The 284530-nt window shown below is 39.2% G+C and overlaps 28 protein-coding genes across 36 annotated transcripts; 16 read left to right on the forward strand and 12 right to left on the reverse strand.

Annotated features, from left to right (window-relative positions):
- The first annotated feature begins 8158 nt into the window (after positions 1-8158).
- Positions 8159-35416, forward strand: LOC115621975 (transcription factor kayak). Of its 3 annotated transcripts, none has more exons than XM_030515826.1 (3): positions 8159-9189; positions 32768-33131; positions 33190-35416. In XM_030515826.1, exons 1-3 carry the CDS (start codon positions 8974-8976, stop codon positions 34377-34379), a joined length of 1770 nt encoding a protein of 589 aa, XP_030371686.1. In that variant the 5' UTR covers positions 8159-8973; the 3' UTR covers positions 34380-35416. The 3 variants fall into 3 exon arrangements, with proteins under 3 accessions (XP_030371686.1, XP_030371687.1, XP_030371685.1); XM_030515827.1 differs by lacking the exon at positions 8159-9189 and adding an exon at positions 19920-20385; XM_030515825.1 differs by lacking the exon at positions 8159-9189 and adding an exon at positions 30562-32464.
- Positions 14411-15632, reverse strand: LOC115621977 (protein phosphatase PTC7 homolog fig). Its single transcript, XM_030515828.1, has 2 exons — positions 15552-15632; positions 14411-15478 (listed from the first exon to the last, which is right to left on the reverse strand). The coding sequence occupies exons 1-2, from the start codon at positions 15612-15614 to the stop codon at positions 14525-14527; spliced, it is 1017 nt and encodes a 338-aa protein (XP_030371688.1). The 5' UTR covers positions 15615-15632; the 3' UTR covers positions 14411-14524.
- An 884-nt stretch (positions 35417-36300) lies between the features above and the next one.
- LOC115621575 (D-beta-hydroxybutyrate dehydrogenase, mitochondrial) lies at positions 36301-37490 on the forward strand. The gene is made up of 3 exons (XM_030515265.1): positions 36301-36416; positions 36481-36889; positions 37003-37490. Exons 1-3 carry the CDS (start codon positions 36301-36303, stop codon positions 37483-37485), a joined length of 1008 nt encoding a protein of 335 aa, XP_030371125.1. The 3' UTR covers positions 37486-37490.
- A 254-nt stretch (positions 37491-37744) lies between these two features.
- On the reverse strand, positions 37745-41645 carry LOC115620622. The gene is made up of 8 exons (XM_030513949.1): positions 41527-41645; positions 41288-41424; positions 40634-41227; positions 40235-40573; positions 39967-40173; positions 39370-39914; positions 39224-39299; positions 37745-39161 (listed from the first exon to the last, which is right to left on the reverse strand). Exons 1-8 carry the CDS (start codon positions 41627-41629, stop codon positions 38166-38168), a joined length of 2997 nt encoding a protein of 998 aa, XP_030369809.1. The 5' UTR covers positions 41630-41645; the 3' UTR covers positions 37745-38165.
- A 562-nt stretch (positions 41646-42207) lies between these two features.
- LOC115620802 lies at positions 42208-42896 on the forward strand. Its single transcript, XM_030514226.1, has 2 exons — positions 42208-42530; positions 42599-42896. The coding sequence occupies exons 1-2, from the start codon at positions 42285-42287 to the stop codon at positions 42806-42808; spliced, it is 456 nt and encodes a 151-aa protein (XP_030370086.1). The 5' UTR covers positions 42208-42284; the 3' UTR covers positions 42809-42896.
- A 198-nt stretch (positions 42897-43094) lies between these two features.
- Positions 43095-44036, forward strand: LOC115620300 (mitochondrial dicarboxylate transporter-like; the record flags this gene model as incomplete). The annotated part of the gene is made up of 3 exons (XM_030513482.1): positions 43095-43519; positions 43575-43707; positions 43770-44036. Coding segments are annotated over exons 1-3 (825 nt in total), but the record flags the coding sequence as incomplete, so codon positions are not given.
- LOC115620801 lies at positions 43337-45701 on the reverse strand. Of its 2 annotated transcripts, XM_030514224.1 has the most exons (6): positions 45474-45701; positions 45178-45414; positions 44978-45121; positions 44765-44926; positions 44254-44709; positions 43337-44188 (listed from the first exon to the last, which is right to left on the reverse strand). In XM_030514224.1, the coding sequence occupies exons 1-6, from the start codon at positions 45681-45683 to the stop codon at positions 44069-44071; spliced, it is 1329 nt and encodes a 442-aa protein (XP_030370084.1). In that variant the 5' UTR covers positions 45684-45701; the 3' UTR covers positions 43337-44068. The 2 variants fall into 2 exon arrangements, with proteins under 2 accessions (XP_030370084.1, XP_030370085.1); XM_030514225.1 differs by lacking the exon at positions 44978-45121.
- Positions 45702-45828: 127 nt separating this feature from the next.
- LOC115620750 (renin receptor) lies at positions 45829-47411 on the forward strand. The gene is made up of 3 exons (XM_030514145.1): positions 45829-45940; positions 46131-46483; positions 46544-47411. Exons 1-3 carry the CDS (start codon positions 45871-45873, stop codon positions 47108-47110), a joined length of 990 nt encoding a protein of 329 aa, XP_030370005.1. The 5' UTR covers positions 45829-45870; the 3' UTR covers positions 47111-47411.
- A 168-nt stretch (positions 47412-47579) lies between these two features.
- On the reverse strand, positions 47580-48712 carry LOC115620301. Its single transcript, XM_030513484.1, has 2 exons — positions 48045-48712; positions 47580-47977 (listed from the first exon to the last, which is right to left on the reverse strand). Exons 1-2 carry the CDS (start codon positions 48710-48712, stop codon positions 47707-47709), a joined length of 939 nt encoding a protein of 312 aa, XP_030369344.1. The 3' UTR covers positions 47580-47706.
- A 2459-nt stretch (positions 48713-51171) lies between these two features.
- LOC115621115 (tryptophan--tRNA ligase, cytoplasmic) lies at positions 51172-53034 on the reverse strand. Its single transcript, XM_030514659.1, has 5 exons — positions 52693-53034; positions 52384-52612; positions 52147-52329; positions 51508-52087; positions 51172-51443 (listed from the first exon to the last, which is right to left on the reverse strand). Exons 1-5 carry the CDS (start codon positions 52880-52882, stop codon positions 51339-51341), a joined length of 1287 nt encoding a protein of 428 aa, XP_030370519.1. The 5' UTR covers positions 52883-53034; the 3' UTR covers positions 51172-51338.
- A 3153-nt stretch (positions 53035-56187) lies between these two features.
- On the forward strand, positions 56188-59644 carry LOC115620721 (vacuolar protein sorting-associated protein 16 homolog). Its single transcript, XM_030514100.1, has 10 exons — positions 56188-56329; positions 56391-56580; positions 56648-56794; positions 56855-56978; positions 57043-57737; positions 57793-57920; positions 57981-58129; positions 58192-58475; positions 58545-59149; positions 59216-59644. The coding sequence occupies exons 1-10, from the start codon at positions 56274-56276 to the stop codon at positions 59361-59363; spliced, it is 2526 nt and encodes an 841-aa protein (XP_030369960.1). The 5' UTR covers positions 56188-56273; the 3' UTR covers positions 59364-59644.
- Positions 59645-60810: 1166 nt separating this feature from the next.
- LOC115621134 (beclin-1-like protein A) lies at positions 60811-71546 on the reverse strand. Of its 3 annotated transcripts, XM_030514688.1 has the most exons (7): positions 71415-71546; positions 70886-71343; positions 65302-65529; positions 64849-64957; positions 64645-64782; positions 64072-64583; positions 60811-62048 (listed from the first exon to the last, which is right to left on the reverse strand). In XM_030514688.1, the coding sequence occupies exons 2-7, from the start codon at positions 70983-70985 to the stop codon at positions 61606-61608; spliced, it is 1530 nt and encodes a 509-aa protein (XP_030370548.1). In that variant the 5' UTR covers positions 70986-71343; positions 71415-71546; the 3' UTR covers positions 60811-61605. The 3 variants fall into 3 exon arrangements, with proteins under 3 accessions (XP_030370548.1, XP_030370546.1, XP_030370547.1); XM_030514686.1 differs by lacking the exon at positions 60811-62048 and having other exon boundaries at positions 62486-64583; XM_030514687.1 differs by lacking the exon at positions 60811-62048 and having other exon boundaries at positions 62486-64583; positions 70886-71321; positions 71415-71432.
- A 1226-nt stretch (positions 71547-72772) lies between these two features.
- On the forward strand, positions 72773-75618 carry LOC115621191 (ATP synthase lipid-binding protein, mitochondrial). Its single transcript, XM_030514767.1, has 4 exons — positions 72773-72795; positions 73414-73527; positions 74389-74593; positions 75201-75618. Exons 2-4 carry the CDS (start codon positions 73480-73482, stop codon positions 75362-75364), a joined length of 417 nt encoding a protein of 138 aa, XP_030370627.1. The 5' UTR covers positions 72773-72795; positions 73414-73479; the 3' UTR covers positions 75365-75618.
- A 1254-nt stretch (positions 75619-76872) lies between these two features.
- On the forward strand, positions 76873-77837 carry LOC115620761 (G patch domain-containing protein 4). Its single transcript, XM_030514161.1, has one exon. It carries the CDS (start codon positions 76907-76909, stop codon positions 77750-77752), a length of 846 nt encoding a protein of 281 aa, XP_030370021.1. The 5' UTR covers positions 76873-76906; the 3' UTR covers positions 77753-77837.
- Positions 77750-78974, reverse strand: LOC115620760 (probable rRNA-processing protein EBP2 homolog). The gene is made up of 3 exons (XM_030514160.1): positions 78839-78974; positions 78697-78780; positions 77750-78635 (listed from the first exon to the last, which is right to left on the reverse strand). Exons 1-3 carry the CDS (start codon positions 78902-78904, stop codon positions 77862-77864), a joined length of 924 nt encoding a protein of 307 aa, XP_030370020.1. The 5' UTR covers positions 78905-78974; the 3' UTR covers positions 77750-77861.
- Positions 78975-79131: 157 nt separating this feature from the next.
- LOC115620302 (protein zwilch) lies at positions 79132-81651 on the forward strand. The gene is made up of 5 exons (XM_030513485.1): positions 79132-80167; positions 80227-80300; positions 80358-80883; positions 80937-81191; positions 81505-81651. Exons 1-5 carry the CDS (start codon positions 79132-79134, stop codon positions 81570-81572), a joined length of 1959 nt encoding a protein of 652 aa, XP_030369345.1. The 3' UTR covers positions 81573-81651.
- Positions 81652-82189: 538 nt separating this feature from the next.
- Positions 82190-88615, forward strand: LOC115620912 (chaoptin). Of its 2 annotated transcripts, none has more exons than XM_030514407.1 (15): positions 82190-82431; positions 82919-83155; positions 83219-83932; positions 84012-84187; positions 84450-84584; positions 84674-84893; positions 84952-85561; positions 85627-85757; positions 85816-86072; positions 86130-86271; positions 86333-86691; positions 86754-87177; positions 87298-87539; positions 87610-87796; positions 87862-88615. In XM_030514407.1, the coding sequence occupies exons 1-15, from the start codon at positions 82429-82431 to the stop codon at positions 87961-87963; spliced, it is 3939 nt and encodes a 1312-aa protein (XP_030370267.1). In that variant the 5' UTR covers positions 82190-82428; the 3' UTR covers positions 87964-88615. The 2 variants fall into 2 exon arrangements, with proteins under 2 accessions (XP_030370267.1, XP_030370266.1); XM_030514406.1 differs by having other exon boundaries at positions 84665-84893; positions 87862-88614.
- A 26-nt stretch (positions 88616-88641) lies between these two features.
- On the reverse strand, positions 88642-97950 carry LOC115620303 (probable 2-oxoglutarate dehydrogenase E1 component DHKTD1 homolog, mitochondrial). Its single transcript, XM_030513486.1, has 12 exons — positions 97812-97950; positions 93896-94025; positions 93517-93706; positions 93223-93442; positions 92418-92579; positions 92262-92335; positions 91435-92190; positions 90931-91348; positions 90542-90865; positions 89779-89967; positions 89635-89720; positions 88642-89008 (listed from the first exon to the last, which is right to left on the reverse strand). The coding sequence occupies exons 1-12, from the start codon at positions 97948-97950 to the stop codon at positions 88904-88906; spliced, it is 2793 nt and encodes a 930-aa protein (XP_030369346.1). The 3' UTR covers positions 88642-88903.
- Positions 97951-100454: 2504 nt separating this feature from the next.
- Positions 100455-127265, forward strand: LOC115621084 (protein mesh). Of its 3 annotated transcripts, XM_030514616.1 has the most exons (16): positions 100455-100509; positions 100724-101291; positions 106728-106963; positions 107036-107223; positions 116532-116709; positions 117015-117152; positions 119127-119295; positions 119362-119956; positions 121745-121867; positions 122102-122260; positions 122322-123066; positions 123200-123618; positions 123703-123890; positions 123971-124216; positions 124286-124336; positions 124415-125573. In XM_030514616.1, exons 2-16 carry the CDS (start codon positions 100844-100846, stop codon positions 124954-124956), a joined length of 4425 nt encoding a protein of 1474 aa, XP_030370476.1. In that variant the 5' UTR covers positions 100455-100509; positions 100724-100843; the 3' UTR covers positions 124957-125573. The 3 variants fall into 3 exon arrangements, with proteins under 3 accessions (XP_030370476.1, XP_030370474.1, XP_030370477.1); XM_030514614.1 differs by having other exon boundaries at positions 123971-124336; XM_030514617.1 differs by lacking the exons at positions 123971-124216; positions 124286-124336; positions 124415-125573 and adding an exon at positions 126824-127265.
- Positions 127266-127796: 531 nt separating this feature from the next.
- LOC115620516 (guanylate cyclase soluble subunit beta-1) lies at positions 127797-200761 on the reverse strand. The gene is made up of 18 exons (XM_030513782.1): positions 200500-200761; positions 196987-197204; positions 193559-193632; positions 172048-172148; positions 171752-171870; positions 169650-169799; positions 169256-169562; positions 168868-169134; positions 168090-168201; positions 167732-167894; positions 167070-167152; positions 166240-166410; positions 165953-166024; positions 165638-165803; positions 165187-165324; positions 158743-158900; positions 140261-140975; positions 127797-129114 (listed from the first exon to the last, which is right to left on the reverse strand). The coding sequence occupies exons 2-17, from the start codon at positions 196987-196989 to the stop codon at positions 140609-140611; spliced, it is 2451 nt and encodes an 816-aa protein (XP_030369642.1). The 5' UTR covers positions 196990-197204; positions 200500-200761; the 3' UTR covers positions 127797-129114; positions 140261-140608.
- LOC115620517 lies at positions 144650-158826 on the forward strand. The gene is made up of 8 exons (XM_030513783.1): positions 144650-144877; positions 146740-146839; positions 147876-147985; positions 148837-148940; positions 151480-151575; positions 154291-154447; positions 155609-155727; positions 158262-158826. Exons 1-8 carry the CDS (start codon positions 144659-144661, stop codon positions 158701-158703), a joined length of 1347 nt encoding a protein of 448 aa, XP_030369643.1. The 5' UTR covers positions 144650-144658; the 3' UTR covers positions 158704-158826.
- A 9830-nt stretch (positions 200762-210591) lies between the features above and the next one.
- LOC115620305 (adhesion G-protein coupled receptor G7-like) lies at positions 210592-215426 on the forward strand. The gene is made up of 2 exons (XM_030513489.1): positions 210592-211996; positions 214249-215426. Exons 1-2 carry the CDS (start codon positions 210592-210594, stop codon positions 215424-215426), a joined length of 2583 nt encoding a protein of 860 aa, XP_030369349.1.
- A 2684-nt stretch (positions 215427-218110) lies between these two features.
- On the reverse strand, positions 218111-218883 carry LOC115620312. Its single transcript, XM_030513498.1, has 2 exons — positions 218872-218883; positions 218111-218572 (listed from the first exon to the last, which is right to left on the reverse strand). The coding sequence occupies exons 1-2, from the start codon at positions 218881-218883 to the stop codon at positions 218111-218113; spliced, it is 474 nt and encodes a 157-aa protein (XP_030369358.1).
- Positions 218884-220299: 1416 nt separating this feature from the next.
- LOC115620314 lies at positions 220300-227471 on the reverse strand. The gene is made up of 4 exons (XM_030513506.1): positions 227354-227471; positions 223032-223451; positions 222698-222785; positions 220300-220559 (listed from the first exon to the last, which is right to left on the reverse strand). The coding sequence occupies exons 1-4, from the start codon at positions 227469-227471 to the stop codon at positions 220370-220372; spliced, it is 816 nt and encodes a 271-aa protein (XP_030369366.1). The 3' UTR covers positions 220300-220369.
- A 5210-nt stretch (positions 227472-232681) lies between these two features.
- On the reverse strand, positions 232682-235453 carry LOC115621335 (adhesion G-protein coupled receptor G7-like). Its single transcript, XM_030514956.1, has 2 exons — positions 234282-235453; positions 232682-233845 (listed from the first exon to the last, which is right to left on the reverse strand). Exons 1-2 carry the CDS (start codon positions 235324-235326, stop codon positions 232683-232685), a joined length of 2208 nt encoding a protein of 735 aa, XP_030370816.1. The 5' UTR covers positions 235327-235453; the 3' UTR covers position 232682.
- Positions 235454-236836: 1383 nt separating this feature from the next.
- On the forward strand, positions 236837-237529 carry LOC115621710. Its single transcript, XM_030515419.1, has 3 exons — positions 236837-236868; positions 236933-237145; positions 237212-237529. Exons 1-3 carry the CDS (start codon positions 236859-236861, stop codon positions 237361-237363), a joined length of 375 nt encoding a protein of 124 aa, XP_030371279.1. The 5' UTR covers positions 236837-236858; the 3' UTR covers positions 237364-237529.
- Positions 237530-261942: 24413 nt separating this feature from the next.
- Positions 261943-271174, forward strand: LOC115621469. The gene is made up of 5 exons (XM_030515129.1): positions 261943-262201; positions 269060-269560; positions 269639-269726; positions 270410-270622; positions 270723-271174. The coding sequence occupies exons 1-4, from the start codon at positions 262063-262065 to the stop codon at positions 270603-270605; spliced, it is 924 nt and encodes a 307-aa protein (XP_030370989.1). The 5' UTR covers positions 261943-262062; the 3' UTR covers positions 270606-270622; positions 270723-271174.
- An 8684-nt stretch (positions 271175-279858) lies between these two features.
- On the forward strand, positions 279859-280345 carry LOC115621726. The gene is made up of 3 exons (XM_030515439.1): positions 279859-279924; positions 279989-280126; positions 280188-280345. The coding sequence occupies exons 1-3, from the start codon at positions 279871-279873 to the stop codon at positions 280299-280301; spliced, it is 306 nt and encodes a 101-aa protein (XP_030371299.1). The 5' UTR covers positions 279859-279870; the 3' UTR covers positions 280302-280345.
- The last annotated feature ends 4185 nt before the right edge of the window (positions 280346-284530 follow it).

The raw sequence follows: 284530 nt of genomic DNA on the forward strand, positions 1-284530 counted from the left end.
GGCACTTTGAAAATGGCGTGCGCTAATGGGGCGTATACGTGATCTGACATTGCGCATACGCCACGCTGCACTTGGCCAGTTGATATCAATCTTTGATCTTTTTATCAGCTGCAAATATTTATCAAAGTCCATGGGCCCCGAAATCCGTGAGAAAGACGCACCCCAAAAATTCAACGAATTCGCTCATTTATTTTAGCTGCCCGTCAATCCCCACATCAAGAGAGAAACATGAGGGGGAAATGCCTGTGGCTTATTTAAATTAAATTAAGCCAGCAGACAGCTATAAATACATAAGTGTATGTATGTGGATATGTACGTGCGTATACAGGCACGGTTTAATGCACCATCGTGCCTTTTCAATGCCACCCAGCGGTTTAATTCATTTACAGGCAAATCAAATCAGATCACGTCAAATGATCAAAACTTTTCACTCCACGTATTTTAAAACACATGGTACTATGGAATGAATAATGCTCGTAAAAGTTACACCTAACACTTATCTGTTTTACCCAAAACCAACCCTATAATTTATTCAGCAGTCCAATATTATAGATTCAAGTAGGAGATTAATTCTTTGCTGAAATGTGTGAATACGCACATGTTTCCAAGGGAAAGTCCTTGAGTCAATTCCCAGACCTCAATGCCAACCTCTGGGCTGGACTTAAACGACAAGTCGCAAAGACTACGATATTCTAGTAAAAACTTTTGGAAATTTTACATCGTCTATAACCGCAAGATTGGTTAAAGTATGCCTGAATAATGGCTTGGTTGTTAAGTGAATTAATTGAATATTTAGTTGTTTTTTTTAAGTTTGTGAAGCGTTTTATTTTTACTTTTGAAGACAGAGTATAAATATTTTGATAAAAAAGTAAATAACAACATTTTTAACAACAAATCTATATATATATAAATATCTTATGCCACAATGTTTGTTCTCGATAGACTCCGAAACTACTGAACCGATTTCAATCAAGTGAAAACTCCCTTAAAAAACACCTCTTTTATCCGGACACTCTCTTCGGTGGACACTTTTTCTAAAAACATTCGATCGCTGTAAAAAGTATTTAAGTGTCCCCCTAAGCGGACAAAACTTGGCCGGACACTCACGGTCAGCTGTATAAATTGGTCTAACTTAAAAGATAGGACAGTTATTATCTCAACTATTTAGGCGATGTTGGTTGATTCTTCACCATTTTTCATCAATATGTTGTTGAAGTAAAACTGTTAGTTAGTTCTTAAAGTATTGAACGATAGTGTGTGTGTTTGCCGGTAATAAGAAGTATTCAATTACGGTTGTAAAAAAGCTGATAAAATACTGATTTACTACCTATGTATTCGTTTGAAACTACTGAAGGCTGAGTGTAAATCGGCTACGTTCATGCGATTATAAAGAAAATGCGTTGAATGTTGTTTATAGTGCGTAGAGTCGCATACAAGTTACGAAGAACTGGCACCACAAGAAGAAAATTATATTTGGAAATGTAAAGTGTAACGAGGCATACCGAATCACCTAGTATTTATATATATATTTGTAATTCGAATTTTATAGCTTAGCATATCTCTAAGCAATATGTTTTAATAAAAACGCTGTTTTAGAAAACAGAATAGAATCCAAGCCAATATCTTAAAATGCTTAACGTTTCGCCAAAAACGTCTGACAAATTATTAGTTAGGAAAATCAATAGGAACTAAGATATTTTACGTTATTTTTGTCAGCCAATCAAAACTGCCAGAATATATATATAGAAATCTGTAGTCCTGTATTTTAAAGAAAACCCACATTCTAGTTACTTCTATGGTTATACTACTATATATTTATGGCGCATGCATATTTTCCGATTCAATTTCTTTTATATTGTTTCGGCATTTTATTTGCTCCACCGTGTGAGCTGCATTGCCAATATGGGGGCTCCAATAACGTCATCAATTAAAAATACGTGTGCGACACATACTTACAGCGCTATTGTTTCTCGGTATGTGACGCATTTAGTTCGTCGCGACCAAGAGTCTACTTTGGTTATTGGTTATCGCCTACAATTTTGCCGCGTACTACGAGTACTTCGATTCACAGCTGCGTCGCAACCTTATGAGGCCCCAACGAACCTGCCCAGATAAGATACATACATACATATGTATGTACATGTGTATAGTTCAGAGTCACGAAACATTTGACTGAGCCCAGATCTGGCCAGGAAGTGAAGAGCTGTAAAATTGCGATATATTCGTTTTACGAAACCTAACGGAAATGCCAAGACATGCCTTTATTTATCAAAATAACAGTAACAGTAACAGCTACGGCCTCGCACACACACACACGCACACACAGACTGTTAATTAACATCAGTTGCTCTACGCCAATGTTAAGTGCTGCTCAGTTCTGCGGTTGTTGCTGTGCCTGTCTCGATGGTCCTTGAACTTTGGGGCTCATTAGGGAATTGTGGTGTTACTTTTCGACTGTTGCTGTATATATGTATGTATGTATGCATGGCAGTTTTTATTTCATTTTTTTTTTATTAATTATTACACAAACAATTAAGCGCTCCAAATTAACAACTTTAATTTGCCAGCATTTAACTTTTGCAGTTGCTTTTGCTTTCGCATCTGGCTGTGTTTGTTGTTGCAGTTGTAGTTGCCTCTGTTGTTTTTCCTTTTATTATTATGCTTGTTTTTAATGAGCCGCAGTGTGCTGTTTGTTTTTTTGTTATCCATTGTTTTATACACTGCAAACAGTTCTACAACAAAGTCATTAATTTTGTTAATCATTTATTGCGTCGCAAAGTGCTGCAACACTCCAACAGCCCATTCCAGTCCAGTCCAGCCATTAGCGAAACATCAGCTGTTTAGTCAAGGTCTTGGCAAGGCTTTAACAGAAGTGTTGTAGTTGGAACAGCTGCTTTTGCTTTTGCCCAGCTTTGTCCGAAAATAAATTTCAGCATGGCAGTGAAAGTTTTTGCCGCTTAGGTTCCATTATTTGTCCATGAAACATATTTCAGATTTGGCACAACAGCTACAGCAACAACTATGTAAATGCAGGCAAGATGTTAGGCTTGAACATTTTCTAACTTAAATTCGTGACTGGCTCTCTTTAATTGCATCGGAAATAGCTGCAGCTACTAATATTTTTATATACGAGCGTTTAGTCACTGATTCATTATACATATTTACATATATGTATATCTCTGAGCTGAAGAATACTCTTAAAATACTGGTTACTGCCACTGACCGGAACTTCGGCCAGAACTGTGCTTCTTAACTAAATGTGTCAAAATTATGTGCGCTTGATTAACTTGTAGTTCTAGGAAATTCGATAGAAATTCTGCAAAAATATCGAAGCCAAAGCCTTTTCTGCAAGCCAGCGATGACGCAAAACACTCATCCATATCAGACTTAGATCACAGTCGGCTATAGTTAAACAATAGTGACGTAAATGCTCTCGGGACAGTGTGTCAGAGTGTCGACAATCGTGTCGACTTGCTGTTGACATTTTTATGTGGGTTTTTTTTACGATTTGTTTACCCAGCTCTATTATCGTTCAAATAGCAATGCTTGCATAGTGCAAATATCGTTTAATTGCCTCTTGGCAGCCGTTTGATTATTCAAATTAGGCGCTTTAACAACCGCAGCAAATCGAGTTGACGCCTGAGCTTCAGAGCAGTCGCTACCTATATGCACTCCTTGATTAAAACTGCCGATGTCAATTATTTGGTTAAGATTTCGAAGCTAGAACAAGCTTTAAAATTCAGCTAAAGTTCCCCCAAATAACCACAAAAATCCCAAAGTATAAGCAGAAACGAGTGTAGTCTAAATATTAACAAGTATGCAACAATTAATATTCTGCTACAGACATTTTTAAAATATCCCCTGCTTGGCTAAATTGTATTATTTAAATCAGTTTTAGATTGCAACATTTTTTAGAAAAGAAGAACAGAAGCTTTCGAAATACTCGTAAATGCACTTATCCAGACAAATCAATATGTCACGTCAAGTATATTTACAAGGTGATCCATATAGTAGAGCTACGATTTCCATTAGAACTCTTTTTGTGGGGCCCGTTAAGGACCAATTCAATTCATTAACAAGACATTGAACAAATAAAGCCAGAAAACGCGCCTAAAGTTTTGGAAAACTGGGTTAACAGGATGCGCTACTGCGAGGCAGCCAAAAAATTAAATCGTGTTCCAGAAATTTATCATTTTCAAAATTTTAAAATGTAACCACGATGGTTCATAACCATCAAAATGAAACCACTTATACCATATGCCATAATACCAACATACTTTATGTGCTCGAAGATGTTTGCTGCTGCCTGTTACATATCTATTACTAATAATAATTTACCCGTTTCCTCCTTCGGGCACAGATTATCCGAATTTCAATGTATACGGATTTAATACAAATTTAAATTTAACTTAATTTATTGGAAGTCTATTTTTTATAACTTTAAGATCGGGAAACATGTACTTCAAGACACAACTTCAACTGATTGTTTGAAAAATTCAAAAAGGCGCCATTTCCGACTTTGAAAAAAAAATGTTGGCAGTTATAGCCACTCATCAGACTTTGGAAAGCAAAAAACCATTGATCTTACATTATTCCCCTCATCCTTATAAAAAAAATTTGAAATCAACGAAATCTCAGTTATATACTTGTACAGCACTATTTTCTGACTAAGTAGATTTTGGGCTTAAACAAATAAATAAATGCCTATTTGTATTAAAATGTTAAGCTCTAATTCAAAGCTCCAGCTTGTTTTTTTAAATACTTAGTATAGGAATATAGGTATGAAGTAAATGTTTGGCTTCAACCAACAGAGTTCCATACATCGAGTAATTTTTTTTAGCCTTAAGCAATCAAGTTTTAAAAACAAAAAACTTCCTTGAATTAAAAAACGTAATCTTTTATGTAACAAGACATTTTTATAGAATATTTACTATACAGATAGATAGATAGTTATATGAATTTTTAAATACCTAGAAAAAATTATGCCATATGAAGTCGAAATGAAACTGAGTTGGATTTGTTGCAGTTTTTTCATTGAACGTGCATCGTGCATTATTTAATCAAAATTTCCATTTTTTTACCCTCCCTCCTTCATAATTTCTTAGTATAATCCAACTATAACAAATTTTAAAGACCTACCAACTTAGGAAAAGCGAATATTAAAATTAATTTAAAATTGTTATTATAGCTTGTACCCAAATGGTGAAAGGCTATACTAGTTTTGTGCGAATGTATATATATTATTGATCTGGATGACAAGACAAGTCGATATAGCTATGTCCGTCTGTCCGTCCGTCCGTCTGTCCGTCCGTCTGTCTGTAGGAGCGCAACGATCTCAGCAAGTACAATAGCTAGGATAACCAAACTTGGCATTGAGGTTCCCCTAAGCTCTAGGCAGATCGAGTTTGTGTTTTTTCTGATACATTCCCCCCCACTCCCCCGCAATTCGTGTTTTTCCCAACTCCGGTAATTCTTGAACTCAAATTTGGCATATACATCCAGTTCGTGGTTATTTGTCCGTATGCCAAGTGTCATCATGAAAGGTCAATTATGAAGAAAGTTATAGCCATAAATAAATCGCTGCCTGCAGCTCTGCCGGCAGCGCTGCCAGCAGCTGTTGTTGTTGTTGCTGCTTTCGTTCAAAAAAAATTTTTTTTTTATTTTTCTATTTTTTGGAGAGTACAGGAGAGTACAGGAAGGGTTGGAATACTTAATTATCATACCATCCTAAAAAATCGCTATTTTTGGCCCTTTTCAAAAACAAGCTTACCGGTATAATAATAAATACACCAAACACCTAATCCAATTTTTGAACGGAATTTGAGGGAAAAAACTAGTATCCCCCTGGCTAAGCCCATTTTTATTCTGACACATCAATAACAGTTGGGACATTATGTTTTAGGTTCAAGCAGGCAATCAGCATATTCGAATTTTCCGCAGCAATGAACTTCCACAATTATGGGATGCTCTTGCCACAAAATGTGCAAATTTGTGGGTTCGATTTGCCAATTTGCCTTTCTACAATTGCCCAAGATTTTCAGGCAGCAATCAAGTAGAACTGAAAGTACAAACAAAACAGACACATGGACCCCTGCAGTTCAACGTAAAACATACAACAAACAACAACAATTTAGCAATGACAGTTACGACTTAATGAAAAGGCTGCGACCCCTTGGCCTAGTGGCATGCCAAAATTGCAAAAATCGATCGATTCGAAAGCGCAGCAGCAGAAATCAGCATCAACCCTCTCAATGGTCCCGGCCAGACCCTGAGGGGCACTTACTGGTGGCCTTGACGATACGCTGCATTGTGTTTGTCTGGGTCTGTCTGGCTGGCTGGCTGGCGAGCAGGTTATCTAATTGTGTGCGTTAAGGGTCGCCACAGACAATTGGAAGTGCGACACTGCCGCCGACGCTGAAAGGCACTCAGCAGGCTTATCTGCAGCCAGCGAAGTGGAAGTGCAAGTGGAAATGGAAATGGGAAAGGATGAGGTTGGACGATGAGGTTTGGGTTGAGAACTGCAGCTAAATTGCTGTTGGCTATAAAGATTGCTAGCTGGCTACCTGCCTAATGGCTGTGCTTTATGTGCCCTTACCTGCCAGCGGCCTAATAGGCGCATTTAGCACGCGTCTAAGTATCTGCCAGATACTTTGTGTGCACTCATTAAGCAGCGAACGAGCGCATTCACATGCAACAATATTGCGGCGGCAACAAATGGTTGCCTCTTGCAGCCACGGCTAGCCTGAACCTGCCTGTGGACCCAAGTGTGGCTGCATTTGTATCTGTATCTGCAGCAGCCGGCAACAACAACTTGTATGAAACGGAAGGCCTTATTCGTTATGCGAACATGTGTACATACACATATCTACACACATACATACATACATATCCACATATCTATGCATGGACAGGTAGTTCTGTAAGTGTGTCCGTGTAAAAACCCCGATGAGTCACCACCATCGGACCGATGCGTGGCATACATAACATAACATGCTCTGTGGGGCCTCAGCAAGTTAGCCGAAGAGTGGGAAGCCAGCAGCAGAAACAAACGTCAACAAACGACCGGCTGCGCGCCAAATTGAAATGTTGAGTGAAATCAGTGAGCATTGAGCTTAAAGAACATTACTCAACTCTCAGTGAGTCGATTTGGAAAGAGAGAGAGAGAGAGAGAGCGGAATTGAGTGAGCAACGCTGAGTGAGCTAAAAACTTTTTAAAACTCATGCGATAATAGAATGTGAGCAAAAGCATTTGCATTTGTGTGCGTGTGCGAATGTGTATGTGCGACTCTGCTTGTGTTTGTGAGAGTGCGCTCTCTTTCTCCCACTACGTTTTGCCTTATCATTCTGACAGTTATTGTGTGTTTTGCTATGCCCCGTCGTTCGCCAGGGCTATAGGATTGTCCGGAGCACACAAATCTCGATAAGCAGCCAGTGAACCAATTTTGGAGCAGTACATTGAAAATATATAATTAATATTATAAATTATATAAAGTACGATAACTGAACATTTGTAGTACTACATATATATTTTGAATATTACGACGTCATTAATTCCCTTTCAATTATTTCATTTCATTTCTTTTCAATTATTTCTTTTTTTTATATTATTTATGAACTTCCCTTTCACTCTTCATCATACGTAGATTCAGTTTGAATTAAGTACGCCAGTAATTTTCATTCGTAGAGAAATGATTTGCAATAGAATATTCCATAATAATTGAGCTGACATAATGCTGAGCATTTCATTTGCCACCAATATTAATATTGTTGTGAAGCCCTGGTTGGAACTTTGTACGGTGAACGAGTAAAATTTCCAGCCATCGCGCGTATTTGTATACTGTTGTATGGGTGTATCTGTGAGTGCTGGTGTCTGTGTATGCTTGTGGCCAAGACGTCACGCGAATGTATGTCTGGCTCATAGCTAGTAGCTCAGTTATTTTTCGCTTTTTGTAAAGGCAACGCGACTGCAACGGAAAGCCACGCGGCTTCGACTCTCTGTGTATAGTTTTTTAACAACCTTTTCTTCCCCTTCGCCTTCGAAACACCCGCGCGTTCTCTTCAAAAAAGAAAAACCCCAAAAAACAACAACGCAGCAGACAGAGACAAACGTTTTCATTATTGTCGGTTTTGCAATTCGTTCGTTTATATTGTTGTTGTTGCTATCATTGTTACGTTTTTTTCACATTATTTAATAAATGCTAACAAAGGCAAGCGCATGGAACATTCCCCAAGTAGTTTGTAGATACTAATTGCCTAAAACAACAACAACAACAAGAGCCAACACCACACGTTAGCACAAAGTAAGATTCTTTGTTGTTGATATCGCCGCCTTATCTATTGTGAATGTACGAGTATGTATGTATGTACCAACAACAAGTGAGTGAGCGCTTGTAAAAATGGTGTGCGTGTTTATTTAAAAAATTACGAAATATTCAAAACGGTTTTGAAACTTTTACCGCTACGACAGCAAAGGCGCGACTACGTACGAAGTTCAAAGCAAACCAACAACAACAGAAGCAGCAGTAACAACAACAATAACGTTAGCGACCATATAACGACAGTGAAGGCTTTTTAATCTAGAGAATTCTGCGCTGCTTGCTTTAACAATTTTTAACAACAACAATACCAACACCAACCATTTTTACGTTTATTTTTTACTGACAATGCGCTGACGGCAAAAGCCATAACCATACACATACATACATATATACGTATGTATGTACTCGTATTTATTTGTGCACACACATATACGCCAAAGGCAGCAACAATTTTGACAGCTGGAAAATTCAACTGCATGTGAGCAAAACAGTAAAAGAGAAAGAGAGAGCGTGAGAGAGGAAAGAGAGCCCGCGCATACGCCCGCACGCACGCATGCAATTTATATTGCGTTCATGAATTTGAGACTTTGTGCCAAAATTAGTGCAACCGCTACGCTACAACAACAACAACACCAACAACAATTAGCAAACTACAATGAAAGTTAAAATTGAACGCACAACAAAAAGGAGTGCAGCTGCATCTGCAACAACAAATACAAATACAACAACAATAACAATTACGCCGAATAAATGCAACGCTGAACAAATTGCAACGGATAATGAGGAGGAAAGCAATGGCGATTTGGATTTCTTGCCTAATCTTTCCACAACGATATCGACAACGACAACAACAACTGCGCGCAATCTTATCGTAAGTGAATTACGTTTTATTGTCTCCCCCTCCCGCCCCCACTAAAAGACCAACACACTACGACGGCGTTCCTAAAGTTGTGTTGTTGTTATCTTCTCGTCCTTCAAGCTGCATGCATTGAACGCAATAAATCCCTTTTATTTGCCAACTGGCAGCCAATACCGCCCTCTCCTTCATCACATTTTGCGCTTTCCATTATTTGCTTACCATTCCTCATTAAATTAACACACCAAGCAGTCGCACAGCTGCCACCAATAACAACAACATCAAGTCACTCCAGTCAGTCGTTCGCAAAATATATTTATATGGATGTACATACACACATATGCACGAAAATATATACATACATACATATATGTACATAAATATAGCAACAAAGTCAAAAAACTTGTTTAAAAAATTGCTTTGTTGTTGTTATGGATATTGGCGTGGATTCGTGTTTTCTTTTTTTTAACGATTCTTCACCGAATTGTATTGTGCGTATTTTGTTGTAGTTGTTGTACAGCGGGTTTTGATGTTGTTATTGTTATTGTGATACGTTACGTTTTTCTTTTTTATTTTGTCGACATCTTTGGAATTTCAATTTACACTTTTGTTGTTGCGTTTTTATTCGCTCTGCCATTTGGCTGGTCTCTCACTCACACAAACACATATACAGTCACAGATACTCTCACACAGCTCCAATTGGCATTTTTTTCTCACATGAGATAATTTTGTTAATTACGCTCAAGTGCCGAGCACACTCCCAGTCGAACTCACTCAATGCCGCTCGCTCTCTCATCGAAAGTGTCAAGGTTGATGACAGCTCATTTGATGCTGTTTGTTATTTCAGCATGCGCTTTTTTGTGCATTTTTCAATATTTCTAAAGTTGTGTTTTAAAACACGTGCGATTGCTATTGCAACACATGAAGAAACTAACATAGTAGTAGTTATTAAGGTCAAGGCTGCCATATTGGATTGAATGCAAGTAAAACGCCAACAGGATAAGCGATACACTTAGTTGAAACAAATCTGAGGCTTATCTAAGCATTAGTCTTGAGCTTATTTACATGTCACTTAAGCGGACCAATAAGTGTCAAGTAAGACTAGCTTAGCAAACCCACAACTAAAGTTAAATTTTTAAACTCCTAGAAGAACTGTGGCCTAAAACTATTCATTTATGGATAAATTAAAAAAAAAAGATTGAAATGAATTTTGTAAAATGTTTCATTAATTTTTATCGTTGAGCTTCTACTATACAATCAAAACATATTGCTTTTATTATATTATATTAAAATAGGATTCTGCAATATGCGGGTATGTAGTGTTGAGACTGTAAAGTCGTCTTAGATCAATTTAATAGAGGCTATATTTTGATTTTAGAATACAATTTTAAGAGTTTAGGAAGGCATTTTTTTTATATCTGTATTGTTACTGGAACTGTTAACAGAATTTATGTTTAAAGAATTACTTTACATAAAATGTTGACATTTTGGTGTCAGTGCGACTGGAAAAGTGAAACCTTAAACAAGAAGTAGACAAATAGGATTATGTGTTTCAGATCTGCTAGTAAGTACACCTAATTCTGTTTTTACACGGTAGATTGGTTCCAAAAACAACCGTGTAAAAAAAGACATTGATCATATGCAAAAATGGTGATTGGTTCCTTATCTCTAAAGAAATATACATATATGAAATTTTTTAATTTCCAAACCGTGTTTTATTAAAATCGTGAAAAAAAAGAACGTGTAAAAACAGAATTAGGTGTACTTTCGGTTTATCGAGCGTACACTGCTAACATTGGCAGGTATTAAAACATTATGTTGCAGTCGATTTCACAATAATGTTAAATACAATGCCAAGGTCAAAGCAGTGCTGCCTTTACTAGCTCTCTTGCTGCGCCTCTCTCTCTCTCTCCCTCTCTTGATCTCTGCTAACCCACTTAGAATGTCAAATGGCTCACGCGCTGCCGTTTGCGTTTGCCGTCGTCGTCGCCCTCGTCTATGTTATAGCTCTATGGCCCGTACATGGCGCACTGCACTTGAAACACAAACAAATTGCCTTTTTTGTGCACTACATAAAACATGCAATGAGGCGAAACATTCAAACATACATACATACTTACATATATTATAGACATACTCGTGTATATGTTCATAGATGTATTACAAATATTTGAGCACTAAAAGCCGCACATTAAATTCCACGAGCTACCATTTCAACAACTCCCGTGGGTGCAAGGGGCAGACAGTTAAGTGCATTTTTATGATGCAAGCTTAGGCGAGGCTTTTGAAATTTCATAAATTTTAAACAGCCTGAGCTTTAAAAATTAATCCATTCGCAAAGTGCTTTAAAAGATGGGCAAAAAAAAAACAATCTGAAATTAAATGAAAAGAGTGAATTTTATGTGCGCATAACTAAAAATAAATGAAATTGGCAATGCAGCGATAAAGATGGCTGCGATAGCAGCACAATCGTATATCAAACGACATTAAATAAATACAATTAAATAACAATCGTCGCCGCAATTGCCTTTTTATTAGAGCATTAACTTTTCTGCCGAAATTTACGACCTGCTGCCTTGTTAGGCCAACAGCTTAAGCCTTCTTTCCATTTTACTTATTTCCAGAAAGTGTCGATTTCAACGCATGTAGGCACTATAAGACCTAGTTTTTGCTTGTGTTTCCGTTTCTGTTGTTTAAAAATTTCAATTTTTTAATAGCGCGCTGCTACGCTTTGACTTTGACACTGCTTTGTAGTTGTTGTTGTTTAACGTTTAACCATAGTTGCTAATCAACTCAATTCGTGACGTCAATGTCTAACAGCTCGCTAATGAGCCACGTTTATGTTTGTGCTGTGAATACGTTAATAAGCCAGTTTTTTCCTCATATGATTTACCAAATTTGGTTAAAAAAAAATGCAAAAAGCCAGCTTAGATAGATGTGAAATGAAGTGACGTCACAAGTTAAACTTAACAGGAGAGTTATGACGACAAAAGAAGTGCCTAATTGGCGCGTACCTTATAAATTCAGTACGTACATACATACATACATACATATGTATGTATGTACATACTTGTAGATAGGTGTATAAGAAGAAAAACTTGCGACGGCTGCCAAAACACAAATGCCAATTCTCATCGTGGCCAACAAATTATGTCATTTTATATTTTCATGCAAACACTAGAAGCGGGCGCTAGAAAGCAAGAAAATAAATAGCAACCCCCCACAAAGTACACTGCGGCCGAAAATTAAAGAGACATATTAAATGAATATAACAATTAAGTTTATCTAATTGATTATTAATTAAAAATTAGAGATTTGTTTCAAGTAAAGATCCTAACAGTAAATTTGTAACAGCAGTAATAGAGCTAACAGTCGATTAATTGAGCGCAATTAACATTAACATTATTGAGCGGCTCTTAGCAGCGTATGAGAGAATTTCTTTTGAGTTTTTATTCTATTGTTCCTTTGTCAGCGTTAGAGGCACTTCTGCACACAAACTGAAGAAATCGAACAAGTCTAAGCATGTCGCTAATGAGCATTCACTTCATTTGAACAAATCGGCTTGAGCTGCAAAATCGGAAATTTGTAGTGTTTTCGGAATTGCCAGAATATATCAGCAGCAGTGGTTTGCAGGCTAGGAAGGAGACCCACCTAAATAACCAAAATGAATTGCAGGACCATTAATTTTTCCAAATACTGTACAAGCTAAACGAAAATGTCAAAAGTTGCGTGTTTTCACTTTCGATTTATTAGCTTGTGTTCTAGGAATTGCTGTCGACGGGGTCGTCTGCACATTTTGCTGTTGTTGTTATTGTCGTTGGGTGGGTAGTAATTGTAGCTATGTATATATACTCGTATGTATGTACGTTCTTCCCATTGTGTCAGGTCGCTGGAGTTGGGTGCGGGTGTTCATGTGTACGGGTATTTGGAGGGGTTTGTTGAACTTTGCAGAGTTCTTTATAGTGGCGCTAATTGGCGCTTGCAACTGGCAATTGACAATCGGGGCCATTGACAAGCTCCACTAAATTATGGCGAAAGGAGTTCGCACTAAGTGAGATGTAGTATGTTTATACCTTTGTATTATATACATAGGTATTTATTAAATGTGATATTAAAGCAACGAGCATTCTCCATTCTGTGCCCCTTTGTCTTGCTTTGGGCATTTTTGTGACGCGTCGTGGCAAACCGTATTCCAAGAACTTTTCTGCCACAGTCGCTGCTGCATTCCGCATTCTGCAGCCTCCAACAACTACACCCTGTGGCATTCGCCACGCTTAATGCGCTGCTCGGACGATTTTTATGGCAATGGCGTTGAAAGTTAAGCGCGAGAAGTGTGAAATGCCAGAATAAATAAAATGAAAGCCAGCGCAGAAGAAAAACAAAAATGAAAAATGAAATATAAAAATAAAATAAAAATGGGTTGAGTTGAGCGCAGCAAATGCAACGTCCGATTGTCAGTCAGTCAGTCAGTCAGCCAGACGAGTGGAGCGGTGCGGAACTGGAGCGGGGGTGAGCACCACAAGCACCACAAGCACCACTGTCGCCGCAGGCACCACTCCCAAATGCAGCGAGGCATGGCAATGGCGTCAGAGTGCGGCGCGTTGCGTCGCGATTGCTCCTTGTGCGAAATTTTTATCTTTTGCTCGAGGGGATTTTTGTATTGCCAGTGCTGCTGTTGTTGTTTTTGTTGTTGTTGCCTCTGCTGTTGTGGGGATTTCCGTCTCGTTTTTCTGCCTTCACACTTTTCTCTCATATTTTATTGCACATTTCATTTCACTAACTGAGTGCGTTGCCTTTTTGCTCATTTATGCTCACGCTCGCTCACTCAGCTACTCGCCCAGTCGCTCACTCGGCCACTTTGTCACTCACTCAAACGGGTTTGTTTCGCTCACTCGTTTCGCAACTGAAGCATGGCAGTGGGCGTAAAAGTCGCACGAGCCCTAGGCATGCGTGGCCCCTCTGCCCACCTCGTTCACTTGGCTTAAATAAGCGGACAAATTCTTGGTAAAATGCGTGACTCATCACTCGTACTCGTAGCTGTTGTCGTAGTCGCACCATCCAGTCGGTGCCATACGTATAGCCATCCATTCATTCATTCATTTGTTAAGGTATTTGCTGAATGAATTTTTAACGGCTGCCAGCTCGTCGCCATCGCTCTATTTGTTTTATTTTCTAGGCGGTTTATCGCTGTTTCAAATATTTGCCCCACACCTGACGGGCCGGCCTGTTACCGCTCTATGGTCATGTCTGTTTTATTTGTGATAAAAAATTACACATGCTTGGAAGTTTATCAGCCCCCACCCCGCCCTCAACTTCAACATCAAGCACAGCCTCGGACTCGGACTTGACGTTAGCCTTTCCTGACAGCTACGCTGGCCAATATAACGGTTATATCGTCGGGCTTGCCTCCGCCCATATACATCATATTGTTCGCTCTCGCCTTCTGGGCGAATGGAGATTGAAAATAGGCGCTCTGGGACAAGTCCCTGGCCATGGACACTAACATGTTGGCACCCAGCTGCAGTCGTCCCGAATCCGTCACGCCCTGATAGTCGGCCATCATTCGGACCAGCATGCTTTCGGGTACATTGTCGAAGAGGCCGTCGGTGGCCAGGAGCACGAGGTCGCCCTGCTGCAGGGGCAGGCGTGTGCAGGCGGCCATTTGGGGCAAATCGCAGTGCACAGTGGCCCGTTGTCCGTCCGGCGCCAATGTCAACTGATAGGGGGTGTTGAAGGTGTGTAGCTGCTCCACCGATCGATGCAGAATCTTGCCGTACCGCATCACCAGGAAGCCACTGTCGCCCAGATTCGCCGTGTAGAGGGCACAGTCGCGTCTGTGGAGGGAGAGAAGGCAGGCAGTGCTACTGCCTGGAACGGGACGCGCCTGCTGGCAGAGCTGCACGTAGCTCTGGATGAGCAAATCCCGGGGCTTGCGAGCATCGAACTGCGGAAGGGCCGCATTACTGGCACACCAGTACATCAACTCTTTGGCAAAAAGCCCTGCATCGACACCCATTTGCTTCCACGAACCGACGCCATCGGCCACGCCCAGCACATCTGCAGCGGGCGTACTGCTAACGAACCAACTGTCCTCTCCAAACCGATGCAGCGGCTGCAATTGGCCGCGATACTCGGGCTTGGCCAAACCCTGCACGGCATTCACCAGATACGGCTCATGCTGTTGCTGTTGCTCCTGCTGCTGGGGAATGGAGGAATTTTGCGTCGATGACGGCAGGAACTGGGTTGGCTGCATCAGCCGTCCGAGGAGACGGCGCAGCAGCTCCGGCCAGCGTCGCGCTTGCCACTGCATGAGGATGAATTGGAAATCTCATCAGCTAATCGTTCTACTTGTATATTGCGTTTCATTTCCTACTCACACCGTGATTTCTGTGGGGCTGTGTGCTTTGAAACAGAATGTTTTTACATTTCAAATATTTCATTTGAGTTTTTCCACAACGAACTTTACAAACGAATTTTGCGAGCGAAATAATAGAGCTTTATAAAAATCAGAGGCAGACTAGGAAATCAGAACTGATCCTAGCACGTTCTATACCTACAATTTCATTTCAATTAATATTCAACATCAGACATGCAATAGGAATACTTTGTCTTGAAAATAAACACGAAAGGAATGCTAGGGTCGGGCGGGGTCAACTCTTAAGTACCCTGTACCCAATCCCACAAAAAACATAAGCAATTTCAAAAATATATACATATATACACATGTATATATGTACATATTAATACATTTATTAAATTTAATAAAAAATATTCAATACATACAGTTTCAAGGGCATACATTTACATCAGAATCGTGTACGTGTTCAGTACAGAATTAGTCAACAACAATAGCTGCTGGCAGAGATTACATTTATGGCTATAACTTTCTTCAGAATTGACCAATTGTGATGAAACTTAACATACGCACGCATATTCCCTAACTGAAGATATCTATTTAAATTTGAATGCAAAATTCCAAGAATTAAAGGAGTTATGGAAAATCGTTATTATTGGTGGGGAGTGGGGGTCTATCAGAAAAGAAAAACAAACTTGATCTGCTTAGGGCTTAGGGGAACCTCAATACCAACTTTGGTAATTCTAGCTCTTGTACTTTTGGCGGTCACTTGCGCTCATACAGACGGACGAACGGACTCGTCTTGCCTTACTGATCTATAATATACTTTTAGGGGTCTGCCACGGCTTCTGTATTTTACTTACATTCGCAATAAACTAGTATACCCATTGGGTACAGGGTATAACAAGTAAAGTACATCCGAAATACAAGTTGTCTTGAAAACAAATGGAAATGAATGGCAACTGTTTTATAGATTTACGTAAAGAACTTAATATTTCAAGCCAGGTTCAAAAAAGTTACACAAAACAGCTTTTGAATCTTTGTGGACTTTCCACATACCTATATATACATACATTTATACAAATACATCACTTACCTTTGTTTTGTACAATCTGTTCATTCATGATTTCTGTGAAATCTTATCTGCTCTACAAAGTGCAAATTTCGACATATATGTAGTATGCTTATAAATCATCACCGGAAGTTTTTGTTTCGATCGCTCGCTTATCGCACATTTTATCATCACCTGCCAACTGCACCCCCCGCCCGTTGCGCCCCGCACCCCGCCCCTAAGCAAGACAAAGCCAATAAAGCAGCCTATTTTAAAGGCTGATGTGGCCGAGGCGAGACTGGCGAGACTTAGATAGCACGGCCAGCACATCTTATCTACCTTATGTTCGGCCCGATCGTTCAGCAGAAAATCCTCATTATTCATTGTTGACAATTACAAAGAATATTTTATGCGACCACTTCCGCTACATTTGCGTCGATTTCGATGTAGATTACGCTAAGCATATGTGATATGCCAATATTCCAAATGATGGTACTTGCTAAAAATAAGCATTCACAAATAAAAACACTTGATAAACCCTCAGAACAACAGTTCCGAATGTACAAACAATATAGCCTTTATCGTTAGTGCTATCGCTTTCAGTGACGAAAGTACAGTTAGTCCCGCGTATAAGATAGGCCCGAGGTGTTTCCGACTGTTTTGACAATTTGTCAACTTGCCTTCCAGCCACAAACAAATATGTACATAATATATGTATGTGTATATACTTGTACAGTATATCCCATTCTTATCGCCCATGTCGTCCGTCAGCTTAGTTCCGCTGAAAGTTCGCCAAACTTTCAACAATCATCGCCTGTTATGTACACGTTCTATATGTACATATGTGGTATGAGATTTCTCTCTTGGTGTGGATCGAGTTAAAATAACAATATGATGGCTGTATACCGCAACAAATTAAAAATAAACTGAACCCTTGCTACTGTGCTCTGCGGGACCTTTAAATAAGTCGCCTTTCTTGTAAAAATAATCACACACGGGCTTCTGCCCGCATTGGACACCTATTTATGTAGAAATTTAATCTCGGAACCGCCGCTTAAGGTGCTGGTACAGGGCTATTTAAATTATCGTGGCTGCTTTAAAACAAATGACGCAACTTTCTAAAATAATACAGAAATACTCACATTTTGTTGTTTCTGCATAATTTCATTGACTTTACTTCTCACTAGTTTCAGGAAACCATGCACTATGAAATATATTCATAGCTATCCTGATAATGGGCTTGTGCTGATAAAACTACATACAGTACTTATCTGGAGTAAGGGACTTTCCCTCAAATTCTGTGAAGACATTAAACATTAGTGAATAAAATAATTAAATAAATTAGTATGCACTAAACATATTTATTCCCTTGCAAAACATACATAAATAACGACTCGATTTACCTAAGCCCGCTTGTAAAAAAAAGTATGATTGCTTTTTATACCCTTCTACTCGAAAGGTAAAAGAAGTATTGTAATCTATGCAAAGTATGAAAAAAGAATCTCCAAACAAATATTCTTAATTAGCCTGAAGAGCTAGCAGGAATCCCACAATGTGAGTTCCTTCCTTGATTTTAGGCACTCGGTTCAAATCACCCTGCAAATATCATAACAGAAGCGTGCTTAAAAAGATCAAAGTTATCATAAAATTTAATTATTGTCCGACCTAATGACAAACTTAAACACAGATTAAAGATTTCAAATAAAAAAAATTCTAAAAAGATTCGTCTGTCTGAATGAATGCCTGTATTTCGGAAACTGTTAAGCCCACATTGATCAAACTTAATAGATAAATTCTCCTAGTCTTCAGGCAACACGAGATTATTTATTTACACGATTTTTACACGGTTGTTTCTGGAACCAATCTACCGTGTAAAAACAGAATTATGTTTATTTTATTTTAATTGAATCATCCTTCCTTTGCTTCGCTATAGAATTTGGTCAATTCTGTTATTTTCTGTTCTGACAAATAAATGATGCTTTTTATCTGTGTATTTAACCAAATTTATTTACGCACTCTTCATTTTTTTCTGTCTCTTTACAGGTAAGTATCCCATGTGCAATTGCTAATCAATTAGCCAGAAAAGGCGGCCCTCACGCTCAAGCATGTAAGTGCCACATCAACCGAACAAGGTCAATGCGGCCTTTGTTCGATGCGCATAAAATTATTATCTATGAAAATAAATATCTATCTATCTATGTACGAGTATAGTGTGTGTCCATGGATGTATGCACGTTCCATCAATATTTATTGAGTGCGCAAAATGTTTGACATTTCGTTGATAAAGCACATAAATAGGCAACTAAACACCTGCATGTGCACACACATACTGACACACATTTGTACATAAGTAATGTACATAAACTTATGTATGTATGTATGTATAATGCATGTAATATATACACCTGTGATCAGCTACAGGTGTAGCTATCATGGGAATTTGAAAAGATAATTATCGAAATAGTAGCGCTGCAATGGCGACCTATTTGGCACTTTGGCATGATAAGCCAACTGGTGGCCTTATAACCATTTCGGTAGACCCAGAAACAGAACAAGCACAAAGAGCGGTCTTTATTTTGGTTACCTTTTAGCTACATTTGTAGGACTTTAAATTTAGTCGCTTATGTCATAACTAAATTGTCTCTTTGATAAGATAAAAGGCCCAAGAATTTGGTAAACAAAACGTAGCTAAGGAAAACTAACGAGCACGGGCACGATCACGATATTTTTCTTGCAATCGAGCACGTGAGCGCGCGATTTCTAACAACAAAAATCTATTTGTGCATATGTACATACCTAGTTATATACATAGATACATATGTACATATGTATGGATATATGAGTGTGTGAACTGTGTTCGATATGAATGCGAGTGTAAATGCGGGTTAAGCCCAAAAATATATAACAAATTTGTAATTGCGCTGCGCCAGCCAGCAGCCACAATTCAGCTCAAAATCGTGCTCTGCTCGTATCCATACATACATACATACATACACATATACATACTTGTATGTATATGGGTGATAAATTGGTCATACGCTCTGTGGGTCGCTCACTCGCTCCCGCTGTGACGGGGCTCAGGAAATTCCAAAGCAGAAGTCGAGCGAGCACTATCAAGCATTCGCATTCGCATCCACATTCGACTCAATCGAGAGCCACTCAAGAGACCGTTCGGGCTATAAAAGCAAATTGCGCCACGATGACGCATTTAGTCTACAGAAGTTGCTCGTGCAAAGCGTTCCGACGCGCAGCTTGCAGTCAAAGGCTATTTTAACAATTAAATCATCGCATAATTACGTGAAAATTTAAAAAGCAGTGCTCTGCAACCCCACAAGTGATTTTCAAAATGTGCAATTAACTGAGAAACAGCATCAAAGTGCGCCCCAAAACAAAAACATCACAATAAATATTTAGACAAAATTTCTGAGAACAAATTTTTTAAATTATTTTGTTCGCACGCTGCCGTACAATTACAAATACACAGACAACGACACACTTGAGAGTGCATTAAATTAAATAAGAAAAAGCAGCAGCAGACTTGCAAAAGATACAAAAACAATTTAAACAAATACACAAGCGAATTTCGCCAGAATTGACAGCTGAGTCATCGCTCGACGGTCGACGCTCGACGCTCGTTTGCCTCAAAGCCGCGCAACAGGCTTTTTAGTGCCATATTTTAATTTTTTTTTTGTTTTTGCCGGAAATATTTGCTCACATTTGACTTACAAAGATGACGCTAGATAACTACACCCTCTTTTACGAGGACTTCCATGTGCTCGAACTGCTCTCGCCATTGCCCAAAACGGTAAGCCCGAAAAATATATTCCCACATATGTATATAAGTAAATAAAAAATGAAATAAACGCAATAAACACTTGTCTACTTATAAAAGAGATCAACAATTTTATGACCATTTATAAACCTGAATATGTAATTAAGGGTAATACTATTTGAGAACAGATTCGAGAACTTCATGTAATTAGTTGGATTAACAGTTTGTGGTTGAAAAATATGTAACGCCCTAGGTACGAGTATTCAAAATTAAACGTTTTTGTTTTAAGCAATCATCCCTATAAGGAAATCTCTTAAAGATTGTGTTTACCTAAGTAAAAAAAAAATAAAATAAAATAAACGCACTATACATTTGTCTACATACTTATAAAAGAGATCAACAATTTTATAAAAATTTACAAATCTCTCTGAATAATTAAGGCTTATATTTGAGAACAGATTCGAGAACTTCATTTAACATTAACAGTTTGTGGTTGAAAAACATGTAACACCCTAGGTACGAGTATTCAAAATTAAACTTGTTTTTTATTGCAATCATACTTATAAGGAAATCGATTCCCCTCATAGATTGTGTTAGCAAATAATTGAGTAAGGACGTTTTTTTTAATAGTAAAGTAGTGATAATTTATTAACAACTTTGGATTTAGTTACACATGTATGTGCATATGTATTCCAAAACACATCGAAGTGTTGTCAGTGCTGCGACCGTACACCCACAGACGGTTCCTTATCAGACCGATTTCACAGACCAGCCACAAAGCGCATAGCGTCGTCGTTCTTATCAGAACGCCCATTTCGCCATGAAATTTCTAGAATTTTTTTCTACTTACATACATATGTTTTTTTTCTACTTGTTATATTTGTTATTTATCGCATATATGTGCATATATATTTATTACTTATCGCCTGTTTCAAATTCCTGGAAAACTCGTTCGCCTCTATATACCGATCGCTTTGCCTTAGCTCTGCTTTCGATATTATATTTTCTCCATGCATTGGCCTTTATTTGTTTTCCCGTGTTGGTGTATGTACTATTCATTATGCTTATCGCACATAGAGGGTTTTAAGTACTATATATATATCTATTTTTTTTTTTGGTTTGTTTTTTGTTTTATCAATACTCTTGGCATTAAAGATTTTTGCATTTGCGATAAAAGCTTGGAATTTTTGAAATTAATTTTAAATCGGCAATTATGAGGGTGCAGTTACACACGTAAGCCCCCATTTCAGGTAGTGCCACAGGAAGCCACCCCTATTTGCTCGCTAGTAGCAAATCACGTTGCAATATCATGAGCATTGCGTTTCGCAGTCCAGTAAAGCGGGTTCTGATATGATTTTGCCACACGTGCGATTTTCGTGACAATTTATCAAGTTTTCCCGTTGGGTTTTTTTTATGCACTTTTGACTTTTTACGTTCACTCCCTTTTGTTTTTAGATGAAGGGGTTAAATGGCTTATATTTGACATTTTGCGTGGGTCAAATGCAAAGTCGTCGTAGCCAGAAGCAAGAAGAAATACGACAGCCAGACGACAAACAACTCCGTTGAAAAACATTTGCGTGACACTTGATACTCCCATGGCTTTCTTATTTTACATATATGATATTAAATACGATATACTTATGTGCATACATATGTATGTGTGTGTGTGTATTGTCGACTTATTGCCACAATTAGGGTAGTTCAAAGTAACAAGCAGCCATGTCAAACACTTGCGACACGCGCGACTTAAATGTTGAAATTGTTTCATTAACTTAATTCCAAAATGTAAAGCAGACAAAAAAGTACAGCATGTATCGCATATATACATACATATCTACGTATAGTATAGTATGTATTTGCATGTAAGTGCAAAAAAGGGGTTAGACCAACAATTTGAATTTAATCAAAAAAAAAAAATCAAAAACGCGCGCCCCCACAATTTAAAATCGAGTGCCACGGCCGGCAACTTTCTTTTGGGCACCACAAAAGCACATATTATATAAAATAAATTTTTGAAAAATATATATAAAACAACAGCAGCTGTACGCACACTTAATTAACTGAATATGGCGGATGATGAATATGTACGAGTATGTTAGTTTGCAGGGGCGTTTCTTTTGTTTTCAAAAGCGACTTTCGCATTGGACTGAAGTTTTGAATTGTTTTCGAGCTTTTCAAAGCACTTGACGTGGGCATTCAATTGACAACATGACCGTGGGCATTATTGAGGAGGTGGGCGCATGAAAGTACACTTGATGTGCCAGGCAACAACAAACACACTCCATTGTCGTATTTCATCTAGCTACCATATATGGTATAGTAGACAACTTTCTTGAAGCAGTAGAAGAATCTGGAGAGGAATAAAAAATTACCCCACTATTCTCCAATATTTTATTGAATCAAAATTTGGCTCAAGTTTTTAAAAAATACTTGTGATAACTTTAAAATAATATTTGAACTTATAACTTTGTTTAAAATCAATTACAATTAAATTTCTTTGGCCAAAGTGTTATCGTGTTCAGTGAGCCTTTGGACATGTTCAATTAAATGTTCGATCATTTTCTTTTTTTAGCAATTTGCAATTTACTTTGTTTGTACTTTAATATTTCATTCGTTTGTTATCGACATGCAATTAATTGGATTGCATTTTCTGTTGTGGTCATATGTAAGTATCTCGACGTGCCCAGAAAGTGGCATTTAACGGTTGTTAAAAAATTAAAAACTGAAAAAAAGTTGCACCGCATGACTTGACGAATTCTAGCGTGAAGTTTAAAAATTTCACGTTACACTTAATCCGGCAATTTAATTGAATTTGTGCTAATGAGCTAAGTGCGAGCTTCATTTCCAGCTACAGGCACACACAACAACTGCACTTTTCGAATGTTGGCACAACTATTCAGACCACACTTATACCATATAGTATACATATGTACTTTTAAAGATTTGCAGTTTTGTTTTGTTTGTTTTTGGGCCATCGTCGTCAATACAGATTTGATGGAAAATTGAGTTGCATGCCTTGTTGGCTTGTAATTTTGGTGCTCTACTCTATTATACAGACATGTGCGAGTATGTCTGTATACTCTATTCCTATTGACTGGGTCTTGGTCTGGCTGACGTGCATGGCCGCACGTCTGTTCGTTCAGCTGACTGGCTGCTTATGCTTTATAGTGTCTGCAATAATTTTATCGCATTCGGCGTAATTTGAAACTACGGACAACGAGGAGCGCAAAGCTTGCTAGACAGTCCATAGACAGGCAGCCAAATGACCAACAACCAGCCAACAGTAATAGCAACAACAATGAGATAATAAAATAGAACTTTTGCTTGGCAAACGTTGACGCTAACTTTCTTTTGATTGCTGCAGCTCTTGTATTCCTGGAATTGTGTGTTCGGCCCCACCCACATAATATTGCAGGAATATCGCATGTAGTTCTTGGCGCTGTCGTCTCTCTACTAATGAAAAGTGAAAACAACTTTTACTCTGTACTTATTGCTTCGCCTTCCTCCTCCCGCTGCATTTTGTGCATGTCCTTTCGTCCTTTTTGGCAGGCGCCTCACCCAAGTCGCTGCCGGCTATGTGGCGCCTGCGTCGGCGCATATTTTGTTTGGCACTTCCTCCGAGCTGACTGCAAACTTTGCCATAAATTGTTGCCCTCTGTGGCTGTGCCATTGACTGTGTTGTGTTGTTGTGGTTGTTGTTGCCGCTTTCCATTGTTTTTGTTGGCGTGTCGCGACAAAATGCATTTAAATAAATTACTCGTAGACCAATGTCGCGTCATTTTATTAGCTTAGCAGTACTTGCCGTCCTTTTTTTCCTCGTATTTAGCGTTTTCCCTTTTTAGGTATGTTCGCGACATTTCCTCTAATGTAAGCACCGCCAATAAAAAGCTGCAATTTAATTATGAGTTAATGACACTTGTTCTTAAGTGGGTGTGGAGGGTACGGGCTTCGAGTAGTTTTGAAGGGCACTTAATATTAAAAATATTTTCATACTTTTGGCTCTTATCGCCAAAGTATGCTTATCAAACATACACCTACAGATGTAGTTAAAGTATGTACCTACTCTAAGAGTATATGAAAATAATTTTGGGAAAAAAGGGTAGAAAAGTATTTCAGAGTTCAGGTTTGAAAAAAGCTGTACAATAAACAACATCTAAACATCTAAATCTAAACAACATCTACATACATACATACACACATATGTACATACAAATGTATGTATGTATATTCCATTGATGTAGAACCGTACTGAAATCTATTAGTGCACTCACAAAAACAAAATTTGTTTATAAGTATTTGTATTTATATGCCTATGTACGTATGATTAGTGAGCTCCCCATAATTTAGTTATCAGCTTATGGGATTTTTAAGTTGCCGGGGTTTTGGGAACCCCCATTTTACTGTTATATGGCGCCCTCTCACAGAGAAATTGGAATTATTATTACAAGTATGCACACATTAAATTAAACAGCAAAAATGTTCACCCACATTATATGAAAATAAACAGAAGCAAACATCTCCGACCTAATAAAGTATACTAAATGAACAGGAGAAGTCAAATCGATCTAAACATGGAAATGATTGAGCCCACATTGACCAAAACTTGGTATGCAATCGAATTCCTTCAATACTGGCATACATACATAATTAATATGCAATTCCTTTGAATTTAAACCAAATCGGTCAATTCTAAGAAAAATTATTAAATAACATTTTATCTCCAGTACTGCACCCACAAACTCCTGCAATGGAGATGCTCTTTTTCTTATTTTTTCATTTACATATGTGCGCATTAAGCAACCCACATTCGCGCTTGTTTTATCAAAAGCAGTGATTTGCTTACTTGGAATAGATATGTACATACATATATACATATGTATGTAGCCAGGCATATCATTTATGACACATACTTATTCAAATGCATTTTTACTGTATACATACATACATACATATGTATGTGTGTAGTCTGTGACTTCCTCAGATAAGTTTACAAATTAACATAAATTTAAATTTAATTCTCATTGCACATACTTCAAAGTATTTTTTATTTCAAATTCTCGTCTGATTTGACACTTATCTGCATTCGTGTAACAGCTGTTAGTTTACTTATCGATAGTCATCTCGATAGACAATTCAGTACAGCTGCACGCATACATACATACATATGCACGTGCATGTAATTAAGTGCATTGACTCCATGGAACGATTCGGCACTACACATGTAGCTTGCAAGCTTATTATAGACAAAGCTCGATTGCTTTTTAGAATTTGATGTACCTGAAGGGTTCAATGCACCGCTTTAAGCAAAGAAAACACTTTGTCGCTACTGCTGCTGTTATTTTGTTACGCCACGACATAAATATGCGATATACATGCATATTTAAACAAAAAACAACAACAACAACGACCACCACACAAAACTGCGCATGCAAATTTGTCAACTGTGTCGTCACGCCCTGTCCATGGCATATGAGCGCGCTCCAAGCCTGATTAATATGACACTTAAGCCTTAAGGCCGTGAACGTTGCCCCGATCGCTGGCCGAGGATGAGGCGGGAATTGGCAACGCAGTCCAACTCAAAGCGCTTGTTCGGAGTGGTGCGAAATTGGCTTAAAATTTATACGCTTGCCATGTCCAATGGCAGTTTTTGGGGTGTTGGTTCTGCAGCTGCACTCTGGCGAAGATGCTCTCAAAATTTGAGTTATGGTCGCATTGACAGCAGTTAAAAGTTTAATTCAATTGCCAAAATAAAAATACAAATGTATGTATATATGGACGCATACATATGTATGTATACATATAAGTATTGTACGTGTGTGTGTGTGTGTATTTTTAATATCATTAAAAGCGACGTTGTGGGCGTTGCGACGTTGAGCGCCAAAAATGGATAAAAGCTAAGCAGGCAAGCGAACTCACGATATACTATATGTGTATATGTATGATTATGCATATAAACAGAATTATAGCATACAAACAGACATACATGAACATAAATCTGTATGTCTAGACAGTAAAAGCTGCCGAGAGCAACTCCACTTTCAGCAAAGTTCTTGCTAACTTAATAAATTATTTTTGAAATTTCTGATTTTTAAAAACACTCATCAAACTGTGGGTTAGATATTTGCCGAATTCTGTTTATATTAATTAGCCAGTCGTAGATTTTCAGCTTCTCCTATTAAGAAACTTTATTGTTGTAATATTCTTCAACTTGCATTATGAAATAGGTTCCTTTATTACAACTTGTAATATAAGCACTACATATTAAATGAAATCGATATAGTGTTCATTATTCGTTACCCTGTCTAGCCTACTTTCAGGCTGTCCAGTGAGTCAAATATAAACAATAGATCGCAATTGTGTGACTTTGGCAAACACATCCGATGTTTCGCTTAAACGATTTCTACTGTATTACATACATAAATATATAATATATATTTATTTACTCTAAGCGCCCAGCCCGTTGTCGGAGCTTTGGTCAAGCGGCTGGTGGCTCTGTGCCGTGAGTTTTTTTTGTTTTGTGGCGTACCTAAAAACGGCGATGTGGTCGTCGTCATCATCATCGTCGACGGAGTCGTTGACTTCCACACGCAGCCACTCAAAATTCTTGGCACTGCCTGGAACCGTCAGGGGTACTGGGACCGGTGCAGGGACCGGCACTGGGACAATTCTGCCTGGTATGGGCATGGGGTTGCCTCTTTATCAGCAAGGCATTCAGTGAAATTCGCCATTGCAGTCACGTCGTTATTTATTTCTACAGAAAAGAGCAGACAACAACAAATCAGTTTTTGCTTTTCATTAATTGTTTTATTTCTGCGAATTTGCATGCGAAAACGCAGCCAAATAAAATATGACAAGCAAGACTACATGCATACGTATGTACATACTTATACATTTGTATGTATGTATATGTAAACACATACGATTATGTAGATGGTGGGTTCATCTTAAAGGGAAGAGCGCTAGTCGAATGTAGAGGCCTAGTAACAACATCCACAATGGCCTTTTTGCAATTCTACAGCCTGCACTTGAACTTGTCAACTCTGTTTCAACTGACATTGCGGCAACATTGACTTGAACAGCGCGAATATCAACGAATCAACAGCAAGGCTGTGTGCCATTTTTATTTTAAAATCTTTTTTTGTTCAACTCTTTGCCAATTAGAAAAAAATTACATTTGATTTGAAATTATGCGCATTTCTAACGAAGCGCTTTAAACACAAAAACTAATAAGCCGCCTTTGTTTTTGCAAGCGGCTAAGGTAACCTTCTACCAAGCATTTATACACCACATATACTCAAATGTGTGCACGAGTCGTATGTGCATTTAGCTGTAATTTATGCAATTGCTTTTCAAATAAATACATACACAATAGCAAGTTAAATGCTGTGATTAAAACAAAACAATGTGCGCTCAGCTTTCGATATCTACTCTATTATACTGTTTTTATAACGTCTGTGCTTCGATGTCGCTAACGGCCAAATGAAGATGTAGTAACACATTTTTTGCTATTAGAATTTCTTTATATTAATTTTAAAGTGATTTACCAATTTATTATTACTTTTACTATTTTTTTATTAAATTAATTTATATTATGCTTAAAAATCGAATCAAAACTATTTATATACTCATACATATACTTAGTGTACAGTGTATGTTGTGCTAACATAACATTACTGTTAGATAACAGTGCGCTGTTAAGTCTCATAATTATTAATTGTGTTTGTGTTTGATATAAACAATGGTCTCATGTCAGTCTCTGTTTTGCTGCTGCCATTTTGTCTTGCTTGCCATTTAGTAAATGATTCGATTGTTGTTGTTTTGCTTTTTATTGCGTCATGGCCAGGCTAAAACGCTTTTAAAAATAGCCAAACACGTCAGCGACAAGCAGCGCAGTCCGCAGCTTGCGCTTTTTTTTTGCCATCTTACCACCTATGTACATACATACATATGTATGTGTATGTATTTTGTATTGCTTGTGGATATTTTTGTTGCTCTTATTATTCTACTAGTTGTGCTCTTCCAAGTGGTTGCCAAAACAAATGGGCCGCAATATTTAAAAGTGTGTGTGCTTGTTTGTATGCCACACAATTCTTGCCCTAGACTTTGCTTATCGCCCGACTTAATTCTCTAATCACAATCATAATTTTGTTATAGACGCGCTTAGTCAACCGCTCGGTTAGCTCCTACTTTTATTTGCATTCTATAAATATGTCCTCAATAGAAAAAAAAAAGAACAACAACACCAAAAGCAACAATTATAACTTGTCGACGTCAGTTTTGTGCGCAAACGGCGCGGCTTAATTGACCCCGAAAGCTGAACTTGCCGGCTCTGATAAGAGGAACTGGACAGCTCGTGGCCACTGAGGCGAGCTTCTTTCAATTTAGACAATTATTTATTAACTTGCATATGAACATATGTACATACATACTACATATATACCGAGTGTGTATGTATGAGTTAAGCTAGCGACTGCGCTTATGAGTATTCTTATTTGTTTTTAATTTTTCTAAATTGACTGATTCATCAGTTCAGTGCACAGCACAAATAACGCGTTTATTAAATAAACGTAATGTGCTCGCAATCCTCGACTGAAATACACGCAAACACAAATAGTACGTACATATTATGTATGTATGTATATATGTGTGTATACATATTTACGTCCGCACATACATACATATTTATAGCAAACATCGCGGTTTTTTGTGCTTGTCAATTCGAAAATTAAACAAATAACTTTGAAAGTGGGCTACAAATATGAAAGCAAAGCCGCTCCAAAGTTGTTTAAACATTTAGGTAAACAATAACAACAGCAGCACCAATAACAACAACAACAACAACAATGTAGGTACTTGCGGTTAAGTGAAAAGCACAAAGCTCGTCATTTTGTTCATAAAGAATAAATTTTATTGTTTTGTGCAGTGCAAAGATAAATGTGCCAGAGCAAACAGAAAAGTGAAAAGGGTGTGTAATGGATTGGTAGATAGGCAGGAAAGGATATGTCGCAAAATGTTGTTGAAAAACAGACTAAATCATAAATTTACCGAAAACATACAAACGATGTACGTCATAAAATATAAAATTGCAGGCTTTGTGTTTAAGATGAAGTTTATTTCTATGGTAGGCAGCTATGCCTAACTGATTCTACTTGGCTGGGGCAGAAGGTTAAACTACTAGAAATCAGAATTCGGAAAGATACTGTCTGTTACAAATAGCAAACTAAAACCAATATACCCTTATACCCTTCAAGAATTATTCACCTGCCTAATTATGTATATAGTACAGAGGTATAGACATAAACAGAATTCACTGACTAATTGGCGATGGATGCAGCATTGAAAGAACTATGTTGGCTATTTATTATTAGTGTACATACTCGTACATTTGGCCAATTGTTCTGCAGCGCGTTCCACACCTGTTGTCAAAATGTTCACGACACGCATCTGTCTTGTGTTGCCTTTTGTTTGATGTGACAGACGATGTGGCCGCTATAAATACTAGTATAAAAACGTATATATGAGCTATAAGTTTTGACAAATGCGATCTACAGACAGCTGAAACACGCACTAAACGGTATATAGCTTTGTGCATAATTTATGGCAAACGAAGAGCCAAATAAACGTATCGTCGAGAAAGACTTCCAATCGATTGTTTCAAATTAAAACAATTCGCATTACGTACCTAGTAGCTATCTATCTATCTGACTATCTCTCTACATATATACATATGTATTTACGTCTAGATATCTGTACTATTTGTATATAAACTGCTAGCGAAATTCGCATGAATTTTGCAGCGCTCTTTAGCCATAAAATGTTATAGCAAGAAGTTGTGTGCTCTTGGCAGACTACTCAAGCGTGGGCTGCAGGCATAGTTGTTGTTTTTCTTGTTGTCTTTGTAATCTTTATGTCTCGTGTGGGTTGACTGTGAGTGCGACCGAAGCTTTGGGACTGAGAATAAGGCTGCTGCTCAATTAAGAGCAGCGCCAACATTTAAATTTATTTGAAAATTCTTAGTTTATTCTAAATGTGTTGTTGGTATTGTTGCTACTACTACTACATTTTCTAAATTGAGCAAGACACACACGTATGTATATACATATATATGCAGATATGTACATACACATAGTAGATATGAGAGTGTACGAGTATATCCCATGTGTGGCCACAGACCTTTGCAAATTTTGCTCCGTCAATCAGTCGCAAACGAACAACGAACCACCGAAGTCTATAAAAACCCAACCAAGTGCGATCGCGCGCGCACGCTCTCGTCAATATCGAAAACGAAAATAAATTTCGAAAATCCCAAAACGAATTGCAGTGCTTTAGTTTATTCTCTACATTTTAGCGCGCGTGCATTGCCAACGAATTGAAATATAAATGAAATATAAAATAAAAAATAACGAAAACATCAACGAACATTTTTGTGCATGCCACGGTGGTTTTTGAGAAAAGCGCAGGCAGCGAGAATTTAAATCCAATCACATATACGAGTATACATATGTATACATGTGAATATATACATACATATGTACATCCACATTTATAACCAAAGGCGTATTGTTGGCCAAAGCGAAACAAATCTAGAGGCGTAGCACATGAAAACGACGCTGCAAATTAGGAATATAAAATTTAATTAAACATACAAAAAATAGGCGCATTGTAATTAATGTTGCTGGCGTGTGTTAAAAAGCTCACGAAACCAGCGCAAGGCAGTGCCAGTTGAAAATTTATTATATAATTCTATAAGCAAGTGTTGCCATAAATTGTTGCCATAATTGCACAGCCACCCAAAAAGGAAAATATTGTTGAAGGGTTTCCACCTTAAAGCTACTATTATTACTATTATGTTGACTTTGGCAGAGCTGCGCACAATCCTAACTATTGGGGCGCCCAGTTTAATGCCTCAACAATTGTTGAGCGTGAAACGCTTAAAGCCGCCGGAAACAAGCGACAAAAATTGAGCTGAAACGCCAATTCAAAACCTAAAACCAAGGAAACCCCAAAAAACGAACGCTGTTAGCTCCACGCGAAACGAACTTTAACCAACATTTAATCAATTGGGATATAAAGACCAAACGAACGAAATTTGGCGCCGCAATCAACAAAAGCGGCACCACATCAGCAACAACAACAAGAACAAAGACACTCATTTTAGAGAATTTCGTTTAGAAAATTACAAAAACTTGCAACTTTTCTAAGAAAAGTTCGCTGTAAATATTTGAGTTTCACAATTCTATTTTAAATTATTTATGTTGTCATAATTTATTATTATTATTGTTGTGTCTTGTTGATTTATTATTTAGGCTAGAGTAGGCTTTAAAGAACCAAATCGAATTTAAAAGCTAGTCATATAGTATCGGCCGCCCAACTGTGCGTATACGTAACGGTATTGCGTATACATAATAATATTTAATTATTAAGTTAGCTATAAGTTAGATCAGACAAAGCGCAAATGATGAAAAATCTCAATTATAAAACGCATAATGCGTGTTATCATCCATACCAACAACAACAACAACAAGCGACAGCATTGCAGCTGCAACAGCAACAGCAGCATAGGCCACAACAACAATTGCAGCTACCACTGCTCCCGTCCTATACACAACCGTACAGTCAATTGCAACAACAACAACAGCGACAATTAGTAACGCATAATCATTACAACAATCAGCAACTGCTGCGTCAGCAGCAGCCCACGCACGCAGCATACCAGCAACAACAACTATCGCAACTTCAGTTAAGCCAATCATACGGCAACAACAATAACAACAGTGTCGCCAACTGCTTTGCAGCTCGCAGCAATAATGTTAACTGCGTTAATGTTAACGCCCACACGAACACGCCCAATACTGTTGACGCCAACACGGCAACAGCCATGGCTGCCATGTGCCAAATGCACACTTTTCTGAGCCAACCACAACAACAACAGCAGCAGCAGCAACAGTTACTAGAATATAACAATAACTGTAATGCGCAAAATAATTACCCCCAACAACAACAAGCAGATACATCTGCGCCGAGCACTACAACAAACACAAGCAACGATAAATTTAGTATGGATGCCAGTGAAATAGCACAATTTCTTGCTTCAGAGCTTTTTATGCAGCAGGTAGGATGCTATCGATAGCTATCGATAAATAACGAGCATGTAATCGAGCGCGCTTAAATTACAAGTGCACTTATCTCTACCAACACTCCAAAAGTAGGCAAAATTAATTGTGAAATAACTTTTGTGTACATACATATGTATGTATGTATGTATAGTACATAAGATATATAGTTTGGAAGCAACAAATAAGAGCTTCAATTTATCCTAATTGTGAAACAACATAAATCACTTTTATCAATAGGTGTAAATGAAATAAACAAAAATGTATACTAGAGTTGATCTTTGAAATATTTTGTTTTACAGCTCACCACTTTTGGGGACATGGGAACTACAATTCAGAGTGTGCCCACGCTGACGACACCTACACTGACACCCACGACGTTGCGCAGCATCGAAGAGACGTTTCTCGAGATAACCAATGAAACGGTTAACTCGCCGTACCAGGCCGGCTTCAAGCCTCCGCCTTTGGGTCCTTTGGGAAATGTGGCAAACAACAACATGGCAAACATGGCGACTGGAATGAACAATAATAACAACTCCATTGGCCAGTCCTTAGAATTGGTCAATTTGCAGAGATACAACGGCAGCATGGCCGGCAGCGACTCTGAGGACTCGAATGGTTCCTACGGGGGCCAATTTAATGACGACCAAAGCACAACAGATACTTGTAAGTATTATCACACGCTTCGCTTAAAATCCCTTACTCAAAGTCTGATTTTTTGCAGCAAGTGCCGCCACCGATAGCACCGGCTATCAGAATGGCAACATCCTGGGCAACTCAAACGGTTGCATTAACAACTTTACGGCCGCATTGGCGGCCAACGATAGCTCTGGACGCATGTCGGCCCAGACGAACAGCAACAGCAACACGAATACCTCAAATAGTGCCACGCCTGCCCCACGTCGCGGTGGCGGAAGACGCCCCACTCGTGCCGCCAACATGTCGCCCGAGGAGGAGGAGAAACGCCGAGTGCGCCGAGAGCGCAACAAACTCGCGGCGGCACGTTGTCGTAAGCGACGCGTCGATCAGACTAACGAGCTGACCGAGGAGGTCGAAGCCCTGCAGAAAAAGGGCGAGACCATGCGCAAGGAAATCGAAATGCTGAATGCCACTAAAAATCAGCTAGAATTTGTACTCCAGGCACATCGGACGACTTGTCAGAAAATAACCGAGGATATGCTCACTGTTGCCACGTCCAATGGCCTTATTAGACCGGCGGCTCAGCTCAGCGCTGGTAGCTGCAGCAACAGCAGCAGCCATCACAACAACAATAGCAATGACAGCAGCAATGGCACCATCACAGGCCTCGATGCCACGCTTAACTCCACTGGTCGCAGCAATTCGCCGCTCGATCTCAAGCCCGTGATCTTCAATGATCAGTTGTTGCAGCACATTAAGCCGGAGCCACTGGATTGTGCACTGGATTCCAACTCTTCCCTAGATCAGGATGGACCGTCATTGCCGAAGCGATTTGCCGCTCAGCCGCTGCCCAACATTTCCACCCTAACCGCAGCGATTCGTACGCCCACAGGCGGGCCTTCGGGCTCACTGAATACGCTTATTGTGACCACGGCTCCCGTAAATTTCGCCAATTTTCCCAGCAGCATTACCAGTCCCACACTCAACGCACTCAACAAGGTGCCCAAAACGCGTCCCAACACCTTGCCCGTGCAGCGACCATTCGGCTCTCAAATGCACCTAAACGTGGACGGCAAAGCGCCGCCAACACAAATACAGGGCGTGCCCATACAAACACCGTCCACAGGCACCTTCAATTTCGACTCGTTAATGGATGGGGGCACTGGCTTGACGCCCGTGTCGGGACCGTTGGTGCCTAATTGCTCGTCGCAGAACAAGCATCCGCTGGAGCTGCCCACGCCCACAACTGAGTCGTCCAAGTTGGTTAGCTTATAACCGTAGGACGCGTGGGATGCGCTCAGCGCAAATAACACAGTCAATATTATATTAAGTTTTATACAATATGCGTAATTATTAAATTTACATTACACTTACTATGCGAACGCTAAAATGATTATAAATTCATTATATGTAATTGTAATTGTAACACGAAGTGCGCGATAATTTCATGTTTGTAACGAATATTTTGTATTTGTAACCTCTGGGCAGGCGGCAGAAGGAGCAATCTATCCCATCCTTTGGCTTGTTTCTGAAAGATGCCGAAGGATGTGATTGCGCCTTCTGCATTTCACTGTTGCCTGCCATTTTAAAAATTAATGCTTTTGTATTATTATGTTTATTACGTTTATGATTTAATTTATCTTTTCTATTATCTATGTATATGTATACTACATAAACAGATTTGTATCTGTATTTGTATTTTTGTGCAATTTTCAAACCTTACATTTGCGTTATATATATTTTTTAAAAATATATGCCTAACATTTACATCTTGAATTCAAGCAGAACACTATTTTTAAACTAAGTGAGCAAGCGAGAGTTGAACTGAATGAAAGAAAGAGAATAAAGGATGCGTTGTGATATTTATTATAAAAAAAATTTTAAAAATAAACATAAATAACAAAAAACAAGCAAATACAAATTACCCAAGAGTGTAATGAGCGGATCTAAGCCGGTTTTTAAATTGTACATTTCAACAAATTACAAAATATTCAAAAATTAATTATATACATACATACATATATATATATATATATGTAATGTATATGCAAAAGCCACAAACACTACTACTAAATGCCTTGAAAAAGAGAATTGTGAAATCGAAAACAACAATTTATATATTTAAAATGGAAAGCATGCACGTTTTATATTTAAATACAACAAATGAGCAAACGAAATTTGTACATTTAAGCCGCTGTAGGAAACAACCACAATATGTATATTTTTACTAAACGCAGAAGCGCCTTGTTGTATGTAAAAAGATTTTATATTTTCAAGTACGATTTATAAAAAGTATAAATGACAAAAGCAAAGCAATTATTAGTTATAACTAAGAGCATGTGCGATAGCAAAATTCTAAAGAACTACAAAAATATTTACTACAAACGAAATCCGATCAGGCAAACAATTTTAATATCGAAACAATTTATTGTGTAAATTCGCTCCATTTTCTTGCAAAATTTAAAACTATCTAAAAACTCAGAAACTCATAACCAATCTTTGCAAAAATAACTTTATAAGGCAGACACCAAAATTGAGAAATAAAATAAATACATGCAGAAAAACCGAAGACGAGTGTTCATTATTTATCAGAAAATATTATCAATTATTACTATTTACTTGGATTAAAAATATATGCACCGCAACAACAATTTTCAGATGGGTTCGAGCAATGAATTGAAATAACAAAAGGGAAACTCAGATGTAGTACTACATTGTATTTTTAGATCAAATATTGCATGCTTATTTGGTAGAAATGTTCACAAAAATTTAATTTTCATTGATCTTACATCTTTTTAACTATTTACATTATTTGAGAAGCCACATTTCACAAAAATCGTGCAACTTCTTTGAAACAGAAGTTTATGAAACTTGTTTCTTTATGTAAACGAACTCTACGTTTCGGATTCCGTTCGCAGTTGTAGCATTTTTTGGCACCAGCCTAACGCAGGTAGCGCTTGAAGGCGCTCATTTAAACCAAAAAGACACTCACACACACACACGCACATCCAGACGTGCGCATATAAAAAGATAACACATGCCTACATCCATACATACGAATGAATTACATATGTATGTATGTATGTATGTATGTACACATGTGTACATTTAAATTTCGGGAAGATCGTTTTGCATTTTTCGTGCCTTTGTTTTATATGAACTGCGGATGGTCGTGAGTTAAAAAACAGCCACCGTCATGGCCAGTAGTCCCCTCCTTAGCGCTATTTGCCGATCGCTGGGCTTGTGTCGCCGTTCCCTTCCGGTCTGTTCCCGAAATGTGATCGTCATCACAGGCTGCGATTCTGGTCTGGGGTAAGATGGAGCTGAGTTTCAGCATTTGGATTAGCTTCATTCCCATTACTTACACAATATGTAGCCATTCGCTAGCTGTCTACTGCCACAACGCGCTTAATATGACCGTCGTCTCCTGCTGCCACAATCTGTGCTCGGAGGGCGCGCGACTGTTGAAACAGCTGAATGGAGAGGATCAACAGCAACGGATGCATATCTACGAGCTGGACTTGCTTCAGCCCGCCTCTATGGAGAGGGTCGAGAAAGAGCTGGTGTCTCTATTGGACAGCGACGAGGATTATGTGTTCACCGCTCTGGTCAACAATGCTGGTGTTATGTGCTTCGGAGAATTCGAGTGGCAGACGCCGGGGCAGGTGGAGCACTGCATTGGAGTCAATGTTCTAGGAACCATGCGTCTTACCAAGCAGCTGCTACCATTGGTCCGTCAAAAACGCGCTCGCATCATCAATGTAACCAGCCACTGTGGACTGCAGGTAAATAAATTCCGAAAGCTATATGAATAATTCGCTATAGCCGGGCCTAAGATTTGAAAGTCCTCAAATGTTTTTGAATAGAAATAATAACTTGAATTGATTTTACTTTTCAGGCTTTGCCAGCCCTTGGGCCCTATGCCGCATCGAAGGCCGCCTTGCGTTTCTGGAACGATGCCCTACGCATGGAACTGCAGCAGTATGGCGTTGAAGTGATTAACTTTGTGCCCGGCTCCTTTGTAATGGCCAGCAATATAGCTGCTCGCCAGCAGGATCAGGCTTTTGAAATGTTCGCGGCATTCAATGAAGAGCAGCGCAACCACTATGGTGCCTATTTTAAGGAGTTTAACACATATCTGCGCATCCTCTCTGGCTTTAAGGCGCCCAATCAGTTTCAGGACGAGCAGCTGCTCAGTAAATTTCGCGATGCCCTCACCAGTAGGCATCCCAAAGCATTGTATATCCACGAGCCCTGGCGTTACAAGATATATCGCTGGTTGTTTCGACTTTGTCCCACCCCTTTAGTAGATTGGTTGGCAGTGCAATTCTGTGCGATGCCCAGCTACCGATCTGTGACCGATCGAAAGCACAGCACCTAGCTATTCGAGGCTTGAACTTGTAGAAAATATTTATGTGGTTTTGGGTACCTTTCTCAAGAGTTCGCCCGAAAATCGGACTTTGTTAGTGTGGAGAATGCGCATGTTTCATATGAATAATATTATATAGTATAATTAATATAGTTTTGAATGTTTCTCTAAAAGTATTAAAAGTTGTCAAAGTAATATGTTAAAAGCCATTTGTTGATTTTTTTAAAACAACTTTTTAGCAAACAATACAAAAATCTCAAAACTTGTAAACTGGGGCTAAATTTTGTTTATTATGGGATGTGTATTATCAAGGGCGTACGCAAGGGAGGGTCAGGGGGAGGGGGGTAGTTTGGACCCCTACAAAACATTTTGCCAAATAAAGTTCATTATTATGACACACTATTTCGCCTTGAAAATGGAACTGAGTTGGATTTGTTGATGTTTTTTCATTTATCATATGCATAAATTATTTTTTAAATGCATTGTGCATTATTTAATCAAAATTTTAGTTTTTTGGCGCCCCCCTTTTGTAAAAGCTGCGTACGCCCTTGAGTGTTATAGAATACTTGTATTTTTACGGCTCTATCTAAACATATACATAGGACGTCAGCACGTATACTTGTCAGAATCGCTGAATTTAAATCACTCATAAACAATCCTTACATATAAACAGGTGGAAAATCAAACAGTTTCTAGTAGCCGACACTACGGCAGCGCTCGTAAACGGCATCGCTCAGCAATTGAAACCATTCAGTGGCAAAGGTCGAATCTTCAGCATCACGGAACAGAGTGATCTTGTCTTGTGCTGGCAGTGGAGCGCACAAATAGAAGTTGATGGCCGTCTCCGTTAGCTCCGCATGATAGTTTTTCAGCGCCCATTCCAGCAGTCGCAGACAGTTGTGGGCATCAAGAAATTTAATCAGGTATTGCTGCAGCAAAGTTTCCATCTCTGGCATTATGTAAACCCGTGACATTTCAAAAGCCTCTAGTAGAGCTGCATACTTGGGTGATGTTGGAGACTGTGAAGCTATGCACTCCGCCTGGCAGCCAACAAGATGAAGAAAGTACCGCAGTCCACTAACGGTGTACTCCTGTAGCTGGATCTGGCCCTCTTGGCCTTCACGAAAATCGCTGTTCAGCATCTTGTTGAAGACTTCGCTAGAGTCACAAAGCATCTGCTTGTTAAAGCCAACCTTTACAGGCTCTTTTTCCATGCCAGTAGTGCTTTCATTGTCACTGGCTTCACTGGGAGTGGTAAAGTCTTCATGCACTACAAAGTGCATGTCGCAGTCCGTGTGCAGGAGTATGGGACCAACATCTGGTTTGGTATCGTCACACCAAGCGCGTACGCTGCAATCCTCGCTGTTCTCTGTCGCCTCCACTTCAGGTAATGTAATGCCCAACGTAAAGCGGGACATGGCAGTCAAGGCATCGGCAGCTTCAGACGCATAATCGGGCTCAAGTTTCTTGCGCAACAACAGCTCAAAGAGCAGCGTTAACGCATTGCCGTCATACAGAAACTGATAGAGCAGGCGATGGCTCTTAATTATATAGGCTACCGATATAGCAGCCCGGCGTTGCGCATTAATATCGTCGCATCGTAACAGTCGGACCAGTTCCTCTTTACCGTAGTTAGATTCGCCGACATTGGTGAGTGTCTCAAGGAATGCAAACCCGTCTTTTCGCGTCTGTAAATAACAAATACATTAGTTTTACTTTCCATTGAGAGAGCAGCAATCTTTTGATGTACCTCCTCTACTTTGGTCAGTTGATACAACTGATGAACAACGCCTTGTTTGATAATCTGCGCGAAAAACTGGCTTTCACTGTGGTACGGAATACAAAAAATAGCATAGACTGAAAAAGGGAATCGTGATTTCAGTAATAGAGACTTACAGTAGAATATTTGTCAGAGAATTGGCAAAGTTGTTGTTCGCTCCAAACATGTTAATGGCTTTGATGAGTGTATCCAGAGTTTCCGGTTTTCCCAACTCCGGCCGTTTGTTTATCATGAGTGTAATGCGATAAAAAAGATTCTCAATAACGTCTATACCATCTCCACTTAAGCTTCGTGTTTGTGCCAACTTAGCTGGAACATCCAAGCTAATCTCATCGAAGTCCTCCTTGTCAGACAGGGGATCGTCTATGGTATCACTATTCTCATCGATTAATTTTAGAATGTCCAAAACATTCGCCGGCTGGGCCCGATTAGCAGTTATTCTGTGCTCCCGTGTATTGGTATCAACATCAGTTGGCTCATCATCCTCCTCATCGTCGTCGCTACAAGCTGGAGAATAGTCCTCCTCATCGTCGTTGTTAAAAAGTTTCGAGGAAACTGGGGACATGCTGCGCGAGCTACACGGACTTGTGGTGCGATTAGAGTACGGGGAACTGCTAGGAGATTCAAAGTCCAATGTGACCTGCGTTTGGGTTTTAGAGAACTACGCATAAAATGAACATAATGAAAAACATTTTAACAGTACTGTGACTTGCCTTGCTCATCGTCTCTGGAGTGGCGGACTCTACTAACTTGCGCTTCTTCCCGCCCTGTAAGCGTTCCTCACGACGTCGCTTGTGATGTTCATCATCACTGGTAAGATAATCATTTAGTTCTCGTACCAACACAGGCACCAACCCTTCGTACAGCATAAATCCCATACTTAAATTGTCGTATTGAAAGTTGTTTAGTATGTGGAAAAGCTTAAGATGGAGAGGTTAGACTTGAAAAACTAAGACAACAAAAGAAAAGATGGTTACATACCAAAGATCGTTCACTTTGTGAATTCGACTCCCTGATCATGGCTACCAATTTTCGCAACGCGCCGCATCGTCGAATTTTAGAGCGACTGCACGCATCGGCCGATAACGTTGAGATAATATTAATGCAGTGGCGGGACTCGCTTTCTGTCAAAGGCTTTGCCATATTTACAGCCATGAGCAACTCACATGCAACCACAATAGCATCTGCGTTGCTGAGCATATAAAACGCGCAGGGATCTTTGCAAAAATTTGACAATATTTTCAGCGCATGGGCACGCTGATCACTTTCCTCCTTCACAAAATAAACAATAGGTGCGAACGAAGATGTGCGCGAAAGAGGCTGTAAGAAGAATATTGTACTCAAAAAATTCGTATTGTACTTATTTGATTCGAAACTCACCTCCCATGTACGCATGCCCAACTGATGGGCCGATAACAGCAACAGGCATTTTAATATTTCATAAGCCAATTCAATGGCATCGCTCTCTTTGGGTAAAATATATTCGTTTACAATGCGGGATGAATTCTTCAACATTTGATAATCAAAGATATCGCTGCGCACACCTTCCAAATTGCGTGCCACCTCTTCAAAATATTTCTCTCGATGCTGGTTCTTTTTTAATCCCATTATCGCGGACACTTCAAAGTCTTGTGTGGGCGTTTTTGATGCCTCGTTGTTTTTCATAACGGCCGTAAATATGCTCATCAACTGAAGAAACCCGTTTGCCGCTACAAAGTGTTTAAGGAACTGTGAGCTAACAAGAAGAATGCGACACACGCGAAATGCCATGATCCTCGTTTGAACTGCACTCGTAGTATCAATAATGTGGCAAATAGCCGGCGCTATGGCAGCGTAGTGGGGGCTCAGGAATGGAGAAGCGGCTTTACTCTTGGCCAGGTTGCCAAGCATACGGCAAGTACGGCATTGGATCACAGGATTGGGTATGGTTTTCAATATTGTTATCAGGGGCGCAACCACTTTGCATTCAACGGCCTTTAATAATCAATTTTGCAAAATTAGATTTTGCATTTCACAATTACTTAAAACATTTACCTCCTTGCATGCTTCTTCGTCTGTACAGCAGTTCCCTAATATACTTAGGGACACCTCCATTATTTTCTCATTCAATCTTCCCAATAGTCTGACGATCATTGGCACTCCCCCAGCCACACGAAACAAAACGATGCCATCTTCAATAACAACAATAACAATAATTATAATCGAATTGGAATTAGTGCTGTTTTTGAATTAATACTGGTATTTTAATAAATATTTAGTTGTGTACGTTTTACCTTTATCTTTTACTAAGTCAGTGCGAAGTTTTACAAGGCATTTGTATATGACTGTCTTGTCCGTTGAGCTTTTTAGCACATTCAGCATGCTACTTACATTCATGTTGCAAGTATTAAAATTATCTGTATTCATTTAATTATAATTATTATATTTATTTTTTATCAACATTGTTGTGGCCAAAACACGACAAGTGTGGCAACACTATATGTAAAAGGAGCGAGTAAAATTAGTGTTGGCTAGCGGCGCACAATTGTCCAGAATCCAAATCAATCTGCCAAAACCCAATCCAAAATTTGATGATGCTTAAAATTTCTTAGCAAAAGTAATAAAGCATATTACCATGAATTTAAATTATTATTAAAATACCACTACCACATTTGAAGTCAACATTGCTCTTTGTATAGTTTTAAAGTAATTTTCGTGTAAGCCATTATATTTACATATATTTAAAAATTTGTATCATACTTTCCCTTTTAGAGAACTTAAAAATAGTTGATTGTTGTTCCGCCCTTAACTAAAGCGAATCACTTGACGCGATCAGTAAACTTCGGCTTTGGGCATATTTCAAGAATACCCTTGTGGATATCGCAGAGCCATCGATGTTTTCAAATGAATGCTATCGATGTGTCAATACGGGTACCTTCACCATCTTGGTAACATTCAATATATTAGCGTCTTATGTTTCGCGAGTATTTTATAATTCGTGTAATTTTCGGAGCTCTAATAAAAATGAATGTATTCTGAATAATCTGCAACAATGGACTGCAATATGCCAAATTTTACATCAGCTTGGACATTTTTCGAAAAAATGTGTACACAAAATGTAAAATGTCTGCTATGCTCCGACAACCAAATTCCTAATACTGAATCGGAGCTTTTGGCGCACTTGGTAACGGTTCATAACATAAACACATTACAGATGCAAATGCCTAAAAATAGTGAGGTGACAACAACCGCACCAATGGATCAGGAGCTTGACCCCTACAGCGATACAGCAGGACTTGTGAGTATTAGTTACTGCAACTAAAAAGTCCAAAACAATATTGTTAAGACATTTCATTAATTTTTTAGAACATTGAAAATTATCTTACGATGGAAGAACTAGAGCAGCTTGATCTTCCTGGTCAAATTCAAAACAATGACAATGTCCCTAGCGCTGAAATGGAATTAATTAAATCAATTTCCTACTTTCGAGATAAGGCCTCCTTCTATCGTAAACAGAAAAATATAACTGCACAGCACGCTTTAAAAATAAAAAAATATTTAGACACTTATAAGTGATATATTTATTTTAATAAGTGATGTATTTTGATAGTTATAAGTGAAAGTAAATTGTAAAGTTCAACTACCCAGATAGTGATTTAAAAAATAATTTACGCAAGATTATACACGACTTTAATTTCATAACACATTCCAGATTTTAAGTTTATTTAACGTGCTGCTCCTCATTTATGGCCTATTTTCTAAAGACGTTTTAAATACGTATATACAGTAAAATATTTGGCAAAGTTGGCGTTATGTTGAAATTTTTAAAACTGAATTCAAAATTTTCTTGGTATGATGAAACATGACGACCCAGGGAACATACGAAACCCTCTCCAATGTACCAGCCTATCTTGTTTACCTCATTAACCTGACAGGTACTGTCTTGGCGCATCCGATGGACGTAATGCGTGTTAACGTGCAGGCTAGTGCACTGCATTATATATCCCTTCGAAGGATCATAAGACTTATGTTCAATAAAAAGGGGATTCGTGGTTTCTATTACGGCCTCGAAGGCGCCATTGTACGCTGCACTGTGCAGTCCATTTCGCAATATATGTTCTTCCACTACCTGAAACACAGCCAATATATTACGATACTCAAGCCATTCGACAACAATGCCGTAGCTGGGCTAAGTGGATTTTGTTCTGGAATGCTAGCAACGCCTTTCGTAAAATATGCTATGATTCGTCAGACAGATTTGACGCGTAATGTGTATGATCGACGCAAGTATAGGCATATACAAGCATGCTTGTTTTATGACTTCAAATTAAAATTCTTTCAGTTATGTCAATTTTGCGAATGCCTGTTTCTGTATGTTCCACAAGGGAGGCATCAAACACATCTTTGCCGGCTTCAAACTCCATGCTTTGACCAGCTGCGCTTTGGCAGTTGCGACCCCTCCCATATACAATACGGTTTGAGAATTATTCTTTACGTGTGTAGGCATACAAGTAATATGTTTGTTAACCTCACAAAGATTCAAGATTTGCTTGTTAAATTGCACAAACTGGATGATAAACCGTGGGAGATTAGTTTGATTTCCCTAACGCTAACGGGAAGCATTCTCTCACTGATTTTCACGCCAGTTGATGCCATTAAAACAATAATTATGACCGCCGATTATGAAGTGTATCCGATGAAGAAAGACGTTTGTGCAGCATTAATCCAAAGGCATGGTTATAAAGGTTTCTTCCTTGGTCTAAAACCGGCATTAGCAGCTATAATTCCACATTCCATTGTGGCTACAATCGCATATACCGTTTTGAGCAATTTGTTTTAATTCATTAATTTTAGACTCTCGAATGCAATCAGAAATTTTTGCAAATCGTCGGGAAGATTGGTATACGACCCATTTTTTAGTTGAAAAACAAAGGTGTAAATGAATTGCCTGACGAGCTGCAAAATAAAGTTCAATTGTACAAAAACATCTATATATGTAAGTGTAATAATTAAATAATTACCATTGTAATTCTGGGTTCGAAACTATGCACAGCTAAGCTCTCCATTAAACTACTGGGAAACTTGTAAAAGAACTCGTGCAAATGCATGCGTATGACTTGCAATGGTATGGGTAAGATGCATACCAAATAGCAGCGAAGCATTTCCAACAACATACTACAGCAAATTTCAATACCTTGCAGGAGTTTTTCCGTCTCCAATACAAGCATTTGCAATATGCTTTTAGCCCAGCGGTAACTGGTGTATGAGTTAAGCGCCATACACACTTCTCTACATTCTGTTAAAGCTTCCGACTGTGTAAGGTCATCTGCTAACTTAGTTTCAATTTCATTGCGATTAATGCTGAAGTGGTAGCAAAGCTTTGTTATAAATGGCAATAGACAAATCGATGTTTCGGCTCCAGACGAGAGTGTAATGATATGTAAAAGGCGCTCAAGCATGTCGTCACATTGATTCCACTGTCAAAGATGTACAATTAAAATATACGTTGGCCTATGGACTAATTTTATGTACCACAAACCGATCCATCAATGTGAAATGATCCAAGCACAGACATAGACAATTCCATACAGCCTTTTTTCCTTCTAGCGTGTGTCCATCCATGTTGTACGTATCACGAAATACATCATCATATATCACTCCGTGTATATTGAGATCTTGTAACTTGGTTGCGTCCTGAAAGTATATAAAAGTTAACTTAAAATTTACACATTTCAACGTACATACGTTATGCGTCAGCATCAGAAGAAAAATTCGCACGCCAAGCTCCTTGTACAGAATTTCATAGCATTCACGGACATTTAAACCCACAGCTAAAGTAAAGGTCATCATATTTGTGGACATGCTTGCATCTGAGGCTGAATACTGGCACTGTAAGACAACCTTAATTGCTGGATGTGCTAGATTTTTTGATTGCAACCACTTACTTCCAAATATCTGATAAACCCATGAGTAGCGCCAAGCTGACGCTTCCAACAATCCTTGTGCAGTTTCTCCTCGTAGTATTTGATAATCTGTGCTTGCACGTCGCTATCCAGCCGTTGTGATAATTTGTTCAGTAATTTATTAGCGTTGTCCAGAACAAATTTGTCTCTAATCTCGAGTTCAAGTATGTCTTTAACTGCAGTCAACTCGCAAAGCAACAAGACAAGATTTGCTCGCAACTAAAAAAATAAACAATATAAAGTGTGCAGTCCTCGCAGTTTAGCTGGCCTCTTTGTACCTGTTTTTGTGCCGGGTCCGCGCCATTTAACCAAGTATCCTCGGTTGACTGCAACAAATCATACAGTATCGGGAGGTGTGCTTTTAAATGTGCTCTGTAGTTTCCGAAATGTTCCGGTTCTAATCGTAGCTGGTCGAGATTTTCTTTTAGAGCCGGGAGCATGCATATCTCCACCAGATCAGCCAAGTTCGCGTCTGCTTTGAAAGTCATGGATAGACAAATCCAAAATCCACACAAATGTTGACAAGTTAAACAGTGACTGCCATCGCAGTTACCAACACTTAAAGTGCTGTAGTTTTGCGATATTTGCACACGCTTGACAACACTGCTTATCATGTGACAGCGAGTGAAAAGTCATACACGGAGCGCAGTAGGCACAGGTTTTCGCAGTCGTCATATGATTAAAAAGAATATTGCCGTGGAAATGTTTCGAAATTGCGTGATTTTCTCGCTCTTAATTGTAGCAAGTAAGTAAATCATCTGAATTCTTATATCGCACTTATCCGTGCATATTGTGCGCATATTTGTTGTGGCTGTGCAAATTTTTTCTAAGGCCCAATCATCGATTGTGTAGTTCGTGGGGGTGGCAGATACATTCCTTTATTTGTTCTGATACCTAAGAAGGAATCCGAATAACCCAATATTTTTGACTTGCAGTTCATGCGTCTGGCGAATTTACAGTGCTGAGTAGCCCCAAGGGGATCAGCTTCAAGGGCAATGACGCATTGGACAGCTACAATGTTGGCGATGTGCTATACGCTTCCTTGGGCAATGCTGTCAATGGTGATTCAAACTGGAGCGGAATGACTTTTTCTGATCCCTTCAACTTGGCCAAATGCATAATAGCAGTGCACGTGCAGGGAACTCGCCATATCGCCACAACTGGCGCATCCAAAACTTATGATCTGGTCGGGTCCAGTACTAGCAATTCGCTGAATGGATTGGCTGCTGAGCTAGAAGCTGCCAACGAGCCAGTGTGCGACATTAATTTTGAACAGTACGAGGATGGCGTAAGTAACATAATTGTTGTGTGTGTGTTCTAAAAACATTCCAAAAACGTTTCCTTCCAGATCCAAGCATTCAAATCATGCTTTGGGGATTTCGAGGCACCTGCCGCTAAGCCTACCAAGCATTTAAACCCATCACTGCACAGCGCTGACAAACAGTTTCTGCAGGAAATAGGTTATATTAACGCTGCCTCTGAAAATCTGGCCGATATGCTTAAACCCTCGAACGTGCTACTCGTCCGCCTGTCCGTCGAAGGCATTGCCAAAGCGCACGGTGATAAGTCGGAAGCCTTGGATGAAGCCAACAAACTGATCTCTGCTGCCATTGGTCGCCTGCTGGTCGCAGCTCAAAAATCTAGTGGCTCGGTCCTCTTTGTTCAAACCACCGATGAAGAGGTATCCTCATCGCGTACTAAACGCGATGCCGTACCACCAAACACCTTGAACCCCTATAATTTGGCCGAATACTACGACTACAACTACCCGGTTATCTTCAACATTATTTTGTGGTTCATGGTTGTTTTTGGCCTATCCCTATTGGCTATATGTTATGCTATTGGCTCAATGGATCCCGGCAGGGACTCGATCATCTATCGTATGACTTCCACCAGAATGAAGAAGGATAATTAAGGAAGAGTCTACAACAAGCCTGGAGACTACAATCATGTAGCTACAGCACAATTTTTCCTCTTCCTTTTAAGTCGAGGTGCAGAAGCCACTCCACAACTGCGAAGTTCGATAGCTAAATGTGTATTTGTGTATAAGTATGTGCAGTTAATTGGCTTTACAAATACCATGATAAGCTAAAATTAAGTATTACAAAAGTTATCATTTGCTAGACAGTCAAATTCCATTATCAGTTAAAAAGTGTTTTGTTAGATATGTTTCGTTGTTGTACTTTTTAGGTTTATAAACTCAATCAGTCACTTTATTTGAACTAAATATGCATTAAATATGCTAATTATCAAATGTAAAATGTTAAATAACGTTAAAATATATATAACCTAAAAAGACATTTTTGTTTGAATTATGGCTTTGGATCGATTAAATCGTCTTAACAATTCTGCCAATTCAATTGCTGCTTAAATATTATGTTGGCAACTCTATAAACGCTCCATATACGTTTCGTGCAGCTTAGCTTTTGCCAGCCTGCAAGTATGATCAACGACAGATTTGAAAACAAACCGTTATGTTTAATAAATTTCGTTAGCGAATTGAGGCACATATTAAGCACCCCAGTGATCTTTGGCGCTCAGTTCATAGTTCGGCGAGCTGCTGCCACCACTCCAAGTACAACAACCATTGCTATTTTGTGCCGGTGCTATTGTTGTTGATACCGATAATACGCCATTATCGTAATCGTAGCCGGAAAGATGATTTTGGGTCTCAAAATGCAAAGGATTACTATTAGTGTTTTTGAAGGTGACGAGCTCCGTTTCAGACACATGATTTTCGCGCAACATGGCTTGAAGGTGGTTTATGTAATTGATGGCAATGCTATGGATGGTATTAAACTCATCGTTATAAAAGCTACTATGAAAATACTGGAGTTGATTCAACTTACCGTAAACTTTCGATTTTAGAATATTTCTTGCCGTTAGGCTTTGAAATTGGCAGCTTCGAGCGCAATAGATCGAAGGCTCGATTCATATCACGCATTCGTGTACGTTCCCGATCACAGGCTGTTCTTCGATAGTCTTTTTCCATTTGGAGCGCCTTCTCTCGCCACGCCGGATTCTGTTCCTTAGAAATTAACACTTCCGTCGCCGCACTTCCACTACCATAAGTCATAAACACGGGGGGCGGCACAAGCTCGACGCGTTTTTTCGGTACGGGTATGGGTAGGGGAATGTCAAGGGTCACAGGAACAACATTATTCGACGTTATTACTGGTGTGGGGCCACCCGTTTGCCACATGGATACCGGCTGTGGAATACTGAAGGCGCCTGAGGGCATCTGGCTTAGATTTCCGGGATGCTGCAATGACTTCTCATAGCCGGTCAACAGTGTCGGTGAGTACGAGACCTGTGAAGGGCTGTAGGATAGCATACTGCTGTGATCTGTTGAGAGCGTGTAGCTAACACTGACTGCCGGTTGCGCACCAAGCTCTAGCAGCACAGGTTCCTCAGTCTGTTCTGTATCCGAGGGCGACGGATAAGAGTCGTCGGGCACTGGGGTTGCTATTAGAGCCGGTGGCTCAGTCGACACTGCACTCAGCAATTGATCACTCATTGCCGATCAATTCTTAAGCCGATTTCGTTTGGCAGACTCAACTACTTTCAGTTGAATAATGTATTTTTATATTTGCTTTGTTTTTTGTTTTTTTCTGGGGCGTACAATTTAACGGACCCGCGCCCTCGCGCACGTCTGTTAGTCGCAACTTCGGGCAATGCAATGATGATCGGTGGGCGCTGAAGCGAGCGCCAAGTTTCAGTCGCCGTCACCAAAGAACACTTTCGGTTTTTCACACACAGTTTACCTGAGTTATTCCAACAGGGCCGACTATTTTTATAGTGAATTAGAAAAACGAGTCCCCTTTTCTCAGCTCATTATGAAATATCGGCCACCATCGATTTCATTCCAGTGCCAAATTCCAGAGCACCCACATTTATCATCTCAAGACCAATAGGCAATAGTTACAACTACTTGGCCAATTGGCTTGACAAGTGGCCTGTGTGCGGTGCGTGTGTCAACAAAAACGGACACAATGGCCCACGATCCTCACTGTCGGCCGATGGATCGTTTCGTCTTCTGTCTGTGTACCTGTCAGCAGCAGCAACAACAACAATGCAGCGGCTTAATTTCCTTCTATTTAACCCAAGTCGTGGCTGTGCGTGCGCGGTGTCGGAGTAACGTGTGCTCTATGGCTGGGAGATGTTGATCGATTCGATCGTGCGCCCCAACTTCAGTTTGAATTTTTTTTTACAGCGGGCGCAAAATTCATACATACGGTATGTATGGATGTTTGTATATACAAACATACATATGTATATACCTATGTACATACGTATACTATACGTGGAGTATATATTTTTGACGCATGTAAACACAAGTGTTTTGAGTTAATTAAAAAATATACCCACCTACCTATACGACAATAAAACTTCATATATCCATCCATATATGTATGTACATACATACATGAACTTTTGTGTACATACATACATATGCGTACATATGTACATGTGTGATGTTTATGTGCAAGCCGCTCTTGGTCTATTTAGCCAATTGCAAGTCGCTCTTCCAATCAGTTATTCATTTGTACCTACAGGTACATACGAGTACATAAGTATGCATGTGTATATAAGATTAGCCCTAGTTGTAGCCAGTCTAAATATTTACCCATATAAGTTCCTTCACTTTTTTTTTTTCTTGAATTGGGCTAAGTAATAAGCACACTTTCCGATTAATTCATGAAAGCAACAACTCGCATTCGGGAATTTCTTACAGGCCTATAGTATTACACTAGAATATGTACATATACATATATATTTATGTTGTTGCAATTTGGGTGAATTGAAGCTATTGTTTTAGCTGTTTCTTCCCAGACTACAGCTCCAAAGTTTATTAGAGAGCTGATAAGCACAAGCAATGAGGTAGCTTTTGCTTTCCTGGTAATGAAACATGCACTTCATATAGGAAATGCACGAAAAGCGTCTGCAAGAATATAAATGTTTGAGGTAAATTTAAAAAATCGAAGGCAATGAAAATATGATCATTCAACTGTTAAGAATCTAAAAAAATATATTTAAAATTGCTAGGAGTTATCTGTGACGAAGATGTATCTCATTCTTTGAGACCTACAACAACAAATTTGTTCGTTCATAGTCATGGGTCGCGAATTGGTATATATGTAAGTATAGTGGGCCTATACTAAGTATCTAATATTCCATTAGAATATACTTGTTATTGTGGTGTAGTATTTTCAAATCAATCTGGTTCCAATATCGTTATACACAAAAAAGTTTACATTCGAAAATTCTTTTTCCAATTTTTAATTGTACTGTATGTACATACATATGTATCTATTTGTATAATTTGTGATGCAAAATTCTACGTTCTGGGTCTTCAAAATGTACACCCCAATACGGATACACTTATACTTTTACTTTCTATGGAAGAGTATAAAAACAAAACATCGGATCTTTGTTTTTTTTCTTGTTGGTATAAAATGAAAGTAAAACTTTTTAATAACTATGGGCTTTATTTTCAATTGTTTTAAACTACGCAGATCGAAGCACTAATCATAAAGTTGATTTTTTTTTGTACATATATGAAAATAAATTAAATTACTTAAAAATATACATACATATTCTATACATATTGTAGCTCAGATAGGTACAAAAATGTTAGATTTCGGTTTATTATTGAGTATTATGTAGATTAATATGCCAGCTATAAGAAGCTAACAATTAACTACAAAATTGTGACAATTGATTGCGGTACCACTTTGCAGGCACAATGGACATGACATTGCCAAAATATTCAACTTTGATCTTAGGCTGTTCGTCGCCTACTAAATGTATATATACTCGCAGTATAACGAACCCCGGTATGACTCAGGTGTCAATGAATTATATTTAAGGTAGAACTTTGTAGCTCTTTTTGCAACGTTACAGCGATCATAAATGTGTGTGTGCGTATGCGTTGGAACCAATACCAGTAAAAATTTCGAAATTTTGAGTCAGTCGTTGCGTTTGAAAACTGAAGCCGTTTATTAATTTGTTTACATTCCGTTTGCTGTTTTTCTTGTTCATACATAAATAAAAAAATATAAATTGTGGTTTGAATATACAATAAATAGCGAGTATAATGGATATTAAATATGCAACGAGCTTTAAGCCTGTTGCATTTTTAACTAACTGCCAAAGGTCAAGGGTCGTATCTCAAAGTATTTATCCAGCACTTCGTCGGTGATGAGCTTACGAGCTGCCTGATGTTGCTCCACAATTGGCGTGCAAGTCTGAGAGGCACATTATTCACAAGTAAGCAATGGTGTAAGTCCATTTAATCATATATTGACTTACCTCAATAGCCAATTTCTTTATTTCGCCTGTTAGCATTTCTCCTTTGCTGTATGCCACACGCACTTCTTCCAACTTCTCGTCGTCCTCGAGGAAAAATTTCAACAGCTGATAGGCCACATCGATATCCGGAATACCGCCCAGGGCCCTATGCTCCTCTACTGTAGTCCGTCCGCCTGAGAAGGCATATTTGTTGATCTTGTTTTTGATCTGCTTCGGAGTATCAGTGAGAAAGACGGCCGAATTCTGATCACTTGCCGACATTTTCGTCTTGGCGCCTTGAAGCGCTGGAAAGAATGTCGAGTGTATGAGTGCGCATTTTGGAAAGCCCAGGCGTGGCGCTACATCGCGTGTCATGCGGAAGTATGGATCCTGGTCGATGGCGCACGGTATTAGACAGTGCATCTTTTTATTTCCGAATATGAATGGAAATGTGCTAGATAGGGCTGGCGCCGCTTGAGCGGCAGGAAAGCCAATCTTGCCAATAATATCAGAGTCACCGAAGCCAAAAATACCTTTAACTTGGTTGAAAGTGACACACTTTTGTATCCGTATGACATTCTGGTACATTGCTGGGCATTTTCTGCAATAGAAGACAGATATGAGCTGCATTTTTAACGTAAATTGTCATCCTCTACGTACCCCATGAACTCCAAGTTGTTGAAAATGAATGTCTTATTAACATCAAAGCCCATAGCAACAATATCCTTGGCATTCTCACGCGCCAGTTTAATGGCTTCTTCAACTTTTAAATCTTTCCACAAAGCCTTTTCATCATCAGTTAGTTGTATGACCAAAGGCACATCGAATGTCTCCTGTAGCCATCTAATAGAAAGGGTATAGTTGCCGACATTCATGATTGGTGGTATAGTTACTCACTTGGTCATGGCGAAAGGTATCAAATGGCCCATGTGCAAGGATCCCGCACTAGGGCCTCGTCCAGTGTACAAATAGAATGGCTTGCCTTGCTCGCGAAGTGTTAAGATGGTGTGTAAGTCACGATGCGAAAAGAATATGCCGCGTCTGATAAAATGATGCGCTGGCTTGCCACTGACTTTTTCGAAGCGGGCGATAAGCTCATCATCGATTTTGCTTGAGCCAAAGCGTTCTGCAACGTGTCAATAAAAGTTTCATAAGCTCATGCTTAATAAGTGTTGGCCACGGAGCGAGCACTTCAACTTAACTTACTTATTAACTTATCGTAATCAACGCCTGCATCGTTGGTGCTTGTGACGTTCCACGGATCCACGACATCATCCGTTGTTGTTGCTTCTTGCGCTTGAGCGTCTGCAGCCGTTTCTACGGAGTCGGAGTCCACCTTCCCATTCAATGTTAGCGCATCAACGCCCTGGACAATCGCTTGCTTTGTGTCTGCCATTTATTTTAATATTAACTATTTTTAAATAGGTTGTAAGCGTATTTAAGTGGCGAATAATACTGGCTACTACAATCGGCCCTTTCACATGTGCGCCTGAACTGCCAATTGGAGTGCAGTTTTTGTAACAGGTGGCAACACCGCAATACTCAAACAGCTGCGCATACATATAAAAGTCTAACGGACAGTATATTCTTGACAAGTGCCACACAATGACCGAAGGAGCGAATGATTGGTTCAGGGTTCAGCCCAATTGCTACAGGTAGGATTAAAATAGATTTATAATTTTCGCTTGCCATCGATTTTTCTTGAAACATATTTATAGCTTATATAAATTAGCTAACAATAACTCCTGTGAATGATCTTACTGCCCGCAGAAAAATTAAACTCTTGGCACCTGATTGGCCTGATGATTTCACCTTGGAGCATATGCACTTTGCAGCTGCATCTTTTGGTGGTCCTGTTGCAGCGATACTGGACCAATCCAAATATACCTCTGTGGGTGATACTGCGAACTTAACGATATACATTTTTGAAACCTCTGGCAGAGAGTTGGGCAAAATATTAGTGTGTAACTCTTGCCGCCTGATACCCTTAATATAATTTAAATGTTACAGTGGAATCGCGGCAAACTTATCGCAATGGGTTGGTCACGAGCGGAGGAGTTGGTATGCGTGCAGGAGGAAGCATCTGTTTCGGTATACAGTATTTGTGGAGTCGAAACGGATTCCTACCAAATAGTGTTACCAGAAGTGGAGGGGAAAAGGGTAAATAGGTCGATTAATAGTTAGCAATGCTCTGAAGTTATCCTTTGCAGATTATGGAAGCCAAGGTGTTTCAAAACGCATACAGTACTGGCGTTGCTGTTGTGAGCACATTAGGCCACATATTTATAAAGGACACTAGAATATCGGCTTTAAGAAATTTGCCTTACACATATATTGAACAGTCATCGCCCTTTCCAGTGCCCATAGAAACGCCAGGGTGCTGGGAGATTGTGGTGGAGGACACAAAATGTTACTGCTTGATCGGTAGCGGTACTGACCTTATCAAGCTTTGCTCTGAAATTTCTATGGGCATAATGACGAACAATTTATTTCCAAAAAAAATCGGCAATGAGCATATTATAAAAATATCGCATAATCAGCAGCATTTGGCTTTGTACACAAGCTCTGGGCACTTGTGGTTGGGAAGTATAGATATGAGTCAGATTTATGGTTTATATAAAACTAACCACAATGAACTGCCCCTACAAATCAAATGGATAATGAACCTTGATAGTACAGACGCGGATGCAGTAATTATTTCTTACAAGTCCGATATAATGATTGTGAATCGCCATATGCAAAGCAAAACCTTTTCCTATATTTGTGGTGATATTTTTCTAGTTTCGGAAGTGGATGGTGTGCGAATAATCACGGAAAATAGTCATGAATTGATACAAGTATTACCTGAATGTGTCAAAAATATATTTTCCGAGAATAGTGAGAAAGCGAGTCGCTCTTTATTTCAGGCCAACCAACATTTTGAGAGGAATTCGATCAAATCGGATGAGTTTTTGCGTAAGTGTCGTTCACAAATCGATCTGGCTGTCAACGAACGCCTCGAGGCGGCTTCCTATGAGTTCTCTATCGAAACTCAAAAGAGCCTACTGAAGGTATGATTTAAAATATCTCGCTATTACATATTCCATATTCCATAACGTATCATAACAGGCTGCATATCTTGGGAAGGGGTATATATCGTCGCACGATCCCGCTAAATATATGCGAACCCTACGCATCTTGCGTGTATTAAATGCACTACGCAATCATATGTCCCTGCCCATAACTTTAAAACAGTAAGAATTACATATTTCTTCTTTTGTTTTCTTCTATAACTCTGTGTGCAAACAAAAATCTTTATGGAACAAACACATGATACATACGTAATATTTTTTTTATAATAGTTTTAACGTCCTCTTATTTTTGCAGATTTTCCTGCCTTCGTCTCGATGGTATAATTAATTTACTAGCCAATCGTCAACGCTACAATTTTGTCTTAAGTATAATCAAGTACTTAAAAAAATTTGAATACATTTCGTATTCTGAAATAGCTGAAAAGCTATTTCTACGTGGACACAAAGCTCTGGCCAAAAAACTTTTAAATGAGGAACCTCAGATACCGCTACAGGTTATGATGTTTCTCAACTTTAAGGAGCATAATCTAGCTTTGACTAAAGCAGAGCTCTATGGACATTCTGAACTTTTGATTCTGGCCTTACTTGAAATCCAGAAGACAATGATGCCTTTGGACTTGATTGTAATATTAACTGCGTTATGTTAATTCTTCGACAAAAGGGCCAAACTTTTATTATTTTTTCAGATGATCTCAAAAAATCTTCCCCTAGCTCTAAAAATGTACAAAAATATATTGCTACAATCTTTGTGCAGCGATATATGTGACATCTATATTACCGAAAACGACCACAAATCAATAGCCGAATATCATTTCCTGAATGCTATCAAGGAAAAAACCCTCGAAACTAAATTACCGGTTATGAAAAACGGTTACACCAAAGGAAACTGCTTCGCTGAGGCTACACTCTGTGCAGATACATTGCACCTAATGGTGCTACAGAGGACTTTGTCCACCAAGCACCGTATCTACTTTTCGGGAACCTCTGTTCACGATACGATGTTGCAACTGCTTCGAATGGGCGAACAAAAGGAGGCGGAGAAAATAAAAAGTGATTTCCAAGTTCCAGATCGCAGATATTGGTGGCTACGCATACGCACGATGGCCGAAAATCATAAATGGGATGATCTGGAGAAGTTCTCCAAGTCGAAGAAGAGTCCGATAGGCTATGAGCCATTCGTCGAGGTTTGCATGGAACAGGAAAATGCGCGTGAGGCTCGCAAGTATATCGCTCGTTGTCGTGACGATCGGATGGTGGCTCTGTATATCCGTGCAAAGTGAGATATGTTCCGGTTTATTGAAACTAATAATAATTGGTATATTCTATCATTCAAGATTATACGAGGACGCTGTGAACTGTGCGTTTCGCCAAAAGAATACCAACATTTTGGATGAGATTATAGAGGCATCATCCTTTGATGCCGATATACTGAAACGGATTGATAATTATAAGGAAAAACAATTAGAGGATCCACGCATGGTGCTATCTGATTTTCGATTCCTGGAAGGTTTCAAATTATAATAAGATAAAAACAAAAAATCAATATATTATGTGGAGACGCTGTTGAATTAATGAAGGCGCGAAAATTGGTTTTAAAGACATAAAACGTTGTTCAACACTACTTGATACAAGTCGATAACAATAAAGAAGTTTATAAAAAGGTAAACGGCAGAAAAACAGAATTCGTTTTAATAATTATTTTAAAAAGCCGTCGAAATGCCGATAATGCACGATACTGGTGAATGGTTTAAAGTTCGGCCTGACTATTACAGGTGGGATAAGCAATTATCATACCATTACGTTTTTAATTCTTTTGTTCTGATACGCCCATAGAAAAGTCGAGTTGACGACTCCCGATTGGCCCATTGATTTGGACCTGGAGTATATGCAGGTGGTGGTCGCGCCCTATGGGGGTCCTTTGGCTGCAATACGCGATCGAACAAAAGTGGGGCCTGTCAAGGGCAGTGCAAAGCCGATTATACGAATTTTGGACACCACCGGACAAGAGCTCGGCAAAATACTCGTAAGTCCAAAAAAACAAGTAAATCGGTTTTTTTGTGTGTATTTTAGAACGCTATTTAATTCTGCAGTGGAATCATGGTAATCTCGTTGCCATGGGTTGGTCAGACACAGAAGAGCTGCTTTGTGTGCAGGAGAACGCTGTAGTATTTGTTTACGATATGTTTGGACGCGAGAAGGAGTCTTACAGCATAGGCCAAGAAGCCAGTGTAACAAAGGTGCGTCAATAAGAGTGTAATTGATGATAGTTATTGGTGTAATGTCCTTAATTCGAATAGATTGTGGAAGCCAAAGTATTTCAATCAACTGCTGGCACAGGAGTAGCTGTAATGACCACTTCCGGTCGCATTTTTCTGAAACAAAGCAGCAAGGCGCCAATGCGAAAGTTACCCGATATACCCCGTAAGTCAAAAAATACATTAGTCCTGGACATAATTTTGTTTGGCTAACCTACCACATTATACAGAATCTAGCGCCAATTGTACATGTTGGGAGATCATAACGGAGGAACGCAATAGCTACTGCTTGCTGGGGCGGGAGCGAGAGATTATTAAATTATTTCCTGGTGAAACGGTGGGCACTATAACCGCCAATCTCTTTGAGAAACCTACTGATGGTGAACGAATCATCAAGTTGTCCGTTTCGTACAACCATCAGCACTTGGCATTGTACACCAACAAGGGTTTGTTATGGTTGGGCAGCGTGGACATGCGACAGAAGTATTGTGAATTTGACACTGGTCGCAAGGATATGCCACTCCAAATTGAATGGATCATGAACAGCGATAACTCTGATTCTGATGCGGTCGTCATCTCGTACCCCTCATTCCTGTTGATTGTTAATCGACATGCAGACAGGAGCGACTTTCCCTATGATCCTATCATGTTTCTAGTTGCGGAAATGGACGGTGTACGGGTAATCACACAAAATAGTCACGAAATGATTCAGCGCCTGCCTAAATGTGTAGAAAATATCTTTGCGGTTAATAGCCAGGAACCGGCAAGCTATTTGTTCGAAGCGCAAAAGAAATTCGAGGAAAAATCATACAAATCGGATGAATATTTGAGTATGTGTCGGTCACAAATCGATCTCGCTGTAAACGAATGCATCGCGGCAGCTGCCCATGAGTTCTGTACTGAAACTCAAAAAAGCCTGCTGAGGGTAAGAGTAAAAATAGTTTGGTATACATCGTGTTTATCTAACTGGACTATTATAGACAGCGTACTTTGGCAAGGGGTTTATACCGTCGCACAACCCTGATGAATACATTCGAATCCTTAGAATCTTACGCGTTTTAAATGCGCTGCGCCACCCAAAAATTGCGATGCCCCTGACATACAAGCAGTAAGTTGTGACAAGTTAATTCTTGATGTTATACTAATTTAATCGGCCATATTATTACAGATTTTCGTACCTAAAACCTGAAGTAGTATTGAGTCGGTTGGTATTCCGCAAACACTATGCTATCGCTATACAAGTGGCAAAGCATCTGAAACTACCCGAGTCATCTATTTTGGAGCACTGGGCCTATCACAAAGTGATGCACGATCCAAGTAAGATAGATTGTAATATTAGCACACTGTCTAGTAATTAAAATATGCCTTTTGTATTTCAGATGACAATGAAGTTGCTCGTAAAATTACCGAAAAATTCAAAAATCCATCTATTGAAGGCATCTCGTTTTGTAATATTGCCGAGAAAGCACATCAAAGCGGTCGTGATGATTTGGCCATTAAGTTGTTGGAACTTGAACCGCGAGCCTTTCTGCAGGTCCCTTTGTTGTTGAAGCTGGGCAAATATGATCGGGCAGTGGCTAGCGCTACTCAATCTGGGGACACAGAACTTGTAACTACGGTGCTTTTGGAAATTAAAAAAAAAATGATGCTGTCTAATTTCCATGTAAATTGCTGCTGCTGTAACGAAATTGTTTCTAGCCGACTAATTAGATATTTTTTATGTTTACCACAGATGATCATAAATGGATACCCTTTGGCCTTAAACATGTACAAGAAAATTATGGCCCAATCTAGTCGAACTGCCCTTTACGATATTTACAACGCTATGGATGATCAAAAGGCTATGGCAGAATATCATTTTCTGAACGCCATCGAGAGCAACGCACTGGAGTCCAATTTGTCGTTAATTGCAAATAGCTACACTCAAGGAAGACGTGCTGTCGAGGCGGAGCTTTGTACCGATACAGGGCGTCTGCTCAAGTTGCAGAAGGCTCTAACAACCAAGCACAACAGTGTACATGGACATATCCCATTTTATGGAATGTCTGTTCACGATACAATGTTGCAACTGCTTCGAATGGGCGAGCAAAAGGAGGCGGAGAAAATAAAAAGTGATTTCAAAGTTCCAGATCGCAGATATTGGTGGTTACGCATACGCACGCTGGCCGAAAATCATAAATGGGATGATCTGGAGAAGTTTTCCAAGTCGAAGAAGAGTCCGATAGGCTATGAGCCATTCGTCGAGGTTTGCATGGAACAGGAAAATGCGCGTGAGGCTCGCAAGTATATCGCTCGCTGTCGTGAGGATCGGAAGGTATATTGGTACATCCGTGCTAAGTGAGTCAATCCTTCGGGCAATTTGAAACGCAGTTATATCTTTACTTATGTATCTTGTCCTTACAGGCTATTCGAAGAGGCTGCTGATTGTGCTTACGAACAAAGAGATCGTCACGGTCTGGATGAAATAATGAGGAAGGAAGCTGTAACAAGTGATCCCAGTTTGCTGAGAAAAATTGCTGACTATGTCAACGGACTGGAAGCGAGAAGATAAACGGAACATTCCATCAGATAATTATACTATAATACCAACACTATACAAAAATGTTTAAATCTTACGCAGCAATACTATCATCATAAAATATCAGTTTGTTTTTGTTTTTAAGGACATTTTATTGTACATATATCTGTATATGTATTATGTATTTGTATGTAATAGATCACATAAAGCAAAAAGAGAATATTTTACTACTTATATATCATGATGTTGTTGCTTTCCTTTTGGGTTACTTGTTGTTCAATCTCTCAACCCATTTATTACTCCCGAAATTACTAGAACTTTACCCCAATTCTACGGTATTAGTTGATTTACGGTTTATATTTATGGTTTTGTTATTACTCTACATATAATTACGGCTTTAGTAAATTACAATTTACGTTATATAGTACAATAGTTCATGTAGTTTGTATGTATGTAGGTAGAGTATGCATACACTAACTATTCATGTAGGTTTTATTTTTTCGAAGGTTTTTTTTTGCTTGTTTTTAAATTTTTTTGTTAGTAATTTTTCTTCTTTTTTTTTTGTTAATTATACATACATATATTAAATATATTTACGAACATAACAGCAGTCTTATATACGATGACATACATAGATTTAAATGTAAATATATAGAATTATATATTTAAATTATTGTTTCATTAGAGGGCTTGAGTGGTTTTTCCAAAGTTCTGGCTTCTTTTTTTTTTTAATTTATAGCGCAAAAGTCTATATAATATGTATATAAAAGTTGTCAGCTAAACTATACGGCCGCATTTAGCCGCTTAAGCGTGTGGTCTTATCGGTACATAAATATTTGATAAATTTCTTGCGGGCGAGTTTGTCGCTCTACTCACTTAAAACGCTGAGCGTCTGCAAATGCCCTTTTGAAAATTGTTTGGCGGTTGCGGCATAGGTTATTAAATCGTATATGGTATGGTTTACTTGTAAAATGTAATCGAATTTGTTCTATTTACTTTTCATCGTTTTGTTTTTGCTTTTCTTTCATATATAAGGAACCCAATTACAATGTTCTCGTTTTTATTGTTCACTACATTTTAAGAATTTTGAATATTTAATTTAATTTGTTTGATACATGCATTAAATACTTTGAATATGACTGACTATTCATACATATACACACATGTGTACCTATATGAATCCATATATATTTGATATTATATATGCGATTTAATAAATATGTTGTTTGTTACACTTAAGGACGCCCAACTTTGATTTATAAATAATATTTTACGAACACACACACATAAATATCCATATACATATATTAAGTGAAAGTTATTGAATATTTTGTAAAAATTAAAGGTACAATATACAATTTATGTTTATATCGAATAATACTATAACTACAGTGGAGTTATTGTGGATTTTAATTAAAAACAGACTACTAAAAGCAATCTGTTCACATCATATTTATCAAATTTTTATCTAGCTGATGGGTTTTTTTTTGGATATTCGACATAATTATAATTTTATTTTTTTTATTAGTTATAATTAAAGGACGAAGTCCTGGCAAGTTTGACTTCGTCACTTTTAAAATATTTTGCTAAAAAGATATATGTATATTTGTTTGCCAATTTTATTTAAAACATTTACGGGCAGGGTTTGTCACGCATTAATTTTTCGATTAAACTGAATAGAATATAAAAAAGTTACCCTACAGCCGTATATATACTCGTACATATATAGACGTATGTACTTATATATATCCATATATATTAATTCATACATGAATTCTTATGAAAATGAAAATTTTAATTTAACTACAATAATGACTAGTTGAAGAAGACCCTTCGAATTTCGTTTTACTAAAATAGTTAATGGGTAGTTTTTTTTTTTAGTTTTGAATTATTCTAATATTATGTATATTGTGCGATGTATGAGCATGGGTCCAATTATATTTCTAAATATATTTTGTTTGAGTTGCTTTGAATTGCTGTTAGAAATGCAATGAATAAGAAAATTTACAATCATACGGAACAATAGATAGCCAATTTTATGTTTCTATTTTTCCATTAATAACAGTTTACATATTTTGTTAAACTTGCTTTTAACCGCACATCTGACCGCGCTTTTGCCCCTCCTCTCTCACTGTCTCCTCAATCTCTCTCTCTTTGCCTTATTGAGGAATCCTCTTGCTCTGCCTCTCTAGTGCTACATACATACATATGTTATGTACATATATGTTTGATTCATCACAGCCAACTCTGTAGCGCACGCCCATCATGTGCGCACTCAATTGATCGTTTTCTTGTAGAGATTTTGATGAATGGGCTCGTTTTGCAGCGCACACATTTGGCCGACAGCAACAGCACCCAACATGTTTCTGCCAGCACTTCCACCTGATTCGCCAACATTGGCAGCAACATCGCCGGAAGACGTCACTGGTGTGGATTTACTTGGAGCACGCAGGCTCGAAAAGAACTTCTCTTTAATGGCCAATGCAGAATATTTGTGCTCAATGAAGGTGGGCGATATTTGCATGGGTGTTGTTGCAGGTGTTGTCTTGTTAGCCGTCATTGCGGTTGTGGTTGCTGTTGCTGTGGCGCGCATAGTCGTGCTCTTAATTGGAGTTGTTGTTGCTGTGCTTGGTTTACTGCTGCTCTCATTGAAGTGGCTACTGTTGCTGTTGGAATTGCTGTTTGTTGTTGGCGTGTAGGAGCAGGAGTAAGAGGTTTCTGCAATAAGTAGAGAGAAAAGGAAAAAGAAGTAACGAAAAACATAAAACAAAAGAAAAATTCCCAAATACAACATAAAAATCGAGTAAATTTAAACAAATTAAGTAATTTATAAATGATTAAATAAGTTTAAATATATTGCACTAAGCTTCGCAACTGTGTCTGTGTGTGTGGGGGAAATGCGAAATAGTTGTAGCCCTTGGACTTAAATTCGCTAAAATATTGAACCTTAAGCTATTTTTAATTGATAGCTGAAAAGTCGAAATCATTTTACTAAAACTTAAACGATAAACAGATTTACAAATTTATGTATATAATACTTGAGTTGCTTTCAAATAATATTTGAAAGTTCTGTGTGTTTTGGGTTGATAATTGATAATTGCAGTCAGGTATTAGTCCTAACCATATGCAGCATAGTGCGCAATAAAAGGGAATCATTTTATAAATAAAATTCCAAATATGGTAATTTTTTTTTATTACAATTCATGATTGGTTGCATAAAGTCGTATTGTTTCGTTTTTATAATTAAATTAACAGGAGATCAGCAGTTGTAAATAGTTGTAATACACACATGAGTTGTTATTTTAAAAATATATAAACTATGTATATAGCATAATTTAGTGTAAAATAAGGTATAAATCATACAAAGTCAATATTGCACAATCGAATGCGAATCGTGTTTAAAAATAAGGTTAAACACAACTTATGTCTGATCTAAGCAAAAGCAGTCTACGAAATGTTTCTTCCAATGGGTTTGGTGAGTGACTCTGCCGGCGTTCCACAAAACACGGCCTTTTTGTTTAGCGATATAGTTACAGGATATAGTTACAGTTACCAACTAAATTAAGGTTTAAAAACGAAGCTCGTTTGTAGAATGTGTATGAAAATGTGTGTCCATGTGTTGTTGTAGTTGTTGCTTTGTTCGTATACGAGAGAAGCGCGAATGTTAGCTTTATCGCAGACGGGCCTTCAATTTAGTGTTAGGAGCAAGTTCCAGTTACAAATATAGGTGCAGTTACAGCCCTTTAGGTGTTCAATTTACGACGCATTAGTAATTTCTTAAGTATAGGCTACGTTTCATCGTTAACTACACCAGCGCTGACAACTTCAATGGCAGCAACTGCCACAGCTCCTGCACTAGCAGCAGCAATAAGTGTGGCTGGAGTCGAAGACGATGTGGATGATGATGAGGAGTCCTCGCTGCCATCGCCTGTACTATTTGGAACAGTAGCACAAGCAGCCGCGCTGTTACATTTGCTGTCGCAATTGACATTACAATCGACTCCCCCATCGCCAGCCTCATCCGTCTCCATGGGTTCAGGTACAGTTGTTGATGGGGCTACAACTGTGGCCGCTGTACTCGCATTGGCAAGACTGGCACTGAGCTGAATATTGGCAATTATATGTTGTTTCTTTTGGGGCGATTTTGGCGACATTTTAGCCGCGGCCACTGTAGTTGTTAGATTCTTGTGCTGCTGCTGTGGTGTTGGCGAACTACTCTTGCTACTGCTGCCACTAATGCTGCTGGTGGGACTGATTGGAGTCATAGGCAGGACATGATGTTGCTGCTGCTGATGCTGTGGAGGGGTTGTTGGATGCGACAATGTCGCAGTTGCTATCCCTGCTGTTGAAGGCGCCTCCTGCAACAACAATATGTTCGTTTTGTTGCCATTGACGGGCAACTTTTGCTGCTGCAAGATGTTCGAGGTTAGCGATGCCACCAATGCTTGCTGCTGTTGTTGCTGCTGCATCCCGGTTGTATTAAAGGTGAGCGTTTGCGTGTTCTTAGTGGGCGATGTGGCTGGCGTTAAAATGCCCAAGTTAACAAAATTTGGTACCGTTATTTTGTTGGACGTGTTGCAAACAGTTGTTGTATTATTGCTGATGGGGACCACAGAGCCTTTGACACTATTACTGTTGCTGTTGCCAGCAATTACAGCATGATTATTGCTGTTGGTGTTGTTGGCCTTAATAGATACTAAACCAAGTGTGCTGCGCATTAAATTGTTGTTGTTGCTGTTACCTGTTGTGGATGTTGTTGTTGCAATCTGCATTTGCTGTGGCGTCAACTGTATGCTAGAATTCTGCTGTTGTTGTTGCTGCGAAGTCTGCGACACATTGGTCATTGTTACAATGCTTCCAGCATTGAGCTGCTGCAACATGTTTCCGCCGTTATTATTGTTAACGTTGCTGTTGTTGGACAGACTGCTGACAACGCTGCCGCCGTGGCAGCTGCTCGCGCTGCTAGACATGTTGCTGATGCTCGATGGACTGAGCGAGCCTAGCGATTGCGAGGGCGAGCCGCTGCGCTGCATTATACCGCCCACATTGGAGTTGGCATTGCTCGTCAGGCCGCCATTTGAAGGACTCGTGCCGTTGGCGACGGCAGCAGCAGCAGCGGCGGCTGCATTCGCCACCTGCTGAGTTGTCAGAACGCTCTCTGGCTGTGCGTTGTGCGTGAGCAGGGCATGATTTTTTAGGCCTTGTGCCGTCTTGTAGCTCTTGCCGCAATGGCATTTGTACCCCTTGCGCACTCTGTAGACGTAGAAATGCCTTGTAAGTCCTGGATATTATCCAAAACTGAGGATCTACTTACTTGCCATCCTTCTTGTGACCGTTCTTTGAGTGATACTTAATCCCGTTCACGTTCTTGTAGCGTTTCTTGCAGCCGGGCACTGGACAGGCGAACGGTTTCTCATTGCCTGGCGTGCCATTGGTGCCGCCACCGGAATGCCTGTAAGATGACCACATCGGTGAGTGGCAGGTAGTTGTTGTTGTTACTTTGCCAAAATCAACTCACCTGCTGCCATAACGCATTATGAATTCCGAGCTAAACTCCTCCGTGGTCCAGGAGTCATTGCTGTCCTCGGATTCGGTAACAACCATCTCATCCTCATCCATTTCGCTTCCTTTAACAACAATACTTACAGTATTATTTTCTCGAAACTACACAATTTTGTTTATTCAACATCAACTTTAGGGACAAAAATCGTGGTGTCCCCCATCTACTTGAAAATACAGTTGATGCATCGTAACGTTTAGTCAATAATTGAGCCCTGATTCCAGCAACGGTGAATTAGTAAGAACCTCTAACTTACTTTTATTTGTTTTAAGTAAAAAATATGATTCGACTGCTTTCAAATTGAGTCTATGCTTGTTCGACTAGTTCTTTATGTTGTGTAACATGTGAATTTTAGCTTTAGCGTGCTCTGGAATCTGATATAAGGCTCATATTCATGTTTGCAGTGCATACCTGTGGGCGTGTTGCTGCGATTGGAGGACGACATGCTGTAGCTGTGATGTTTAATAGCCAGCTTTCGCTTAAGCTCCACATTACCCGCAGTTGTGTTGCCGCCGTTGTTGGACAGGAAAGTGGAGGCCTCTTTGCGGGCATCATCGGAGATAAAGCGCAGCACATAACTCAGCGGCAGACATGCAGGCTGGGCCTGCTCCTTCTGTTCGACCACCTTAGGATCATAGTCTGTGGAGAAGAAGGGGGTGCACAAAATTAGCTTTATTAGCATGCCTACGAATAATTCAACCAAACACATACATGTGACATTTAAATGCGGGTTCACAAAATCTCCGCCTTAAAATTATTTTGTCCGCACGTAAATTATGAAGGCGGTTGCTAAATACTCGTATGCATTGATACAAGTTCAAGCACTCGGTGAACGCGCGACAATCGGACCGGCTGACGGACAGACCCAAAGCCCCAGTCAAAAAATTAAAATATATAAAAAAGGTTATAATAAATAATGTACTATAGTATACATTACATACATACATACATAGTATATACAAGTACGTGTATGTGAAAGTGTCGCTAACTGACTAACCGACCCACAAAGTTTAGTCGTGGATTGCTGACGCATATGCATTCACATCGCACATATGGAACGCACGATAGAAATAGCGCCTCTATAGGGGCGTGACGGAATTCTATGACCAGACTCTGTTTGCACGCACATGTTTTATGGGTTTATCTTATCAGCGAGACAAGCAAAAGCTCTGAGTATGCTTAATCAGCCAGTCTATGGTACAGGTGGACATACATACATATGTATATACTTACATAAATACATATATAGACACAATTGTTTGTGTGGGTGTAAGTCTAATCCTAATCCTACTATATGCATGTTGAGCCGGTGATAACAACAGATTCAGTCTTGGTTTTTTATACCCTGTAACCAAAGGGGTAGGCATGAAAGACCCCACAAATTTTGATCAGTATGACGAGACGATACAGAAATGTCTGTTGGTATGAACACAAGGATCTCAGAAAGTATAAGACCTAGAATAACCAAACTTGGCACGCAGATTCTCCTAAGTCCGACAAGCTTTTCTTCGGAATACACTTTTTATTTTTATTAATTTTATTCAATTAAAACAACAACAAAATTTTAGAATTAGATATTAAAAAATGTTTTGTTTGGGGGATCGGCAACAAGGTATTTAAGACTTGTTATTAATAAATATGTACGACTCTTCGTTGAGAGTAATCTGATACTGTAGATAGAGGATTGTTTATTTTTATTCTTGTCAACACTTAAACAGTGAGGTACATAGGAGTGATCGCAAAAAGAAATTAACCTTTGACCCCACTATCTGTGACTTTTTACACCTAGAAGACAAGAAAGACAAAATAACAAATAAATATAGTATTTAAGAGTTATTCGTAAAATTAGGTACAAGTTTAAAAGGGTTTTATAATGTCGCTTTATAATCTGAAGTTTCAGCAATCGGTGCTTTGTACCATATACAAGTACAAGATAGTTCCCATTTGAATGACTGGATCAACAAAAAATTAGTAGATGAGCTGCAGCAAGGAGGGTATGCAAAGGTCATGCTCGTGCGATATACCTATTCACCCCATTAAATGGAAAAAAAATCACTGGTTGGGGTTAAATGAACAGATGCAGGGTGCAGATAACGCCAGCCACCCTAACGTATGTACAAGTATATCGAGCGATAGCGAAATGAATTCGATAGCACTGCACTTAATTTGCTTCATTAAATGGAAAAAGTGTGGCATATACCACAAGTAGGGCGCCACACACATGTACATATTTACATACATATTGTATGTATAATTTATATCTTCATACATACATACATATTGTATGTATGTATAATAGGTGCGTGCCACCCACATGCACTTCTAATGCGTCTGGTTTATCGCTCCCTATTATTATCAGCGGATAAACTCTGAACAACGATCAAAAGTATTTACCGCCTACGTGACTTTTGGGACTCACACGACGACGGCACATTATTTCACGTACCCCCAATAGATATTTTAAAATACATATTAATATACATAACAATATATTGCTTTAGAAACAACAACATCACAAACACACACAAACATATGTACATGGTATAGTAGACGATATGTTTATTGCAAACATTGCTACATTTTTGGCTGATGAAATCGACACGACGCCGTTTGTTTTTGGCCGCCTTTGCTGTTTGCTCGCCTCTTTCTGTTCGGCTTACACATTTTGCATTCGTTATTGTTGCTGTTTGTTGTTATTGGCGTTGCAGTTTTGAATTCTCGTCAGTTGATAACCTTAAGCAGTCTCGCAGTTCTCACATGTCTGCTCTGTAAACTGGTGACTGGGATGTCGACGTCAGCGACTGGTCGCATTGTCATTGTTGTTGGTATTGGCGCGTCCGCTTCTCGCCGTGAGTCTACTTCTCTCTAATCAACTTGTTTATCAAAATATTCGACGCATTTGTTTAAACACAAATCTACATATGTATGTATTAATACAAATTTGAAAACCATTAACAGTTTCAAAAAATATATATGTATGTACATATACAAGTAGTATATACGAAGAGCACAAACAATCTCATTCGTATTTATGTTATTGTTGTTGGTGCAGAGCTCTGGTCTGAGTCATTCACTTGTTGCAGAAATTTTTAGTAGATAATAATTACTTGGTATGTGTGAGTGGCCGTATATGTGTGATTGTTGGTTTTTTACACACAAGCATATGTTGATAGGTGGTTTTGTTTTGAAACTTTCCAGTACAATTCAATGTGGCGCATCTTTAACATATATACATATATAAGAATTCTGGGCAGAGATTCAGGGAATATAAGGACTGCATTTCATTGGGACGGGAACTATAGACCGTACAAAATTCCTTATTTTTAATATTAATTCAATCATTCTAATCAAATATATCACGATATTCTCATATTTACCCCTTTATTATAAGTAAATGATGAGAGGGTATACTAAGAAGCAAGGATTCACAGGCAAAAGGATCTATAATTAGCATGACGAAACGATATAGTCATGCATATCAATTCGTTTGCCGAATTCCCCACTGGGCATTCAAGCTTACCCGGGCGAATTATGTACATATGTATATTAGAAACCAACACTATTATCTTTATTTTGGAGCAGAATTAGTCCAACATTCGGCTCGTCTTATTAATTTAAATACATTTTTGCATTCGCATATCTTTAATTATGTCAACTTAATAGCTTTGTTCTCACTAAAGCATATTAAAATTTTGCGAAGCATCCCCACAATCCCAATTGCTTGCCTAAACTGCACTCAAGTTCAATACTTTATCACAAAATTCAAACGTAGGTAATCAAATTTCCCACAATTTAGCTACCAAGAGTTTTATGAGTAAGGTGACGGAGTAAAATAACGGCATTTATATTAAATTTCACATGCATACATTAAAAGGTATCGATAGAGTTTCAAAAATATGTCATGTTTTAGGCGCGTGTTAAAAGCAAGCCGGTGGGTCTGTTGCACAACAGGTGCCTAGCAACTGTGCAAAGGACAAATGAAAAATCTTTGAACGAGTACATATGTATCCATATGTATCTGTATATATAGTATGTATGTATATGCCAACGTCCGTTTGTGTAGATGTTGAGCTGATAAACTAGCTGAACAGGTCTAGTTTACAAATACAATAAGCACGCATGCCAAAAGTCCTTCTACTATAGATAATGAAATGATAGACATTTATTTATAATACCAGGCGTTCACGTAATGAAATGAAGCTTATTTATGCATGACAATTGGGTTGCTATGCTAGAGAACAGCTTACAAACGCAAAAGATGTGTGAGTGTGTGTGTGTGTCTGTGCCAATAAGGAGGTGTTAGCAAGGGAAACTTTATGTAATGCCCGGGCAACGCCATTCCATGTGACTGCCATCCCCAACAGCTGCAGCCGCATTTGTTATGTATACACATGTAACGTAACTGTAACAGTCAGCTGAAGAGCCAACCCTGTCGGGGCAGCCACAACAAAGAGAACTCGGACGTCGAGATAAATTAAACACAAACAATTGTTGAAAATAAATACATATGTATATATATACATATACATATATATTGTATATAAAACCCCAGGGCAGAGCAGCCTTGCGTCACAGTCAGCACCACCCCTGATAAATGGATGTATGTATGTACATACACACATACATATACGCCCATTTTGACGCACGCATAAAACCACCCGCCCAACATCAGCATACAATTGAAGCCAAGTGGCAACACTGAGCTTAATTTTATTGATTTTCCCGTACACACACTTGCATTTACACATCTGCGGGTGTACGTTTGCCGCTGCCCAAAAGTACCTGGGCACAGCAAAGTGGATAAAATTAGATTTTGTTTTTAGGGAGCACCAGCACAAATAAATAAATGGGGGAGTTTTTGGGTGGAGCGCGCACACTCAACCAATCACTTAATCACACACACACAACCATACCTATTTATGTTTGCTTGTTTTGACAGCCGGCTAAAGCACACGCAATTTGATAAATTAAGCTGGACGAGCAAGATGAAAACTACGCTTTAGGCAGCAATGTATCAGTGTATATTAATGGTCGTAGATGTAGTTTAACCTACACCCGAAATAAAAAGTAGTGACCATTCCATTTATAAATGTTTGAATGTACATATGTATGTATATGTGTGCATATGTATGTATTAAGCCCAGCGTCTTAGCTAACTAAACAACAGCTGCACCTGTTCCGACGCCAAAAATGAACGAATTGTAGGAAAGAAAGAACGCGCTCGAAACACTCAAGTGATTGTGAATGTGAATGGCCGCAGACACAAGGGTCAAGCTAGAAGGCGCGTTCATGGTACAGATGCTGCGCTGGCTTGGCTTGGCTTGCTTGCTCGGCTGGCTTGCCATACTCGAGCAAGCGTTTTGTTGTTGTTTTTATGGATCACCGGCTTTTTGCTGCTTTTATTTTGTTTGGCACACAATACAGACAGTGCAGCGCACTCGCTCACACTCACACGGTTTGCCAATGTTAGCCATGATCAACATAGAATTTATGTTGTATACATACATAAATACATATATACCTGTAAAGGTGGTATGGGCGTGTGTGCACAGGTAATTCAGCTTGGCTTCGGTAGAGCGGACTATGCTATGCCTATTGTGAATTAAAAGCGACGAGGACGCGTACGCATAATGTGCGAGCGTGTTGCATTTTATATTGATTTTTCTAAAATTGTCCATAACTTTATCAGCGTTACAAAAAAACAGCAAAAGATCCTGTACACAGCTGACGTTAAGAATTTACTTTCTCAGTTCATTAAAATCAAGATTTATTCACCATAGCAATAAATGCTCCCACAAACACACAGCAACTAACACACACATATCCATCGGCCTTAACGCATATAAATAATAAAATAAACAAATTGTAGTGCCGACGCCGAACCCATCGCCACGAACATCACGCGACATTTAAGTGCTGTTTGTTTGCCTTTGATATACTTTTATCACAAATTACACTTGTTTTACGGCACACTTTAAGTATCTTCGTTACTTACCTATATGTGTGCACTCAATGTGAGATATTAAATCGCTTAAACTTGGGAACGTTATGCCGCATCCATTAAATTTACAAATATTAATCAGAAACACGGCCATATCACTCGGCGTACGACTATATGACTGCGCGTTATAAGTTATGTAAAGTTGTTCAAACGAATACTGTTGGTAACGAATGGTAAACTATCGAAAGTCGACTAGTCGAAATATTCGATAGTCAGCCCCAAAGCATTACTGCGGCGTCGTCGATAGTGATACGAGTACTTTACTCAATCGAAATCCTAATTTGATTACACCACCCCAGCCAATGTTGTTGTTGTAGTTTCCGCAGCTATTGTTGTTGGTGTCCGCTGCGCAATGATAGTGTGGGTGTGTTGCGTTTTAGCGTGTCACACACACAATCAAGCACAAATGCTTCTGTTATGCAATTGAGGGCTGCAATGACAATGGCACAGGCCTAGACTTACTGATTATTGTGCCGTTTTTAGGGACAATAAAATATATTGGGATAATTCTGCCTGTACTTACACCATTCTCTTTCAGTTCCGTGCAGATTTAAACATCGAAAATTAAAACATAATTAAAACGACGTGACGTAGACACCGACGACACTACGACGCGATTTGCTGAGGCTGTTGGTGTGTGTGTACAAGCGAGGGATGCACACTGTGCTCGCATCACCAGAACCAGTCATTCGATTGGAAGAAATCGAACCACTTACACACATAAGTGAAGTTCATAAAATATATTTAAATATTAAATTTCACATATATATATTCGTATTCTACAGTTTTGGAGCTTCAATTCATTTAATTTCACATACTTTTAATTTGTTTTCTTTGTGGTGTTCCTCTCGTAAAGAAACGTTATTTTAAGACATAAGTAGATGTACAGTAGGGTGGATAATCTCAACAATTACGGGAGCTATAAAAGTACCTTATATTTTTAAGTATTATCTTATATATTCTAAGATCCTCACAGACTCCGCTAAATACACTCATTATGTCATACTGATCAAGAAAGTACTTACATTCATGTAATGTACTTTGATATGCCACCCCTCTAAACCTCTATGTACAATGGCTAATTCAAGTTCAATGCATATATATTTATATCACACAATATCATTTCTAAACTCCAATCAAAGTTAAAATTATATATCATCAGATACACTGACGGTGAGTCCTGCATTTTATTACATATTCAATTTCAATGGACATTACAAGTTTATGAGTACCTTAATGCAGCTAACCGGTCCTCAATAATTGATTAATAAGTGCTTATGTACACATATAAATTGAAAACCGTTAAAAGAATTTTTCATTTGATTTTACATTCACTGCAAAATATCACCGTGACTTTTATTTCAAGGATTTACTCATCTCTAGATTTTTGAAATATACTGTTTGCAGTGGCTATTTCTGCAAAGTTTGACATTAGCTTGACGTTTGGACACGTTGGTAGGCTTAGAGAAAATTCCAAATTAATTGGCCAAGCGTATTACTTATTTAAAAAGCCTTTAATTGCTTATGATAAGAACGCACTAGCCGGCACGCTTCCAATACCTAATTCCATTACACCACGACTAGAAAGGTTGTTTGCCGCGCAGGCTTGCATTTCCTGAAGTAAATTGGCAAATGAAACTCGGCGTTCAGGGTGCACATTTCTTTCAGGCAAGTATAAATGACAATCAACATTTAAATAAAATTAAAGTGAAATTTACGTTTGTTTTGAGAAAAAACTCATTGAAAATATGCCCGATATGTTATCGATAAGTTCGCATGCGCGCGAGTGATCTTCCAGGTGGCCTTCCAATTCACCTTAAAAACGAGATTTGGCATAGCGACTGCAGGGTAAAGTTAAATTTTGCGTTCAATACGGTTCCACTGTTGTTAAGGGTTTGTTCGAAGTGAGTTCGGCGGTGATCTTGCGCTAAGCATAAAAATTCAACTGCTGCCGTCGATGTCGCTGCCGCCAGCGCAGCACCCCCAAGTTGCTGCTACCGCTGGTTGAATAATCAGTGCGAAATGAAAATGCGTGAAAAGTGGCGCAAATGAAAAAGCATTTAAGTGTAAATGTGTAAACTATCAATGAAAAATGTGAATTTTCACGAACGTGTATTTTTACGGCTGTCGCCATCTTGCGGCACATGTACACACACACGCACACACATGTCACACGACCAAAAGAACTGTCAGTGCTTTTTGTGTAAACTGCCTTAGTGTGCGTGTGGAGTCGTTGCGTCACATAGAAAAGTCGTCAGTCACTGTAGATTTGTTAAAATTTTGGCAAATTAAGAGAAAAGTGTTTAATTATTAATATATTCAATTAAAATGTGCGTATTTTTCTCATAATTGTGAAAATTTTTAATACAGCGGTTACTTCTTCAATTACGTAATCTCGGTCAAGTTACAGGCGTCAGCGGCGGTGACAAGCGGCATCAGATTGCAGTGGAAAACTTATAGAAAACAATTTATTTACTGAAGTTACAGTCCAATTCAATGTAAATGTATGTATCTTTTTGCAGAGCTCCGTGCGCTAGCTTCAATTTTTGTCGTCGTTGTGCGAAAAAACCAATAAAAATCAATTGAAAATGTTTGTGTCGACAGTCTCTCGCATTGCCCCCGTTGCCAGGAATGTGGTAAGTGCATGAAAGATATGATTTGTTGTGCGAGATGGACCAATTTGTGTTACGTTAATTACATAATTTATGTGCGTGTATAGCTGCATCGATTTTTGACATATAGAAGAAAATCTGTGCTGCTTTGTGGCTGCCCTCGCCGCCTTCTACATACCCGAACAGCGCCTATGGTGAACTTCCAATGGCCGCGGTGAAAACATACATTCATATGTATATTGGTCGCACACAGTTACATAAGTTGTAGGTGCTGTTGAGGTTATGTGCGTGCCTTGTGGTTACCATTTGACCGATAAATAGGTTGTTATTGGCCAAACTGTTTAATTGATTTGTTTTATAAATGTAGCGCGTAAATGTTGAAACAATTTTGCAGCATGTAAAATGAGCTGTGGGCATTGTGTAACCAGTTGGAAGATGTTAAGTTGATGCTTGAAGTTGAGGTTAGAACCGGTGAAAGCTTCCAACCGATTGTGTACAAGGGCCTCTTGGTCGTCGGTACACTCTTAAGAGGGGGAGGGACGTTTTTATTAAACTTTTGTTTATTGGGTATCAATTCGAGCAAACTAAGGCTAATTATTTCGATTTTAATTACACTCTCCGTGCCAACAATTTTGTAATGAAACACATGCTGGTTTAAGAGAAAGATACCAAAGCAATTGCCAAATGTCAGAAAGCCTACAATTACTTAACGATTGCATAACTTGGCCTACAGCCGCAATACTGTGCAAATGTTAATAGCTGCTTATCATTCGATAGTGAAAGAGGTGCACAACTAAATGCTTTATCTCGCACAACATTAACATATTTAACAATTTAATGAATTATATAATAATTAATTTTTTACGATCTGAATTCCATTTCCAGCTCCTCAACAACACCAAGCAATACTTGCGACCATTGAGCAGCGCCGTCATCAGCCAGAGCCAAACTTTGGCCGCCCAGAACACAACCCCCGTTGCATTACTGCCACAAATCAGGTCATTCCAGACCTCGCCAGTCACGCGTGACATTGATTCGGCTGCCAAATTCATTGGTGCTGGTGCTGCAACAGTCGGTGTCGCTGGTTCCGGTTCGTATTGGTTTGAATGTGTAGAAGCATTCGCCCGTTTCCGTCATCTGCCCGCTGCTTGATGCGAAAATACTGCTCTCTCACCACTCCATCATCTTCAGTCAGTGACAATCTAGCATCTGGGGCACACACAACGAGTATCAGATTACTCACATCTATTGCCCCGGGAAGGTCTGAGAATTGGTCAAAGCTCCTCTGTTGTTGTAACAACATTCAAATGCTGAAAGGTGTTTGTGTGTCATGGGCTTCATTTCCTAGCAGGAAACTTGTGTGATTACAAGGCGAAAGTACCAGAAAAGCTGCATCCTAGCGTTGCCCTCGCGATCGCTGATCGTTTGACTGCCGCTTGCAATGCATTGAAATCTTTCGTGACCAGCAATTTTAGTGCGATGTGCTTGCTGCTTTGTCCTCACGGACAGGCAGAACTCAATTCAGACTAATCTGTGACTGACTGGCCGAAAAAGAGAGTTGGTGCGATAAGAGTTGAAGTAGTATTGCTCAAGTAATTTGGCAGAAATTGTTTTATTTTACTTTTGTGCATTATGTATTAATGTTATTTTATTTTTTCCATTTTATCTCAAAACACAAAATTTTAAAAATTCAACAGGTGCCGGTATTGGAACAGTATTCGGTTCCCTTATCATCGGTTATGCCAGAAATCCATCGTTGAAACAGCAGCTGTTCTCGTACGCCATCTTGGGTTTCGCCCTGTCTGAGGCTATGGGTCTGTTCTGTCTTATGATGGCCTTCCTGCTGCTCTTCGCCTTCTAAGCGTCGCTCGTCGTTTCCTTCGTGCAATTGTGCGTGTGTGTGTGTGATGAGCTTGGATAGCCATCCAAGAGCAACTGCATCCAAACGGCAACAGCAACGAGAAGCAAAAGTATAAGAAAACCAACCAGCAACAACAACCAGCGTTCGTTTTTCGATTATTAATGATAACAAAGAATGATAGAAACACCAACATCATGTACTATCTAATTATAAAATACCAACATAATATATAATTTTGTTTTTAAAAAACAACATCCAAAAACTAGTAATCGCAACAACAAAAAGAAGGAAGAAAATACTTTGATTTAAGTTTAAAAAACAACAAAATGCTAATAAAAAAATTATTGAAAAAACTAGCGGAGGATAAAAACAAGCAGTCATACAGGACGAATTCTCAGTCACGATAATAACGAATTGCACCCCAGTCGCGAAAAAATCTTGTGTAAAGATTTGATTATATTGAGAATAATTGTAATAAGTGGGAATTCGAGTTTTGGGTTATCCCCCATTTCATCATCTCAAACGACGTTCTTCCCACACTGACATCTTTCCTTTACATCTGTGCGAAGAAAGGCGCGCTCGTGCTCTCTCTCCCCCCGAAAAATACCTTGATGACAACAACTATCGAGGCTGGCAACACGTGTTTACTCTTTGCACAATAACAACATAAAAGGAGGAAGGGTGTCTATGTGTGTGTGGTTCGTGTGTGCGATGCTTTAGTCCTGCAAGGATTTCATTTACGTGGCCCGTACTGAATTTTCTTTTCAAAAATTTAATGCCTAATGTAATGTAATTAACTCTTCATTGCCACTAATATAAAGTTATCATATGAAAAAATTTGGGTTTGTCATCAGCAAAGAACAATACGATGAAAAGAATTGCATCAATGAAACGTGAAATAAAGGAGAACTGAATGTGTAAAATAAAATGATTCTTTCCATTAACTCCTTTGAATGGGTTGATAATGACTATGTTTAAATGTAAAAATAGAATTTGAAAACAGTTTGGGTAATACATTATTATTTTAATGTATGTGTAGTTTATTTTTTATTTCTCATGTGTATTACAAGTCAAGCGTAGTGAAATATAAATTCTGGCATTAGTGACCCAAATTGGTTCCAGGAACGCAGCTACGATAGATTGCACAGAGTACAATTTGATGATACAAATGCTTCACACATTTATACACCTAATTCTGTTTTTACGCGGCGGATTGGTTCCAGAAACAACCGCGTAAAAGACATTGATCATATGCAAAAATATGTGATTGGTTCCTTATCTCTAAGAAATATATATGCAATTTTTAATTTTCAAACCGTGTAAAAACAGAATTAAAGGCGTTATGTATGCACGGTTTCACTGGTAACATATTTTTTATTTTAACATAATCAGTAGCTGTGCATTGCATTCAATTTTCGCGGTTCGCAGGCATTATGTTAGAGATGAGAGTCAGCTGTGATGGTCAAATATAGGAGAAATTTTGCAACACTGGTGCGATGTGCATAACTTGTGACCACGTTTCGGCTTCGCCTCTGAGCTGCCATGGACTTCGCTAAGAAAATATTGGGCAAATATGGCTGGAAAGAAGGAGATGGGCTGGGTAGGAATAACGACGGCATAACAGTGCCTTTGAAAGCCAATCTAAAATTCGACAATGCCGGTTTGGGCGTTGACCATTCAAAAGAATTCAACGACCACTGGTGGGTACGTTGTTTTAAAGAAGCAGCTGAAAATGTTGATGTGCGGGTGCAAAAAGATGGCCAGGTGAGCACAGCACGTAAACAAGGCGAAGAAGCTGTCGAGATTTCAACACAAAGTTACTCCATTAAAAAAATGAAAAAAGCCACAGAACAGAGAGCAAGAGCAGGCGAAGGCGGTACATATTACCAAAATTTCTTGCAATCGGCGACACTGACTAAAAGCAACTGTGAGGTGAAAAGCAAGGATTACGTCAAGATGGAGGACATAGCAGTAGCTTCTGTGAACGTGCTCAGTGATGAGGAACTCTTTCGTGCCTGTGGCGGTCGCACAGCACATAAAGGTGCTCGACATGGAATAAAACAAAGAGGAAAATTAGCTAGACTGGAGCAACAGGAGCAGGAAATGTTGGAAAAACTTCAGAAAAGTAAAGGCATGGTCGAAAGTGTCGACATTAATAAAACTAAAAAGAAAACCAGACAATTGGACGAAAGTAAAGAAACGGTGGCAATGAAGCAACAGGAACGGGAAAAGTTGGAGGAACTTCAGAAAAGTGAAGACATAGTCGAAAGTGTCGTCGTTTACAAAACTAAAAAGAATAGAAATAAAAGCAGGCGGTTGGGTGAGAATGAAGCAGAGGAGGTCGACTCGGCAGTGAGGTCGACAAAAAAGAAAAAAAAGAAAGTCTAGCGAGTAGTAGACCTGCGTTAATTTTAATGTACATATTTATAGTTAAAGAATAAATTTACACATGGATTGTAAACTTCATTTAAAACTAGTTCCGTTTTTTAAATATGAGTTATTTTTTAGTCTTGGCTTTGATTCTACGTGATTTTCCTAGACGTTTGTTGACTGAGGCGCCTGCTTTGACGCCACGTTGACGACGCGTTTTTTTCTCGGATTCTAACCCGGCAGCTGAGGCCTTGGTATTTCGCTTCATGCCCTTCTTTTTGCCACCAAAGCCGAATTTTTTGTCGCGCTGTTTCCGGTTATCCGCGGATTGCTTCTGCTTGGCTTCAAGTGCCTTAGCATCTTCAAGGAAGTCCAAGTTCTTGAGTTTTCCCTTTCGGAACTTCTTCAGTTTGTCAAGCATTTCCTTCTTTTCGGCCTCGCGCTGAACCTTCGTTTGTTTAGCCAGCATCTTACCCATCTTGCGTTGTTCGCGAATCTGCTTAATGCGTTCAGACTTGGCTTGTCCCTGTTGCTTGGCCATTAGATTAGCGCGCACCTTCTGCATGTGCTCATCGGATTTGGCCATTTCGGCAAAATAATCGTCCGGCCGACGAGTGGCTACATTCAATTCATGGAGTTGCGGAATAGCCTCCAGGACAGCGCTCTGTGCCTGTCGATGGAACAGCATTTCGCGTTTGAAATCATTTAAAACCGGATCCTCCTCGGGACGTATAAAAGGTATTTTAGCATTTCCCTTGAACTGGTTTGCACGTTTTTGTTCGTGCTTCTCCAGCTGCACGGCTAGTTCAGGTGCCAAAGGAGCCAGGTTGTTTACCATATCCAGACGCTCCACCCAAGGCAATTTCATACGAATAGCCTCTGTTTTGGCAAGAAGTTTTTGCTATAAGAGATGAAAGGTAATTATTTTTTCGTAGGTGTACTTAAAGGCTAGTAAGACTTACAATGTCATTAATTCGAACGCGTTGCTCACTAAACTCCACATTTAATCCCGGTTTCAGGTCGCCGCGCTCGAAAGCCGCTTGTAACTGCAATTATATGATGAGGCGATTACTTTGCAATAGCACATTGGTATTAAGTATTTACCTCAGCATCTGAATTGTCGTCCGATTCGAACTCGGACTCGCTGGCTTCCATTTCAAAGTCTGCCATGCTTAAAATAATACAAAAGATGGTCGCAATTCACGAAATAAAAACAAACTCAACACGTGCGACCGTCCGATAGAGCTATCGAGCTAACGATGTTAGTACTGTGTAATTGTTGAACAGTTTTTGCGACCTACTGGCAGCACTTTTTTGTAGTGTTGATAGCGCATTGTTGCATTTGTGCTTTTTGAACTTGCCGCTTGTTTTTTAATTTGTTTGTATTTATATAAAAAATGTCTGTCAATCTAGCTAATATATACGCGGAACTACTGCGCAAGTATGGCGAAAATTACACCATTACCTATGGCGCGCCGCCAACGTATTTAACGACCATTTTAGGTCCCTGTGAGATAGACAGCAAAATTGTGTTATTTTTTAAAGAAAATCGTAGCGGTGCGACAGAAAAGACGCCCATAAAGTTGACCTTGAAATCAGAGTGCCCGATTTCTGGTCCCGATCTCGATTTAACAGGCAGTCCATTGAAAGATGACTGCCTTGCTGATGCCATTGCCGATATATCTTTGGATCTGGGTCTTGTCAATCGGAATCCATGGAAACCTGAGGAGGAATATCAGCGCGGCGTACCGGTCGATAAGGCTCGCGCTATCTTATGCACCGAGGAGTTTCAAAGCAGCGATGGTGTCGGTTCCGTATGGTTCCTTTGTGACGCCAGCGACCATAGCCGCACACAGTTGCTGCAATTTGAATTTAATGTGACGCACTTTTCGCGTGGCATCCTCAGTTACACTGGCGTGCTGCCCGCCTACATGGTGACGTCCCAGGCACTTGTGCGTCAGCATGTTCAGGCGATGGCTGGTTCCTTTGAAACACACATCGAAAACCTTTATCAGGTTAACCCGAATATGTCGTTGCGCTGCTCCTGGTCAACGCATGCACAACTTCCTTTGCTAACTGACCTGACTGCCTGCGAGGTATCTCTTAAGCAAACGTTCCGTGTTGGTGATTGTGGACCCCTTACGCAGGATCTGATGAATCAGCTGAGAATTTTGTTGTACATACGCGAAGATATAATCGCCTATCACAACGATGATGAAGCGGGCAACAGGCGCGATCCTGTGTATCGTTGTGGACGTGGAATTGACATGGACGAGCTGCGCGATTCGATCAATAAGACTTTGACGGAAGTTTCCGGTTATGCAGATACATACAGCAGCGGCGATATCGAGTGCGATATTGAGGAGGCCTTGCACCGTGCTAAGGTGCGCCGCCTTACAGATTTGACGGATAAACTTTGGGAGCTACTTAAATGTAACTACAATTATAAGTAGCATTTGTTTCATTTAACTTTCTTCTTCTGTTGAACACAGGCTGTTCCTCCTACAAAGATTTAAAAATGGCCTTCAATATGTTATTTAACTGTGCTGCTCGTTGCAATATAGTGGTATGTTATATTATTGATTTTATTTGTGTCTTTTCCACTCATTTAATGCATTTAAAGAATACACCCACGAACAAGAATCGCCTGGCGGAAATCATAACTGAGCTAGCAAATCGTCGCCTTGCTATTCCCTGCTTAAGCGGCTCTGAGCCCATGGAGCTGTTGCTTGAAATTGGCTTGGAGAAGATGTACAAGGACTACGAGTTTATCTACACGGAAAGTAAAGTTTGCAGTGCTAATTTATTAAGAAATGGCGGTGATTCACTATATAGCACAAATAGCGGTGCTAGCGAGGCAAACGATGCTGATTTGGTAGGCCAGTCTAAGCTGCGTAAATCTTTGCACAATGCCGCGCGTGGCGAGCCTACAAGCGGTAGTAATGTCGGCAGCATCCGTAAAACGCTGCTCTATCACACAAATAATCCAAAAAGCGCCGGTGGCAAGCAACAAAACGTTGAAATAGCTGGCTTCAGGAACAGTTACTTTGATGAATCCGAAACAGCGGTCAAGATTGGCAAACTCTTTCAAATACACTGCACTCTGGAGCATTTACTTATGATACATCTTACTTTGAATCTAAGCAATGGTAATTTACTGCGCTTTTCTCAATAAGTTTGACTAACTTCCTATACTTTGCAGTATTTAACGATGTTTGTGCACAGCTCCTCAAGAAACCAGCGCCACTGATTGAAAGCATCGATGATAAGCTTTGTGACGAGATGGAAATACACTTGTCGTCCCACTATGTACGCGAGCGTTTGGATGGCAAGGATCCCCACTCGCGTCGTATTACCATGAAGTCGAGCAATAAATTTCGTCAGCTTCAAAGTACCTTTTACTTTAATCTGGAGAACATATGTCCGCCCGATCTAGCGGATTGGTTTCAGGGCGACGGTAAATAGAGTATTTACATTAAATTTTAATAATTAAATTGGTGATATGATGGATGTGATAAACTAACCCTATAGACTAAGTGAGAGTAGAAAGATAGTAATCGAAACAGCAGTAGTATATTAGAAATTTAACGGCGCAAATTTCTTTGAAGATGATTGTAAAGGTCATTCAAATTGTGTTGTTTTAACATGTGAGTGGCCTTACCAGGTACTACCATTTTTTTCTCGTCTCGTTTAGTTAGAAAAGTTAGAAAAATTTGGTTTTTATTTCAAACTAATGATTTTTGTTATTTTGCTTCCATTTTTTTTTGCAGATAAGGAGCTGGTTAAAGAGCGGACATATCATTCCTGGCTATATCGCAAAATTGCATCGCTTAAGTGATATTTAAACCCCTTAAATATTAGTTGATATTACATTTATACAAATTGTGAATAACATTTGATTTTATATCACCACCTTAGGCAATCACTTGTTTTACATGTCGATTTTCGCACTTGAATTCGTGCTCGCCACTTGCGTGCCTTCAATGCGTTGAAGGCGCACGCAGAAATCATGTTAGGCGAATTCTTACAAGTTTTAAGCCGCAACAGGGGCTGTCGTCGTCATTTTTGAGGGAACGCATGCGTTGATTGCACAAAGTCAAGCTTAAATGTCGTGAGGAAAGCTTTGCATATTTGTAAAAGTTTGCCCCTTTTTGAATGGGGTGCCCCCTTTTCCTTGTTTTGCTTGGCAAATTCTAAACAAATAATGATTTGGCCAGAGCTCGGATTTTAACCAAGTGTGTAGCAATTGCAGCAAATTGACAAAGTCGTGTGCCAATTGCCAAGTGGAAGTCGGAACAAGCTTGGTAACAGAAACAAAAACAGCAACAGCAACCGCCAATATCCGTGGACGGGTCAGATATGTTACAATCCAATTAGTGCGACGAGCAGCCAGTCGACAGTTGTCTTGTATAGCTCGCCCCGATTGATTTTCAAGTCTCAGACGTGCTTTGAACGCGCTGCACTACGGACGTGACGGCGCCTTTTGCCATTTGGAAACCAGAGCTGGATAATTGGCTGGTGTGCTAAAGTTAGGCCCGTCAAAGCGACGCGTGTCCTGTGGAAAGGACTGAGAAAGAAAAAAGTGCGCTGCTCATGCAAAGTGTCCAAAATCTGCCTTAAATTGAATAATACTAAGCCGAGTTTGTACTAAATGCCAATTATCGTGTGTGTCTGGGCTTAATCCAATTAACAAAATGGTGTGTATGGCTCGAGATGAGCACTTTAAAATTCAGTGCATATGGATTGTAGCGTAGATTTAATATCAAGGACATTCGATATGCTTGAGTGGCAAGACAAAAATCTGTAAGCAAGCCAGACATAGCATAGGCAGCCCTAAAAGTGAACAGTGCGAAAGTTTGTAAGGATGCCGGCTATTGAACTAATCAGCCTGCTGCAAGTAAACGCCGTATCACTGGCCTACGCCTTACTAGTTCCGAGAGTTACCGAGATACTCGATATTTTAATACTGGAAAATATATACATATGTATGTATTCAATAATTTAGTGTGAATTTGTCAAATGGGCATTTCAAGATGTGGGATAGCGAATATTTTTAAAAAATATATGAACTCTTATTTATATAAGTATGTCAACGAACTTGGGGGAAAGGTCTTTAATACGTTAGATGGATGTTTTTTCATAAGACCGCATGCCTTTTTATTATCCATATTTTGCCTTCGTCAGGGCCTCGAGTTTTTCTTCAAATTTGGCTATGCCTTTCTGACTATTACGCTCATTATCATGATCTGGATGTCCTTGGCACGGGCTTCGATGTTCAGTCGTGAGATGGAAGAGACGCGCTATCCGCCCTGTACCTATAATGTGATGTGCACATGCTCCAAGTCTTCGACCGATTTGGGCATAGTGCATTGCAAAAATGTGCCATTCCCTGCACTGCCGCGCATGGTTAATCAGTCTAAGGTTAGTAGGAAGTTTTTCGCATTATATATTTGAAATTGCATTGTTTGGATGAATGCGGGATAGGTTTTCATGCTGCATATGGAGAATACTGGCCTGCGAGAGATCGAACCATACTTTTTGCAATCGACGGGGATGTACCGTCTAAAGATATCCGGCAATCACATGACCGAAATACCCGATGATGCCTTTACTGGCTTGGAGCGGTCACTCTGGGAGCTCATACTGCCGCAAAATGATCTGGTCGAGATACCCTCAAAGTCGTTACGCCACTTGCAAAAGCTTCGCCATTTGGATCTCGGATATAATCACATAACGCACATACAGCATGATTCGTTTCGCGGCCTGGAGGACTCGCTGCAGACGCTGATCTTGCGTGAGAACTGCATCTCAATGCTGCAGTCGCATAGTTTCTCTGGCCTACTTATTCTAGAGACATTGGATCTCAGTGGAAATAATTTATTTGAGATTGATCCCACTGTCTTTGTCGATGGCATGCCTCGTCTGACGCGCCTTTTGCTCACGGACAACATTCTATCGGAAATACCGTACGATGCACTGGGACCGCTTAAAAGTCTGCGCACCCTGGACATTTCACATAACGTAATCTGGTCGCTGAGTGGCAACGAGACCTACGACATTAAGGCCAATACAAAACTGAATCTGGACAACTTGCATTTGGAGTATAATCATATTGATATGCTGCCCCCAAATTCTTTCAAGTACTTTGATGTTGTAAATCGCACATTCTTTGATGGCAACCCCATACATACATTGAAGGTGAGGGAAAGCCGAATCCTCGAATCCTCGAATCCTCGAGCCCTCTAACCCATTAATTATTATTCAAATCAATCCATAGGAAGATGCTTTCAAGCCGGCTCGCATACGTGAAATTTATATGCGCTACTGCGGCCTGACCAACATATCACCTGTAGCCTTCGACAGCCTGGTCAATAGTTTGCAGATTTTGGATCTGTCCGGCAACAATTTGACCAAACTGCATCACAAGCTCTTCAATAATTTCGATGTATTGAGGTGAGTTGGCGCTCAACCCTCCCGTAATGCGATTGTCATCGCCCTCCCTTCCCGCACATGCACGACACTGTACGGCTTCTCTGCATATAAGTATGTATATACATATGTATGTATATACTATATGTATGAAGATATAAACATACATGTGGGTTAGGTGTGTGACCTCCTTTCGTGAAACGGAAAGAAAGAGAACAAGAAAAAAGCCCCAAGAGAAATTAGCATTCATGCATTCATTCATTCTTGTCCACCCCCACCTGTGCAGGGTCATCAGCATGCGGGACAATAAAATCAAAATCCAGAAGCCCACCGAAACCTTCAATGCTATGCACTACACACTTCTCAAGCTGGATCTTAGCGGGGATCGCAATGATCCGACTAATTTGCAGACGTTACGCAAGTAAGTTACCTGCACGCACATCCGCTCTCCCTGCACCCCTCCTTACCCTTGCAAACCGTTTTGTATTTATTTGCAAAAAGTATGACCAGAATGCGGAACATGCGCTCACTCTCGATCTCCCGAATGGGCTCCGCATCAGTGGGGCCCGAGGACTTCAAGGACTTTGGTGTGGAGCTGGAGGACTTACAAATAACGCGAGCTGGCCTCTCGGGCATCCAATCGCACGCCTTCAAGCATGTGCGTGGCTTGAAGCGGCTCGATTTTAGTGAGAACGGCATCTCTAATATTGAAAATGATGCATTCCATGAGGTAGGATTGTATACATAGGTATAAACCTGCCCCAACACAGATTTATTTCCGCTTGCAGATCGGTCACTCGCTTATCTCGTTAAAAATGTCGCACGGCTATTCAGGCAGCGCTCTTCCTGCCGAGGCACTGCGTCATCTGACATCGCTGCAGGAGCTGGACTTTAGCAACAATCACATTAGCACGATGAGCGATACTAGCTTCCATTTTCTGAAGAATCTGCGTCTATTGGAGCTGCATGACAACCGTATTGAGCAGGTGCTTAAGGGCACATTCCAGGGAGATATACATTCTAAGCTGGAAGAGATTTCATTGCGTTTCAATCAAATGACGCAGGTCTCACAACACACTTTCTTCGATTTGGAAGCGTTGCGCAAGCTACAGCTGGATGATAACAAAATTGACAAGGTGGAACGTAGGGCGTTCATGAATTTGGATGAGCTGGAATATTTGAGTTTGCGCGGAAACAAGATGAGCAATTTGGCGGAGGAGTCTTTTCAGAATCTGCCCAAGCTGGAAATACTTGATATGGCCTTTAATAATTTGCCCAACTTCAACTTCGACTACTTCGATCAGGTTGGCACGCTTTCCAACTTGAATGTCAACGTGAGTCACAACCAGATCAGACAGCTCATGTACAACTCCTCGTGGAGTGGTCGCAACGAGCATGGTGAGTAGTAAATTATTAACAACTTTATATTTAAAAAGGTTAGCTTTATATGCGTCCTTTTTCAGGTGGAGTCTACCATTCAAATATTAAAATTCTGGATCTGTCGCACAATAATATCACGATCATACATCCCGGCTACTTTAGGCCTGCGGAGATCTCGCTGACGCATTTGCATTTGGGCTATAACTCATTAATGGTTTGTAGCTTTAGACCGTTTTACTCAGCAGCTCTATAAAGCCATGACTTATCAACAGAATACCACCCGCGATGTGTTTGGCAATATGCCACATCTTCAGTGGCTTGACTTGAGCTACAACTGGATACACGAACTAGACTTTGATGCTTTCAAGAATACCAAGCAACTGCAGCTAATCTACTTTGCTCACAACTACTTGACCGACATACCTCAGGACATCTTTAAGCCTATACAGTCTTTGCGGATCGTGGACTTTTCGCACAATCATTTGCGTGGTCTGCCGGACAATCTCTTCTACAATGGTGGCATGGAGAAGTGAGTGAGGATCTTTCAAGCTGCTATCCTTACTCAGAACTTCTTTATTTGTTTCAGATTGGATGTTTCCCATAACATGCTACTAAAGATACCCTCGTCTTCTCTGTCGAGCTTGGCTGCCCTCACTCTCTGTGAACTGCATCTGTCCAATAACTTTATATCAACCATTCATAGCATGGATTTATCCAACAAATTTCGGGTAAATGCAATACTCTTTTCTTAATGAAAGGGGAAATCTTATTTATTTTACCGGTCTACAGTCCCTGCGGTATCTAGACATCTCCTACAACTACTTGCTTCGTATTGACGATGCCGTGTTCGCCACCATGTCGAAATTGGCCGTGCTTGATCTTTCGCATAATCGTGATCTCAAGGTTATGGATAAATCGTTTATGGGATTGGAGAACTCGTTGATTAAGTTGGGCTTGGAAAATGTTTCGCTTAGCACTGTGCCTGAGATACGCCTGAAGTATTTGCGGGAGTTCCGTTTGGGTTACAATGAGTTGCCAAGCATACCGCAAGAGTTGGCCACAAACATGACAAATCTACGCATGCTTGATCTCTCCAACAACGATCTGACAAATGTGCCGCTAATGACGCAATCGCTGCCACATCTGCGGTAAGACACGGAATTTATACAAGTAGTTCGTATTTGATGTGATTATCATATTCAATTTGCAGTCGACTTATGCTTTCTGGAAATCCAATTACATCCCTGAACAACAACAGCTTCGATGGCGTGAATGAGGATCTAGAAATGCTAGACATTTCCAATTTCCGCCTGCACTATTTCGAATATGGATGCCTCGACTCACTGCCCCATCTGCGCTCACTCAAGCTAACAGCCTACTCTCATATGGAGCACTTTAATATTCCCCATTTGCTGCGACATCATCACAACATACGAGAACTATGGATTGAGGCCCCACAGCCATTCACTCGCATAGTTAAGAAGGGTTCGGGACCAACACAGGAAATGCAAACGTTGCAGCTGGGCATGCCAACGGATCTGCAACGGGAGATGGAAGGTCATTTACCATCAAAACTGACCAATCTGACATTCAGTGGACCACAGTTTACCAATCTCAATGAGCGCATTCTGCGGGTAGGTGTATTTGGAATCATTTTCCATATTTGTACGAAGTCAACTTATAGACTTCGGACCGATTAATATCTTAATATTATATCTTAATATTACATTCTATATTAATTTCTATTTTTTCAGGGCATGCGTTCCCCCTATTTATATATGCAATTGTTCAATACATCGCTGCAAGCGCTACCGCCGAACTTCTTCAAAAATATGGGACGTGTGCGCAATATCTCACTAGACATTCGCTATAATAATCGAAATCTGAAGAAGATTCCAAATCCGAATACAGGCTCCGTGCCATATTTGCCCAACAGCGTCTTCCTCACCGATCTCAAAATGTCTCACACAGATTTGAATTGCGACTGCGATTTGGGGTAATGAAGCAATATATATTTTCATAATTTAAAAAAAAACAAATATACCATTTTCTTCCTCTTGAAATAGATGGGTAGAGTATTGGCAACGCAAGCGCCGGCAGTACATCTGCTCTTCGCAAACCTGGACCGACACCGTCTTCCGCACGTTTATGAACTCGCCTTGTCAGGTGTATGGACGCCACAATTGCGATGATCATGACGACGATCTGCGCGAGGTGCGTTGTGATAATAAGGGCGGACAGCAGCTTATGGAAGTAGGTATCTACGTAAATATTGTGTCATAGCGGATCTTCAACTCTTTGCTGCCGATTCTTTGCAGGCACTGAAATTTGATTTGGAATGTGGCTGGGATAACGCGTCCTGCAGAGAGACTGTCCTTATGGTCATGGTCGTGTGCCTGGCTTTTATATTTTGGATGTGACTTCTGTACTTTGCATATAAGACGTCCACCGACTTTTACAAAATTCTAGAGCAGGTCTACGGCCGGCCGGTCATATAAGTTGGTCAGCAAACAATGCTTCCTAGTGTTTGTACCGATTGACGCCGTCTAGAGTTTAAGCGTGATGAGACTTTGAATCTTTCCCGGTTTTTAGATGTTCCATTTTAAACCTTGTAGCGTACCGAACAACTTGCTTCCCGGTTTTTCTTTAGTGATTTCCAACTAATCTTTTAGAGTCCTTGGCAACGCCTTATATGTAGTTCACCCCACCGTACCTCACTTAAGCCATTTATATGTATCTACCGCCCATTCCATGTTTATATATTTACTATGCGGACATTTACCGAAAAGAGTTTCGACTTTGGCAGATGACTGGATGGATTACTATATACCAAGAGGAAACTATTTTCGACTAATTATCCCTATTACTCGTATCTTAGCCGTTTTCATATCTTTATGCTCTAAGCATTTGTACTTAATCTTTTTATATTTACCACGTAGTCGCCTTAATATCTCTCTAACCAATTACGAGTATCTATCTCAACATTTAAGTTCAACCAAGTTAAATCCTAACCCATTTGCAACTAATTTAGTTAATTAAGTCACTTCGCTGCTTAAATGGTCCGAATTGAAAGTCTGTAAAATGTTTCACAAACATAATAAATATTAACTATAGGTTATACTTTGAGCTTTTGCATATATGAATCCGCGTATGTATACACATATATGTACATATATATACACACTATATGTATGTATATTGTATGGAACTTTTGGAAGCCCGAATCACTATATACAGAACTATAAGGTGGCTTCTATGCGCCGTAATTAGCTGTTGATTTTTGTAGGTCCTTTTTTGGGACCAGCGATGCATCGAGCGGGGCAGGTAGTTGATCGGACGGTTGTGTAGCGATCGAGCGGACTAAAGCTCAAATGGGGCAGCAACAACCTCATCAGCCTCTCGTTTATGCACTTTTCCAATACCAGTGGCGGGGGTGGGGGCCTCGGCGCGACCGCAGTACTGAATCTGTGGGTGGGAGGTTGCATGATGTGAGCTTGTGACATACATTTTAGATAGGTGGTATGGTCTTGAAGAGACTTTTTCAATAAAATACAAGAGAGAACGCTACAGTCGAGCTAATAACTCTTCTTAGACTTGACCGATTTGAAAAAAGACATTCGAAAGATAGATAATTGTGTATAGATTACGTGTGTAAAGTTTGGTTTACTTTGCTTTCAAAATGTGGTCAGTATTGAAGAAATTCTGTAGCGGGGATAGGGGGGAAATTAATAATAATAAAATAAACTCGTGTTGCCTAGAGACTAGGAGCATCTACAAAACAAGTTTCGTTTATGTGCGGTCAGTCATTTTTGAATTCCAGGCGTTCATCCAGACAGACGGATGGGCAGTCTAGTTCATGTCTAGTTCATGCGTAGGTCATGCTGAGTTAGAATATATGTATATGATTTATGGAGTCGGAGATGCGTTCTTCTGCCTGTTACATACTTTGTACAAACCTGATATATTCTTTTTACCCTACAGTGTACAAAAACATACTTTTAAAAACTTACAGATATTGTACAATTGAATCCTAAGACTGTATCGAATAACTATGTTTTGGTTTTGTGTGCGTAAGTGCTTAACTATTTTACCTGCTTTCCAATTAAATTTTCGAAACGTGGCCGCACAAAAGACCAGGCGCCCATGTTGCGATGCTCCTCCTGGCTCCAGATGAAGGCTGCATGGATAGCGTTTTGGAGTGGTTACTAGGAGAGTTGGTCAAGTCGAAAACTTACTCTGTACGTTGGCGTATTGCGCCAGCTGTGCTTGGAGCTCCTGCTGTGGGAAGGGACACAGGGATTCCAGACGGATAATAGCAGTGTCTAGGACCTCACGCTTCGCCCGCTCCTCGGCCAGATTATAATAGTGTTTGCCGCTGCAGATGATGACCTTGCGCACCTGCTCTGGCTGTACAGTAGTGTCACCTACGATGAATATTTTGCATTAGTTAGATGATGGGGGCCTCGGTGGCGTAGGGGATACAAGAGATCGTGGGTTCAAGCCCCAGAGCATGACCCCCGAACTAACTTTTTCCTCTCGACAAACTCCCTTCAACGTCGTGGTCATTCTAATAACCACCAAACACATCCATCCACGCTATCTGGACAGCACCAACAGTAACCCACCCAAGACACCTCTCCCCGGCGGCGACAAGTGGCAGCCCCACCACTGGGATAAGTCGCATTTGGCCAATCACCAGTTCGATTGACAATTCACTGATTACCGAAACTGATACAAGAGAAATAAACGGCTCCACTTCGATGACGACCATACGCATAAACGGACAAGAATCGGACAATGGAACGTGAGAACTCCAAAGGGACCATCCAGGCTAGCACAATTTGAAGGAGAAATGAACCTGGTGACGGACCACCCTTCAGACGGCCAGAAATAGAGTTCGATGGAAAAGCGCTTGTAGAAGCCCTAAGCTTCCAAGTGGAGTAAAAAGGAACTTAAAAAAAAGAGATGAAAACAAACGTATTAATGTTTGTAGCGCACCTAGAACATTGTGGAAGAATGTGCCCGGTTGAAAGTCTTCGTGGGTGGAGGTGGCAACTGGTAGACGCAGCAGCGTCTTGGGTGCGACCACAACCAGGGGCTTGCGGAAGTTGCGCGCCAGTTGTCGTCGCAGCACATGATAATATTGAGCTGGTGTTGTGGGATTAACAATGTGCACGTTGACATTGTCGCCATCGCGTGCAGTTTCCTTTGAGTCGCATAGCTGCAGGAAGCGTTCGATGCGGCAGGAGCTGTGCTCAGAGGCGGCTCCATCGTAGCCATGCGGTAGCAGAATGACTAAACCGTTCGACTCCATCCATTTAGCTGTGTGGTAGAGCGGGTAAGCCAATTTTGACATAGACTAGGTGGTTCTTGTAAATGCAACTCACTCTCGCCGGAGACCACAAACGCATCAATTATAATTTGAGCGCCGTTGGCAAAGTCCCCGAATTGTGCCTCCCAAATGATGAGGTTGTGTGGATTATCAGCAGCCATGCCATATTCAAATCCTAACACTGCCTCCTCAGACAGAATACTGTGCGCCACTTCTAAGCGACCGCCAAGACCTCCCTCCAAACTATTCAAAGGTATGAACATTTCGTTTGTCTTCTGATCCACCAGCATGACATGGCGATGGGAGAAAGTGCCACGACCAACATCCTCGCCACTGATGCGCACATTGTGGCCCTGATACAGGAGACTTCCAATGGCCAGTGTCTCGGCAGTGGACCAATCGATTTTGGAGCCAGCCTCCAGTTTTTTTAAGCGTGCAGTCACGTGTGTTTTCAACAAGTGCGGATGAATGTTCTGCAATGCAAGCGAATAGAAATGGAAAGACAAAAAAGAGGATCATTTCTTTATGAAGAAGGATGGTTGTGTAGTGGGATACTCACAAAGCTTGGCGCGAAGGCGACGCTTTGCTGGCCAATATAGTGCAGCAGACTGTAGTCCAGACCTGTATCCCAATACGTCAGTTCATTGTCGGGTGCCAGCTGGAGTCCTGCCCACTGCTGTTCGAAGAATGATGGTGGCGGCTGGTAGGTAGGAGCCAGGGACAACTCTTCGCCTAGATAGGCCATGTATCCATCGTGCAGCTCCTTTGCACGCTCCTTACTCAGCACGCCTTCTTCGGCTAGCGAGGCCGCGTATAAATCCGGCACAGATGTACGTTGATTTACAATTTTATAGAGCAGTGGATTGGTAAATGTTGGATCGTCCAGCTCGTTGTGACCCCAACGTCGAAAGCAGTTTAGATCGATGAAAACGTCCTTTCGGAATTCGCGTTGATAGCGGAAGGCCAAATTTGTGGCACCTGCCAGTGCCTCCGGATCATCGCCATTGACATGGATGACGGGCGCCTGTATGGCTTTGGCCAAGTCCGACGCATAGGCTGTGGATCGACCCCGTTCGCCAGGCGTCGTAAACCCAACCTGATTGTTGACAATGAGATGCAAGGTGCCACCCACCTCAAAGTGCGGGACATAGGCCATATTAAGGCACTCCTGATTTATGCCCTGACCGGCAAACGCTGCATCACCATGGAGTATCACATTAAGCACGTGCTGGCCAAACAGCTGGTTGCCAAAGGCGCCATCTTTCAAATGTTGCTGCTTGGAGCGCGTCTTGCCCATGGCCACAGGATTGGCTGCCTGCGAGCAGGAAACTCGTTTCAAAAATTTGATTTATGCGTATACAGTTTCCGGAAGTTTGAACAGCTTACCTCCAGATGCGAAGAATTCCGCACCATGCTGAACTGTATGCTTTTCCCAAGGACGTGCAGCTGCTCCGAAGTATCTGCGAAACCGAAGAAAATGCTTTGATTGAATTACGTATACGAGTATGCCGCGTGTGCCGGGGAAAGTTTAGTCGCACTTACGGAAGTGGCTTATGACGTCCGACATGGCCTCGATGTCGTCCGCGAATTCCGATGCGCCGCTCAGTTTTCGGAAAACTTTCGCCGGCCGCATGCTCAGCATTGCGGCCTGGAGGGCCGTGCGTCCCCGATGCGGCATTGCGAGTACGATGTGCGATAGGTCGGCTATGGGACAGAAAAGTTTTGAAGCAAAACAGATTAGGATTAAATAAGCAAGAGCGTGGTGGCTCATGATATGTGATCTGTCCCAAAGCACTATGGGATTAATCTACAACTTGTTGGAAAAGTAGGGAAGTAGCAGAAATGGGAATAGATTGTTGCTGTCCTAACGAGATATTCAAGTTCTAATCAAAGTAATGCTAAAATCAAGTCTGTATTATCCCGAAATAAAGTTTCATATTAATAAACTAAATGGAGCTTTTGATTTACATGTTGGTTGGAGCTGTTCTAATCTATAATTTTAACGCATTTTTGACTTACAAGTATATCGCTGTTGAAGAACCCTTGAGCACAGTTTCAACGCGAAAAATGCCAAAACTGTGAGAAAAGTAGTTTTCGGGACAGAAAGATGAACGGGCAGATGAGTAGGTGGTAAGAACAAGTAGCTGCCCCATGGTCTTTTGTTAAAGTTCTCACAACGTGCGGCGGAAAAGTGTAGATTACTTAGAGGCTGTCTGTTGAAAAAGTTCGCGAGCCGCACGCTCGTATTGAGTTTGGGGGTCGTTCTAATCGCATTACACGGGCGCCTCAACTTGCACGCATATCCAAACCCCTCGGCCCCCCAGGGCCACGCCCCTGCAGCACTCACCTTGCACACTGTCGCGGAGCAGCTGCCAAAAGAAGGCCATCATGGCTTCGGCTCCTTCGCCACCATACCGTTTGACAGTCGGAAATTTGAGAGCCATGAAATTATCCCATGCCTGCGACTTAATTAGCAGCTCAGCAATTTCACAGCGTGCCTCGGCGCTAAGCTGATGCTCGCCGAGGGCTTCGAAATGCAGTGCCAGCCATTCGCGCTCCTCCAGATTCTGGCAGTGGGATAAGCGGGAGAACTTTAATTTGAACACCTCTGTTACCATTTGTTTACCCTCCATGGCCTTACCTCAATGTATGAGAACTCGGCACTGACAGCTTTGCCACAGTAAATGCCATGGAGCAGTGCCTCCAGCTGCTCCACATTCTGGGGGATGGGGTGTGTGGGAGATGAGGCGGGCACATTTAACAGGCCAGTGATGCGCACAGGCTCATGCGTCTGGAGTCCATAAAATGCGGGATTTAATTCCTGCAGCTCGCTGGAAATGTGGTCGTGCAATAAAAAGCAAAATACAGACACCGAGAGTTGACAATGCGTACAAAGCAGAAGATGAGAGCGGAGCGATGAGGAGGATGTGGAGACAAGAGGGACAAGTGGGGGAAATGGAGGATCAGTCAACACAAAATATATGATAACGCTGGTCGCAAGCAGTCTGCTGTCTTTTTACCTTTGACTGGGTGCCGCTTTGATGCTGATGGGATTTACGGCTGCCAATTTGTGTCCATGTTGGCGAAATGCTTGCACCCACCGATAGACGTTGGCCTGTGAATTGCGCGACTCAAGGACCTCGTCAGTAACTGCAAACGGACACACACATGCGTAAACAATATAAATTTTAGGTTGTGTTATAAATTATTTAAAAAAAAAAGAAAAAGGATTCCCATGCATTACGACATTGTTCGCAATATCAAATGCGGCCTTAGAATTTATTGGCCTTTTATGGTATTTATTTTTTATGTGCCCTCTGCTAAGGCGAACCTAAAACTGTCTTACCATTTGTTCATAAACGAATGTCTGTGGGTGGGGGCTGGGGATGGTACTATATATGATGAAAAATTGCTACAGCCGCTTTTATTGTGTCTCATTTTATATATACACATGTATATAGGGGTTTCGGTTGCTGGCTGCTTGCTCCTTCAATATCGCCATTGACAACTTGGACCCCAGCATAAGGTGTTTATGTGCTGACACCGTTAAAGTGTTATCCGCTTAAAGGCTTTACGTGCGCATCCTTAGATCTGACGGCTCACTTGATTATGCGATTACACGGCCATGACAGCAAATGCGATCAATACTACATTAATATTCCTACGAGTGTAAATGCACACGTTGTGCCGCCCGTCTACTTAGCATTGCATTAAAAATTAAATTTCATTACAAATGCATGCAATTTTTTCTTGAATTTCTTTTTGCTCATATATCAATTTATATAAAATATATTCATGCCTTGCCAGTGTTGCGGGGGTCAGCAGACTTGGTGAGTTCATGGCCATCGCTCAAAAGATGTCACAAACAGGGACAGCAACAGCTACACTAGGCGACAAAAGTGTGCACATTCTGTGTTTAACTTAACGAACTTAGTAAGCTGTGGAGTAACTTTATTGTTTTTGCTCTTTCTATTTACTTGCAATCTTATAAAAACGCCATTCTGTAAATACGTTTTAGCGAAATTATCACATAAATAATGTTGTCTACATACTTATATATTCAAGTGTAAAAATTGAAAAAGGGACTGACAGCCTAAACGGAAGTACTTCATTCATGAATGATGAATTATATTTGTTGCTAACAAAACATTTTAACTAGAAAGTACGCAAATATTATTGAGACGGCGTCATCGCCAAAGGATAACGCTGCCATTGACAGTTATGTATGAGCAACGTCCATAAATATTTACAAGATGTATGGTATATCCAATTTAAGCAGATTGGGGCGGGAAGGTGATGGAATTGGATTGAATGGAACCCTAATTGTGTTTTGAGTGATGATCGGATTTCCTTAGTAAATACAATTCGGCAGGAACACAGTAATTGATTCTCAACAATGGAAGGTCGGATTAAATATTGGTGTGTAATTCAAAAAAATGCTCTTCCAGTTTTCAAAATCGTATACATTTTGGAATTTTAGCAAGTATTTTAAAAATTTTGTTTTATATTTAAAAAAAATGCTCTTCCAGTTTTTGAAATTGTGTACATTTTGGAATTTTAACATGTATTTTTAAAATTTTGTTTCATATTTTTAAATATTTAGAAATGCTCAAGGAAGTTCACAATTTAAAGATAACGCTTTTTATTCCAAAGTGATTTCGAGATAGTAAAATAGCTCGTTAATTTTTGACAATTATTATTTAAATTTAGTTTAATTTAAAAATAAATCAAATAATGTATTAAAAAAAAGTATTTTCGGATTTTAATTTTAAGTTAAAAAGTTGGTTTTTAAACAAAAACTGTTTCTTTTTTTTTGTACATTACTACGGATGCTGTTTCCCAGTGGTAAGCAAGAATTTATAGTTTACTAAAACAAAAAAATCCTATTGGCTCTAAATAACAGTTAATGCCTGTGGTGTCCGGATCATGAGCTGTTCGCCCTCCTCACCGAGCAAAACCTGCAAAAAACCAGATAGATTCCGGCACAAAAATAGCGTCGCATTCCAGACTACCAGATAGTCCATTAACGACAATATGTTTTCCATGTTAGTGATATTTTGCAGTTTCCGCAATTGGTAGAGTTGCTTTGCATTGTTTCGAATTTAATTAAAATATTTACTTTTTTGTATTAAAACATTAGCACCCGTCACAACCATCATGACAGAACGCATGATTAAACGAATCCTATGCTACCATAAAATTTAACAATTGTCCTCCTTAGGACAGAACTTAAATAAAGAATAAAGATTTATAAATAAATAACAGCGTTTAGTTTTTGTCAACCCTGAGTTTTATTAAGAAGTCAGTTAAATTTTAGATTGTGCTGCTTCACTAAGTACTTGTAGCTCCTACCAACTTGATTGTTAAGTGAATTAAAGACTAGTCCGCAATCGAGGCACCCACTCGTCCATTACACACACACAAACAAGCATGTAGGAGTAGTTAATACTGTAAGACGTAAAAGCCGATGCTGCTGGCGATCCAAAATTCATTCAACAGCAGCCCAAAGGCGAAAACGCACTAAAAGGCCTCAAAGACAAGCGAACTCATTCAGCCATCACGCAAAGGCTGATGAAATGGTTTGGGGCTAAGGGATGTGGGGTCTGTCTGAGTGTGTGTGACTAAATCTGTGGGACCACTGGTTAATAAGATTGTTGGCCAATGGTGTGTCCAGTTGTGTGATAAGCGCTCCTGTTCACTGTTGCCCCTTGTATGTGAAGCTTTTGTCTGTTGCACTTTAATTTGAGCTGTTACCTCTGTGGTATTTGTTGTTGTTGTTGTTGTTGTGTGTCTGCCACTGCAAACGTTGCTATTGTACGCCCACAATATGTGTGGCAGCTCAGTGTGTGCTTTCAACAACACCTGAATTGGATGCCTTCTCAGTTGCGGAGCCATTGTGGCCTGGTTTCATTTTAATTAGTGCTGTTGTGTGTTGGATGTGTGTGTGTGTGTGTGTGTGTGTGTGTGTGTGCGTTTCTGTGCGTGCATCGGCTTGTTGCACACTTGTCTAATTGCTTTTGAATTTACCCCAAAACCAAAAATATTCATTTGGAACAAAAACATCAATTTAGCCAACGCTGGGGGTCGCTTGGCTCACACACAACATTGACGTAATTTAAACGCCTCCCAGATATGATAAGAACATATACAATAAACAGCAGATTAGCAAAAAAACACTCCAAAGAAAAAGTGTTCCATCAGCTGGCAACAGAGAATCAAGAGATAATAATTCACTCAAGTTATATTGAATGTGAAATACCCTTTACCCAAAAAAACCTTTGCCAAATCTAGGTGTTGCAAGCACTAAAAAGCATTTTTTTAGAATGGATTAGATTTAACTATTCTTTAACATTTTAAATAGTTTGGGTAAAAGAAAAAACAGCAACTCGTGTGCGCTGAGTTGCAGAAGTTGAACTCAAACACGTTAGAAGTGCAGACACACTCGTCCATCCAGGTATGTCCACAAGTGCAGCTGAAGATGGCCACGAGTTTGCTTCAATTGGCTTTGATCATTTGTTGATGCTGGCTCAGTAGTGACGTGGACGTGGACGCGGACGCGGACGCGGTGGTTTACGGAAGGGCGCTCAGAGAGAAGTGCGCAATGTTTGCAGTCCATTATGGAGCCCATTTAACATGACACTTGTTTGATCACTTCAGTTCACCGGTTTGTTGGTTTGTTTGTTTGCTGTGCTCATATCGTTTGTTTTTGCTCTCTCTTTTGTTGTGAGTGGAACTATTCCACTCCAACGCACACACACACGCACTTTAGAAGTCGTTGGCTTTTATCAAGAGCGATTGCTATCTTAACGGATGAAATTTTACGATTGAAGTCTTGGCAGCACAGCAACCAGATTAGCGTTTAAACAAGTAAATGTACGTGTTTATAGCATACATATAAGATTTACACTTTTCCTTTAAATGTACATAGTCGCCTACCTGTATAGACGCGCTTAGCTGCCGGTCGAAAGCCCCAGACGCCCTCTTCACTATGATAGCTTCGATGGGGACATGGGCGTGGTCGAGTGCTAAGAAAATGCGCGAGTTTTCTTTTCGACTGCACGAATTGACGCTGCATTTTCCTGCACAATTAGTAAATGGTTTATCAAATAATAATAATAACAAATTCTATATGATGCCGCTACTTCGATTCGCGTACGCACTCGTTCGAGATTGAGCTGCAACTGAGTGTATTTTTTGTTTTCATTTAGAATTTGACCCTCTCCACAGTTCTAGGCATGGCAAGCTGATAAGCAACTGAGTGGCAGAAGATCGCACACGCTCTTAAAGATCTCTGATATTTCTTATAGCATACTTTTAGGAGCAACGTGTTAAGAATTCATTCATGTGTTCGTGAAGAGTAAGTGACAATCAAATGAGTGGATTATAAACAAAAATTAAACATTCTGATTGTGTTACATTTACTAGAAAAATGGAAAACATTCCAGCGCCGCTACACAAATTACAACTGAAATGTACACCTAAATCTGTCTGTACACGGTGGATTGGTTCCAGAAAAACCGTGTAAAAAATACATTGCAAAAATATGTGAGCTTAAGCCCATTAAAATCTGTGAAAAAATAACGATTTATGTTTATTTTATTAAGCCACATATATACAAGTAATGTGCAAACCGACCCATATAAGAATGGTTTTCAGCTGTTTGTCAGCTCTGTGTTTTTATTTATTTATTTAGTGTTATTTTAAATCGTGCTAAATGGAATAAAGTAGTGTAACCATATATAAAATTTTTAATTTTCAAACCGTGTTAAATCAAAACCGTAAAAAAGACAGTATAAAACAGAATTAGGTGGTATTTAGTTAGCATTAGATAATATGCATTGTTAATTTTTAATGACTTGCGTACTAACTTAAAAGTAAAATTTTAACAAAATAAAAACCGACTGCAGATCTAGGGAATGCTTTGTTTATTAAGTAACAGCATCTTGTTCAGGAATAGAATTTTCAGCTATTTGGACTAAATAAGGTATGTGTAAGGTGGTTTTCTCATGGATGCCATTGGTGCTGAGGTAGAAAACACAAAAAAAATACAGACAAATTAATAATCCCCTCCTTTTTTTGAAGTCGGTTAAAAAATAACCTTATACTTGTAACGATAGGAGAGAGATTACCAAATTTAATAAATAAATAAATATTATTAAAACTCCATGGGACTTTACAAAGCATTTGTGCGTCTTTGCATCGCAAAGAAAAAAATATATGACGAGTATCTATTGGTCGGCTCCACTCCATCCTCTGTAGCTGCAATAACGCACAACCCACACACAAAACAATAGTGCCCTGTATTGCGTTTTTAAAAATAAATCTCCTGCAAACCGACTATCACAAACGTTAATGTAATTCATCGATTTATACACCAGCAAGCTGTACAATTAGTTATAATTATACATAAGTTGCATTGACCATCGACTAGCAGCTATGTATTTAATATGTTTATTGTATATATCAGACAATTATTTGTACTATTTCTCTAATAAATAATAATATGTATATTATTATTTACTTTATTGTCAAATAACATCCGGCTCTCTGAAGTAAAGACAAGAAACAGGACCTGAAAATTTGTGTTAAAGGCCGTAAAAAATGATATCAGAAACGCAAACAGACTGCTTTTACTTGAAAACCTTACTTCTGTTTGCTAGAGTTTTTACACATTTTATTGTTTTCGTGAAGTCAGAGAAAGTATTGTTTTGTTGAATTCCCTCCCCAGCCTAAGCATATTCCAAACATTTCCACATTTCTAAAGTCTGTACAGCTATTTTAAATGCATGCAGCTGTTACTCTTCTTAGCATTCGTGAAAAACAAAAGGAAATCTCAGCCAAGAGCACATATTGCAAGTTTTTATAAATGTGCCATGGCGTCTTTTCAAGTAGCCTTTTATATTTTCAGCCAATATTTCTTTTGCAATGACACATACATTCTGAAAGTAACAAGACGCCTCAATCGCAACTATAAATGTACTAATTGTTGACCGTTTCATAGCCTGTCGAAATCGAAAATAAAATGGCTTACTACCGTCTCATTCATAAAACTGCAGCGGAAATGCCGACTTTGGCTCACATAATTGCTCATTGTTTATTATTATAGCGAGTTAAGAAGTTGATTTGAAAAATCAACTCCTCCCCCACCTCCACCGCCCCATCACAGATTCACGAAGAAATGGTCGCGTCATAGCGGACACGAATGGTGATTAAGTGTAATGATAAGTGAATCACAAAATGTAATGTGGCTAAAAGTCAATAGCAGAGCCATAGATAATGGTACGAACGGGTAACGAAAAGCATTGAGCAAACAACAAAAACAACAACAGACCGATTTGGAAACAAGCAACTTGCACAACATGCCGAGACCAGAGCATACATACTTGTATATGTACGAGTACAGCGCCAAAAACATGCTGGAATATGGAGGAATCGTGAAGGAAAGAAAGAATGTGTGTTATCAGTCCATGAGCATACTGATAAGATAAGCGAGAACCGTGGACGTTTCACAATCGCGATGACAACGACAGGTGAACTAACGGCCAAGTTTTGGCAACGCCCCAACTTCAGTCTAAAAGTGATCGTGGCGCTGCATTGAACGTGTTTTCTGCCTGCTAGAATATCATCGGAATTGGTAAAGTGCAAAGGGAATTGACAGAAATCTTGAAACAAAGAGCAAGTGTTAATTGATAAGGCCGTTGCGCTGATAAGCGTAAGCCTAACTAGCCTAGTTAACCCTTATTGATGATGTCATCAAATGAAAATTTTGTGAAAAATATAGTGAAAACTGGCTCTGCTTATGTAACGGTTCGAGTATAATAAAGTTTTTCTTTGTGTTAATTTTTCAGTGCGCCGCAAAAAACTATCGAAACGATAAAACGAACGAACTACAAAATCGAATTAAGTTAAGAGTTAACTAAACTCACTCCCAGAGTGACAAGCACACACACACACAAACACACTTCGAAATGCGTTTCAAATTGTTTTTGGCCTGCCTTTTGGCCTGTGGCTTCATGGCCTATGTCATAGCCAACGAGAATGTTTCCACAGAGCTGGAAGACAAGATTATCAATAAACCGCAGAAAAAAATATCCGAATATGTGGAAATAATTGAGGAGCCAGAACTGGCAACCAAAAAGGCGGCAGCGACGACACAAAAAACCACACCCAAGCCCACCAAAAAGCCAGAGGCTGCAAAGACGACAGCGACGGCGCCCACCACCGCAAAGGCGCCCGTCAAGCTGAGCGCCCAGGCCAAGGTGGCTTCCAATAAATTGATGCCCGTCGATCTGCGCGGCAAAGACGATATACTCACAGTGGCCGGTCTCAGTCCTCAGTCTAAATCTGGGGCCCTGATCATGCCCGGGGCCTACCTTGGCGAGCTCTACGATTTGGATAGCAGTGGCTACAATTGGGGTAAGTTTCAGGGTGAGGGCGGGGTTGCGGGTGGGTCTACAAGCATAGTACCGTTAGCTAGTCGCTGATTCAGTTCAACAATATAACCATTACTCATACGCCGCTTGGTACGCTCGCATATCTTATCGCAGTGTTTTTAGTTTACTCGCTTACCAATATTTACTTGATAACTTGTTCGACTTTTGGCGACTCAAGCAGGTGCGTGTTGCAGCGACCAGCGACAGAGGTGTAGGGTACCGTGGATTGATAAGATAAAAGCTGCGGTATTAAAATCGAACAGGTTTGCAGAGCAAAATATGGGTGGCTTTGTGTTGTTGTTTTTTTGTTTTTTTTTTTTTTGTATCAGCCAGCTAGAAAGAGGTGCAATTGTTTTCATAGCTCAATGGTTGGACCGTTGAGTCAACTCGCAATTCGCGCACCTATGAGTTATTCTATTGCATGTACCTAAATATCAGAGAATATATACGAGTACACATATGTTTATGTACATTTGAATGGGAATACTGTTTTATTGTCTATGAACTATCGACCCTAAAGTAGCCTTTATTTCACTTATTTGTTTACAACCTTATAAAACAACTAAAGCACTGAAGCCCTGGGCGTTTTCCATACTATATAAAATATGGTTGGACTCAATTGACAATAAACCCATATCTGATATAAGTGGCTGATGATGCATGGCACGTAGTTCAATTCTCGGAATAGGTATGGAATTACAGTTGTTTAAAGAGTGGCCCCTGAACGGCTAGTTATCAGTCTTTCTCTCTTCATTTCATATAATTCAGAAAATATAATAATGTGATAACAAATATATGAATGGTTAGATATTGTACTCGCTCTTCCATCCTTCGCCTTCTACCTCTCTGCTGACTCATAACATTCTCGTGGCTCACGTCATTTGTCAGGAATGTAAATCAATTTATTTGATGGTTTCCTTAATTTGAAAATTTTACTCGATCAGATGAAAGGGAAGCAAATGTTCTTACTTACTATTTGACGTATAGTTTCTATTTTTTTGTATTTAAACATTCAACAATTTTGGCTGTCGATACAGATTATTATAAAATGTTTTATATAACATTACAATAAAGATATATAATAATATTATGTTATACATTTAACGTAAAAAATAAGAAAGCCTCAAAAATAACTATACATAATGTCTATTAATGCCTTCAACTCCGAATTTTATTTGTGATCAGAGACATTATAGACTTAGCAAACTAAAACAAATAGTTAATTTAATTCCACTTGAGAGCTAATTAGAAGATCTAATGAGCAGAAAGAGAAAGAGGGAAATCTCCAACCCACTGAAGGAAAATTTGAATGCCAGTCCGACAAATTATGACCATCATTGAAACTAAATCAATCAACCACACGATGACGGATCACTCCGTTTTGGTTCAAAATCTGGAAGCCTCACTGCAATATTTGCTTTGTAGAAACTCCGAATTGGGCTTGATGTTTAGTTTTTACATTTTCAACTTTATTTCTTATATTATAAGGGGTGTTTAACGAAACTACAATTAGTATGTTTTGGGACAAGAATTTGCACTAGACTAGGCAGACCTATGGGGTTCTCTGTAAAATAAAGTCATCCACTCATTGAGATGCGCTGTTCGTATTCAGCAATACGCAGTCGGACGGGCACCACCAGGCTGAGGTCCTCCATCATGGTGTGCCGTTGCGGACGCACTGTCACATTCGAGTTTTGTCGGGCTATCGTTGCCCGCGACTTGTCCATCGAGGGCTTGCGACGGAGCGATGTACTTGAGGAGTTCTTTCTCGGGAGCGAACTGCCAGACGGCGGCTTGGCCATGGGCGTCGCAAAACAATACTGTGTGGTTGCTGGAGCTGCCATTGGAGTCGCTGTCAATGGCAAAGTGGCGCTCAAGCGCTTTGGTTTCGGTGGCGGGACTTGGGTGGTTGCCGTGCCAGTATGCTTGCTGGAGCGGAGTAACGATATGAACTTGTTGTTGTTGTGGTTGTTGCGTGTCGCTGTGGACTCATATGTGTTGGTCAGTTTGTTGAAGAAATTGATTTTATCGCTGACGCTACGGCTATCGGTGACAGCTTCTGTGGCAGCTTCTGTGACAGCCTCGGCGGCTATGTAGGTGGCATTAAGTGTTGTGCTTGAGTGGCTGCTGTTGTTATTGGCGGTGGTGGTGGTGGTTGTTGCTATTGGCGCTGGCATGTTCTGCATGAATCGACTTTGCAGGTTTTGGACAGGTGTCGGCTGTGGTTTCTCATCCTCATCGGAGCCATTGTTGCGTTTGGACATCTCCAGCACCTTCTCTCGCAGTTCCATGGACCAACGTTTCTGTGCTGCATGCAGCTTGGGTCGCAGCTCCGGCAGAGCTGTGGCCGAAGGCGTTGCAGTAACTTCGGATTGAAACGCTGGCAGAATGCCTTTGGGTGTTTCGGGGGCATTGAGTGCCACAGCCAACTCGCTGGTGAAGCGTTGTTTGTTGCTTGGCAATGGCGTTGATGTTACTGGAGGCATCTCATCGTCAATGTCCATTTCCAGTTCATTGAGGAATGCGTTTGAAGAGGCGGGCATTTTGTAATTGTAGAATTGAAAGTTGTACGTGCTGATGCTCATGATGGCGAGATATGTACTTTCTTCAACGGCTGTTAAACAACTGTTGAGTTCGCTTTGTTTGTCCATCGTATTTATAGAGCAGAGGTCGGCCTACCTGTCCGCCGGCTATGAACAGCTGCTCAGATTTGAGGCAGGTAGTACAAATAAAAAAAGGAAAAAGAAGCCGACTTCAAGAGTTTCAATTATGTTGTGGTTGTCAGAGCAGCTACCTTGACGCCTTTGAGACTTCCAATACATCATGTGGAGGGACTTGACTTTGAAATTCTTTAAGTTCTGAGAATTTTTAAAAAGTTCGAACTAAAATCAAATATAAAGAATATTCCCCGAATTTCTACCGAATTCCAAAACAGCACGCGCATTTTGCGTATTTTCCCCTCGCAGATCGCGCACCAATTTCTGTTAGCGGTCAGGTCATAAATCGGCCAAATGCTTGTCACACTAATCCGCTCGCTTTGTGCTCGAATGCCCAATTTTCAATAATTCAATTGTAATGCACATTTTATGACGGCATACCAATGATTGTTCAGGTATGTGGGCGAATGCGACAAAAGGATTAGCATGCGGCCAGGCCTGGGTGTAAGAAAATTTATGGGCCTGCCGCTGCATTGATTCATAAATAGATTATAAACTGATCCATTGCGCGTCAGCTGTGCGTTTTATTGCAAAAAAAGTGGAAATGCTGGTGCGCATATGTCTAATATGTTTTATGGCATGTGTCTGGAATTTAAGGAATGCTAGCCATATTAAGTACAGCCAGTTAATCACTGGATGCTGGATAACTACCAAGCATCTTCGGCTCACATTGGCTGAACAACAAAATCACTCGAATATAGCAGCTTAAAGAATGTGACAATATTTATGACCTCTTTTCTCCTTAGCGGCGATTTGCAGCACGTTTGTGAAGTGTGCTTGTTTTTCGTTAAACTATAGGAAGAAAGCAACGTTTGAAAATATTCTATTTTGCATATAAAGTAAATAAATGTTGCATAGTTTATATAATTAAAGAGCAATATAGAAAACGATTTAAATATTAGTTTCAGGCAAGAAACGATAGCACTTGTTTATGTAGGACACGGCTGGATTATTTGAGATACTTGAATAGTGTTAAGCTAATGATTGTTTTAAATTGTATTTTGTTCTGAATCGGCATGCCATAACTTTTGAAGTTGATTTAATAATAATATAATAATAATATTAGTAGCCTAATCTAATAAATCTGCCGGTTGTATTCTTTTGAGACTGCTGATGAGGCAATCATCTGGGAATTGGCTGGTTCCTACGCGCTTTTTGTACCGACTGGTGTGTAATCTCATGATTCGATATTGAAAAAACGTTTCTTTTTTTTCGTCATCTGAAACACAATATTTCGAATTACAAGAAAATCGCATTGGTTGCTTAATCAATCAGCGAAATAATTGAAGTATCAGTTAAATAGCCAGACATAGTAAATACAAATCTCTGCATTCATGCAAAGGGGGTCTACTACTTATGATGATTTTTCTTTGTTATTTGAAGGCCTAAAGCTTCTATTGTTTCTTTTAAGACAACAGTTTACAGACAAGTTAAGGACTTTTTTGTGGTAGTTGGATAGTAAGTTAGTTAGTTCGTATCTCTCACCTGTCTGCTACCAATTCATACTTTTATTTATTCATTATTTATTTATGTCCATGCTATCAGAGTTCCGTTCATTTGAATTCTTTGACAAGTTTTTTAATTACAAATTATTATATTGAAAATGCTCTTCATGAATGGGTAAAAAGGAGTTGCCTTAATTGCAAATGACGCGTTAATTGCTGCCGGGATTATGCAGATTATTTCACAAGATTGGCCGCCAGCACTTGCCTGTCAATGGCCATTAACTGGCATTTGTCAAAGCATCGCGAATGCAATTTATAAAAGGGCTGTGCATTATGGACACAATGAAAGGCCATTTATTAAAGAGGCAGCGCTGCTGCTGTCGACAATCGCTTTGTATGTGGACCACAGCTTAAATGCAGCGTTCATAATTGAAGTCAGCAGTCGGAGGAAGAAATGTTTAAAATGCTTAGTGGGCAGCGCTTAATTACCTTGCGTGTTGGCTTTAAGGCGTCGCTACGACAGCAGCAACAGCAAAAACTGGCAGCGACGGCAGCTAAAAAGATATTAGGAAAATGGCTAAAATAAAAATAACACGCCAGAACTTGTAGCAGCCAAGTTGGTAAAACTGAAATGAATATTAACTGTGACCTTTAATGGCTAAGTGCACAGGAAGGCACGAGGCAAAGTTGTAAGCGAGTCAGCACCGGCGGATGCTGGCGAGCAGTAAAACCAACAAGCGGCAGTACAAAAAAAAAAAAATGAAGACAGACCATGCCAAGCCAAGCCAAGGCATGCCGTACCAGAAAGTAGCAGAGAGCGAGAAAAGGTGAGAAGGCTGGCAGGCAGGCAGGGAGGGGGGTTGGCAATATTTATGCTGCAAAGTTGGCGAAGATTGTAAGAAGGTTGCAGGGGCAGTGGCAGTGGCACCGTTGCAAAGTTTCAAGTTGCCTCAATTTATGTGCGTGTAGTTGTTGGGCAACGTCTTTGCAATGCGGCCCCCTAAATGCAGTGACTAAGCCAAATTGAAATGCGGCAAGGATGCAGAGGCATAGATAGGTAGTGGAGGTGGTTGTTGCACTACTAGTTGCAGAATGTCTCCGGTCGAGTCGTTGCCTTTGCATGCGACGCCTCTTTGCAAAATTGAAAACGTAATCTCTGTGGATTAGGTGTTGAAATGTGAAATTATAATTACGTACTCACTGTGACCTGGCCCTGCGCTTAGCAGCTCTTATTCATGCTTCCTCCTCCTCTTGCAGATCCCAACAATAATGTGGCACCACCGAACACAATCTCCACGGCAGCTGGAGGATATACCATCACCACACAACGCTTGGCCGAGTTGCGCAGCAATTTCCTTTACTGGTTCTTCGACAAGGACACGTACGGCGGCCGCGGTGACTATCAGTTTGACATACACGCCTCAATGACGCAACTGCACAAAAATCTAAACTTTCAGCTGCCTTTCTACGGCTTTCGTTTTAATTACACAAGGGTAGGCTGCATTTCCCATCATCAATTGATGCCGAATGGTAAATAATAATGAACACATCATTTGTATTTGCAGCTCTCACTGAACGGGTATTTGGAGTTCTCCGATCCACCAGAATACTTGACATATCCCTTGGTTTTCCCCATCAAGGACTGGCCACAGAAGAATGACCCCTCATTCATGGGTATCTTCTTTTCGAAGTGCCGTGTGGGTCGCATATATCCATCGGATTTGGATCAACGCACGCCCGGTGTTTACTTCCGGTGAGTGTTTGTTCAATTTCTATTAGTGCGGCACAATTCCGCAGTGCCATTCGTATTTATAACAACATTTATTGCTGCTTTCTTCTGTCATTTGCATATTTAAAAGCACCCGAGCACACATACATCTACTCACATCCATACACATACGAGTACATACGTGTACGTGCTTGTGAGCATGTCCATGTCCGTGTCATGTGTGCATATGAAGGCAACAGTGTGGCACTGTGTGCTTATGTGGATAAATACTCGTAGATTGTTGAGCAAATTCCTTGTTTTCGATGGAACAATCCGAATGTAAATATGTAGCTGACCTACGAAATAAGAAAACTCTTGTCTTCCAAAAGTGTTGTCTTCAATTCGACAAGCCGAGTCGATATAGCCATGTCCGTCCGTCCGTCCGTCTGTATGAGCGCAAGGGTCTGAGAAGGTACAAGAGCTAGAATAACCAAACTTGGTATCCAGGTTCCCCTAAGCCCTAGGCAGGTCAAGTTTATTTTTTTATTCTGACACCCCCCACTCCCCCGCAATTCGTGTTTTTTCCATAACTCCCGTTTTTCTTGGAATTTCGAAATTTTGTAACTATGTGTATGTATGCCAAGTTTCATCATGATAGATCAATTCTGAAGAAAGTTATAGCCATAAATAAAATCGCTGCCCATGCTCTGCTTGCAGCGCTGCCCGCAGCTGTTGTTGTTGTTGCTGCTGTGGTTCAACTTTGTGCTACATACATACACGTATATAAACACGCATAGACACGTGATGTAAATGTAAAACTGTACATAAACATGTCTTCTATGTATGTATTAAATAAATTTCCTTTCCGTGTTATAATTTAACAAATCAACATATATATACCTTTAGTCATTTATATACTGGTGTTATATTCTCATATTTTGAAATATCCTTTAAAATGAGAGCTGGCAAATATTTAGAAATGTAGGTATAGTAGTATGAATATAATTTATTTATTCCTCAGGCCACGCATTAATTCTTCATCATTTTGTTTTTCGTAGAAAGAAATGTTAATAAGGATTTGGTATATAATGATGAAAGTTGTATTAATATAGATGTTATATTCAGTTAATTTCGAAACATCTTTTTAAAATGCGAGTTGACAAATACTTAGAAATGTAGGTATAGTATCATGGCGTATGAATATAATTTATTTATTCCACAAGCCACGCATTAATCCTTCATCTTTCTGTATTTCCTAGAAAGAAATGTTCATAGGGATGGCAATATGTTTTATATAATGACGATTTTTTAATTAATATGTACACATTAGTTAATACATATAAATCCTTTGCCAAATCGCCTCACTGTGCTTATGAATTGGCGGGGCAGCGCCGGTTGGTATGCTACAGTTTTTTTCACATTCTGTAGTGCGGTGCGATGCGCAGTGCTGTGCTGTGCTGTTTGTTTCTGTCTCCATTTCCGTTTGCATATTGTTTTGCATTTACCGTTGGCACGCCGCGACGCATTGTCATTGTTGCTATGTATATCTACAGTTGGTGTAGTTGCTGTTGTTAGCTACTGTCATTTATTGCCACAGCATTTTTGCATTGTTTGTAGGTTTTACCTTTTGCCTGTCGTGCGCCTCTATCTATAGGAGCTGCCAACCGACCGACCGATCGACCGACCGACAGACAGGCCAAACGCTTTACCAGTCCCCTCATCTCTGATAACGTTGCCAGCTGAATGCTGATTTCAGCATTCATTTATGCCTGCATCCATTTTGCAATAGCTGGTCGCGTGAACAAAGCCGACAGACCAGATATTCATGTGTACATTTGCTTGTATGTGTGGATATAGAGCAGCCCTCGAGGCATAGCTGACAATACCCTGTTGTTCGACAAGTCACATCAAGTCATGCCACATGCTGGTGGCACGAATTGGTTTGCCTCATCACCGTATCTGAAGGGTGACCTTAGTATTTATGATTTATTTACACATCATTAAAACACTTGAAGTATATCTGTGATGAACTCGTTTTCTTCAAAAGATAAAAATTCGAATACTATTTTAGTCAGTAGAGAGGGTTGGATGAGAAAGACGAGCTAGAAAGTGACGAAAACACCAATACATAATTGTAATGTTTCGATTAAATACACAATGAGTAATATTTGAAAACGAAAGGAGGCTTGTGTTATACGTTTTATGCGTATATATGTACGAACGGTATTCTGATTACGTAAATTATATCTGGATATCTCTCGATATTTGTTTGCCGTGAATATGAAGCTGTATAAACTCAGATAATACATTGAAATTAAAATTAATTAATCAGATTATACAATGGAATTAATGCCAAACAAAATTCAAAATTGTGTTGTATGACTAAAACAAATTCTATGATAAAGGAATTAGATTGATTCTTGCGTCGATACCTGTTCCATGATATAGTGAAACGTTTTTGAAGGATATACAAAATTCGTGAATACCACATTATTGACGGTATCTTTATCAATCCTGTAACCCTGTACACGCTTTGAAACATTTATTTTTTAAACTTTAAATTGAATTTTAATTCGATACGTCAAAATATTTAAATAAATATAAGAGACGGATATATATATATCGCTTATGCCACATTTACTCCCGCCTGTAATATACTCTTGATCCATTATGTACAAGCAATAAGTGCATATGTATATTATTGCACAATCAGAGACATTAAAGGTCCTATAGGTACCTTACGCCTTAATGACGTTTCTTTTTGTCGGTGAATAGTTACCTATTTGTTGGTTGGTCGATGTTCTCCAAGTTGCCGCCGAACTACAGGGTAACTGTTTGCCACCGCACCATCATGCGTTCGTTGCTGCAATTTAATTATAATGCTTTTCACTGCCGTACAGTTCGATGTGGGATTTTTGATTTTTCATCTACTGCATGACTGTGGCAGGTCGGTGTATATAGTACGAGTATGTGCCGCAAAGCCACACGCATGGTTTTTGCATCGTTCTAGTGTATTGGGATTCTATGTGGTTGGCTAATTTTACAGCAGACGTGAGCTCGGTCCTAATTTGTCCTTAATTTCCTTGTTCGCCATTTCGGCGGAGTAAAAATTCACTTGCGGAACGCGCGTTGTCAACTTTTTTGTACTTGCACATAAATTTATTTGTCCTTTCTTTCTTTTTCGCTGGTAGCAACCGCCATTTTGTTTGCACTAATTATGCAAATGAGTGAGGGTGAGGGTATGTGTGTGTGTGTGTGGGTATTTACATTGAAAATGTTGCATTAGTCGCAATGAAAATTGCATTAATTAGCCGCCGCCGTTGGCGTTGAAATTCTCCTACAGTTGGTAGACAAATTTTATAACATAGTTAGATAGAATTACGCTTAGCTGGCAATTGTGTGTACGTATGAGTGTGTGTGCTATTTTTGGCAATTTGTGGTTAAGCTTTTATGCTTGCCTTTTATGTGGTCTAGTTGAAATGTATGTAGAATTGCTTGCCTTAAATGTTTGAAATCGGTTGAGTCGCTCGCAATAAAATAAAGTACTTTGTGTGGCATTTAAAGCATAATTTATTGCCCTAACTTGCTTAAATTTCATTGAAAGACGAAAAGACAAAAAGTGGCGAGCACATAAATTACGCTAACGTGACGAGAGCAACAGACAAGCTGGACAAGTGACGACTGCATGTGCATGTTGTATGAGTTAGTGTGTGTGTGTGTGTGTGCTGCCATCAGCAGTCAAGGCTGCTAGTTGGCGCATCAGGCGACTGACAAATTGGTGCGGCAAAGCCATTAACATGCTGTAAAGCACATTTGTTGAGAGCTATCTACTAAAAAAAAGTGACTGGAAACGAGAACAGAGGAGACTGATAAGTTGAAAGCGAGAGCGAACAAAAAAATAACTGTACCCCATCTGCGAACTCTGGTCATTGAACAATGCACAGTCCAAGGGACAGTCCATCCATTGGACGAGTCGGCCACACTTTGACATTTAATTGTCGGGCAAAAATTGTAAAGCGAAAGCTGACGGGTGGCTCAATATTCAAAGTGGAATTTAATTTAAATTGCTTTGCATGGCTGCCAACAAACGGGTAAGAAGTGGCTGTGAAATGCGAGCAGCTTAAGCAAGCGGCAGCAATGAAAATTCCACTTGAGTTTCCATCAACAGCTTACACTCATATTTTTCAATAAAATTAATTACACATATATATATATATATACCATACACTACACATACATAATATGTAGTACATATATACGTACTTGGCTCTAAAGAGCTCAGCTGAGGATTAGCCAAAGTGCAGGGCCGTGTTGAAAAATGGCATTTAGAAATTTAGCTGCAGTCTGCCCTGATGCCTTAAGCTACCTTTTATTTTTATAAATACTTCTTTTTCTGCTTTTTTTCTATATAAGACGCTTACTGCGTCTTTGTATGTGGTGGTGTTTGTGAGTGTGCGAGCTCTTTGACCATTAAATTCATTATGAGCGCACACGTATAATTACATATGCAAACGCCACACATCTAGAGAGTGCGCTAAGCTACCTTCAGGGCAGAAAAATGAGAAAAAAAAAAAACAACAAAGTTAATGGCACACTGGGTTTTGTTTGTTGAAAGTTTTAAAAGTGTTTGTTAAACGTTCAAGTGTGTAAATCTGTGGCGTGAGCCAGCTAAGCTTTTAATTGTTGTTTGCGAATCGCACCAGCCCCAGTTCCAGCACCAGAAAGTGAATTTTAATTGTAATGCAAGCGGCATGAAACAATTAAAACATTTGTGCGTCCATTACAAGGAATGGCACGGACAAGCACTTAACGATGCGTACGAGGGATGTGTGTGTGTAAGCATAATCGATGAAAATGATCAATAAGATGTAAAGTAAACATCCAAGTGCTAATTTATAATTCAGAAATATGTCCATGCGGCAATGGCTCTGACTTTTATGTTCGTTTTCTGCTAATTGATGTTCTTAGTTGATGAAGTTATGATTTTCATACCCTCGTAGCACCCATAAGGAATGGAGGATAACATATAGTAAGGGTTTATGCTTGGAAAACTATAATGATTTTTAAGTCACTAAAGCCAACATTCATTTAACATTGCGTATCTTGTTGATAGACCTGAATTTGAATTGCTTAGTTATCTAAAAGGCAAACGCTTGTGTCGTATAAGTCGGTGTGGTTCGCTTTTATAAAAATAAGCTTAGAATGTACCAGATTTTTAATTATTATAATGGAGTCAAATTCAATAATAACTCCACCAGCGTGACCTTTCAACTAGAGTTTCCAAATAACTTTTATTTGTAACATTCGAAGCCACATGTTCAATTAGAAAAAATATTCCAGGCACATTAACTGATTAAATAAATAAATCAAGCAACAATGAAAGAAAAATCTCTAGAGAGTCCATCTCAGTGCTATTGTGAATAAAACCATATAGCTCTTTTAAGAATGCCTTTGTTTGTTTGTACGAACGCATGAATATAAAAGTTATATTCACCAAAAAAACAGCGAATTTTTTACAACATTGTGGTAGTAATCAATAAAGCAATTTGCACATTTAATCTAAAAAAAAAGTGGAGCCTTATGTGGGTTATATAGGTTATACGAACACCTACCATTCCTCCCTCATAACTATGCTTGCATACCTTGTTAGGCATTTGCCCCAGAAATTTGTGCTGCACATGTTGAAATTCTTGCAGCGCACATGCAATTTTCTTTAAGTACGCCCATTGTTTCACTTTCATTTTCAAGCCAAACGAAATTGGGACAAAGCAAGAGTAAAAAAAATAATAATAAAAAAGTAAGAATGGCGGCCACACCACAACTGCGCCAACTGTTTCATGCAAAAACGGTGAAAAAAGCACATCAACCCAAAATGCAGACAAAACGGCGGCGTCAACGGAATAGTCAGCGTCAGCGTCAGCGTTGATGTCGACGCTGACGTCGACGGCAGCGGCAGCAACAGCCCGACTGTATGCAATAAAGTACAAAATGGCGTAGTTCAAGAACTGGCACGCCAAATGTAAAGATTGTAAGGCGCGACGTTTTGGGGGCGGCGACGAAGAAAGCGGCATGCAAAACGAGCAGTTGGCCCTCGCTGCTGTTGTTGTTACTATTGTTGTACGTGTATATATGGGAATGCGAGTTTCTATTGCTTCTGCTTAAGCCTATGTGTCTGTGTGAGTGAGTGAATTGCCTTTTGGGCTTATGAGGCTGGCGGCTGGTGCTCGTAGTTTTTTGGCTGACAGCGTTTCTTATTTTGTGCTCTTCTTAAATGTCAATTGCAGACATTTAAAGTTTCATTAGAGAGGCGCAAAGACGGTGCTGCTGGAGCGGCAGACAAAAATGATAAACTATGCAAGTGCATATGTGTGTGTGTCACTTTCTTATCTATGTATGCGTGCGCGAGCATGTGTGCGCACTTTGAGGTTTCTACTATGCGGTTATATCTTTTTTCTGCTGCTCTCTTTTTTTTCTGCACATTTTTTTTTACTGCTGACTGGCTGTCTTTGCGTGTGTGTGTGTGTGTTTGAGAGAATTTTTCGGTTTTCGGACGCACTAACAATGCGGCTAGCATGGTGTGTTTGTGTGCGTTTGGTGGATGCCACATAAGCAAGTCAGCTGTAGCATTGTGGCCGAATTTCCATTTATTTACATTTTTTGCGGCCATTAATAAAGTGTGGGAGTCGAGGCTGTGCCACAGCTGCTTTTACTTTAATTTATGACCCATTTAATTGCATTAAAAACACTTGCAAATTGCCAGTAATCCGAAAAAAATGAAAGATATCATAAAATATTATGAATTTCAATTTTATATTTACAATTTGCACATAGTATATGTACGTTTGCCTTTATTTATTTTGCAAGCGCGTTGAAGTGATGATAAATTTTTGCACGTTGCGTTTACGCGACGCGTCGCAATACTGGGAAACTGTACAGATATATGTACTCGTAAATGAAAAATACATGCATACATTCATACACATTTGAATCAACATCTGCATCTTTGCGTTCACAGGCGTTCATAGCTTGTTTTGTTTGGGTTTTGTTGCTACAGATTGTTTATATTTGTTGTTGTTGTTGCTGTTGCAGCAATTTATTTGCATTTGCGTAAAAATGTGCATGTGTATATATTTACATTGGTGTTCACTATCACCAACTGCATGTGCACATTTATTTAGACTTACTTGTAGTTGGCAAGGCAACAAAATGGCGGGTAGGTGGGGGCAGCCGTTGAAATATGTAGTAGTAGTTGTTGTTGCCGTTGCAAGCGCAAAATCAATGAAATGTTGTGTGAGAATCCGCTTTGCCAAACACAAATAAAAGTGATTTATCAATCGACGTGTGGCATTCTAGTCTAGATTGAAGAGTAATGAGCCTGAGCTTGAAAATAAATAATAAACTCTGATATCAGATAGAAACATTTGGTAAGATATTGATAGCACTAAAGCAGGATTGATTCATTTCCATATTCAAATAAAATATGAAGTTAAAAAAATATTGCACAAAAGCCACAAAGTAGACAACATAATTATAAATAAATGTCAGCCATTTAACTCTTTGACTTGATTATAGAGCAAATGTGTTTGTTTGCATGTAGAACATGTTTTAAATGAAATTTGATTTGAATTTAATGGGAAGTGTCATTTGCGTCTGATAGTCGTAGTTGGTGCATTTTCATTTTTCATTGTAATCATATTGATTGAAAAATTTCATTTAAAATACATATATAATTTATGCAGCTTGTTGGCTTAGTTAAAAAGCAAGTAAGTTTTCTCTGGTAGTACATTGTTTTTAGTTTGATGTTTTCAAAAGGTTTAAATTTTGATTCTACGAGTATAAGCCATATATCTACAAGTATTTCCAAACTCAATTTCAAAATAAAATTATTCTCATTATTACTTCAAGAATTTGTTTGTTTGAGAGACTTAGGAGTTTAATGAATAAACTTGTTGTTTAACTAAAAAGATGAAACAGTTTTAACCTTAATTTGCAATATGTACATAAAAACGAAATATCCAACATAAAAGAGAGCGATGCTCAAGCTTTTAATTGTATATGGAGCCTTCAAAGTCAAATAAATTACATTGTAATATTAAAACCTTATTTGAAGTCCTCAAATACTAAATGGCAATTATGACTGCCGTTTATTTTCTTAATATCTTCTTATTATTACTTGGGAAATTACTGCAATTGGAAGCTTAAGGAGCTTATTCCATGTTTCTGGTTTAAATGCCACATACTAAATTTGTTGGGTTAATAAAAGATTCAACAATTTGAACTAAAATGGCATTAAATCAAAATTAAATGCCCAACATAAAAGGAAGTTGTGCATATACAAATACATGTGTATAGAAGCACACTATAATTCTGGCTCGCTTGGCCATTTTGTGGTCAACGACAAAAAATATGCAACGACATAAAAACAAGTAAATCGGCTTTACATTTATATACAAAATACACACACACACACTAACTGAATGCTCTTGAAATCTGTGGCCCCGAAGAGTGGCCCCAAAATGCTGTTGTCTACCCATTTGCATGTGCTTGAGTAATGTAATTTTACAAGCGGCTTAAAGCAATTTATGGCATATAGTACAACAATAAGAGCAATACGAGCTCTGGCAATAGCAACGCATAGCGAGAGTGGCCGAATGTAATAAAACAAAAGCTAATTTATATTTGTTTAAATTCACGAAGGCTATCCGAGAAATGTGTAAGAAAGTGCCGAATACGCAACGCTGTGCAGGCTGAACGAGGCATACATATCTAATGAATAATTAAAGCAAATAAATCATACGCCACGTTGCCGCCGATACGTCAATGGCTGAATGAAAAACACATGAAAGCGCGTTGAGAGCGAAAAAAAAAATGAAATGTGTAACAAAATATGGCAAACATGTTTAAAAATCGCAATACTTTGTTGGTGTGTGTGTGTGTGTGTGTGATTATGTGTATATGAATAAGGGCGGAAAATGCGTATGTGTGCGATGTGCTGATTTATATGCCAAACATCAAATCCATTTATCTTCATATATGCAAAGGCAAAAAAGTAGCGGATGTCAGAGAAAGTTTGCAGCCCACGGTTCTTTGCCTTTGCGAGACAGCTGGAAAGCCAGACAGACGGACAGAGGGACAGGGGAGCAGACGAACAGACGAACAAACGAATACAGATATAGACAGACAAACAGAAGGTCCCAAAGACAGAGACGGACAAACTGAGGCGACGAGAAGGCGCAGGCATGAAACCAAATTCATTTTTTCATTATTTTCTTTCTTTTGCGCATATTTTGTTCTTATTCTGTTGTTTTTTTGTTTGCCTGTGATTTGATTTCGCATTTTTGTTCACATTACAGCCTTGAACGTGATCTGATGGGCCGCACGGACCGCTTTGGCGTCGAGGTGCGTGAGCGCACTATGTGGGATATTCGCCAAGGAGTTGTGGGAGCCGATACCTTTGTGCCGAAGCACGTGCTGATCGCCACTTGGAAGAACGTCTCATTTGCCGGTGGCATTGACAACTCACTCTTTACGGTAAGTTTGTGCCGGCCACAGCTGCTCCTTTCATCCAGCCTGCCACAGGCATGTGGCATTTGGCATTTGACTGCATATTGTAATTAACTATTTCTGTGCAAGTAAAAACCAGTTAACAGTTTTGCTCTTTCATATTCTGACAGCGAGTTTAATTGACAGACAATTAAACATGCGGCTCTAACTTGTTTTCAGAAATTGTTTGGTCATGCGATACTGGTTTTTTTGTGGTGAATTCCAATTGAATGCACCGGCATGGGTATGCTAAATGGCATGAATTTAATGCATTTATTTCGCTTCATGTTTAGACAAACACTTTTCAAATGGTTCTGGCCACCGACGAGGTCTACACATATGCCATTTGGAATTATGCTGTTCTCAACTGGCTCTCACACACAGAAGCAGGAGGCGATACCACTAAAGGCGAGGGTGGCGTGCCCGCATTCGTAAGTATATAGAATTACATGAAGAGCTCGACTGCAGATCAAGTCCTTCCTATAGCTATAATTATTGAGTTGTCTGTTGTTAACACAGTTGAATAACATAATTGTCTATTGTTACAGCACAGTGGCTCCCTTGAATTTTCTTGAAAACAAAATCAGATAATTTACTTCCTAAGCAAAATATTTAAAAGCTGTGCTGTAGAGTTATTTTCTAGATTCGAAACTGATTAAAAAACAGATAAATAATGGTTTAAATTGAAAAAGCGGTCTAAAATATGATTGACATAGTTGTCAAACAGTTTGTGGGGATCTGATGGAAAATAGTATTACAACTTTAATGTTAATGTTTAACTAATACATTTGAGAATAATGTTGTCTGTTGTAGACGTAAGGCATTTGAATAAGTTAATTGTCTATAGTTACAGCCCAGAAAATAGGAACAACATTTGCTCATTAAAAAATATTTAAAAGCTATGTAGTATAGTTATTTTCTAGATTCGAAACTGGTTAAAAAACAGATAAACTATGGCTTAAATTAAAACTATTTATAAACTGTGATTTTTTCACTTTAATTATACTGTTATTTAATTAATTAAACTTATAGCTTTATACAAATTCAACTTAAACTAGGAGTTTAGCCTTATCTACAATTTTACATTTATAATTTATTTAACTATGGGCAAGGTCAATAGTGTGTGAGCTCTTCAGCTTCTCTCTCATTAAACCTCCTCTTTTATTGTGAGAATTGTGATAGATACAGATTTGGAGCTGTTTGTAGATGTCTGATAAATAACAGTATTACAACTTTATTGTTGAACTAATCCTTAACTAATATTAATGTATTCGTATTAGAATAAAGTAAAAGGATTTCAATAAATTATTATGCTCACAAAATGAGTTTTCATAACAAGGAGATATAGCCTCTCTTCGTGCTTGGCAGCAACTAATTATCTTGTAAGAATTTCTATACTTTTTAGGGCGACCTTAAGTTGTCTCATGAAAAACAGTTTTTAGACTGATCTTGATTGAAATATTAATTTCCTGGCTATTTAACTAGCTGCAGTACTCTGACCTTGTTGGCTCTATCTTGTGTGTGTGTGTGTGTGCTTGCTGGCACACTTAATTAAACTCTTTGCACATTTGAAAACTTACCTGTGCTCTCAAATAAACTCAAGCGCCATTTCATTAACAGCAAAGACGCCAGCCAAGCGGCTACAAACATTACTTTCATTTTACAAAGCAAACCTTGTCAGGGCATGTAATTTGAAATGAACCTCCTGTTGCATTTTTGAGAGCACACATAAATACACAGTGAGGTTTAAAAGTGTGTATTTTACTCCATTTGGTGCTCACATTTAATTAATTAAATGTTTTACTTTGTAGAGTTTAAAATGCAAATGTTAGTTTTATCCCCAACTAGTTGATTTTAATTGTATTTCATACGACATTTGCCTAACGATTGACATATTAAAAATGCAAATTAAATACACACACACAGGCACACAAATTTACACAGATGCAAACATAAGTGGCAGCCATTTAAGCCGCACACGTCAATGTGCATCGCAATTTTCAAATGTCAAACTGAAATTGAATAGCATCAGTTTTCAATTGCCGATTTCCCAGCTAACATGATGGTTGCAATGCATATTGGTTTTTAGTGTAATAAAATATTTATGATATTCTGCAAAACATTTGCTTCGTTGCTTAGCCAGTTCGATACATTTATTTGTACTTTTTTCTAATGAAACCTTGAATTTATTCATTTTTTTGCACTAATTTTTAAGAAATGGTGTCAATTGCTTCCAAAAATGTTAAGCATGTCGAATAAATCTATAGTATGGTATCTATCCTATCTAAATTAAACTTCAGTTCCAAATAAATTAATCGAAAATGTTGGAGCACTTTTTTTGGTTCTTAAATAAGCTACAATCTTTAGATTATTTATTAAACCTTTGCACTCGTTTCTTTCTTTAGGTTGGCTTCAACGCTGGCAATGGTACACAGGCTTATGAATACAATCCCTATAGCCAGAATATGGTCATTCGCGACTTGGCAAATCGTGGTTGGGCCAACGGCTTTCCGGGTCGCCACATTTTCCGCATCGATGAGCAAATTTTAATTGGCTCGTGCAATAAGGACATTGGTGCGTATTAGCTTGTGGTAATTGGCATGTTTGGCTTTAATTACATTTAACTTGGTATATAAATAGATGCGGCACTGCTGCCACTGACTTTCGCACCCGAGTCGGGCAATATGTTGGGCGGACAGGTGGTCAATATTACAGGTCCCTGCTTCGATCCCGATATACGCGTAACTTGTCACTTTGATACGGAGTCTGTGCTGGGTCATTATGTGGATCGCAATAGAGTGATTTGTGTGCAGCCCTTCCTAAAGGCCGAAGGCTATATACGCTTCCAGATCTCACTGGGTACACAGCGTTTCAAATGGCGCGGCAAATACTTTGTGGAGACACCCGCGGCGGCTACTGAGAAGATCTTCTTCAACACCGATGATGTGCACAAGAGGAATCCGAGTGAGATTCGCTTTACATGGAACGCCTTCAATTTGACCTCGAATGCCAATGCAAACGTGATGATATCCCTGTGGGGCTATCGTGAGACCAAAATTGAGCCGCAGCTGGAGTATATTGATGTCATCGAGGCAAGCTACACCAACACTGGCAGCTATGTTATAAATCCCTCAAACTACGTCAATCGCAACAACGTTAACAAAGACATGCAATTTGGCTTCTTGCAAATCAATCTAACACAGCCCGAGCAGTACTCTGGCTTGGCTATCAGTCCGTGAGTATATATGGAGAGACACACAAGCACATCGATCATACGCCACTTTGGCTTCCATCCATCGACGACATTTTTATTATGTTTTAATTGATTTTCAGCAGTCGCAGCTGAGCTGCCACACATGCTCATGTTTTCATTTAATTTCTCAACAATTCCAATAAGCCGAGTACAAGAGTCTAGGACAAGCGTCGGGTGGTTGCTGCCATTGCTCTGGGCCATTGCGCCAGGGCAGGCAATCAATTTGCTGAAATATCTATTAGCTTTTCAGCCAGATATGCTCGTACAGAGAGCGTATTATGACAGTTTGTAATTATGTGCGGCCGGGCCGCTAATTAATAATACAAATGCGTATTTAATGCGCTCCCAAAGTCAACGCAACACGTGGCAGGCCGTATGCCAGGATTAGGGACAGAATTTAAGGATTTTGGGTCACTTCATTTGCATAATGTAGCTTAAAAATAATGCGTGCGCATATTAAATAATTGTAAGCCCTACAAGGGGTAAAGGAAATATGCGCGTATTTAAAAAAGAAGGGCTTAAGCAACCCAAAGCTTGTAGGGAGTAGCAGATTTTTTGTCTTTTAGATAAAATAATATAGATTTGATTTGGGAATTCCATTTGCAAAACATTTTCAACGCAAGTTTAATGCAATTCCTAATAGTTGATCTTTGTTTGGCGTCTATTTATGTTCCATTATCACAAACATAAGACCCCTCTGGACAAAAAGTCTTGAAATTAAAGCTTGAAATTGGAGCGCGCCTGCATGAAATTATTTGATTCTTTTCTTCTTTTTCATTTCTTAAACCAGTACTGCAACTTTTTAAGACTTTGGGTTAATTTAATGACGCACAATCGTGCAAATGTAGCAAACCTCACATACGGCTTAGCAAGAATTGGGGATCCAGTTTCCAAATAAAATTTTTTAATAAAGTGTAGCGCTGCAAAGTGAGGGTTCCTCTTAATTCTCATTGTTTAATTCGTTTTAATAAGCAAGTTGGATCTGGCTCCAGTGGCATCATGATAATTCAGCTTTCACGATGCTCGTGTTTTATCAGCCTATTATTATTTCGCCCTTAAAGGCTAGGTCTGTGTAGCGAGCGCCAGGCAATTGGCCAACAGTTGGCCGCGCTTAACAAAGGGCAGTAAAAACGGGTAGATGCGAATACTGTGGCCTGTACCGAGGACGTAGGAGTATTATAAATGTGCGCGAAATAAAACTCTTTTGTTTGGGGATTTTAGTTTATGACACCTTGGGGCCTCGTTATCATTAGTAGCTGCTCAGTGGAAGCTCAAAAAGCCCAAATGGAAACCCTGGCAGCGCGACTGATGTTAGACGAACGCCTTTAGCATTGTTTTAAGATTTAATTTACATTTAAGGCATCCCTCCTTGCGCGCATTTCTTTATACTTGTATTGTCTAACGCGCTGCTTAAATTATGGCCGTGTAATTGTGACTTAATGAAAAATATTTTACAGCATTCGCATGTAAAAAATGTTAGGACAAGACGTTGACGATGACGTCGACAGCTCTCTCGCATTGTCAATGTCAAAGTCGGCTTCAATGTCAATGTCAATTGTTTAAAGTTGGGAGAAGACTTTTGAGGATAGTACAGGCCCAAACGATGAGACGGATATCATTTGAATTTAAAGAGCACCTTTGCTTTAAGGATGGCTAGAGTTGGTGAATGATTGATATTAGCACAATATTGCGTACAACTGTCAATTTTTTAGTTAGCATTTGAAGCGCCATTTCAATTACGCTACAACACCTTTGTTTTCATGTTCACAGTGTTCTGTGGTCCCGGCCGGTGCCCTTGGCCTGGTACATGGCGCCGCAATGGGAGCGTATGCATGGCAAGAAGTGGCCGCGCGCTCTGTGCGATAATTGGATACGCGCCGACAGATTCCTGAGGTAGGTTTAAGCGGCATTGGTCTCTACATTCCCCCAACTACCCACCTGCTTCCAGTGCACTTTTATTTGTGATAATGCCGCATTCTCTGGCTTGTTGGGGGAATTGTAACCGCGCGCTAATTAAAAGCTGCAAAAGGCCACGGGGATGCAATTGTCTAATTGGACAGTTGGCCCCCCTAAGCTGGTAGTTTTTTGGAACAAGTCCATTATTTAAATATATTTGTTCTCATGCAGAAACTTTGCTGCTGATTTGCCATTGTGTCCCTGCACACTGGAGCAGGCCGTGCTGGACAAGGGGCGTTTCCGACCGGATCGCGAGTGCGACAAGGACTCCAATCCCAGCTGTTTGCGTCAACGCGGTGCTATTCACTGTGTGGTCAGTGGTACGCCAGTGTAAGTAGCAAGGCTAAACTGAATATAGACATGCAACTGAACAACTTGTTTTGTTCTGCAGTGCACAGGGCGCAGAGCAGCAATGCTGCTATGATCGTTATGGCTTCCTGATGCTTACCTACGATCAAATGTGGGGCTCCCGACCACGTCGCGTTCACAATTTAGGCAAGATGCCCTGGAATGAGGCTAGCAAGGTGCCGTCCCTATCTATGTGGTTCCATGACATGCGTCCTTTCTACTCCTGCTGCTACTGGCAGGAGGAACAGGCAGTCGGTTGCGAAACCTATCGCTTTGAACGTCGACCGTCCCAGGATTGTGTAGCTTATCAAGCACCTGGTGTAGCCGGAGTTTTTGGTGACCCGCATTTCATAACGTTTGATGGCTCTGCCTACACTTTCAACGGCCTGGGCGAGTTTGTTTTGGCTCGCAGTACAGACGAAAGCGAACGCTTCGAGATTCAGGGTCGCTTCCAGCAACTGCCTAACAACTACTACGGCGAGGTTATGGCCACACAATTAACGGCAATGGCCATGCGTGGCAATACGACAACGACCATTGAGGTCCGTCTGCGTCCGTTGCATGCCCGCTGGCGTTATCGCCTGGACGTGCTGGCCGATGGACGCCGCATCTACTTTGATCGCGAAAGCTTGAAGTTCCAGCACTTTGATGGCGTTACCGTGTACACCCCCACCTACTTGCTTAACCAGTCCCAAGTTATTGTGCAATTCGATGCTGGCATTGGCGTCGAAGTGGTGGAGAACGAGGGCTTCATGACCGGCCGTGTTTATTTGCCATGGAAGTTTATAGTAAGAGAAGCGCTCCATAATTATTTTAAAGCCACCGGCAAAAATATTCTTCGGAAGCACGCAAATAGAATGTGCTTGGGGAGAAGTTGTATATCCTTAGATCTTAACAACTGTGCTCTCCCTTCTTTTTCAGAACAAAACAGCGGGTCTGTTTGGCAACTGGAGCTTCAATGCCATGGACGATTTTGCGTTGCCTAACGGGCAGGTGGCCTCACTTAATCTCAACGATTTGCGCAGCATACATACAAACTTTGGCTTGAAGTGGATGCTGACGGATCGAGATGTGCCCGGCGTCGGCGCCGCCTTGTTTACTCGCGAGTTCGGACGCATGGCCAGCTACTATTCCAATAGCACCTTCCTGCCCAACTATGTTATCGAACCGGCCGATTTCTTGCCCACGAATCGCACCTACGATGTGGAGCGCGCCGAGGAGCTATGTGGTGAGAGCTATCAATGTCGGTATGACTATGGCATGACCTTGAATCGGGACCTGGCACATTTCACAAAGAACTACTACGACAGTCTGGTCAACATACGAGCCGAGAATGCCAAGTGAGTATGCAATTGATGATGATGCGATTAGCTGAAGAATTTATCCCTATAACTTCTAATAACAATTCTTCTACAACATTGTAGACGTGTTGTCTCCTGCGGCGTGCTGCAAACTCCTCGGTTTGGCCGCAAGCTTAGCTTCGATTTTATGCCAGGCGCCAAGGTGTCCTTCGAATGCAATGAGGGCTTCATTTTGGTGGGAGATCAGCGTCGCGAGTGTCTAGCAGATGGTTTGTGGAATATTCCCGAATACGGTTACACGGAATGTCTGCGTAAGTACTGCCCTAAGTTAAGCATTTAATTTGTATACTTACGACTTGTCCCACCTTGAACACCCTCGACCCGCCCACAGGTGAAGTTTATTACACGCGTCGTGTCGCTTTCATTGCAATTGGCATTATCGTGCTAGTTATATTGCCGCTGATGCTGTGCATCATTTGCGGCGTCTATCGCTATCGCCAGAAGCAGCTGAAGGAGGACCCGCACTGGCAGATGACGCTGCCGCGCTCTCGCGCCTCTTCGGCACGCAATCTGCGCACCCTGAACTATGATGACGATATCGGCGATAGCGATACCGATGCGAGCACGCTTAAGAAAAGTAGGTCCTATGACAAAGTATATCGCACGAACGAACCATTACCGGGAAAACCGCAAATTGATTTTCCAGCTAAGAAATGGGATTTGGATGAGCGCGACGAGGATGTGACCTCATCGGAAGGTAGTGACAATAGAACTAGTACAAAAGTAGCTAAGGACATTTCCTACATTAATAACGCAAACGTTGCCCACGCGATAGGTGAGAAGCCGAAGCAGACGGGTCGTCGTTCGCTCCGCTCCGCCTCGGGCACCGAACTGGATCAGCACGAACATGACGCTGGTACGAACGTAGATGGCGGCCATGACGACCATGACGACCACGACGATGACTTTGATGAGAGCGACATACACTCTGGAACCGTTCACCCGGCCGGCTACCATCAACCGATGTCGCCCGAGGAGGCCGATCATCTGCACCAGCAACAATACAGCCCCACCTTCAGTGGCCTGGACAGTCGCAATAGCGGTGCCAGCTCCATTAACTATACACCACAGGCGGCTCAGCAGAATCGTTTTGGTGGCGTTCCCGTGCTGCCCAGCAACACGCAGTTCTACAATCGTCCCCCGTCTGGTGTGCCGGCAGCGACAGCCGCAGCCACGGCCACGGCCACGCCCTTGCGCGCTGCGCCCACTGTGGCACCGCTGCCTGTGTCCCATCTGACGCAAGACAGTGGTCTGCCGTCGCCACCCCCGCACACCACCTCACCCACGCCCTCAGTTCAAAAGTCCACTGAGGTCTAAAACAAGCCATAACAAAACACACACACACAAGATTTCATATATATGTATGTACACGCTGCTCTGCAAGCTCCAATGTTCAAATTTTGTACTATAACTATTTTCATTTACAATTAATACCTATAATAATAATACTAAACTTTACATTAAACCATAAATCAAAAATTAACAAGCAGAAACCCCAAATAATTATAAGTATTTGTTATAATAATTCTATGCCTATGTTGTGGCCTTTGTTTAAACATTTTGCTAATTACCCGCCCACCTGTCATAATCGTTTAATTTGTATTTGTTTTCTATCATCTCCTCTCTTCTACGTCCCACCGCCAACGTACTACCAGCATGCGGCCATGACCCATCTAATTGCAGATTCTGCAACTAATAGCCTGCATAAATAATTGCAACCTTTTGTATTGCCCATTAAAAATTAATGCCTCATTTGTATGTACGCATTTATAAATTGCAAGACCAACAACTAAACAGATTTGTAAACAAATTGGCGCTGGGAAAATTGCATGCCATAATATGCGGACTTTGATTTTGCAATCAATAAAAATGTTTATATGTGCCGTACTCATAAATTTACAATAAAAATGTCGTTTATAGTTCAATCATTATAACAATAATGTTTCTCTTGCATCTCCTCCGCAGGTCGCAACGATAATGCCAATTGTTGCATGAAAGTTGATAGACGGCGAACAAAATGTCTTTAAAAATGTTTACTTATTGGAGTTATGTTACGCAATCGTCAAATAACTTGCAACAACCTATGAAAAGCTCGAAAAAATTACTATACATGCAATTATTTCTTTTGAAACATAATACTGAGTTCAAATGAAAAAACATTATTTAAAAACATGTTTATTATTAACAGAAATTTGGCCCGCTGAATCCAAAAAAACGTTGGCAGTTTCGTAATTTGATACAAGCTCTTTTTTGGATTAACGAATTTGAATAGTTAGTATAATGATTAAATTATCTTGCTAAAAAGTTGTGTTACCGGAAACCTAGGTCTATTCAATTGGGCAATGTTTGTTTGTACATTTATAATTAGTAATCCAATATTGTATTGATAGTGTGTAATTTGGGTGGATGAATAATTTTTTCTCTTCATTTCTGTATTAACTTGTAAAAAATGAGAATGTTTTTCTTTTCATTTGAACTACGTATGAATGACATTTTATAGCTCTTTAAATTAATTGCTTCATTGCTTGCAATTATCTGACAGTTTTCCAATTATAATTTGCGTAACAAATTCTTCTGATTGCACTGCAAATCATCGAATGTGCAACATAAAATTGCATGAAACGTGCTCGCTGTGAACACAAAAGTACATCAAATTTATAACCGAGCAATAAAGCAGCGTTGTAAATGTGTCTGGTTGCCAAGCAAAGACATTAATCTTGGGCCAACTGTCATGTGTTGTGCTGAGCGCCCACCTACCAGCCACGCCCTTCCGCCCGACCCTTGCAAATGTATTGTACATTACGCCAATGTCAATCAATCTTGAACAAGTTGATGGACAAGTTTGGCGCTAGTCATGTACATATGTATGTACGAGTATATTGCAGGGTCTGTATGTAGCTGATCGAAAAGAAAACAACGATATGTAGTGGCGCTCAAAAGTAGGCAACACTAGCCGTCGTCCTGGTTATGTCCTGCCGTTAGTCCAGTGAGTCGAACTGCTCATACAACTGACAAATGCATGCATGGCTGACCACCTTGCTGCCTGTTTAATTTATGAATTCTATTTTTCAAATAGACAAACACGTGGCCCGTTTTTTTGCCTCTTTTTCGAGCTCATCTTCTGACTAAATACTAGTGTGTCTGTGTGTGTGTTCTCCTTTCTATACCCTCTTTACCTTTGCAGGAAACGAGGAGCACTCCGCCCGCGTCGCCAGTATATCGTTGGGTATGGTTCTGCTTATAATCATACCCTGCCTGTTGTTGTTGGTCTGCGGTGCCAACTATTGGATACGTGAGCGCATTGCCAAGGAGGAGGCGGAGGCAGCGGCAGCCCTGCTGCCAAAATCGAAACTGAAGCGACTGCAAGCGTAGTTGGAAGGCATGAAGGCGAGCTAATGGCATCATGAAATCTACATGAGCTGCACTAAAAATATACGACAACATATCCTTGAGTATTCAATATTGTGATATAAACTTTTATGAATTGTGAAAATAAAACAAGAATAATATGTATGATAGAATCGAGTGAGTTCAGCTCTTCAATACCCCGTAACAAATTTGTTAAAAACATGTTGTTAAATAAATTTGTTTAATTAAACGTATTATAATAATAGCAACAAGAAAAATATAGTTTTATTTGTATACGCTTATATCGGAATTGTATCTACTTGTGTCTTGTTTTTGCAGCTCCAAACAGAACAGTGGTAGCTTCTAGTAGAGTGTGCCACAAAGAAGAGTGCCACGAAGGCCCATAAGCAATTACCGGATGCCAATTTTGGTCCATAATTTTAATAATTACAATGGTTTAAAAAAAAACACACATTCATAGTAGGGAATTAGGGGGTGCACAAATAGCACAATAGCATAGCACAACTAATTCAGATCAGTTGGCATTGAACTCTTCTTCTTTTGAGAAAACATACCCAAGAATAGCTTGTATGAAATTTTGGCTAGGACCTTTCTCGAAGTGACTTCGTTTCTGGTTGGAAGATGTCAGAATTATCTTTCAAGTTATTTTGTTATGCTGTTTTGGAATGTCACTACTCACCGATTTTTCCATATTATGCAAAATATCAGAAATTTTTCGTCAGCAATTCGGATTTAAATTAAGTTTGTTCAGGGTTCAAATAGATATTTTATTTTGCTTTTACTTCAAATACAATATTTTTTTTTGTTTCAACATATTTAACATTTACACTTAAGAGAAGGGGAAAGGAGAGAGAGAGAGATAGATAGAGAAAGAGAGAGAGAGAAATTTAAAAGATATTACCTTATAACTTCACTTCTCCCTCCTCTGCACGTTTTTCAACGCTAAAAAAAAATGGCTTCACTCGCTCCCAATCCTGGCTACAACCAATTGCCGGCAATCCTACAACTATTGCTTAGGCTCTAAGAACTTTCAACTGAACAAGTTATTTAGTACGAATAATTGTGTGGCGTATTTTTCTATGGATATAGTATGTCTGTGCTAATGTATTTTGCTCTTATGAGTATATAAACGGAATATAATAAGGGATAATATTTAATACATTCACTTAATTAGGCAATGATTTTCAGTTACCTTCATATGCTCGAGCGACATCTTAAGAACTATAAAGCTATTTTCAGTTGTAGTTGTAGTACAGATTTGTCAGAACTTTACATAAATTTTCTTAAAATAAATTAAGTGATGCACAGAGCGGTTTTTGTAGTGTTGCTAGTTGGATTTCTCTATTGAGAGATTACTTAATTATTTTCTTAGTTGTTTTGTGAACATATAATTTATACTCATATATAGATGTTGTACTATATAGTATATATGTAGTTTGTTCTCATATTTATTTAGTAGATAGTGCATTTTTGTGTTGGTAAAATTTCTGGGTTTCTGGTCGATAGCCCTGTATAGTAGTTTACAGCAAAGTTGTGCCAAGCCGCCGCTCGATATCTTGTGGTTTGCGAATGCTGAACATATAGTATGTGTTGTTCTATATATATTTTGACAGTTTGCTGTCGCTTTCTATTTCCTTAGTAGTTGGTGAGTCTTTCAACTATGTATAGTAAGTATGTGAGAGTTGTCTTAAATATTACTTACTTAACTAAACGCATAAACTTTGCAAGTAGTGTTGATTAGAATATGTGCCTTAGTTTGTTGCCCATATTTGTTGCTTACAGTTCTTGGTACGTTTACATTATACGAGTACAATTGTTAGTTATTTGCATTAATTACTTGATTTAATTAGATTTATAGTGTGTATATAAATTACATGTACATATGTACGAGTATATAGCACAAGGGTCAGCCTAAGAAACCATCACAAAGTAGAATAAATACATACATACTATACATACTAAAATGGTAACAAATATTTCCCTGGCACACATATTTAATGAAGCTTTGAATATAGTTATTGTATATATATTGTATATATAGCTGATTTTTACAGGTGTTGTACGCCCATCTGACTTGCATTTCTTTGCTTTTATCGTTCGTCTTGCCTGCAAAGAAAAGTTATACAAGTTATACGTTAAGAATAATTTTAAGAAGGTAAGGTATACTATACTGGTGGCTCATCAATCAAAAAAATTCTCTTTTTCATAGTCAATATTATTATTCATGCTTATTATTATTTACAACAAAAATTTCTTCTTGTTTTCTCCAAAAATGAATCATTAAGCCGGCTTGGCATATACATAAATATTAAATTTGCTTAAAAGTGATTTTATGGATTTTTTTTTAGCTAAAGGAACACTTTGTAGCCATTTTAAAGTTTGAAAAACTGTTAGGTTTTTCTCTTTTTGATGCAAACAATAATAATATTTCTGAGTAAACAGTAAAATTGAAAAAGTAACTTAAGTATTGAGTTTTGAATATAATTCGAATGCGAAACTTTATAAAATCGAAATCAAGTGCATTGTACTTATGCCAAACATTTAAACACACACAAAATGTGCAGACCAAAAATCAAGGCTAAAAAGATGTTGGTGTTTCGAGCTTCATTGGATTTCCTTATTTGTTTGTTTAGTTGTTTTCCTTCTGTTTGCTTTTCTTCGGCTTGGCCGACCCGCTGGCCACGCAATTCAATTTAACCCTTCATGCCCAATTACGTTGCTAGCAAGGCTGAGCGGTTAGCTCAAAGTGTCAATGTCAAGGTTTGGCTTTAAGAACAAACAAATCCATACACACACATATACATACTATATACATGTATATATGTATGTGAAAGTAGGTCTGCTTGGCATGCCAAACGCGTAGGAAACTGGCAACTACAAAGGCGCAAAACAACTTTTGATTGCCAAAACACTGTCTAACGGCCGAGTGAGTCGGCTGCCAAGCTTCAAAAAAATTAAAAATTTGTATCACGTAAGATCTCAGGGTTACTGTTTGCAAAGAAAATGAGAATTATTTATAGCGTTAGTTGAAAATTGTTATGGCTATGGTTGTGCTTTCTGTGGGTTGACTTGGCATGCAAACGATAACGCACAAGTTTTCATTTATGGCCATTTCCCCCTCTCCATTTTATAATGGCGCTTGTATGGGTTTTTGGTTGAGTTTATAAAAAGATTGAAAAACTATTGAGAACGTGCAAACCATTTGTGTTAAATAAAAGAAACATTAAATGTGGTAGCCACCTCGAAGCTTAACATGACAATTGCTTGAATCGCCGAGCTAGAGGGAACCACGCGGTCGGGCAATGTAATTGCAAAAACATGTATACCGTTAGTCGTTGACAGATATCCCCGCGTCCTCCGTCCTCTCCGTCACAACATACACTGATACGTTAAGCAATTTAACAATTTTACAGACAATTAAACAACAACATGATGCTATTTTTGTTGCGCCTCTCCCTTACTGACAACAGTGTCTGTATGTTTGTATGTCTGCTTGTGTGGCATGTCCTCTTATCCTTCGGCTAAGCTACCATCGAATCGACGTACCACAAAACATCTAAAAAATACTTGCATCTAACTCTTGTTCCTTCCGTTCATGTATCGCATATAAAATATCGATTAGTTTAATGTTCAAAAATAGCAGAAAATTGCCAGTGCACTGCGGACGTTAGTCGAGGATGAAACTGCAAATGGAGGGGTCCTGCCTCCGACAAATTGAATTAAAATTGTAAATTTCTCGTTGCTTGCTCGAACTTTATGGCCCACAAATCAAATGCACAGAGGTGGTAGCGTTAGAAAGAGCATTGGTTTAAAAAAAAATAATACGTATACGCCCTGTGGGCATTTACTGCCTTGGGCCAAAGCCAAATGAACTATTGCTGTCTGTAAAGTTGAGCGAGTTGCTCCCGATGCGGGGCGTGTGAAAAAAAATGGGCAGGGCAAAAAGTTTCCATGTTGATGTTGCGGGCGGTTTGCTTGTCATGTTTTTATTGTTCTTGCTGTTTTTGTTTTGCGTTAAATTGCATTTGATTGAAAAAGTTGCACTTTCCGATTTGCGGTTGAATCGAATGGTCGGAGGTCAAAAGTGGTGCATTATTTATGCAGCCATTTAAATGCGTACCACAAAAATGAAAAGCAGTTAATATTGTGGTTTTATAAAAATAAATAGATTACTTATACATTTTTTATGTACGTATAGTATTTAGAATGGTACTATTTTTGAGTGGAAATTATTTGAATAGATTTTTGTTGCTTCTTTTTGGTCTCACCTGGATATATTTAATAGTGAAAATCGAAAATCGACAAGAAATAAATGAGTTATTATGTTTTTATGAAACTTTTAACTTTTTTATGTTATTATTTTGCCTTTAATCTTATGCATTTACTACGCCGATATTTCTTACGAAAGAATACATTAAAACACGTTAAATTCTATTAACATTTATGTGTTTAGAATACAGGAAACAGTTTAAATGATAGTTTCTATAATGATAGTTCCTAGCGTAGGGTGATTTTTTACCAGTAGGGTGTGAGCATACCAACGTGCATACCCTAAAATAATCAAGTGATAATGAGAATTATATTTATTATTTTTGTTATTGCATTGGAAGAAAAAGTTCGTCTATTTAATTTCAATTTGCGACTATCACTATTTCATATAGATTTATGAAACTCTGGACTTTTTCAATGTTTGTATTCATTATTGAGTGAAGCCTCATCATAAATATTTAAATTTTAAGTGTAATCAAACAAATTATTGGTCATCCGAAACTTTGCTTCTAGAAACACATTGTACAAACTTGCTCCCACTTGCTCACATTCCTTCAGCACATGACTGATATAAGAAGACCCTATCTTGAAATCCTCTACGTGTGCAACAAATTAAAACAATTGCAGCCGAGCTGCGTGGCACTGGGCCGAGTAAAACAAACAACAAAGCGAAGCTCAAATCAATTTCACTAGGTGAGCTCAAATTGATTTGTTGCCGGGAATGTTTAGGATGATTTGGCATCACATCGGCTAGTGCTGCGTGTGCCTGTTTGCCTTCGAATTACTGCTTGCATGTAACGTGTGGTTGCGTATGCAAATGAGTGCTGCCTGTTTGCATCGGTAATGTTTGCTAGGTCTGGTATTCCCCTCCCAATGCATTGTAGCTGCATAGTCTGTCTGTCTGTCTGTCTGTATGTCTCAAGAGCTGACTGCATCCTACATGCCCCACATGCATTTCAACTTTAATTGAAATTAGTGCCAAGTTTTAGATGAAGACGCCTACAGCTGGCAGCCCACAATCGCTCGACTGCCTTGTTTAACTGACTTTGCCTTGTCGACAGTAAATGTTTGAGCTTTGCTTTGCTTGTACAAGTTGTTGTTGTTGTTGTTTGCTGCAAGCATTTAAATTTAAACTGTACGTTAATTGCGGCTTTGTAGCGCCTTGTGTTTGTGCAGAGGGTCATTTTAATTGAGCTTAGGTTCAAATTGCCTGGCTTTTACTTATGTGCCGACAGGCCCGAGTATCCACGTGTCGGGCCCATTTCCATTACTTTACTTTGCCTATTTTGTGGCTGAATTTTATGGTCGTTCCCAAGCGACTGGTCGGGTAGCAGCATAATCAGGTGAAAAGTTGTGCAGCTGCCAAAGCCACACTACTTTGGCTTAGTTTATTTACTTGCGGCATTTTCTTGTATCATTTATTAATAAACCAGGCGAGGCAATAAAACTTTTAATGGGATGTGTGGCATGGGTGTGTTGCCCTTAGAAGCTAGCGAGAACATGTTGACAGCTGTGACAGCGGAAATAATCAAATGGAACGCATATACACATAGGCATACTTGTATATACATACATACATATACATATATATGTGCCCCCACGCTTGCCCAAAAAAGTTTCAGGTCTAACTAACTATCAGGCAAAAATATTGCTGAAGTGGCAGGTAGAGAAAAGAGAAGCTGCACACTTTGCTTTTCTTGCTATATAACGGCTTATGTTCTATTTCCTTCGAGTTTTTGTAAAAGCGATAAATATACTTATTTACATGAATAATGGATATTATTTATGTAATAAAATAATTATTTGTGTTTATTTATTTAATTTATTTAATTTATTTATTTTATTTATTTTATTTATTTTATTTATTGTATTTATTTATTTTATTTATTTTTATAAATAAATAAACGCTTTGCCAACCATTCACAATAGCAATCGTACTCACAGCCGAGCTGACCCTCTGTCCCCACTTAACTTAACATTAACAGTTTTAATTACAGAGGCAGAGCGACAATAACAGAGGCAATAGCATGCATGAAAATTAGCATTAACATTGGAATAAAAAGAAGGAATAGCAAATGCATAAGGAGCTTAACTAGCGAATATATTGCCCCAGTTACTTTATTTCAATACAGGTTTTATTGTCATTCGGGAAAATTTGTATATTTTGCTAAAATGAGTTCAGCAGTTTTTTAGTTAATTTGAATTATTGATTATGTACACACTTTATACAGTTATTATATATAAACACTTTTGAATAAACTCACTTTTAATTTGGAAACGAAGAAGACCAGACGTGTTTCTGTTAGTTTTTATTTTGTCAAAATTTGCACAGATATTTATTTGTTTTCGTTAAAGCTAGCTATATAAATATATTTATTCTATATAAAGTATTTGTAGAATTTATTCTGCACAATATGTCCTTCGATTCCCAGAAAAAACTTGTATGCAAACAGTAGAGAAAGTGCTTGCAAATGAATATTTATTGTCTAAGCTTTTCAAAGATATTCGACAAGACTACATTGCTGTATATTGCAGACAATGCGCATATATTTTTCACACTATGCATATACTATTTGGTACATTCCGTAGCATAACTAAAAGAACTACCACATTCCACAAACAGAATGGCATGAAGTTTTAGCACTTGTCCTACCGGCCCCTAACAAAGTTAGTGAAAAGTGCTGTCAAAGCAAAGCGGAAAAATGTAATAATTCAATAACAGAATTTTCTTTGAGATGAAAAGAAATGCCCTCCGTGCCTGACCCCTTTCAAACTATTCACACGAAAGAGCAAAAAGTGGCCAACATTTTATTTTATGTGTCATCGTAATTTCTATTAAAATGCGCAACACATGTCAAACGAGTTTGTTTCTACTTTAACGAGCAACCCTTTTACACACCCACACACATGCTTAGGTGTCGTTCACTAATTCTACACACACAGCATACGTAGCGTATGCGCAACTTTTTCTGTGTACACTGGTGTTGACATATAGTGTGTCATGCTTCAGAGTCTGCAGTTCTTCTTGGGCGATAAACAGGAAGTGAGCAGACAGCAAGACAAGCGGCCCAACATTAATGCAAGGCACATTGTCATTATCATTGTCTGCGTGTGCGTCTGACTCTGAGTACTCGTCGCCATTATCGTCATCAGCATTACCGTTACGCGTATTATTATCGCAAAAGTTCAGCACCACGTATTTTTTGGTCGCTTTCCTCACTTTCTTCACTTCCGTACTGGTTGATGGTGTCAAAGTATGCGCATCCGTCATATTTCTTTTTTTGCTTATTTTTGTAGCCGGCTCAACGTATTTGCTGCATGATTGCCTCGCACACATGCACGCATGCAAATATGTACAGACAGTGCTACAGACAAACAGAAAGACGTCCCTCAAATACCTCTGACATTTTGTCTTCTTCGTCTGAGGCGTGCGAGTCGAATTTCGTTCGACATGCCTTGCTATGCCTTGCCTCGACTCGCCTCATCTCGGTTCAACACAATCATAATTTCCATCTTTATGAATTTTTAATGAAAAACGAACTTGTACGTATAGACACAGGACGCAGACGCGAGTAGGAAACACCGAACAGAGTGAGAAAAAGAGTGAAGGGGGCGGGACGGGGTGCTTTACACGCCTGTCACTTGCAATATCAACTAAATTTTTAATAAGGTTGCGTGTTGCGCCCAAGACGACGAGGTTCAATTTATGTAAAAGGTAGAGGTGCTCATCTAGTTAGGTTCGGATGAACTAGGTCATTCAGCTTTTTATTACTCTATGCTTTTAAATCATAATATATGTTTAATGTAATGATGGATTTACATTCTTTTACTCACTCTTATATCTTGATCTCAAAATATTATACTAATGCCATTATACTGGCATTTTTAAGCTCAAATCATGTCCAGAAAATTGTCGCAAATTTGCTAACTAACTAGTAATTTTTAGCACTTAAATAAGGCAATTTACAAGTCAATTACATTTGGCATTTGAATACGCTGAGAATAGGATTGTTTGCCTCGCCAGCCCATTCCCTTGATAGCTGTAATTTCTGTTTGAATAATTTGACACCACAAAGCAATTTCACTTTCAAGCGTTTGGCAATTAACCATTATCCCACACGAAATTATTATGCCCGATAAGTGTTGCCTAGAATTATTGAGACCGCAAATATCTCCTAAAGTATGCTAGTTTAAGTTTAAGTTTATTTTAAATCGATGCAGCCCACAATTCTCTTTAACTCTTGGAATTTCAATCAAATTAGGCAATCGCTTTTTCATAGCCGTTTGAATGTTTATGGTAACGCAAATGCTGTTTGCTCTGAGATTTACTTTGTGCTTTTTTTTTTAAAGTAAACTAACTAGTTATTAATCTGAATAAAGTTTCTTGCCTCTAAAAAAATTTAAATTATATTTGTAAGCTTTTGTGTATAGATCTAATAATGGCTCTGACTACACTTGGCAGGTGGCAGAGGTGGCCGGATGGCAATAAAATGTTTCTCAAATGAATCGAAGATCTCATTAGGTAATATTGTAATTTAGTTACAGTTTTTCCTTTTTAGGTTTTTGATTATTATGGTTTTATCTACATACTTGTATGTCATTAGCCTAAACTTATCGTGTTGTTTAAAAAATACAATTATCCACATATCTAAGAAGTTCACTCGAAGAGCTTCATTTGTAAACTGGTTAAAGCTGAAGCTGCACATCTCCAATAATGTCGGTATGTACTTGCTTTTTATCAATGGCCTTGAAAATGCCTGTAGGTCAAGTTGTAGACGCCATGGCTTAGAGCCAGCTAAAGTTTATTTTGTATTTAGTTAGGCAAATATTTATTGAATTGGTTCTGAGGATTTGTACTACATTGGCAGTAGTGCCACCCATTATGTGTATATGAGTGTTTCAAATGAAAGTGTGTGTGTGTGTGAGTGTGCCGGAAAAGGAAATTGTGTGACGCTGGCAAATTGTTGTTGCAACAACAACAACGCTATGTATTAGACGCTGACTTTGTCGATGCGGAAACATAAAGAAAACTTGTTTTTCTGAAACTGACCCCCAGAATGGAAGAGAGTAGTGCATATGATGATATATGGCAGCTATTTTTTCTTTCTTTTTCCTCTTTTGCTTCTTTTTTTGTGCGTGTGCTGTAAAGATGACAAAATGCTGAAAGCAGCGAAGAAGTGTATAAGAGATGATAAATGATCTACTCAAGCACATTGGAATGTGTTGGCCAGACCGAAGACCACAAGAAGGTGTAGAGGTGCAGAGTAGTGGAGCAACAGTTTTGATATGGGTCGCTTGTTTGAACAGCTAACTTAATCAACATGCCATTGAAGCTTATTTATACTCGTATACATATATGCCCTGCATGCCTAACAGCTTCTGCCAAATGGCCCCGTCTTTTCCTTTTCGCCTCGTTGCTTCAATGATTGTGCAAGAATCGATGGGCCAAACAAATGAATTGCCGCGGGCATTAATTAAAAATAATTACACTTGCAGCTGAAAAGTAAAAGCGAAGTGCAAAGTTGGGCATCAGCTCAGGATCATAAAGAGGGAGGTTAGAATGATTTTTATAAAGCAAGAAATTGCACATTTTGTTGCCTCAGAGCCTCACAATGCAAACTAAAATTGATGAAGCTCAATAGCTTCCTTTGGCCTTACACTGCTGCACTAATTATGCTCATTATGTGAAGCCATCGTATTGATGCAGCACAAATTATGCTCATGGCTATCATAAAATAAAAGGGAAAATATTAAACTTGCCGAGGGCGACTTAAATTTAAAGCACAACAGCCGACAAGCCCAACAGCATCCTGTGCAAATAGGCCGGATGTGAAAAAATAAGGCAAAGTGGAGGAGTGGTGGCGGGAAATAAAGAAAAATTATAAGACAAATTTTGTGTTGAAAGAAGGCAAATATGGAAGCATTGAAAGGCAGGCAACCGGATGCCACCATTTTTGCCAAGTCCAGTGACGAAAGTGTTGTATAAATTTGACCAGGGCCAGTTGCCTCCTGCTGGCAGCCAACCCAAAGCATAATATTTAATTTTGTCTGAGCAGCAAAGGGGACCTCATAATGGAGCCCAACACAAAGCAAAATGTGGCGCAACCATTTTTTGGGACGGATTATAATTTGTTCGCTTTTGAGGCCTGCTTTCGTGTGATTCATTATGCATTCAAATGAGCGCCGTTTCTTTTTTTTCATTCCACCAAATATGATTTATTAAAATTGAAATGAATGAAAGAAGGCATACTAATTTTTGTAGCATACTGTCTCCTTTCGCAGCTTTAATTAGCTGAATTGTGTGGCCCGGGTGTGGTTGTCAGGGGACGGAGAGTGCGTTGGGCCAGCCTACTCGTAATAACTAATCAATGTTAATCCATTTCTAACGATGTCTCGTTATTGCGCATACCAGACTTGAGGGACCATAGCCCGCACAGCACTCCAATGGAATAATCATTATCCTGATGGGTGCTGCCGATTCTGTCTACCACATCTTCAGAGTCATCAAATTGCATGCCAACTCGTTGCTATTATTGCTGTTGTTGTTGCTAAAATTGTTGTTGTTGTGCCGTTGGCATTTAACGATAATGTGCGCATATCGAGGCCATAAACAGACATTGAATGGCAATATAAAATGCCACCGAAAAGTGGGCCAAATGGGCGGTTTCACCAATTTGTATGCAAGCCAACAAATATGTGGGCGAGAGATTTTCTCGGGTTTGTTGTCTTGCTGGGCATCAACGTCAATGTCACAGCCATATACACACATACACACACACATCCACTTGTACATTTCCAAAATAACATCTATACATTAATAAACTTTCGGTTAAAAATACTCTTTAGTTATGTGTATATGTTTGTAAGTATTCTTGTTTACATTCATGGCCAAAAGTAGATATTCACTTTGAATTTTGGTGGTTGGAATGGAAAAAAGCATTCAGTTAATATAGCAAAAAAAATCTCTGAAAATATGCCTTTCTTAAATTCGGATATATTTTATTTAAAATGTTTAAAAATAATTGTGATACTAATTCTAATTCTAATTTTTATTCGTTTTCTCACAATATTTAAACTTTGAGTAATACTTAGCAACTCAACCATTAGTCATTATTTAAGAGCAACAAAATATAAGTTTTACGTTTTGATTAAAAATAAACTTCAGTTGTAATTTTGCCGTTTTGTATAGAGTTGCGAATTGCAAGACCAAGCTCTGTTACCGGATTTTATAGCTGAAATTAATTAAAAACAATTTTATGGTAATTTTTTTTAACCGAAAACTCTACTATAAGGTGTTGTCTTCGCTTATTGTGTAAGGGTATATATAATTTACTATTATTTCCGTATTCCCTATGAATAAATACAACTTGAGTTTACTTTTGTTTAACAAAATTAAATTTAAAGAATAATCAATATTTTATGTTTCAAAATTAATCTTTATATTGTAAGAGAATGAATAAACTTCGAAAATAATCAAAGTCCCGAAATAATATGGGTATTTGTTTTGCGTCGAAATGTCTATAATTTTAGAGCCAAAGTTTGTTATGCAATGTTTCATAAAACCCATTTTCTAAAGAGTCAATATTGTTTTTTTTTTCATGTAGAGAATAGACAGAAGAGCTGAAATTAGGATTAGACCGTAGATACCGTAGAAGCGATATCTGCAACAATTTTTTTTCACATTAAATGAGTTTTAACCAATGTCCTTAAAACGTAAAATTTGCATATTTTTTACAAGATGTGGTGTATCTATTACGATGTTTAGAGTTGTGTGTAGTGGTTTCGTTCGTATTTTGTCTAAACTTGCTTATTCGTAACTTCCACTCCCCGCTATACTTATCCCTCTGTTTGTATCAAATATTTGTTGGATAAATATTTGATGCTAAGCGAAATGTTCTTAGTTTTCCATACTTATATAGAGATGAGTGTGTGTGGGTGTGCTGTTGTGGTCTCTTAGTTACTGTGTGTCTTGCGATGTGAAACATTTGCCTGTGATTTGTACATACTGTTGAAATTTAACTCTTTTTCAGCCTGGCTGCTTTCCGTGCCCAACATTTGCAAACAAAATACACAAAATAAATGCCAAAATTTAGTGCTCGTTGCTGATACGACAGCAATGAAGAAAGCAGCAACAACAAGGCCAGCAGCAGTATGAACAATTTTTGGGCACGGGACCCTTCACTGTTGACACTCTGTTGGTGGCGCTGCAAAGTATGCTGCAAAATTCAGAACAGTCGTACACTGAGCCCGGCTCTGGCGCTAGCTTTTTCTTTGGCTTGACAAAATACATACAAAGATAGACTACACACAATATAACTGTTTGCCATATTATGGCTTTTATATTGAGTTGTTTTGGACTTATCTAGTTTACTGCCGCCACCGACGAAAGGCTTCAGCAAACAGCGTGCAAGTGGCATGAAAGATGTGTCTGTGTTACAAAGCGTATGTTGGAGTGTGGATGCTGAGCTCTGTTGTGTCTCTTTTATAGCTGGTATTAAATTTTGTTTCGAGTTTTGGCCATAGATAAGATATTTTGCTAATGGAAATTTGTGTTTGGGGCCAATAAAAATCTTGACAACGGATTTGTTTGCTTAACTGGCCGTTAAGTTTGTAACGAGCATTTCCATTAAAAACGAGATAAAATTAAATAAATGCTAATTTTCTAATCAAATATATGTGACGTTCGAATGGTCGGCTCTACGCTCTACGCTCTACACTCGAGCATTGTGTGATGTGCGTTATACAAATATGTGCACTTAATATGCCATAAATTACGAATAAGCAATGCAAAAATCGAACAAATGTAAATCATTTGTAAAGCGACACGTAAGAGCAAGAACGGATAAGTTCGTGTATGTGTGTATGTGTGAGTGTTTCTGATTGTGAGTGGCGCACATACAGACATGTACTAAATACATATGTGTAGAAGCCACTTAAATGCGAGGTGAGTGGTTACAGATAGAGGAGCATTAACATAAATTACCTTGCACAGCGATACGACCGCAACGTGGAGCCAACAGGAGCCAGCAGCTTATAGGAGCAACACCAACACCAACATCAACACCAACAACAACAACAAACGCAGACACATACAGACGCACACATGCATGCAGGCCAAGACAAATACAATGCCGTAGAAATGAAGTGGTTAAGTGGCTCGTGGCTCGTTGCTTGTGGCTTGTGTGTATTTGCAGACTACGGTGGATCTGGAGAAGGGGTGGACAGGCAGTTGGATAGTTGGTGAAGTCATGCGCAAATTCACGTATGTAGACTTGTGGTGGCGACTTTACAGGATATTTCAGCAGCAGCAAGACGAATCCGTACACATTTTCTATGCTTCTGCCTGCTGTGATGCAGTAGATGCGGATGCAGCTGTGGAGGAAGGGGTTACCCCAACACCACCACCGCTACCGCCACTAGCAGCTGAACCGCCAGCTCCAGCCGAGGATGTACGTGAGACGCTTGCATGACCCGTGCGCGTCAGTGTGGGCGTCTGTGCGGACGTTGGCGTTGTAGGTTGCAGTAGAGGCGAGTCGAGACTGCCGTTTCCACTGGGATTAGTGGCGCCACTGCTTCCCGTGCCAGTGGCGCGCGTCAGGAACCAGCAATTCATGGGCGTTGGCTTGCCTTTCATTATGACCGGGCCGCGATACTCCAGATGGAACGAATCGTCCTGGTTGATCTCCTGGCACAGCAAGCTACAAGACAATGAGAAACGAAAATTCTTAAGAGTTAGTATCCCTTAAAATAAGTGTAGTAGATTACTGTAGTCGGACAAGAAACAGATTTGCAGTTATTTACCTACGAATCATGTGTGACATTTTCTGATTGGCAGACAAATGCACTTAGTAACATTCCATTCCTAACTTTATTTGTGTTTGCCACCAAATTATGCAAATTCTTTTTTGAATTTTATTGTGTTTTTTTTTTGTTTACGAGTTGTTGAAAACAATAAAAGTTTTATGGCAGCATATGTCTGAGCGTGGCTAAGTTTTCACTTCCGACTTGCACAAAAAACTTCATATACAAAATAAGAAAAGATAATTACATTTTTGCAGACTACACTTCAGTAAGCAACTACACTGATAGAAAGATAATTGAAAAATGCATAAAGTAGCAACATAAATATATTTAAAAGTGGATGATGACAAAACAATTTTCTAATATTAAATTTCGCATGAATCCAATCGGTTGCCATCACTTACACTTCTATATGTATTTGGACTGTATGTTTTTTGGTCATTAGGCATATCCTCTTATGTAACACTAACAATTTAGTAAGCCAGCAAAAACGGTCTATTCTTGCTGAATTAAGGCGATGGACCCCAACTTTCGTTGTATTTACAAACGTAATATCTAAAAATTTCTTAATTTCGAACTGAAACTCAAAAATTCGCTTGCATGAGCTTAGAAACCCTTTCCAATTTTCCTATTTTCCATTTTTCCAGAATTTTTTTCTTCTTCATGAAGTTGGCTTGTTCCTAACTTTTGAACTTCATTACTTCTTTTCTTGCATTGAATGTAATCACCATCATCAGGCAAGCCGATCGACATGGATATTTTGGAAGAAAATTAAGTTCCTAGTGTTAAGATATTGCAATGACTCAACATTACCTGCAGGGAATTACTAATGAAACGGAATGGGCAATGTAATATCACTCAGAAAACCTTTAACTTAATGGGAAACATGCCTGATGCTGTCAAAACGACCAGAGCAAGTAGTAAGAGCTCAAAATTACAAATGAAATAGTTTCTTTAAAAAGTGTTTTTTTTTTCCAACCAATTCAAAAAATTGAAAGGTGTGTTTTCGTTTTGTTTAAATATATAATAAAATATTTCTTAAAGAAAATGTTATCGATAAGTTAATGTGATGTTGGAGTAAACTTTGAAAGTATTAATATACTATTTTATTTTTGAATCACCATATACACATAAAGTGAGAAATTGTAGTCATAATTGAGTTTTAACCACAAGTCAAAAGTGGTCGTTGCGTCTTCTGTTTCCGTTTTGATTTAGTTTAATTAACTTTAAGTTTCAATTGGGAATTCCCTTTCTATCAACCCTCTTTTAAGTGTACTGTAAACATCAAGTTAGAAGAATGTTATACGTATCGATAAATTTATGCAAATATATTCAAATTTTGCAAAATTAAGAGCACAATTTTATTTGCATACATATTCATACACGTGGGTTTCGTAGTATGTCGAGTGATTGCATTGAATTATACATTTAATTCAATTTATTGCCGGCATATGCAAATGCAACTGTGTGTGGCTAGTTGCCATTGGTCGGCATATGGCCAAAGCTATAATTGCCGGCGGTCGACGCTTGGCGCTGTTTTTTCAATTAGCGCACGCTTGACAAATTGGAAACATTCGGCTAGAGATAAAATCCTCGAAAATGTATAACTTTACACACGTAAAAAGAGGAGCGTATGGAAAAATAAATGTCCTTTCACTGCAAGCTTAATGACGTGCACTTAATTATGCACTTTGCTTGCGACGCGGCAGCATTCAGTAACATATGACAGCCATATCCAGGACATTCGTCGATTTTTCGTTTTCGTTGCGACTTAATTTCGCATTAACTGTCGCGTTTGTATTTATTTATTTAATTACAATGCTTGACAGCAGTCAGATGGTAGGACACAGTAACAGACGTTGAGTCGAGCATGCATATTCCTCACGTTATCCTTCTTAATTAACTTCTGCTCCTGTGCTGTAGATATATGTATATACATATGTACATATAGTACTACATAAACAAGCATATACGCGATTAAATATTTGCACAACATTTAATTGGCAGCACAAATAGTAAATAATACAAAGCAGCAACAAAAAGAGAAAAGACCAACAACAACAGACATCGCTGCCAACAATGTGTGAGAAGCGTAAACACTGTACAGGAATATGAATAATTTATGTTGAAATTGATATGCAAAGAGGAGTCAACAACAGCCAGTAAGAACAAAGTACTACTAATAATGAGGAAAAGCCATTGGAGCATGGGTGTTTCATTATACAAGTATACGAAAAATTATAGGCAATTGACAGCTCCGTTGTGGTGAGACTGGAGATTACTTGAGGACCTTCTCTAAAAACGCTTTTTTAATCGGCTTTTTATGTTAAAATAAAAAGTTAAATGCATTTAATTTATACACTTTAAGCCACAATAAAATGATTTTATTAAAAATTCATGCGAACAGCTCCAGCCACACGCCAAAAAGCTGCTGTTAGTATCGCTGCACGGGAGCGTAGCCGAACTTGAAAACAGGGAGAGTAGAGAATGCGTGAGCGAGTGTCAATGCGTGAGGCAGCACTGCATGAGCATGTGGGGGCGTTTTGAGAGCCACCCTCGCGAGAGACAGAGAGAGAGAGAGAGAGCGAGCGTAAAACAGCTGTGCGTTACGCCGCCAATTCAGTTTTGTGTGTTCAGTTGATAGGCAGCTGTTGAACAGGCTGAAATGGGATGTGTGTGAGGGTGCACAGCGCGTGTGAAAAGTTTATAAATTTTGGAAAAATTTAATTAAAATGAAACAAAGAACAACGCACCGCATTTGCTAATTTAATTAGGTAGGTGCCTAGGTACATACATATATAATAAGCTCATACTTTAAAAGCTGCGCAAGTTCAAGTGCTGTTGACGCAAATGTAAACAGTTTGTGCCCGGGCACGTTATCAAACACCTGTTTGTCGACAAAGGCGGCGGGCAGTAAATAAATAAATAAATAAGGCGCATTAGTAAGCCGTTTCAGAGAACGCGCCAAAATCCAATGTGTGTGCTATCGCATTAAATTTCCTTGTAAGCACTTCAAAAGGCGGTTCTTCTGGTACAAGAAGTTGAATTTGTTTATGTTTCAATGTTTTGTTTGTCTTTTGTTGTTGTTTTTTCTTTCTATAAGGCGACGTGTCATTGCCAACATGAAAAAATCAATATGTGAGAGAGCAACAGCAAGAACTGGAGAGTGCGATGCTCTCATTCACAAGCCGGTTGGGTGTGTGGAGAAGCAGACGGGGGCTGATACTCTCAGTTCAGCGCTAGGCACAGTTATATACTGGCCTTGTGCGAGCGTGTGTTTATAAGTGGTTTAACGTATTTCGAGAATTTAAAATTGAAAATATTATTTATATCCTAATTTTTAAGATAACAGAAGTTGGTCAGATAGATAGATATTTAAAACATGTTCTTGCAGTTACTCTTTACGCTTCAATCACTTTTAAGTCAATTACGCTGCCAATTGCAAGGGCTGGGTTATTGGTGTGATATTTTTTTGTACGGCTTCAGCTCCAAAGCAAAACCTAAGCGACTAAAACGCCCTCAGGCCGCGCACTGTCGCGCCACATATCAGTGTGCCTATTCTCCGCGTCGCCTTCTGGTCATGGACTACATATTCGAGTGCTTCTACAATGACACCTTCGAGCAGATCACTCGTAACGGTCTGCAGGATCGTCAGTCGAGACGCGATGTCCTCGATCATTTGAGTGCCATCATTAAAGGTTGCAGCGAGGGCCAAAATGTGCAAACGGATGAGGTAGCAAGCATGTCTGTGGAGGCAGCAATGCGCTATCATAAACTTGCCAAGGACGAGAATGGACATGTAAGTGGTTGCTATGCAAAACCTTTTTCTTTTTCTGTGACAATGCGTTGGCTGATATTGATTACAGTACAATTATTAATAGTAGAAGATAATAATGTATGCAGGTTATTCCGATATCGTTTGAAAGAATTCCGTTAACTGTCAAAGAAAATATGTTGTTTTAAAGCCAAAAAGTTGGTAGTATTTAAAGTATAATACTTCCGATAAATGAACATGGTATCCGCTTGCTTGCCAACTATGTGGCAAATTATAATTAAATGTTCTTATTATAATTTTGATGATTTAGAATGGTGTTTATAATGATTTTGCTTTTGCTGTAACAGTTTAACAACTCATACAATATACAAGTATTTCCGTGGACTGTTCAAAAGAAAAGGTGAATAATTTTGGTATTTTTTTGGAAAGTAGTTATTTATTCATCAATATGCATCCATATTCATTACATTTTATGCTCTGTACATGAAATGTTCTTGTACATATATATTAGGTTTTCGGGAGCTGAAAAATGTAACAGGCAGAAGGAGGCGTGGCAGACCCCACAAAGTATATATATTCTTCATCAGTGTGACAAGACGAGTCGATTTAGCCCTGCCTATTCGTCTGTCCGTCCGTGTGAACACCTGGATCTCAGAGACTATAAGAAATAGAGACACCAAATTTTGCACAAAGATGCCTTATGTATGTACGCTATACGAGTTTGTTTTATTTTTTTGATTTTCCCCCACTTCCCCCTATGGAGGTTTTCCCGATTTTTCATTCGTATACCTAGGAACACCAAATTTTAGTCCCAGATGCCTCATGCAGAAAATGTATATTTTGGAATTTCCCTCCCTCCCCCCTCTCCCAAGCAAATCGTAACTCCCGTGATTCTTGGAATTTCGAGCATTTTTTTTGCAAATACCCCCAGTTAGTTATTATGTGTCCGTATGCCAAGTTTCACTATGATAGACCGATTTAACAAGAAGTTATAACCGTAAATATATTTGCTGATGTTGTTGATGCTGGTGCTTTGGTTGACTGCAAACATGCTTACACAGACACGAATAGATGCGCATAGGCATACACACACTCACACAGACGCAATTGCTATGTAAATGTGCAATTATACACCCTTACGTGAGTTCGAATTTTTTTATTTTCTATAATTATTGTAAACATATGTACAGAGTATTTCAAAGTCGGGACACCCGACTTTAGCTTTTTTACTTGTTATTACTTTGACGGGGAGAAGATAGATATTAATTAATAAATAAATGCTTTTCAAAGGAATTGAAATTCTATTTGAATAGACCTTGTAAATATATATACATGTATTATGGAACGTTTGCATTCCATAACTTCCTTGTGTCATTCCTTATTAACCGTACGGCCTGTTGGCAAGAACTCATGATGCGCCACGCACTGTAATCGAAGAACACGGTGAGCAAAACCTTCATCTTTTCTTTTGAACAGACCACGTATGTATTTAAAAACAAAAGTGTAATACTTCAATTAACTCAGAGAAGCTGAAGACTAATGAATTTGCATATATACTTGTAATAAATAATTCAGATTTGGCAACTAATTTAGGCGATATATTGCTTAGAAAAAACATTCTTCATCGAATATTTTCTAATAGCTATAATCTGACCAGTTTAATATTACTGGATTAATATTACAAGCGTTTTGTTGTTTAAATTTCCGCCTCAAGTTTATTCAGTTATAATACTTTAAAATAGGGCCATTGCTTGCTGGCCGGTATGGCAATCCCATCAATTTTGTTGTAGCCCTAGGGGGCAGGCGTGCTGTCAAAGGCAGTGAGACGTGCATACATATTGCAATTAATTTAAATTTAAATGCGCTTTACAAAACTTTTGCCGCAGGTCTGCCTGATGGGAAAGTACCACAACATTCTGTACATTGCGCTTCGCACCTGTTGGGATTGGGGCGTGCGCGACTCGTCGGTGGTCGTGCAACTGCTCGGTAAGTTTCAAAGGCTGCCATACTTGGGGCCAACTTACGAGCTTAGTTGTTAAATAATTTAATATCTCGTATATGTATGTATGTAGGCATGGCGATGGGACTCCAGCGTGGGTGGATGTGCCTTTGTTTGCTTGCTTTGCATATTTTAATGAATTTTATTTAAGAACGAGGCATCAGGCTTGCCGTCAAAACAGATTATTAGGCCCATAAGTAGGCAGCAGTTTTACTTTAATCACATGTTTTTACTAATTGGCAATGAAAATGCGTTAAGAAAGTACCAACGCTCCTCTTGTTATTGCTGCGTAACGCAATGTAAAAGTTGTAAAGTGTCTTTAAGTGTTGCAAGTTATTTGGGCCATGCTAGAGTGTGTGTGTTGCCTCTAATTAAAACGCTACGCAAAAGTTCGTACAAGAAAAGTGGCGGAATTAATGGCATGTTTGGGACACTGAGGCCCGCCTCTTCGCCCAAATGCTCGCATGAGTGTGTTGACCTCCTTTTTGGCCAGTATTGCAACGTTTGACCAGCCAGGCTGGAGTACGGCCTGCAATAAAAATTCGCATTGGTCCATTGGGCGCGTGAATTTCGACGCTTTGCAGCACGCACTAAATTGTTGCTGCCCTTTTTTCCGCCTCCCTACCCTTACCAATGGCATCTTCCCTTTACAACGTTATTTGCCAACTACATTGCGTTAACATCCGCTTCGGTTGGTTCTCGTCTCTTCCGTTCCGTCTGTGCATGCACATGCTGTTCTGCGCTTTTGTTTTTCGGGGTTTCCTGTTCCATGTTTGCATTTCTTTGCATGCCAAAAAACTAAACCAAACGAAGCCAAAGCCACACACCCAACCTAACAACCAGCCAGCAAACATGTTAGGCAACGATATTGCCATCCAGCCAATAAAGCAGCAACAAGTGCAGCTCCACAATTAAGTTTTTTATTGCAACATTCTTAAAGCTGAAATTTTATGTTTCTGCAATCTCCTCTTCTTGTTCTTTGTTTTTTATATTTTTTATGCATTATTAATCCTCACACCACAGTGGCCATCTACGAGTGTGAAAAGACCTTTGAGCGCATTTTTCTGGGCGCACTCTTTGGACCAAATGCCCCACACTTCATAGCCGGCTGGCGCAGCGATTTTCAGGATCAGGTACGTTAAGGATGTGTTTAGATGGTGCACTTGAAATTTTTCTATTACTACCGATAATATGTTCGATTAAGATTTTACACGAAACGTTTCCAGCTATTTAACATAGTGCTTTAGATGAAGATATCGAGAAGGGAACGGATCATAAACAGCTAAATATGTTCTATCAAGAGCGTAGGCAGGGAGGAAAGGGCGGCCGTTGCCCCACCCTAAAAAATGTTCGCCATATAAAGTCGAAAACACATTCATTACTTTGCCGTATTATTTCGCCTTGAAATGGAACTGAGCTTGATTTGTTGAAATTTTCCTATTGATCATATACATAACTTATTATCTTAACGTATCGTGCATTATTTAATCAAAATTAACAATTTTTCGTCCCCCCTAGGAAAAAGCTGCCTACGCCCTTGTGTACTATGTTGCTAAAACATAAGTAGCAGGGTACAAACAATTTAGAATAAATCTAAATCTGCTTATTTCAATTTGTTAGCATTTGTAGATCATACAATTATTTTGATATTCTTCTTTTTCAAATATAAGTAAAATGTGTACAGAAAAAAAAACAACAAAAAGAAACATGGTGTAGAGATCAGGATTAGTTCTGATCTATAAATTATAGAGTTTCATATGCAATGGTTCTTCAGAATCAAAATTTGGAAATAATTGTAGGCTAGAAGGCTTTTCAAAGAGTACTTTATAAAAAGTTGAACAATTGCAATGGAATCAAAATCGATTTTGAGAAATATTTTGGGCATCGTCTGAACACTTCCTAAACTGAAAACTCAAAATGAACACGGTGTTAACTGCTCTTTTGCCTATAATTTCGTATTTTTTTTTTTATTTTTTCCAAACAGCATGAAAATGTGCGGGCCATGGTTTACTTTTTGAAGCACGCAACACGCAGACAGCTGATGTTGCCCGTTTGGATTCCACGGTACGAGCAGGAGCGACGTCTGAGGTGAGTTGAATGGGGCTTGGCTTCAGGTGGCTTTGTAGAAGTAGGTGAAAATTTATGGCTCCTACTATGTGTGTGTGCAGAGTTTTGAACATTTGGCGGGCGTTGGGATTTTGACTTGCCCATGGAATTCGATAGAAGAACCTCGCTCACACACATACAAATGCAAGTGAATGACACAAAAAGCAATACATATGAACATGTGTGCGTGTGCAACAGCAACATCAAAAGCAACAACAACTGCAGCAACAACACGTTCAGTAACAGTGGCAATGACAATAGTCGGTTATAGTTGTTTGTGTCTCTCAGCCTTGGCAAGCCAGACTGCGTTCAGCTAATTGGCAACTACATACTAGTAGCCAACACATACATACACATAAGTACATACATATATGTGACCATACATACTATATACACATACATATTTACTTGGCTAACACGGACGGCATGTTAGCGTAGGTAGAGCAATTTATGAGTTTGTGGCTTTTTCAGCGACATGGCTTATAAATAACCCATGGGAGCTTCAGCCACAACAACAACAACAGCAATAACGGCTACAGCAAAATAACAATAACAACAGCACAGAGATTGCTGAGAATAAAAGGATTTTAATTAAATTAATTCATCAGCCATTGTGTGCGCTTGTATAGGAGTGGGGGTTGTATGCCTGCCATAATTGAGTAAAAGATGGCGGCATTATACACGCACACACAATGTTGTCACTCCTGTACACACACACACACACACACACACACACTCATGCACTCAATCGCAGCTGTTGTTGGTGTCATCTATATATGTAAGTACGCATATGTATAATTAAGATTTTCACTTCTAACACGCGCCAAGGCAGCTTTGCTTCAACTTGTCTCACTTTTCTTGTTTGTCGTTGATACAGACAGAGATTTATGTTCACGCCCACAACCATATAGGAGTATGTGTGCGGACGTCTGTGTGTGAGAGAGATAAGCTGAAAACCAACAGACAGCGATGTAAACCTTTGTTATTTTGGCTTTGTGTGGCAGCACTCTGGAGGATTAAAGTCAAAAATGCGTGTAATAAGCGCACAAAGCTGCTGCAGGCCACACAAACACCCAATCCCATATATACTCCAACGCACACACACACAAACACACACACTCCGGCAAGAGAAAGTGACTGTCAAACATTAAGGCGACATTTATGATGTTCTATCTCTCTCATGGTGCCTAACTCAACATTGTATTCTTTGAACTACATGGCTGAGGGCAAGGAATAAGCGTTAATAACACCAAGTACGCGAATGTACACATTTAGATGTGCATGTCAGTCAGTAAATAGAAACAACGGCGTCAACATTAAATATTTTGACAAAGCAAGCAGCAGGCAGAAGGCATAAATCTGAGTTGACATTGAAATATAAACGGGCGTTTACAATTGCCTCAGATATATAGTAGGCGTATGAATACCAAGCCTAAAACATCAAATCAGCACAAATGTAACTGTTGAAATGAATCACCACAGATGCAGATGAAAAAACCAAAGTTGAATATACTACTACCGCTTGGTTTTCAATTAACAAAGTTACACTAACTTACATACACAACCAAAATGTAATTTCTATGTTAAAATTTAATATAATAATTCATTTTCTAAATGTTGGCAAAAGGTGTATTTAGATGAATCTCTATATGAATTAAGGAATAATTAGGAAAGATTGTCACAAGATTAACCAATTAACTTAGAGCCTAACTAAATCAAAGATGAATCTATTTATTTGCTGAAAAGACTTTAAAAACAAGCTGAAATCGGGTTTCCTCTAGTAGTCTATTGCCAGTTGCCATAATTTCTAACTGTCTTGTAGTTGCAAATATTTAAATTGCAAATGCTTGCTAATAAAAGACAAATGCATTTTAAGCATCTCACAAATGAGGGAACATACGGGATTACACAAGCGTATATAACTACCTGTTTGTCTATTGGTCTTTCATCTAGTATATTATATTATATATGTGTGCATATATCTGACAATGACTTTCTTGTGGTTTGCCTTTTTTATTTGTCTAGTTTTATGTGTGAACATAAAAGAGCAAACCGCAAATTGGGCGACCAGCAAAGAGCAAACGCAATGCATAAAGTTATATCAATAAATGTTTATTTGTGCGTGTGTTGATTGTCAGCAGCAGCTTTGAGTGCACCGTACATGCTAATGCCTTTCCCCCACATTCAACTTTTGTTACGTATACGCAATGTGGCACGGATCAAATTAAAGCTCTGAACGCCACTATTGTGGCAGCTTTATGACTTAGAAAACTTGCACAAAGGAGGAGGCGAAATGTGACAATGGCGCAACAAGCAAGTCGGGAAACAGCCTAATTGTCCTTATGCTCGGTCCCGTTCATATGTGTGTGCCTGTGTCCTGGCTAATGGACCAGTGCCATTTGCTGGGTTCCCTTAATATTGAAGGGACTGCAATAGTGGCAGCATTAGAGCAGTTTGCTGCTCTTTTAGGCCTAAAACTGATTTGATTTTTCACAGTTCACTCTCTCCTCTTCTTTTTCAGATTCATCGATGTGCCCATCGAGTCCTGCGGCCGTTCTTCGCCGTTACGCATTGCCCTGCAGGCCAACGCGCCCGAGCTGCTGCTCATACTGCTCAGGTAAGAGGTTTTCTCTCTGCTATGCAAAATCCCAGGGCTCTTCAATTAGCGCGAAATATGTAAAGCGAGCGGCACTTCATGGCGCCTCAATGTATGCAACATGAGAATCAAGGCGCTTAGCATAAGCAAGTGTTCGCAAAACTCTCGGCATGAGATGATGCAGCAATGGCCACAATGGCACTGAACTGACACGGACGTGAGCAGCAGCAGCCACAAAATAAGAACTACAAAAAAATTATCATTAAATATGAAAAAAAGTCGCTGCCAGAGTGAATTTGCATGACAAGGCGAAGGCGATGACGACACTGATGTCGACCGCCCTGGCGATGTCGTCTCCAATCTGTCTCATGGCCGCCACCCAAGCTGCCAAGCAGCTTTTAAAAAAGTTACAAGTGCGTCCTTTTAAACAAAAAATCAAGCAGCATCTAGAACAGAGACAACAACACAAAAGCGGAGAGAAAGCAAAGCAAGGGATTCCACAGTTGTTGTTGTTGTTGTTCATAAGTTTATGTAGAAAGGCTGCATTTGCGACTAGATGCCCTTAACCTGCAATCGCAGTAGGTGGACGCAGATCCTTTTAATAGTCTTGAAAACGGCAAGACACAATTTTCGTTACACTTTATACTACTTAGTTACTTTTCAAGTAACAACATATTCCAACAGTCTTGCTAACAACTTCAACGGTTACCAATTTTCTCAAATATTGATTAAATTAAAACTTAGTTGACATTGTGATTTAAGCTTATATCATATTTTTGACTTTTTTTTTATATATCTTGGTATTAAATATCTTTGAAGCAAGTTAGGAAAAAGAGAAATTGAGAACTGTTTTCGTTAGAACATAGTTTTGGAAGTTTTGTGGAGCACTAGGGGAACAATTGCTTCTGGAAAAAACTTGCCAAACACAATCAAATTTTTAATAACATTTTTTAAAGATGAAATGTAGATAAAATTCGTTTCAAATAAGTGTTACGTGCAGTTTATTTTCACAAATGCTTCCAATTTACTAGTAATCCATTAAAGTAAAAAAGGGAGGTGTTTTGCTAAATAAAATCAACTTTGGTGTATGGAATTGTTGTTCACTTCGAAGAAAATAAATAACATAACAGTTCGACTGATCTGTGCACAAATTATCTGTCTGTTTGACCGAAGCTCATGTTATTATTTGTTGGAATTGCTTAATATTTCAACGTGTTGCCGATATATCCAGCAACATTAAATTAAAAAATTAATATGGAGTTATTATTTATATTTGGCATTATCTAACGAAACATTATTATTTCGGTATATTTTTAATAATTGTGGAATAGTTTCACTAAGTGCATTTTCTGTTCGGCATTCTGAAACTTGCATTTTCTTTTGACTTTTTTCCCTTGCGTTGTTGGCAATTTATTATTTTTTAACTTGATATTGTAGTGTTTGTTGTGGTTTCTGCCGCAGTTCGATTGTTGAGAGCGCGCCAAAAAGTTTGCTTTGCATAAATTGTGCGCATTGATTGTTGCCAAAATGGCCGATCGGAATAAAATTAAAACGTTTTGTACAGTACACAAGAAATACGCATGCCCCCGTTCGCTTTGATTGCAACGCCATCGATTGCATTGACTTCGATGGCATGCAAATTGAAATTTGCGGAAGGGTTGGCGGAGACGAGTGGAAAGGCGATTGAGTCGCCGCGGCTGTCAGCAGAAAATCTGTTGGTTGGTTTTTTGCGTCAGCGCCTTCGTGGTCCTTTGATTGTCGGCATCCTGCAACATCTGCTGCGTCATGCTGATGCTGCCATAAATTATCGATATTGTTTCGCTTTTGCGATTTTAAATTTCCATTTTGGTTTTCACTCGGCTGCATTTTCATTTGTAATTTGCTATAAAATATGCAAATTGGCGCAATAAGATGATTTTTCTCTTCTCCATTGTTTCATTTTCTTTCGCTTTGTTTTATGACTCTTTTTCGGCAATTCAAATTAATTTAATTTCTCCCTGAATTGGCAACAATACGCCATGCTCGTGACTATCACAATTTATGCACTGGTTTGCCTATCTATGCATGGGTACCTGTGCCAACACAGCTTATCGGGTGCTGCTTCACGAAGAATGCGAATACAAAATGTTTTTTAAATACAAATGGCGATATGCTAAGTGTGTGTGTGTAGCAAGTGATGATGATGGGTGGGCATTTTGACAAACATTTTCAATTTGAAAACTGACAACACGAGAGCAACAGCGCCATTCCAGCGTCCTCTATTCCACACTGCTGTATACTGTCTGGTCTGGTTTGCCATTTTGTCTGGTTCTGGTCATTTCAGCCGCATTTGCACTCCATTTGCAATCCGTCACACAGACATACAGACACACACCTACTCCGAGCTGTGACATCGTCCTGTTCTCAACTCTGCTCTGTTCATTATTTTATTTGCACATTGTGTTTATCAGCATTTCAAACATTTATTACTACCGGTGCATAGGAAAGTCTCTGCCGGGCACGTACAGGCTCGTTTAGGCAAGGCTAGCAGACACTGCCGTGCACCTGTGATAGCTACAAATTTCAGTTAACAACCGCAAACCATTTACAAACCTTTGCGAACTGCAAACGCCTTGACCACCAAAGTAAACCAACTACGTGTGGTGTACTCCTAGCACGTAGCAACCGCTCAGAAATAGCCTTAAATCTGCCAACATTCTGTGTTTCTATACCTCTATCCCTCGACTATTATTGCAGATATGGCGCTGCACCACATCCGCCCGATGGCGGAAGCTCTGTTATCATCGCACTGCTCGACAAGCTGATGGAGCACGGACGCAATTACATCTACGAGCATGTGATGTGCCTGAAGATATTGCTGCGCAATGTGCCGATGATCGAAATGCCTTTCAAGGTGAGTATTGACACAAAATCGTAGGAAATTGGGTCTACAAATATGTGATTATGGCTTGGAAAGTTCATCCTCACATGACTGTTGACATTTTGTGGGGGCATCTTATTGACAAACACAGTTAATATGTACACTCATAGGAGAAGACATAACGCAAAACTGCAGAACGATTAGACTTCATTTCAGGTCAGCTTTAGTTTACACTTGAAAGTATGCTTTTCTTGAGTTATCTTGAATCAAATAAGCATAAATATTAAGTGTCGAATAGAGGCAACAGTTGACTAGAGTCCCAAAATGGGTTTTATAATAAGAAGTGTAAATATTTGATATGTACTACATACATACATATATGCTCTGTGTGATAGGTATGCTGAAGAAGATTTAAAAATTACCTATCACCATAGGAAACAATAAATATATATTGTAATAATAACAGTTGAAACAATGCTTGAACATTTTAAAAATAAACTAAAACGATACATAGAATTATTAAATAGTTAGATACAAACATGTTAGTGGGGGCATAGCTTGCCGGACTGGGTAATAAATTTTCCCCCCACGGGTCAGAGATTCTTCACCTTTAGCTTCATCTTTTATCATTTAAGTATTTTAATTTTGACTTGTTTTCTTTTATTGTTATTTTTCCATCTCCGCTTCTTTTTCGTTAGGTCTAATAACGTATCTGACTACTCTATGCTGTGAATCGGAGCATAGCTGGCCATTTGGCAAATACAATTCCGATTCGGATTCGTTATTAGATATTTTTATCATCTTTGTAGGCTTTTTTATTTCTTTAGTTTTATTTATTTTAAGCTCTCTACTGAATTGTTTTTTGTTTTGTTTCATTTACATCGGCAACATTGTTTGTCGATGAAATAAATAAATTTTTGCAGCTGCTTACTATTGTCTACTCATCTTTGAATTTAAGTCGAAAATACTTTCGGATTTCTTTTTAATGGAATAACACTAAAAGATGTTACCTAATTTTTGAAATGAATTGAACTTTTATATTAACTTTTATATGTTAAATTTTTTTTTATTAAATTCGAGCTATTTAAAGAGACTGTGGATATATTTAAAGTTAGCACTTTTCCATTGACACTTCTTCTCACAATGCCAGTCATTATTAACCTGCTCTTATCTATGCCTCCCCATCTTTTTCAGCCAATAGTGTACAAGGAGCGCCGTGAGATGTTTTTCGAGCGTTACGGCCGCCTGCTCAGGGACAAAATCATTGAGAAGGAGCAGGTTTATGGTGTGCCTTCGTTACGTCATCTATGTCGGTAATTATCGAGCAGCGCGCACTGTCATTGGTATGCGTGGTGCGTGGGTAATACGTGGGCCCTGAATTGGGAGTGTGCTGCGTCGTAAGACGACATTGAAAAGTCGTGCACTTGACTTTCTCAATGAGACTGAGGCGCTTAATGTCTAAGAACTTGGCTGCCATTTGTGTTGACGTTTCTAATAAGTTTTGCTTTTCATTCAATTACTTTGTCTTTGCGGGACTTAGGCATGGTTGAGCTGCAGAAGTGAGTGAAAGGAGGGGGGATGGAAAGGAGATGAAAGCGCGTCCAAATTTAGTGATAAGCCTAAAAATGAAATAAGCGCAGCTACCAACGGGGCAACTGACAGATTGACTGACTGGTTGTCTGCAGGGTAGCTTGACAAACCATTTTGTTGACGCGTCTGTTGCGCATAAGCCTGCAATCTCAAGTTGAAGTGACAGCCAGAAAACAGAAGAGCACGAAGAACAAGATGATGATGATGATGATGTTGATGTTGAAGGAGGAGCAACATAAGGAACAGCTTTTGGCTCGAGATCGTGTTTTGCTTTGCTTTGCTTGGGGCATGTGGCTTAATACGATTTTTTATATTTATTTTGTTATACACATTTATACACCATGTGTATTTGTTTGTTGTTACTCTCGCTTACTCTGTCAGCGTTACGCATCGGATGCTTTTTGTCTAGCGTGTAAATATTTTTTTAATATTTTCCTCTGGAGCCAAAAACTTTGCACGCCCGAGTGCCTGACTGCCAGACTGCCAGACTACCAGACTGCCGACTACTCGGCCCGGACACGCTCGACCAGTATGTCACAGCGTAAGAAAATGCCTCGCATGAAATGCGCAAAGTTGCGTGAAAGCCACGAGCCGTCAGCAACAAGGACATAATTCGTACCGTCTCGAGCCATCCCAGAGGCTAAATGTAGCTTTTGGCTGACGAATTAAATTGAATTTCGCCTAATTTGATTAGCATTTAATCGAAAAGTTTGGCATCATTTGATGACTCTGCCAAGTCATGGGCTTTGTTTAATTTGATAAGTTTGTAAGTGGCCACGGTTATGGGCTTTTTAAGTTCCATTACGGAGATGCTTCCGATTTCCTGTCACAACTTCAGCCCCAACGGCGCTCAACCTTTTATCTCATATTTTCCACATTGTATTTTTATTTATTAGTTTAGTTTGTTTGTTTGTTTGCTATGCAATTTTTCACTTGCACATCTTTCTATTGCATTGGCTCCCTCATGTCGTTGGGGCGCACATGTCGAATACGTAATGTGTGTTTTGCTGGCAGGAACTTGCATATGATTTATTTGCTGTGTCAATTTCTTTCACATTTGTTTGTTATTACTGCTACAATTTATTTTGATTTGCTGCACACGCTCGTCTCCCTATCTATCTCTCTCGAGGGAAGGACCTGCATGCGATTTCAAATTGTGCTTATTAATGTCACTCACGATTTGGTTAGTTCAGTTGTTGGGGGCAAAGTAAACTAGCTTGCAAATTTATTCGTGACTCTGCCTGTCAGTCTGTCGCTGGGGCTTGTAAATTCAAGCACTGATTTATGTTTATGCTGATTAGCTGTCATAGCAGTGTGTCTGTGTGTGGGCGCGCCTATAAGTAGGCAGTGCTTTTTTACATACTACATAACAGCCCCTACTTCCGTGCTGGCCAACAGCCAGCTGTACGCGTCCTGCTTCGACTTATCGTCGGCAATTTGAGTTATGGATTGGCCAGATTTGTCGTTGACTTCCAAAAAAAAAGAAGAAAACTGGGTCGTAAATTGCAGCCAAAAAGTTGACAAGAAAAATTAACAAGTACATAAAAGGCGGACAGTGCAACTGTTGCCTTGTGGCATCGTGAGCAGGCGATTAGCATGTTGTTAAGCTGCCTCTCCGCCATTTTTCCCTTCAGTGCGTTTTATGGCGCCAATTTGTTGTGGCCGCTGCTTTGGCGCTTTCTCCACGGTTTCCTTAAAGTTACAAAGTTCCTCTTCTGTATAAGTATATATACCCATATACATAGCTATATGTTTTTTTATAAGTTTTGGCAGCGCGTGCCAGCGCATGTGTTATTTAAACCATTTCGGAACTCGCCCACACTCTCACACAAAAACTTTGTGGACCTGAAAGCTTTTCCACTATACCTCGAAGTCGGCTGATTGCGTCGAATTGAATAAGAAAAAAAAAGACAGCATACAGTTTTCGCTACTTAAACTTTTCGCTTTTGTTTTTGATGTGGAGCGAAGAGAAATACTTGTAAGAGAACTTGGCCAAAGTTTATAGAATTTCAACAGCAAAAAGTTTAAAGTACATGAAGTTTAGCGTCAGCAGATTCGGCGTTTATTGTGCATGAGAGAAATTAATTTATGGAATGTGTCGGCAAATTGACAGTCTAGCACAAAGACGTACGAGTAGGCGCTAAACCCAATATTTTGGCCATAAAGTATACTCGTATGTGTTGTGTGTGTGTGTGACTTTAAGTCTTAAAACTTGGCATGTAACCCAATATTCGTTTTGTTTCCTTCTGCTACACAGCTGCCAAATACGTGATCTCTTGCGCGAACGCAATCAACTGCCAAATGGTATTGACACCTTGCGCCTGCCCAAGCGCCTACAGCGTTACATTGACCTGACCGAGGAGCTGGAAGGGGCTGAGCAGCACCAGCACCAGCCACCGCCACAGGGCGCAAAGCCAGTGCAAAAGTTGGCAATTGCCTTGCAAAGATTAGAGACCATCAGTAGTGAAGAGAGTGAGGATGAGAGCGAGAACCGCGTGCAACTACTGGAAGCAGTCACCAATGCTGAGAAGGCCGCAGTGGCAGCATTTGTGGCCACTGGCGACGGCGCCATTACAAACGAGGCCAAGCAGGCGGCTGTGGCAGCCTATGCAGCAGCCAATGCCGCAGAGATGCAGCAGCAGAATTGCAACGAAAAGAACGATAATGACCCCGACGAGGCACTCGAGCTGCTAAGCTGAGGGAGAGTTTAAGTATAATATAACCCCACCCTCACTCACCTGTATGTTTCCTCACTGACGTTAATGCGGCCGGGAACGCCGGTGGTCTCCGTGCGGCTCGTCAGATTCACCGTGTTGCCAAAAAGACAGTACCTAGGCACGCGATTGCCAATTACGCCAGTGACCACCTCTCCAGAGTGAATGCCAATGGTGATTTGCTGTAAGAGGCACATAGACGTTAGCTAAGTAATCAGAAATTTATATGAATTTATAGGCAGATAAATGAATGAATGAGTAACTGATTTCTAATATATAGTATAAATAAATAAATAATAATTTCTAAATTGTATATTTTTTCAATTGGGGAAAAACTCTTCAGCTGTATTGCAGCTGCCAAATTTGTAAAATATTTTTGTTACCACTCTGAACATTAATGATCCTAAAACCTCAGGTAGGACATGGTATTTCAATTACTAATAATTACTAGCAATTCATGATTCATGTAGGCGGACATGTCTGTATCGATTCGGCTTTTTTCCACTATGAACACCCCCTTCTTTATTCATGTTACATACAGACGAATAAAACTAGTATACCTTTCCCCTTGAGGTATACAAATAATATAGTACGAATATAGTGGGTATACAGTGGAAGAGTAGAAGTGCACGCACGTCCATATATTTATATATTTATGTTCGCATCGGTTACAAAAAAAACAAACGTTATAATTTCAAAGTGCCTTAAAAACAACAGTCTTGTAAATGTATAAAAATATGGCCAGCAAACGATTTAATAACAACAATCTAAAACCAGTTACCTAAAAAAAGGGACATTTAATTAAATGCTAATTGATATGTAAGGGGGAAAAAGAAGATAAATATCCAAGCCACTGGGGGAACATTTAATTGTAATTTCGGAAAGCTTTGACACGAATCATATGTGGTTAGAGATTTCCGCGGTGGATCATGGTTTCCTGCCAAACATAAAACAATTCTAACATGCTCGTAGTTATTCATATGAGAGAATATGATTCTAATGTGGCATGATATGTGAGTGATATGGATGAGGGTCGTTCTTTAACATACACTTTCCACTTCATTATTTATTCAATCTGCTTAGATTTCTTAGACTTAATTAAACCCAAAAGTCAGTTGTCTATCCAACACATGTGCTGCTGCTGAAACCTAATAACAACGCAATGCCATAAGCGCCCAGATTACAAAGTCCGACACTTCATTTCGCTAATAAAGTTTCTTGGCTAAAAACCACGCCAAGTTACTGGCCAGGGTAGGGGGAAACGCTGGGCAAAGAGAGCTGTAGCGGTAGCTGCAGTGAAATGTTCTAAGTAAACCGACGAAAAGTTGCCACAATTACTTTCAAAACTTGCACCACAGCAAAAGGAGCAAACTTTTTCTTAATTAAATTTAAAACAAAATGAGCTGCGGCTGCAGTCGATGCCAAAAAGCGAGAGAGGTGCCAACAGTGGACTAAGGAAACAGAGTGCCAAAAAACACAAAACTGTTGTAAGCACGTGTACTCGTAAATGTTGGCTAATAGTACGCCCCAGATCGGGAAAAAACGTACCCCAAAAGTGGGCGTGGCAACAGTTCTAATTGCAAATGCTGCAATGACAACAAGTGTGTCTGTGTGTTTGGGTGGGAAAGTGTGATAAGGTTTGACACAAATGCTTAGAACCGCACACAAAATATAAGCAAATGGAAAGCAATGCAAAAACTTTTTCTGTCCGCAAAAATATGAAAACAAAAGCAGGGAAACTCTTGAAGAAATAATTTCACTTTTGCTGTTGAAAACAGATTTGGGGGATAATAAAGAAACTAAGGCCAAGAATTGAAGGAAGCTGAGCATGTCTGATGACAGGATGTGTCCTGCTGTTAACAGTTACTTGAGTTAAATCGAAGTGATGTCATGCGATATATTGAAATGGTTGAAAGAAACGTCAACCTAAAAATGTTAGCTACAGGAGAGATTATGCATCCCAAAAATCTGCAGATATTTTGGATTGAATTCAAATTTCAGCAAATACCCAAATGCTTTTGATCTCTAGAACAACATAATTTTATTTTATCTGTTAGATTAACAAAAAAAAGTCAATTATAATTAATTAAAAATCAAAATAAGTTGATCGCAGATCTAATTTTCAGCTATCCGTGCACAATTTGAAAAGTTATTTCACATTAAGAAAGAAACTCTTTAAAAATGAATATTAATTCCACTCTAAAGCAAATAAGCTTTAGACAAGTTGTTTGCAATCTGAGCCATCCTTGGGGGAAAGAAAAAACAAACAACGACAGCCATGCGACTATTTACGTTAATGGTAGTAGATATCTATGCCTTGTTTGCTTTGATTGCTCATTTAAAAAGCAAGCTCGAGTAAAAGCAAGAACAAAAATAAAGCTACAGAAATGTGCAGTCCAAGTTTTGGAAGGATAAACAATTGCAGGACGCTGCTGCAGGCGCACGTGCACTATTCGCTCGACTGCCTTTCGAAACGATATTTATTGAGCGCAATTTTCAAGTTGCTCGCTGCGCCGGAAGTAGCCAACAAAAAACATACACACACACACTCACGCACACTATCATAATAATGCAATGGCGCCGGACGCAACTTTTTGCAGGAATCAGAAGTTTCAAGAATCAACTACAACAACTACACTGCATAATTGGTCCAATAAAAAGGGTAAACTCTATTGTTCTCATAGTGCTTTTTAGTGCGTTTGGTTTATTTATCGAAAATGTAATGAACCGCAAAATGGCAGCTAGTTCTTTATTGAGAAAACTCCATACACATTAGGGTAGTGAGGTAGGTTGGGACTCGACTTGGCATGACTTGTTAATTGCATTTCTAGCTATCTATCATATAATGCTTCACTGCAAAACAAACAAGTGATTTGTTGCTGCTCAGGACACATGCATCAAGGCTTACGTGCCATTGTTGACCAAAGAATGCAGTGTCAACTATGTACAGAATGAAGACGGTGAAGACGATGATAAGGTTGGGCATGGGTATGAGGATGTTGACTGCGTCAACGTTGTAAACGTGTTTCCGGGTACATTACCAAAAGCAATCACTCAAATATGGAATACTGACAGCCGCAAAAGTTGACTGCAGCCGCATGTGCCAACTGGGCTGCACCATGGAACTATGAACAACAATAACAAGAACAAGGGGGAGATCTAAGAAGATGTAGAGCTCAAGTGCAAATAGGTACGGTGAGAAAAATGTCTAGAATATATAAGGAATGGAAATGGAAGGCTGGCAAAATCAACTTTGACAATAAAGCCAAAAGACATGAGCATGCGAGGACGAAGTCCTCACAGTTTGTACATGTAGTTATGGCATAAAAACACAAACACAAAGATACGCAAATGTGTGGTCAGTGGGCGTGTCTTAGAGGCGGTCAAACAATACATATGGAATAAATATAGTATGCTTTAATATTTTTCTTAAATTTTCTTAAGTAAGAACAACACTTGAAATCGATATGAGCAGTAATAGGCTGAAGCTTAAAATATATTTTAATTGGATAGCTGATTTCTAAAGCAAACATTTTAAAATGAGAAAAACTTAAGACTGTCGCCACGGATTTCGTTCAAGGATTCACACGATCTAAAATGCTTTTTGAATACCCTATACGTTCATATAACACTTTTCTTTCATCGGCAAATGCCTTTTCCGAAAATAAAAAGTCGCTCGGTGGCTAATCAGGCGAATGCGGGGAGTGGTTGATGGCTTAAATGTGATTTGTTGTTTATACCCTGTACCCGTAGGGTAAAAAGGTATATTAGGTTTGTGCAAAGTATGTAACATGAAGAAGGAAGCATCTCCGACCCCATATAATATATGTATTCTAAATCAGCACGACATGAGAGAAATCGATCTAGACATGTCCGTCCGCCCGTCTGTCTATCCGTCTGAATGAACGCCTGGATTTTGGAAACGGCTAAGCGCACATTAACCAAACTTGGTATGTGGACGCTCCTAGTCCTTAGTTTATTTTATTTTTTTTTATCTTCCCTCCCCTCTCCCCGCTACAGAATTACAATAGTGTTCAAATTTTTAAGCCTACAGAAGCCAATTGGTAATCTATTGACAAATATCTACTTTCATTTCGAACTTCATTCAAATCGGTCAATTCTAAGAAAAGTTATTAGCGAAATAATTTCACTCCAATACTACGCCCACAAACTGCAGCATTAAATTCGCTCTTTTTCTTCTTCTTTTTGCTTCTGCTAAGAGCGCATATCAGCCAGTGAAGGAAGTTTTTCGACTGTAGCGTTCCCTCTTGTTATTAAAATGTCCGTGACAAGTGCCAAGTGTGTGGAAAAATGCAAAACCAGACCAAATGTTGAGCTATATAATTTCATTTCAATTTATTTTACCGAAGAATTTATCGAATTTTGATAAATTCACACAATCTTTTGACTACATCATCAATAAACAGGGATTTTGTGTGTCCAAATTCCATGTCAACTCAATCATTCTTAAATTGCGTATAACACCCGTGACTCAGTCACGAGATATACAATTATCACCATAATCTTGGTTTATAAATTGAATTTGATTTTTGAAGTCCAACTATGAATCACATACAGATGGCGTTACCAGAAATAGCACTATTCCATGAATCCTGTTTACTTTGGAAAGCAGCATGTATGTAGTAGGTTTATTTTAAATTTGTTTGCATGAATCCGAATTAAGAAATTGTGGTATACAAGGTATACATAGTATTTCAAGTTATTAAGTTTCGGCAGATATGGTATAATATGATATTTTCATAAGAGGGGATATCAGCTATTTACAACTTGCACTATTAAGCCCTAAGATGCGACAAAACTAGTGTTTTTTGCTATTATGTGGACAATTTATTTTAAACGAGACAAGGGTCTCTCTTTTGAATGCTTGTAATCACGAAATGACTGCATCCTCAATCAGTAAAGATAGATAAATGAATCTTTTGATTTCATGTATTCCAAAACTTGTGTATGCCTGTTTAGATCTAACCCAATCAAATGGTAGTGAAGAAGTCTGGACGTTTATCCACACAATCACGTCGCCCTGCCATATCTAGCACACAAAGTGACTGACAATCCGCAAAGCCATTGTGCTTGCCACCGTCCACATGTATGTACTCAGCCACACGTTGTAGCCGTTGAAACAGACCCTCGCTTCTGCTTCTGCCTCTGCCTCTGTTGCCGCTGCTGCTGGTGCTGTTGTCGACGTCTGTGCTGACTGCTTGCTGCTGTAATTGTGAAGGATGCCATCAAGTGGGCCATGTAAGTGTTAGTATGTGTGTGTGTGTGTGTGTGTGTGTAGATCAAGCATGCCTGTGAACATGTGTTTGCATGGGTGTGTGCAGTGTATTTTAAGCTCGAACACTCAAAGCAAAAGTATTTAAACCAGCATAAGAAAAGCACAAGTCGTACGGCAAGGGGGGCAAAAGGGGCGCGAGCGGGTGCTCAGTGGTGCTGCATGTGACGGTCAAGTGGCACACGCCATCAAGGTTCACACAGACACTGACACAACTAGATGCGTGTCCTTTGACATTGTGTCATCAATTTTGAATTAATTTTAGCAATTTTCCTCCAGCTCGGAAAACTTGGACAACTTTTAGGTATGCGTGGCGACGAACTCACTTTGTCTTCTCCTCTCATCTCTTTTATTTTTTTATTAATTTTTTTTTTCAGTTTTCAGCATGGCTGTTAATATTTTACGTGCACTTTGCAGCCAATTTTTCTATATATGTATGTGCCCTTCAAATGGCTCTGCCAATGAGCTTCAGTAACTACTTTTACTGCTGCTGTTGCCACTTCCAGCCAGCTGGCGCATCTAAAACACATTTGGTAACAAATTGCGCGCACATGCTTGAGTTGCAGGCGTTGCAGTTGCAACAAACAAACGCGGCACTTGTGAATGGTGGAGAGCAGTTTTCAACTGCTTTTTCAAATGTGCACAATTAGAAGTGGGTCGGGGTGGTCGGCTTGTGTCCTCGTCAACTCTCGCCCCATCGTCTCGGCGTCTCTTCAAACTAAAAGTTTATTTGCGCATAAAATTTGCAGTATTCATTAAACTGTACGCTCTGATGCTGCAAGAGTGCTTAGCCAAGTGAAAGCGATTCTGAGATTTGCAGCGATTCTTTGAATAGCAAAACCAAGGCACACTGTTTCCTCCTTCCCATGATTGATTGTTACAAACGCCTATATGTTTTCGGAGACATTACGCCTTCTGGGATAGCGAGATAAAAATTAGGAAACTCTAAAAATTAATTATAAAAGGTGATATAGTCATTTCTAGCCTCCCAACCGCTGTTATTCCACCAACATCTGTGAGGTGTCCGCTCGAAAAAATATTTAAAAAAAATGGTTTTTGCTTTCTTTCTGCCTGCTAATCAGTTTAAGGGTCAAACAAAACTAAGTTGGACTTTTAATATTTGTTTATGATAGATATGTGAATGTCATTGAAAACTGCAGCTCTTGACAACTCACCACTGGATTCGTGCCCATTTTCACATTCTTGGCCATATCCATCATATCTAGAGCAACACGTGCCATACACTTGGCATGATCCTCACATAGGTCGGGCAGTCCCGAGACAGCCATGTATTTATCACCGACAGTTTCCACCTGAAATTAAGGACATGCATTGTTTAAATTTGCATAGAGTTGACAAATTGACAGCTAACGTCAAAGCACAGCAAATGGCGCAATGGTCGGAAGGCAGCAAAACCAAACATACCATGGCGGGCCTGGCACTTTTTTATGCAATACTTGCGGCCATAAAAACTGTAATTAAATGCCAGACCCAGCCATAGTTTGAGAGCTGTGCTATTGTCAGTCAGACCAGAAGGCTGTAGGGCAGTTTCCAAACTACTAACTTCATTTAGCAGTGGTTGGCGTGCCTTTTCATGTTCCATAACACCGCTGAACTTTCACTTACCTTGTATACATTCAAATTACGCTTGGAGTCGGTGAGCGCATCGAAGACCGTGTATAGCTCGTTAAGCATTTTCACAATTTTCATGGCGCCCTCGGGATCCGTATTGGCCGCACAGTATTGACTAAAGCCGACAATGCCCGAGAACATGAGCGTTACGGAGTCGTACCTGTCAGCCAGAGACGAGATGAAAATATTTGCAATAAATAAATATCAAATTGTTTGTGTGTACGTTAACGTGTATGTGTGCCTCACTTATACTATACTATGTATACATATTTATGCTGTGCCCATTGGGGCAGCTCTGATGGTGCTTACCGTTTGGGCGGCACTGGACGCTGGTGTCGTAACTCATTCGCCACGGATTTGGGTAGGACCGAGTAGAGGAGTCTGCGTGTGGGCATCAGTACAGAAGAGAGCAGAATTAACGAACGAAATGGAAAAGTAATTTTAATTTCGCGCCTGAAAGCATGCTGCGTATTTTTGTTTCGCTTTCTGCCTCCTCCGGTGACTGCATTTCGACGTTAATGTGTTTCTATTTTCATTTCGGTTGCCCGGCTCAGTGTCTCAATGCCATTATTCATGTGGCCAACGCGAACTCTTACCTGTCCGTTTTCTGCTTCTCACTCTCCAGATCTCGGAACGTTTGCTGCAGTTTGTCCGTGAGCATTTCCAGGTTCTTAGTCAGCTTGTACTCGGCCTCGAATTTCTCAGAGAGCAGCACCAGGTCTCTGGCGGCATCGTGCAGGGGCACATCCGAGATGTACAGCCCCTTCCTGTTTAAGGGGGCATGAAGAACAGGAAAAAATGACACGCATTTTATTTAACTTAAGTCTATTTGAATTTGCTTAGCTTGTGGACCGAAAAAATAGCAACGATGTAAAATAAAATGAAATACTCGCAGCCACGTGCTGTTTTATGCGAATAGAGGGATGGGCCACATTTTTAATGTCACCTATAAATTTAACGGGGAATGGCGCGCAACAACAAAACGATTGCCTTCCAGCTGAAGAAGCATTTATTTCAATTTTCCTCCGCAAATAATAAGCACTCCCATTCCCCTATTTGATGCCATACTTTCCATGCCCCTCCGAAAAGAAAGTTGTTTAAGGGCCAACGTACTAAGATTCTTGCATTACGTTTTTTCAGGTGGCATCTTTAAATTACTTTGTCTCTACAGAGCAGGCTTAAACACACCTTCACATTTCCACCCACTACACAATTTAAAACTTCATTAACGTTCGATGATGAATTGATTTAAAAGTTGGCAAACGTTAAAGGTTTTCTGACCTTAATCTTTGCATAATTGCATTTGTTATGTACTTAAAAGTACTATTAGAAAATCAGAACCCAAATTGGTTGACTTTACGAAATAGTTCTGTTCTTGCCAAGGTATTCATTTACGTATTAAATAATCACATGTACATATACTCACTTTGTCAAATCGTCCAAGTTCATAACGCTCGGATAGCACTGAAATAAAATGCGATCGGTTTCGGGTATATACATCATTTGTCCCTGAAATGTAGAGTGGAGATGAAAACAACACAAAACAATTTAGAATTAGATGACGAGTTGTTTTAAAAATGGCCCTCCCCACTTTAATAAAATTCAATTTCATGTGCATTTGAGGCAAGCCGCATTAGAGTGGAGCATTAAATTTAATGCCGGGTGTTGGAACAGCTGTTCGATGCCTGCTCGATGTGGCGGCTGTGCGTAAGGGGCTATTTTGTTTAGGAATTTCATTGGCCACGAACATATACCTATATATATATATACACCCGTAGTAATGGACAAAATCAATGCTAGGCAATTGCCTAAGCCGCACTTTAAGTGTACAGTTAAGTGGGGATGGACTACAATTGGGAGTATTGAGCACAGGGTTGCCAGCTCACCCTCAGTCTCAAATAACGGCTGTGCATAAGCGGCGATTTTGTTTACGAATTTCATTGGCCACGAACATATACATATATATATATACACTCGTAGTAATGTACAAAATCAATGCTAGGCAATTGCTTAAGCCGCACTTTAAGTGCACAGTTAAGTGGGGACGGACTACAATTGGGAATATTGAGCACAGAGTTGCCAACTCACCTTCAGTCTCAAATAACGTTGCTCGTTGCGTCCCAAGGCGCCCTGTCGCGTCTGCAGCACGTAGATTGTGTTTATGTGCGACAAAACATTTTCAAATGTCAGCTGCAAGTGTGGGCGTATGGCCTCAACCACTTCTATTAGGGAACAGTTCTCCTCGGCCACTCTGGAAATAAAAATCATTGCGGTTAGCCGACTCAGCAGTGTGCACTGTGATTGCCAATTGGCCAGCTGCCCGGGCTTTTGTTGCAACAGGGGCTCGCAATTTTCTGTGGTAATAAGTGCCATAATGGCTAATAGCGAATGGCAACAGCAGCAACAACAGCAATAATGAGCAACAGCAGCTATAACCGCAACTCACCTGGGTATTACACGGGACACCGATTTCCCGGCCTGCACAATTTTCATTTGTCTGTCGAACATGAGATGAAATGGGAACACCTTGCAGAAAGTGGCCGGCGATATAAGCGGAGCTGAAAGAAATAAATGAGAATAAATAATTGCTTTTTATGTACATATTTATTGGGCATTTGCAATTAGCACAAGCGCTGTTAAATACACCATAAATACTAAACATTGAGTAACATACAGAATGTGGTTAACATATTACGTGTAGTATAGAACTGAGTATCCAAGCAAGTATAAGAGATTATGAATAGTTATTTTCGAAAAAATTATATAATGCAATGGTATTGGTAACTAATAGAATCTAATTATCAGTGACAGAAACTGATTTATTATTTATCACAATCGTTTAAATTTAATTCATTAGTGTTTGGTAGTTAGATAATACTTGTAGTTAGCTTGTAACTTAATAATTAATAATATTAGCTGGCCGGATAGCAAATAAAATTCCCTCACTGGATCGAAGGCGTTGTACGCATATTATTGTATTTTTTTCTAGTCTAGTGTGGACGCTTCCTTATCTTTGAAGTTGTGATTAAAAAGTATTGTAAGAATATTTTACTCTTTGTCAAAAGCCCATACTCTTTAATTTATAAAATAAATTTAAGGAATGAAATGAAATATGAAGTGAACCCAACAAACTGCTCTGCTTTGTTAATGATCCAAATATTTATAACGGACAGTCTTATCATAAAGTGTTACAATAATTATAAAAATATAACCCTAGCGCTCACCTTCACACAAAAAATCCACGTCATCGCTGGCTATGACCTCATCTTTTTTGGCATCCAACTGTGATTTGCCTGTCGAGGATATTTCACGTATGAGGAACTGAACATGATCGTAGCGCTCGATGTCGTCGCTCTTGTTTTTGAGGAGGCGCAAACATTTCTGGTCCTTATCGCCATCGCAGTCGAAGCTGTCCTGCACAGGTGGGCCGCTGGGCGTGCTGGCAGGTGGCAAGGGTGTGGATGCATTGGTCCGAAAGGGACATTGCTCGCCTGGCGGGAGAAAAGAATATTGCTCTGATTAGCAAATGAGTGAGCAAGGAATTTATTAGCTATGCGGTCCACATGGGATATGAAAATATGCGACCTATAATACATGTATATTGAAGCATACCTGCTGCTTGCTTTCTGCTCGAACTCGCTGCCCTCTCATCAGCCTGCACACCATCGTTGTTGTTGTTGTTGCTCCTGCCGGCGCCATTTGCAACACTATCCCCACCGCTGCTATTGTTGCTGGCATTGTGATTATTATTCTGCTCGGCATCCGCTGCTGGTGGCTGCGGCGATGTAGACGCCTCACTATCCAATTGTTGCTGCTCCCTTGCCAGGGCGCGCAGCTTCTCGGCCTCATCGATGGGCTCGCCCTTGCGCTTCACAATGTCGATTTCCACCTCGACGCCATGCAGCTTCGATGCAACGGCCTGTGAAAAAGATAAGCGCAGCGAGCGTCCAGCGTGAATTGGTCGGTTAGGCAATAGTGCTATCGAGGAACATACTATAATACACACCTTGACTATGCCGATGACAATGTGCTCGAGTCCGGGTCGTTCGGAGTAATAGTGAAGCAGCAGTTCGCCATCCTTCTCTGTGCACCGGAACGAGGGTGCACGCATTCCTGGATACAGGGTGCCCAGATGGTCATGCAATGCATCCAGATTCTGGTTGGCCCCCACGGCGTTGCAGTAACCGATAATGCAGAGAATGAAATGCAGCAAAAATTCAATTTCATTTTTCATTATGACCTAAGGAGAGCCAAGTAGCCAGAGTCGAGGAGCCGAGTGAAAGAGTCTGAGGTGTCTGTAGAAGTCGCTTGGATGATGGTGCGGTGAAAAATGTGGAAAATTGAAAATAAAATGAAAGTGAATGCAACAAAGGCGAGTCAAGGCTAACTATGAGTATGAGCACGAGGTGTGAAATGAGGATGATGGCAGGGATAGGCAGGGATAGGGGCAGAGGCAGTGGTTAGGGGCAAGGGTGTGTGTGCGCGTTCAAGCAAAATAATGCTTATCAATGAGTCTGGGAGCGACTGTCGGCGGTCTCATGAAAAATGGTCTTCGGCATAAAATTGCGATGGTATGCAATTGGGAGGATAACGGAACTATTGAATCGTGCGTGCGAATTGAGCATAAATTGAGGAATTCGCTTTACTTCGATTACAGCTGAATGAATTGTAATGAAAAGTCAATAAAATGAACTAAATGGTATGATCAATTATAAATAATATAATATAAAATGAGTAGACTGTTCTTGAATACACTGTACCCTTGCTTTTCCTAGATACAGCCACTTAATGAAAATATATTTTTTTCCACCAATCATTAGCTGATAGCCATATGATAAAGTGACATGATTCCTATTTTGGGGAGGCACTACAAAAATCTCATATATGTACATATCACAAAAATGGTTACAAAATCGAAATATCGAAACAATTGTTTCTATAGTAGCAGTTTTTAATGCATTTTATGAAGATCCTACTATACTTGTAATGTCGGCTAGAGATATCTTCATAAGCAAAATACTTGTATATATATGAGTACTACAAAGAGTGTTTCTTTCATCGACAAAAAAATGAGGCTAGTAATAAAATTGATCTGTGTATGGTTAAGATACAAAGTTGGGAGTCAGTAGCTATGAGCGAACAGTTCTTGTTCTTGGTGACTTTCTAGTATACTCTTTTACTTTTCTGGTACAGGATACATTATTTTTAAGAAATACGACAGTTATGGATTGTGGAGGAGAGGGGGGAGAGAGGGAAATTCTAAAATATTATTATACATTTTCTGCGTATTTACATAAGGCATCTTGGACTAAAATTTGGTGTCCCTAGGTCTTATAGTCTCCGAGATATAGGCGATTATACGAATGGAAAATCGGGAAACCCCCCATTAGGCTACTTTGTGCAAAATTTGGTGTCACTAGCTCTAATAGTCTCTGAGATCCAGGTGTTCATACGGACAGACGGACAGATAGACACACAGACAGGCAGGGCTACATCGACTCGTCTCGTCATGCTGATCAAGAATATATATACATTTTCAGCTCCCGCAAACCTAATATACTCTTGAACATTTCATATACAGAGTATAAAAACAACTAAAATAAATATATTTGAAAAGAACATTTAAAAAAAAAAACAAGGAAACTAATTATGCAAATTAATAAAAGAAATGAATAAATATACATATAATAAATAATATAAATATATAATAGTTATTCTAACTACATATAAGATCAATATTAAAAGGAATAAAGTAAAGGAATAAAATCAATTAAATGGAATAAACAAACGTTATTAAACTTCGATTATTAACAAATACCTAAATAAATGGAAGATGAAAATCAAAATATTATAAATAATAATAAAAGTGCATTATGTATTTTAAAACAATGGAGTTGATTATTAAATGAATAAGATTAAGCAAACTGAGCGCATGGAACAATAATATATGCAGAATAGAAGTGAAATTGAAAAAAAGTAGAAAAATAAAAAATTCAAAATTATATCAAGACTGCTGTCTTTTAACAAAGGTTTGCTTGGTGAGGTGTCAAATACTAAGTTATATCCTATAAATAAATGAAGAGTCAATTTGTTAAACTGCTGGCTTACCTGTAGAAAATCACGTGGTGTGGCGCCCAGGACCTGCAGAATTTTATCGTAGCCAGAGTCCTGGCAAAACTCAAAGAATGTCTTGCCGAACAGCTCCAGGATATCATCTGCGGGTATATCTATAAATCGTGGGAATTCCATTAATTCCATTCAGCAGTAGCGCCTCAAATGCTCAGATGCTGGCTCGTAACTATTTACAGTTACTGCACGCATATGCTTACTAACAACACTCACTCACACATACACCCAAACACACACACGCACACTTTGTTTGGACCATAACTAGCGCCACTTACTGAGTATCTCAACAGCTGCTCCAATTAGATTGTACGTTATTTCATCGTCGTAAATTTGTCGGACCAGAAATTGTCCTTCCATGCTGACCATGGCTTTTTTCCTATCGTTGTGGTTGTGGCAGATGTTGTAGTTGTTGTAGTTTGACGGTGAGCCAAAAAATAAGCAGCCATCATCCCGATGTCGTCGTCAAACAAAAACCGAAAAATGAAGAGAGCGAAACAGTGTGGGAAATACATTAATTTTAATTAAATTGCTTTTGTGCTCGATACGCATATTTACGTATATTTGTATGTATATGTAAATGTGTATGTATATGGGTGTATGTGGGTGTGTGTGTGTGTGTGTTGGGCTGGTCAGTAAATACGAAAAGGAAATGTTGCCGTGCAAGCATGACATTTATGTTTTTAATTAAGCAACCGGGCCAAGACATGGGTACGCCCTAATTTGCTCAGTGCCTTTGGTGGGCGTGGCTAAGCACACAATGCGACTGTCATCAAATTGTTAAGCTGCTGTAAGCGCCTTTTGAACTCGAATGCAAATCGCTGAATAAATTTGCATATGAATCGAAAACAGCAGTAGCAGCACAAAAGGCTGCAAAAGCTGCAGCTTAGGCAATAAGTCGGATGGACGGTTGGACGGTTGTACGCTTGGCTTGTGTTGGCCTGTTTAGTGAACATTGCGAGAATCGAGTTTATTATTTAATACAACTATCGTGGCAGACTGTTGCCAAATCAAATTGAATACAACGTGCCAACAGCAGAAAGTAACAGGCGACTGCAAAAAGACGAACAATAATCATACACAAAAACACACACACACAGGCACATATACAGGACCTACGCATTGTGCTTTACTCGAACCGTATACAGAAGTAATAGAAAAGTAGATTTTGTACGTGCAAAAGTTTTTCCATTTGAATGCGGCCACCCACGCAACAGCTCGGCCAACTAGCGCCGATGAGAAAAGTTGCTCCTGATTTGACAGGTGAGGTAGAATGTGGCTTGGAGCTGGAGGTGGGCTTGGGAATGGGGCGTGACATGGCGTGGCGTAACAACATTTCATTATTGCTCATTTCAAATGCGCAACGCAGCGAATTGTGCAATGTTGTGCCACTGATGGCGCCATCTATTGTTGTTGTAACTGTAAAAATATGTCAGCAGCTGCTGCGAAATGTGAAAATGAAGGAGCTGTGTTCGCTCGCGCATTGATGTAGCGGTTGATTGAGTTGGGCGGCTCCTGCGATGTGCAAGCATGTACATATTCCTATGGCTTCTACGCCACTCACGTGCAAACATAAGTATATTATTGCTAAAGCTGTTTTTTAATTTCCTGCGCTGCCAACGGACATTGCAAAGGAAACAGGGCCATGGAGCAGCAATAACAGCAGATTCCCCCGAACTTCGGCAAAGCTTCAGAGCAAATGCGTATTACTAGAGTCTGTGGGCGAGTATGGGAGCGAAATTGAAATTGATTTCTAACTGCAATTTCAAATTCAATAAATTTTCTGTGTGCGATGCAGTGTGGCTTAGAGACAGAGAGAGAAAGGAGAGGAAATTTGATATTAAAATGCAATTTATTCCCGCATAGATGCGCATATTTTATGGCTTCTAACTTGTATACATGGCAGGCCAAATTTTGCATCTAAATGCATTATCGTGAAAGCCTTACACCAAACTGTGTATTTTATGATACAAGAATTTCATTGAAGTTGCTTTAATATGGGCTAAAAAATATATTCGAAAAAATAGCATTCAGCTGTCGATATGGAAACTCAATTAACACATGCCACAACAACAATGTCCATAAAATGATGCAAACAAACAAAAAGTGTCAAAATTGTCTAAATTTATTTATGTTGCGCACGATTTTTTGCTCGTAAATATTAAATACTTTCATAGACAGGTAGATTATGCAGTTTTCTATGCAGTTGGTTTTTCTCTTGCCGGATCTAGAATATTGAATTTAAATTAAATTCAATACCAAATGTACCAATAAGTTGCAGTTCGCCTCAAATTATAACTAAAACATGTAAATATTATTTTACACCTTTATGAAAACCCATCCTCCCAACCATTTCATTTAAATACGATAATTCAACTGGTACAACACTTTAATAATTCGCTGGTAAACAGTAAAAAGGGAACTTTTAACATTTCTTGCAGCTAATTTAATTTCATAAAAGAGTATTGCCAATATCCCTTCAAAATGGGCACAAAATGTTTCAATCATTAGGAAAGGCGCACAACAGAGTGCTTTTGATTGATTTTTATGAAGAACGCTTGTTGCGCCTTTTCATTTACGGTCTAATTGAAATGATACGGCGGCCGTCCGTTTGATTTCGGCACGTTTATCTTTGTAATGTAATTTTTAGCAATGATATTAAATACACACAAGCGGGCAGAAGGAGATACATTTCGGTGTAATAAAAAAGTTTTTAATGTGCCGCCTTGAATGCTGTCATTAATTTTAGCCATAAACAGCAGAGGCAGTCGCAAAGGAGCCATGGTTAGTATACTAATTAATTTATGTTGTAACAATTAATTCTACATATACACAGAGAAAGAGAAAAATGTATAATACCAGCATTTGTTCAGTTGTGACAGCAACGTCGCGCTTCACGTTCAATCGCCATTTGGATGCTAAATTGATGCTACTCTCCTTTGTCTGTCTGTCAGTCTGTCCGTCCGCCTATCTGTCTGCCTCTTAGTCAACATTACAAATTCAATTTCCTTTACAAACAACTTGATTTCTCGCCTGTACAGTTTTCGCTTTTTTTCTCCTTCGTGTGTCACACTTTAAACTCATTTGAATATCGTTTCCCCTCCGCACACCTCCCGGCGCTGCCGTCGACTCGACAGCTCACCGCACAGTTGACAAACTAAGTGGCTTAATCTGCGAAATGGCTCGCCTCCTCTGATGGAGAAATATGAAATTCGCGCCTAAGTAGCTTAGTTCGCACACAGCGTGAGCTCGCAGCGAGGAGGCAGACACGCAGATAATTTAACAAAGTGGTCTGTTTGCTTAGTTTGGTTTAGTTTTGCTCGCATTGGTTTTTAAATTTCGCTCGCTCATTTATTTTGGCCAAGTTGGAAGACTTGGCCGAGGGGCAACATGCAATATACATACAAGTATTTACAGTAAGCCCTACCCTCCTCCTTTGCAGAAAAAAAAGAAAACTTGAACAAAATTGCATTTCAATCCAACAAATCATGAATTTATTCAAGGGGATAAGACTACTTATTATTTACTTTTAAACAAGTGCTTAGAAGGGACGTCATTGGTTTGTTATATTACAATTTGCTTGATTTGTATCGAAAAGGAAAGCATGCATTAAGAATCAATCAATAACAATCATAAATAGGAATATACTCTACACTTTAATACTTAAAGGAAAAAAAAGAAAATGGATTAACAAAGTAATACAATGGCATATTTGTTTATATCTAATACTAATTCAGTAATTTTTAAATATTTTCTGATCAGAAAGTAGCTGATAGGGTCACGTATCTGCTAAAGCATATTAAATAATTCAAGTTAATGGCCAGTTGTGGCCAATATGTCAGGGTCTTACAGTATGTAGGTCCTTAGAAAATGCTGCAGTTTGTGTAGAGAGTACGCTGTTTTTATTTTAAAGCTCTCGTGTGTAAATATTATTATTTAATATGCCAAAAGGCTAACCCATACCAACTAAAGAAAAAAAAACAACCACAAAGAAACCGCAAAATGCGCAACTTGGGATTTACGCAGCACGCACAATTTTATGGCGCAAACTGCTGCACAGGTGGCTGATCACGGAATGAGCCTATATAGCTTTATTGCTTACATTTTGTGGTTTGCGATTTGACTTGACTTGAAAGTTTCGAAAGACCACAACGTTATCAATCAATTAGCTAAATTACTTGGTTCCTCGTGAAGTTTGTGCTTGCTTTCACTTAAAGACATTGATTTGGGCATTAATTTTGTGGTCTATCGAAGCGATATGCTCTCTGTGTAGTGAGGGAGTTGCCAAACATGCCAGCGCCATGGCAGTGCCAGAGAACAGAGAAGAGACCAACAAGGCTGTCTGTGGGCTCTGTCATGAGACGCCCACGCGACAGCACTTGGAAGCTGCTTAAGCTCAAGGCGCGAATCTATGTCGCACACACACACACACACACACACACACACAAATATATATATAGTACACACTTGCACACACACACACACACAATGACATTAGAACATTTTCAATGGCAGCACTTAGTCGAAGAAGATGCCAGCTGAGCGCGGCAGAGAGCGGGTGAAAAATATAAAACACATGCAGTTAGTTTCTTAAGTAGCGACAACGTGGCGGCTTGGCAGGCATGCATAGTGTGTGTATGTGTGTGTGCAGTTACAGCAGAAAACGGAAACGAAATAAGGTTAAAAGCCACTTAAGACTCGGGCAAGTTAATGTGGCACATAACTCAAGTGAGTCACATGTTTCATTGTGCAGAAACAGTACAGTACAGAGAGAAGAATAGGCGGATGGCGAATGGCGAATGGAAAATTGCACGTGAAAAACGTTATACAATGCACACGTTCTCATATGTGACAGAATTCATGAACTAACGGTATACATACTCCATGGTCCATGGTCCCTGCCACAGTTTGTGATTGCTTTTGGCCAAAGCCAGAGTATTGGCATTGTTTTCGTTTTCCCTAATTCCTTCCCGCTGCCAGGAAAAAAAGTGCAAGGCTCAAAACAAAAACCCTTTATTGTTGTGGTTAGAAGTGAGTTGTTGGAGGCTCAGGGAAAAGAATCAAATTGACAAAATCGAAATTTGTTGGCCAATACAAAAGCAATTGTGGCAGCTGCAGATGAGATTGCAAAATGGATTTGAAGTGGAAACCAATCCCCAAGCGACTGGGACCACTGGGAAAGCAGTGAATGGAGATAGAACGAGTCGGAAAGGCTGGAATTCCGACGTCCGTGTGGCACCGCAAACAGCCAACAAAAAAAAAATCAGAGCTACTGGCCAAGAAAGTAATATTGGAATTACAGTTGTCCCACAAAAACGCACGATTGCAAAGCATATAGGCATACGAATATAATTACATATACGCACGAGTACAGTAGATGTTGCTTATAAAATTTGTACGTACGAGTAAATGAATCGCAACTATGGAGAACAATATATAATACTGCGTTTTTATGTTAAATAAAGCGCCTTTTCCACTAACTAACTAACTTCTAAACATAACTAAATAAAATTAGCTTGTTTTTACACACTTCGATTTGATGGTGGAGTTATAGAGAATCGACATGAACTAGCCCTTATTTACTAAATGTTTATTTATATTTATATCTTTATATATAAGTGTATACATTACCGTTTCGACTTTAAAGCAAAGAAAGCCAAATACTAATAAGCATAGATTTAATTATTGACTTATTTTAACATTTTTGTAATTTATGCTGAGAAAATAACAATAATACGGCCTATTCAATCTATATTTTGATTACATCAGCATACTTACAGAATAAAAAGTAGTTGTATATTTTGATTTAAATGCTTCAAAAATATGTAGTATGGGGCTTAAAATAAATAAAATAACAGAAATAGTCGAATAATCCAATGAACTGAATACTGTTGTAAAGCACTTCCTTGCATTTCCTTTCTGTTAATGCTGCTATTGTGAAACGGAAATTTTCTTCTTTTGTTTCGATCGTATTTTTAAGCCCAGTGCAGATGATAAACGTAGAGTTCGCTTAAGCAATTGCTACTGTACTGGGGTGCGTGCATGCAGTCTATAAGTACTAGCCTTCATTTTGTTTTGCTTTCCCTGCTTCGACTGGCTGTTGCTTTTGCTGTTGCTGCGTCCTAAGTAATCCCCGAGGCGTGTTATTCAAAACAGGCAGACAACTATCATATGAAAGCCTTGTACACCGCACACACATACACACACATACACGCACACACACGCACTGAGACCGACACACACTCTTGCACACACATTAGCAAAAGCCAAGCCCGCAAGTTCATGATGTGTATTTGTATGCGATTAACGTTAAACCGCTGCAAAGCATTTCGAAGCATCGCCTTTTGTGCACTTGCCTAGATATATTTGCGAGACGTGATGTACACCCTTAATGGCGGAGGATGCGCGCACAGACAAACACACATTCACGCTCACAGCAGCCCGAGACACACCCCTTAGGCTCATCATCAGCATCATCATTGTCATTGCCATTATCAACAACATCAATGGTGGCCGCTTTTCCCCCCCTCTCCCTCTCTCTCTCTCACTCTCTCTATTTCTCTCTCTGTATTTGCTCGCCAAGTCCATTTCAGTGTGGCTTAGCGTTTTTATTGTTGCAGAGCCTAGCGTCTAAGCCGGCAACGGGGCGTATGATTAACCTTTAATGCCGCATCAAATGTGCGGCTGTCACACCTAACGACGCACGAGTCGCAGTGTGTCGAGTTGACCGATAAAAAAAAGCGAGAAATTTCACAGAGCCGAGCAAAATTAATGAAGCGCTCTCTCCGCCAGCACTGGGCTCATTAATAACTGTCCATACATATGCGTGCAAGTGTGTTTGTGTGTGTGTATATATGTATATATATATATATCTTGTGTGAGTGTGTTTGCGACTTTGTCAATGCGTCTGCGCTCAAGCATACGGTCCAAGAATCATTTGCACATGGCCATTCGTTATCCTTGACTCCCAACTGGTGGCATTCCTGTTGGTGACGCTCCTGCTGCGGTTACGACTATTCATTGATTGCCGCCTTGTCTCCACGCTGTTTGGTTTTTTTGTCGTAACTTGGCAGAGCCTAAAATTTATCTACGCGCTCGCCTTGACATTTCGAAATTAGGACATCATTAGCAACTGTCGATGCGCTCTGATAAATGTGCACGCGACCTCTTGGGCCATGTTTTTGGCGCAATTCCTTTTCAGCGACAACCACCGACATATACAATACGTTTATTATTTACTGAATTTATAGCTCAGCGTTAGTTGTAGTTGGATTTCATTTCCCACTTTTTTTAATTTTTAATTTTAGCCCCCGAAGCGCAACTGTTGAGTCCAAAAATTTGAGCAGTCGGGTGGACGATGCACACATGAATTAAGCAGCCAGAGGCTGGCATGTAGCTTTTCCGTTCAAACAAGCAACAGATCCTTTACTAGCTGCATTCTAGAAATAATTGCGTGCTGCCGAGCTGGAATTTAAATTTAATTCTTGCTTTCTCACCATCAGCTTTTTAGATAATGCGTGAATAATTTTTGGCACAACGATTGGTTCCATAAAAATGTGAGAAAATACGAGAATCAGACGAAGGTGCAGACTCCGACTCTGATTATAAAATTAGAATTTGAAAACAAATTTCAACTATTAAATTTAAATTTATGTACTAGCCGATTGGGAGTAGAGTGTTAAGTTCAGAAATACTTATGTAATGTGCAGACAAGAGATCACCCAACTAAACCATACCTTTCGATATATATATATATATGAAAATTGGAGATCACTAAAGGGCCCAGTTTAGTGATCCATTAGTGTTCCACTGTTCACCTGAATTATTCAAGTCTTGTTAGCTAAGTCAAGCACTGAAATGTTCTTCATAAAATTGACTTTTGTGTTGATTTCCATAATTCAAACGGCAAGAATTACCGTTGTTTTGTACTAAAAATATTAATTCCGCTTTGGATTATTTGCAGTTGCGTTATTTTCGAATTGCAACTCACACGTAAGAAAGTAAATATTTTGGAAGTTTCGACAGGTTTCTAGATAAAATTGACCACAAACAGAAGTAAAACAGAAAGGATAACTTTTTAGGAATTTTAAACAGCGATCAAGCGAAACCAATTGTGTGGGATCTTATCAATTTTTATTAGTCGTGCATGGACATTTATTCATTTGCAGTGAATAAACTAAATATTGTTGTTAGTAAAACACAGTTTCGCGATTGCCACGCCAATTTTTGTTTTGTTATACAGAGCTTTAGCGTATATGACATTGAATCTACTTGCAGCTAAGAGATCTCAGAACCTAACCTTATTATTGAATGGCTAGCAAAATCGTAGAATGTAATTCTAGTACTATTTAATAATAATTATTATTATAGTATTATAATAATTATATTATATTATTATATAATTACAAGGGATACCAAATTATTTTGTACTCAAAGATAAAGTCTGATCAGGGTGAATTTTCCATCGCCATTAGCTATGACAACAATAACAGACTCAATACTCTTTCAAGTTCTTATCATTTGTAGAACAACTAAAAAATTAAAATTTTGATTAAATACTGCACGATGTATTTAAAGAAATATTTTATGCATATGATCAATGAAAAAACTTCTACAAATCCAACTCAGATCCATTTAAAGGCGAAATAGTGAACGTGTGGTCGACTTTATATGGGAAAATTTTATAAAAGGGGCAGCTCTATTTTTGGAGAAACCAAAAATCTTTTAGATTTAATTAAAAATAACATTAGGTATGCTCTAACCATTCTTGCGAAAAACTGATTTTCATTCAAAATATTTATACTTTATTGGTGTCTTTTAAAGTCCACCTCTAGCCGCCTGCAATCACATCGCACATGTTACACACATGCTTGAGCTACCTGCTACACACTCGTATGTGTGTTCTCTGTGTCTGTGTTAGTGCACACGTACAAGTTTCCGCGTCTGTTTGTCCACTGGCCCGCCATTTGTATTGCATGCCGGAAGCAAACACTCGCAGCCGACATGCTCGGCAATGTCTTGTTTTGAAATGCAAATGAGCAGAAATTTCTTTCAGAGGCACTTGGCCTGTGTACAACAAATCGACCGCTTATCCCTGTCTCCTTTCCGCCCTCCCCCAACCATTAGATAGCGCTGGTCACATAGCCAGACTGCCAGTCTGCCAGACTGAACTGCAGGCGCTGCCATCGATTTGCAAACGATCCAAAATCTGTTTGCTTGGATTTTCTGCTGGCTTCGACGCTGTGCGCGCCCGGAATAAAACAAACAGAGGAAATGCATGGAGTGTTCTGCACTCCGCTGCTGACACAATTCCCGCCAACTCAGTGCTCCTGCCATTCCGCCTGCCCTGCAGCAGACAGCAGCTGTGCCCTGGGCTAGCTCTTTAGCGTGATAAACTGTCTTTTGTCAAATTTGAATTTGAATTTGTTTTGCTTGGCCCCAAGCAATCGCTTCGCATTGTTATTGTTTTTTTTGCAGTTACTGTTGTTGTTGTTGTTGTTTTTTGCACTGTTGCATTTGACGTAGCCGTGCATATTGATGCGTCTTAAAGAAGGACACGTAGCTGGAGTTGGAGCTGCAGGAGAAGCGAAGTCATTTACAGCTGCTGCTGTTGACATTTCAATAAAAGATTTCAACGTGGGCTGCCGTTTTAATTTGCGTTCCTTGGCAGCTGCCATGCCGTTCCATGGAGCCGTCAAGCGCAATTACTTATGCAATTTGTTATGCAAACGCAGCCGAAATGCAATCTGAAAATGTGGAATGCGCTTCAGGGCTCTGCGCCATTTACAAGTATACTGCCATGTGCACGACCTCAGGGAATGGTTGCGGTTTTTAGTTTTATTAAAAACTGCACCATTTGCACCTCGGCTCGATGCGCCAGCGACCAATGACCCCCCATTAGGGTTCATGGAGCGTGTATTATAGGTTACGTCTAAGTGCAAAGGGTAACCACCAACCTCATCCACTGTGCTGTTCATGGTTAGCTCAAGCATATATAGTTAGCTATATAACTCTAGTGCATTTCACTTTACAAAGGCCATAAATAAGAATTTCGTGCTACATTTATGCATGAAATACGTGCCCATTGATCAGACGACTGGAGCTAAAGCAAGAGCTAAGAATATAGCAAAAAAGCAACAATTGAAAAGAGATAAACACTGACTATTGTAATCCGTGTACGGAGAGCGAATAAATAATGCTTTGTTCAAATATCTTACAAATTTCATGCATATATTGAAGAAGTAGTAAGAATAGTTCACGAAATAAGGAAATGTTCGGGTATATTCAGATTGGATTCTGCTGTTTATGGAAAATATTGATGCCATTAGATATAACACTATACAATTGTTTATGCTTGAAAGTATTGGATTAATTAAGGCTTTTCACTAAATTTGTGTTGCGAAAAAATGTCAGTATAAATATGATTTGATAGGTAGGATGGCTGAGGGTCCTTCGCCTACTCCAAACTCCAAAGAGTATGAATAGGTAATAAATTAAATATTGTCTGCAGTTTAAATCTGAAACGCAAGTATATTGAAAAGTATGCCCTAATTTTTTCACACATGAAGTCTATTTAAAAACAAATAATTGTTATTCTTCTAAAAACTAGCTCGAAAAACTATAAGCTATAAAACTAAGTATAAGATACAGCCAGCTTTTATGAAAGATAATTCAGCTAAGTTTGAAAACGATGATTATTTTTTATGCATTTTTTAAGTGGATTACAAGAAGAGACTGGTGCTGTGAAGTAAACAAGACAATCATCTGCTTAAGTGGCTTTTAACACATTTATTTTTATTATTTTGATTATTATTAATTTTTAAATTAATTTTAAATTGACATTAATAACATACCAAGAAATGAGCCACAAAATATCAGTTTTTATGGCACGTAGAGAGCTAATACAACCCCCTAAATCCATTAGCAATTCCATGCAAATTCCTGATAGCTTTTCACTAACCGACATTTTTGTTATCGAATCGTAGCCCAATAGAGCGGAACGTGCTGAGCACAGCACTCAGCAACTCGATTGCAACGTTTACAATAAACGAAAATTTGCAGCTGGCGGATGAGCCAGAATTGGTAGTGCGTGCTGCCCCATTTAATCACTTATTCTAAACGATGCACAATCAGTGAGAGCTACAGACTATTGAATTTGTTGAGTAGCTGATTAACCAGCAACTGTGAACAATTCTATTTGGAAAGCAGAAGGAGCAGAAGGCGCAATGCAAAACAAACAGAGTCGACTGAATATCGCCAGCAATGAATTACTTCTGAGTTAGTAAAGAAAATATTAACATAGCTGCAATTGCAATTCATTAATGTTAATATTGATAAATGATGGAATGGGGTAAAGAAATACTTTTGTGTCCATACTATACGTAGTATATACACGTACGTAAGATTCAATTAGAATAGGACAGTAACATTGTCAATACCTGAAGGAAAGAAGCGTATTTAGGAATCAATAAAAAGCGTGGTACACCTCATAAAGTACACTTAAATCCTTGATTAGCATGCCTAGAAGAGTCGTCCATCGGTCGGTCTGTATGAATACAGGGATCAAAAAATACCCAACTAGGTATAGCAACTGAGAAGGTCGTTCTCGACATAGTATCCTTGAAAACCACTCTTTGCTAAATGGCATGCCTTTGTTAGCTTGAAAGCCTTTGGATAAGTAGTGATTAAAACTGGCAGACAACCATTATAATTTTCTCGTGTCGAGATACTGATAATAAGTATATGTAACAGGCTGTCTTCGACGCTTCTCTATTGGTCTTACAATCTTATATACACACAAGAAACAAAATAGCCTCAAGCTTTTAGTAAAGTATAAACAAAGTAAAAAAAGTTTTCACAAATTTCACATATTATTAAATGTTTGCAAAATAATGAAATTATACGAGCAACTGCTACAATAGCTCGTAAACAAAATGTGTTTTATTTTCCACAAAATAATCTGAACTGAAGCTCAAACTGTGCACCAATAAAGCAAATGAATCCTCATATTGTGCTGCTTCTTTTATTGAGTATATACACATATTTTTGTACGGCAAAAAAAAATAAACTAGTTTTATGTAAATTAGGCATAAAACAAATGGAGGCAATGCCCAAAACGCATCAACAACGTACAAGTAATAAATGTATTACTTCTTGGAAATCGCATTTACACTAGGGAGTAGCCTTCAGCCCATTTACGTATTATTTGATCTTTGATATGCCGTTCATTGCTGCCCCTAAAATAATTTAATTAAAAATTGTATCAGCACCACCCACAGGTATCCTTGTTATTAAATATCCAAGGTCGAGTTTGCGCTTCAGCGACGGATACTTCTAAGAACAACTGACTTGTGATTACCTAAGGTGAAGGTGCGCTTATATAACACTTATATACATAAGTTTATTAATGAATGTGTATCGAATGGAATTCCGAGTAGGCGGAAACTCACTGCGCGTAATTTGTCGCATCAAGTGTCAATAAGGTGTAGCCGTCCGACTTGACGCGTACTGGGTTATTCGAGTGAGAGTGCGAAGTATTTCAATTTCCGGTGCTCTTTGCTCTTTGCTCTCCTCTATTCCTTTGTTTCGAGCTCAAGTAATGGCTGTTGTTTGTTTGTGTTGAGCATTAAGTGGAACGCGATTGCTTGCCCAGCCGTCTACCTCATGGCCCTAGCCTTCTTGACTGTGGGCCGTAATTAGGCTTTGGCCGTTTATTCAGATTATTACGTGCCATTTGACTTGCCACTGTGCAAAGGTTATTTGGGCAAACGGTTTTACGCCGATGACTTTCTTCTGTTGAGGGTCAACGGGTGTACTATGCTACATATATGAGTATGCCTCTCGACGATTGACAAGCCATAAAAATTGATAACGCCGCGGGAGTCACTAAAAATATGCATTACGTAGGCGATACGTTGTCGGATTGGACGCACGCATGCCGCACATTATTCATAAATGGAGATAAAACTTGTGCACGACTTGCACGGCAAACTTTGGGCAATAAAGCGCAAGGAGTGTTTGTATGTGCGAGCATGTATGGCTGGATCAGAGTCAAGTGAGGTGTACAAGTATGGGAAAATATATAAAGCAATCAAACAGACAATAAATGAAGCATTTAAAGCCATACACCCGCCTGCCCTAATCGCCTAGCTGAGCCAAAGAAATGCAATCAAAGCAAAAAGTAATCTCGGCGATAAGTGCGAAAACGTGTCGCGTGGCAAGGCATTGGCGGTGCTGCTGCCATTTCTTCAGCATTCCCCTTGCCCCCCGACCCCCTCGCCCTCACCGCATTCTCAAAAATGGAGCTCGAGTGGTTCATGTGGTTTCGCTTGGCAGCTGTGACAAGCGCGAGACTTTACTCAATAAAGCGTAACAATATTTTGTACGTTTGAATGTTTGCATGATTGTGTGTCTCCTTATGTGTATGCGTGTGTCTGTGTGTGTGCGTCTGTATGTGGGTGTAACAGTTGACAAAATGGCAGCGACGACAAAGCGTCAACGTCAGCGCTGACATCTGAAGAAGGAAAGAAGATAAACATGCGACTCGTATTGTGGCAAGGTATGAAAATATTATAAATGCAAAAAGTTGAAGACGGTGACGACGACTGTGGAATTTTCGCAGCAGCAGTGGCTGTTGTTGTTGTTGTTGTTATGATCTATGCTGCCAAGCGACAGGCAAAAGCAGCTTGGTTGACACTCAAAACTTTGCATTTAACACTATTTGTAAGCTGCCATAAAAAAGGAGCAAACAGAACTTAACTCTGGCATAAAATTCAAAAACACGACTTTTTCACACGCAATTGTTGTGATCGTCTTCGCCAGGTCACAAAAATTCATGCTATATAGTTAATAAACAAATTCAAAGCAGATTCGCATTAAAATGAACTAAGAATAGCGATACCTGTACAAAGCAAAATCAGAGTGGAAAAGTGAGCGCTAACACGTCCCAAAATATGCTTAAGCCTAAATAAGTAACACCTCAGCCTTTCCATAATATATGCGCTTATTTCTACAATAAGACTCAATTAGGAGATGGGAAATTTGTAAGAGTTGTAGTCTTTCTGTCGCCAAGAGTTATATTGGTAATGTATTTTTATAGTTTATTTAATTTAACAGTCACCGCCGGCATAATGCAGTGGAAACTTTTCAGAGACTATTTATTTATTTATTGTTATTTTTTTCCGTCTCCTTAATTAATTAGATTTATAATTTGTAATAATGATAATTCGGTATTAGTTCTCTTCTTTACGGCTGCTGCCTCTATATTTATATTATTTTACAAAATTTGTTAGCTTGGCACTATAAAGATTTAATATGGCTAGTATTTGTGTTCCACAATCAAATATTGTTAAAGCCTTTGCCCACATTTTAGCTATATATATATTTTGGGTAAATTTAAAATGTTTGATATTATAAATATTTGAAAATATTGAAAATACTGAGCACCATGGGTTAGTTACACTTTAAGTTTCAAATGATGATTCATGTTCTGGAAAAGTTTGTCATCAACAAATTCTTAAAAAGGGGCTACCATTACAAAGCACACACAACTTTTCTGTCAGTGTACATATACAAACGTACATGGAACGAGTTACATGCCTCAAGAATGCCATTTCCGTTACCACACCCAGCCATGCAAGCACACCCTCCATCTTCACTTCCATCGCAGGCACACACATTTTTGCGCACACTTCAAAAAGTGACTCAAATTTCCATAATGTCTGCCATGAAAATGCGATCGATTTTCATGTAGCAGGGCAGGCAGAAAAAAAACACCAACCTTAGGAAAAAAATAATGCTTCAGGCGTTTGCTCTACAGCGCACTACACGTGTTTGTGTGAGCCAGGACAGTTTGTGTATGTGTATGTGAGACTATCTAAAAAGTAGCAAGTGGGCAGACGAGCCCAGCAGTTCAAATGGGAATGGGGCAGCTGAAAATAAAATGCGGCGAAAACGAATCGCAGCCAAGTGGAGAAAACACCATAGATAGGGCGGGGTAAATGTAGCGTGGCCAATGAGCTGATGTGGTTGCGGGAAGATTTAAGCACAAATGTGACAAAAATTGGCCTGGTCGCGACGTTTATTTTATTCGCCACTTAGCGTAACGCATTAACATAAAAATACTTTTCAATGTCGAAAGCGATCGATCGGGGAGCGCGGGAGGTGGGCGCTGAAAGGATTCAACTCTCTACAATCAAATGAAATCTCAGACAGCCACACGCGCTTGCCATGTTTGACAAAACGCAAGTTGATTGCCTGCCACATCGTCCCGCCCATAGAGACACGGATACGTCAAATGAAGATTGATGACTGCTTTATATTTCTTAAGTGTGTCTGCGCCACAGCGGCTCCTATCGCCTTACTTTTTCATACATACGCGCATAAGAAAAGTGCGTGAAAAAAGCATTTCGACTTGTGCTTAAATTTGCATTCAATATGCTAAGCGCACAATTACCTGCCCAGAAAGAGGTACATGAGTGCGTACATGGCATACATGGCATACATGGCGTATGTGTAATATTCTAAAAGAGTCAAATATTCAGGAGTGTGCGCTGTGGTGTGGTCTGGTGTGGTGTGGTGTGGTGCGGCATATGCCAGCAGTTATACCAAATGAAATGTACAACCTAACAAAATCTGAAAAGCTGCTAAAATGTGCAAAGGCAACAACGTTTGACGTTGGCCGTTGGCCACAGGGCTAGACCAGTTCGGTGCTCGTGCCATAGACGTCGACATTTTATGACAAAATCTGTGCCACCATAAATAATAGCGAGCGAGCGTCCGTCAGACGTCGGTGTCGGTTTTGATGTCGGCGTCCTAGTCGCTGTTGTCGCCCGCCCGGCAGCTGGAAGTCCTCTGGCAAGTGGTAAGCCTGTTTGACCATGTCCAGTCGACTTCATTCATGCATATATGACTACAGTGAGGGCTGACTATATGCAAATGCAAGAGTCCTTTTTATCGTAACAACAATTAATGAATGGTATAAGAGCTTAAATGAAATAGCTACTGGCATATTGATAAAGATTTTATATTATATACGAGTATACGAGTATATATTTTTACATTTATTATAATATATATATTCATTATTTTAGCACACAACACACATAATTTGGCGACAGCAAGGCAATACTTTAGGCTTTGCTTTAAAATTTTTCTACATAAACACTTTATTTTATTTAGGATTTGAGGCTTTTGTAATCTTTTTTTTGGCATTAAGTTTAATATTATAGCTAGAAAGCAGAATTTTTGCGGAATTGATTATATTAGCAGTTAAAGTAAATAAGCAAAATTCTATCCTACCACGTCCACCTATACCGCCCATATTAGGACACATTGTTGAGAAGTAGGTTTGTTATTATTATTTGATTTTTGAATATAAATGAACTTAAATTAATACTATTACATTAATCTTATTGTGTTTTTAATGCTTGAATATTGTTGAATTGGGCTTTGGTTACGGAGTTATCAATCAAAAATGACTTGTAATTAGTGATACCGACTCTGCGAATGACAGTTTCTTTCTTATCTCACTTGATGCACTTGAAGTAAAAATAATATTCTTGAATACAAAGGCAGTATTGCTCATGTTGGCCCTTTTCGCTGATTTTCTTCATTATCGGCCATTGTTGTTGTGTTCAGTTGCCCTTCTTGGGGGGTCCTATTTCCTAAAGCTAACGGATCAATGAGTCAATCAGTTCGAGTTGTAACTATTGTTCTATTTAGGTCAGCTTTCAGCTTCAGCCTCATCAATCTTCATCCATTTCTATTGATTGTTTCATTTATTTGCATATGAAGTTTAACGATTTCACATCAAGTTTTGTATTTATTCGATGTAGACTGTATTGTACGCATTGCCAACGCTTTGGTTTTGGCTTCAGCCTTTGGCACCAGCCAGCTAACGAAGAGAGGACGATAGCAGCAACAACAATGACGGAAAAATGAAGGAAAAAACCCATTAGCAGTGAATTTTTGGCAGCAGCCGCCACAGCTCATATGAGTTAACTGACATATTGACACACACACACACACACATACACTCACATTATACATGTACGTACATATATATCTACTCAAACATGTATTAGGGGAATATGAAAGGCAGACAGAATGTCAGGCTGACGCATGCAGCGCGACGTTCTTGCGGTCGTGTGTGTAAAACATTTTATAGGCAAATCGATTTTTGTCTAAAGTGCCATAAACACGCACACACAGCCACCGCCACAGCAACTACAACAACAGAAACAACAGATACAATACTAGTAGCGATAACAATAACAATAAATTTTACAACAATAACAATAAAGCGACACTATGAAGCGATTGGGGGAGCGACTGGTTTGTTGTGGGGGGACGTGTTGTGTTTTGTTGTGTTGTGTCTATGTCTGCGTATTAGAACAACAACTGCCCCGTTGACCGTGGCCAACACATTAATGGCTCAACTGACTGAGTCTGAGTGACTTAGTGCCCCTTGGAGTTATCTTCTCAATTTCATCTTGCCGCTTCGCATTCATCGTGCAATCATGGACAAACTTTGTGGTAGAACCACATCAAAGTCACTGTATTGCTGGAGCTTTTGGCATTGCTTGTGGCCCCGTGCCCAGAGCTTAGAACAAAGCAAATGCCAGCACATTATTCAAATTTGCTCAAGACTTTGCCTTTATCTAAAAAGAAGGCCGCCTTTAAAGTTGAACTTTAAGGCGGGCAAGAAGGCAGCTTGTTCACTCATCTTGTTTTGCCAAATTAATGAGCTTCATTTGGAGATTGATGTGCTGCAATTATGCGCTAGGCGAACAACACTAAAGCACTTAACGCACTGATTCTGATTAAGTGAGTCCAAACACGATAGCTGGGTGGGAGGCGGCAGAGTCTGTGGAGCCAAATGGTTGTAGGCGCCTTAAAGACGCTACCAACATTCTTAATGCCAAGACTCATGGCCTTTGTGGTATTCGTATAAATATCATGCACTGCGGTCAGCTGCGTGTCAATCAGGACATTTGCCCTTGCTCGGTGCAACCAGCCAGACAGCTGGCCAGATAGCCAGCTAGCCAGTCGGCACTAGCCAGTCGGCACTTGACACGAAGTCAGACGGCAGCCACAAATGTGCGACATTCATAAAAATGTCAAAGCAGACGCAATTGAATCTGGATGTGGGCAGACATGCAAGTCTGTCCTACACAGTCTCTTCGAGTGCTTTTCGCTTTATTGAAGGCTGCGGCAATGCCTCAAGAGCACCGCAAGGCAAAGAATAATGTTTAAGAACGCTTTAAAGCGCTGAGGGAATGGAAATTTGTATAAAATCAGAAATCATTTATATGCTATATATATTAACTTTTTTTAAAATTACACAAATGGAAAATTTTAATCACATTTAAATGCCAAAAGAGAAACCAAAAATGTTGATAAAATGATAAAATTGAATCAGAAGATTCCTCGGTTCCTCTAGGTTATGACTAAAATTTTCAAATTCGATTTTGTTACATTTCTCGATTATTACCGAAGCCGTGACTTAGTCAGAATTGTATACATTTTATGAAAATTTGTATAAACTTCGTGTATAGATTTTACGGCTATATATTTAAATATATTTATTTATTTTATATATTTATTATTTATTTAAATATATGTACTATTAATATTTGCTTTACATATATGATACACGCAAGGGCAGGGGGGGGGGGGGGGAGGCCGTTCCCAACCCCCTTAGAATCAATTTTGCCATATAAAGTCGACCACACGTTCATGATTATTTTTTCATTGATCATATGCATAAGTTATTTTTTAAATGCATCGTGCATTATTTAATCAAAATTGTAATTTTTTGGCCCCCCTTTGATAAAAGCTGGGGGGGCAGGCCATATAAAGTCGACCACACGTTCATTATTATGACGCACTATTTCGCCTTAAGATGGATTTGCGATGGATTTGTTAAAGTTTTTTCATCGATCATATCCATAAATTAATTTTTAAATGCATCGGGCATTATTTAATCAACATTTTAATTTTTTGGCCCCCCCCCCCCCCCCCCCCCCCCCCCTTTGGTAAAAGCTGGCTACGCCCTTGGCCCTTGGATACAATTATAATAGAATTAATAAAAAATCTTTACAAAGAGGATTATTTGTTGCTGGCCTTCTTAGCCTGTTCTTTTTTTTTGTGGAAAAATACGTTTAAAGTCATTTTAATTTTCACACAAAACTATTTTTGTGATTTGTTGCACTGTGGGTCTTGATGGCACCGAGCTACTGTGCCCCATCCAATTGGCACGCCATTGTCAACTTATAGTTCGTATAGTTCTTGGGTGTGTCTGACAGTTTCTCAAGTTTTGAGTAGGCAGCGCTGCTTTGTCGCCTTTGCTTCGGCCTTGTTCGCCTTAAGTGAAGGATAATGAGTTTGATTTGCGCCAATGCATTGATTGCTCTCGGCATTGCATTCGTTCGTCCTCCAATAGCTGCAATGTAATTAAAGTCGTGTCACTGCCAGTAGGCTCGACAATTTCATGTCTGCCACATTGACAGCTTAAAGCCGCTCTCCTTCTCTGCTCTGTTCTGTTGTGTTATCGGTTAAGTTTCTACATCCTGCTTATCTGTCGTTGTCATTGTTACCTTTTGGCCCGAAACGAAACAAACAAAACCGGGCCGAACCTTTATAATGAGAAAAGTTTGTGCCGCTTTTCTTTTCTGTGTAATTAAGAGGTTGCCGGCTGTTCAGAGTTGAAGAATCGAGCGCCATTCATACGCAATCATTTGACAACAACAGGAACAGCAATAGCAATAGCCAGAGCAACAACAACAAGACGAAGTAAACAAAGCAATTGATAGTAACTTGTGGTTAAACAATAAAAAATCATAAATCATGGCAAATTAGCAAGAGTTGAGGGCAACTAGAAAACGACAACCGCAACAGACAAGAAGCGAGCGCAGCAAATTCTGCTGAAATGGTAAAAGCCAAAGCTAAAACGGGCACTCGGCGTGCCCTGATGAGGCGGCATTAAGCGCACACACATGTAGCAATATCAATAACTTAATTAAGATAAATGTGAATTGTATTTAGTCATGGATGAGCGCACACAAACAAAAACACAACCACAGTCGCAATCGCAGTCGCAGGCACGTGCCTAACACAGCAGTCTCTCTCATAACCGACCCTGTCGCTCACGTGGGCCTAACAGCGTTTTGATGGTCAGCATTTTGGATAAGTTAGTTGTCGACGAAAATAAAACGGTAAAAATATATCTTAGTTAGAGTCTCTGCCTCCCTTAATTAACGTTTTTTCAGGATATATATTCACAAGTTGGAAGGAGATTTCTCATTGTGATTATTAAACCACCAAAATATAGGCAATGAGCTTAAATTCCCATTGTGACTAAAAAACCATCAAAATATTGGCAATGAGCTTAAATAACTTATTAAGTAAAGATTTCTACATATAAATTAAAATGTGAAATGCGAAACAATGCTCCACAATTTCTATTGAATCCTCTTTGATAAGAATATGAAGAAATGTATGCTATATGTATCCTCTATATAATTGGAGTTATTAATTTTTCGAAGGTAGTGAACCACTGCTAATTAATTATTTTGCTAATTTAAGTTGAATTTTGATTTTTTTTCGGATTGTAACAATAATACATACATACTTGTATACATATGGTTGTGGTTGATTCTTTGGTTGCCTTTTCAGGCAAAATATTCTTTTTTAATGTTCCCAGACAGTGTATAGGCAAGGACAAGGCTAAGCAGATGAACTACCGGGTCTCTCTCTTCACATGTGTGTATTTACATGTGCGCGTGTGGATCTAACAAACGGTTATGCCATTTTGCCGCTTTGGCCGGAAATCCGGTGATGCTGGGCGCACTTGGCACTGCAATTGGAATAGGGGGCGAGGATTTGGACTCTGAATTGCTGTTGTTACTATGCGTGTCGTTGCTGTTTATTTGCTACCAACACACACAGACAAGCGCCACAAACCTAAATACAATTAATTGATGTACGCTTGAGCGTATGCGTGGGCGTGGCCATGTTTATCCTTATTTCCATGCTTATGTCGAATGTGAAAAATGGATAATTAGTTAATTGTGGTCGCGGCTGTTGGCCCTGACTGCTGCATAATTTATGTACTTTAGTTATTAATTAAATGCGTCGGCTTGTCGACTGTTAATTTGTTTACTTGTTCGCCTATCTTTTTCATTTAAATAGAAAATTGTCGACGTGTAGCTTGGATTAGATTTGTGTGCTGCTCCCCTGCCCGAACCCCTGCCTAGGGGAAAACAAACGACAACGGCCACACATTTCTCATTTTGCAAATTTTTGAGGGCGTGTCGGTGTCTAGCTAATGCGCCTATTGTGCTTCTGTGTTAGCATTTGGCAGCCTGGGGCAGCGTGTGGTAGGCTATGGTGTTGTTGATTGCAGGTGGGGCCGTACCTCTATCTGTGCGTCTAACAGTCTGAATGTCTCTCCGCCTGTTTGTCTGGCAACTCGTTGTCCATTGTCACCATGTGGAATTGTCACATAAACCAAAGCAAATATGCACATGGCATATGTTTTACACACACAACCACACACAACCTCACACACACAACAAGCAATGAAAGTCCAAGTTTAGTGGTAGTTGTTGTTTTCTGCCTTTTAGTGTGACATTTTATGTGTCCCTTTTTGTATATGGGTAGTAGGTATATAGCTATATACGTGTGTATTTAAGTACGCAATGCGGTTTTATTTGACTTGTTTTTTCTTTGACTGGAGCTCGGTCCATTTAGTTCTATATTTGTGGCTCGACTGTTGCCATTACTCACTTGATCTTCTCCCATATCTCCTCGCCGAAATGTTTGAGCACCAGCAGCTCCAAGGCGTAGTTAACAAAGCCATACTGCAAAAGAACAGCAAATAGAAATACTTGTATATAAGAAAACAATAATCAAAAGTTCAAAGGTGATTTATAAAAGCAAGTGCGATTATTCCAATTCCAATTATTTCCATTCTTTCAACCTTTTAATTGTGAACAATAATTTGATATTTACTCAAAAGTTCATTATTTGGGAAAGTATTATTGTGCCAAAATAAAATTTGGAAATCAGAATAGCTTGTACTTACAAATTATAATTTTCCCTCATTAACGTAATTATTAACTTGAGTTATTTGCAGCTTTGTTTTATTTTTAGTTACAAAAAATACATATTTATAGAAATACTTGTAATGCAAAATTTGTACAAATTGAATTTTACGTTCAGCCTCGAAAAAAATTAAATGAAACGCTAACTTTTGGTTCATTTAAATTCCTATATGTATTTTCGTTAACAGATAATATTTAAAAATACTTTTTAAAACAGTGTACAAATTTTTTTTAAAATATAGTATTAGAATATTTGTAGTTAAAATTGATCTGAAAAACTACACAAGTTTGTGCGTGGGCCTGTCGAATTTATTGAGTTTGTATACATTATTATTAAATGGCGGTATATTTAATTAAATTAAATTAATTAATTTATCATAGTCTCGCTATCATTCCTTTGTTTTAATAGGAATATATGTTACGAAAATGTAATCACCTAAGCTGCCCATAATTAAGCGATAAACTCCACAATGCATTTTGAATCTAATTAATAATAGTCCTTGGCTCAGACTCCTTGTAAATAAAGCCACAACAAAAAAGAAGTTGTCTTTTTTAGACTTAACAATTTAATCAGCAACTCAATTAAGCTAAGTACTACTAAATAAATTGGATTTGTTTGAGTTTGTTTACATTTTTATTTAATGGCAGTATATTAAATTAAATTAATTAATTTATCATAGTCTCGCTAATGATATACCTTTGTTTTAATAGGAATAAATGTTATCACCTAAGCTGTTCACAATTAAGCGCTAAACACCACAATGTATTTTGAATCTAATTAATAATAGTCTTTGGCTCGGACTCCTTGTAAATAAAGCCACAACAAAAAAAGAAGTTGTCTTTTTAGACTTAACGATTTAATGAGCAACTCAATTAAGTACTACATAATAAAATCCACAACGAATAATAAGTATGAAATTACCGTTAATCAAAAAATATCGATGATATGTACCACAAAGCATGTGAAAACGTATAAAGCAGACATTTCATTTTGTTTCGAAGCTGATCTTAATATCCAATATTAAGTGTTTACAGTTGTTATTTTTGATTTCTGCAAAATACTTGTTTAGCACGCTTCAGGAATTAATTGGAAAATTCACTTCAAGGTCTTGGTTGCATTTGCTGCCACACCTCGGTACGTACACATTCTTATATATGTAGACACAATATTAATTGATTTTAATTCAAATGTGCTGGAAGCACGTTTCCATGTAATCGCTGTACTTGAGGTTGCTGCACGGAGGAATGTAGAGGATTAAGATATGTATGTATATATGCATGTATATGTGTCCACATTATTACACACTGACCCAGATATAAGACTATATATTCTATCCATCTACACGGTTATATATAGAAATCTCTTAACAATGTTTGTCATTGATAAACTCCGAAACAACTGAACCGATTTTTAATCCAGTTTCACATTTAGGCTAAATAGGATAGTTTGTATCTCAATTATTTATTGTTTGGATACTTTAATAGTAAATTAGGTATTTTTCCGAAATTTGTTCGCATTATTCAGACTGAAATAGAGCGTCGAGTTAGGGTTAGTTAGTTCTTAAAGTGTTGAGCGAAAGTATGTGTGTTTGCCGGTAATAAGAAGTATTCAATTATGTTATGTTCAATTATATTCTAATCTGTGATAAAATATTAATTTACTATATATTCGTTCAAAACTACTGAAGGTTGACGGAAAATCGTTTACCCTCATTCGATTATAAAGAAAACGAATTTAATTGTTATTTCGCATACATTCCATAATAAGAACATTTTATTTTGAAATATGAAATGTCCACAAAGTGCTTAGTGGCCGCTAAAATGCTCTGTAGCTAAGCACACTCGATCAGTATTCTACATATTTTTTCTTAAAGATCCAAGGTAATCACCACTATTTAAATTATTATTATAGTCTGGTTCATTGGTCATTGTATTGGCCAAAAGTCTTGTACTAAGCTTTCATGATTACATCTAGTTTTTTGTTGGCTAATTTTCTTTATGTCCAGAACGTTAACTCGAGCTGCCCAATCAGAAAACCAACAAACGATATTAGGCGCACCCGCATTTTAATTACATTTGTGAACTAAAAAGGATCAAATGGAGCGAACCCTTCTAAGTGCAAATGGGCCCCTTTCGGGGTTTTGACTGCGTTTCGATTGCACGTTTCAGCTGTGATTGTGAAAAATGCGAAATATGCAAAATCAATAAAAATTGCGCACTTTTATTTGTTTAAAATGTATCGAAAAGCAATCAATTTGATTTATTATGTGAAATCAAAGCAAAGCAAGCATACCATGGGAGACAGAGAAACACAGATAACGATATACTTGAATGACTGCAACCATTTGAGTGGTATTGGTTTGCAGGCAACGCCCAATCAATCGCTTCCGCCGGAAGTAATACTAAGCAAGTGAAATGCTTGAAATATATTTACATACATTACGCATACGTCTAGTAAGCCCGATGCCACGACAACACGATTTGTGTGCTTTTTTCTCGACGCTGCGGTTCGTTTGCCTGATGAAGATGTATCTAACCGATTTTTGATGTTTATTGCCTTTGTTGCGCATATTGAAATGTTATACTCGGAGCAACCGAAAATACGTGTACGAAACAGTCAGACGAAAATGTAAGACGCACATACATATATAAATACTACATATATACTCGCATTTTACAAATGAAAATGGGCTGATTTATCGAGCTGCCACAATCGAAATCATTAAATCAACAATCTTTCTATCTATGTGTTTGTTTGTATGTGTTATGTTGTCGTGAATATTGAGTTTTTTTCTGGCATTTCAACAGAATTTCTATTTGTGGTATCACAACAAAAGTGTCTCAAACCAAGCATAATTATTATCCCATTGTTAATTAGTAAATCAGCATTTCTAATGAATGCCAAAAATAGTTTGAACAATATTTTAATAAGCAGTAATAGTATTATATTTTAAAGAGTTAATTGACCATAAATTAATTAAAACTAAGAAATAAATGGAATTATTTATTGCTTATTGTTTATTATAGATTGGCAAAAGGAATCGAAATAGGCTTGAATATATAGTTGCAATAGACTGGGGAAACATTCAACTCAATGTTGCACAAACTCACCATTTTTGCTGCCTTTTAGTTTCAGCTGTGAAAGCAGTCAGAACTCGATGCGCGAGCAATTGTTGCAATGTACACTCCTCGCTTTAATTCGATGTTCATACGCACCACACAATTCGATGCATGAGCTTAACGTTTTTGCATTTTAGTTTGAAATTTTTTAAAAGTGCTCGTGACAGACTTTATAAATGTTTTATTTCGTATTTTGTGGAACAAAAACTCTGCAAAAAATGAATCAATTTAACAATTTTATAAGAGTCTTATGCAGGAAACAAAAACAGAGCATTCATTTAATGATGGCGTACAAAAGCAAATACAAATATAAATATATATGTATATGTATATATAAATAAAGTGCATGCGTGTGACGGCCATGCAAATTGAAATGAAACTTTGTTCGTTGGCGATGGCAAGTTTACGGCTGCTTTCTGATGTGGTGATGCGAATCAAAAATGCCACAAAGGACATGAATATTTCATGAATTTCCACTTTGAAATCGGCTTTATTTTACGCTTGTGTTTTCACTTTTTGCCTCTTCTTCGCGGATCGTCTGAGTAGTCTTACTCTTGGCTGTTTTTGCCCAGAAAGCTCTGCATTAAAGCAAACCTTTTGCATACGCGTATGTCGGGCTTCCACTTTAATCAAATATTTAAATGAGGCGAGCGATTTTAGGCAAATGCGCCGAAAATTATGCAAGCAAGGCGAACGTGCGTGCAAGAAATCAGCGTGGCCAAAGTTGATGGCTTAATGGCATTTACAGTGGGCCAGTGGCAGGTGCATATGTTGCATGCCACATGCAACACGTGCAACAGCCAAATGCGCCTCAAAAAATGGCACATCACACACACGAGCATACAAAAATACTTGTGTATATCAACTGGGTCAGAGTGCAAATACGTGAAGAACAAAAACCAAGCATGCAAAATGTTGTTGCGCTCAAGCGTGGCAGCAACAGCAACGGCGACAGCAATAGCAAGTGGCACAAAGGGTGCATAGCGCTGGTAAAAGTGGTTAATTGCACACACAAACGCAAGCACACGCACACGCACACACAGATGTGTGTCGATGTCGCATGCAAAGCATCGCTCAAAATTTATGCGCTACGCCATGTGCACGGCAATTAAAGCCGCGCAGCAAGCTGAGCCACTGCCAGGACTCTTGGCCACCGGTTCTTTTTTTTTTGTTTATTTAGGCGCTGGTGTGGCGCTGGCAATGGCTCAGGTAGTGGCCCGCGGGCAGTGCGAGGCTGGGAAACCTTAGCAAGCCAATCGGTAAGTTTCTCAACTGCCCGTTCCGAGTGCTGAGGCATGGCTTGCGTCGTCAACTTACAGTGCCAACTGTCACAGCCAAAAACAACAACAACAAGGAACAGAACCTAAAATGGTGAAATGGTGTGGGAATATACAACATTTAAAGCAAGATATATTTTTTTTTCAAACATTTCTTGCAAAAGTTAAAAATCGATACTCCTGTCCTTAGAGCTGTTTTAGTTTATTGTTGTTGTCGTGGCCATTAGTAGACTCGTTAAGGTGCGCTTGCTACTTGTATACAATTGTACGTGCCCCATAGAGACATTGAATCACTTAAAGATAAAATTCTTTTTTGAAGCATTCATTTGTTGGGATGGCCATAAATGCCAAGAGAAGCATTTAAAGAATACTTGTTATTAGTTAAAAGGAAGAGGCTTCAAAACATTTCATTTGCTGACTATACGATGCAAAGGAAGAATCTTAAGTAAACGTTCCTTTTAATTCTTCTTCTTTGCTAGGTCTAATAACGTATCTGACTACTCTCTGCTGTGAATCGGGGCATAGCTGGCCGTTTGGCAAATAAAATTTCTCCAGCGAGTCGGATTAATTATTAGATATTTATGTAATTTTTATAGGCTTTTTTAATCCTTTATTTTAATTTAGCTTAAGTTCTCTATTGTATTCATTTTTTTCTGTTTTTTTTACATCGACAGCATTCTTTGTCGATAAAATAAATAAATTAATTAAAATGAAAATAGGAGATTCTTAACTGAATTGTAATAGCAGTTGATATTCATGACTAAACATGAGTGCTTCGATTATTTCATTCGTGACTAACACTACTCAATTCATGAAAATAGAGTTTTATAATTCAGTGAGGAAACAAGAAAAACCCTACTTCATATTAATGAAATGAAGCCAAAAAAGATCATTCAGTGAATTGAAAGGTAAGTAAGAAATGGAAGAAGTTCCAAAAAATTATTCAAGAATGACGGTAAAAGCTGATTTTCATATCCATCTGAATGGGGAGTTTTCCTTACTGCTGTATTTCTTAAGTCTCTTTCCTCTAAATGTAGCCATGCCATTGTGCTAGTTTCTGCCTACAATTTATATACTTATGTGTGCTTGACTGCTGCCCCTTTTCGCTTGCCCCATTTCCGATTATCGCTGTCACTTGCCTTGATGTTCGTCTTTGTTGTTTGCCTTCGCCTACACTTTTATTTGCCATTTTGCGATTATATTGCGTATAAATCACAGAAATTCAGCCACGTCGCCCAGGTGCCAGCGCACTGGTGCTGTTGCTTCTTTTGCCATTGATGGTCCTTTGCAATACGTTAACAATGACGAAAATAATTATAATGAAGGTGAAGAAGAACCCGCATCCTATTCAGCACATATTAATTACATGCAACATTTGGCATTTGATAAAAGCGCTGGAGCCAATTGTGGGACGACCTCTTGAGCTGGTTAAGTAATTGATTCAATTTATAGTGTTAAAAGCTCCAAATATTGTAATAAATTGTCGGAGACACCTTTGGTGAGACCATAATTTGTCATGTTTCTAATTAAGCGACAACTGTAACGACAACAGCAACAAAAACAATATCAGCTAATGCAAACAAGAACAAAAATGATGGTGTGTCACGCAGGCCATTTCATAATTGCGACAAAATGGCGCGTGCACATAAAACTAAAAAGCAAACGAAATGTAATGTAAATGACGCCTTAGGCGTACCACCCAAGCGGACGACGACTAGAAGAAGATGGAGCTGGCGCTGGAGGTTGGCGATTGGAGGATAGAAACGTGCACAAAATGGTTACATGAGGCAGTTAAATGCTGGCACACAGCTATACGTTTTTGTACGAGTTAAGCAATTGTATATGTATGGTTAGAGCATTTATCAAAAATAATGGACCAAGCTAACTGGCAAAACGAGAATTGCCTTGGGGAAGCCAAAATCATGGACAGCACGAGGGGCAAATATCTAATAAACTTTGACATATTGTGTCGCATTTTTTGCGGGTGGTGCCAAGTTAGAGTTCGAAATTGTGTCGGGGGCGCAAGAACCATAGAAAACCATAATATAAAACAACACATAAAATACAAAACATAGGAGTTGTTGTGTGGCCGAATACAATAAACGAAATGTGCATGCAAATAAATGAGAACGCATAAAAGTATGCTTAGTATTTTGAACAAAACGCGCCAAAGTTCCGCATACGCCGCGTATGCCAAACAAAACATTTCTTTTTTCTTTTCTTTTACATTTGTTTTCATGTGATTTCTTCTTCTCTGTGGTACGACGGCTTAACTTATACCCTCTTGTTGTTTGGTATTTTTGACTCGTGATTTATTTGTATTGTGCTTCACTTTCACTTCTATTTCCACACTGACACACAACTTTCACTTGACTCGTTGTTTGTGTTGTTGATGCTGTCGCTTTTGTGTTGTGTGTTGTGTGTGTTACTGGCGATTGATAACAAAATACGCGCGCTGGGAGATGCTTTCAGTTCTTTCCGTACTACGCACCAAGTGAACAATTCGCTTGAAAGAGCCGTCGACGACTGAGCACACGAGGCTCCGTGCACTGTCTATTAAAGTTCGCTGGCCAGGACACTTGTGTGCTTGCTGGGTGGCTGGCTGGCTGTCTCTGTTCCTGCCAATGGGCTGCCAATTACTTTGCCTTGCCTACTCAGCTGTTTGTTGCTCCTGGTCGGCAGCATTTGCGAGTCTGCAAAGCGCCTCTCACTCAAAAGCTCAAAGCACTCACGCTCTCTCTCTTTTCTTTGCTCTCTGACATGTTATCAGTGCTGCCATGCAACAGTAGATGGCGCTGTTTATTCCATAAAACCAAACATTTTTAAAAACATTTCTCAAAAGTAATTTAAAGCTATTTAATCTTCATAATGAAAGAACATTCATATAGATGAGCAAAGAGAGTAATTTGAAAAAGTCTTATTAAAGCTGTAAACTTTATGGCTTATAGTAGATACTCACATCAGTGAAATACTTCAGGACTGTTTATTTGAACTCCATAACAAATCGTCCTGTCTGTTGAATGGTTTCGATTATATTCTTTGTTCACTTGTTTATTTATCTTTTACTTCAATCATCATCTTGTTGTGGCTCGCTCCTTACGCCGAACAGATGGCTTTGTCGCCCAGTTTATCTTATTTATGGTCATGTTTATTTATTTTTGCAAATTTCTCAGTTCTCTCCTACTCGTCTCGCCCCATTCTGCTTTCCTTCACACCAGTGGCACACGCATAATTTACCTATAACAATATACTATATAGATATATATGTGTATACGCGAATAGCTATAGATTTTCAGCAGCCCATAAATATTTCGCTTCATAGCTTCATTGTTAACAACCGTGTTCGCCAAACGTCTTTGCCGTTAGTGTTGTTGTCTGTGGATTTTTAGGCGCAATGACAATTCCTTGCGGCAAATAAATTAGATCAGCTGGCATTACAATCGTCGTTAGACACAGTAATTGAAATTGAATTGGCAGCAGGCAGCGGGGCGTACTGAAACGTAAGTGAGCTGGAGAGAAAGGCAGCTGCCGCATAATGACTTGCCATGCTTTATAGTCCTTTTAGTCCGTTGAAAACTCGCTTGATCTGGCCGGTGGTCGGGCGTGCACTTCACAGAATTTTCGGTGCACTTAATAAATTGTTTTTCAATTTTGCAACACAAAGGCATAATTAAATATCACGATGGTTGCTGCTATTACTCTGTGGTGAATTCAATTAAGTTGCCTGTATACCTTGCTGCATTTAATGAGCGTGCCTTTTGTGCATTTAACGCCGGTGTTATTTCACAAATGGGCAAAGGCTGGGAGGGCACCAGAGGTGGTCCAAGTGGCAGTCTTGCAATGTCCGATAAATGTCAACAATTCGCCTGCAGCGGATTGGCGTTGACAAGGTGGCAGAAGCAGTGGATGAAATGTGAAAGGACAGCGCTCAAACAGGTAGGCAACAGACGGCAGACAATCAAAATTACCGCAGGTTACGCATAAAAGCAAAAAGCTAACAATAAAGGAACAGGGAAGGGAGTTCTGGGCCGTTGAATGGGGTTGACAAGCCTACCCGTTTCCCATGATTCCAGAGATACTTTTAGAAAAAGCACTAAGAATTGCTCTATGACGTGAATCTCGGATTGAAAGATCCAGGGCCAGGGCCATTTCCGCATTGCAATTGTGATTCTGTTCCAACAATTTCGTACCAACCCCTCATTTCATTCCATTATGGTCTGTCAGTAGACGGATTTTTAAGCCAGGAATCTGTTTAATGATGTGGGTGTGACAAGCACTTTGTTGTGGAGTGAGATTTAAAGTAAGCGAGCGGGCTCTGCTGTAGGTCGGATGTATAAACTCCCGATTAGCGATGTACAGGCAAGTGCAGCTTGCTGGACTTATGCTTAAAGCCTCATTAAGGCTAAACAGGCACCAGTCACGATAATTAAAAGGATAAATGAACTTACCAGAAGGTAAGAACAGCCTCAATCGTTGTTTTAATTTTTAACACTTTTAAAATATGTCGACATAAAAATAAATAGCTTCCTGATGTACGTCACAGTGTTTATTACAAACTAGGTGACCGGCTATAGATTAAGTAGAGTGTAAGTGTAGTTGAAGAATGTAAGTACGATAAGTAAAGGAAAATGAGAAAATGTGTACGAAGAGAGTGGAGCTTGGCGAAGGAAACAAGACGGCTATTGAAAACCAATTTATATTTAATAAACACTTAAAATAAAACTACTGAGCGGTCTTCTTTAACCGTCAGAAAAAACCAACAGCAACTACTAAACATTTTTCTTAAGTATTATAATAATATCGGAGCAGATCTGCAGCCTTGGCAGCGCTGTACTATTTTAAAAATTTAATTAATCCATTTATTTATTTGAATTCACGGCATTCTTTGAAATGTTATTATTTCTTGAGAATCTTCTTTAAACTATTTTCATTAAAATAAAATGTTTTGCCATTTTTCCCTTTTTTATATATTAAAGGGATTTATGCTACACTATACACTTGCAATATATATACAAATGACTTTGTTCTAAAACTGATTTTTTATATTAATCTAGCTTTAAGCCATTTTTGTTATTCTTTTTTTTTTGGCAAATATAGCAATGTAAATAAATAAATAATTATTTCTTCGCCTTAAGCGGGTATGTAATTCCAAGTCTTCTCCAACACAAATTTTGCCCTTTTAAAAATTATTTCTGCATTTATGGACTGACTAAAAGGCATTCGGACGGACTGATTGCCAATTCAGAAATTTTCAATTGAAAAATAAGTTTTCGTTTCCCGCATTTTCTTGATAATTATTAACTCTGTAATGAGTAATATTTCGTTGCCTTGAAAAGAAATCGGACCTTAATATAAAAAGAATTCGGTGATTGAGTTTCAGTTCATCAGCGCGTTGTCCATATCTGCTAAAAAATTTGATAAGCTTTCGTTTTATGTTTAAAGAGTTCATCAATTATGCACACTTCGCACTTAATGTGCGAAATATTTTGCATCTGGGGCTCTAATTAACTTTAGCTGGACATCACACGAAAGGAGCACAGGAATTTAATTAAGAAGCTTTCAGTAGAGTTGAGTTCCAAGTATTGGAGAAGCTCTGCAGCACGATGGCATTGCTTTCAAATTGATATACTTGTAGTAAAGCAAACAATGCACCGGCCAGAGCAAAGACAACGCAAATTGCATTGTATTTCCATCTCCAGCGTAGAATCTCAACGAATCCTGACAGAAACAAAGGACAAGTGCAGTATGATAATCGCATCACACTTCAGTAAAGAAATTCCTGAAGTGGAACCGAGTTGCCAACGCACTTCACTCAGCCAAAAAGATGATATCAAGCTGTGGCTAGACGTAGTCAGAACCGGAACACCCGCATACTCGCCCGTTCCATGGACTTCCAAAACATGCACAAACCTACAAATATATATAAATACACAGAAGTATTTATGCACAAGCAGATTGTAAGAATAGCATCGCTCTGCAGGACATTTCAATGCCATTTCGACTGATGACAAACAGGAGCCAAGTTCTTCACATACTCATATATGTTTGTATGTAAATGCATTGGAGAGTCGTCGCAAGTTCGCCAGAAAACTATTTATTTGATGGGTAAAAATATCGCACACTTTCATTCGGTAAATGTTAACTGCGGTTCGCCCGCAATTTCAATATTTAAACTCATATCAGCAGGTAGCAATCATTGAAGCATTTGCCCAATCAATCAAACTGCCAACTGAACAAACACAATAAACGTCGACGCCTGAGCAATCGAAACTGCAACCGTTCCGCATAATGGTCGCAGAGAGGTGCCTGCTCCTCACCTGACCTGACCTGTTTGCTGTCAGCTCCCGCTGGCTTCTTAATTAACATTTTGCATTGAAAGGTTAAACATTGCATTCCAAATCAAGAAATTTATTTTCAAATGCATTGTATACCCTTCACTGGTGTGTGTGAGTTTGTAATATTCCTAAGGAAGCATGTCTGTCTGTCTGTTTCAATTACTACTCCTCCCTCGGTTTTGAAGCTAACGTCTTGAAACCTTCCTTTTTTAAAAGAGAATGTGTCGATAGCGACCATTTGGCATGAGCATGAGATATACCTTCAATGGAATGCCAGTTGCTTGTATGCATCTCTCCATTTTATTAAATACAAGTTATTAACATTAATCAAACAATATATAAAAACTTCAATTAAGAATAACTAACGCACACGTCTGCTCTCCTCGACGACTTCTTACTTATTCTTGACACTAAGAAGAAAGTTGTTAGTTGGGTTGATCTTGCTGTCCAAAGGAGTTGTTAAGCGGTCAAGTTTTAATGCAGCCTGGGTGTCGGCATATACGGTGAAAACTCTCTAGGCCGGATACTCATGGTCGGCCAATTTTTTTCCGCCCAAGGGGAGTGTTCACTTAAATACTTTATACACCGATCGAATGTTTTAGAAAAAGTGTCCGCCGAAGAGAGTGTCCATAAGGGAGAGGCGTGGCAGATCCCTAAAAGTGTACATATTATTGTTCAAGGCGAGTCGATATAGCCATGTCCGTCTGTCTGTCTGTATGAGCGCAAGGATCACAGCAAGTACAAGTGCTACGACAACCAAACTCGGTTCCCATAAGCCCTAAACACATAGACCTTGTTCTATTTTTTCTAATTTTTGGAATTTTTTACTCAGATTTGGCAAATACCTCCAGTTAGTGATTATGAGTCCGCATGCCATTACGATAGGTTAATTATTTGTTAAGAAAGTTATAGCCATAAATATATTATCTGCCAAAGCTCTGTCCGCAGCTGTTGTTGTTGCCGCTTCGATTTATTCCTGTACTGCATATATACACGCAGAGACACGATTCTGATGTAAATGTATGATGTTGAAACGCTACATGAACATGTCTCCACTTTTGTATATGTGTATTAAATAATTCGTAATTAATTTAATTAAATATATAATTAATAATTCGTATTTAATTTCATTAAATAATTTAACTAATATAATTTTTTTTAAATAATTAAAATAATTTTTTTTCTTGTTCCCTTTGGTGGGGTACATGGTATTTAAGAGTTGAGCTCGCACGACTTTAGCATTCCTTTCTTTTTTTTAAATAATTTTTTTTTTAATTTTCCCTTTTTGTGGAGAGTACAGGGTATTTTACTGTCGGGCTTGCTCGACTGTACCGTTCTCTCTTGTTTAACTTTAATCAACTTAGAACACACTTTTATTAGTGAATATATTATATAGTTTTAATCAATTACAAAAGCATTCTGTGGGTTGGAAGGACCGATAAAATATTTGCCAGGAAGCTCTTGCAACTTTTTCCCACATACTATATGTATCATCAATTATTTCAATTACAAAAGAACGTACATACTCGTACGTGTACTTGTGCCAGTATCTATCATTCATATTAAATTCTGTGCAATGTTTATAAAAATGCGCAACTTTAGAAAGCAAATATTGCTGTTCAAACTTTTTGCCTATAAACGAATTCAACGAAATTTCGTTAACTTTTTTTTGAAATATCATATGTTGTTATGTCTCTGTGGCATAAATAATTGAATATTGCAATTTTACAGTTGCCTTAACTCTGAGGGCACGTATTGATTTTTGCTTTGCCAACTCAGCACTGCAGTCGGTCGAATGGAATTTATGAGGCATGTGCGTGTGAGAGGCTGGAGGCAGACAACAGCCTTCATTAGCATGGGTTTCCTGTCCAACTTATGTGTGTGTAGCCGTACTTGTAGCTAGTTTTCCGAATGGTCAGATAAAAACATTGAATGCGTGCACACTTCTAGTTAGGTTTAGTCTAGAAATATCAACATACGTACATACTTATACGTTTGCCTTCGGCTCCATTGCATTGCTTTTCTATGGAAGATAACAAGCCAGATTTTAAAAAGCAAGTCGTGTAGATAGTAAGTATATTGCGAAGATATGCAACTAAAATTCCGAGAAGAGAAATACGATGCAGCCAATGCACAGCTGGAGGGAGATAGAGTAAGGTTCTTTAGAAAAAGGAAATGAATATGACAGAAATAGTTCAGATTTGTATATACATTGGACTAAAATGCCTTTTTAAATCGCAAAAACATTGTACATCAGAAAACTTTGTCGCAATACATATGTCTTTATTAAAAATAAGCACACATTTAAGATGCATTCAGAAATAAAAATCCACGAATGTAAATAATAAAAGTATAAAATATATACCCATACCAACTCAACGATAATCATCATTTTATACTTTCAATTCAAATACGAGTAAATAGGATTTCTTTTAAGCAGCTGCCAGAAGTTAATCATTAGACTTGTTTAAATATTTTTGATAATGATAAGCTAATAACAAGTATAATTCAAGTGATGCATTTAGTAGAGCTATTCAAGTGTAGTTTTCCGGATTAACAAAACGGTTATTTATTAAAAAAAATTAGATAAATTATCTATGTTGATATCAGTAAGATATTAAATGTTTAAATTAACAAAAAAATATTTGATGCCTTAAATTCAATTGTTTAGCCTTGACTTAATGCTTACTTAATATGTGTAAGTGATCAATACTAAGAATCAGCTAGTAGTAATTAAGTAGTCAGAGCTATTTGCATATTTATCTTTCTGAAAGTGTTTCTGCGCTTCCTGTTTTTATTTATTTATGTCCACAAACATTGACTGCCGACATAGGAGGAAAATATATAAAAATTATAAAAAGCATCTTATAAGCTAGAAAAGTCTAAGAAGGAGAAGTCTAATCAAATTACAATAATATATAATTAACGCCTCGGACCCAGTGGGGGAATATTATTTGCCCTTCGGCTAGCTGTGGCCCGTCTCACGGCCAAGTATGGTCAGAGGCGTCAATAGATCTACCCGTATAGAAACAGAACAACTTAAGAGAGAAAAGATTCTTAGAATTATTTAACAGCTAATTTTAAAAAGAAAAAAGTGAAAAAAATTGGAATCTCAGACCCGGTGGGGGAAGATTTTTTAGCCAGTCCGGAAAGCTATGGCCCGTCCCACAGCCGATCCTGATCAGAGATTCCGGAGAGGCTTTTATTAAAGGAAGAGACAGTTCGGTAGAGAGCAGGTGAAAATAATCATTATAAGATGGGCATAAAACCCGAAAAGGATTGTATTTCTGCTATTGAATCTAATGCAAAATAGAATGGTCTAGTCAAGAAAACCCATTGTAATGTTTTATTTATATACATACTTGTATTGTTGAAGTGGCTGTGATTAAGTTAAGGAACGTTGATTTTTGAACTCTTATTTATGATTATTATTATTTCCGATTATGTTTAATTGAACAGTGAACTATTGATTATAACTTTTCATAGAATAAACTTATCTGGACTTAGAATTACTTATAAGTTACGTATAATAACATTGAAAATGTGAACAGTATTATCAAAATTTTGTAGCAGGAGAAGGCGGGGAATAGGAGTCGACAAAAGAAGTTAATCAAGGAGGTCAAGAGAAGGCGTTGATGACGAATCGATGCATTTGTTCAATTTAAAGTTTTCTTGTAATATAAATACATATTTATTCATAATATTATAATATTCATTACAACTATATTCATACAACTATATTAAAAACATTGATTCTTTTATTTAATTAAAGTTTACTCGTCCCACATATACAGTAAGTATTAAACTTATATACATATTTTCCTTTACTTCGCCAATTTGTTAAATATTTGTTGTAATAAGTTTAAGTAGCAGCAGAAAGGTCATACAAACTGAATGGCCAGTGCATGCAGTTATCAGTTGCCACACAAGTAGCGTTGGTTTTTATTATTTATAAATTAAAGTAAAATTAAATTTATCTTCAATGGAATGCCTGCTATTCTGACTGAGCATCTGAAGCCCACTCGACTGAAGTGGCCGTTTGGCTGACCGCCAGCACACGTCACAATCACAATCACAGCCGCAGTCGCAGCCGCAGCCAGAGGCGCAGTCGCAGTCGCAGTCGCTGAAACAAAACGAAATCAAAAGTGCTGGCAGTTAGGTGCGGAGCGGGCTGAGCTCGAGTGGTTTTCAATGCGAAGAGGTTGCGATGTTGTTGCGGCTCATTTAATATGGATTATTACTATCGTTCACGTTTTTATTATTTTATACAGTGTATCGACAAATTATGTTTGACAAAGGTAGGTACAAATACGATTGTATTTATAGGTGCGTGTGCATGTAAGTGTGCCTTTTAGCAATTACTCTCAGATACAGGGGGACTCACAAATATATATTCAAATATATATACATACATATACAAATATATACATTTTACAGGTATGTACGTACATATCCACATACATATGTACATACATGCTTAGGTACATTTCTAATGGCTTACATTCGCTGTGGGTTTGTGTCCATGCCTATACGTCCAATGCAGGAACATCAGATGCTGGTAAACTTTGCACAAGAATTGCACATTATTGGCTATAACTTGTATTACAGCTGGCTTATTCATAAAAAAAATTAAATATTATGCTAAAATACCGAGATGTCAAAAAATGATTTTCAATGGAATTAATGTTAAGCTAAATATTTCAATTACTGTGGTTTCGTTCTCCGTTTCTTTGCTAACGCGTATAACAATATACAAATAATACAGCAGTAGACGTTTCATTTGGGTGCAGGATAATTAATCTGCATTCTCTCTTGTTTATCCATTAATTTTCTTTTTTCTGTAAAAATGCCAATATACATACATAGTATGTACATTGATTTCACATTCAACCAAATTTTATAAAATTAAAGTACGATATAAGGAGTATAACTGTTATACGCACAAAGCAACAACAGCATTATACTGGCTTTAAGCGGCTTGAAACTGCTTGAAATTACGTCAAACTGCTTGAAACTGCTAATTTTTCGTACATATAAATTTTTTGACTTTTGCAAAATAAACTCTTACTTTTTGTTCCGAATACTTTATCTGTGTGAGAGTTATTTGTAACATGATTTTACAAAACATAACATTGTTTAGTTGTTTACAAAAATATCTGATGGTATTAATTAATTAAGCAAAGAAGAGGAAGCTAGCAAGAATAAACAAGAGAAACAGCACTAAACTTCAGCTGTCGAACGCTCTTGTAGGAACATTTTAACTTCTTATTATAGACATAGATTGCTATTAATAAGTAGAAGAATTTAGTTCAACAAATGTAGGTACATAAGTGTGTAGGAAATGCGCAACACCCTGTATTTGGACTTAAATATGCTCGATCGTATGCTGGCAGGTGATGGCAGTGCGGAATTTATTACACGTTTTTTTTTGTTGTTTTCTTTTGACATGCAGAAGCTACTGACAAACTATTCGTCTATAACCCTAGGCACCCCCCCCCCCCCCCCCACAATTGACGTTTGTCTTTTGTTTAACCGGTTGGCATTTAGCAACAACAATAAACAATTGCACTTAACCTGCTGGGCGAGAGGTCTTCTGGGAGAGAAAAACATCAATTGCAAGCATGTTTAATAATTTACTTTTGCAAGCTCTCGGTGCTCAGATAAGCGCTAAGAAAATATTATATTACGTATGCTGTACTTAAAGCGAAATATACAAGTATATATACATATATATGTGTGCGTGTGTGTGTTTAAGAAAAGCCGAGAGCGTGCTTTAAACTATAGAGGGAAGCGCTTACTCAGTTAAGTGCGGTATTTGATTGAGTCTGGTCGTGGGAACGGATCAATTAAAATTGATTTATACAAGTGATGTTTTAAAGCTCGCGCTGATGCCTAAAATGTATTGGCAGCTAGGTCTGGTATTTAATAGTTTGCTATTTGTGCTGATCTCTGGGCATGGTAGAAAGCACTGGTCGATACCAGACATGCAAGCATCTACTGGAACACCCACTCAATCGTCAATGTTGTCCACCAAGGAAGTCACTTCTACAGTCACGACAATAAAAGAGCATTTCGAACCCGTAACCTGCCCTCCGGAAGACTTCGATCATTACTACGAGGTGCCACAGGCCGACGGCAGCATAAAGCTGGTGCCACATCGAAACCATTTTCCGCGCACGAAGGCGAACAGCATAGCGGTGCCTCGAGACCTATGTTTATCCAATTCCAACCAAAGTCTGATGCGACTCTGCGAACCAGGACGGGGCGATCTAGACAGCCCTAAGTGGAGAGAACTCGGACCCGTTACTTGTCGCCATCCGGCCAGATCGCAACCAGAAATCAAGCTGGAGACCAGCACTAGCAGTACTTGCGAGGCAGAAGACTTTCAGCATCGCTACCAGTTCCAACTGAGGGACGGCCGCATTGTAACTCTGCAGCATCTGAACAGATTCGGAAGGACTAAAGCCGGAAAAGTGGGCACCATGCGGGACTTGTGCTTAAAGAGCAATGGACTGCCTGTAACGCGTCGTTGCTTGGCGCAGCAAGCGGGCGCAGTCTGGGAAAGCCTCGAGGACGTGATGTGCCACCAGGGATCCCAGTACGAAGTAAGTCAGCAGCTGAACACACTGCACCATAAACTGGGCGAGCCAAATCCACTCAACAGTTATGCGGTTGCCAAGGAAGTTCGCCATTTGTTGGCCCAATCGGAAGAACAGAAGAAACTGCTGCCAGCCGATGTCGTCACGACGGAGGCCATTTTCAGGACACTGGCTGAAGTGGAAAAGAATGCGGAACTCGGCACAGACTTGCTCGGCATTTGCAGCGACTTGATGGCTACAAATACGGACCTGTTGCGATTGTCAGCAGAACTGAACGCCACCAATGGACTGCTGCACTCATTCGAGAGCTACATCGATGCACTGCCGCAGCAGCTGGTGCCGCGCGAGAGCTGCCACCAACCTGTCGCCAAGCAGATGGTTAACAGCAGCGCGGAGGAGGGTGGCGTGAAGATAATAAACTACGCCCATATAGGTGTCCAGGCAATGATGAGCCAAAACCTCAGCGTGTTCTTTGTGAATCCCTCCTGCCATAACATCACGGGAATTGCAATATATGGACAGGAAGCACCGCAACTACTCCCCTCATACAGTGGTTTCTGGTTCCGATTTCTATACGCCAATGAGAGCGTCTATACGCTGAAGACGGAGGCTCTTCTGGAGGTAGCCACATTTCTAACTGAAGAGCTTTGGCACGCCGTGCACAGCCGAGGAGCCAACTATCTAATCTTTAAGGTCTATGCCTATGATACGCTCTTCGTGGAAACTACGGTGGAGCGAATGAGGCGACCGCGCAGCAAGGTGCTCTCCATTTCAATACCCGATTATAAAGGTGAGTCTAATCCTGTGCCACATAAGGATAATTATATCTATCTATCTGTCTACAACAACGCCTTAGCAGCATACTTGCATATAATGTATAAATCATGCATTTAGATCTGGGAGTAGTTTAACTTTTTCCCGAAATTTATTGCGATAGAAAAAATATTATAATTTTATATTATATATTGATGAATGAAGATGAAATAGGATTGATAATAGTTGTTAAAGAGCCAAGCATGCGCCAAATATTTAAATAAATAAGCTAAAGTTATATAACTATAACTTAGATAAATTGCAGATTTTGTTCATCCTTCTGTCCCGCTAGTAGATCACTATATCCCGTAGCTATAGCCATTGAAACTACCAACCGATTTACAAATACCTATAAGGAAAATATTTGTATGACAACATGATTGGATAAAAAGATATCGCAACTACTTTGGGAATTGGGAAGCTTGCAGATATAACTAATGGTATTGATAAGTTTCAGTTGCCATATTTGAATTTAAAGAATAGGCCCAATTCTGTTTTTGCACGGTAGATTGGTGCCAGAAACATCCGTGTAAAAAAGACATTGATCATATGCAAAAATATGTGATCTAAAGAAATATTTGTACATAAACGCAATTTTTAATTTTCAAACCGTGTTATATCAAAATCGTGTCAAAAAAAGACTGTGTAAAAACTGAATTAGTTGTATTAGTATTATAGATGGACATGGACTTTTGGAAACACGCACGCGCACGCACGATGAAAATATTTCTAAACACAGTCCAAAACGAACCTGTTAACCATTAAATGTAAAAACGAAAAATAAACCCATACTTCAAACTTCCATACCCATTTCAAATTTGTATTAAATAATATGTACTTATCCATATTTGAGCTAAGAAGCCGAGCTCGTCGCTTATCTTAAATTTCTCTAGAAGTGGAAAAAACTCGTTCACTTGTTTGAAAAGCTGTCAGGGATCAACAGCACTACATATATTGTTAAATATATCAAAATCTTAACCTACCCAGGTTTTTTTTTATTAGTGTCCAAAAATTAAGAAAAGTGGCGTTGACTATTTATACCCTGTACCCAAAGGGTGAAAGGGTATACTAGTTTTGTGGGAATATATGTAACAGATAGAATGAGGCGTGGCAGTATAAAGTATATATTCTTGATGAGCATGACAAGACGAGTCGATCTATGTCTGTTTGTCTGCCCGCCCGTTCGTCCGTCCGTCCGTATAACCTCCTGGATCTCAGAAAGTATAAGAGCTAGAGACACCAAATTTTGCGAAAAGATGCCTTATGTGTATACGCTGTGCAAGTTTGGTTTAATTTTTTGATTAACCCCCCCCCCCCCCCCCATTCCCCCCTATGGGGTTTTCCCGATTTTCCATTCGTATAATCGCCTATATCTCAGACACTATAAGAGCTAGGAGCACCAAATTTTAGTCCAAGATGCCTTTTGTGAATACGCAGAAAATGTGTGTTTTGTAATTTCCCTCCCTCTCCTCTCTCCCCCGTAATTAGTATTTCCATAACTCTCGTATTTCTTGGAATTTTTCATTGACCGAAACACGGCCCGTGCCCAACTCTAATTTATATCAAAGACTTGTTTGTTTAGAAAATTGTGTGTAGAAAAACAATTGTCGTCAATAATATGGACAGATAAGGGTATTTAGAGTGCGACTCGTAGTCATGTTGTAGACACGTAGTAGAGGAAGATAACTTCTTACCTCGTTGTCCTGTGAAGTGTTTTTGGACATGTACTTCTAGTTCTATTATCACTGTACAAGCTCAATTAGAAATCTCTGACGAAACAGGCACAAAAGAATGTCATGAAAGGTACCCTAAATCCAATTTATAAAACCCCTCAGCCTTTAGGTGCAGACTTTGTCCAATCGACAAAAGGAAAATTAGGTTCCAATAGACCAATAGATAAGCCGCATTCAACGTTTAAAGAAATGTCTGGTTCTATCAGTGCTGCTACATTTGCCTCCTCTCCGATTATTACTATACAATTGGCAAAAAATGTGGCTGATTTTTATGTGGCGGGAAAATTCCACTTAGGCATTCATAGTTTTTATATTATAACAGGCATTGAAAATTTTAACGGTCAGAACTAATGTTATTCGTTGGCTTACAAAAGTAGCAAGCCATAAAAAGATTTCATAGAAAATAAGTTACTTCGTTTTAATTGCTTATATGCATATGCGATTCAACAATCCCATAGACCTGCATCGATTGTTTCTAATTAAAAAATCTTTCCAGATAAACTACCCTTCCCTTTGCCCTTTCTACTGCGTAATGAAAATCAAAAGAATCCGGATAGTCGCGCCATCCAGATGGGCAGCGGTTGCGGTTATTGGAACTACGAGACGTGGCTGAGCGATGGCATTGAGACGACAGGCAACAATTTAATAGAAGATCCCATTATTGTTTGCTATGCCTATCATCTGACCCAGTTCTCGTTCCTGCTGGGCGGCAGCTACGCCCAGCAACGCATCACAGACATTGTTCTCATCGAGGTGGCTTCGTGGCATGAGAGAGTTCTGGACAGAATCTCGATTGTTGGCTGCTGTCTCTCGCTGTTCGGCCTACTAGGGATCTGGGTAACGGCAATACTGTTCAAGAATTGGCGAAGCCAGGCCTCCACAATGGTGCTACTGCATCTTTGTCTGGCGCTGACCCTCCAAATGATTCTTCTCATCTTTCTGAACACTCAAGACGTGGCCGAGCAATTGGCTCTGGAGCGAGATGCTCGGTGTATCGCATTAGGCGCACTTCTCCACTACTCAGTGCTGGTTGTCTTCAGCTGGATGCTGATCATTGCCTTCATGCAGTTCCAGCGCTTCGTCACGGTGATTGGATTTAGGCGACCGCAGCACTATATCGCCATAGCAGCGCTGGTGGCCTGGACTCTGCCGCTGTTGCCGACGCTGCTGTTGGTGGCCCTCGATCCCCAGTCGTATGTGCCCTCGCAGGATCAGGAGGACACGCACACGGCTGTCTGCTATCCATCCGGCTATGGCTTAACCTACGGGGTGGTGCTCCCCATCGCTCTCGTCACGGCTGCCAATGCACTGATGGTCTTCTGCATCATGCACAGCGTCTTCAAAGTGCAAACCAAGAAGCGACAGCTTATCTTCCAGCAACTCCGACTCTGCGTCTTGCTGTTCTTTCTACTCGGCCTGACCTGGATCTTTGGCCTATGTAGCTATATGCGCTTTGGCATTGCTTTCTCGTATTTGTTTTGTGTGACGGCTTCGTTGCAGGGTTTCGTGATATTCGTCTATTTTGTGGTCGTAAACAGATCTACCAGAAATTCCTGGCGAGCTCTCTTAAACGGCTCCAGCTTCAAGGGTGGCCAGCAGTCGAGCGAAGGCGCTTCTCGGACACTCTCCAGATCCACGACGCAGAGTGACAAAACGACCGTCGCGTCTGTTTAAGGTGTAGCTTTGAAGTACAAAAAACAGGAGCATTTTAATATATTCAGCCGGCTTTGCCAAAATATTTAAAACAAAGAGTCAAACACGCGATCGCACATACTCTGAAAAGGAGCTCTTCTATAACTAAGAAGTTACAGTGATTCATCAAACAAATTTTTGGAAAGTAAAGTGTACAGCAATCATTAATCAGAATTAATTTCTTCGACCTAATTTAAATATATTGTAAGTAAAACTGGATTATCTTGAACTTATAACCTCGAAAAGCTTAAATACTTGTAGAAGAAGACACGACAGACCTCATAAAGTTTTATATATAAGCGGCATGAAGAGCTGCGTCAAGACTAGTTTATTCGTGCACAGACCAATCTGTCTGAAATTTAATAAAAATAAATATGAAATAAATTATTCAAAAGCAGCCAGTTCGAACCAGTTTGTCGCACTACTCTCATATTAGCCCATTTGGTAGCTTAACTCCTTAATTATTAAGCTCATTATTATTATTTCTCTGTAGTAATAAAGTATTATGCAACATAAACTTGAATTTAGAAATTATTACTATTATGCAATGAATTTTATTGTGTTGCTCTGATTCCAGTTTCGTCTTTGGAGAGCATTGTTTATTATTTCCGATTATAAGCATGTACGAGTACAAGTTATAAATGTAATCCAATAAATGCCAAAAAATATATATATTCATATTTGCAATTATTTTAAATTAAGTAGCAAATGGTTAATGGGATTTTCACAGAGATCGCCAATCAGTCAGTCAGTCAGGACAAACAGAATAATAGGTGTGAGAACATTTTTTTTTTTTCAAAAAAGCTTGCGTTTCATATGTATTTTAATTTTTCTCAAAAAATCAGTAAGTTTTCAAAACAAACATACTTCAACTGCAAAACAAATAATAAGCCGCTTTACCAATTATTAAACGTTTAGTTAATTCATAAAACACAAATATTTAGCTGGACAGAAACAAATTGTACGAAATATTGAAATATTTTTATTTTACAGGAATGTTATACCAAATGTTATGCTATGTAAATGTGTTCTCCGAGGGCATGGGAAACTAATTATATGCCCCACTGTATCTTTCCTTAGGAAGTATATTCTGTATTTAATCATCCACAGTGATTCGACACCATCAGGCAAGACAACAAAATTATAACCAAGGTGCGAGGCAACCCTTGCAAAGCAGTATCCAAGCAGTGCTTTGGCGAGCTTTTAATTTGGCCATCAAATGGAAATAATAACCGGAATAAGCTAAGTTGGCTAAGATAGGCCTATTTTCTATTGTATGGCAATTTCGATTTTAATTATGGTCGGTATGGATTGATAGACACCATAGATACAAAGTGTATAAAATTTAATGAACATCAAGAAAAACATAAGAAACTAGCATTTAAAAAGTCCTTGCCGTTATTGCTTTCCTATTTAATTAATTTATGTTTAATTTCAAGCGAAAAGGAATTACAAAATCAAAATTCATAAAATTGCATACTAAATTTAAAAGGAAAATTGCAAAGGACGGAGGAATTTAATTACATACCTCAGGAATTTTTATTTAAAACGTGTAACCCTTTTTGTGTTTTTAAAGAATTTTAAATTATAAACACTGTAAAATTGTTAAAAATACTTTAGGAGTAGGTCGACATGGGTATGTGGCTTTATCTTGTCTCTCTCATTATTTAAATAACAATTGTTATTATTTGAAGAGAGGCTTTAAATATTGCAACTGACCGATTTCTTTTGAAATATTTGTTTCTTCGAAACGGACCGGACCGGTTCAAACAAAATTGTGCTTTTAGCGGAGTTACGAACACACCTACAGTTAAACAGAAGCTCATGCTTAGTGCAGACTTGAACCATTAGAACACACCCTGTGCGGCTGTCACCCTGTGTAGTTTCTGCAGCCCAAGACACAATCCAAGAGACACAGTCCACATCTTTGTATTTTTTTCTTACATTATATTATTGATTATATTTATTGCTATAGTAAAACAATTTTAAACAGTTTTAGTGTTAAATGCAGCGCTATGACATAAACACAGTCCAAATGCTGTGCCGATATAATAGAATTTATTCTTTCTATATTTCTTGCGTGGATGTTGGCTGCTGAGAGCTTGCGGTTCGTTTTTGCGGATTCGTTTTCCGTGCATTTTAATTTATCGTTTCTAATTTATGTAAATGATATGACAAACTTAATTTTTGGTGAATGTTTTGTATGACTGGTACGGTGCGGTGCGTATCTAACTTTGTATCGTTTAAGTTTATTTCAGGTGATGCAAAGCCGATTCCGCTGCCGCCGATGCCGATGCCGAGTCGATGTCGACGTCGGCCATAAAATCGTACTTCAGATCGTTATTCATTTATGGTGTGGATGGATGCGTGCGTGAGTCGAGCATGCGGTTGTGTCTGCACAGACGCACACTTTAAAATTATCTAAGGCTTAAATTAGAATAGCTAATAGAATGATTGGCATTGTACATAATACAACAAATTAAAATATCGTTAAATTATATAACAACCCGCAGAAGCAATCAGGCTAAAACGAATTAACCCCATTTAGTGGTAGTGGCTAAGTAGTTGTTGGTAGCTGTAGCTTTGCCTCTGTGAACGGCATTCCACTGTCCGAACCCGTTTCAATGACAAACGAAGCCGCCTAGGCCGCCGATGTCGACAATATTTTAGCGTATTAATAACAAACGCAGCGGTATGTACGAACTTCCGGGTACCACATCCTCTCCATCCGGCAGAAAGTTCTGCGCATAGTTCTTGGGCGTGGGGGTGTTGGGCGGCAAGGCGTATTTTTCGTGCGAGGCGCTCGCAGCATAAGGCAGCACGGCGGCCATTTGGTTGAGTCTCTTGGCCAAGTGAGTGTCCGGTTTCGCCTGTCGCGTCAACGCTCGTCGCGAGAACTGCGCGATGTTGGCCTCATGCAGGCTATCTGCCTGCTGGAAGCGCTGCAAGTGTCCCAGTATGATGCGTCGCAGGGCGGCCATGGTGCTGGGATTGGTCTCTGCGGATAAGGAGGAGTAGGAGGAGGAGGAGGGGGCTTCGTAATGGTAGGCGTGCTGCAGGCTGCGTGAGCTTTGACGCGGCAAATAGGCCAGATTGGTGGCACAAGCCCAGCCCAGCAGGGGCAGGAGCTGCAAATCAACATTTCACCAGGTAAGTAAGCAGACGCCAAAGGCTATGGCCAGACAGGCAAACAATTTGTCAAATGCATTCAATAAATTAAACACTTCTTCAATCAAACAAGCATATTAATGAGCCGAGAAGACGACAAAAAAGAAACCTTTTAGCTTCTAAATTGGACGAGTTTAGCGTGTCTGGCATAAGCAAAAACAATAACTTATTTCCACATTTTGTGGGATTATTTGTCATTTGTAGTTCGACATGAAACCCGATTTTAATGTTTTGTTTTTAGCGTTCAAGAACAACTTACACATATGCACATTCTAAGCATTTTGCTTCACTCTTGCCTTATTTGTTTTAATTTGTTGTGATATTGTTGAAGAAGCGCTCGTCTTCTAGATCCGCACACTCTCCTAGTCGGCAGCCACACAGCAACTGAACCAGCAACGGCCCATCTTCTGAGCAGTGTGTCAGGCTCGGTAGTCGTTTCCGAACTCGTTTCCCCTCCACCATTTCAAGTTCAGGGCCAAGCTGTCCAACTAATGGACCTCTCGCTTCCACACTCAACGCTCGCCTTTTGCATTTGCATAAATTTCATTTGAGTTAGTGGCCAACGCCGAGTGCCGAGTGCCGAGCGCCGAGTGCCAAACATTCTCCATTGCCACTCGCTGGGCCGGTTAGTTAGTCGCTTTCTGGTCTTGTGATGCTTCGTCTTAAAAAGCCTATTCTAATTCGTCTTTGACTCGAGCGGCAGGCACGTGATTTATGCAAACTCATTTTTTCCCGCCCCAGCTTGATTTGATTTGATTTTGTTTCATTTCTGCTCTTCCATGTTTTCCATTTTGCCATTGTTGGGCTTATCAATCGAGTTTAATCGATCAGTGCCCACAAAAAATATTCCCACCATTGAGCGGCGGCGCGAAACAATCGCCACAATCTTCTCACCTCTCGACTGCTCGACAAATGTGTTTGGATGAGGAGGCAGGCTGATTATAGCAGTTACACAACCACCTTAAGCTCGTTTGTATTCTGGAAATGACATTTTTGCACAACCTCTTCCAGTGGGGCCCACTTATCGTACTGGCTAGTTGGCCGGACTGCTGGTCAGACAGCTCGGCGACCGTGTTCGCAGCATTATAATTATGCTAATTCCTTTGATTTCCAAGCATACATCATTCTTATGTGGCTGGAGCCTACAACTAGCTCTTTGCTCGTGTGCGCGTTTTAATTTGCCTTTAAATGTGCGCCCATTTGCATATTTCCTTTGTTTCGACTACAACCCCGCTGAAGAGTGTGTGTCGTGTCGAGATTATTAAAAGTCGTTTGGGGGTCCAAAGCACATTGTATTGTACACTTGCAGAGATATATCTCTATTGAAAAACGATAATGACTATAAAAATTGTTTTTTAATGACGGCTTCTTTATGTTTTGGGAGCACAATGAGCATCGAAACGTGTTAGTTCTGACATGTGATACGCGGTTTTGACGCCTCAATTGAAAAGCGTGCCATATTATGACTCTGTTTGGGCATATTAGCGTACGCTCGTCAATCCGAGCCCGGTAGCTATTCATATGCAAAGTTATTGTAAATTAAATATCATACCATGTTTATCCATTCGTCTTTAATTAGCCGGCAATTTGTAAGCAACTAAATTAATGGCAACAAAAGAGGTTTGGCCATTAGGCCATTGACCCACCACACAAAGAAAACACTTTGCATTCATAATCTACGCTTTTATATCATCTATTGGCTTTATAAACCGTCTGCATAATGTTTGAATCTTTATATTGTTATTTCTTTTTTCTTACTAAAGCAGCCGCTCTTGGTCCTCGCTCTCCGCCTCACTCGTGTAGGAGTCCGTGTCCGTGAAGTAATCATCACGATTGCGGCGACAACAAATGCTGCGTGTTGCCTCGTCGTCGCTCCAGTGCTCGAACTCCTCCTTGTGGTGCTCCAGCAGCATCTGCGATGGAAATAAACTGTCACAGCCGTCGCAGCTGCGGAAAGTAGAAGAGTCAGTGAATACTATACACTACTTGCAAGAAGTATTTCCACATGCTCAAGTGTTGTGTAGTTGACTGAAACAGTACAGTCAGCACGAGGCATGACAATTTTAGATAGAGCTAATTTTGGAGTACCTGGGAAACATGCGTCTCTCTGCAACAATAGCAGGAGCAGCATTAAATAATCTAAACCAACTTGATCCGAACTTCAAGCATGTACATGCCTAATTCTGTTTCTACACGGTCGATGGGTTCCAGAAACAACCAAGTGAAAAAGATATTGATCATATGCAAAAATATGTGATTGGTTCCTTATCTCTAAAGAAATATATATACAATTTTTAATTTTCAAGCCGTGTTAAATCAAAATCGTGTAAACAAAGACCGTGTAAAAACAAAATTAGGTCTACATATGTACATATGTTCCAGTACGACTAGATGAGTGATTGAAGCCATGTCGGTCTGTATGAAATCTAATATCTCTGAATTAATGCTACTGATTTTTTCTTAACTACCGACTCTCTGTAGGTTTCTCCCCAACAGTGGCAATTATAGTACATCTTATCATATTTGATTATAATATACATATGTATAGTTTCCTGCATAGATATTTTTCAGTACGACTAGATGAGCGATTAAAATCTCAGAAAGTATAGGGGCCTGCATTAATGGTACTGATTTTTTCCTTACCACCGACTCTCTGTAGTCATATCATATTTTATTATAATATACATATGTATGTGTAGTTTCCTAGTAATAGATCACCTCTTTCTATGGAAGGTCCAGGGCTACTACTTGCTTGTAATCTCTGCCAAAGCCCTTACAACAGCTGTAGCTCTGGTTTTTGCTCTTGCTTAACGCTGTTCTACACGATTAAGTGTAGACACAAACCCGTTGCAGGCTTGTGGAATTTGTGTTATACATATATAGGTTGTGTTATACATTATTTATATTCAATAGTTTTAATTGTAAATGAATAAAAGAAAAAATGAAAACTTATTTATTTAATATTACTATTATTAAATGAATTATTTTTGTTTTGAACAGCTAACCATTTTAATAACTAATTTAGATAAAAACTATAAATGGGTTTGCTCCAGTCTTAAACCATTTCTCTGAGGTGTTGGTGATACCCTAGGGAATCAACCTTTAATATCATCGAATCAAATTGAAATTATTATTATTTGATCTTTAAGCAGGGCTTATTAATAAGGCATGGTCTCTCTCAAATACAAATAACATATATTTTTGAACTATTTGTTAGGAGTAATGGTGAAATATCAGAAAACATTAAAGAGAGTTGCTTTGCATGACTACTCCAGTTCATATTTTGCAGCATTTAAATATGTATTCTTAAAGGATTTCTAAGATAAATCGTTACAAGTCAACACAGACATTATCGTTGCAATAAATGACGTTTTTCGTAACAATCAGACAATCAGAACATAGCGTCTCTTTGTTTGCCTGCTGGCTGGAATGTTTGAAGAAGACGATTCTATGCTTTATTTAAAAGTATAAGTCTTCTTCACTACATCCCCTGAAGTGTTAGTTCATATGACGTTGTTCACATTCATTTGCCACAGCTTGTTATAGAATCAGTTGCACAACGGAAGCGGAAATGACGTACGCCACGATGGCAAGCAATTAATGACGTACGCGCTTGGATTTGTGCTGCGGCTCACACCAAGAGTTACGTAATTAGAATTTGCAGCTACGCAAATATTTGCCAAGCTGCTTGAGCATCACAAATGTGATAGCAATTCGATTTATATGCAAACTAACTCTATGCTGGTGATGCGGGTACAGCCATTCTCACTTTATATTTGAATCGATTCGTAGCTGCGATGGATGAGCTTGGCACGTGCAAAGCAAAGCGTTTAATTACTATGTAAATTATTTAAGCAATTAATTTGAGAGATTCGTGAAAGGAAAAAATGAGCAACTGCCCGACTGGCGTTCGATTAAGCGCATGCTAGCTAATTCTCTGTGCCGTCCGCCATATTGATGAGGGTCGTTTCCGGCTCAGCTCACAATTTAGCCGGCACGATACCAGTCGAGGGTAAATCCCTACATATATCATATGCTCTTACAAAGGACCATCATATTGCGGGTAGCAGGGTCAGTTCACTTACCCGAAATGCCGCTTCTTCTGCTGATGGGAGGAGAGCTGGCGTTGAGTGCTAAAGCCTCTGTCACAAACGTTGCACGCCAGCGATTCGTCTGTCAAATGAGAAAAAAGGGAATGCCCAGCGGTCAAACATTGAATGATTCGTAATGAATTTGATGGGCTTTTGAACAAAACCAAATGGATGCGGAACATTTCATTACATTACGTAATACTTTGATTTTGATTTTTTGCCCTTAAACATTGAGTTATGGCATCAGTTGAGTGGTGACCTTGCCGCACACTCATATTTAATGCATAGCTCTGAACGGTTCAATACTCGTACACACGCATCCACTTACCATAGTAATAGTCGTCGTCAACGTCTGGCCCGGACTCGGAAAGGGCCAGAATGTGAAGACGTTTTGCACTGCCGACGTCGTTCTGCGTCCTATTTAAAAAGCCAATGCGCTTGTCGCCATCAAAGCCATTCAGGTCACAGCAATCGTTAGCCAGAAAATTTCCCTGGCCATCGCTAGCAGCTGCCGTCCCGAGGGGTGCGCCTTCAACGTCTTTGGCATTCGCTGGGTGCGCCCAGACGCCATTGCCATTTGCACGCCTCGCAATCACTTTCAAGTTATCGGGATCATCAAATGGATCATCGATTTTATGTTGCAATGGCACGACATCCGCGTCCGCGTCCTCGTCCTCGTCCACATCCATGTCAGCACTGAGGCGACCGTACGCCTTGCGTGGCGGGCGTTTCCCGCATTTTCCTGCAGCTAATGACGATGAAAAATGTGTGTTGTAGTTTTCGAAGTGTCTGGATAAAATTTGTGAATGACTTAGCCCCCACATTCTAATTAAAATAGTTTCATAAATAATTTGGATATTTTCCAAACACATTTCGCTGCGGCCACACGTTAGTCACGCATTAGAAATCCCGAATTTCGGCGGCCATTAATGATGATGGAAGCCTCACGAGAAATTTAAATTGAATTTTCGCTCATTTTCAGTTGCTTATTCATAATGTATGTGGCTGGCTGCTGCCATTGAACTGCCTCGCTGTCAGGTGGCTTCACATTCAACTCATCTCCATCGTCCTCACTATCCGCTATAGAAAACATGAATAACCTTCGACATTTTGAACTGATGTGGCTGCTGTCTGGTTCGGAATTGTTGCCCTGTACAGTCATGCTTCTGTATGAAAGCTGACTCTGAGATGTTCGCTGTTGCTTAAAATATCTTCTACAATATCTACTATTAATAATCTCAACATCAACTTCTAGGAGTAAAAATATTCCTACGCACAAAGTCTAACACCCATCATTACGTAACGCTACCTTTGGCTTAGAAATATCTGAGCTTCTGGTAGCTTCGTAAAGTATATATTGTCTTGGGAATATCCAGATGAATTATTTGTTAACAAAGTATAATATTAATGAAGAATGTTACCAATGGAAGTCTTATTTTAGTCGAGGATTACCATATGTTGAGTCATCTACAGACTGTAGGTGTGATTGACTCTAAATTTTCCCTCAAAACATCCATAACATACAACTATAGGTCATATGATTATTATACATTAGAAATCTAATTCTATTTAATCGAATTGCTCACAATTATTGTCTTATTTGTTTTTTTTTTTATTTTTACGGTTAATGTAAAAAATAGTGAAGCTTCACATTTTCTGGTTAAATTCTTAAATACAACAAGTGGAAAATGTACAAGTATGTGCAAAATATTAAATATAAAAATACAAAAAATTCAACAAAATTTAATAAAGAAAACAAAAAAGTATTTTTTAATCGATTATACCTTCTTTAATATACGAACTCAATTATAGAGTGTAAGTCGGAACTTACTACTTATACTACTTATTACTTCAAAATTACCCTCTCAGGACGAAACTTGACACACCTAATCACCTTTCAGGTGCAGAGTATGATTTATTGTTCAAAGCAAGTCTGAAATACTCGTAGAATAAACATTTAAACATTTATTTATCCTTTAAATAATGTTGTTAATTTGAAGCAAACGAATTGTTGCCCATACAGACAGACCACTGTACAAGTGTGGGGTACATATGTAGCTGTATTTAAGCCTCTTTACATGTTGACCAAACACACGCTCGCTGCACAAAATTTGCATACCTAATAAGTTGATGCGTTTTGTGCAACATTCCGGCACTGAAAAATTCGTGCTCATCGATGTATGCGGAATGTACATAAGTACTATAGTACGGATATATCCGTGTATAGTCATTTTTTGGCGCTCAGCATCCATTTGCTGGCGCACTGATGTATGCAAATATAGTGCGCACTCATTTTGACGTAATTCCCGGGGGCCCCCAGCGGTCTCCTGGGGTAGGGCTTTTAGTAGAACCGCTACGCTGATACCGTCCCTTATACTCAAATGTACATACAAGTATATGCGAGTCTATCAAGTATGCATATCCACAACAGCCAGGTTGAATGTTTGCTTCACGGGATCGTGCTTCTCATATTTCCTCTTGGTGCGAAAATAAATATGAAGGACTCCATATACTCGTACTTTTATGTACATATATCGCACGAGTGTATATATATGTATATATGTATGTGTTTATTTTTTGTTGTTCTCGCTTGTGGCGCTCTCGAGCATTTGGTTCTGGCCTTAGTTTTTGTCTGAGTTGTGTTGGAATTGCAAAAGTTGTGATGCATGTAATAAACTTTGCTTGATGTTTTGTGTCTGCAAGTTGGGAGCATGTTCTATGCGAGCACATAATAGTGTTTGGAATACAAGAAAGAGCTTTAAAGGTTATGCTCCCATCTCGAAGCCATGCACATATACTACTAGTAGTATTCACGTGCAGACTAGAACTAAGTCATTTATTAAATGAATACAGCGAATATACATTTGCATAGCAGCGAGTATGAATATTTCATTGTACGCCCAAGATATGGCACTTATATTTCTTCGGAATGGGCCAGACAACTCGAACATGTCACGGTTCAACATAAAAAGGTGAAAGGTGTCGCACTCCACCCCCCCTCCCCTACTCCGGCACACTCCCACACAGACCAATACACTGAGAACGAGTCGCAAACTACGTGCTGTTCAAAGTGTCTGCGTCTTTAAATGGAATATAAATTCGCACTTGTCCGCATTTTTTCACACTTGCATGCCCGCAGACCTCGACTGTTTGCTTAGCCGTGCAGCGATCAGAGACAAAGGCGCAGAGGAAGCTGGAGAGGATGTGTTTGAGAGAGTGTGTTGGGAGAGGCGCAAAGGAAATGGGAAAATGCTTTCTTGCATTCTTCTCTTTGTTTCTTGAGCGTAAACAATCGCACGTGAAACGTCGCTGGAATTTTAATTAACTTGTTAGCATTTTGTATTACGCTCTTTGAACTTTAAGCAGGCTATTGAGTCGACTTGACGATGGCACACACACACACACAAACACACACACACACACACAACTGGAATTGGCTTAAAAGCTAATTTATGTTTTGCAAAATTTTAATGAAATGCACTTAATGCTGGGGCTTGTGCTCGAAAGACAAACAGACCAGCTGAGCGGCAGTCGGTGGATTAAAATGTCTTGCCAGCTGTGCGACAGATGTTAAGATATTAGCCAGTTAAGAAACCTGCTTACTGCCTGCAACAAGTTCTGGGCGAATGCCTCAAATTCCCAAGTCTTAATTGGCATATTAAACAGAATGCTTGTAAATGCAAACAACTCCATTATTGAGTTGCGAAAGCAAGCAATTATAAATTGTGTATGCTCATCACTTAATCCCATCATTCGAGCCAACGCTCTCATGCTTTTCAGGCACGTGGTCCTCGTTGAACCATGTTCGAGCGCCCTAAAGTATGCAACACAAGCTGCTCTCGACCACAGCTCACTAACATTGATGCAAGCCACATGTCAAGTGTAATCAAATGAACGCCAATACTATATGTACATACAAGTATATAAGCCGCAGCAAATAAAAGTAATACGCACGCTCCCAAAACTATGGAAATTAAACCTCGTTTTAAGCGCGCGCATTTCTCCTTTTCCAAAGCAACCTACCTTTTGGCTTGGTGCCCCGATAATGTCAGGTAATGTGACATTGAAAAACTTGACAAGGGTATATGTCCTTCGACGTATGAATGTTAGCTTATAGCTTCTGATATTTATCTTTGCAAATCTCGCTGGTCCGTGCAGTGCGGTGGGGCGTGGTACGAGTGTGTGCTGAAAACCTCATCAACCTTAAGTACAACGCTTAATTACCTACAGTGAGAGGAGTGGCAGGATCCATTCCCGAGCCAATGTCTGCATTGCTTCGCTCGTTGTGGACGTGTGTAAGTGCCTACTAGAGTGAGTGCGAGGTTGTTTAATGGGTGTTTTCTTTGTGTTATATTACTTCATTTGTCTGCCCTCACGACTAAATCTGACATTGTTGCTTTGTCTGTGGTTGCTTGTTTTATGGGCTCGCCGAGCTGCCTGCTCCAAAACCAAGGCAGACACACACTACTCGTATATTCTTCCGCTAACCTCGTTTAATATCAAAGTTCTATTTTTATTAATTTCGCGGCCAAAGTAAAACTGATGACCTTTAGCGCCCTCTCCTCAATCGCACACATTTGTATCTATTAATAGCAATTAGTGTGTCCTTGCCTGTGCATGAAGTATTTCTTGCTGCTCCGTTTTTCTCACCTGCTCCCTGTGCATTATTCAAGTTGTTGTAGGCGTTCCTACTGTTGCTGTTGCTGCAATTGTTGTTCAATGAATTGAACAAATTTGCCGCTCCGGTGCGGCGCAAAATCCAAAACATGCTGTCCTTACCTTTGCTGCCTTTCAGCTTGGCCCGCAATGTTTTCTTTCCCTTCCCTTTGCGCAATCTTTGAGCTCGCTTTGGGCTTTGGTAGTTATGTAGCAGCTTCTACTTTGCTGACAACCTTTTGCATAAATCTTGGGAGCAATTTATTTTGTCGCTGTTTACTTTTTAATTAATTTCGTCGCGAGAGCCTGGTTCACGTTTTGTTTGCTGTGGCCATTTTTATGCGCCGACCTAATGACACTTTCATGAATTTGAAAGTACATTAAAAGAGCGTCTGACACACTTTGCTGACACAGCTAGATGCTGGCAATGTGTGCCTAGACATGTACCATAATGCGGGTAAGATCTGTGGCTCCCCAAGAAGTTGGACTTTATGCATAAAAAAGCAACGTGTGCCAATAAAATAAAACAATTCAGAACAGTTCAGTTTTCGCTTCAGTTAAACAGCGCCTGCAGTATCCAGCATGTCCTTTTATTTTTTTGATTAAGGGTCTCGCGCTTCCGCGTAAGTACCGTTCAAATGTGTTGGCCGCTGCTAACTGTTTGTTGGCCTTCGTCTTATTCTTTTGGCTTTGGCCAGCACAAAACCCAACGCTACGTATACGTAACGTAACAAAATTGCAGGCGGGGCATGCCACAACAATTGGTGAGAGAGTTCACAAATTTTGCGCATGCGCCCTAAAAAAACATAGCCACCAAAATTGTTGCTCTTAAGTGCACTATGTTTGGGGCAAATAACATCGAAATTAAAGTGAATAAATATTAATTCAAACTAAACAATAGGCTGATTGCCAAAGGCATAAATACCTATTCCACAATCTGCCATCATTTAAACATTTAATCATTATAGAATGCTGGGAAATGAAAATATATTATAAGCTTAAACTATGCAAGGTTATTCGGCGGCTTTCTTCCAAAGCTGCCTTCTAATTATTATTGCTAGCCATTTCGATACGCAACGATGAAGAAGCAAGCTGCGCAAATGCATCAGTCATATTAATTACCCAATCAATTATTACAGAGACGACAGTGAATCAAAGGCAATAGCTGCAGAGAAAAAAGAAACGTGATCGAAGCGTCCGCTCGCTCGTAGGCAGAAAGGCAATCAAAATGCTGATGTGTCCATAAAACAAAGGAATAAAGCTGCGAGCAAGCGAAAAAGTTATTCGTAAAATTATTAGCCATTGTCCAAGTGTGCAAATGAACTTTTTATCGCCATAGATAGAGATGTCGATATTCTAACAAAAGGAAATCACCCGACAATCTGCTGCTTACGGCTAATACCTTTAAAAAGCTTCAACCAAGAGTTGTGGAACACAAAATTGGCGCACCATTTAATTACTTAAGTGTAGTATTTATTTTCCAATGAAGCCAACGGCACACATCTAAAGCCTTGATGTTTATGTTTGAAAACGTTTTTGAAATTCGTTCTCTTTTTGAATTGCAGCTTGTCTGACAAACTTTGCTTACTCGTACATGGCATTGTGGTTGGAGATGTGTTGCTGTTGACATTGCTGGGAAATTCTTTACAATTTATTTCAAGTTACGCATGATTTGATTCCTTTGCTGACTTTTTGATCTGTTGCGACTGTGTATGTGTGAGGTAAAGTTTTGCAAACGTTTTTCATGCCATTAGGGAATATTTGAACATGCAGCCATCTATTTGAAGCTTAAAGTTTGCTTTCAATATTTGCCGTTTTTTTTTCCATTGCGCATACGCTCAGTGGGCCGCCAACAACAAAATATATACTAAACAGCAACGGCAACGGCACCTGCGACTGCATCTGGCATACACAACCACAGCACGCAATTTTCAAAAATTAACTTCTGTCGTATTGCAGCAAATGTGATTTCCATGTTGCATTTCAATTTTGATTTCCCTCTGACAACAGCTGCCCAAAACAAACGAAGCCGAACAAAACCACAGAGAAGCAAAAACCAGCTGGACAAAATGTTTAAAATGTGCAAATTTGCAAATTCTATGCCAGTCCAGTGCCTGTCACGTCCTTGGCCAAGCTGGAACAGAGATATTTAGCCACATAACCCGTCGACACACGCACACAGACACCATCAATCAGCATTCATGCCCACAGAGATATCTCTTCTCAGAGCAGCCAATCAAACAGAAAAAACATTCACTTTCAATTACTGTACTCGGGCCCAGGCGGCATTTCCCAAGCTCCTCGTCATTGTTCATAATTAAGTTGCACCTTATATTGCGCTTGACAGGTGACTGGCCCAGGAATTGATAAATAACGTTCGCTCTTAATAATATCGACTACAACGCTGCTGCGAGGCTGACCAAACTTTTCATACACACCCAGTACATATAGTATTAATGACTGCAGATCCCGATAGTCCGAGGAGATAAATCAATAATGTTATTTCATGCGTGTGGTAGTATCTTATTTATCATTTCAATATCATAAACAAAGTCAACGTATATACTTATGAAGCAAATGGAAAGAAAACTCGCAAAATCAATTCAATTGATTTATTCTCTTTTCCTAAGACATTATGAATTTACAAGTGAGGCTAAGATGTCTTTTTGTTAAGAGTACAGGCAGCTTAACCATTTTTTCTTAACTGAACAAAATGGAGAAACATAAAAACTTAAACAACAATTGACAGAATAAAGCGATAAAAGATATACAAAAACAAGAGAGAGATAAAAAACTAAAATAATCGCGTATAGAATAGGGACTAGGAACGTCTTCATACCAACTTTGGTTAATGTACGCCGTTTCCGAAATCCAGGCGTTCATCCAGTTAGACGGACACACGGACGGAAATGCCTGGATTGATTTCTCTCGTCATGCTCATCAAGAATATGTGTAGTAAAAGTTTAATATAATAATGCTTAATGACTTAAGCTTAAGCTTAAGTATATTAACATGTGTATTGAATATGATTTGAACTCTACATATTTGACAAGAAACGTTCATTACAGGAACTCAATCATATTTGATGAATACGCTCAACAACCTACCCCCAATTGCCAAATTGGCTAGGGTTATTAACTTAACTACAAAAACTTCTAGAACTTTAATGAAAATGTTAAATTGATGAAATGTTAAAATTTTTAAGCAATTTTTAGGTACATGAAATATACTAGAGTATATTAGGTTTGCGGGAAGTGAAAAATGTAACAGCCAGACCCCACAAAGTATATATATTCTTGAGCAACATGACAAGACGAGTCGATCTAGCCCTGTCTGACGTCTGTCTGTCTGTACGCCTGTCCGTCCGTATGAACACCTGGATCTCAGAGACTATAAGAGTTGGAGACACCAAATTTTGCACAAAGATGCCTTATGTGAGTTTGTTTTATTTTTTTGATTTTCCCCCCACAGAGTATTTTAAAGTCAGGACACCCGACTTTAGTTTTTTACTTGTTTTCATATATGCACGTATATGCATACTTTCTGTTATAAATAATATATTTTGATGACCGCTAATTAAATTAGAATTCTTCAATCTTTATCTCAAGTTAGTGGAGCTCTTTTAGGTTTTGTAAAGTCTCTCTATTTTACGGAATGACTGTAGAGACATTAACACATTTCTAAAGCTAAGTACAATGTATGAACGTAGTTAGGTACTACGTTAGTTGTAACTACTACTACTATAGTTGTAAAATTTGCTGGTACTACCAGGACTTTGATCTTACTGTCTGAGTTAAATTATTGCTTTGCTGTAGCGGCCCTCTACCTTGAAGCGGGTTTAAGCTCGACCAAATCTATTTAGCATTTCAAATTCGCTTTAAAAGCTGTTTTACATGGATACACATATTTATATTTGTTTAAAATCTTTATCTTTGGTTTATTTAAAGTAACATTTGTGACATTTTCGCATCAAGTCTTCAATATAAGTATCTTTAGTGCCGCACAGCAGGGTTCTAACAATGCGCAAAAATTGAAATGTAAAACCTTGAACTTCTGGCCTTGAATTATAGAAAAATTCAGTCTCTTTGATTCCAACACTTGCTAGTGTAAAATATTTTGAACTGCCTCCAGCACCTGCAAAAACTTAAGTGGGCAATCATTTGAGTTCGCATTGTAGATTTTAAGTGTTCTGGCCATTAATTTTTAAACATTTTTGCATTGGCGGCAATTTTCTTAGACAATAAATATTAAAGGGAAACTCAAATAAATTGTTCGTGGATGAGGAGCGCGGTGTTGGCGGCGACGACAGCGGAGGCGGCAAAGATGTCGTTATTTTTGGGAGCAATGAAAAGTTTCACACCTGCCGCACAAATACACAGACTCAAGCGTAGAGGTAGACGCGACACATTGATTGATGGGCACAGGAATGTGGCATGTGGAGGAGGAGCAATGCATACCTTCGTGTGTTCGAGTCGCACGTTGCCGCAATAAAATTGTTGGACCTTCGTCAATTGCTTGGTTTTTATGTGTATAGCTTAATGGCAGTTAATGTAAATTGTTGTACTATATAGTAAATATTCTAAAACAAGTTATTATTTAATAAATATTCGATACTTTGTTCATACAATTGACTCCCTCTATCTGAGAAGCGTCAAGTGTTTGAAATTTCCTCGAGTAATTTGTGAATGAGATGATCAAAGATTGAAGCAGAGCGAACTTGATGCTGCAGCTTGTGGGCGTAGTCCCGGAGTGAAATTGTTTCGCTAATAACTTACAATATTATGTATAAATTATGTGTGCAAAGTTTGGTTAAGGTAGTATTCAAGTATATATACATACGTGTATATGTACATACATATATTCCTCTTCATTTCAGATAGAGATTGAAAGGTTAATAAACAAAGTGCAAATTTCATAAATTATATATAATATACATATATACATTAATATAATATGATAGAAAAGAGTGGGCGTGGTTCGGTCAACGTAAACAAATGTCAACTTTTTATATATATTATTACAAAATTGGAAGTCCCTACGAACCGCATTTTATTTTATGCCCCAACTTCTTAATCCGGTATGGAGTGGTTTGAAACTTCGCTAGTACCACCGTTAAATTTCGAATCGCTCTAATTATAATAAACAATTGCCTATGTGCGTATAGAATAAAATATGTCCATCACAACTGTTCACTACACTCTATGTATGTTATTTTATTACATATCTTTATTTTAATTTAAAATATTATAATATAATATAAATGATAGTTTTTGTAAAATGCGTTGATTTATTAAATAAATAAATAAATAAATCTGAGAAACGTCTAGTGATGGGATCTCCTCGAGTAATTTGTGGATGAGGTGGTCAAAGATTGCAGCTCGTGCCTAGATTTCGGCAAATCCACATCTGTCTTCTGCTTGGGACAGAACAGTCCCAGCCAGGAACGTCGATTGTCCGCATCGAGCAGCACGAAGTAGACAAAGAGGACGAAGCCCTGCAGCGTAGCTGTGAGACAGAAGAGGTAGGAGAAGACAACGCCTGCTTGCATGAAGGCAAAGATACCAAAGATCCAGGAGAGTCCGAGCAAGAAGAATAGCAACACCGAGAGCCGTATCTGTTTGATGACAAGATCCCGCTCTGTGTGTCTCAACGTCTGTCCCAGAGAGTGCGTTATACTATAGAAGACATATACAAAAATGATTAGATTCGCGATTGTGATAAGCGTGACGGGCAGCACGACTCCAAAAATGAGGCCATATCCAGTGGGGTAGCAGATGCCCGTGTCCGTCTGTAGCTGAACATCTGAGGGATAATATGATGTCGGATCAATGAGAGCCACCAGCAGTGTGGGTAGCAGGGGCATCGTCCAGGCCACAACAGCAGCTTTCAGAACATAGTGATCCGGTCGATTAATGCCAATCACTGTCACATAACGCTGGAACTGTAGGAAGGCAATGATCAGCATCCAGCTGAAGAGGACCAGCACCGAATACTGCAGCAAGGCTCCCAAAATCACGCACCGATCGTAGCTCTGCGTTGTGATCAAATGCTCGACAGTGTCGTCGGTATTCAGGAAAACGAAGAGCACCATCTGAAGCGTCAAGGCCAGGCATAGGTGAAGGAGCACCTTTGTCGAGGACTGATTACGCCACCTCTTAGATATTGCCGCAGTCAGCCAGATGCCCAATAGACCAAACAGCGAGAGACAGCAGCCCACAATCGAGATAATGTCCAGAACTTTTGCATGTAGCGGTGCTATCAAAACTTCCTGACCGTCTGCATTTATCCGATAATTGCCGCCGACCAGTGACGTGAACTGTGTCAGGTGGCTCGTATAACAGACACTAGTGACATCTGACAAGTTCCCTTTGGTCGTCTCAACGCCATCGGTCAGCCAAGTCTCATAGTTCCAGTAGCCGCATCCACCCTCCGGACTCTGCTGGTTTTCAGTGCGCAACAGAAAGGGCAACTTATAAGGTAGTTGAGCTGTAATTTAAGTGAAAATATTATTGAATTTTGTATGCTTTCATACTTTCATATACTAGATACGGAATTTGTAAATGATAAATAGTCTATATAAATATTTCTCTCCCTATAATTAACACACATATATAAGGAATTAGGAACAACTAATACCTGGCTACGAATTAGGGCCTAACTGGAGCAATGATAAATAAAATTGCGCCAACGTGTCGTAAATTTAGTGATATTCTTCAATACAAGTAGTTTTCTTAGTTCTTAAGTGGAATTTTTTAACATCTGTCTAGTTGACTTGATAAAGCAAGATAAATCTTTAGTCAGAGAAAAGAATAATAAATTGCAAACCTACACCTCGACCTTTTCGGACGTAGATTATAAAACTTTTTCCAGAAAATGTTATATTGTTTCACTATTCCTTTATAAATCGAAGTGCTAAACTCACCTGCATAGTTGGGGATGGAAATGGAGAGCACCTTGCTGCGCGGTCGTCGCTTACGTTCCGTGGCCCTCTCCACGAATAATGCGTCATTAGCGTATACTTTGAAGACCAAATAGTTGCCACCGTCATGCTGCACAGCCTCCAACAACTGCTGATTGAGAAAAGTAGCAGCTTCTAAATTGGGCTCCTCCTTCAACAGGGTTACGGTCTCATGGGTATGGACAAAGCGGTACCAAAATCCTCCATGAGCCAGTTGTAACTGAGGCGCTCCTTTCGAGTATATGGCAATGCCCGAAATATTGTCGCATGTGGGATTCACAAAGAAAACGCTAAGATTGTTGCTCATCAAAGCCTGCACGCCTATCTCTGTGAAGCTTCTGCTCTCCACCCCAGTTTCCTCTTCACTGGAAAAGTTAAACGAAGCCACAGCCACTCGCCCACAACTCTGATGCGGCACCAGCTGGTCAGGCAGGGCGTCCATGTAGCTCTCGAACTGATAGAGCAGAGAATTGGTTGCATTAAGCTCCGTGGCAGACTGCCGCAGTACTATCGGCTGACTGGCCATCACCTCGCTGCAGACGCTGAGCATATCTGAGCTGAGCGCCGCATCCTTTGCCTCCTGTTGGAGAGCACCGAACACTGTGCTGCTGATGTGCACATCAGTGGCCTCCAGGCGATGTTTCTTTTGTCGTAGAATTCTCCGAACGGATGCACTCACATTGCGACGTTCCTGGGATTCATTTAAGTGACGGCGACCAGTGAGTATTTCGTTTTGAATGCTTTTTAAGTCGGGGTTGTCCGTATGTAATATCTGGCTCTCGTTTGTGGCGATATCTTTCTTCAGAGGCGTGCATCGAATTTGTGAGGCGGGCGGAATGGCTTCCCATTCGGCACGCATCTGCCTTAACAAACATTTTCTTTTGAAGATCAATCCATTGGACAAAAAGCACTGATCCTGTAACGCTGCAAACTGATCAAAGGCAGTGCGATTCCAGTATGTGATGTGCGGGGGTTTCCCATAACGAAATTCCTCCTGTGCACAGTACATTTTTGCGCAATAGGCCACACCTGATATGGGGTAGCGAATACGCGTTTCACAACCATATTTCTGTGGCTTATTATTATTAAAAACGCACAGCAATTTGTCTAATGGACATGTTACATTATCTCCACTTAAATCCTCCCTAGAATCAGTTGCACCAAGTGCCAAAAGCACAGTTGCCAAGAAGAACAAAAACACTGAACGACTCATCGCCTATTAGTCATTTTTTTCAGTTTAAAGTTGAATTTTATGAGTATTGTGGATTAAGTAACCATCACACGTCCAAGTTCCAGCGCGTTTTGCAAAATACTGGCCACTTCGCGTTCGATGCATGCACCCGAAGTCCCAATCTTATCATAAGTATGTACATAGTGAGTGGCGATCAATTATCGAGCTTTTTGTGGTGCTCAAGTTCAACGAACGTACATACATACATACTTACGAGTAATCGCGACTAATGCCATTATCTTTACACGATAAGGTTTTGCTGTAAAAACGAACGTTTGAGCTTAGGCACTTATATGTTTGGTCATTAGCGTGCCTTCGTCAAATGCCTAACAGACTTCCCACCAATGCTACGACGCATGAAATTCTTCGGAACTATAAACTGGAAAGCGAAGTTTTATGACGAATTTCGTCTCTGCCGCACTAGACGAAAATCATACGAGCAATAACTAAGCTAACAATCAAAACTTTCTCGTACTTATACTTGTACATCGAAGAAACTTTTAAATAATGGCCAAAGGCTAGTACTTTATGTAATGAAAGCACTCAGTCGTATAATGTAATAAAATTTATGGAAACTTAGCATTTAATAGCAATTTAGGGATCCAAGTTTTTCAAGTTTTTGGTTATTTTCAGTTTTCCAATTGTTATACACCGTATCCAACATATGCTTTTAGTTTGCATAACATTTATGATTAGAACTTGCTCTCCAATAATCATTATTATTTATGCAAAAACCCAAATCATAAGAGCAATAACTAAGCTAAGAATCAAAACTTTCTTGTATACTTGTACATCGAAGAAACTTTTAAATAATGGCCAAAGGCTAGTACTTTATGTAATGAAAGCCCTCAGTCGTATAATGTAATAAACATTCTTGGAAACATTCTTGTATCCAAAACGTTCAAGCTTTTGGTTATTTTCAGTTTTCCAATTGTCATACACCGTACCCAACATATGCTTTTAGTTTGCATAACATTTATGATTAGAACTCTGCTCTACAATAATCATTATAATTTGAGCAAAAACCCATTGTAGGGGCGTGGTGGTGCATCAAAAAATATACATTTGTCCTTTCTTGGACTGGGGAGAACCTGAATAACCAGTTCTACATCAATGAATAGTCATCACTGATCAGTGATTGCTCCTAAAATCAGCAATGTTAGCAGCCCATCGAAGTTCTCAATTTATATTTAGTTGGCAGGACCATGAAATTGGACTTTAACTTGGTAGCACTGGCAACTTAATGAAACACTTGCTCCCCGCAACACTTTTAAGTACAAACAGAACTTACACCCGTAAAACACTTGAAAATGTTCTGGCGTAAGTATCTGCCATAGTTTTATTGATTTCAAATCGTTTTCTTTCATTAACGATAAATGCGCAGGTGGACGCATCAAGTCAGGCCAGCCTTTTGAACTTCGTTCCGGCGGTACGGTCAAGGTTGTGGGCGCATTGATGCGCGGCGGCCTACGCGGACGTGTGAAGTTTTCAGTCGATGGCGAGGAGTTGGATCTGCTTGATGTGCACTACAGCAAGATTGAATATCCGCTGGCCTTGACCATTGCCACGGGTCAGAGGATCACATTTAAGGTTGATGGTTCGTTAATTCGAAACTGCGGCCATTATGGGCGCACTCTAACCTCAAACCTTCTGCGTATTGTAGGGGATGCGTCTGTCTGGCTATACGGCCATATTGATACCGAGAGCTGCGACAACTATTGCCTTCCGCACGACAACATACTCTACCAGCGGGACAAGGCCAAAATATATGGCGAACTGAGCTCCGACGAGGAGACTACGGGAATTCTACTCTAATATGGGTTGACAGCACGCTTGAGAGTATTTGCCACAAGTATTTGCATTTTTTATGACAGCCAAATCCAACCTTTCATGTGGGTTGATTTCCCACTCAGTCGTTCAAATCAACTGTAGCGCTTACAATAAGTTCCAAATGCACGTTTCGTCAAGGACGTAAAAGCTGTGTGGTCTGTCTTTCACTGTGGCTGCTGGTTTATATAAATACATTTGCACATACTGTACATATTTATGCATGTATGTATGTTTGTAGTTGTCTTTATGAATGCTTATGTAGGTCCCTGAAGGAAATTGGTGGCTTGTTGACACGTTTTCAATTATCAGTCAAATGCCGCCACGTCACATCCTGCACGCTATTGACGAATTCAAATGTGCGTGTACAGTACAGTTGATTGAGTTGCACGTAAAACTCACGCATACATACACATCAAATCAAATATGTCACAACATTTCGACTTTTCTTCTTTATTGCTTGCCAAAAATGTGGCCATGAAACGAAATTGCAGCGCCACAAAGTTGGAAATAAGGGGAAACATTTGAGGGTACAGCTTTAGTTCCTTCTCCCTACAAGCTTTTGCGCAAATATTTTCGTGCTATGGAAAAAAACAGTTGGTTACTAAAAGCCTTCAGTTCATTAAGTTCAAGAATTCTGCCATCAAACAACAATTTTGCTCTCTCTCTTATGCAAATATTTTAACCGCAAAAGCATTAACAATGTAGTGCTATATTGTTGCTTGCCAACTTGTTGGCCATTAAATTGCTTGTAAGATATTAAGTCATCTTATAGCCTTTATTGGGATATAAAGGACACACATATCATATTTCTTGGGCAGGCAAAGCTTTTTTAATTTTGCTAAGCATTTATCTTCTATAGATACTTGTAAGATGGAGGAAAAGTCTGCCATCAAAATGAAATTACGTGGCCACAGTTTCGTTTATTTGCTGTTGGCAAAGAGTCGAGTCAGAAGAGTTTCAAATTTTCCTCTGAAAACAGTCAGTTTTCGGGAACTCTATTTGAGGAAATTATATGTCAATAAGCCATGCACACCATCAAATTGCAGCCATCCTTGTTGTTGGTTCGGGCAAAATCCAATTAGTCCTGGAACAATTTCCAAACGTCAGCACCAGTCCGTCAAGTAAATAAAAATAACCGCAAAAGTGAACTTGCAGTGGCCGCAGCAAAGAGCAACAAGCTACTGCCCTAACAAACCCATCTCTGCGCATTTGCGTTGGCTAAACAAGTCGGCGCCACGGAGGGCCGGGGAATCACTCAACAAAGCTTGGCAGTTGGCGGCTGCTGTGGTCGTTGGTTTGGCTTGGTGGTGGTGGTGGACTGTGGCAGCAAAAGCAATAAATTTTCCAGTGCCGAGTTAACGATGTCCACATAGTTGTCGCTGCAGTCGTCATGGCTAAAGGCAGGACAAGTTCACGCCAAATGCGATTAGGGTCGATTTCCAGTAAAGTTCTCTTCTTCGAGTTCTTTTCTTTTCTTACAAAAACGCTCAAATTAAGCTGCCGCCAATCAATGGGACGTGCCAACATTTACGCACTTTTAATGACGCCAACACAGACAAGCATTTAATATGGCAGGCCACAAACTGCGCCTATATGTGTATGTAGTATTTGTTCAATAAAAATACGCCAAGTGCGACGAACCACAGTTGCACGTTGACTTTTAAGCACCTTAATGCCACATTGAACGCCCCGACCTCAACTGCCACATACACTCAGAAAAAAGTTTCTTGAAAAGTACCAAAGCCGTTCTAATACTGCAATTGTCTGAAAAGTTGAAAAATATTTGTTTCCCTAAGCGTAGAAGTTGGTAGAAACCAATATACTTGTAAAAAGGAGGGAATATTATAGTCAAAGAAGTCCGGCAATGAAATACGCTGTAACTAAAAATTAGTTAATTATAAAGGTTAATAAAAATTATAAAGATAAATACAAATTTTGAATGTTAAAAATAACACTAATAATAAGAAAATAACCTAATAATGAGCTGAATATAATTAGATTTGTAATGACTAGCGTAACAATTTCAAAGTAATCCAATACTTGTAACGCTAGGATAAGTCTTACAAATTAATAAATAAACTTCGTATTCTATATGTGTTGTTATATGCGCCATTAGCAGAAGCCGAATTCAAGCCGAATTATCCACGCAGACAGATAGACATGTCTGGATCGCTGTCTGATTAAAAAAATGTTGGGATGTAGATGCTTACAGTACTGGCTATTAAAAAATATCAGCTTACTATTTATATCTCTAATTGCGATTTTCTTAAAAGAGAAGGCACGTGAAAATAGGAATATTGTTATTAGACAAGAGTTGAATTCAAGTTTTTAAAATGTACATTTTACAAGGCAAATTAAAGATTATTTTAAACTAACAGTACCATTCGAAGTAATTCAAAAATACTGCGATTTTGGCGCAAATTAGTTGTCAGTTTCATGTGATTGCTTTAAATTATCGACTACCTTTCATTAGAAAACCAAAATGTTCTTGTTATAATAAAGTGAATAAATTAAATGCGAATTATCTCTGCAAAAAATGTATTTTTTTGAAGCCGATTTTCGAAAACTCAACGATTATTTTATTGTGTTTTTGCGAGAGAGAAAAAAAAAGGGGGGGGGGGGGACAATAAAGCCGTTATGTGTTTTTGAAAATGGCAAGTGTTATGGGATTTTTTATTGAGTGCATTGTAGCGTTTTTCATGAAAATTCTGGAGTGCTTATACTCGTACATTTAAGCAACTAATGCACTCGAGTGTCATTAAACTTGGCTCACAGCTTAAAGCAGCTGTTAGGAATCTTTGTCATTTGCAGTCGGCCCTGTGGCAAAGTTAAATTGAATTTTCTACTTCAGCACTGCACAAAACTGGCGTTCCGTTCCAATCTGTGTAGTGCCTGAGTCGGACAGGATGCGGTAGGGATTTAATGAAATAGAGCCACACGCGAGCATTGTAAAGTACTTTTTTTTGGGCTTTTAACGTTCTACACGTAGACATTAGTCGCATGTGTCCTGCGCTCTGGAATTTGCAGGTGTTGAATTAAAGCTGCAAGGGTTTTACAATTTTTAGCCGCCTTAATTTCGTGCAATTACCATAGCAGCCTATTTTATTTATGCGCATAAAAAACATTGACAGCATGAACACCCACAGCGCAAACTTTGACACACACACATACACATATACATGTATATATACATTATATTTACTTCACACACACTGCAATTTAATTACAACAGCTGTGCCAGCAGCCAGCTCTCAGCTCTCGACCCTCGGTCTCAAATTCTGGGCTCTCGACCCTTGGTCTCTTGATTTTGTCTGCGCTCGCAATGTTCGTGTGCGTCCTTTTCAGCCCTGCAGGCTGCAGTGCAGCAGCAAAGGCATTTAATTTCATTGAAAAACAGGCAACAGTTGCCTAATAAACTGACACATGATGCCGTTTGCTTAAACTTCTAACAGGATTAGGTGGCAGCGTATAGTACATGAAGTTGCTCCTCCGGCTGGCTAGGAGATGCCTGTCTGCATGCCTGTATTCCGAGCTCGAACTCAGTAATTTGCATAAATTTGGTTTTCATTTCACTTGGCACAGTTTGTTTTACGGAGTGTTCAAAACCAGCTGCTACACATATCATTTGTCAGGCACAGATTCGTGGAAATTTTAGAAACACGTGGCTTAAATTAAACACGTACATAAGTACGATTATATACGTATTCCTATATATAAGTATATGTATTTTCTATGTATTGAACAATTCGTTGCCTATTGATTGCAAGCTGCTGCTCGCCGAGTAACAAAGTTATCCCCTTTATCGATTTCAACTTCTAATGGCCATGGCAGGAAATTGCAAAGGAAATGAAAAGGTTTAAGTGTTCAAATGTTCAAATGAATGGATGGCCCCATTTCGATGAAGAATATGCTATGAAGTATACTACTATACTATATATATCTGCAGCCACACCATACACCACCCATGACGAAATAAAATGAAATTCAATTAGATTAGGTGAACGAATATCAACAAGCAAACGCTTTTACGGCTTAAAGCCAATGTCTAGCTTCCAATTAGAAATTCGTTTGCATTCCCTCTTTGCTGCATGCCAACAAATAAAAGAAATAAAAGAAACAAAAACCAGATAAAATGAAAACTAAAACTTTCCACAATATTTACAGTATTTGGTTGTTCCTGGCGACAAAGCCACGTATGGTATGTGCAGCACATGAGTAGAAAATCAAATACTTGCGAGAAGACAAAAACTTTTGACAACCAGCACTAAAATTGCAGAATACGTTTCTAATGAAAAACCACTTAGACAGACAAAGAAGTGCACTTAGTTGAGAAAAGCTGCAGTCGAGGCGGCGTGGGTGGGCGGGCCAGCACGTGCTCGGCCACTCAAACAAGTTGTCTCCAAGTAATGACAAAATAAGCCCTGCCAGCCCGTAGCAAGCTTTTAACATTACTTCCTCCACACGATGCATTTTGCAGCACGCTTAAAGGCTTGCAGCCTACAAATCACGTGCTTCTTGCTCAAAAAGTGTACACGAGTTATACTTGAGGGGTCTCCTCTTCATGCTCTTCTCCATTTCCCCCCACCGGGCATGAGACAGTGAATCGTGGGTGTTGCTTTTTACTGTTGACCCAGATGGTGTGTACTCGACGTACTCCAGTACATATGTACTCAGTAGCCATATTAATTCATTAAGTGTTGATTCTTATCGCCTTTTTGAAATTAAAACTGTTTTTAATTAAAATGCATGTAAACCAATAGCTCAACAAGCAATTATATTACACATATGCATGTTACCTCATTACTCACTCATTAACTCTTATGTGCTGTACTCTTAAAAAATTGTAGTACTTGCACTTGAAGAAAGACGAAGCTTGCCGCTATCAAATATAAGTTGTAGAGTTAAGTTGAACTTACAATTTTTACTGATTGTTCCTAGAATCTATATTTGTTGATGAAGTAATATACTAATATATTATCAATCAGATATCTGTTGTGGAGGGAGCGCAGAAATCACGTTTCAGATAAAACTTGGAACATTAATTTCTAAGCTCTAAAGAAAGAGTGGGATTTCTAAATCGAGAATAAATGGAAAAAAATCAACATAAGCTAAGTCGTTTCTGAACTTCCGAACCTGTATAGAAAAATAGATGGACATATCTAGAACAACGCGTCTCGTCATGTTGATTAAGTATCCATATAAACGGCATTTTCTTTTGATTCTTTCAACCACTTACCCTACGCGGGACCTCTGGCAGTCTGGGTATAAAAATCATTCCCTAATTAACGTAGATTACAAATCTTAGTGTAACTTCATTTCTTAAACTAGTTTATTGGGAAACGAACTGACTAATACATTTGGCTTCTTCTTAAAATATTTTGCTGTTTAAGAGCATATATGCTTCGGCGTATTCCAGACAGACACTTTTGCGAATTGAATTCATCTAAAATACATTTATCAGATAACAAATTGAGAGCTTGTTGCAACCATACACGGCCCGGATTTTGTCGTAGCCTTGACAACCAATTACGCATACTTAGCAAAGGCAATGTCCTCGCCACATCCGCCGGCGAAATTTCCAACAACCGAAACATCCATGCAACAGCAAACGATGAAATGTTGAAAAAAAAAAATATAAGTAATGAAATGTTTTGGCCCCACCCCATGGCGCATATGCTCGTACGTAAAAAGAAAAGGGTTTAATTGCTGCAAAAGGGTTAATTGCGCGCTTATTTATTTGGTGCATGGCTGGCGGAAGTGCCCAAGAGGTTTCTCGCTTGAAATGTTTTATTAATGGCCAGAAACCACGTTTACTTTTTCTGTTTTCTCTTTTTTTTTTTGTTGGTTTTTTTATTGTTTTGCTCGACTTCATATTTGAAGCTTGAAAATTTTTGTTTGTTTTCCATTTTAGCACTAATTGGCCTTGTTTATGCAATTAAAGACCGTCCGTTGACGCTCAAGACATTGGCCTGCTTGTGGAGGCCCATTAACAATTGATTAGTCGGGTCTCTGAACTGGACGGGGACCTGCAAAAATTAAATTAAACAGATCCCTTGCAGCGCATAAAGTTAAATGTCAAATGAAATTACAGTTAAGTGTTCAAACATAAGTTGGGAAGAGTGTGGGAAAGAGTGTGGAAGATTGCGGTTGCCCCTGGCGACGGTTATGTGGCGCTCATCTGTTTAGCTTCTCCACCGCCGGCAGATTTAAGTGCCCAGCAGCAGCAGCATTTACAAGCAGTTGATGCATTTTTTATGTAAAACATTACAAACACTTTTCATGTCTGGAGCGTGCGTGTATACGTTTATTTCTCTATGTATATATATATGTGTGTGTGTGTGTGCATGTGCAACTTTTATCACTTGTTTCCTTTGCGTTTTACGACCATTAGAATAAGATAAACGAAGGAAGCCAAAGCAAAGTTCAAGCTCTGCCACTGCCGCTGCAGTCACTTTGGGGGCTGCCAGCCAAGTGCGTCACTCCTTTGCACAGTGTATTAGATGTTGAACAGGCATATCAGAAGCTCTCGCCTGTCAGTCGGTTGCAGCTGGCAGCGAGGAGTCGGTGCTGTAATTGTTGCAGCGTCTAATTAGAGCCACGCGCTTAGTCCCACAAATTGGTTTACGAGTGTATCCAAAAGCAAATACCAACTATCAAAATGCTACAGTGCTGCAGAGAAAACTTTCTATGTGCTCTAATTACAAGCACTTTCTGTGTATGTGTGTGTGTGTATGCGTGCGTGGCTCGTAATTAAATTAAACTCAAACATCAGCACGCCAATAGAAACTCACATGTGCGGCCATTGCTACGGTCCATTCCCGAACCCCAAGGCAATAAAATGAAAAATTATTTTTACAATCCCATTGGGGTTCGTTGCCAAATCTCATTATACGTAAGTGGCCGCTTTTATTGCAACTCACAACTCAACAACAACAAGAACAAGAACAACAACAGTAGCAGTGGCAGTAGCACACAGCCGGCGCCCCGACATATGCAACACTTTTCAGTATTGCCCTAGAATGCTATTATAAGCTAGCACGATTACTTAATATAATGAAATATTGCAAATTTATAACTTACGACATACACGCAGTACAGCACGAGTATACCTCATAATGGCTACAAAGAGGCAGCATGTACATATGTTCTACATGTATGTATATTGGGCTTTTCGAAGGCACGTACTAAGAATAGTTTGCGCAACTGCTCATTCACACATACATACTATATGTGCTACTCAACTCTCGACTGCTGTGAAAAGTAATGCTGGCAACCACTGTACCCTCTAAATGAAATATATGGCTTCTGTGCACGACAACCCTAGCATATTGCGCATACGCCACGTGGGGCCATGCTGCGCATAATTTAAACATGTTTTTTTAACTATCAGCAGAGTCGTAGCTTCAAAAATCAAAAACTTTTTGTTGCAGGCTCATTCTCATTTCAAAAAGTGGCGCAGAAGTAAAGCTTCAACCTGTTAGTCTATCCCACACTGAAAAGTGTAGGGATATATGTATTGTCGGACTAGTTTGCAGCATCCATAAGGGCCATATGTTATACGTACGACGAGGCGAATCCATGTCTGCCTCTTCAGTCATCTTTTCGGGCTGTTGTTCCAATTAGAGTGCTGCATGAATGCATCTCAATACCCGCTTTAATTCATTCAGGGTACGGTCAGCTTGAAGTGATACAAGTTCTTGATGGTGCAATTAGATTCAAGCATTATAATTTCCAAGAAGCTAGAAATACATTTATACTTTACAAGCCTTACTTACACACACAAAATGCCTTCATTTGTATGTACATACATATAAGTATATAAAAGTATATACAAGTATGTATGAACATTTGAAGTAAAGCATATGGTATATGGCTGCAGATGTACAAGCCTGTTAGTCTGTATTTACATACACATGTTTTCGCCCGCGAAAAGATTTTGTTGCTTGCTTCGTTCAGTTATCTAATAAAGTCAGTTTGGTAGCCGAGAGCAATAACAAAGGAATAAAGAAAATATATGTAAGTCGAGAATATATCGAGCATTAAATATGAGAACAGTATATAATATTAGAAAGGATTTAGAAAATGTTTGTTTTTAAAAATATTTACAACAAAGAAATGTTCTATAATAAAAGATTAAGTAATACGGTCGCGGCATATGTCCATAGATGAATAAAGCTTGTGTGAAGGGCATATACCTTCGGCGCTGTTGACTCTTTTGTTTTTGTTTTGTGAGTGAGATGCTTTTGTTATTCTTTGGTGTTCTCAAAAATGTAAATTCAACTCATTGTTTTAACACCAGGTGGATTCAAAGTGTGGAGCATATATACTTCTAGTTTTCAGGTGTGCAAAATTGAAACGTTGAAGGCAGCCATATTATACGTATATACATAGTACAAACAAAGAAAATAATAAATAAACGAAATAAATGTAAAAAAGTAAAAAAGTGCTTACAAACATTTTGCATTACGAAGAAGGTGTGTATAATATTGCCAATACTAAGTTCTACTGAATTATCAGTCGAATTAAATTATTTTTAAATAATTAATACAATGGTGTTCAAATATAATACGAGTAAATAGTGTGCTCGAAATAAGTAAATAGTACAAACCCTTTCTTGCTGTGTTGTGTCCAACATATATTTATTTTAATCAATATGCAGGGCCACTTAAAAAATGTGGTGGTGTTCCAGTTTCATCAATTGAATTGAATTAAATTAAAAAAGTGTAGTGTAAAATCTGGCATTTAATTTGAAGATAAATTCTACTGGTTATTTGCACCCATATCTGTGAGTCTGTAAAGTAACCTACGATTTGTGGTCCTATTTGTTCAGCTCTACTAACTTCTTATTTATTACTTAGCTTTACAGGCTCTTATTCATTTTACGTTTAGTAATTTGATATTAATAGTAAGGGAATATCGTAAAAAATGAGTAACTTTTAAATTGCAGTAACACTTCATTTTATGCGTCAAAAATGGATAAAAGCAGCTTATCGCAAAAATGAAAAACATTCGCAATACTCGCACTGAGCTAAACATTTATATAACAGAATTCTGAATTTTACGCACACCTAACTGCCACAATATGCAAAAAGACTTGTTTTCTTCTTCACTCACTCGGCGCAGCTGGTGAAGGAATTTCCTTTGACAAACAAATGCTAATGGCGACAACAAAGCCCTTCAAGCCGACAACCGACAACCGACAGCGATGGACGGACGAATGGAAGTACGGACGGACGGACGGACGGAAGGAGCACACACTTAGAAATGTCAACCCTTTTTATGTGCACTTTAAAATTTACAACATTTGCTTCATTAATTTTTGAACACTTTTACGCCTTTTGACTTACGTCATGACATTGTGAATACGAATGTGAATGGGAAAGCGAAGGCGAATCGGCATGGACATAACAAAGGCACAGACACATTCAACGGGACGAAACCCAATGAGCTGCAGAGGCTAAAATGCCACAAGACATAACCAGACAATCAGAAAATGCTTTGGCATTTCAAGCTGCAGATGACCTGGGGAGGGGCCGGGACAAAAACCACTGTTGCTCTTTCTTCTCTCTCTATCTTTTCCTCTTCCTCTCCGTCTCGCATTCAGTTTCATTTTGTTTATGCATTTCCACTGACTGCCCAGCTTTTCTACTTAATTTGTACACGTTACGTATACGCCATGTGTACAACTTTCTGCTGGCACGAGGAGACAACAACAAACCACTGCCACTGTTTGGCTCACTCGATTTTTTGCTATCACTTATGTTACAGAAAAACAGTTTCCATTTGGAAGGCAAGCAAAAAAGGCTTCAGAAACAGCATGAACTTTTTCTGGTTCTGGTTTTGTTTTTGTTCATTTCATCCTTTTATCCCACCTATGTCGATATGTTGCAGTCCAGTTGTTTGTCCATTTAACTGCACACCACACTGCATCTAAATATTGACTTTTTCTTGTTGCACGAGCATTGCAAGCAAGTTGCGTGAATGTACGAGACAGACTTGTTCAATATGTTTGATGCTTTGCATAAAATCCAAACTCGCTAGCCCTTTTCACTGACAACATTCCAGCCTGCAGCCAAATGGGTATTGTGGCTTCAAGCGGAATTGTGGAAGCAATTCGTTTTCATTTGTCTTGCTAGGTCGGCCCTCGTTTGCATTGACAATTGAACTCTGCTGACAATAACTACAATGAAGCACAGTGCCAGACACACAGCGCACAATAAATACGTATAGAGAGGCGGTCACATAAATATGAATGGGTGTCCCTTAGCCTTCCTCCCTGGCTGCCTGCCTGGCTGGCTGCCTGCCGGCCTTCCTGCCTGTCATCTGAAAAACGGAAGTGCAAGCGGAAACGGTGCACACTTAACCCGATTGCACTCGATTCAAAAGCCGCTGAGCTTGGATTTGCGGCTTTCGAAGCGTGCGTACAATAGTGAGTTTCTCTGTGTGTGCCAATGGCATTGTGGCCAACCAAGTGTCGTATTGCGTGTGGGAAATTTCAATTTACATACAAAAGTTTCCTACGCCACGTACTGCATGGAAGCCAGCGTGGGGCTGGCACGTCAAAAGTTCTCCGTCCCCCCTTTGCAGGAAGAAAGTTTAATTGCCTATTAACACTATGACGCCATGGCAAGTATACTTATGACGTACAATAGCCTAGCGAGAACCTTCCTTTTATAGCGGCGCATTTAATGGGTTGTAACAAAAAAAATGCTGCTATTTTTATACAAAAATATTTGAGCGATATTGCCGCAGGTCACGAAGCAGAGCCAAACATGCCAAATACCGACAACTGACAAACAGAAGCGCACCTGTTTGGTCAATACTCAATTATTGGCTTAGCACACAGACCGATTGCCGCACTGCTCAAATATTTCAGAATCGTCAGATTGGCGTCGCGAATATCCGTCTCCCGCCCGGTCACCTTCAATTTTTGTGTATTTATTTATTTCTTTTTATTGTAATTCAAACAAATGCACGTTTAATGTTGCGTGAAAAGCACGTAAAACGAAAGCAAAGCAGAATAAGCAAAATAAAATCAGCTTACACTTAGGCCCCGTCGTCTGTGGAGGCGGCACCCACGTGACATTTTCAGAGCCACACTTTGACAGCATCATTTGCACATCTCACTGAGCCGCATAAATAATTCAAACGATAATTTCTTTTACCTCGTGATTGACACGATACAAAGCAGAGAGGAAAAAAATACTTGTAAAAGCAAGCGGAGAATACGTTGAATGCACAAATTAGCTTTTAATTTGGTGTCGCATCGCTAATACAAATTAGTTCGGAGTTGTACTTTTGACTTACTTACAAGTATATAATCAAATACCTGCCAAATAGTGTGAATGTTGAGCACTCTCCGAAGGGTCCGTGAATAGCAAAACGACAACCAACCCAACTTCACTTGGCAATTATAATGAAAATCTTGAGCGGTTGTGGTGGTGTTTTATTATCTATAACGTAGTTTTGTTTTACAAATTATATATTTTTACGCGCTTACATACCAATCCTTTCCCTTCGTCTTGAATACTGACGCGATAGTTCGATAATTAATTCTAAACTAATGATCGAATATTACAGAGTTTCATAAACAACTAATCGGCAAGTACTTTCAAATTCAAATTAAAACCAGTACAAATTCAAACTAAAATTAATTTGTAACAGTGAAGTTCAATTAATATACAAATGCTGCTCAATGATGCTTTACCAGATGTTGAATGTGCCAGTGGCTTTATAGCAGACTTGCATATTACATTTTCAGAATCAAATCACGGATGTAGTTGCGGCTGGATGAGCTGTGTTTTATGCTCGAACTAGCTTAAGTTAAGTTAAATTTAGTTGAAATGTACTTATTATCAAGCAAATGTTGCTTGCCCTTTCAAACACTGAGGACAATAACATTGCATTATTCACAGCCATTTTATTGCTGCTGGTCAGTTGTTTTATTGTTTTTGTTTTATTTGAAAATTTCAGCTGCAGGTATTACTTTGCATTAATACCGACTTGTCCTTAGTATATGTATAGGATCTGTTTTATGTCAGACAACGGCTATACCTAATATTTGGAGCGCTGCATTATACAAAACTACCACATATTAAATTAAATGAAAATAACAGCTTTGGCTATCAAACATGATTTGGTTGCAGCAATACAATAAAGCTTTTAATCTGAGGGACTCGTTTGCATAGAAACAGACAGAACAAGGGGTCTGCCACGACTCGTTCTGGGAGCATCAAATACCATATCTATAGCTGTATACTCTTAGCAAGCGTACGAATAGAGTCCTACGGTCCTACCTATTGTACCTGTTTCTGTGGCAGCTACATATATGTTATATGTATCAATAGCCTAAAGAATACAAGTATAGTGAGACATTGCTAAAAATTCGAGTCAAGAAACAAAGGAGTTTGAGATCAAGATTTAATTTTTGAGAGCGAATTTCGCCTTGACTGTTCCTATGACAACTATATATAAACATTCGGCTATAATTGGTCGAGACAAACTTGATTTTCGTGCGCAAGATAAGTTTGTTTATCCGTTTGGTGTCCGCAGCAGAGAAATTTAGAGAACCATTTCAGCAGGGCCCGCTCGTTCCAAACTCGATTATCTATACTTAAGAAGTCTGCATCAGATGTAAAAATATAAAGTTTGATTCTCAAGCTATATATATATTGCTTTCGGCAATAAGTAATAACTGTGACCAACTGTAACTTGTGTCTATGGCAACTTTTTTGTTTTTGAAATTGAATCAATCAACTTTAAGCAAGGATCGCTTTAGGCATTTGGATGGCGTTCTCGCGTTAAATTCCCAATAAGCTTGAACAAGTATCAACATCTAAATCAATCCACAGCAAAGCTCAGACTTCGATATTACGCAAATCAGCAAGTTTGCGCATCATGCAGCCGCATGACTATTAATTTTGATAAATCACCTTGGTATCCTTAGCCGCTGACTTGGCATATTCTTTACATCGCATGGAAATTTGTAGCACGCGCGTTTTGCATACGCGATGCCATTAGCCAGCCATAAAGCTGTCAGCCATAGCGTGTTGTCGTCGGTAATGCATAGAGTTCCGATGTCGCACGCTTAATCGAATCATTAAATAACAAACGTAGACAAATTTTATTTGAATAAACTGCGGCTACGTGGCCATCAAACAATTGACAATCGATACCCGCAGCGTGTTTGAACTTCATTTCATTAATTAAGAGCCAGCGGCTAGACTGCAAATTAAACACTCAGTGTCAGATGTAGAACGTTTGTCGACGCAAAAGCGCGTCGTGCTTGTCATGAAAAATGTACACAGAGTGAACGATAGTGGAAAAGAAATGCCATTTTTGGACAGCATGTCGAAATGCGAACACAGCAGACACTTTAAAAGCTATCCGCGTGCATGTAATCAATTCAATCAGAGAGGCAACAGAAATGTAAGCCAAGTCCAAGCTCAGCAAAATTCTGACAGCTTTGATAATAGACTGTGGTTTGGTTCAGCCTTTGCTTTGGCGACGCAAACATAAACGCTAATTACAAACACAACTGTCTAATTAACGAAATTGCCAACCAACTTGGCCAGCTCGAATTTTTCATGTTGACTGGAAGCAATATTTACACGTGCCTAGCAACGCTGCTAGAAACCCTAAACCCGCCCGTGGACCACCTTAAAGGGCCAACAAAAAAGGGCCATAAAGAGTCACTGCAAATGGCATTTTGTATCAGCGAATATATGGGGCACTTTCTTTTATGGCAGACCATTTCAATTATTTGAGTGCCGTCTGCTCACAGCTAATGCAAATTGTTTGGCTCGACTTTAATGTGGTATGTGGCATGTAGATGTTTCTGTATCGGTATCGGTATCAGGGTGCCATTGCCGTCTTCATTTGTGGCGCATGTCAGCTCCGCAACGAAATCGTGACAAATGCCTCTACATAGCAAAATAGATTTACATGGCCGAGTCAGGCCGTAGACAATAAAATAAAAGCCACAAATGAAAGTCGTTTATCAAAAACAAAAGCGCCACATTCCGAGAATAGATCATCGAGCCACCTGCAGAGCTAACAACTGGTACAGTCCTTTAGTTGTTCCTCTCCCTTGCCACATTAAATACAGACGACCTTTTGTTCAATTTTATGTAGCCATTTTGTTGCCCTGCTCTTCAGATTTTTGTGCTGACAACAAAATCCACGTGGGTCATTTTATTGCAGTCTCAAATGCTACTTGAAAATTCCACGTTTCAACTCAGAAAATCAGCAACCACAGTGGTCCGCATATTTAATGGCTTATGCAAATCAAACTAAAATGGCTTTGTGGCCTTGCTAAAGGCTTATTTATCACACACACGCACAAAAGAGGAATATTTAACTAAACTGGGCTTTGTATTCTGTTGCCAGGACAGTATAGGGTTCAGGGTGCCTGCCTTGTCTAATAAATTGTTGACATATTTTTCCTGCAGCCAGCAATGGAAATTTGATAATATATTCAAGTATGCTCATATATACTGCATAAAGCATTATCTTTGACAAATCCGGATGGGCCATTTTAATAGCAAGCACCATTTTATGCGCGATCGCCTTTAGTCTGCCAATCCTTTTTGCTTCTATTTCTCTTTTATTTAGAACAAGAATGTTCATTGATTATGCCAGCCTTAAAGTAAAAGCCATAAGCCTTTAAATCAAATTTCTCACCAAGAGTCATCCCTCGGCGGTTTTAAAGAAATCGATGCCCTGCCTTTGTTGGTACGGCACATTTCAAAGTGGTTTTTTGTTACAGCAATTGATAAGCCGATGTATTTTTGTGTGTGGGCCGGGTAAGTGGCTTTGCAGCTTAGTGTCCTTGGGCTGCTGATCTCTGGCAACCCACACCCCAATAAGTTTTTATTGAATTCTGAAGGAGCTACAGTTTCCGAATAAATGGTTGGGTCATTGTAAGTCGACCGGTTCATTGCAATTCTCTGCAATTAAGTCAAGTGTGTCGAAGCCAATTGAAGAAACCACAAACACCAAACCCCAAACCAAAAACAAAGAAAATGTACCAAACTTTTCGATTTGCCCCACAAATCAATCGATATTCTGTAGCATCAGGAGCAGCAGCAGCAACAGCAGCAACAGCAGCAGCTGCAAAAACAAATCCTCAAAGCGCACCCAATGCAAACAATTTGATTGACTTGTTTATAAAAAGTGCACATGGAAATATGGCATGTTATGTTTTATGAGCCACAATTGTTGTGTGCACATATTTTCAATTGCATTCTAGGAAAAGTGAAAACTTCAAGCTCTGACCCCCTGACACTCAGGTTGGCAAGGCAACTATTTTGCATCTGTGTTGGCGAGAGATAACAGTAGAGCGCCGAGCGCCAGCAGGTGAACGCTTGACTGCGTCGAGAGTGAATACGGGCCGCTCTTTCTATAGTCACTGGAAAGCAACAGCAATTTTAGTGCACTTGAAGCATGCAATAAATTTTATTGACATTGACTTTTGATAAAGTGAGAACAGCTCAGGCACCACCTGCAACAGCTTTATATTGTTGGTATTCACTTGCACAGCACCTGGCACTCTTAAAAAGCGCTTGCCTTACAATTTAAGCAGCTTAAAACAACTCTACGGTATCACTTGTTGTACACAGTTTGAAAAAATAACAGTCATAAGTAGGTATTATTCAGTTAAAAACCCATTTTGAAAATTTATCACAGTTATGGTAATAGTATGAAGTCTCCTATTCCTATTTTCCCAATCGGAATCAAATTTTAGGGGATGTGAGTGCTTCACTCGCTCAGGAAAACTCTCCCTACTTGCTATTTGTGTGCCCACATAAAGTAAATGAAATTGAACTTGCGCTCCATTTGACTTTATTTCCTTTGATGACCAGCGCTCGTGCGTATTTGGACAGCTTATACAAGTATGTATGTATGTTGCCCATCGAGACAATTGCATTGTTCTGTGTGCGTCAATTTAAGATTAATCAGATACACATAACTATGTATGCGTGTGCACGCATACCAACAATTTGCAACACGCTTTCAATTACAGCACAGAAATTACTTTCATGAGAGCAAAACTGCAGTCACAATTGAGCCTTTAAGCCGCTTAAGGGAGCGGCATGAGAAAGCAAAAATCATAGTCTACTTTTGAGCGCCACCAATTTCAACGCAAAAACTTGACCCTTGTACTGTGTCTGTGTGTGCTGATCACGTGCAAGCCAAATGCGCATTAATACGCCATTGGTATTTGTGAGGCAACAGCAGCAAAAATGTAATATCAAAACATGACAGGGCACAAGATAAAAGCGAGCAACAAAAATTAAAGGAACACAAGCTAAAAACAAACAACAATGTTGCACAATTTTCTTGCTTCTGTTTGCATTTTTCATTTCGCTTTTTTGCCCGTGCGGCGACATATTTATCCACATTAAAAATTACATTTGCGCAACGCCAAATACATTTTTATGATGTTGAAAATATTTCACGTCTATGGACGTGTAAACAGCCATTGAGCCGCCCCAGCTTACGAGGCTCTATTCATGCATAGGTGTAAGTTGTATATCTGCAAGTGTGCGTCTTTATAGGAGTACGAGTATGTGCATGTGTATTTGTGTGGAATTTTTGCCTGATATTTCGTACGTGCACCCACAACATTGAATCCCCAGCACATAGACTCATAAATATATATTGATTTTCCATTTTCCATTTGCCGTTTCTTTTCATGTGGCATTCACAAAAGAACTAACTGTAAGTACCTTCACGTGCTAAAAGTAAAAATATGTGAAATTGAACACAGCGAGTGGTAGACAATGGCAACAAAACGCAACAACTACAACAACAGCGCAGAGCAGTATGTATAAACAACAGAGTTATTATTGAAGTTTTCTTGAGATTTTCCAGCAGCAACAGCTAAAGTAGAAACAAATTTCCTCGCTTCGCCGCTCCCAAGGAGTCAGTGAACTGCAAAAATGTTTGCACTTGGCGTAAATGTTTAGAAAATATTTATTCATAATTTTACAACAACAATGGAGTTACATACTTTGAAATATAAATACGCATTTTCCCCATACAAGAGAAGATAAAATGTAAACATCTGCAACATACGAGTTGTGAAAAGGACATGCAGAGAAGCTACATGCAGCTGCAAACAAAAATTGATGTCCTAGAAGTTAAGAGAAATTTGCTGTAATATAAGTGAGACATGGCTACAACATGAGTTCATTAATTTCTTGAGGTTTCAAAAACTCAAGTGCTGAGCTTAAGATTAGAAATCTCTTCCACTTCCACACTCCAGCCATTCCTTCGCCCATTTAAAAAACACATGTTTCTGCCTCGTTTGTTGTGAGTAATGACTAGCAACAAAAATGTTTTAGCATGCGTGGTGTAATGTGGCAAAAATTGTGAAAATGCTCATAACAAATTTGTTAAATGTGCGGAAATTTGTCAAAACTTAGCCCAGACAGCCCCCAAAAATGTAGGCTGAATGAACTTCTTCTGCCTAGACATGTTGTTATGGAATGTTAAAATGCAGAGCCTTATGAATTTACTATATTTGCACAGTTTTAAACATATGCTAAAACAAATCAATTGAAATCCTCCTTTAGACCACACCGAAAGAAAAATAGTGCCAGCGCGTAAGAAATAGTTTTGAGTTCAGCTAGAGGATATAATATTCCGAGTTTTTAAAGCCACGTTTGAATATTTTACTTTTTAAAAAAGGAATGGTTTGCACTTTAATTTAGCAACACGTTCTTTGGTTGCTTTGGATAATATGATTTTAAATGCAATATACATGTCTACTTTTCGTGTAAACAATTGAGGGCTAATCACAAATATAGATAGAGTTGCTTTATTAATTAGCGTTGATGAAATCGTTATGAAGCGCGTCATTAGTTCTTTTTCTTTTACCATTAAGTAGGAGAGATCTAAGCAAATTATCTGACGACCTAATGGGGATCAACAATAATAACTGCATCTGGAATTTGTCAGAACTACACAGTAGTTAGTAATACCTACTAATATACCTGAGGTATATATCAACATGATAAGTATTTACCTGCTATTGATAAATAAAATTATCCCAAAAGTCACCAAAAGTTACAAAAATTTGCACTCACAGCTATTTGTTTTGCTTATTTTTTGCTCGTTAGTTAATTGAACGTTCTACTTTAAATAAAGAAATGTAGATCATTTTAATTTGATATTTTCTGGCAATATATAATTCATATTCAAATTTCTGTGTCTATCAAATCTTTAAAATTGCTTTTATTTATATTTTCTGGTACGTTAAGAAACTACTATACTTGTATTTAAAACAGTCTGTCTATAATATCAAAACCAATTTTTAAAGCCACTTCATGGTGTTGCAGATGTGACAAATAGCAGCTAACTAAGCGTAAGATAAATCGTATAATAAAACCTCACAAACACCATCGCAATATTTGGCAGCCACACAATTGCCAGCGCAATTAAAACGGCCTAAACTAAAGCGACCACAAACTGCAGCTGTCACTTTTATGGCCACAAATTATCAAAAAGCCCGCACATTTTTAACAATAAAATTCACAAAAAGCGCTCTAGAGCTGTGTGTTTTGAAAACCGGTCAAAAAAGTGGTTAGATCTGCGACAAAAAAGCCAATTCAATTAGTCAATCAATGATGGTGCCTCTATTTAAAATTCTAGGTATATAAACATTAAACGAATGAATACAAATAAACAGCTGCAATGGCTTAAATTTGATTTAAAACTTCCAAACTCGCAAAGCTTTTTGCGCTAATTGAGATATTAAGAAAAAGTTACCCGTCTCAAAGGCAAGCGAACCCTTCAATTAGGGCAACAAAAAGGGATACAACCACGAATTAAAATTGAATGTATCTGGATAATTTTCAGACTGTGAGCATTTAGCAGCTTATTTAATTTCTCTTTCCAGCTGGCTACCTATTTTAATTGGTTGCCTACCACCCTATTATATAGGGCTTATCTGTTAAAACTCACACTCCACCTATCATAATTCATTCTATGCTACGAGTACATGACAACAGAAAGAGCAAAATGCGCCACCTAAAGTAAATAATTTTTTAAAACCTTTTTTGCCCAGGCGCCTCGAAAATTTTGGTGAACATTTGTTAGTATTGTTGAAAAGGGAAAGTAAAGTCAGGAAGTCTGTGGGTGCGGCACATTCTTAGGTATGTGGCACATCTTGCTTTCGCATTTCATCTTTAAATAATTAAGGCTAACAAAAATGAATTTGTACACGTGCTGCGTTTAAGAAATTACTTTCTTTCTTTCATTCTTTTGGTATGTAATGCGCCTTTTTAATTTGCGCCCGAGCTGCCACATTTCCTGCCTCCTCAGTTGCCTTGTTGTATCCTGCTCATGTGCGTAGGGGTGGGATGGTTGGAGCTCAGACTGAGGAGCTAGATGGGTCGCCAGTTCGTTTTTGTATTTGCAACAAAAACCACTGTTAGCAAACATTTTCTCCATTCTTTTCGCACATTGCCATAAGTTGTTGTACCTTTCTAAAAAGGATCATTGCCATTTGTAAAGCCCTTTTGTAATGCGAACCGAACAACAACAAAATTGAATTAGGCAAATTTACTTATTCACAAGTATCTTAAGGCACCCCTTTTTCAAAAAAAACTACAATTTGTATGAAGACTTTAAGAAAAATCAAACACTTTTAAAATCATTTTCTTATAGTCAATGGTTTATTCATTTAACTGATAGAGCTAAAAATATAATCAACTAAGAATTTTATGAAACAATGGCAATATTCTCCGAAGCGGCTGAAGTAGGTAAGGAAAAGAAAATGCGTATTATTAATAGAAATGTACTGTTCTAGTAGTTGAATAATGTTTTTGCGAAGGAAATGTTTTGTACTACACATTGGGAAATATATACTTCATTTATTTAAAATATAACAGAACACCACCCACTAGAGAATATATATGAACTGCAATACTTGCTAAGCAACCAGAATTAAAGCACTTTTGGAAAAAAGGTTCTCTTATGTATTTGAAATTGTGGACATTATTTGCGTCCGTTAAAAAAGGTGGCGTTAATACCGTCCAAGTCTCATAATAGTTTGCATACCATAGATTGATCAATGAGAGTTCAGCCGTTTCTGTAATCAAGGCGTTTTAACGGACAGACGGACTGAAAAGCGCTGATATACTTAAGCGAAAATAAAATATCTGCCGCTTATTAGTAGTTGTAGTAAGTAAAGCAAAAATTAAAAATATTACTTCTTCTCAAAAAGTGCAAAAGAAATTTTAAATAATGTCCCAAAATTTCGTTCAACGATAATCGATCTTAGTCTTGTTATCTGTTCTACGATATATTTAAAAAAATTTAAATTAAGTGTATTAGTGTTTCGTTGCTTTCCCGGTGTTCCCGGACTCGCTTGCGTACATTCACATTTCAGAGGCACTGTTGCAGCACAACATCGCAGACAATAGTTGTGTGCGTTTGCACCACACATGAGCGCAGCAGAGAATACGAGTTTACTCATATTTCTAACGCAATTTCAGTGCTGCGCCATTTTCTTTCAAATGTTGGAAAATGCTTTAAAAACGTTCCACTTTCGGTTGCACTTACTAGTAGAGCGCACATTGTTCGCCCCAAAACAAAAGGGGCACGTGCCTTTAGGCACCAACAAAACAAATTGCGCTGCAAAAAGATGAAAGCATAACAGTTTACAATTAGCCTGCCGACAATGGCAACAAGCAGGGCCCGTGCAACATACACTATATCTGATGAAGAGTGGTGCACGTGGCGTATGCGTAATGCACTCAAGCAAGACTAGCGTTTCAGCTATGTGTCGGCGGTTCATGAAACCCGCTTACGAGAGATACTTGCAACTTTATGAGCACAAAGCCCCCACAAAATAATTACCAAATAATTTTGGTTGGCTTTGTAACGCAGGACGCAGCATGAGGCAAGAGACATGAAGAGAAGAGAGAGGCACGCCAAAAGTTGGCAGGGATAAACTTTAGCTGGAGAAAGGGCGTTTCAAATCGTTTATACATATTTCATGCTGCGCTATAATGTGACCAATTTTCTCGATTCAGGAAACATGAAGGGATGGACGCGGCTTATGGGAAGCTTGTGTTGTGTACGAATAAAAAAACAAGTTGCGAACACGCGAAACACAATGAAGAACAAGCAACAACGGCAACATGTTGCCGGAAGTCCTTGCTTGTAAATTCTATAATTTGCCAGCCGCACTTGTTGTTGCTGCTAATGTTCTTGCCACTGTTGTTGTTGTTGTTGTTGATGTTGTTGCGGCTGCTGCTGAAAGCTGCCTTGGCCATGCTTGCCAACAGACAATTTTATCAACTCTCTATAGGTGAGTGGGCTGAGCTAAGGTAAAGGCTGGGGCTGTGGCTGTGGCTGAAGTATGCATCCAACAGCTTCCTCACATAAGCAAAATAAATTAGAAATTTAATCGCCTGCACATTAAATCCTATTCAACGCATTCTACTATCTGAAGTTCGAACACATACAAGTAAAGGTCAGACGGACTAGATAACTCAAATGGTATGCATTTTACATCTACAAACAGTCCATTTATCCATTTGTTGGCATTAGAAACAAACTGTAGATAAACACCATCTAATGCATAAATCATGAGAGCAGAGCGTTTAATAATTATTAATGCTACATCCCAACTGAAACTTTTCCACATCATACTGCAGACATCCAATGTATTCCCAATTGATTTTAAGTTGGATTTGTTTGGCTTTTGCACGTACCAAATGAATTTGTAATTCACATGACCCTACAAATAGACACTCACAAACAAATACACGCATGGACACACATGTTTAGGTTCAAGTGGGGGGTCAAATGTTCGCCACATGCCTAACTCACAATGGTCGCAATTTGTGGCAATTTGAATTGTTAAATGTTAGCTCATTTAGCATGTTTGTATATACATATGTATGTATATATGTCTGGTTGGTTGAGCAGCGTTAAATATTTAATGGAAATCTTTTATGTGTGTGTGTGTGTGTGAGTGTGGGCGTGAGTGTTTGACTTGTAAGCCGATACGGTGTCTATAGCCATCAGCCACACGGCGCAACATGAGGCCAAATAAGCGCCAATGACTGCCACAGATACACCAAGCGTTAATTTCCCCATATTTTATTTCACTGGCCCGTATCTACGGGTCGGTGCGTTGAATCAAAGCACAGCATGCCGCCTCAATGAGACACGAACTCAAGCCCCAACCTCAATCCCGATCTTGGTACGCTCATGCGTCAGCATTAAAGCCAAAGTACGCAATATTTTAAAGACAGAGTGGCGGAGTCGCACAGTGGGGCTATTTAGCGCAAAACATACTACATATATACTCACACACTTGTATTTACAGGTGCGCGCTTGCCCTTGATGGCTGTTTTGGTCGATAAATTGAAAAAGGTTGCCAGACTGATTAATTTATAGCTGCTGTGTTCCTTATTATTCCTGTTTGGAATGCTCGCAACTTCGGCAACATCGATAAAAGATTAAGCATTATATAAAACACTTAATTACAATTAAGTAAGTATCATACTACTTATCTATGGCAGTTATAGTTCTATGTGAGTATAATTATACAATAATACAATTTAACAAATATTACTCTATAAGAGGATCCTCGTAGTCAAATCTTCTGGATGGCACCTTTTTAATCTTCTTTTCCGTGCTGCAAATGTTAGCCGTCCCGCTATCGCAGCCGGAATTCTTAGATAAAAGCAAAGCTGCACGCAAGAACCGTGCAGATGCTTGTAGGATAATTAAAGCCTAAAAAGCTTGAGAATATCTTACAATACCATAGAAACTAAAATATTTCAAAATTGTATTGATAAACAAAACCAAAACGTTCTTCACCGATTAATGCAGATAATTTTAAATTTAATAATTGAACTGCAAAACTTCAATATTATATAATTCATGGCATAAAAGTTGATTATGTTATGTATATAAATTGTTTTATTCACTAGAGTAAACTGTCCAGATAGGATACTAAAATAGTTTAATAATAATATAATTATGTACATATGTAATAACAAATATTAATAAAGAGCAAATTACAAATTTTTTGTGGGCTGGAATAGTATACATCCATAGAATCCATTGAGTAGTTTTTGATGTAAATCTGTAAAATAAAATGGAACTTTCCTCCTGCTGCTTCTCACTCTTTCTCGCTCGTAAAAAGTGCAGTTTAGTCTTTAAAGCATTCGCTTAAATGATAATGCGTGTGCTTTTCCCACTGTTCGTGGCTTGCAAGAAAACTGCGTCGTTTCGCAAATGAATAGCAACATAAGGCAGCTCCAGGCGACAATGTGCAGTGCCTGAACTTGCACTTGAACGTAATGGCGTGTGCATGTGAAAACACGCAGAAAGCCCATGCAAAGAAAGAGCAAAAGTGAAAGCGCAAAAAGCACAGGAACATGGCAGCCATAGAGGAAAACGTACATACATACTTGTACTCGTACATATCGTACATGCACATGCAGCCAGTTAAGTTTTATGGGCGTTGCCAAAGTGGCAGAATGACGAACCTGCATCCTGCCGAGCGGTGGAATGATGCGTGCCTGTTCCCATTTTAATGCACAATTTTAACATTTCCGGCTGTCGGTCGCATGTCGCCGCTCATTTTGTTGTCTCCCGCCATTGCTTGCTGTAACAAAAAAGTTTTGAAGGCCGCCGTTTGCAGTGCGACGTCTAATTGAGCAGTTGAGCGTTTCATTTTTGCGGAAACGAGCGCCAATTGGAACGAGCCGAAAAACTTTAAGCTGTCGCACAAGTCGCACAAGCCAAACCGCAGTCAACAAACGGTCTGTCACAAACAACAACAACAACAACAACAACGAGAACAAAAGAAAGGAAACGAAACGAGAAGTTGGCTGGCGATGATTGATAGGCTTTTTGGCTGCTTACGCGACTGACAGCAGCTGACAGGTGGTTTAAATTGTCGTTTGGTGCAAGGACGTACCGGAAGGCCCGCCGCCGCAGCCACATGTGTCCCACACGGCACATACGTAATCATTTATTAAAGCCAGCAGCGTAACAAAACAAAGCCAAACGATATACATGGTAAGCACATTATCAGCAACATACTCGTACAACTGCTGTTGTTCTGTTTGTTGACGAAGGTCAAGTTCAGTATTTAGCATTTAGCATACAAATTGTCGCACCGAAGTGCCATCACAAATGAGCAACGTAACAACAACGCAGGAGCTTACGTAGCACACTTTGTCACGCAACGTAACAATTCGCTCTCAGTTACTGTCTCTGTCTCTCTCACTCGCGCTCTTGGAAGCAACAGAACGCGCCGACTATAAATAAAGAGTCCCAACACGTCAGACAAACAGTTTGCTGCTGTTCGCGTTGCCGACTGGAGCTCATCGCATCGCGCTTGTTGACGTCGTTATTTCGTGCGCGTCTATTTATTGCTATTGCTGCTTTTTTCTTTCAAAGCATAAAATTAATTTTTTGTTGCCTGCTTATCGGGGCGTTTAGCTGGAAAGGTACCACGCAAAGCTTATCGCGTGCGGGACTCTGTTTTCCCTGAACGCGCGGTTGCGAAATGCCGTCGGTCTATGTGCGTGGGCAATTAAAGTAGCGCACCCTTCTGTAGCATCCTTTTTGGCGCGCACAGCTTAAAAAGTTCTGGGTAACCGCAACATATCACTCAAGAGCAGCAGCGTTCACCACAAAAGCAACATGTTTTGGATTTTACGACGCACGGGCGCCGCCAATTTCTTTACCTCGCTCAACAACAATTGCAACTTCACGAAGAGTAACGGCAGCGTTGGCAACGGCAATGGCGGTGGTGGGGGTAACCACAACAACAGCCCGCAGGGTAAGTTGCCCCTGGTCGTCATTAAATTATCAAATTTCGACCCAAAGCGTATGCAATTGATTGGTCTGTCCAATTAACCGCACATTAAACAGTTTTGACGTTGCGGGAATAGCACTTTCATTAAATGCTGACCAAAAGACTCGTCCAATGTGTGTATAATTAGGAGAAATCACCGAACCGTGCTATAAATACCCACACTTCGTCTCAACGTATGCATTTATGGAGAAAGAAAAAGCCCTACTAAGGTATTCAACCCACTTAAAATGCCAAGCGGGATGCGTCGCCGTGCCTTTCATAAGGCAGCGCACTCCTTGCCTTATCTAACAAGTTAATTAAAATTCTCCAAATGACTTGTGGTATTTATTGTTTGCGCTGGTTATAGTCAGCGCTCCATTGCGATGAGCCTCCACACACACAGATTCACATTATATATATTTATATAAATATATCCTCACCCAGAACCGTTAGCAGATGGCAGAGCTACTTGAAGAAAAGCAAATAACATTGAGCCGAGAAAATGTATGTAATAATGAGCTCAGAGCCAACTTTTTTTGTGCAATGTGTGTGTATGTGTATCTTCCTGTCGACAACGTGCGATGGATGCGTCTGTCAAAAACACTTGAGGCGTTATTCTGAGACGCTTTGTTGTGCTAAGCGCTTAGTATGCCATCAGATGCCTTAGCTGAAGCAGCCGGCATAGTTGCTTGCCAGCATAAAAAATGAAAACTTCTTCTATTTTCGTAATTATATATTACGTTGTGTCATCACATGACGAGTATTTATCAAGAATGTTGACAAAGTTTCTTTAAACCATATTAGCTTTACTTAAGACAATCAGTCAATCATTCTTCACTTTCACTTCAGCTTCATTTTTCAATTTCTTAAACCAACAAACTATAAATCAATATGATAACTTCGAAATTAAATTTAACATACTTACTCCGATGTAAAGTATATTTGAATCAATTGAATTGAAATCGAAAATATACCCTCATAAGACTTACGACATCCAGACTTTTTTAACAATGTATTATGGAATACTAGAAAGTCTAAATAACCGCCAACCTATGAAAGAATCAGAAAGAGACATGGCAGGCTCCATGACATAGACGCATAAATGATTAACATGGGTCGATGGAACGATATACACTTGTCCCTCTGTCCATTCGAGAACATGTTCCCATAACACTTAGGGGCATCATAATTGGTGTGTAGACTTGTTTAGTCCCAATGCACAACAAGTTTATTTTAAAACATAGCTGACAAGGGTTCGATCAGTGTAAAAATCACTCTGAGCTGGATAATTCTTTTGCTTTATGAACATATCTCCCCCATTATGAATTGGTTTACTTTTCTACAGAGTTTCATGATTGATGCAGGAATTACTTCTAATACTATCAAATTTCCTGATTATTGTCTTTTTTTAGCGCTGATATGGCTTTTACGTTTACTTGTTCCTTTTTAACTAATGTTTCATATTTCCCAAATTATTATTTTTAATTATTTTGACGCTTTAATTTCAACTACAAAATAAATAATTAAATAAAATTAAATTGTTCGTCCAGTTTATAGACAATATCAATACAACTGCATTAACAAATTGTTGCTTGAATAATAGCTGATTAATATTGGTAGCAATAAAAGAATCAGCATACAAGTGTAATGAATTATATCAATTTCATCCCAACATATTGTTCAATTAAAAGCATGCTAATGAGATATACTTGTAGTATATCGCGTAAGGGCATGAAAAAAAACATTCATGCAAATGACGTTAAAAATGGAATTTAAATATTTTATAATTTTAAAACAAATTGCAAAATTAATCACTTATAATAATCCAGGAAAACAGAAATGAAAAAATGCAATAAGCTTAATTACATTTATTACGGGGGCCGACAAACAACGCACTGCAGGTTCATATTTACACGATTAAGCTTGTATCAACACGTCCATAAGTATATTGTTGTCACACACTCGCACATATACACCCACACATATATGCTCTGGCCAATTTGCAAAATGCCGCGCACATATGGCTTGAAATTAACCGATAATTATGACAGCCATTTGTCATTGATAATAATACATTGCGTATTCAATTTGCAAAGTTCTTGTATTTGTCATACAAGCTGCAACAATTATGCGGACATTCTGTACGCGTGGGTGCGCATTTGAACGTATGTTAAAGTACCCTGTTGTTCAGTCGAACAGGTCTACAGGCGAATACTTTAAAATTGGGATGTAATTGTTTCCACTTCAATTTCCTATATAAGATATGGCTTCAGGTTCCCTTATGCTGCTGAAAGCATTACAAATGTTGGCTATGAGTTATATTTTTATTATATAAGATCCTTTGCTTGGCTACAATGTCAACGTTTTTCCAATACATATTTCTGCAACGTAATATAAATTCGCTTCAAAGTCAGACAAAGCTAAGTACTAATTATATTTTTACACCGTAGATTGGTAGATTGGTTCCAGAAAAAATCGTGTAAAAAACAAAATCGGGTTAAAAAAGACATTGATCATATGTTATTTTGCATCGTACTAAATGAAATAAAGTCGGTGGCAAGACTAAATTATATAACAATTCTTAATTTTTAAACCGTGCTAAAGAAAAACCGTGTAAAAACAAAATTAAGTGTACTATAATCTTCAATAAAATAAAACGTTTCTGTACTAAGTTAATAAATACAACTGTAAAATAAAAGATATACACGAACAGAGTTTCCACAGCAAGACATTTTACTAACCAACGTCCCTTGTACTAACTAATTTAGTGCAACGAAGAGGTTGGCCTGCTAAACGGTACTACCAGCTACCACATCGAGCACAGCAGGGTATACTCATACGCCAAAACAAATTAGCCGCATACATTGGAGCGCACAAAAACGAAACAATTTGCCGCTTTTTCCTCATGTTCTCATTGGCATCAAATTTTCTGCACTCTGGTTTCAGGCATCATTAATTTTACGCATTTTCTATGTTTTGAGAGTGTGTGTATGTGTGTTTGGACGTGTATGGGCGTGTGTTTGTGATTGCTCGTATCAGCCGTGGGCCGCGCAACACAAACAACACAAACAAAAAATAAAATAAAATGTAACAAAAATTATTGACGCGCAAAATTCTATGGAATTTTTGAAAATATTCTTGCAGAATTATTAAACATTTATCTTCCGCTTTAATAACGCCACCATGTTGAGCCATTCCCTGTCCGAAGATGCGAGTATCGTCTAATACGGCTCTAGATCTTAGTCTGGTCTCCTCCCACTCAGCGTCGTTCAGCATGTGATTTATGTTAGTTTCTCAACAAGACGCCACAGCCTAGGGCGCATCATTTGTAATAATTTGCTGTAATTCTAAAATACAGAGTAGTAAACTTTATCTTTTCGTGCGATTATGAGTTCGGGGCAACAAGTTTTGCCCCCACAGCCCAAAGTTAGCTTTAAGTCGTGCGCGAGCTTCTCTTCTTCTTCTTCGGCTTTTTGTGTTTGTGTCATAAATTTCAATCTGTGGAGTGGCGCACAAACAAGAAAATGGCACAACACAAACGGCCCAATACACGCACACGCACACACACACACACACACATCTATCCATACACACACACACAGCAATAACAGCAGAGCAAACGTTGCGTTAAATGCTTTGGCGCTAAAGTGTTGTTGCATACTTTCCGGCGACTGGCGAATATTTTAGCGATAAAATTGAGTTTTAGTTTGTTTCACGCGCTAGCGCTCAGGCTCTCAGCCATTTTGTGCTTCGAGCGCTTAGATATGCTTTTGTGAGTGTGCTGTGTGCTATGCTTTTAATATTCATGTGCGCTTTTATTTACTTCGTTTTGTTTGCAACTGTCACAACAGCAGCAACAGCAAAAACAAAAATAATAACAAATGCAAACAATGTGCAATATGCAAAAAGCGACATTTTATTTATATTTGATTAACTTTCTCGCTTTTGATGTGTGCTGTATTTGCGTTGCATGCAACAACAAACACCTTCGTTATGACTATTTGATGTAAATTTACGCAATCTGCAGCTGTTTACTTAATACATTTCAAACCAATTGCTATAATAATAAAATAACTAAAATAATAAAAGCATATGCGTGATTCTGAAGAATCCTCTTAGAAATCAATTCATTTTAATACGCAGTACTGAAGAAAACGTAGCAAGAGCAAAAGAAAGAGGATTAAGGAAAAGTGTTGTTGCAGCTTGGTAGGGCATATTACTGGTGTATAACTCTTTCTTTTCGGACTTTTCTTAGAATAGGTCCGATTCGGATGAATTTTGAAATTATATAGCTAGCGAAAAGGAAAGAAAATAAAAATAACTTGTGAGCTCTTTAACGTAGAGGAGTCTCCATGTAACGTTTGCTCATTGTGGTTCAAAGCCTTTTCACAAGCTATAAGCTATAATTTAGAAATGCGTCAAATGCGTGAGAACTTTATTGAATTGTGTCAGTACACCATAATAATAGGTATCACATGACAGAAACCACAATTGTTTTCCTGCTAAGCAATTAAAAGATATAAGTTAAACAATTCAAATGAACAACATTCTCTCAATTGACAACAATATCTGTATGCTGTGTGTAAAATGAATAATTATTTTTTTATTCTCTGTATTTGTTCTCATGAAAACATAAACAGTGCCTGACAATTGAGGTAGCATCTGGCATTCTTTTTCAGTGTAGTTGGGTCCGCATAAATATGTACGCAATAAATGCCACATAATATATAAAATATGTTGCCCACTTGTAGCCTAAAATTTCAACAATTAAGCAGGCAGTGAGCATAAAACGAACTGCTAATGAGCAGTCAAACGCATTTGTCAGATAAATCGCTGCGTATAGCCGCAGTGCCATAAATATTGCTGCCGTAAATAAAGGCAGTTTCGCAAATATAAAAATTTCAAGCAACTATTTATGGGGCGCAGCACACACACAAAAACACACGCAAACAATGCTGGCTAAACTCGTAAATCTGCTTTTATCACTTCATGCCAAAATGGCAACAGTGGCAGAAACTTTTGTCTTTCCAAACTGCTCATGAAGAGGACAAAACCTGTGCGAAGACAGAAGAAGCGAACAGGCAACCATAAATTGTCTGCTCCGGTTGCCGTTGCAGTTACTGTTACCGTAACCGTTTTTCCTGCTCCGTGCACGGGAAATTTTAATTTGGAATGGGCAAATGGATAAGGCAAGAAGTTTTTGCATTCGTTCTCTGTTTGTTTGTCAAGCACAAACATATTGAAATCCTAGCGAAGGGCGCGAGTGTGCAGCACTACAACTTTTAATGGCGTCCTACAAAGCAGTGAAAACTTCGATGCGCCGGATAAAACTTTCGGCCTACCCCTATGCAACAAAATAACTTGGTATTGCCTACCCACAGCATTTCGAACTGCCGTCGATTTGGAAACTTAAGAAACTATTTGGAAACTGAGTCTACATTTTGATATTGATTGAAGGACAAGCAATTTTGATCTCTATTTTTTGGTATAACTATAACTCTGTATTTAGATGAGCTCTTTCAAAAAAGTGAACTTTTTCTGGTACAACTATCAGAATACATACTCTGTATTTTAACAAGCTCTTTTAAAAAGAAAGCTGGAATTGATTTCTCGAATGTGCAGCCTTTCATGTTTTTACAAGTCAAATTAGTTTAAAGAGTTCATTCAATTTGGTTTACCTTATTTATTTTAGAGCCTGAAGAAGGTGTATAATATTTAATGTGAAACCATCTGCAACCCCATAATTTATTTAAAAATGTATTTTTATAGCCTGTACCCAAAGGGTGAAAGGCTATACTAGTTTTGTGCGCATGTATGTAACACACAGAAGGAGGCGTGGCAGACCCCACAAAGTATATATATTCTTGATCAGGATGAGAAGACGAGTCGATATAGCCATGTCCGTCTGTCCGTCTGACCGTCTGTCCGTCTGTCTGTATGAGCGCAAGGATCTCAGTAAGTACAAGAGCTAGGATAACCAAAATTGGTATCAAGGTTCCTATAAGCCCTAGGCAGAACGAGTTTGTTTATTTTTTCTGATACACCCCCCCACTCCCCCGCAATTCGTATTTTTTCTTATAACTTCCGTAATTCTCGGAATTTAAAAATCAATTTTGGTAGGTACATCCAGTTAGTACTAATGTGTCCGTGTGCCAAATTTCATCATGATAGGTCAATTCTGAAGAAAGTTATAGCCATAAGTAAAATCGCTGCTCATGCGCTGCCTGCAGCTCTGTCGGCAGCGCTGCCCGCAGCTGTTGTTGTTGTTGCTGCTTTGGTTTAACTTTGTGCTGCATACATACACGCATATAAACACGCATAGGTACGTGATGTAAATGTATGCTGTTTAAACTGAACATAAACATGTATTCTAATTTAATTTAATTAATTATTTTAATTAATTCATTCATTCATTTTTTTTAATAATTTAATTTTTTTTAAATTTTTTTTTTTTTTAATTTTTCCTTTTTGTGGAGAGTACAGGCTATTTTACTGTCGGGCTTGCTCGACTGTAGCGTTCTATCTTGTTTCTCATTCTGACTATGAGGCAACCAGCGATCTAGACAACCCTTTTGCCATTTGTTTGGCCTTTCTTCTCTTCATCTGCTTGAATGAATGAGCAAACTTGGAATGTAATTTATACGCCAAATGGGTTTATTTTCTATTTTTAATTTATTTAATTTAAGCGATTGGACGACTATTAATTTAGGATTGATTCTTGCCAGCATCTTAAAAAAGCATGATAGCCACTAATTTGGCTCGCCTTAGCACGCAATTAAATCGCTGATGCGCTTAAATTTGTGCGCTTATTCAATTCCTCCTTCTCTAATATTCCTTATGCAGACAAATACGTTAAGCGACCTCCGCGCAAGGCATATGGACGGCTGAGCGCCGAGGCCGACGATGCCATTTCACTGGGCCATAAAATCGATGATCCATTCGATGAGCTCGACAATTTTGAAATGCTCGCACCTGGCGCTGGCAGCAGCGGCAGCAATGGTAACAACAACACGAACGGCAATAGCCAAGCAAACGGCAATGGCGAGGCCAACAGAAAAGAGTCGAACGAAGCGCTGGCGGCGCTTAATGGCAACCTGGCAACTCTGCTTCCCTGCACCGATGCCGATTGCCAGGGCAACTTTGTGGTTGAGAGCGCATTGTGTGAGCTGGGCCTCTGTGGGGTCAATGTGGGCAGCGGGCGTGACTGCAAAGCCAAAACATCAAAGGACCTGTCGACTGGCCTTTCAGCAGCTGCGCCTTCGTCCTCCTCAACAAAGGAAATTAACGAGAACACAATAAACCGACTACACGCTCTGGCTATGGCTGACGATGATGATGACTACGGTGAGTTGGCAGTATAATGTTGGCATCCCAATCCCAATTGTTATTATGGCTGTTCTTGCTTTTCTTACCATCTCTCAGACGAATCTCTCACTTGCAATGTGTGCGACCGTGCGTTTCACTGTCATCGCCAGTTGGCCTCGCATCAGCAAAAGAAGCGCCACTTTGGGTAAGTTGGAGGGAACCCAGAACACTTATTCAGCCGCAGAGGTCTAATGATGATTTATAGCGATTAATATTTGTGTTTGTATTATTGGGTAGTTTGAAAACGGGCGGATGGATATGGCAAGGCATTGATTTGAGATCGAAGAAGCTTAGCTATCAGGGCAGTAGATATATGCTTGCTATAAAAGTAGTACTTACAGCAATAGGTCCTACAGCTAATAGCATATAGCACTTGAGTAAATACATCTTATTACACACTTATCAAAAAAAAAAAATTTATTTATTGTAAAAATAATAACTATATTGCGAGTTGTAATTCTGAAGACAAATAGTAGCACAACCATAATTAGAGTCATAGGCTTCAGTAGCTAGTACTCTTGCCCTTTAAGTATATTATTGTATAATCTGTATATTTAACTTAAAATAAAAATAAAATAAAAACATTTATTGTAGAAATAAAGAATAACTATATTGCGAGTAGTATTTCCAAAGATAAATAGTACCACAAACATAATTACTCAGCTCTAGTCAGGAATTCTTCGTCCAACTGTTATGTCCACAATTACAGATGGAAGCAAATGTGATTTATTTTAGAATGAAGAAAGCATTAAATGGTGTAATTAGAGACACGATGCTCCCCTTAATTACTCATTATTTCTCGCCATTACTTGCCACCCACCAACACAGATGCAGCGGCTGCGATAGTCTCTTCCCCTCGTTGATGTTGCTGGAGCACCACAAGGAGGAGTTCGAGCACTGGAGTGATGAGGAAATTGGACGTCGCATTTGTTGCCGTCGGAATCGATGTGACGACGACTACTTCACAGACACAGACTCATTCATCAGCGACGCGGAGAGTGAGGATCTGGAGCGTTTGTTGTAAACGCGGCAGCTGTGATGGTGAGTGTCGACATGGGTTACGCATTTCAATTTTCATTTCAACGATGATGGCAGGTGCAAAAGCAATGCTGAAATTTCCATTGTGTTTTCATTGTTGTAGCGCAAGGCAATGCTCATTGAAGCATGCGAGTTGTGGAAATGTACAAGGGCAAGGAAGGACAATCGGTCGCCACACAGCGACTTTATGAATGGCCGCTCACTGACTTTGCAGCCTTGCAATGAAACGAGAATGCATAATGAAAATAAATTACAGAAAATAATATAAATGGCGTCATAAACTGTTGTGAAAATGTTGGCCAAAAACGAAAACGAATATAGAGATTAGAAAAATCAAAAAATAAATTACTTTGATTGCATGTAAAAACCAAAGAAGATGAAATGAAGCTTAACACATATGTATTTTTAGAGTTCAACTACAGACCTTTACAAATGGTCTAAAAATATGTATGTACTATTTATTATTATGGATGTATGTGTGTAAAAAGAGCTAGAGATCCCAAAAACCCAAAACCAATCATATCAAATGTATTTCGAAACAATACTAAGCAAAGAACAGGCAACTAATTATGTGTATATTTTTAAATGAATAAAATCAAAAAAAACATATTTATCACCCCGATTTCTTAAATAAAGGAAAAAGCCGTAAAAAACATGCTGACGCCGCCACTTCCTCCAAATGAAACGAAAAGTTGAAAAAGTGCAAAGTTTACAGAGCGCTCATAAAAATGTGCCCCATTAGGAGACTGTTGCCTACAAGACAAATTAAACGCAATTAAGAGCATATTAAAAACGAGCCGCCACATCAATAGCATTATTATTGAAGAATAAAAGCGTGAGCGACGCAGCAAAGTATGCTACAATAAATTTGGTTCGAAATCAGTCCGCCAGTCAATACAAAAATAAATGGCAGCAAAGACAATAACAATTTTGGAATGAGAAACGTGCGAGGCGCACAAACACACATACAGCGATACAAACAGATAGACAAGACAGACAAACGAATGAGGCAAATGGCGGACCGCAGGACATTTGTTAAATTTATGCAGCATAGTGGGCGAGCTTATTGTGGCATCATTAAAACTTGATTGACTTGGTGGGCCAACAGAGCAAGGGACAAGGGACACTGTCTCTGTGAAACCATAGAAGATACTCGCATCAGCGCCGACAAAGTTTGCAGCATTTTCGTCTATTTTTATACATGCTCCGCAATCTTCCATATTTTTTTCTGTTCGGTTGTGTTCTGCGTTCCCAAATGCTCACGATAATTATTTGCGTAATTTGGCCAAGTTTTGCGGCAGCGTGAAAATTTTGTGGTAAGTACTTGTATCTTGTAGGCTTTTGTTGCTCTGATGGGCCAGAAACTTTTCCTCTCACAGCAAAGAGCGGGGCTTTGGTTTTTAAATGCCGCCCAGAGAACGTAAAACTGAATTGAAATTTATTGTTTAACTTCCTTTGGCAACATTCGATCCCCTCGCTAGCCCTTGGCTGTGTTTCTCCCCGTTCCGGGCCTGTTGCCCTTTATTATTATGTTGTTGTCAGGGACAAAGTCAACAGCCGGAAAAATCCAAATCATCTCCGCTCCATTCTTATATTGTAAACATATTTGTTCCGCCCAACTGGACGAACTCTACTTTTTTTGTTAGCAGGTCTCCTTTTATAAGTAAATATTATTCATAATATTTAACGACCGCAGCACATTCCAACGAGGAGCTGAGGATTAAATGAAACTTTTGTGCCAGACTTTGGCGCTCAACAATGGTCTGACATTCATTTGACGCACTTCATTTTCCCGATTGCATAGCAGCTTCAACTAACGCGAACGGACAACTAACTTGAGTGCGAAGGTACAAAGGGAAGTGCCAGAACGAATTCTGTATTTGATTGATGCGAGAACTGGCTGCGAAGTCAGTTGTTTCGTTAGCTCTTGGCAAGGTGTCATGCAAAAAATGTAACGCATGAAACGACTCTATCTCTCTGCCCTTCACTCACACACCCCACCCAACACTCCCCCATATCCAGCACCCCCTGCTACACTGACCAGAGTGTTGTTGCCGACAGCTTATTTGACATTTTGATAGATTCGGGCTCATAAAACTTACTTTTGTGTCGCCACGCAAGCAAGCCAGTTGTTGTCAGTTGATGGCTTGACCAGCTGCCAGCTCTGTGGCCATTAAATTTTGATTTGATTTTATTGCGATGCGCACATATTTTATGCCGCATCATGCAATATATACCCGCTGTTGGCCAGCCATTAGCATATGACCAAAGAGCGTGCCGGAAAGCCGAACCGAAAACCACAGACCGACTGCCAAATGTTTGTGTGGCTCCATATTAAAAGTAGCTTTCAAAAGGCCATTTAAGCAAATTTACATAAACCATTAAGTGTCGTCTTTTGTGCTCCCAAAAAAGAATTACATAACATAAAAAACAAGCAACGAAATTGTGGGCGAGCAGATGCCGGCTCATTTTATTTGCCAACGCCATGACCACCAGTTTAGTTGGGTTTGGTTTGTTCCCGTTTGGTGGGGGTGTACGTTAGGGCTTGGAGGGGCTGCGCACGACATTGGAGGAATTTACATTTTTCCGGAACATGGCGCACAAATTTCCTGCGCCAGCTGTATGATTCCAATTTGCCCGCCATCCAATTTTGATTAGTCTTGGCAAATCCTTTGCCGTTGCACTAACACCCCTTCCACCTCAAGTGGCAGCCCAAAAGTAGACACCAACAGCTGCAGAATGCAGAGCCTGGCGCCCAACTCGCTCATTCAGCTTGTTTGCAATTTATGAAACATTTGCAATAAAGTTTCGTCTCCGTCGACATGACAACCTTAACTGGCATGCCTTGCTCGACTTAATCAAATTAGTACATTATTAAAATTCAGCAGGTAAGTGCATGGTGCTGCAACATAAATACAATTAACTGACGAATCTTTCATCATTCTTCAGTTCAGTATACAAGTACATACATATTTTACAAAGGCAAGACTACATTAAGTCTCAAAGGGAATACATGAAACGGCATGTACAAGTATGAGGTGGTAATGATATTAAAAAGATTCGGTGATGGCCAATAAAACACACGCTTGATCCAAAGATATATTTAATTTATAATAACTGCTATCACAAACTACTTGTATTACCAACACTTTTCGGGATTCCTCATAATTAGAACCAAACTATTTAACTATATTGGTGTGCCATTTCTGACGGTAAAGAAGTTTTTGCAAATATTCTGTTATCCATCTGCTATCTTAAATCTGAAATCTGTTAATATATTACTGCTCTTAGTAGGCTTGACATTTCTGTGCAGTTCTCAATTATAAATTAGTTTAAAGTCAATGGTTTATCGTCCTCGTATGAAAGTGGCAGTTCTCCGAGTGGGCGAGATTTCCAGTGTGCGAAGGTACATCTGAGTAGATCATGATTCGAATGAGATGTTCCTATAAGATACTTGGTGTGAGGTTTTGTCTACAAACAGATGGCTCTCAGGGGCTTACTTTTCGCCACAAGTCAAATTTTTGCCTTTTTCACCTCCATCACATCGAATTTCTCTGCGGTTAATACAGTTCCGCAGACAAATTGCTTAAAAGCAATGGAAAAGTTCGAGTAAAAGCAAAAAGAAAGTGCATGTGAAATTATTTGTGATTAATAACAATTAATAAAAATTATATTTAAATAAAAAAGTCGTCTTCTCTCAATAGTGGCTTGGTGCACTTTTATTGCAGCAACAAATTCCATGAACTTATAAGAATTAATAAGAAACCTTCAAAAGTTTTCTACTTTTTGGAGATACCTCGGCTAATGCCCGCACTTCACTTCCAAATTGCGGTTCTGTTTATCGTATTGCAATTCAAGCAGCACGCTATTCTTTGATAATTATTTTTCATCATTTATAAATATTTTCTTCGTATTTATGACAAATGTCATAAGCCTTACGTCCTTGAGTCTGAAAGCGTTTTCTTACTTCCATATGTGTATCCAAACGTATGTTCTATGCTTGACGTAGCATAACATCAAATGCTCTTTGATAATATTTAAAATATTTATAATGAAATTAATATTAACAATTATATTTGCGTCTACGCTCAATACACTGAGCTCGATGTTCATTGAATTATGAAGGCGCATAGGGTGGGCTACACACACACACACGCACATCCACTAGCTAATTAGCTAAGCTGAAGTCGCAAAACCACAAGACGCCCGCATCTGTAAACACAAAAGCCGCAGACAGAGCTATGCAAGGCGTAAAAAGTCCAAAGTAATGCTAAGAATTTGAAGGAACAACACAAAAAGAGCCAGGCGCGTGTCTGCGATATTTTGGGGCACCCGCCTGTATACAGAACAAGAGTGAACGCTACAGTCGAGCAAGCGTGACAGTGAATTACTCTGTACCCAGGTAAACTTCCGGCACTGAGGTATATGCGCCTCTAGCAGAAGCAAAAGGAAGAAAAAGAGCGAACTTGATGCTGCAGTTTGGGGGGGTTGTACTGTCGAGAATTTGTTTCGCTAATAACTTTTCTTAGAATTGACAAGATTGAAATTTCAAACAGCAGTAGATAATTATATAGAAATTATGTGTGCAAAGTTTGGTTAAGGTAGCTTTTGAAATGTGGACGGTATTGACGAAATTCTGTAGCGGGGAAGGGGGGAAAATTCCAAAAAAGAAAATAAACTCGTCCTTTCTCGGACCTAGGACAATCTGGATGCCAACTTTGGTTATTCTAGCTTTTATCGTTTCTGAGATCCTTGCGTTCATCCAGACGGACAGACGGACGGACAGACGGACGGACATGTCTAGATCGATTTCTCCCGTCATGCTGCTTGAGAATATATATACTTTATGGGGTCGGAGATGCTTCCTTCTGCATGTTACATACTTTGCACAAACCTAATATACCCTTTTTACCCTACGGGTACAGGGTATAAAAACCTAAACCGTCAAAGCAAAGTTCTGCAATACAATTTGCATGTCGCTATTTCTAAAAACACTTTTGTTTGTCCATAAGCAACGGCACATATGCCGCGTTGTTCAGAAATGTTAATTAAAAAGTGCTGACGTTCGCGCTAACCGCGCGTTAGAGGCGTTCGTTATTGATGTTGTTGCTCCTCACCTGCTCCTCTCACCGCTTATTACATAAATGATAATAGTAATTGTCAGCACAATTATTATATATGTATACTCGTATACCTGACACTTCGAGTTAATTATGATTGTGAAGCCTTCAGTTGCATTCTCTCCACTTTGATGACGGTACAGCAGCCTAACAAAGCAGCAGCTATTTTGTCCTTGCTGAGCTGAAGCTGCCACTGCTGCTGCTGCCATTGTCAGGACCAAAGGCAAATCTAGTTAAAGCTTAATTTAAATTCTCACTGCTGTGCGCCAGTGCCAGACAGTGCCATCACAGCCGCTGTGGCACTCACGTCGCTAATACCCCGAGCATGTGTTGGTTTGAAGGTTTTATGTCAGTAAGCCCTAGATACGTTGAAAATCAGGCTGAGTTAGCATTTTAACAGCGCTAACCAGCCCGACGATAAACTGATGAAGCAAAACTCCCCGCCCAACGTTTTGCCTCAACTGCCACTTCATGGGCTTTGGCATTATGGCTCGGAGCTGCGCAATTTTTAAATAGCAACAATTTATTCGCTATAATAATTGTACGTGTTCTGAAAAGTGAACGTGCACAAAACTTTACTAATAGACAGCCCAGAGCAACCGTTTGAATTACTACAAGATTTAGCCCCATGAACGCACAAGTTTCCTAATGTGCTCACTGATGTGTAACGACACAATCACTTTTGCAGGTATATGTATGAATGATGTGTGTGTGTGTGTGTGTATCTGACTGTTAATTTAATACAAGTCTGCAGCCATAGCAGCATAGCAATAATAAAGCAAAGCAATATTTACACAGCAACTCGTTTTGTGACATCAGAAGTCTCCAACCCCTTGACGTATACAAGTATTTATTCTTAATTGGCATGACGACACGAGTCTATCTAGACATGTCCCTTTCGCCGTAAGTCTAGCTAAATACTTGGCAGCTATTGAAAAATCAGGTAATTACCTAGATTGTGCGAAAAAGTAAAGGTCAGCGGTGGAAAACTGTTCCATTTTTATACCCTGTACCCAAAGGGTGAAAGGCTATACTAGTTTTGTGCGCATGTATGTAACACACAGAAGGAGGCTTGGTAGACCCCACAAAGTATATATATTCTTGATCAGCATGACAAGCCGAGTCGATATAGCCATGTCCGTCTGTCTGTCCGTCTGTCTGTCCGTCTGTCTGTCCGTCTGTCTGTCCGTCTGTCTGTCCGTCTGTCTGTCCGTCTGTCTGTCCGTCTGTCTGTCCGTCTGTCTGTCTGTATGAACGTAAGGATCTCCGAATGTATAAGAGCTAGAATAACCAAACTTGGTATACAGATTCTCCTGAGTCCGAGAAAGGACGAGTTTGTTCATTTTTTCTGAATCCACCCCCCCCCCCCCCCCCCCCCCCTATTAAGAGTTGAGCCTGCTTTAGCATTCCTTTCTTGTTCTAAGCACGAAACTTGCACTTTAACACACAAGTTATTTTCATTGTTCAATGTTTTTTAACCCTCTTCATATTTCTTTCGATTTCTCTTCTTTATTAAAAAGTTATCTAAAATTGTCTGCTACTTAAATCCAACTAATTGATATGAACTGATACTTCCTTCATTGTCTCGCAAACCAATTTTTATAAGATTCCTACCTTGAAACAGATCTAGAAGTTGCATAATCCCTACTAGCTTATTTCTAAAATGTAAATGCAGTATTTACTCGAAACCTAAGGCGCCTCAAGAGTATTCATCCCCTCAACCTCCGCCTCCAGAGTTGGTTCTGGTTTGCAAAAGTCATGCTTCCAAGTTTCAAGTTGTCATAAAATTTAAAAATTTTCCAAACAACCAAATCTCAAATAAAGACTAAAGGGATTAAAAACAAAAAGTTCAGTATTATTGCAGCGAGACTTAAATTTCAACTTAAATTTCATACTCGTATTATCTCAGAAATATTCCTTGCTTAATTTTCAAACAGGCTCCGAAATTTTAAACTTATTAAGGAAATCTCTTCTGTAACTTTAATGCCTATTCGTATCAAAAACTGCGCTCTTTATATTTAAAAACACTCTTGTAATCCGTCCACAATTTCCATGTGCTTTTAAAAAACTTAAATGTTTCACAAACTTTGATATCTGCTAATGACGGCACGTTTTCATCCAAAAGGCTATCCTAGCTGCCGAAATTAACATAGTTTTTAGTTTGCTTTATACAAGTATGTTGACTCCATTTAACGTTTAATGTTGCGCACTAAATTTATGGCATTTGCTTTAAATGTTTATGCAGCTGTTGTCCCCAGCTGGCAATATTTTGTTATGGTTATTTCATGGCTTTACGGTCCCTTACCTGCCCATCAACTTAAATTAGTCAAATTAAACTTTACCTTTTTTTCATTACATAGCTTTTATTAAATCCTGTTTGTACAAGTCTACACGAGTATATGTATGTGTATATGTGTTTATAAGTGCTTCGTACATTTTTAATCTTGTATCAATTTCCGCCGCACAATTTGAAATTTTAATTAGTACGCACAGAGTTGAGCACTTGGGTGATGTGCTTTTAAAAAATGCAATGCAATTAAAACGTTTAATATTCCGCTTGAAAACAAAACAAAATTACACGCTAAAATTGCAATTGGATAATCAATTTACTGGTCGAAATTTTTGTAAACATACTTTAATTAATAATAAATAAGTTAAATAAAAATTCTACATTATTTGCCTAAAATCTAAGATTGTATCTGTTTATACCCTTTCCTATGCCGTACTATACAAACTGGATATTATAAGCCCTACTCTGCACAGCTTTATGCGAAATATTAAATATTCCAGTAATTTGTAATTATTTTCCATTTGTTTATGCAAGGAACGTAATCTCATATGCCATTAACCAAGCGCGCAAAATGTTTTTGATATTATAACAATAATAATTTGTTTTCAGTATACACTTGAATAACAACAACAAAAACCGTAACTGGCAACAAAGCATGGACAAATATTAAATTGTCTGCTATAACTTCTTTTAGAGTTGTGCTTGGGTAGGCAAGTCGTACTTCGTTATTACTTGTTATAAACATCTGCAGAAGAGGAGAACGCGACTAAAAATCTGTGTGATTCTTGCTGCATATACTTGTATTCAAATAAATATTCAAATTGATGAACACCATGTTATGTTTTTGTATCAGAGAAGTATTTAACCACCTGCTTGATTGATGTGAATATGTGATTGATGTGCTTAATATTTCCTGATTATTTTTTTCTCAGCATAGCATGACTTTTTATATGGCCTATAAAAAAATTTATACAATCAATGATTTTGATATTTCAATCTAGAGTTTATTAATAGTGGCCTTAGTGCCTTTGAATCCATATCGTTTTCTCTAACAGGGCATGAAAATAGATTGCGCGTGTAATACTATTGAAATTTCGCAGCATTTCCATTCTATCATATCTTCCAAAAGGTAACTTAACCGTCTCAGCTTTTTTACGACACCATTCATTCCAATTTAGTCACATTCTTTTCGAATTCACAAAATATTAAATGTCATAGTCTAAGCAGCCTGGCTCCTATTTTGTCGTTTCTAAATATTCAAAATCTTCGAATTCTCTACTTGTTCTAATAATTACGGATACTTTTATCCTCTCTAATTTATGTAAAATATTTTTAGTAGTTCCCTTTGTCAATTGTTACTGAAGCTTTTTAATTTGTCCAACGATTGTGCAGCCTTCCCACTATACAAGAAGGGTTTTATGCCAGAATTATTAACAACAATTATAATTCATTTTAAAATCAAAATACCTGAGTGTATGCTCTTCACAAAAGCTGACTGTACATTTTTTAGATGAAGATGTAAAGTTCGCGTCAACCAAATGGCGGTACAAATTTCATACAAGTATATTTGTATATAATTTCTCATCGTATCACAGACATGTCTGTTTTAATATTCACAAATATCATCAATAGTTGGCTGGCGTATCGAAGAGTATTGCATTACACGCTAACTTAGACTGGTAATCATCTGTTTAAACAAATGGCGCATCTGCCAACAACAAGCTCAAGGCGCCCACATAACTGTTTACCCGTTAGCTTCAGCACTCATGTGCGATATAAAAGCAGCTTTACTTGCATTTCCTCCACACAATTGATAACCGTAAGCGGCTAGTCAAGTCAACATGGCCAATTATTTGACATTTGTGCTGCTCTTCCTTGTGCTTCGGCTCGAGCTGGTAAGCGTACTAATTGAAATGTTCAGAGCTTAAGTGAGAATATGTATTTTAATTATTTACACAGCAAACGGTCAGTGGCTATTCAGCTGAAATTTATGACTATAAGGCTCCTTCGCAATACAGAAGCTATATGAAGACTCCGGATGCTGTAAAGAAGTACCGCAATCTAATGATGCCCAGTCGTCTGAAGGAGCTTACTCCGGTGCGTTATTGTGTCTTTGCGTCTGCCTTATTGAGAATAATAAATTTACATTCCTCTGCAGAAACAACGTGAACTCATATCGGACAATTGCAGGCCGGTCGGCATGCCATGTAATTTTCGCGAGGAGTGCTGCAGTTATTTGTGCTTGAAACGCAGTAGAATCTGCGTCGTCTGATAATAGATCGCATCATCAAATAAATATACTACATTTTCAATTAATACCGAGTTGATCTTTCAATCTCTGGGTAGTAAAATAATAAGAATAATAATTCCAATTTGTTGATATAACAGCAAAGTTGGTTTGTATGGGGGAGTGTGGTGGTAATAGCTACGTCCCAGAACCACAACATTTGCTGCTTACAAGTGGTTTGCTAGTGTTAGTTTTTATAGGTGATTCAATAAATAAACAATATTCAGTCCAGCTTTCATTGCAGTGCAGCAATTTCTATAAAAAGCCGCATTGCTATGATTGGAAGTCATTTAAGAACTGACAGAGTCCAAAGACACATCAAGACATGAAAAGCCGCTGCAGTTTTAAAATCTATTGCTTAACGCTGATCGTTGTTTTTCTGCTGATTGCTCAAGAAGTGGTGAGAAACTGGTGTTTACAGTAAAGCCAAAAACAAAGACTTGTTAACTAATACACATTACTTTATATGCCATTCAGCAACTGGTCAGTAGTCAGGATCGCACGCTTATTGATTCGATTTTGCGGGATAAGAAGAAATCCCGTAACCTGATGCCCAGCCGCCGCAAGCAGCTCTCCCATGTGTGTTAATAACGCTACGTAATTTGCTTTTCATCCGACTAATTTCCCTTTTCCAATCCCATGTCCGCCTCCAGAGACAAATGACCGAATTGAGCGACAAATGCAAGGCTTATGGCCAGCCGTGTACATTTCTGGAAGAATGCTGCAGCTCTGTCTGTTTTAAACAAACTAAAACGTGCTTCATCTAACAGAGGATGATCATAGAAATACATAAACAATTTATTTACTTCAAAAATATATAAATGTTAAAAAAGAAAACTGCTAACAAAATAAGCACGATTTATTTTAGCATTTAATTGAATGGTCCGATTTGTAAATCGGAAGGTATTGAAACATACCGACGATTGATTTGTTAATTCTAGGAAAGACGTTTCCATTTGGAACTTACATTTTTGAATTTGTCATTCAATTTTGTTGTAATATGATTCAGTCGGGACTTTTTATATTATTTAACGGCATGGCCAGAGAAGGCCCCAAAGTCAAGTTGAAAGTGGGTCCCTGTGGCTTTACCGCACCACTCTAATTCTAATTCTCAGATGAACCTTTCTTAGAATGTTACCACTTTCCTTTATAATTAGCTGTAAATTGTAAGCTAAAATTTATAAGTACATTTGAAAGGTTTTAAAAAGTTTCGTAACAATATTTTTTTTGAAATAATACTCCTATAATCGACACAACATTACTTTCCCTTACTTTCGCCCCTAAATTTTTTACTATATAACGGCAAGAGGTCTATCGGATAGTAGAAAAAACGCTTGCGACGTTAATATATACATAGGAAATTATAATTATACTGTATTTGTGTATGTATTTTAATAGCAGTGGTGCTTTCGTCACTATATGAACTGGAAGTGATATTTCTTCAAATGACCAAACTCAGTTCGACCTACGAATAGTTATCAGGGAAGTAATTTTAATCAAGTAATTTTAATGTGAGTTCATTTTGCTTTGCTGAAATCTAAAGAAATCGGCGACAATTTCAAATGTACTTCGCCCATACTTGTGGCACTATTTTTAGCCTCAGTATTTTGTCATATCGGATGACGTTCATCAAATGGGGCTGAGACGACATGCAAAAAGCATTGACAAATATCAATTTAAAACACTCAACGACGACGGCTGCGCTACCAAAGTTTGGCTCAGACAGATATGATAGGTTGTGGGCACAATATTCTCGATACCTGCAGCTTGACGACAGATGCCTGGTGCTTGATGCCTGACGCTGACTGATGCTGATTGATGACAGAAAGCCAACAACAGCAGCACCAGCAGCAGCTAAAAGTGAATTTATCTGATGACATGCAATTGAATTTGAGTATGTTTGTGAGTGTGTTTGTTTGTGTGTTGATTGATGTGCATGCAATGGAGTAACTGGTGGATACAATTTAAAGCATACTTTTAGGCTGGTGCGTTAAAAGCCAAAAGCTGACCATGCCAGGAACCACAAACCCGTATTTCCACATTCGCCGATTTGTGAATTCAAGCCCACAGCCGAATCGCTATTCGCATGTTTAAATTTCGTCCGGCTTGCCGAATATGGCTTAAATTCAAATTAGGCTCCATTGCCATTGCTATAATTCAAGAGAAAATGCTTGGAAGATTTTCATTTACTTTGCTTTCTGCAGCTCCAAGTGTACACAACTAGGGAAAAATGTTATATATTTGTGCGACTGTATTTGTTCCGGCCAGCAGGCAGCAACAAAGCAAAAGCAAAGCAGAAAAAAAATGTATACGACAATACGACAACAAGCTGAAAATTTTCAATTTACTTTCAAGCACACTCTTTCATCACAAAACACACATCCAGACAAAGACGGACGGAGGTTGGAGGAAGGGACAGAGCCCTACAGAAAAGTACAGTTAGAGCCCGTAGTGCTACGGTAGCTTTCACATTACATTTAAATTTCTTGCCGCACTTGCCTTATATTTTATTCAAATGCCTTGCCCAGATAACTTGAGCTGCTTAGCAGCCCGACATTTTCACTTTGCCGCCGTAAAATTGCAAAAAAACACCAAAAAAAAAAAAAAACTGCCATTACGCACCCCACACACCCAGCCCGCGGGGCCGGTAACTGGCATTGCCTAAACGCGCTTTGATATTACGATTTGGCTTCCTATTACGCCGCCATTGTAGGTCAAAAATGTGCATCAAAAGATCTGCGAACCGGCGTCTATTTTAATTTTTAGCACATTTTTCGGCTTCTTTTGTTACCATTGGGTCTCAGCACAAAGGTCGCACGCAGGTGTTAAGTCTGGGCGAGTTTAGCCAAATGATGGCGGCTCGAGTTGAGCTCTTGGCTTTGGGCACCTAATAAGCAGCATTAAAGTAAATCTTGCAGCCCCTCGTGCCAATCGACAAACACAAGTTTTAAGTGCATTTAAAGTCTACACACACATACCAAACAAAGTTTTCCCTCGACCATAACCAGAGCCATGTCCTTTAATTGAGTTACAAAACACAAGGCATACAAATTTTGTTACGCATACGACCCGTTTACACAAGCCACCAACAAAAAAAGTGGAGGCAGTGTCTGGCAGGCAAAGTTTACTGCAAACGTCATTAGTTTTAATAACATTTTCACTCGCAAACAGCCACACACCCTTGATTGTCGTTGTTGCGGTTTTGTTTGTCAGCGTGAATTAAAGCAGCCATACCACATTTTACGAGCGTCCCATTCCACATTCTTAATTCCATTGAATGGAAGTGACATTCGCTTTTCTGTGCTTTAATGCGTCCGCTCTTTGACATTCATGACGTTCATGTTTGGCGTTTGGCATAGTTTCAATCAGGAATGATTGATGCACAATTAGGCTGCCAATCGCAGCCACTGGAGGAGTGTGATTCAAGTCGTTTGCACAATTAGCAAGAAAGCGTTAAATTGCGCAAAAGAAGCCATCAAAATAAATAAATAAATTATGAAAATATATAATAAGTAAGAAGAACAGCAACTAATACCCACTGGAAACGTGTTAATTGCGCTTATTTAGCAATATTTTGTACACTCTTTGCACTTTCTAAATATTCATTAATACCGCGGTAGTGGCATTTTTTTTTTTTTGAAATTTTGTGCTAATTTTGTTTTTTCGCTAAACTCCATTTTGTGCCTTCTCACTTACCATTGGCTTTTGCTTTTCTAATGTTCAGTTTCTACACCCTACTTGTTTATTTGTTTGCCTTTTAATTAACAACAGCCTGTTACATGCGCAAAGTAGACTTAAAGTTTAAATTTTAAATAAAGTTAGGTCGCCATATCTTCCATAGCGCCCGAATGCTGCGTAAGGTTTTCATTTTTCAGTCTTTTATTTTTGTGCAAAAAAGTGTTTATTTTGTTGGGGGGCGAGTGTTAATTTCACTGGAATTTATTTTGGTTTTAATTTTACAACATTTACAAGTGCCGCTGTCGACACGACCGCAGCTGACAGTTTGTGGAAAAACTTTGCCAGCTACCGACTGGCCACACCCACTAGCTCACTAGCAATGTCTGAACAATATACAAAATTTGCTATAATTCGATTTTTTTCTCATCGTGTTTCAAAATTTAATTGAATCAAAATTCTGTAAACAAACCTTTTATACTTGTACATACATTCTATATGTATATACTTGTAGCATTATTTTATACTATACTGTCTCT

The sequence above is a fragment of the Scaptodrosophila lebanonensis genome, unplaced genomic scaffold (genome assembly GCF_003285725.1).
Source record: "Scaptodrosophila lebanonensis strain 11010-0011.00,11010-0021.00 unplaced genomic scaffold, SlebRS2 tig00000024-arrow-pilon, whole genome shotgun sequence".
Classification (NCBI taxonomy): domain Eukaryota; kingdom Metazoa; phylum Arthropoda; class Insecta; order Diptera; family Drosophilidae; genus Scaptodrosophila; species Scaptodrosophila lebanonensis.

Coding starts and splice junctions, on each gene's coding strand:
- LOC115621977 (XM_030515828.1), bottom strand. CDS start 15,614: ATGAAATATTTGAAATGTAAAAACATTCTGTTTCAAAGCACACAGCCC. Junction 15,479..15,551: donor AGCCCCACAGAAATCACGGT/GTGAGTAGGAAA, acceptor ATCCTCATGCAG/TGGCAAGCGCGACGCTGGCC.
- LOC115621975 (XM_030515825.1), top strand. CDS start 31,808: ATGATGAAAAATCTCAATTATAAAACGCATAATGCGTGTTATCATCCA. Junction 32,465..32,767: donor CAGAGCTTTTTATGCAGCAG/GTAGGATGCTAT, acceptor TTTGTTTTACAG/CTCACCACTTTTGGGGACAT. Junction 33,132..33,189: donor CCAAAGCACAACAGATACTT/GTAAGTATTATC, acceptor GATTTTTTGCAG/CAAGTGCCGCCACCGATAGC.
- LOC115621575 (XM_030515265.1), top strand. CDS start 36,301: ATGGCCAGTAGTCCCCTCCTTAGCGCTATTTGCCGATCGCTGGGCTTG. Junction 36,417..36,480: donor GGCTGCGATTCTGGTCTGGG/GTAAGATGGAGC, acceptor CACAATATGTAG/CCATTCGCTAGCTGTCTACT. Junction 36,890..37,002: donor CCAGCCACTGTGGACTGCAG/GTAAATAAATTC, acceptor TTTACTTTTCAG/GCTTTGCCAGCCCTTGGGCC.
- LOC115620622 (XM_030513949.1), bottom strand. CDS start 41,629: ATGAATGTAAGTAGCATGCTGAATGTGCTAAAAAGCTCAACGGACAAG. Junction 41,228..41,287: donor ACGAAGAAGCATGCAAGGAG/GTAAATGTTTTA, acceptor TGATTATTAAAG/GCCGTTGAATGCAAAGTGGT. Junction 39,162..39,223: donor AACTGACCAAAGTAGAGGAG/GTACATCAAAAG, acceptor TGTTATTTACAG/ACGCGAAAAGACGGGTTTGC.
- LOC115620802 (XM_030514226.1), top strand. CDS start 42,285: ATGGACTGCAATATGCCAAATTTTACATCAGCTTGGACATTTTTCGAA. Junction 42,531..42,598: donor ACAGCGATACAGCAGGACTT/GTGAGTATTAGT, acceptor TTAATTTTTTAG/AACATTGAAAATTATCTTAC.
- LOC115620801 (XM_030514224.1), bottom strand. CDS start 45,683: ATGACTTTCAAAGCAGACGCGAACTTGGCTGATCTGGTGGAGATATGC. Junction 45,122..45,177: donor GGTTTATCAGATATTTGGAA/GTAAGTGGTTGC, acceptor GTTGTCTTACAG/TGCCAGTATTCAGCCTCAGA. Junction 44,927..44,977: donor TTCTGATGCTGACGCATAAC/GTATGTACGTTG, acceptor ATATACTTTCAG/GACGCAACCAAGTTACAAGA.
- LOC115620750 (XM_030514145.1), top strand. CDS start 45,871: ATGATTAAAAAGAATATTGCCGTGGAAATGTTTCGAAATTGCGTGATT. Junction 45,941..46,130: donor CTCGCTCTTAATTGTAGCAA/GTAAGTAAATCA, acceptor TTTGACTTGCAG/TTCATGCGTCTGGCGAATTT. Junction 46,484..46,543: donor TTGAACAGTACGAGGATGGC/GTAAGTAACATA, acceptor GTTTCCTTCCAG/ATCCAAGCATTCAAATCATG.
- LOC115620301 (XM_030513484.1), bottom strand. CDS start 48,712: ATGAGTGATCAATTGCTGAGTGCAGTGTCGACTGAGCCACCGGCTCTA. Junction 47,978..48,044: donor TCTAAAATCGAAAGTTTACG/GTAAGTTGAATC, acceptor TACCATCCATAG/CATTGCCATCAATTACATAA.
- LOC115621115 (XM_030514659.1), bottom strand. CDS start 52,882: ATGGCAGACACAAAGCAAGCGATTGTCCAGGGCGTTGATGCGCTAACA. Junction 52,330..52,383: donor ATACCTTTCGCCATGACCAA/GTGAGTAACTAT, acceptor CCTTTCTATTAG/ATGGCTACAGGAGACATTCG. Junction 52,088..52,146: donor AACAACTTGGAGTTCATGGG/GTACGTAGAGGA, acceptor CTTCTATTGCAG/AAAATGCCCAGCAATGTACC.
- LOC115620721 (XM_030514100.1), top strand. CDS start 56,274: ATGCCGATAATGCACGATACTGGTGAATGGTTTAAAGTTCGGCCTGAC. Junction 56,581..56,647: donor AAGAGCTCGGCAAAATACTC/GTAAGTCCAAAA, acceptor TTAATTCTGCAG/TGGAATCATGGTAATCTCGT. Junction 58,476..58,544: donor TGATGCTGTCTAATTTCCAT/GTAAATTGCTGC, acceptor TGTTTACCACAG/ATGATCATAAATGGATACCC.
- LOC115621134 (XM_030514686.1), bottom strand. CDS start 70,985: ATGGCCGTGTTTCTGATTAATATTTGTAAATTTAATGGATGCGGCATA. Junction 64,958..65,301: donor TCGCAGCAACACGCCCACAG/GTATGCACTGCA, acceptor TTGTTGTTAAAG/GAAGCGAAATGGATGAGGAT. Junction 64,783..64,848: donor ATAATGCGTTATGGCAGCAG/GTGAGTTGATTT, acceptor GTCATCTTACAG/GCATTCCGGTGGCGGCACCA.
- LOC115621191 (XM_030514767.1), top strand. CDS start 73,480: ATGTTTGTGTCGACAGTCTCTCGCATTGCCCCCGTTGCCAGGAATGTG. Junction 73,528..74,388: donor CCCCCGTTGCCAGGAATGTG/GTAAGTGCATGA, acceptor TTCCATTTCCAG/CTCCTCAACAACACCAAGCA. Junction 74,594..75,200: donor AGTCGGTGTCGCTGGTTCCG/GTTCGTATTGGT, acceptor AAAATTCAACAG/GTGCCGGTATTGGAACAGTA.
- LOC115620761 (XM_030514161.1), top strand. CDS start 76,907: ATGGACTTCGCTAAGAAAATATTGGGCAAATATGGCTGGAAAGAAGGA.
- LOC115620760 (XM_030514160.1), bottom strand. CDS start 78,904: ATGGCAGACTTTGAAATGGAAGCCAGCGAGTCCGAGTTCGAATCGGAC. Junction 78,781..78,838: donor ACGACAATTCAGATGCTGAG/GTAAATACTTAA, acceptor ATATAATTGCAG/TTACAAGCGGCTTTCGAGCG. Junction 78,636..78,696: donor GCGTTCGAATTAATGACATT/GTAAGTCTTACT, acceptor CATCTCTTATAG/CAAAAACTTCTTGCCAAAAC.
- LOC115620302 (XM_030513485.1), top strand. CDS start 79,132: ATGTCTGTCAATCTAGCTAATATATACGCGGAACTACTGCGCAAGTAT. Junction 80,301..80,357: donor CTGCTCGTTGCAATATAGTG/GTATGTTATATT, acceptor ATGCATTTAAAG/AATACACCCACGAACAAGAA. Junction 81,192..81,504: donor GGATTGGTTTCAGGGCGACG/GTAAATAGAGTA, acceptor TTTTTTTTGCAG/ATAAGGAGCTGGTTAAAGAG.
- LOC115620912 (XM_030514406.1), top strand. Junction 84,894..84,951: donor AAAATGATGCATTCCATGAG/GTAGGATTGTAT, acceptor TTCCGCTTGCAG/ATCGGTCACTCGCTTATCTC. Junction 87,797..87,861: donor GCGGACAGCAGCTTATGGAA/GTAGGTATCTAC, acceptor GATTCTTTGCAG/GCACTGAAATTTGATTTGGA.
- LOC115620303 (XM_030513486.1), bottom strand. CDS start 97,950: ATGCAGCGTCAATTCGTGCAGTCGAAAAGAAAACTCGCGCATTTTCTT. Junction 93,443..93,516: donor CCGAGTTCTCATACATTGAG/GTAAGGCCATGG, acceptor TCCCACTGCCAG/AATCTGGAGGAGCGCGAATG. Junction 92,191..92,261: donor GGAATTCTTCGCATCTGGAG/GTAAGCTGTTCA, acceptor TCCTGCTCGCAG/GCAGCCAATCCTGTGGCCAT.
- LOC115621084 (XM_030514614.1), top strand. CDS start 100,844: ATGCGTTTCAAATTGTTTTTGGCCTGCCTTTTGGCCTGTGGCTTCATG. Junction 116,710..117,014: donor TTGACAACTCACTCTTTACG/GTAAGTTTGTGC, acceptor CTTCATGTTTAG/ACAAACACTTTTCAAATGGT. Junction 121,868..122,101: donor CGCGCCGACAGATTCCTGAG/GTAGGTTTAAGC, acceptor GTTCTCATGCAG/AAACTTTGCTGCTGATTTGC.
- LOC115620517 (XM_030513783.1), top strand. CDS start 144,659: ATGGACTACATATTCGAGTGCTTCTACAATGACACCTTCGAGCAGATC. Junction 144,878..146,739: donor CCAAGGACGAGAATGGACAT/GTAAGTGGTTGC, acceptor CTTTTGCCGCAG/GTCTGCCTGATGGGAAAGTA. Junction 147,986..148,836: donor GCAGCGATTTTCAGGATCAG/GTACGTTAAGGA, acceptor TTTTCCAAACAG/CATGAAAATGTGCGGGCCAT.
- LOC115620516 (XM_030513782.1), bottom strand. Junction 169,800..171,751: donor CACCACGTGATTTTCTACAG/GTAAGCCAGCAG, acceptor GGGGCCAACCAG/AATCTGGATGCATTGCATGA. Junction 165,325..165,637: donor GTAATTTGAATGTATACAAG/GTAAGTGAAAGT, acceptor CCTTAATTTCAG/GTGGAAACTGTCGGTGATAA.
- LOC115620305 (XM_030513489.1), top strand. CDS start 210,592: ATGCAAGCATCTACTGGAACACCCACTCAATCGTCAATGTTGTCCACC. Junction 211,997..214,248: donor TTCAATACCCGATTATAAAG/GTGAGTCTAATC, acceptor AAATCTTTCCAG/ATAAACTACCCTTCCCTTTG.
- LOC115620314 (XM_030513506.1), bottom strand. CDS start 227,471: ATGTTTTGGATTTTGCGCCGCACCGGAGCGGCAAATTTGTTCAATTCA. Junction 223,452..227,353: donor GAATAATGCACAGGGAGCAG/GTGAGAAAAACG, acceptor CATCGTCATTAG/CTGCAGGAAAATGCGGGAAA. Junction 220,560..222,697: donor CAGAAGAAGCGGCATTTCGG/GTAAGTGAACTG, acceptor TACTTTCCGCAG/CTGCGACGGCTGTGACAGTT.
- LOC115621335 (XM_030514956.1), bottom strand. CDS start 235,326: ATGTACTGTGCACAGGAGGAATTTCGTTATGGGAAACCCCCGCACATC. Junction 233,846..234,281: donor TTCCATCCCCAACTATGCAG/GTGAGTTTAGCA, acceptor CTTAAATTACAG/CTCAACTACCTTATAAGTTG.
- LOC115621710 (XM_030515419.1), top strand. Junction 237,146..237,211: donor GATCACATTTAAGGTTGATG/GTTCGTTAATTC, acceptor TGCGTATTGTAG/GGGATGCGTCTGTCTGGCTA.
- LOC115621469 (XM_030515129.1), top strand. CDS start 262,063: ATGTTTTGGATTTTACGACGCACGGGCGCCGCCAATTTCTTTACCTCG. Junction 269,561..269,638: donor TGACGATGATGATGACTACG/GTGAGTTGGCAG, acceptor ACCATCTCTCAG/ACGAATCTCTCACTTGCAAT. Junction 269,727..270,409: donor CAAAAGAAGCGCCACTTTGG/GTAAGTTGGAGG, acceptor CCACCAACACAG/ATGCAGCGGCTGCGATAGTC.
- LOC115621726 (XM_030515439.1), top strand. CDS start 279,871: ATGGCCAATTATTTGACATTTGTGCTGCTCTTCCTTGTGCTTCGGCTC. Junction 279,925..279,988: donor TTGTGCTTCGGCTCGAGCTG/GTAAGCGTACTA, acceptor TTATTTACACAG/CAAACGGTCAGTGGCTATTC. Junction 280,127..280,187: donor GTCTGAAGGAGCTTACTCCG/GTGCGTTATTGT, acceptor ATTCCTCTGCAG/AAACAACGTGAACTCATATC.